General features: G+C 47.4%; 1 protein-coding gene across 1 annotated transcript; it reads left to right on the top strand.

Moving 5' to 3' along the window:
* The first annotated feature begins 37,941 nt into the window (after positions 1 to 37,941).
* Positions 37,942 to 201,177, top strand: LOC142309964 (membrane-spanning 4-domains subfamily A member 4A-like). The gene is made up of 7 exons (XM_075347437.1): positions 37,942 to 38,041; positions 64,371 to 64,709; positions 70,056 to 70,166; positions 137,329 to 137,385; positions 156,516 to 156,659; positions 185,093 to 185,215; positions 200,699 to 201,177. The coding sequence occupies exons 2-7, from the start codon at positions 64,380 to 64,382 to the stop codon at positions 200,801 to 200,803; spliced, it is 870 nt and encodes a 289-aa protein (XP_075203552.1). The 5' UTR covers positions 37,942 to 38,041; positions 64,371 to 64,379; the 3' UTR covers positions 200,804 to 201,177.
* The last annotated feature ends 49,780 nt before the right edge of the window (positions 201,178 to 250,957 follow it).

Genomic DNA, 250,957 nt, shown 5'->3' with positions numbered 1-250,957 from the left:
CAAAAATCTGCAATGTGTCAACTTGCAAAAAAGAAAAAAAAAGACTATACAAAGGCAATTTGTGAAAATACAAAAATAAGTTTATTTAAATAGTAAATTCAGAAAAAAACAATGCATTAAAAGGATTAAAACAGGACTTTGGTGAGAGGACCAGCAGGGTGGCGTACTCACTCCACAGCTCAGTAAGGTATTAAGAGAGAAAAAAATGTGAGAGAAAAAGTGAATGCAGCTGAACAAGAGCACCACACAAGAATGTCCACCGACTACCACTCAAACAATTAAATGTGAATGACAACCGTGCCACATAACGTAAAGAAGGGCAATGAGCCCCATAGGGGTGAATGGACCCCATGACGATCGGGAGGGTGCAAGGTTAGGAAAGGGTTAATGGGGTTTGCATGGGATGGGGGATATGTGGGAGTACAGGATTGGTAGAAGGGAGCTGTAAGGGGATTGGGGGGGAACAAGGATGGGGTGGGGTGTTGTGAGAGGTATAAGAGAGGGGGGGGTGTACTGATCACCTCCCCTTTCGTCGCTTGATCTCTGTGTCCCAGGACGTACTGCTGCCTCCTGCCATGGCTGCCCTTGCTGAACTGCTGGAGATGGTGCGGGGGGGCCTCCGAGGTATTAGGCGTGGATGCCCTGAGGCAGCAGCTGGCAGCGGTCTGTGGGGCTGGAGCGGCGCCGCCTGCTGTTCCAGCGCCCGGGCCGATGCTACGTGCTCGGCGGGCGCGACCGCCTGAGCGCTACTCCCCCAGCGGGAGGGGGAGAATACGATCAAGGAGCCCCTGCGGGGACCCTCCGGAGCAGCGGCGGAGCCCTTCCACTCACCTAGGGGAGCAGCCGGCCACCGGGAGGAATCCGCGTCGGAGATCCCGTGGGTCGGGGGGTGGGCGGAGCCTCGGCGAGGCCCACTTCCGGTCCGCGGCCTGCGCAGCATCGGACCGAAGCAGGGATGACGGCGGCCCCCAGTGATGTGCCGGCTGGGGGTGGCGCTCAGCGTGCCGGATTGCCGGAGGAGACTCCCTGCAGGCCGCAGGGGAGAGCTACAAGACGGAGGACGGGAGCGGATGCGCGCGGCGAGGGCAGGAGATCGGAGGAGGGGTATGGTGGCCCCGCAGGCACGGAGGAGATCGGTAGTCACGGTCCCCCCCGGCGAGGAGCGTGCTGGGGGAGGGTCCCGGCGAGGAGCAAGCTCGGCACGGCCTTCCTGCAGTCGGCAGGGAGAGAGCCCTCTGAGGGACGGCAGGTGAAGTGGCGGCGCAGCAGGATGGCACGACTACAGCGAGGAAAGACGGCAGCAGGGCGCCACGGCGGGAGAAACGGAAGAGGTCAAGCAGGAGTCGCCCCGGACGAGCAGGGTGCGGTGACCGTAGGGGTCGACGGCCGCCAGGTGCGGGCTGTCCCCTCGCTGGTCCCCCCTGAGGATTTCGGCAGCGCATCTGACTCCAGCGAGGAAGAAAGAGCAGCGGCGGGTCGGACGGAGCGGCAGCAGGAAGATCGTGGCACGGCTGTTCCGGGGTCGGCGCAACGGCAGCCTGGTGAGCAGACAACAGAAATGTTTCATGCTGTGGGTAGTGCGAGCGGGGGCGGGGGGTTCCGTCGTGGGACGCGTTGCGCTGGGGGGCGAGTGCGGTCGGGCAGTCTGGTTTACCGGGTCCGGAGTTTTGGGGGCAGCTTATGGGGGTGTTGCAGGGGTTGTCTGCGGAACGGGTTAGTCGGACTGGGCCTGGGGCTCCGGTGGGGGCGTGGGTGGGCCCCACGGAGGTGGTGCGGACAGATGCGCCGGGTGCGCGAGGTTGCGGCGGGGGACCCCGACCTCGGCGGCAGGTACGGGACAGGAGGCAGGTGGGGGCGGCTTCCGGGGGCGCAAGTAAGGAGGCGGAAAAGGAGAAAGAAAAGGAGGATGAGGTTGTGCGCTTGGATGATAGGCGAGGAGTGAAATTTATGTGTGTTTTGAAGGTCAGTTAGGGGTTCATTTGAAAAAGGAGGTGAGGGAAAAGATTTGGAAAGGGGAGTATGTGGAAATTTTTTCCCTGCTTCCCTTGGAAAAGTTTAATTTGGATAAGGTAAAGCCCAGTGATACAAAAAAGGAGAAGGAGGATGAGGAAAAACGGAGGTATAGGTTGATTCCGAGGACGTTTACTAACTGGCTACAGGCCTTTGCGATCTTAGCCAGCGTGATCGGGGAAAAGGAGCCGGAGCATTGTTCCCGCCCTATTTGGATATATGGATGCGATAGGGGAAGCGTATAGAGTATACGGCGGTTTAGGGTGGTTGAGATATGATGAGCAGTTCCGGCAAAGGAAGGCTCTGCGGCCGGGAGTCCAGTGGGGCCACAAGGATATTTCTTTGTGGATGCGGTTAATGACGGCGCCGGTTCAGCCCCTTTCGAGGGGGTGCCGGGAGCCCGGGTGCGAGCGGCGGGGTCCTCGGCTGGACAGAAAAAGGGAGCTTGTTGGCAGTATAACGAGGGACAGTGTAAGTTCGGGGCCTCTTGTCGGTTTAAACACGAGTGTTCCGGATGTGGAGGGTCCCACCCTCTGGCCAGGTGCTTCAAGAAAGGGAAAGGAAAGGCGGGGGATGGATCTGGAAAAAGGGAGGACGCCAGTGAGGGTCGAGGCGATGCTTCCCTATTTAAGTAGATACCCGGATGTTCGGGCGGCGGAGTTGTTGGAACGGGGTTTTACGGAGGGCTTTCGGATTCCGTTTGAATCTGAGGCGCCGGTGTTTCGCCCGGGAAACCTGAGGTCCGCAAAAGAACATCCGGCGGTGGTGAAGGAAAAGCTGCAGAAGGAGGTGGAGTTGGGAAGGATGGCGGGCCCATTCCAGGACCCGCCATTCTCCAATTTACGGATTTCCCCCCTTGGGGTGGTTCCTAAGAAGGAGCCGAACAAATTTCGGCTCATTCATCATTTATCTTATCCGGCGGGATTGTCGGTGAATGATGGGATATCACCGGAATTGTCGGCGGTATGTTATGTATCGTTCGATAGGGCCTTGGAGCTGGTAAGGGTAGCGGGGCGGGGGGCCCTGATGGCAAAGGCGGATGTGGAAGCAGCTTTTCGTTTACTCCCGGTGCATCCAGAGAGCTTTCATCTCTTGGGGTGTATGTGGGATGGTGAATACTATGTGGATCGTTGTTTGCCGATGGGCTGTTCCATTTCGTGTGCTTATTTTGAGGCATTCAGTACGTTTGTGGAATGGGTAGTCAAGGAGGTGGCAGGAGTCCATTCGGTGATTCACTATTTGGATGACTTCTTTTGCGTGGGTCCGGCGGGCTCTTCGGTTTGCTCCTTGTTGTTGTTTACGTTAGAGCGGATCGCGCGGAGCCTGGGTATTCCGTTGGCAAAAGACAAAACAGAAGGGCCGGGTGACGGTTTTATGTTTCTTAGGTATCGAAATTGATACACTGGCAATGGAATGCCGGTTGCCGGAGGGGGAAGCTGTTGGATTTGAAGGCGTCGGTGCGGTTTTTGTCTCAGGCCAAGAAGGTGCGGTTGCGCGAGTTGCAGTCAGTGCTTGGAAAATTGAATTTCGCTTGTCGCATTATGCCGATGGGGCGGATATTTAATAGGAGACTGGCGGGGCGCAACCGCGGGGGTAAAAGCTCCAAATCACTTTGTCCGAGTGACAAAAATGATGAAAGGGGATTTGTTGGTGTGGGAGGAGTTCTTGGACCGGTACAACGGTCGGACCCTTTGGATGAGCGAGGCAGTGTCCAATAGCCAGCTGGAATTGTACACTGATGCTGCTGGGGCGACGGGTTTTGGAGCAATTTTTCAAACACGCTGGTGCGTGGGAAAGTGGCCGCAGCGTTGGGTGGAAGCAGGTTTGGTGAGGAATTTGGCGCTGTTGGAATTGTTTCCCATTATTGTGGCCGGTGGAGTTGTGGGGCCCTGTTTTTGCTGGAAGAAGGGTTTGCATGCATTGTGACAACATGGCGGTGGTGCATTCCATCAACGCACTGTCGGCAAAATCCCCGCCGGTTGTGGGGTATTTAAGGCATCTCGTGTTGCGTTGCTTGGAGTTAAACATTTGCGTGGTGGCTCGGCATGTGCCTGGGATTCACAACGAGGTGGCTGATGCGCTATCACGGTTTCAGTTTTGCAGGTTCAGGAAGCTGGTGCCGGAAGCGGACGCGGAGGGAGAACCTTGCCCGAACTGGCTGTGGGACCTGGCATCGGTATAGCATTTGAGGGAATTCGGAGATCGGGTGTCTGAGGCTACTTGGTGCCGATATCAGGCGGTGTGGAAGGAATGGGCAGAGTGGGAAAGTAGGGAGTTCATGGAGTCGGGTTACAAGGGTCGAGTATTGGGGGTACTGATGTTAATAAGTGGGGATTTTTCGGAAGGCAGGTCGGTTTCGGTGATTGGTTGCAAGTTGGCGGCGTTGGCCTTTTTGTTCCAGATGCAAGGGGTTCGGGACGCAACTAAGGATTTTCTGGTGCGACAGGCAATGAAGGGTTTTCGGAAAGGGGCTCAGTCGCATGACTCTAGGCGGCCGGTGTCATTGCCATTGTTGGTGCGTTTAGTGGGGGTGTTTAGGGGAGTTATGTTCGTCTCCTTATGAGCGGGTGTTGTTTTCGGTAGCTTTTGTACTGGCGTTTTTTGGGGCCTTTCGTATTGGCGAATTGGTCAGCCCGACTAAGCAAGCGATGGGTGGTTTGCTGTTGGGTGATGTAATGCTGGGGGAGGATAGAGTGGAATGTCGGCTTCGCTTTTCTAAGACGGATCAGAGGGGCCGGGGGCGCTTAGTAGTGTTGTTCGCTTTATCGGGGCACCAGTTGTGCCCAGTGTTACATGTGTCAGAGTTTTTAAAAGTGCGCGGGCGGTTACCCGGGTGTTTTTCTTAGACATGCGGACGGATTGGCTTTGTCGCGGTATCAATTCAATGCGGTGCTGAAGATGGCTCTAGCAAGGGTGGGGGAGGAGCCACGTGAGTACGGGTCTCACTCTTTCCGGATTGGGGCGGCAACGGAGGCCGCCAGGTGGGGTTTGAGTGAGGACTGTATCCGGCGGATTGGGAGGTGGGAGTCTTCCAGGTTCCGTTTGTACATTAGGCCTCACTTGGTCAGGTGATGGTCAGGGGTGGGGGACTCAAGGTTGGTGTTTGATGCCGGTTTTGTGGGGCAATTTCTTGTTCTGTTGCTGTTTTTATTCGTGGTCTTTGTATTTTAGGTCCATGTCTTGTGTGGATCCTCGGGCACTCCTATGTGTATTGGGGAGCGTTACGGGCGGATGTGCGACGTGACGGTCGGCAGCTTGGAGTGTCGGTGTCGGAAGCTCGAGTAAAGTGGCTCGGTATTCGGGGCATGACCTGGGGTAGAGTGCGCCCTGAGGTGGCTTATTATAGCCGGATGGATCGGGTCCCTGATGTGTTAATTTTGCATGTGGGGGGGAACGATTTGGGAGTGAGGTCGGCGAGGGAATTGAAAAGGGATATTAAGCTGGACCTGTTGCATTTGTGGAGGGCGTTCCCGGGCATAGTTATCGTTTGGTCAGACATTATAGCTCGGGCGCAGTGGCGTTTTGGGAGGTCGGTAGACCGTATTAATAGGGCCCGGAGCAAGCTGAACCGGGCTATTGGCAGGTTTGTGGCGAGAAATGGGGGGTTGGTGGTGCGGCATAGAGAATTGGAGGAGTCCACGGAGCAGTATCTGAGGAGAGATGGGGTTCATCTGACTGATGTGGGTCTGGATTTATGGATGTTGGGTTTGAGGGATGGCCTAGAGCAAGCACTGGGGGGTGTGGGGGGCTCGGGCCAAGTAAGGGTGTCACTTGGCCGGCCTGTGGCGGGGTGATAGGTCCGTCTGAGAGGTTGGGAGTACCGACAGTCGGTTGTTTGGTACGAAGTCGCTCAAGGGGAGTGGCTTCGGAGTGGATGGGAACTTGTGGGCGGAGGTCCCGCAGGTTCTGAGTAGGGGTAATTAACGATGGAACGTTGTTACCCCTCACCTTGGGCCGGGTGATCACGGCCGAGGTGGTCCTCTGGGCCGGTTTGGAGGTTACGGCCGGGGGGTTAGGAATGATGGTTTGCCTCTCGGACGGATCTATCGGTGTTTCTGGTTATACGGGTATATATGTATAAGGTTAAGTTGAACAATTGAGTGGCATGTTGGGCCACGAGTTTTGGTATACATATATACGGTAAAATAAAACTATGGCCATTCCTGCAATAAAGTCGTGGTTCTCGTCTTTATTTAGGGAGATATAGTACGGGGAGGTGTTTCTGCAGGATAACCTGCTTATCCCTTATAGATGCGTCAAGAAGGGCAATGAGCCCCATAGGGGTGAATGGACCCCATGACGATCGGGAGGGTGCAAGGTTAGGAAAGGGTTAATGGGGTTTGCATGGGATGGGGGATATGTGGGAGTACAGGATTGGTAGAAGGGAGCTGTAAGGGGATTGGGGGGGAGCAAGGATGGGGTGGGGTGTTGTGAGAGGTATAAGAGAGGGGGGTGTACTGATCACCTCCCCTTTCGTCGCTTGATCTCTGTGTCCCACCCGCCCGCCCTGATATATAATTTTTATGTATATGTTTATAAAAAAAAAAAAAAAAAAAAGATTAAAAAAAAAAAAAAAAAATTAAAAAAAAAAAAAAAAAAAAAAGGAATAAAGGTGAATACAAGGTTGAGTTGCTAATCTATTGTTGTCACAGCGGGGTGATAGGTCCGTCTGAGAGGTTGGGAGTACCGACAGTCGGTTGTTTGGTACGAAGTCGCTCAAGGGGAGTGGCTTCGGAGTGGATGGGAACTTGTGGGCGGAGGTCCCGCAGGTTCTGGGTTCTAACCAATCCGCTCTCCCGCCATGCCTGTGGCCACTGCCCCACACACCAGTGACCTCGAAATACGGCCCCAAACCCGGCCAACCCGGCCGCATACGTGAACAGCTGTAACGCCCCGTTAGACGCCACCTTCTCCATCACCAGCGCCCGGCCATTAAAACGCTGCAAAAATTGATCCCACACCAACAGATCGTCCTTGATCGCCTTCGTGATCCGCACAAAATGCGTCAGCGACCTCACACCTGCCGTCGCCGTTGCCAAGCGCCTCGCAAATACTCTCCCCATCGGCACGATCCTGCAAGCAAAATTCAATTTCCCAAGCAAGGACTGCACCGCCTTAAGCCGCACTTTCTTTGCCGCTTTCACCCCCGCCACCGCGGCCCTCAAATCACGAACCTTCTCCTCCGGCAACCTGCATTCCATAGCAATGGAATCAATCTCAATCCCCAGAAAACGCATCACCGGCGCCGGGCCTTCCGTCTTGTCAGGTGCCAAAGGAATTCCAAAGCTGCCCGCGACTTTTTCAACGCAAATAGAAACCCCGCACAAACCATCGAACCCGCCAGCCCGACACAAAGGAAATCGTCCAAATAATGAATAATGGACGTAAGCCCGGACACATCCCTAACCACCCACTCTATGAACGAACTAAATGCCTCAAAATATGAACACGAAATTGAACAGCCCATTGGCAAACAACGATCAACATAATAACTGCCATCCCAGCAGCAACCTAACAAATGCTGACTATCTGGATGAACCGGTAACAACCAAAACGCCGCTTCTACATCCGCCTTTGCCATCAATGCACCCCGACCCGCTGCCCTTACCAGGTCCAACGCCTTATCGAACGACACATAATATACCGCCGATAGCTCCCGTGCAATGCCATCATTCACCGATAACCCTTCCGGGTAAGACAAATGATGAATAAGCCGAAATTTGTTCTGCTCTTTCTTCGGTACCACCCCCAGCGGCGAAACCACCAAATTTAAACACAGTGGGGCGTCATAAGGACCACCCATCCTGCCCAAAGCCACCTCCTTTTTCAGCTTCTCATCCACCACTTCCGGATGATCCCTAGCAGAACGCAAATTACGGTACGGCGGGACCGATAAACTAACAACCGACGGGATACGAAAACCGTCAGAGAAACCAAACCATAACAACGCCGCCGACTCACTGTCCGGATACCTATTTAAAAAGGGGGCCATCGCTTCTACCTTCACCGGCGTCATCCCTCTTACCAACCCCGTCACCCGCCTTTCCTTTCCCCTTTTTAAAACACTTGGACAGGCTATGTCCTCACCCACATCCTGACCATTCATGCTTAAAGCGGCATGCCGCTCCAAACTTGCACTGCCCTTCATTATATTGCCAACAGAAACCTTTCTTCTGACTTGCCGGGGATCCGGCCCCCGGTCCCCCAGCACCCCCCGAAAGGGCTGAGTCGGTGCCGACATCAGTCCCATCCATAAGGAGATATCCTTATGGTCCCATCGCATACCCGGCCACAGCGCCTTCCGCTGCCTGAATTGCTCGTCGTAACGCAGCCACGCCAGCCCGCCGTAACCCGATAAGCCTCCCCTATCGCATCCATGTAACAAGGCCGAACAATGCTCCGGCTCCTTTTCCCCGACCACGCTCACCAAAATCGCAAACGCTTGCAACCAGTTTGCAAAAGTCCGAGGAATAAGCCTATAACGGTGCAATTCCGCCTCGTCCTTCTCCTTTTTGGAGTCGCTCGGCTTAACCCCATCCAGATTAAATTTCTCCAGGGGAAGCAGAGAAAATATCTCCACATATTCCCCTTTCCAAATTTTTTCCCACACCTCCTTCTTTAAATGAGCCCCCAGCGGGCCCTCAAAACAAACATAAATTTCACTTTTAGCCCTATCATCCAAGCGCACCACTTCGTCCTCCTTCTCCTTTTCTTTCTCGTTTGCTCTCCCCGCCGCACCCCCTCCTCGCCCCCTTCCTCTGCCGCGCCCACTCCATATCCCCCCCACTGACGCGGCCCCCCGACCTGCCGTCACCACCCACGCAAGCGCCGGCGCCTGTGCCCCCTCCCCCGCTGCCCCGATAACTGCCGCCAGCCCCTGCAACAGCCCCAACAATTGGCTCAACACTGCTAATCCGCCGTGCGCTGACGTATCCGCAGCCACCCCTCCACCCCGCCAGCGCAGCCCGTGCCGACTCCGTGGCCGTCTCACCCAACCGCGGCTCGGCGTCCCCCGAGACCGCCGCCTCGCTGTCCTCAGTATGCCGTCCATCCGACTCATCTGAAAGAACGACATCCTCTTCCTCCTCCTCGCCGCTGGCCTCCTCTTCCATCCGACATCCGGGGGGCGCCGCCGCAGCACCCCCCCACCACGGCCGCCAGACCGGGCCGCCGCGTGGGCAGAGCCGTCCCCGCTCCGTCTCTTGCCCCGGGGCGACAACACAGGAGATCTTCCTGTCCCCCGCGCCGGCACCCCGGGCCTCGACCTCTTGTGCCTGTGCCCGCCCCCTCGCCGACTGCCAGGGGACTCCGGACGCGGACAGACAGACGCCCGGCTCTGGATCCCAGCCATCGCTGCCTCTGGCCCTCCTGGGCTGCTGCAGGCCTCCTGCTACCGGGTCCTCCCGCTCCCACGGGAGACCGCCACATCCGGGGGCTGCACAGCGGTCCTGAGTGACCAGGTGGTCGCCGCAGGGCTCACGCCGTCACTCCTGCTTACTGCCGCACCAGTGTCAGGCACCACAGACCTCCCCCTGGCGCTGGACCTACCGCCGCCTGCAGCCCCGCAGTCCCCCCGCCGACTGCAGGGGGATCTGCTGGCCTCTTTCCCACGCCGAGCGCGCTCCCGGCCTGGAGCCGCTGCCGTGCCAGTAAATCCAGCCCGGAGGCCGGAACCGGAAGTAGGCCCCGTGCTGGCCACTCCCACCTCCTGACTGCCGCGGCTGGAACGCAGATTCCTCCCGCTGTTGTGAGCAGAAGCCAGACTCTGCTGCTGCTCGGCTCGCTGCAGAGGGTCCCTGGAGGGGCTCTGGCATCTCCTCCTCGCCCCCCCACCGCACCCGGGGAATACCTGCGGGGGGGCCGTGACTGGTGCCCGCCGCTGCTGGGGGAGCGAGGGGCAAACGCCGACGGGTTAACCCCGGCAGCCCTGATGTGGGTCTCCACTGCCAGGGGCCCATGCGCTGCTACTGCTGCCTGGATCAGACGCTGAAGCTCCTGAAGGTCCGCTATGGAGGTCCACGTGGTGAGCCTGGGATCACAGACCGGGTCACACCACCGTGATACCCACAGAAGTGACCCCGTGGCCCGGATCTGAGTACCCCTTATCCCTGGCGACACACCTACCTCATCCCATCTTCTCAGCCCAGATTGGATGTTAATCAGGAAGAGGGTGTTTAGAAGGAGGAGGAACAGGTGGAGTTGCTTATCTGTGCTACATCGGGGACTACCAATTAATCTTTATTCTAGCCAGGCTATACATCTGCCAGTCCAGTAACTAGACTATTACTGGAGACTATTACTGGGCCCGACTGCGTCTGCAGAGGACCAGTGTAGGCAGCGCTGTGCACCTGTGCTCCTGTTTTGTGACTGTGTGTGATACACCCATCTGAGTTTCTGCCGAGTGTAGACGCCGTGTTGAGTCACCCGTGAGCAGTACAACCACCAATGGCTGCCGCCCGCCCACCTACCTCCAAAGCTCCTCTTGCAAAATAATGGTGCCACACCATGACCAAATATTATTACCATATAGAGTCTGAATTTAACTACCATCCTGTTACTTCGCAAAGCCCACTGCACAAAGACAAGTGGGTTAATACCGCAAATCCCCCAAAAATCTGCAATGTGTCAACTTGCAAAAAAGAAAAAAAAGACTATACAAAGGCAATTTGTGAAAATACAAAAATAAGTTTATTTAAATAGTAAATTCAGAAAAAACAATGCATAAAAGGATTAAAACAGGACTTTGGTGAGAGGACCAGCAGGTGGCGTACTCACTCCACAGCTCAGTAAGGTATTAAGAGAGAAAAAAATGTGAGAGAAAAAGTGAATGCAGCTGAACAAGAGCACCACACAAGAATGTCCACCGACTACCACTCAAACAATTAAATGTGAATGACAACCGTGCCACATAACGTAAAGAAGGGCAATGAGCCCCATAGGGGTGAATGGACCCCATGACGATCGGGAGGGTGCAAGGTTAGGAAAGGGTTAATGGGGTTTGCATGGGATGGGGGATATGTGGGAGTACAGGATTGGTAGAAGGGAGCTGTAAGGGGATTGGGGGGGAACAAGGATGGGGTGGGGTGTTGTGAGAGGTATAAGAGAGGGGGGTGTACTGATCACCTCCCCTTTCGTCGCTTGATCTCTGTGTCCCAGGACGTACTGCTGCCTCCTGCCATGGCTGCCCTTGCTGAACTGCTGGAGATGGTGCGGGGGGCCTCCGAGGTATTAGGCGTGGATGCCCTGAGGCAGCAGCTGGCAGCGGTCTGTGGGGCTGGAGCGGCGCCTCCTGCTGTTCCAGCGCCCGGGCCGATGCTACGTGCTCGGCGGGCGCGACCGCCTGAGCGCTACTCCCCCAGCGGGAGGGGGAGAATACGATCAAGGAGCCCCTGCGGGGACCCTCCGGAGCAGCGGCGGAGCCCTTCCACTCACCTAGGGGAGCAGCCGGCCACCGGGAGGAATCCGCGTCGGAGATCCCGTGGGTCGGGGGTGGGCGGAGCCTCGGCGAGGCCCACTTCCGGTCCGCGGCCTGCGCAGCATCGGACCGAAGCAGGGATGACGGCGGCCCCCAGTGATGTGCCGGCTGGGGGTGGCGCTCAGCGTGCCGGATTGCCGGAGGAGACTCCCTGCAGGCCGCAGGGGAGAGCTACAAGACGGAGGACGGGAGCGGATGCGCGCGGCGAGGGCAGGAGATCGGAGGAGGGGTATGGTGGCCCGCAGGCACGGAGGAGATCGGTAGTCACGGTCCCCCCCGGCGAGGAGCGTGCTGGGGGAGGGTCCCGGCGAGGAGCAAGCTCGGCACGGCCTTCCTGCAGTCGGCAGGGAGAGAGCCCTCTGAGGACGGCAGGTGAAGTGGCGGCGCAGCAGGATGGCACGACTACAGCGAGGAAAGACGGCAGCAGGGCGCCACGGCGGGAGAAACGGAAGAGGTCAAGCAGGAGTCGCCCGGACGAGCAGGGTGCGGTGACCGTAGGGGTCGACGGCCGCCAGGTGCGGGCTGTCCCCTCGCTGGTCCCCCCTGAGGATTTCGGCAGCGCATCTGACTCCAGCGAGGAAGAAAGAGCAGCGGCGGGTCGGACGGAGCGGCAGCAGGAAGATCGTGGCACGGCTGTTCCGGGGTCGGCGCAACGGCAGCCTGGTGAGCAGACAACAGAAATGTTTCATGCTGTGGGTAGTGCGAGCGGGGGCGGGGGTTCCGTCGCGGGACGCGTTGCGCTGGGGGCGAGTGCGGTCGGGCAGTCTGGTTTACCGGGTCCGGAGTTTTGGGGGCAGCTTATGGGGGTGTTGCAGGGGTTGTCTGCGGAACGGGTTAGTCGGACTGGGCCTGGGGCTCCGGTGGGGGCGTGGGTGGGCCCCACGGAGGTGGTGCGGACAGATGCGCCGGTGCGCGAGGTTGCGGCGGGGGACCCGACCTCGGCGGCAGGTACGGGACAGGAGGCAGGTGGGGCGGCTTCCGGGGGCGCAAGTAAGGAGGCGGAAAAGGAGAAAGAAAAGGAGGATGAGGTTGTGCGCTTGGATGATAGGGCGAGGAGTGAAATTTATGTGTGTTTTGAAGGTCAGTTAGGGGTTCATTTGAAAAAGGAGGTGAGGGAAAAGATTTGGAAAGGGGAGTATGTGGAAATTTTTTCCCTGCTTCCCTTGGAAAAGTTTAATTTGGATAAGGTAAAGCCCAGTGATACAAAAAAGGAGAAGGAGGATGAGGAAAAACGGAGGTATAGGTTGATTCCGAGGACGTTTACTAACTGGCTACAGGCCTTTGCGATCTTAGCCAGCGTGATCGGGGAAAAGGAGCCGGAGCATTGTTCCGCCCTATTTGGATATATGGATGCGATAGGGGAAGCGTATAGAGTATACGGCGGTTTAGGGTGGTTGAGATATGATGAGCAGTTCCGGCAAAGGAAGGCTCTGCGGCCGGGAGTCCAGTGGGGCCACAAGGATATTTCTTTGTGGATGCGGTTAATGACGGCGCCGGTTCAGCCCTTTCGAGGGGGTGCCGGGAGCCCGGGTGCGAGCGGCGGGTCCTCGGCTGGACAGAAAAAGGGAGCTTGTTGGCAGTATAACGAGGGACAGTGTAAGTTCGGGGCCTCTTGTCGGTTTAAACACGAGTGTTCCGGATGTGGAGGGTCCCACCCTCTGGCCAGGTGCTTCAAGAAAGGGAAAGGAAAGGCGGGGGATGGATCTGGAAAAAGGGAGGACGCCAGTGAGGGTCGAGGCGATGCTTCCCTATTTAAGTAGATACCCGGATGTTCGGGCGGCGGAGTTGTTGGAACGGGGTTTTACGGAGGGCTTTCGGATTACGTTTGAATCTGAGGCGCCGGTGTTTCGCCCGGGAAACCTGAGGTCCGCAAAAGAACATCCGGCGGTGGTGAAGGAAAAGCTGCAGAAGGAGGTGGAGTTGGGAAGGATGGCGGGCCCATTCCAGGACCCGCCATTCTCCAATTTACGGATTTCCCCCCTTGGGGTGGTTCCTAAGAAGGAGCCGAACAAATTTCGGCTCATTCATCATTTATCTTATCCGGCGGGATTGTCGGTGAATGATGGGATATCACCGGAATTGTCGGCGGTATGTTATGTATCGTTCGATAGGGCCTTGGAGCTGGTAAGGGTAGCGGGGCGGGGGGCCCTGATGGCAAAGGCGGATGTGGAAGCAACTTTTCGTTTACTCCCGGTGCATCCAGAGAGCTTTCATCTCTTGGGGTGTATGTGGGATGGTGAATACTATGTGGATCGTTGTTTGCCGATGGGCTGTTCCATTTCGTGTGCTTATTTTGAGGCATTCAGTACGTTTGTGGAATGGGTAGTCAAGGAGGTGGCAGGAGTCCATTCGGTGATTCACTATTTGGATGACTTCTTTTGCGTGGGTCCGGCGGGCTCTTCGGTTTGCTCCTTGTTGTTGTTTACGTTAGAGCGGATCGCGCGGAGCCTGGGTATTCCGTTGGCAAAAGACAAAACAGAAGGGCCGGTGACGGTTTTATGTTTCTTAGGTATCGAAATTGATACACTGGCAATGGAATGCCGGTTGCCGTAGGGGAAGCTGTTGGATTTGAAGGCGTCGGTGCGGTTTTTGTCTCAGGCCAAGAAGGTGCGGTTGCGCGAGTTGCAGTCAGTGCTTGGAAAATTGAATTTCGCTTGTCGCATTATGCCGATGGGGCGGATATTTAATAGGAGACTGGCGGGCGCAACCGCGGGGGTAAAAGCTCCAAATCACTTTGTCCGAGTGACAAAAATGATGAAAGGGGATTTGTTAGTGTGGGAGGAGTTCTTGGACCGGTACAACGGTCGGACCCTTTGGATGAGCGAGGCAGTGTCCAATAGCCAGCTGGAATTGTACACTGATGCTGCTGGGGCGACGGGTTTTGGAGCAATTTTTCAAACACGCTGGTGCGTGGGAAAGTGGCCGCAGCGTTGGGTGGAAGCAGGTTTGGTGAGGAATTTGGCGCTGTTGGAATTGTTTCCCATTATTGTGGCGGTGGAGTTGTGGGGCCCTGTTTTTGCTGGAAGAAGGGTTTGCATGCATTGTGACAACATGGCGGTGGTGCATTCCATCAACGCACTGTCGGCAAAATCCCCGCCGGTTGTGGGGTATTTAAGGCATCTCGTGTTGCGTTGCTTGGAGTTAAACATTTGCGTGGTGGCTCGGCATGTGCCTGGGATTCACAACGAGGTGGCTGATGCGCTATCACGGTTTCAGTTTTGCAGGTTCAGGAAGCTGGTGCCGGAAGCGGACGCGGAGGGAGAACCTTGCCCGAACTGGCTGTGGGACCTGGCATCGGTATAGCATTTGAGGGAATTCGGAGATCGGTGTCTGAGGCTACTTGGTGCCGATATCAGGCGGTGTGGAAGGAATGGGCAGAGTGGGAAAGTAGGGAGTTCATGGAGTCGGGTTACAAGGGTCGAGTATTGGGGGTACTGATGTTAATAAGTGGGGATTTTTCGGAAGGCAGGTCGGTTTCGGTGATTGGTTGCAAGTTGGCGGCGTTGGCCTTTTTGTTCCAGATGCAAGGGGTTCGGGACGCAACTAAGGATTTTCTGGTGCGACAGGCAATGAAGGGTTTTCGGAAAGGGGCTCAGTCGCGTGACTCTAGGCGGCCGGTGTCATTGCCATTGTTGGTGCGTTTAGTGGGGTGTTTAGGGGAGTTATGTTCGTCTCCTTATGAGCGGGTGTTGTTTTCGGTAGCTTTTGTACTGGCGTTTTTTGGGGCCTTTCGTATTGGCGAATTGGTCAGCCCGACTAAGCAAGCGATGGGTGGTTTGCTGTTGGGTGATGTAATGCTGGGGGAGGATAGAGTGGAATGTCGGCTTCGCTTTTCTAAGACGGATCAGAGGGGCCGGGGGCGCTTAGTAGTGTTGTTCGCTTTATCGGGGCACCAGTTGTGCCCAGTGTTACATGTGTCAGAGTTTTTAAAAGTGCGCGGCGGTTACCCGGGTGTTTTTCTTAGACATGCGGACGGATTGGCTTTGTCGCGGTATCAATTCAATGCGGTGCTGAAGATGGCTCTAGCAAGGGTGGGGGAGGAGCCACGTGAGTACGGGTCTCACTCTTTCCGGATTGGGGCGGCAACGGAGGCCGCCAGGTGGGGTTTGAGTGAGGACTGTATCCGGCGGATTGGGAGGTGGGAGTCTTCCAGGTTCCGTTTGTACATTAGGCCTCACTTGGTCAGGTGATGGTCAGGGGTGGGGGACTCAAGGTTGGTGTTTGATGCCGGTTTTGTGGGGCAATTTCTTGTTCTGTTGCTGTTTTTATTCGTGGTCTTTGTATTTTAGGTCCATGTCTTGTGTGGATCCTCGGGCACTCCTATGTGTATTGGGGAGCGTTACGGGCGGATGTGCGACGTGACGGTCGGCAGCTTGGAGTGTCGGTGTCGGAAGCTCGAGTAAAGTGGCTCGGTATTCGGGGCATGACCTGGGGTAGAGTGCGCCCTGAGGTGGCTTATTATAGCCGGATGGATCGGGTCCCTGATGTGTTAATTTTGCATGTGGGGGGGAACGATTTGGGAGTGAGGTCGGCGAGGGAATTGAAAAGGGATATTAAGCTGGACCTGTTGCATTTGTGGAGGGCGTTCCCGGGCATAGTTATCGTTTGGTCAGACATTATAGCTCGGGCGCAGTGGCGTTTTGGGAGGTCGGTAGACCGTATTAATAGGGCCCGGAGCAAGCTGAACCGGGCTATTGGCAGGTTTGTGGCGAGAAATGGGGGGTTGGTGGTGCGGCATAGAGAATTGGAGGAGTCCACGGAGCAGTATCTGAGGAGAGATGGGGTTCATCTGACTGATGTGGGTCTGGATTTATGGATGTTGGGTTTGAGGGATGGCCTAGAGCAAGCACTGGGGGTGTGGGGGGCTCGGGCCAAGTAAGGGTGTCACTTGGCCGGCCTGTGGCGGGGTGATAGGTCCGTCTGAGAGGTTGGGAGTACCGACAGTCGGTTGTTTGGTACGAAGTCGCTCAAGGGGAGTGGCTTCGGAGTGGATGGGAACTTGTGGGCGGAGGTCCCGCAGGTTCTGGGTAGGGGTAATTAACGATGGAACGTTGTTACCCCTCACCTTGGGCCGGGTGATCACGGCCGAGGTGGTCCTCTGGGCCGGTTTGGAGGTTACGGCCGGGGGGTTAGGAATGATGGTTTGCCTCTCGGACGGATCTATCGGTGTTTCTGGTTATACGGGTATATATGTATAAGGTTAAGTTGAACAATTGAGTGGCATGTTGGGCCACGAGTTTTGGTATACATATATACGGTAAAATAAAACTGTGGCCATTCCTGCAATAAAGTCGTGGTTCTCGTCTTTATTTAGGGAGATATAGTACGGGGAGGTGTTTCTGCAGGATAACCTGCTTATCCCTTATAGATGCGTCAAGACCAATGTCCAAAGTTGAAACGTATATGTGGTACTCAGGGAACAATTGAACAAGCTGAAAAAAAGCTCTACAACACAATAAGGCTGCTTTCACATGACCAGCTGAGGGAGTATTCTCCGGTCGTGATGTCTGTGTTACCAAACCCCTTATACTATAAATAAACACACGGACTGCATGCGACTTGGTTCAAATGGCCACAGCAGCTTTTTATTGCCTATTGTTCACAAACTAAGCACCTTAGGGACGCCGTCCAACGGGCAACCCAAAACAACACACATAACAATAGACAATGCCAATTACATGACCCTCCCGGGGGCAGGCCCAGTCCATAACTACTACTCCCCCTGCCCCTGGCCGCAACACACCGACCCAGAGACGAGGTGCCAATCACCCACGGATTGACACCCCCACACTTTGGCAGAACCCCGTGCCTGCCACATCCCGGAACCGAGAGCCACCATACCGAGACAATGACTCCCGGTCCAGTTACCAGTCACTTCCAACCTCTGGACCAGACCTACCCCCCCGCCGCTGTGACAAATAGCATCCCAACATCCCAAACCACGTCCCCCAGATGACAACACAAAAAAGGGAGGGTGGGCGGGGATCTCTTGGCGTCCGGAAGAAGAAGAGGAGGTAACCCCCTCCTCTCCCAGACTAACCCTTTCCCTACTCCTCCTCTTCCTCCCAAGCTAAACCACCCCTTAATGCCATATTAGGCCTGCCAAGCAAACTGTCCCTATTAACCCCATCACTCCCTAACTCCCCCTTGGTCATGTCGCCCCTCCTCCCCAGGGGATCCATGGCTGTCTTGACCAGCTGAGGGAGTATTCTCCGGTCGTGATGTCTGTGTTACCAAACCCCTTATACTATAAATAAACACACGGACTGCATGCGACTTGGTTCAAATGGCCACAGCAGCCTTTTATTGCCTATTGTTCACAAACTAAGCACCTTAGGGACGCCGTCCAACGGGCAACCCAAAACAACACACATAACAATAGACAATGCCAATTACATGACCCTCCCGGGGGCAGGCCCAGTCCATAACTACTACTCCCCCTGCCCCTGGCCGCAACACACCGACCCAGAGACGAGGTGCCAATCACCCACGGATTGACACCCCCACACTTTGGCAGAACCCCGTGCCTGCCACATCCCAGAACCGAGAGCCACCATACCGAGACAATGACTCCCGGTCCAGTTACCAGTCACTTCCAACCTCTGGACCAGACCTACCCCCCCGCCACAGGACAGACCACGTGACACCTTACGTGGCCTGGACCCGCCACACACCAAAAGCTCGCTCAACACCATCCTGCAGGCCCAATGCCCATAAATCCACTCCAATGTCGTTGAGGTGCACTCCGTCACCCCTCCGAAACCGCCAATCTGCCGGCTCCAACTCCCTGTGCCTCACCACAATCCCACCGTTCCTGATCACAAACCTGGCAACCACCCGATTCACCTGGGCCCTGGCCTTATTGACCTTTTCCACCGACCGAGCCCCCCTCCATGACAACCTGGTCACTATGTCTGACCACACGACAATCAAACCCGGGTACTGCTTCCACAACCGCAGTAAGTCAATCTTTATATCCCGGATCAGATCCCGTGACGCCCGGACTCCCAGATCATTACCTCCCACGTGTAATACCAGCACATCCGGAGGCCGGTCAACCTTACAATAACGACCAAATTCTGGGACCACCCTGCCCCACTCCATGCCCCGAACACCGATCCACCGAACAGTCGCCTGCCCTCGATCCAGCCCTAGCTGCCGACCATTCGGGCGAACCGCCGCCCGCCGAGCACCCCAGAACACGAAGGAATGCCCCAGAATCCAGATTAGGCACATCCCTACAACAAAGAAAGACAACGAAAACAGAAATTAAAAACCAATAACATCACCACCATCAACGCCTCTCAGAAAAAACCCATTCTACCTCCGTCCTCTAACACTTGCACATTACCCCCTCTTTTTTTTTTTTTTTTTTTTCTTTTTACATATAAAAACCACTTCCAAACCGCCAAACCACCTGTACCTAGACAAAAGTTACCATAATGCTACAACAGCTGCGGCCTCACGTACCGCCGAAAACAAGAAGATTCCCATCTACCAATACGCTTTACCACCTCATCTCCAAGCCCCCAACGAGCGGCCTCCGTAGCTGCCCCTATCCGAAAGGAATGCGACCCGAAATCCTCCGGGCGCTCCCCCACATTCCGCAAACTTCGCCGCAGAACCGCTACAAACTGGAACCTTGATAAAAAGGACCCATCCACGTGCCGCAAAAATGGGCCCGGTAAACCTCCCCTCACGGCCATGAATTGCTCCACCAAACGTACTGGGCACAACTCCTCCCCCGGGACCGCGTATAACACCACCAACCTACCCCGACCCAGCTGATCCGTTTTCGACCGACTAATCCGGCACTCCACCTGATCACCGCCCACTCGCACATCCTCAAGCAGCAACCCGCCGCCTGTCACCCTGGACGGGCTTACCAACTCACCGATCCGGAAAGCCCCATAAAAAGCAAGACCGAAAGCTGTTGTAAACAAAACAGTCTCGTAAACCGACTCACAAATGCCGCTCAGGCCCCCCACCAACCGCCTCAACAAACCAAATGATACGGGACGCCTCTTGTCCCTCTCCCGCACACCGCGGCGGAACCCCCGCAAGGCCCGTCGAACCCGAAAATCCTGCGAAACATCTTGTTCCCCTTTCATTTTTAACCAAAACGCCACCGCCGCCACCCGATGCGCCACGGCCGACGCCGATCGCCCGGCCGAGAAATCCACACTCACCAACGCCAGTAATGCCACCAAATAATCCACGCTTACCCCATCAAACATCCGACCCAGCAACTCCTCCCATTCAGCCCACACCTTAGCATATCGGCACCAAGTCACCTCAGTCACCGAATTCCGAATCAATTCTGAGATCACCGCCTCACCAGATTCCATAAATCCACGGGACACTCCACTCCGACTTCGTCCGCCCAAGGCAGTAGCGCCCGAAACCTGCTGAACTGAAAACGAGACAAAGCGTCAGCCACCCCATTGTCAACTCCCGGAACGTGCTTTGCCACCACCTGTACATTCAGCTGCAGACATCTCAACACTAAATGCCGCAAAAACACCACCACTGGCTCCGACTTAGCCGACAAGTTGTTAATAGCAAACACCACCGCCTGGTTATCACAATGGAAGCAAACCTTCCTCCCGGCAAAACGCGACCCCCACAGCTCCACTGCTACCACGATAGGAAATAGCTCCAACAGAGCCAAATTCCTGACCAAACCGCTCTCCCGCCACGCTTGTGGCCACCGACCCACACACCAGTGACCTCGAAACACGGCCCCAAACCCTGCCGACCCAGCCGCATCGGTGAACAGCTGTAACGCCCCGTTAGACGCCACCTTCTCCATCACCAGGGCCCGGCCATTGAAACACTGCAAAAATTGATCCCATACCAAAAGATCGTCCTTGATCACCTTCGTGATTCGCACGAAATGTGTCGGCGACCGCACACCTGCCGTCGCCGTTGCCAAACGTCTCGCAAAAACTCTCCCCATCGGCATAATCCTGCAAGCGAAATTCAATTTCCCAAGCAAGGACTGCACCACCTTAAGCCGCACCTTCTTTGCCGCCTTCACCCCTGCCACCGCGGCCCTCAAATCACGAACCTTCTCCTCCGGCAACCTACATTCCATGGCAATAGAATCAATCTCAATCCCCAAAAAACGCATCACAGGCGCCGGGCCTTCCGTCTTATCAGGAGCCAAGGGAATTCCGAAGCTGCCCGCGACTTTCTGCAACGCAAATAACAACCCCGCACAAACCATTGAACCCGCCGGCCCAACACAAAGAAAATCGTCCAAATAGTGAATAATGGACGTAAGCCCAGACACATCCCGAACCACCCACTCTACAAACGAACTAAACGCCTCAAAATACGAACACGAAATTGAACAACCCATTGGCAAACAGCGATCAACATAATAACTGCCATCCCACCAGCAACCTAACAAATGCTGACTATCTGGATGAACCGGTAACAACCGAAACGCCGCTTCCACATCTGCCTTTGCCATCAACGCACCCCGACCCGCAGCCCTGACCAGGTCCAACGCCTTGTCGAACGACACATAATATACCGCCGCTAACTCCGGTGCAATGCCATCATTCACCGATAACCCCTCTGGGTAAGACAAATGATGGATAAGCCGAAATTTGTTCAGCTCTTTCTTCGGCACAACCCCCAACGGCGAAACCACCAACTTCGAACACGGCGGTGCGTCATAAGGACCGCCCATTCTGCCCAAAACCACCTCCTTTCTCAGCTTCTCATCCACCACATCCGCATGATCCCGAGCAGAACGTAAATTACGGTACGGCGGGGGTGATGGACTAACAGCCGACGGGATACGGAAACCGTCAGAAAAACCAAACCATAACAACGCCGCTGCCTCGCCGTCCGGATACCTATTTAAAAAGGCGGCCATCGCTTCTACCTTCACCGGCGTCATCCCTTTTTCCAACCCCGTCACCCGCTTTTCCTTTCCCCTTTTTAAAGCACTTGGACAAGCTATGTCCTCCCCCACAACCTGAGCATTCATGCTTAAACCGGCATGCCGCTCCAAACCTGCACTGCCCCTCATTATATTGCCAACAGAAACCTTTTTTCTGACTTGCCGGGGACCCGGCCCCCGGTCCCCCGGCACCCCCCCGAAAGGGCTGAGTCGGTGCCGACATCAGTCGCATCCATAAGGAAATATCCTTATGGTCCCATCGCATATCCGGCCGCAACGCCTTCCGCTGCCGGAATTGCTCGTCGTAACGCAGCCACGCCAGCCCGCCATAAACCCGATAAGCCTCCCCTATCGCATCCATGTAACCAAACAAGGCCGAACAATGCTCCGACTCCTTTTCCCCGACCACGCTCGCCAAAATCGCAAACGCTTGCAACCAGTTTGCAAAAGTCCGAGGAATAAGCCTATAACGGCGCTTTTCCTCCTCGTACTTCTCCTTTTTGGAGTCGCTCGGCTTCACCCTATCCAAATTAAATTTCTCCAGGGGAAGCAGAGAAAAAATCTCCACATATTCCCCTTTCTAAATTTTTTCCCGCACCTCCTTCTTTAAATGAGCCCCCAGCGGGCCCTCAAAACAAACATAAACTTCGCTTTTAGCCCTATCATCTAGGCGCACCACCTCATCCTCCTTCTCCTTTTCTTTTTCCTTTGCCCCCTCCGCCGCACTCCCCCCTGCGCCCGCCCCTTCCGCCGCGCCCGCTCCGTCCCCCCCTCCCACCGCCGCCGCCCCCCGACCTGTCGTCCCCACCCACGCCGCCGCCGGCGCCTGCGCCGCCCCCCCCCAGCCCCGGCAACCGCCGCCAACCCCTGCAACAGCCCCAACAACTGGCTCCACACTGCTACACCGCCGGGCGCTGCCGTGTCCACAGCCGCCCTCCCGCCCCCGACACTCCCCGCCAGCGCAGCCCCTGCCGCCCCCGCTGCCGTCTCACCCAACCGCGGCTCAGCGTCCCCCGATACCGCAGCCTCGCTGTCCTCCGTCTGCCGACCATCCGACTCTTCCGACAGCACGACCTCCTCATCCTCGCCGCTGACATCTTCTTCCATCCGACATCCGGGGGGCGCCGCCGCGGCACCCCCCCCACCACGGCCGCCAAACCGGGCCGCCGCGTGGGCAGTGCCGTCCCCGCTCCGTCTCTTGCCCTGGGGCGACAGGCCAGGAGACCGTCCTGTCCCCCGCGCCGGCACCCCAGGCCTCGACCTCTTGCGCCCGCGCCCACCCCCTCGCCGACTGCCAGGGGACTCTGGACGCGGACTGATGGACGCCCGGCTCTGGATCCCAGCCGTCGCTGCCTCTGGCCCTCCTGGGCCGCTGCAGGCCTCCTGCCGCTGGGTCCTCCCGCTCCCACGGGACACCGCCACATCCGGGGGCTGCACAGCGGTCCTGAGTGACCGGGCGGTCGCCGCATGGCTCACGCCGTCACCCCTGCTCACTGCCGCGCCAGGGTCAGGCACCACAGACCTCCCCCTGGCGCTGGACCTACCGCCGCCTGCAGCCCCTTGGTCCCCCCGCCGACTGCAGGGGGAACTGCTGGCCTCCCTCCCTCGCCGAGCGCGCTCCCGACCTGGAGCCGCTGCCGTCACTGGAACTCCAGCCCGGAGGCCGGGACCGGAAGTAGGCCCCACGCTGGCCACTCCCACCTCCCGACCACCGCGGCTGGAACGCAGATTCCTCCCGCTGCTGCTGGGAGCAGCAGCCGGACTGCGCTGCTGCTCGGCCCGCTGCGGAGGGTCCCTGGAGGGGCTCTGGCATCTCCTCCTCGCCCCCCCCCCGCACCCGGGGAATACCTGCGGGGGGGCCGCGACTGGCGCACACCACGGCTGGGGGAGCGAGGGGCAAGCGCCGACGGGTTAACCCCGGCAGCCCTGATGTGGGACTGCACTGCCAGGGGCCCGTGCGCTGCAATGGCTGCTGCAATCAGTCGCTGAAGGTCCTGGAGATCAGCCATGGTGACTCGTGCTGCTGATCTCTTGGCGTCCGGAAGAAGAAGAGGAGGTAACCCCCTCCTCTCCCAGACTAACCCTTTCCCTACACCTCCTCTTCCTCCCAAGCTAAACCACCCCTTAATGCCATATTAGGCCTGCCAAGCAAACTGTCCCTATTAACCCCATCACTCCCTAACTCCCCCTTGGTCATGTCGCCCCTCCTCCCCAGGGGATCCATGGCTGTCTCATCCGGTTTTTCCTGTGCGGCACAATCCGGCGCTTTGCAGAAAAACCGCAACCGTTTTTGTTTGCCGCCAGTTGCGGTTTTTTTGCATAGACTTACATTAGCATGGGCTTGCGTTCTGTCTGGGTTTTGCCACATGCGGCAGATTTAGCCGATGCGGCGGCCGGATGGAACGTTGCCTGGCACGTTTATTTGTCCGGCAAAAAAAAACCTCAATGTGCCGCATCCGGCCAATGCGGCGCGATTTGCAATGCATGCCTATGGACGCCGCATGCAAAAACCGCATCCGGCCGCCGCATGCATTTTTTCCACTGCGCATGCTCAGTAGCCTGCCGCAAGCGGCAAAAACCGGACGTGCCGCATGTAAAAAACTTATGCAAAGGATGCGGTATTGTCGCCGCATCTGTTGCATAGGTTTTAGAGCCGGATTGGCCGGCTCTGCTAAAACCGGAGGTGTGAAAGCAGCCTAAAGGCCGCTTTACACACTGCGATATCGGTCCCGATATCGCTAGTGTAGGTACCCGCCCCCATCTGTTGTGCGACACGGGCAAATCACTGCTCGTGCCGCACAACATCGCCCAGACTCGTCACATATACCTGCCTGGTGACGTCGCTGTGACCGGCGAACCGCCTCCTTTATAAGGGGGCGGTCCGTGCGGCGTCACAGCGACATCACTGAGCGGCCGCCCAATAGAAGCGGAGGGGCGGAGATGAGCGGGACTTAACATCCCGCCCACCTCCTTCCTTCCGCATAGCGGCCGGGAGGCAGGTAAGGAGAGCTTCCTCGTTCCTGCGGTGTCACACGGAGCGATGTGTGCTGCCGCAGGAATGAGGAACAACCTCGTTACTGTTGCAGTAACGATTTTTGAGAATGGACCCCCATGTCACCGATGAGCGATTTTGCAACGATGCAAAATTGCTCATAGGTGTCACACGCAACGGCATCGCTAATGCGGCCGGATGTGCGTCACCAATTCCGTGACCCCAACGAGTTCGCATTAGCGATATCATAGCGTGTAAAGCCCCCTTTAGGGATATATCATATACCTGAGTTGTGGGGTGAAGATCCAAGAACCCCCGACCTATAGGTTTCGATCTGCTCATGACGTTTGCAGTTAGGGTGGAGTATAGACGTTATGGTATTGTGTTCGTATGCTACCATGGTAATGCAATACATCACTGGTTATACACACCCCTTTAAACACCAATGGGTAGATAGGTTTTAAGTTTGACATACTAGCTGATGAAAGGGCCATTTTGACTGGTGTTTTTTCTCGCTCTCCCATTGGTGCATTCTAATATAAAAGGGTGCTCTTTTTGAACATGAGGCCACCCCCGGAAGAAGGCATTAGATCAAAACCTATAGGTCGGGGTTTCTTGGATCCTTACTCCACAACTCAGGTATATGATATATCCCTTATTGTGTTGTAGAACTTTTTTTCAGCTTGTTCAATTGCGCCCACCTGTTGTTTTCTGAGTACCACATATACTTTTCACCTTTGGACATTGGTCTTTGGGTTATGTGGCACGGTTGCCATTCACATTTAAGGCCAGCTTCTCACTTGCGATTTTCTCGCAGTAGTGCAATGCGAGAAATTTTCGCATTGCACTCGGACACATGTTAAACAATGAGGCAGCTCCCATCTGCTATTTTTTTCTCAGTCCAAATTGGACTGAGAAAAAAAATTGCAGCAGGCTGCTATTTGTAGAGTTTCTCGCGCGAGTCTCTCCAATGCAACTCTATGGGAGCGTGCAAAAAAATGCATGTCACACGGATCGGCACTCACACCATCCTAGTGACATTTGTTTTTCTAAATACATTAATCACATGTTTCTCAAAACACTGGAAATGAGTGAGGTCTCACAATGTTGGTCAATTATAGAGATTGACTAACATTGTGAGACCTCACTCATTTCCAGTGTTTTGAGAAACATGCGATTAATGTCAGTCGGTCTCTCCCTCTCGGTCTCTATTCTCTCTCTGTCGGTCGGTCTGTCTCTCTCTCTCTCTGTCCATGTCAGTCTATCCCTCTCCCCCCTTCTCTCATACTTACTGATCCCCGGTCACCGGCGCGGCGCTGCACGGCGTTCATACTGCTCTGGCGGCTTCACCTCTTTTGAAAAAGCCGGCCGCTCATTATTCAATCTCGTATTCCCTGCTTTCCCCGCCCACCGGCGCCTATGATTGGTTGCAGTCAGACACGCCCCCACGATGAGTGACAGCTGTCTCACTGCAACCAATCACAGCTGCCGGTAGGCGGGTCTATATCATGCAGTTAAAAAAATAAATAATTAAAAAAAAACGGCGTGCGGTTCCCCCCAATTTTAATACCAGCCAGGGTAAAGCCACATGGCTGCAGGCTGGTATTCTCAGGATGGGGAGCCCCACGTTATGGGGAGCTCCCCACCCTAACAATATCAGCCAGCAGCCGCCCGGAATAGCCGCATCCATTAGATGCGACTATCCCGGGACTGTACCCGGCCATCCCGAATTGCCCTGGTGCAGTGGCAATCGAGGTAATAAGGAGTTAATGGCAGCAGCCCATAGCTGCCACTAAGTCCTAGATTAATCATGGCAGGCGTCTCCCCGAGATACCTTCCATGATTAACCTGTAAAACAAAGAAAATAAAGACATACACCAAAAAATGCTTTATTTGAAAAAAAGGACAAAAAACAACCTCTTTCACCACTTTATTAAACCCCCAAATACCCCTCCAAGTCCGACGTAATCCACAGAGGTCCCTTGACGCTGTCAGCTCTGCTACATCGGAAGCTGACAGAGAGCGGTCACAGACTACGACTGCTCTCTGTGAGCTCCCCGCAGCAACTGAAGTGAGTCGTGCTATCAGCGATGACGTCACTCAGGTTACCCGCGGCCACAGATCTTAGCGGGAGGACTTCTGCTGTGGCCGCGGATAACCTCAGGGACGGCACCGCTGATAGCGCAGATCACTGTGGTCACTCAGGAGATTTGCAGTCACCGGTGAGACCTTCACCGGTGACCGATATTCAGGCCATGGCACACAGACAGAGCCGCGGGATGACAATGAAGTCGGGTGATGTTCATCCGACTTCATTCTGATCGTGCAGCTCTGTCTGTGTCTGCTGTCAGCGGCCATTCAGCTCTGCTACATGGCTCTGTCTGTGGCTGATGTCAGCGGCCATTCAGCTCTGCTACATGGCTCTGTCTGTGGCTGCTGTCAGCAGCCATGTAGCAGAGCTGAATGGCAGATGACAGTTGCTGAGAAAAAAAAGGATCACACACGGATCACACACGCATTACACACGCTCTGCTACCCTGGAAACAATTTAAAAAAAGCATCGCACTTGCATTGCACACTGACCTAACGTGAACTAAAATCGGCCGAGTTTTTTTCAGGCAACTCGGACCGATTTTACACGCATAGGTGTGTTTCCAGCCTAATTCTAACAGAAGGAGGGGATAACTAAGAATATATGATCTGCCCCAGTGCAACTGTGATGCCCCTGGACTAGTCTTTATCTCCCAGTGCAGGACTCAACCCTCCCCCATGGTTCTGGGTTACCTACTTGCAGCACTGCCTCCATCAACATCTAAAAATCCTAATCACTCCTCACACCACACCCTGTCAGGCACACCAGTGGACTGCTAAGCCGAAATAGGGGCCGCCCACCTAGGGGTCAGGCAGGGAGGTGGGAGGTGACAAGTCAGTCGAGTAGTAGCCCTCGAGGAGTGAGGAGCTAGGAGGGGAGCGTGTGGCTCCTGGGGAGGAGAAGATTGGGTTGCAGATGGTGGTCTGGACCCGGAGGAGTCGGAGACACGATTGCGGGATATTGGGACTGGGTGCTTGGCTTAGCCAAGAAGGACGGTCGGCAGCTGCAGTCCAATAGCAGGTCTGGGGCCAAAAGCACGTCGGGGTACTGGACCCTAGGTCGGGGAGAGGCTTCAAGCAACCCGGCAATTAACCTGTGGAGGATAGGGCCTTTATGCACTGTCCCCACGAAGCTTAGAGATAGGGGGCACTTGCGCAACGAGGGGATAGGGCTTTCCAAACAAAACAGCCCACTGAAATCCCAAGCGTGAGCTCCTGAGAGCAAGCTCACCCATAGTAGGGAGTGGGGCCCGGACAGCTACAAGCTTACGGGTCACTTGGACACTACTAAAATCTGTGCACAGAGGCAGGCTCAGTACGATCAGGCAGTACTGCAGGGTACGGAACCCGGACGAGCTCCCCTAAGAGGACAATAGCACCCAGAGACTTGGTTTACCACGTTGTCAGCGTCTGCTTTGCTTCTGAGTGAGTACCTGATTACCCTCTGCTACCAGCGAGCCTGAGCTCCCCCTGCAATCCATCCCACCATCCAGAGTCCCGGGGCCTTCCCCTACCTGTGGAGGGTAACATCATCTGGCTGCCAAACTCCGTCACCCCGGGTACTGCCAACGGCAGCACGGTACTCCCTATTACCGCACACCACGGGTGGCATCACAAACTATCTAATTCCCCTGTAAATAACTCCCCATTACGTTTTAGAGTGACCCTGAGCCCCCAGGTCCAAAGACCCTCGAGCCAAGAGTAGCGACACCCGGATCCGAGCAGTTCGACCGCTGCTGGGGCGGTACACAACTGTCACTCAAGCAGCTCATTTTTTAAACTTCACTTTCTTGGATTTCAAAACCTAAACATCCAAGCTGACCACTACAGGTATGTATAGAATCAGGCTTTAGCTTATATACGAAAATCCTGGTGATTGGTTCCCTTTAAAAATACAACAGTATTATTTTTTTGCTTCCATTTTTTTCAGGCTTCACAAAGAAGACTATAGAAAAAACCCCAACAAAACTGCAAAGTTCAGCAGTTACATAGTTACATAGTTACTTAGGTTGAAAAAAGACCTAGGTCCATCTAGTTCAACCTTCCTCCACCAGTTCTACATTTGGTCACTAAGTCACTTGGAACCAACAATGTTGTGTGTACTGAGGAAATCATCCAGCCCTTTTTTAAAAGCTGTTATAGTATCTGCCATTACTACCTCTTGTGGTAGGGCATTCCACAGTCTGACTGCTCTAACTGTAAAGAACCCTTTCCTATTTAGCTGCCGGAATCGCTTTTCTTCCACTCGCAGTGAGTGCCCCCTGGTCCTTAGTACTGTCTTTGGAAGAAATAAGTCATGTGCCAGTCCTTTATATTGACCACACATGTATTTATACATATCAATGAGATCTCCTCTGAGACGTCTTTTTTCTAAGCTAAACATATCTAACTTTTTCAACCTGTCATCATATGGGAGGCCTTCCATTCCTTGTAGTAGTCTAGTTGCCCGCCTTTGAACTGACTCTAGAGCCTGCTTTACATGAGACGACCAATTGTGCGATAGCACGATCGATCGTACCCGCCCCCGCTGTTTTTGCGTCACGGGCAATTAGTTGCCCGTGGCGCACAAACTCGTTAATCCCCCGTCACATGTACTTACCTTCTGGATGACCTCGCTGTGGGCAACGAACGTTCACTTCCTGGAGTGGGAGGGACATCCGGCGTCACACGGCAGCCGGCCAATAGAAGCGGAGGGGCGGAGATGAGCGGGATGTAAACATCCCGCCCACCTCCTTCCTTCCATTAAGCCATCGGGTGCCGCGGGAGGCAGGTAAGCTGCTGTTCATCGTTCCCGGGGTGTCACATGGAGCAACGTGTGATGCCACGGAAACGATGAACAACCACCGCCATTTTAATTAAACAATTTTATGAAACCTAGTGACGAGTACACGACTCACGATTTGTGAGCGATACTGCGTCGCTAGGAGGTGTTACATGAGACGACGTCGTGTACGAAGCCAGATGTGCGTCACGAAAACAGTGACCCCGACGATGCATCGCACGATCAGTCGTCTCGTGTAAAGCCCGCATAACTTCTGAATGTCCTTTTTAAAATGTGGAGGCCAAAACTGAATCCCATATTCTATATGTGGCCTTACAAGTGATTTATAGAGGGGCAACAATATGTTGGGATCACGGGATCTAATCTCTCTTTTTATACACCCTAAAATCTTGTTTGCTTTAGCAGCTGCTGCTTGACATTGAGTGCTGCTGCTCAGCTTATTTGTAATGAGAATACCCAAGTCCTTCTCCTGTTCTGTAGTCCCGAGTTTACTTCCATTTAATGTATACGCAGCTATAGGATTACTCCGTCCTAGGTGCATTACTTTACATTTATCAACATTAAATCTCATTTGCCAAGTATCTGGCAATTCTGACATTTTATCCAGATCTTTTTGTAATATTGTACTATCAAGGTCAGTTTTTAATATTCTACATAGTTTGGTGTCATCAGCAAAGACTGACACTTTACTATCAATCCCATCCACAAGGTCATTAATAAAGAGATTAAAAAGAATCGGTCCTAGCACAGATCCCTGCGGCACCCCACTGCTGACTATAGCCCATTTAGAGAATGTACCATTTATAACTACTCTTTGCTTCCTATCTTTTAGCCAATTCCTTACCCAGTTGCATATAGTTTCCCCTAGTCCTTGCTTCTGGAGCTTTAGTATAAGGTTATTATGTGGTACAGTATCAAATGCCTTTGCAAAGTCCAAATAAATCACATCAGCTGCATTACCAATATCCAGGTTTGAACTTACCCCCTCATAGAACCCCAACAGGTTGGTTAGACACGACTTATCTTTCATGAATCCATGCTGTCTGTCAGTTATTATATTATTTTCTGCAATATATTGTTGCATGTCATCCCTTAAAATGCCCTCAAAAGCTTTGCATACTACTGATGTCAGGCTTACTGGACGGTAGTTGCCTGGATCTACCCACTTACCTTTCTTAAATATCGGTACAACATCAGCAATCCTCCAATCCTGAGGCATCAACCCTGTTACAAGCGAGTCTAAAAAGATGAGATACAGCGGTCTGTCAATTACGGAGCTCAATTCCCTCAATATTCATGGATGAATGCCATCTGGCCCTGGGGATTTCTCAATGTTTAATTTACTCAGACGTAGGCGTACTTCTTCTTGTGTTAAATTAATTATATCGGGTGGTGAACTTTGCTTTTTTACTTGTTGAATGATCCCTGGTACAGTCAGTTCCTTGGTGAACACAGATGAGAAATGCCTATTTAATATTTCAGTCTTTTGTTTGTCCTCTATAACTAACATGTTATTATATTTTAAGGGGCCGATACTATCCTTTGTCTTCCTTTTGGCATTAATGTATTTATAAAAGATTTTGGGATTTATTTTAACCCCTTCAGCCCCCGGGCACTTTCCGTTTTTGCGTTTTTGATTTTTGCTCCCCTTCTTCCGAGAGGCGTAACTTTTTTATTTTTCCATCAATCTTGACATATGAGGGCTTGTTTTTTGCGGGACGAGTTGTACTTTTAAATAAAACCATAAGTTTTACCATATAGTGTACTGGAAAACGGCAAAAAAATTCCAAGTGCGGAAAAATTGCAAAAAAAGTGTGATTGTACAATAGTTTTTGGGATATTTTATTCACTGTGTTTACTATATGGTAAAACTGAGGTATCTATGTGATGCCTGAGGTCGGTGCGAGTTTGTAGACATTAAACATGTATAGGTTTACTTGTATCTAAGGGGTTAAAAAAAAATCACAAGCTTGTCCAAAAAAAGTGGCAGACGTTTTGCGCCATTTTCCAAAACCCGTAGCGTTCTCATTTTTCGGGATCTGAGGCTCAGTGATGGCTTATTTTTTGCGTCTCGACCTGACGTTTTTAACGGTACCATTTTTGCTCAGATGTTACGTTTTGGTCGCCTGTTATTGCATTTTGCGCAAAATTTGCGGTGACCAAAAAATGTAATTTTGGCGTTTGGAATTTTTTGCCGCTACGCCGTTTACTGATCAGATTCATTGATTTTATATTTTGATAGATCGGGCATTTCTGAACGCGGCGATACCAAATATGTGTGTATTTTTTATTTTTTTAACCCTTTTAATTTTCAATGGTGTGAAAGGGGGGTGATTTGAACTTTTAGGTTTTTTATTTTTTTTTAATTTTTTAAAACTTTTTTTTTTACTTTTTTTTTTATTTTACTAGTCCCCCTAGGGGGCTATAGCTATCAGCAATCCGATCGCTCTGCACTATCTGCAGATCTCAGCTACAGAGCTGAGAACTGCAGGTTTGCTGCTTTACTTTCAATGCTGGCTGTATTCCGGCATTGAGAGGAAGTGAGTCATGTTAGCTACAGGAGTCATCACATGACCCTGTGCTACCATGGCAACCACCGAAAGTCACGTGATCATGTCACGTGACTTCCGGTGGGGGCGGAGTAAGTTGACTGTCATGGCGGCGCCCATATACATATCGCTGCCAGATTTTGGCAGCGAAATGTAAGGGGTTAATGGCCGCGGGTGGAAGCGATTCCACCCGCGTCTAGCAGGCACACAGATATGTGTGCGGATCGCCGCCGCCTACCGGCGGCAGGGGGTGGGGCTTACCGACACACGATCCATGATGTACCCAGTACGTCATGGGTCGTTAAGGGGTTAATGTCCTTGGTGATTTTTGTTTCAGTAGCTAGTTTTGCTTGTTTGATTTCTTTTTTACATTTCCTATTGATATCTTTATACTTCTGAAATGCTATTTCTGTATTCTCAGCCTTTAAGATTTGAAACGCCCTTTGTTTTTGTTTAATTATACTTTGTACAGTGTCTTTAAACGCTCAGAGACGGAGATTTCATGACATCTCATTCATTTGGCTTGAACATTTAGTCCATGTTCACATGTAGCATAAATGTTGCTGTTTTTTCTGCTGCTTTTTTTGCACATAAATTCTGCTGTGTGTAACTGTCCAAGCAAAGTGGATGTGATTAAATGAAGAGACGCCGCTGAACTCTGCGGTTTTGGTGCTTTTTTTTTTTCTACAGAGGCTTCTTTGTGGAACTTAAAAAAAAAACCATGGGGAAAACTGCAGATACTGAGTGCAGAATCCAAGCTTTTCTGTACTATAAAAATTCCAAAAAATGCAGCTGCACACCTGCATCAAAAACGCATCTGCTGAATGCCCCTAACTGACAAATGGGTGTGGCTAGAGGTGTGGCGACTTGTCCCTCTTTCTTAAAAGTTGGGAGGTATAATATAACATCCTTAGCCCATTATGACAGAATGAACCCATTATGCCTAAAAATATAAATAACTATAAACTTCATCAATTAAAATTCTAAAATATAAGAAGACGACAAACAATATATTAAACAACCGTGGACTAAAATAGAATCACACTAAAAATTATACAAATAATACCAAATGCATATAATAGAAGTTATTAAAATAGTCCACTAGATGGCAGTGGTGTACACCAAACCCTATGATTAATACAAGTGAACATAACATGACATTTTCTTTATCAAAGGGCAGATTAACCCCTTAAGGATGAAGCCAATTTTGTACTAAATGCCCAGACCATTTTTCGCAATTTTGACCAGTGTTACTTTTTACAAGTTATAACCCTGGAACGTTTCATCGGATCCTGGTGATTCTGAGACATATTGTAATTCAGGATAGTTGTAAATTTAGGACAATATTTTTTGCTTTTATTTATGAAAAAAAACCCAGAACTTTAACGAAAATTTTGCAATTTTCAAACTTTTAATTTTTATGCCCTTAAACCAGAAAGTTATGTCACACAAAATAGTTAATAAATAACATTTCCCACTTGTCTACTTTACATCAGCGCAATTTTTGAAACATCATTTTTTTGGTTAGGAAGTTAGAAGGGGTCAAAGTTCATCAGCAATTTCTCATTTTTTTTCAACAACATTTACAAAATCATTTTTTTAGGGACCACATCACATTTGAGGTGACTTTGAGGGGCCTAGGGGACAGAAAATACCCCAAACTGACACCATTGTAAAAACTGTACCCCTAAAATTGCTCAAAACCACATCCAAGAAGTTTATTAACCCTTCAGGTGCTTCACAGCACCTAAAGCGATGTGGAATGAAAAAAAACAAAAATTATCATTTTACCTAAAAATGTTGCTCTAGCCCCAATTTATTAACTTCTAGAAGAAATAACACTACAAAATGGACCCCATAATTTGTTCCCCAGTTTCGTCTGAGCGTGCTGATACCCCACATGTGGTCAGAAACCTCTGTTTGGACAAATGGGAGGGTCCGGAACAGAAGGAGCAATATTTGAATTTGGGAACACAAATTTGGCTGAAATAGATTGTGGGCACCATGTCACATTTGCAGGGCCCCTAAGGTACCTAAACAGCAGAAACTTCCCACAAGTGACCCCATTTTGGAAACTACACCCCTAAAGGATTTTATTCAGGGATATAGTGAGCATTTTGAACCCACAGATACTTCACAGAATTTGATAACATACCGTCATATTGAAAATTTTCATATTTTTCACAAAAATGTTGCTTTAGCACCAAATTTCTCACTTTTTCAAGAGGAAACACCAAAAAGTGGACCCCACAGTACCTTATCCAATTCCTCATGAGCGCAGTGATATCACACATGTGGCCAAAAACCTCTGTTTGGACAAACGGTACAGCTCAGAATGGAAGGAACACAATTTGAATTTTGGAAAAGTTGAAATAAATTGCAAGCACCATGTTGTATTTGCAGGGCCCTCCTCTATGTCTCTTCCAGGGTTTATCAGAGTGCCTCCTTCTAATTTTTGGCAGCTCTTACACTTAGCACATAGGCTTTATGAGTAAATTTTATTGCTCTAAGTCTAGCTGAGAGAAGGGATAGTTTACCATTATAGGCATATACAGTAGGTACGGAAAGTATTCAGACCCCTTTAAATTAAAAAAAGTTCATTTTTTTTCTCATTAATGTACAGTCTGTATCCCATTTTGTCAGAAAAAAAAACAGGAATGTAAATTTTTGCAAATTTATTAAACTGAAATATCACATGGTCATAAGTATTCAGACCCTTTCCTCAGTATTGAGTGAAAGCACCCTTTTGAGCTAGTACAGCCATGAGTCTTCTTGGGAATGATGCAACAAGTTTTTCACACTTGGATTTGGGGATCATCTGCCATTCTTCCCTCCAGATTCTTTCCAGTTCCGTCAGGTTAGATGGTGAACGTTGGTGGACAGCCATTTTCAGGTCTCTCCAGAGATGCTCAATTGGGTTTAGGTCAGGGCTCTGCTGGGCCAGTCAAGAATGGTCACAGAGTTGTTCTGAAGCCACTCCTTTGTTATTTTAGCTGTGTGCTTAGAGTCAGTGTCTTGTTGGAAGGTGACCCTTCAGCTAAGTCTAAAGTGCAGAGCATTTTGCAAGACGTTTTCTTCCAGGATATCTCTGCACTTGGCAGCATTCACCTTTCCTTCAATTGCAACCAGGCGTCGTGTCCCTGCAGCTCAAACACGGCCCCATAGGATGATGTTGCCACCACCATGTTTCACTGTTGTGATTGTATTGGGCAGGTGATGAGCAATTATCACCAAAAAGTTCTATCTTCACCTCATCAGACCAGATAATCTTATTTCTCATAGTCTGGGAGTCCTTCATGAAACTCTATGCGGGTTTCATATGTCTTGCACTGAGGAGAAGCTTCCATCGGGCCACTCTGCCATAAAAGCCCGACTGGTGGAGGGCTGCCGTGATAGTTTACTTTGTGGAACTTTCTTCCATCTGCCTACTGCATCTCTAGAGCTCAGCCACAGTGATCTTGGGGTTCTTCTTTATCTCTCACCTAGGCTCTTCTCCCACGATTGTTCTGTTTGGCTGGACAGCCAGGTCTAGGAAGAGTTCTGGTGGTCCCAAACGTCTTCCATTTAAGGATTATAGAGGCCACTGTGCTCTTAGGAACCTTGAGTACTGCAGAACTTCTTTTGTAACCTTGGCCAGATCCGTGCCTTGCCACAATTCTGTCTCTGAGCTCCTTGGGCAGTTCATTTGACCTTATGGTTCTCATTTGGTGTGACATGCACTGTGAGCTTTGAGGTCTTATATAGACAGGTGTGTGCCTTTTCAAATCAAGTCCTAACAGTTTAATTAAACACAGCTGGACTTCAGTGAAGAAGTAGAACTATCTCAAGGAGGATCACAATGAAATCAACAGCATGTGACTTAAATATGAGTGTCTGAGCAAAGGGTCTGAATACTTATGACCATCTTATATTTCAGTTTTTCTTGTTTAATAAATTTGCATCTTCGTTTTTTTTTTTTCCTGACAAGATGGGATGCAGAGTGTACATTAATGAGAAAAAAAATAAACTTTTTTGAATTTACCAAATGGCTGCAATGAAATAAAGAGTGAAAAATTTAAAGGGGTCTGAATACTTTCCATACCCACTGTAGGCAAGGCTTCTTTTCTTACAGTCATTGTTGCTGCAACTTAAAACTGATAGACATTTTTCAGGCTACATGTATTAAATTTTATTGTCTGTTAATACTGCTGTTAGCTGCACAGGTAATTTAACATGCGCAAGGCGATTGCTATGGGATGCGAACGTGGACATGCTGCTGATGGCGCACAAATACGTCAAAGTCGTGAGCCAGGTGAAACTGTGCCTACTGCATGAGCACAACAAACACGTTCATCCACAAGACCTACCTTCCTGTCCCACTTTGCAGGGGAGTGCGAGACACCACTTCTGAAGGCTGAACAGTGCATAGGCCTTATCAGGGTTGGAGTCTGAATCTTTTTAAAATCGACACAAAATTTAGTCAGAGGCCCTCCTCTACGTCTCTTGCTGCATATATTACAATTCACCCTTAGAATTCTAGCTAGCCCTTGTACTGAGTGCATACTGTAGCCTTTGCCACTTTTGGAGTCAGACTCTTTGTAATATTACTCCAGAATTGAATCAGAGCCTCTCCTCTACTTCTCTTCCTGGCTATCTTGCAGTAGTTCCTTCTATTTTTTTCCAGCCCTTGCATATAGTGCATGAGCTTTACCAGTCTAGAAGTCTCACTCCTTAGAAATGGTCCAAACATTTTTCTGAGGCTGTCCTATTTGTATCTTCCAGGGGGTATTGCAGTTCCTTCTTCTAATGTTTGGCAGCCCTTCCATAGCCTTTATAAATGTAGCAGTCCCACTACCTAACAATATTAACAGAATGTGTATGAGGCCTTCTTTTATGTCTAATGGGGTCTGGTGGAAAAATGATCAAGTTACCTATTGACTTCCATTATGCTTGTGACGCCCCTGCGGTAACCAGGTGCCACAAAAACAAGGTAACAACAAGGAACCAGCTCGGGTCCAACATGACTGGTCCAGTCAGTACACACACTAGCACACTAGGACATTTACACTCACAACCAGGGTGGGAGACCCCCTTAGAATCAGGTGACAGGGTTGGGCACTGTGAGCTAACAGGTAGCCAACTGGGAAGGGAGGGATGAGACCTGGGGTAGGAGTGAGTGACCTGGGAAGTGTGGCTAATCAGTGGAAGACAGAGCGAGAGAAAGGAAGGAGAGAGGAAGGAGGAGAGGAGTGAGAAGTGAGCAGTAGTAAAAGGACAGGTGTCAAGACAGACAAAGGAATCTTGAGACACAGTGAAAGTAGTAAAGACCCCGCAAAGACCTGAGTAGAAAGATCAGCCACTCAGAGGAGAAAGTAGCTGGAGAGCGAGAGAGCAAGCTCAAAGGACAGAGGGATCCTGTGGGGTGGACATCCAGGGCTCACAGTACTTTGCATGCACGGGGTGCAGATCCCAGAACAGACCAGGACTTCAAGCCATCTGTTAACTCTGCCAGGCGTTTGGGTTTCCAAGACTCATCTGCCACCACTAACATCCGAGGCATCAGCAGCAAAGGGAGGACCTGGACATATTCCCTTAAATAGCCCAAGCTGCCTGAGGCAGGACCCAGACACCAGAAGGACCTCCAGGAGCTCCATGACAGGGAGGACTGATAAATACACCAGCATGCATCGGTGGGAGACTGACACCAGGTTGGCTGGCACAGCTATAAAGGACTCGGGCGCACTAGGGATCCAGCACGTCTCCATGGTGCGAACCCAGTAAGTAAAAACAATCAAACTGCACTCCCCTGTCTGGACTGATTTATTGCACTGCACCTCCATGTTAACCCTTCACCTACCCCTGGGGAAAAGTCCTGCTTGCAGAGGGCTGCACCATCCATGCTGCCCCCATCCATCATCCCAAACGGGAACCCGCAGTGACGGCCCTACGAGCACCTGAGCAATATAAATTGCTCATCTTGAGATACGAGCATTTTTAGTGTTCACCCATCACTATTCAGCAAATAACAGTTGGAGTTCAGGTGGCAACAGTCATATCTGGATAAGACTGATATGACTGTATATTCGCTGAATATTTATTGCTGTTCAAAGGTTGGATTTCCCTTTTTTCTGGCTGGGCGGGATTAACATCACTCTGGAAAACAGTAAAACTAGAAACAAGATCAGATACCATTATTGTGAGCAAGTACTTTCTCACTAAGAAGACACCAAGTAGAAAACACCTTAATGTGAGTAAACTGTATCTGTGTACGTAGATACAATGTATCAATTTTAGTATATATCTGTGATTCTGATATATTCCAAAATATTGTTCAAAACTATATTTTGTTAACCTAAATGTAATTAAACCAGGCACTCCATTTTTTTGAAATTTAGAATAAATTTTAATTGTTCACAGCAAACAGTTCAGTCAGTTGACGTTTCAGTCATTAGGCTGACCTTCCCACTTTTTTTCTATGTGACATAAACAGTTGTTTCCACTCCTCATTTTGGTTCTACATTCCTCAGATACAGTATATGCGATTGTTTCTCATTTTCTTCATTGATCTTATGGTTTTTCCAAACTACCCAACACAGCTAGTTTATCTGATGAAGGTCAGCCTAATGACCGAAACGTCAACTGACTGAGCTGTTTACTGTGAACAATTAAATTTTTTTCTAAATTTAAAAAAAATGGAGTTCCTGGTTTAATTACATTTATCTTTACGGAGTTGGACCCTACCAGAGAACCTATCTCTTCGCACAGAAGTGCCGTGTTAACTCTTTTTGATATTTTGTTAACCTGTCTTACGAGTCTGTGCAAATTTTATGTAAATAAAGGAAAAGGAAATGTAGTTTTTGGAAAAAAAATAATAATGATAGTTAAATTAGTATATTACTACACTAGATCATCGGTTGCATAAAAATCTCATACATGATGTTATAGGTATAATTTAGTTTTATCCCCAAGAACATTTCAGTTGGGTGACTCCATCATTTTCTTAGCCCTCCGACAGTATACTGCACTCTAGTGGTAACTACTAGATTCAGTCCTTTCTATGTTTTCAATTTTTAATTAAAAATAAGTCTTAGAGATAACAGTGTAGATGAAAAAGTCCTGTTCTGCATATTCACATCACTTAGAGACTGTAAACCTTAATTATTTTATTTATTAGGCCCCCAGCAGAAGCCCCATCCTAAGGCTATGCTCACATGTCCAGTAATCATCCGTCAGAATGGATCCAGCAGTAATATGGTGGCAAAAAGTTCTGCAAACACAACTTTTTTGTCCATTTTAAAAGTGATTTTTGCAGGATCCGTATTTCTAACATGGGAGTCTATGGAAAACGGATCTGTTAACTGATTGTTGCTTAGCCATCCGTTTTTATTGCATTTGTAAAGGATATGTTTTTTTCTTACTGGATTAGTTTCAAATGGGAGATAAATACCGTATTTTTCATTTTATAAGATGCACCAGATTATAAGAGGATTTAATTTAGAGGAGGAAAATAAGAAAAAATAATTTAATGTTAAAATGAGGATCCGTCTTACAGTCCTAGTGCGACTTAATCCTGATCCTTACCACGGGAAACGGCGGTGGTGGACAGGTTCAGGAAAGTCACAGGAGGCAGAGCGATGATGCGGGCTCAGAGGAGGGGGTGTTGTGCTCAGCACGGTCGGTGATACTGTGGTCTCAAGGGTGTCACAGTGGGGGGGTGATCTGCCGGAGGATCGCAGGGGTGACACTGGAGTGGAGCGACTCAGGAGGGTCACAGGACGAGGTGTCTCGGCAGCAGGTACCATTGATCTGAATGAGCTATGTTGAATACCCTTTATATGGCTTACCGGGGCGGCGGTGGTGGAGCACGTTCATAGGAGGCAGGGTCACAGGATGCGCTTGGGGGTGTCACGGAGGGTGCCATTGATCTGCGGGTGGACTGCCGAGGTGTCCCAGGACGTTGTGTCTCGGCAGCAGATGCATTGAACTGACTGCGGGCTCCATTGAATCGCCTACAGTTGATGAGCTGGACTTCAAGAAAATGGCCATGGAGGTGGCGTGAGCCTAGATAGGACTCCGTGGCCATTTTCTTGACGTCCATCATGTCAATCTGCGCAAGCGCTGCCTCTGCGCCATTTTCTTGAAGTTCATTGTGTCAACAGCGGACGATTCAATGCAGCCTGCAGTTGGCTCTATGCACCCACCGCCGAGACACCCCGCCCTGTGAAACCCACAGATCAATGGCACCCGCCGCAACACCCTCAAGTGTGTCCTGTGACTCTGTCTCCATCACCACCTCCCCGGTAAGGTGAGTGTGTCTTACAATCTAGAAAATTGTAGCAGTAAATAATCAGTTACCTGATGTGTTTTCAATAGACTCCCAGGTTAAAAAAAAAATCTTCCAAAAATACATTTTTTCTAAGCAGACAAAAGTTGTGTCTGCACAACTTTGTTGCCAACGGATTGCTGCTAGGTCCTTTGTAACAGATAGTTTCTAAACATGTAATCGGGGTAGGGGCGCAAGGCTCATTTGGTGTGGGGGGGTAGGGGCGCAAGGCTCATTAGGTGTGGGGGGGTAGGGGCGCAAGGCTCATTTGGGGGGGGGTAGGGGCGCAAGGCTCATTTGGGGGGGTTGGGGCGCAAGGCTCATTTGGTGTGTGTAGGGGGGTAGGGGCGCAAGGCTCATTTGGTGTGTGGGAGGGTAGGGGCGCAAGGCTCATTTGGTGTGTGGGAGGGTAGGGGCGCAAGGCTCATTTGGTGTGTGGGGGGGTAGGGGCGCAAGGCTCATTTGGTGTGTGGGAGGGTAGGGGCTGGTAGAAGACTTGAGCTCTCATGCAGAGAGGCTGATGCTGGGAGGAGAGAGGCTGATGCTGGGGGAGGCTGAGGCTGGGGTAGGCTGGGAGGAGAGAGGCTGATGCTGGGAAGAGAGAGGCTGATGCTGGGAGGAGAGAGGCTGATGCTGGGGGAGGCTGAGGCTGGGGTAGGCTGGGAGGAGAGAGGCTGATGCTGGGGACAGAAAAGGCTGATGCTGGGAGGAGAGAGGCTGATGCTGGGAGGAGAGAGGCTGATGCTGGGGGAGGCTGAGGCTGGGGTAGGCTGGGAGGAGAGAGGCTGATGCTGGGAGGAGAGAGGCTGATGCTAGGGACAGAAAAGGCTGATGCTGGGAGGAGAGAGGCTGATGCTGGGGACAGAAAAGGCTGATGCTGAGAGGAGAGAGGCTGATGCTGGGGACAGAGAGGCTGATGCTGGGGACAGAGAGGCTGATGCTGGGGACAGAGAGGCTGATGCTGGGATGAGAGAGGCTGATGCTGCGGGTAGAGAGGCTGATGCTGGGATGAGAGAGGCTGATGCTGCAGGTAGAGAGGCTGATGCTGGTGCAGCATGGGGGATGGAGCACGATGGGTGGTGCGCAGCATGGGGGATGGAGCATGTTTGGGAGTGCGCAGCATGGCGGATGGAGCACGTTTGGGAGTGCGCAGCATGGCGGATGGAGCACGTTTGGGAGTGCGCAGCATGGCGGATGGAGCACGTTTGGGAGTGCGCAGCATGGCGGATGGAGCACGTTTGGGAGTGCGCAGCATGGCGGATGGAGCACGTTTGGGAGTGCGCAGCATGGCGGATGGAGCACGTTTGGGAGTGCGCAGCATGGCGGATGGAGCACGTTTGGGAGTGCGCAGCATGGCGGATGGAGCACATTTGGGAGTGCGCAGCATGGCGGATGGAGCACGTTTGGGAGTGCGCAGCATGGCGGATGGAGCACGTTTGGGAGTGCGCAGCATGGCGGATGGAGCACGTTTGGGAGTGCGGAGTATGGCGGATGGAGCACGTTTGGGAATGCGCAGCATGGCGGATGGAGCACGTTTGGGAGTGCACAGCATGGCGGATGGAGCACGTTTGGGAGTGCACAGCATGGCGGATGGAGCACGTTTGGGAGTGCGCAGCATGGGAGATGGAGCACGATGGGGGGTGCGCAGCATAGGGGATGGAGCACGATGGGGGGTGCGCAGCATAGGGGATGGAGCACGATGGGGGGTGCGCAGCATAGGGGATGGAGCACGATGGGGAGTGCGCTGCATGGGGGATGGAGCACGATGGGGAGTGCGCTGCATGGGGGATGGAGCACGATGGGAAGTGCACACCTCCCCCCAACACACACACGCGCGTGCACTGCACAACACACCACACACACACACAGACACCCACACACACAGACAACGCTGCACACACACAACACCCAACACACAAACACCGCTGCACACACAAATATACGCACATACCGCACAACACACACATTGCACAAAACATACCTCCCCCCAAAACACACCACACCACACACAAACCGCGCAACACACACACACACAACGCTACAGACACACAGCGCTCCACAAACAACGCAACACACGCAACACACATACAACACCGCTCTCACCCCCCGCCACACCCAGACAACACCCAGAACATGTACAGCGCCCTACACAAACACTTGGTAACTACACACAACAACATCTATATATATATATATAACAAAAATCATACATGAACTACACAATACGTAAATTCTAGAATACCCGATGCGTAGAATCGGGCCACCTTCTAGTATATAATATCTACCTAATTTAAAATGCACAAAGCATGCGGTCAGTGATAGGAAAGTGGACGTGCCGCTGATGGTGCATGCAGAGGCCGAGGCCATTGGCCAGGTGAAACTGTGCCTGCTGCAGGAGCACAACCAACACAATCATCCATGAAACCTAGTTTCCTGTCCCACTCTTGAAGCTAGTTTAGTGTAAACACGTGGTCGGTTGAATGGCAGATAATGCTTACAGTATGTTTACCTGCACCACCCTGTCTTCCACACAGTCCAGTCTCAATAGCCAAGAGTCTGGACCACATAATCCTGACCCTGATCCTCCTTCCCCCTACCATGGCAAGTCTCGGGAGACAAGTGACCCCACACTCAGAGACTCCGAGGAGCTCTTCATATTTACATTTATTGATTCTTATAATAAAACAAGAGCAAAAGGAGTTTTTGGTGCAATTAGAAAGTTATTTTATTAATAATAAATAGTAGGACTGTTACGGTTGCTGCGAGCACTGGAGACTATGTCCAGATTTCTTGCTACTGCACATGTGCGAGCGCTGGAGACTAAGTCCAGATTTCTTGCTACTGCACATGTGCGAGCGCTGGAGACTAAGTCCAGATTTCTTGCTACTGCACATGTGCGAGCGCTGGAGACTAACTCCAGATTTCTTGCTACTGCACATGTGCGAGCGCCGGAGACTAAGTCCAATCTTGGAGCCATTGCACATGTGCGGGTGACATCATCGCTGACACGAGGTCACATGTCTCTGACACCTTCTATGCCGATTGGTTGCTGGTCATGTGCTTGTGACGTCTTGCTCGGTGATAGGCCAGCATGACGTCACTCCTGTCGTTCTGGAAGCGGATTGGCTCTGGTGTCCTCCATCTTGGATGAGGCACAGAGTCTATATAAGACCCTGACACACGCCGCATGGTGCTCAGTCCTCTTGGTTCATGCATATGAGTAGACGCTCTGTGCGCGTTCCTCTAGGCATTCCTCTGTCTATGCTAGGTGAGCGCTACCGGCAGGGTAGCGTTCTTATACCTTACAGCTTCGGCTGCTGTCCGTATCCTTACCTCTTAGGGGAGCAGACATAGGCAGGTGCCTGAGGCACATGGTCTGGCTGGGCCTTGTGATTGTACTCGTAGGTGGACGTTGCCGCTAGGGTAACGTTCCTTATACTGCGTCTGGCAGTTGTTCGTATCCTCGCACACTAGGGGAGCGAACAGAGGTAGGAGCTTTGTGCGGCTTACGCTGCTGTTCGTCTCTTTTGCACCACTAGAAGAGCGGACCTAGGCAGGTGCCATATCTAGTGGTTCGTGTCCTCGCACACTAGTGGAGTGAACGCAGGTAGGAGCTTTGTGCGGCTTACGCTGCTGTTCGTCTCTTTTGCACCACTAGAAGAGCGGACCTAGGTAGGTGCCATTTCGCACACATTGCCTTTGTCTCTGTGATTATTAACAGAGATCATTCCACACACCCTCCAAGTAAGGGAGGAATTGCTTTACTTTCTTATTATATCCTTCTGTGAGTTAACAGAGGTATTGCACTCTGCCATAGTCTGCAGCAAAGTCTTTGCACGGTGGACCCTGACTGTCTGATACTCCTTTCGGTTATTATCAGACAGCCCCCCGTAACAAGGACAATACATATATAGAAAGGACGTTTCAAGCATACGGTTAGGGAATAAATGCTAAGGTCCCATAGACCACAATTGTAAAAAAAAATATATATTCAGTGAGATGGGATATAACAAAAACAACCCAAAAATGTTAGAACCCAGGAAAGACGCTAGTAAAAGCTTGTAGGTGGCAAAACCATTTCAAGTGGAGATGGGCTACGTATCATATATCAGCATATTAGCATGTGTCGCAATAGCCCGTATCCAGGAGTAGATTATAAAGCCAAATTCAGCGCTTACCTAATACAATGGTGGTTCAGGGGAGCCAGACCAGAGGGGAACCTGCGACGGCCGTTTCGCGGTACGGGACCACTTCTTCTTCTTCTGATGTCCTTTTTATATATGTATTGTCCCACTATTTATTATTAATAAAATAACTTTCTAATTGCACCAAAAACTCCTTTACCTCTTGTTTTATTACATGTTATTGTAGTGTGCTGTCTCGTGGCCATACTGGAGGGTCATTTTATACCCTATACCAGTATAACCTATATGAGACTTTAAGGTATAACCATGAGGCTCCTTGTTTGGATATTTATTGATTCTTGCCTCTTGCCCTACATGTTTCAAGAGGGATATGAGGAGATTGTGCATAATGATGTCCAAATATGTGAATAGCCGATCAGAAGAAGACGATGGTGGGGAACGGCAATTTGTTTCTCAAGAGGTTGATGATGATGATGATGATGAGACACAGTTGCTAACAGGGGATGTTGTTAAGTGAACAAGTCAGGAGGATCAAAGTGCAGAAGTGGAAGACGAGGTTGTTGGCAATGAAGTCACTGACCCAACCTGGGAAGGAAAACGGAGAGCGAGGACTGCAGTGAAGAAGAGGGATCCACAGTACGTCATCAGGCAGGAAAAGGCAGTGGGGTGGCCAAAGAGAGAAGGCGATCGCTACTCAGTCATCAATGGAGAATGTGTCAGCGCATGGCTCCTGGGATTCTCATGAGCTTACTCCTTAATTCTGTCTGTTAATTAATGGGTAGCTCCCTGAATGTTTGAAAGTTCATTAGCAAACGATGTGTAGAACTTTCTCAATGTATGAAGATAGTTGCCAGAAAATATTTTTTTTGTTATACAATTTGATAATTATGATTTTAATGGAAAATGAATTTCTGAATATTCATTTAATGTTGGCAAAATGTTCTTGGATTGTAAGTCGTTGCACTGTAAATGTACATTTGTGTAAATACATATTTTACTGCATATGTCATAACTTAGCACGGAATATATATTAGTTATAAAATATCTAAGATACATAAATACTGAAAGTATAAAAATATAGAATAAGGAAATGATAGACTTGTAATGCTGTTCATTGGTAAATATCAGTAAAGAAAATCATATATTGAGCTGGATATTTTTTTTTGTGGATTGCACAGCCTTGGTAAAGCTGAGTGTGGGACTCCATAACGATTTGGGATGAATACACAATGAGCTGGATTATACACAAAAGATTGTTCCCCACATGCGGGAAGTTCCCAGACCAAGTATTAGGTGTTCCCCATTCTAGCGATTTGTTTTTGATTTGCCGCTGGAGGAAACACCAGGGTAACAATACATCAGAAAGCCATGGTACTAGGAAGAGGGGAGTGAGGTCCCCTCCTAACACTCACCTGAGGCTGATCATTGCACTCCCTAACGTACCTAGTTGGGTGCTTCTGCTTGTACGCCATCACGTGCCCATAATGTGCTTTGGCTCTCATTGGCCCTGACCTCACCCTGACTAGTGAAGGCTAGCAAGACGCTAGTCTCACTACTGTAATAGGACAACATGAGGTAGGAAAGACAAACACGTAGGGAAAAACAAAAAATAACACTCCAGCAGGAACTTTTCAGCTGCAACTAAAGCAACAACATAGCTTTCTCCAGAGACTGGCTCCTTCCAAGTGACCAGTAGAGGTATGAGGTATGAGTTATAACCGGCATAGGAAGGAGTGAGGATTTGATACTTATAGCAGAAAAGTGTGGCTGCAGCTGATTTTACAACTACGTGTCAGATCCCTGCAGTATAGCAATGAAGAATCTTAACCCCTTCAGTACCAAAAGGAATTAATACGCTCCAACTCAGGGTAAACGACGAATGGGCACTAAAGTGGATCTGCAATCAACAACATCTGTGACCTTTTGATCCCATATCCTACCAAGATCACATCAGGCTGTGACACACTCTTGACTTTACCCCCGCCCCACTTCTACGAGGGGCCTCTGGACTCTCAGGACCAGGTTTCTCCGGATGAGACACATGGAAGAAATGCACCAACCTACTGGCATTAATATCCGATGCTGGTGCCCACATCCTTTCTTCTGGACCATAACCCTTCCAATGTACCAGATATTGGAGAGAACAGCAAACAAAATGAGAATCCACGATTCTGGCCACCTGAAACTCTAAATTACCATCAAGAATAACTGGAGGTGATGGTAAGGGTGATCACTCCAAAGACGGAACATATTTCTTGAGCAAGGATCTGTGAAAAACATGGATTTTATGTGCTTGAGGTAGCTCAAGAAGAAAGGCCACAGGATTAATAATGGCAATTACTTTGTATGGACCAATGAAGCTAGGACCTAGTTTCTAAGAAGTGTTCCACTTTATATTTCTCGTGGAAAGTCACACACAATCATTCACATACAGGTCCAGACCTGATAAACATCTTTTATCAGACATGCGCTTCTATCTGTTCCCCATAACTTTTAGATTGTTTTGTATCCCTGGACATACAGAAGAGTGACAAAGAAAACCGTTCCTCCTCAGGAACCACAGAAGACCTGCATTACAGAAAGCACAGAACTAAAGGGTACTTTACACGCTGCGATATCGGTACCGATATCGCTAGCGAGCGTACCCGCCCCCGTTGGTTGTGCGTCACGGGCAAATCGCTGCCCGTGGCGCACAACATCGCTAACACCTGTCATACGGACTTACCTTCCCTGCGACATCGCTGTTGCCGGCGAACCGCCTCCTTTCTAAGGGGGTGGTTCGTGTGGCGTCATAGCGACGTCACACGGCAGCCGTCCAATAGCAGAGGAGGGGCGGAGATGAACGGCTGGAACATGCCGCCCACCTCCTTCCTTCCTCATTGCCGGTGGACGGAGGTAAGGAGATGTTTAGAAATCCAGCTCACCCATGCCTGACTTCACCGTGCTTCAGTCTCGGATATTGGCCCTGCCCTGGCTGCACAGCAATAAATGAATGAAGTAATCCAGCTGAGTGTTCATGGTGATTTATTCAGTGCAGTACAGACAATTCACAGAGACGTTAACGCGTTTCTGGCTTGACGCCCTTAATCATAACATCATGTTAACACTCAGCTGGATTACTTCATTCATGTAAGGAGATGTTCGTTGCTCCTGTGGTGTCACACATAGCAATGTGTGATGCCGCAGGAACGAGCAACAACATCGCTACTGACCCGACAACGATTTTTGGTAAATAAATGACCTCTCGCAGACAAATGATTTTTGCCTCTTTTGCGATCGTTTAAGGTCGCTCCAGCGTGTCACACGCTGCGATGTTGCTAACGGCACTGGATGTGCGTCACAAACACCGTGACCCCGACGATATCTCGTTAGCGATGTCGCAGCGTGTAAATGGCCCTTAAAGGTAAAAGTCGTATGAACCAAAAAATGGTGACCTATCAGTAGACTCATTGCGCCAATTGTTTAATCCAAATTCAGCCAAGGGTATGAAAGATGAGCGATCTTTCTGATTTTCAGACACAAAACATCTAATGCACATTTCTAGACTTTGATTCAGACATTCTGTTTGACCATTCAATTGAGGATGGAAAGCCAAAGAAAAGGATAGATGTATCTACAGACGAGTAAAAAATTCTTTCCAAAATTTATATACAAACTGGGTTCCTCAATCTGACTCCAGACCAGAGAGAACACCGTGAAGCTTCATGATCTCTGTGATAAACACTTGAGCTAAAGTTTTAGCATTAGGAAGAGCAGGTAAGGCAATGAAGTGCACCATTTTACTAAACCTATCCATCACTACTAAAATAACAGTTTGTCAAGTGGATAAAGGAAAGTCAGTAATAAAATCCATGAATAAATGTGTCCATGGTCTATCAAGTATAGGGTCTTAGCACGTGCACAAACATTATAGGTAGATACAAACTTGACCACACCCTGATGCAACCTTAGCCACCAAAAATAACGAGAAAGGAGGTCAAATATTGCTTTACTACCTGGATGACCTGCAATAACCAAGTTATGATGCTCCCCTAAAATCTTGAGGCACAAATATAATTGCACAAATAGTTTCCTTGAAGGATGAACAGCAGGGACATCCCCCTGAGCCTTCAAGCCAGGACGTCACAGGTACTGCAACAACACACCCCACACCCCGGTTAGGAACATCAATGTCAGACACAAACCCTTGTTGCCTCCCTCCAGGGGCTGATGTCCACACCAGGTGGGGTGGAGCCAGGCAGTTGGCTCCTCCCACCGAGGAGTTCACAGTCCTGGAGGCGGGAGAGAAGGACAGACAGTCAGATAGAGAGCAGTTAGTGAAAAGGAGAAGAGAGTGAAGGAAGGAAGTGGTAGTGGAGGAACTGACTGGCCGTGTCCGGGTACGTGGCCCGGGCACCTGACAGCAAGGTTGGCAGACGGTGGTGACCGTCTGCAGGAGAGGCCGATTGACGCACAACCGTAAGGACCGGGGTCGGGCGGTGGCCCGCCGGTACCGGATCGGGGAGCGAAGAGAAGCCAGCACCATCCGGCAGGGCCTACGGACCCCGACCAGGCTAGGAGTCGCCGTTAAACCGGTCAAATCCGTCAGCGACGGGAACCTCCAGGGTTTCCCAGCAGCAAAGACCCAATTGAAGGCAACCGCCCAAACCGTGAGGGGGAGAAAGCTACCGCCAGAGCTGGAGCTCCCAGGGCCAGAGCCTGCGGGCAAACAGGGGCTCCCTTAGCCAACTTACCGCTGGGGAGCGGGTTACCGATGGGAAGCCATCGGGGCCGAGAACATAACACAGGTGCAGGGAGAGACAGTTACCGCCAACCTACCGGGAGTGACCGTCGCAGCCGTCTGTGGGACTCGTCCATCCAGCCGTTTGTTTTACCAGAGACTCCGTGTGCGTTACTGGCTGAGTAAGTACCACCGTGCTGTCTGGCACTGCGCTGCCCCGCGACCCTGCACCTGGCCAGGCCCCGCCATTCACCTTACAGACAACAACTCCGGGCCCCGGGACTACCAAAATCCCCCTACCCACGGAGGGGAGGAAAACATCCAAGCTGCTCCCTGTCATCGCTCCCGGGATCCCCGTACAGAGCAGCGGTGGTGCCCCAACCTCACCACACACCGTGGGTGGCGTCACAAACCGACATCCCAAACACCAACAAACCACCCCTTTCACTCACGGGCGAGGAACGCCGCTCGAGTCCCTGGATCCGGCCCACCGCTCGAGCCACCGAGCAGCAGCAGCGCCAGACCCGAGCGTGGTGAGCGCAGCGCCCCGCCGCCCGCGACACACACATCGCTGTGTGTGAAGCCGCAGGAGCGAGGAACATCTCCTACCTGCGTCCTGCGGCTCACGCCAGCTATGCGGAAGGAAGGAGGTGGACGGGATGTTTACGTTCTGCTCATCTCCGCCCCTCCACTTCTATTGGCCAGCTGCCGTGTGATGTCGCTATGACGCCGCACGACCCGCCCCCTTAATAAGGAGGCGGGTCGCTGGCCAGAGCGACGTCGCAGGGCAGGTGAGTGCATGTGAAGCTGCCGTAGCGATAATGTTCGCTACGCCAGCAATCGCAAGATATCGCAGCTGTGACGGGGGCGGGGACTATCGCGCTCGGCATCGCAAGCATCGGCTTGCGATGTCGCAGCGTGCAAAGTGCCGCTAAGAGGCACAGAGTTGATAGTAAACGTAAGGATAGGTTTTGCCAGAGTACTACCAGAGAAACCATGAGTTTAGGCAAATTGAGCATTCACTATATTGGTCCCTGCCCCACTTTCCAAAATAAAAGAAATAATTTAAGTTTTCATACCTATAACAATATCTGCAGGTAGGACAAACTGAGATGCCCGTGTCACGCTAGGTACGGGAAAGTACCAAGCGAATGGCGAAAGGTAAAGGGAAACCCTTTGTCTAGGGAAGGGAGACATGGTGACCTCTGACCAAGCTTACCACTGCGCCCTGGATTCCCTCACCCCCCTATATAGGTACCTATGCGCCCAGCCGAATACCTGACCCTAGGCTGACCCTGATCTGGGCTATAGGTAGGAAGCGGATGAGTTGAGTTATTCGTCAACCCTACTAAGCACTAAAGGAAACACAGGGATAACAAAAAAGGGAAAACTACAAACAACTTATCTCTAGTTGACTCAGGGAGAGAAGCTGCAACAACCACCAAGATTCTCCTGATGTATGCAAGCCGCTTGCTTGCATTGAGGACTTCATAAAGATGTATCAAATATGACCAGCACCGAGTAATAGGAAGTGAAGGTATATATAGACAAGGACAGTACTGATAAATAGCAGCTGACAGGCTGAACAACGCCACAGGGTCCTAAAGGGAAATGGATGAAAACCAAGCAAGAAAGATAGGTCAGGAAGCAGTTTGTGTATCCAAACAATGTGACCTTCTATAGCCGGACAACAATGGACTGTCTTTTACCCATAACTACATATGGGGGAGATATATATTGCCAAGCTGTAATGTCCACACAGCCTGGGATCAAAAGGTATTCCGACAAATTATTTTTTAGTTTAAGTACTGATGCACAGGCATCAATGAAATTAGCTTTTTGACGGCAAAATAAACTGACCCCCATCTTGCGCTTCCCAGGTGAACCAGATCGAGGAAAAACGCACTTTAACTGCATGGCTTCATCTGGAACCACTGGAAAGCTTTTACCCCAGGGAGATCTATAGAAAAATGGGTGAACATAGGTCTATCACTGAGGTATCTATCAATTTAGATGGCTAAAACATTGGTAGCCTCTAAAAACTCAGGCGCTTTGTACATAGCCAGGGCATTTTTTAGCTTTCCAGAAAAATCTTGACAAAAATGGCTTCTGAGGGCGGAGTCATTCCACCTAGTTTCAGTGGCTCATCTGCGGAACTCCGAACAAAAATCCTCCACTGACAAAACCCGCAACTGAAGTCTACATAGCTTGGAACCAGCAAGGGAGACATGGTCCGGATTATTATAAATAACACGAGGGCCATAAAAAACTCGTCTATTGACAGAAAAAACTGAGAATCGATCGGAAGGGACAAGGCCCAGGACTGGGGATCTCTTTGCAGGAATAAGACCACAATATCCACCAGTTGTGCCTCACTCCCTGAGGAAAGAGGACAAAATTTTAAATAGAGTTTACAAGCTTACCTGAAAACCAAAAATGTATCCCTCCCTCAAGAAATCCTTTCTGGGAGGGCTATGCTGGGTTCTGGTTCAGTCTGGCTGCTAGCTGATACCTATAAACCTACAATCTGCGGTAGCTGCTGCACAACCTGTGAACGCAGATACGTCACTTCTATCGATAACCTCTGTACTTGTTGTGTCGCTGGCGGCGGGGCGCTGCGCTCGCTAACGCTCGGGTACGGCGCTGCTGCTGCTCGGTGGCTTGAGCAGTGGGCTGGATCCGAGGACTCGAGCGGCGCTCCTCTCCCGTGAGTGAAAAGGGGGGTTGGTTTGTTTGGGGAGTTAGTCCGTGACGCCACCCACGGGTTGTGGTGAAGATGGGCACCACCGCTGCTGGTGACGGGGATCCCGGGAGCGATGTTAGGGAGCAGCTGGGATGTTGCTTTCCCCCTCCATGGGTAGGGGTTGGTGGTCCCAGGGCCCGGTGGTGAGACGGGGAGGCAGGGTGGGTGAGGTGCAGGGTTGCAGGGACAGCACGGCGCGGTGCCGGATGGCACGGGTGTACTCACTCAGCAAGAGATGCACAAAGTCTCCGGTAAACCAAACGGCTGGATGGACGGGTCCCGCAGCCGGCTGCAGTGTCCCTCCCCGGACATATGATGGCGGCTGTCTTTCCCTGCACCTTTGTATACTGTCTTGACTATGATGGATCCCCAATCGTAGTCCGCTCCCCGGTGTATGGATGCCAGAGGAGCCCGTTCTGCCCGCAGGCGCTGGCCCTTGGGTCTCTAGCCGTTGGCAGTGGCTGTATACCCTCACGGTGCGGACGGTTGCCTTCTAACAGGTCTTTGGTAGTTTGGAAATCCCTGGGGTTCCTGTCACACTCAGATTTGACTGTTGACGGCGGCTCCAAGCCTAGTCGGGGTCCGATGGCCCTGCCTGTGTGTGCTAGCTTCACTTCGCTCCCCGGTCGGTACCGGCGGGCCACCGCCCGACCCCGGTCCTACGGTTCCGCATTGATCCACCACTCCTGCAGACAGCCACCACCGTCTGCCAACCTTGCTGTCAGTGCCCGGGCCACAAACCCAGACACTCTCCACTTTACTCCTCTCACTTCAACCTCCTGAACTCATCTGTCACTTTTCCTGCCTCCAGGCCTGTGAACTCCTTGGTGGGTGGGGCCAACCACCTGGCTCCGCCCCACCTGGTGTGGACATCAGACCCTGGATGGAGGCAACAAGGATTTTGTGTCTGGCTAATGTAACTGTCTGGTGGGGTGGGGGTGTGTGTGTGTGTTACCTGTGACGACCTGGCTAGTCCAGGGCGCCACAGTTGTGCAAGACCTGTGACTGGATTAATATTAGAATTTTATGGCTAGCTATAATGTCACAATGTGACTGCACCTGTCACGCCAGGTCCAAGAGTACACCCGGTGAGTAGCGTAGGACAGTAGAAACACCAGTGTAATAATACAATGGACGGCCCTGGTGCTAGAGAGGAGTGGGGTTACCTCCTAACACTCACCTGAGGCTGATCACTGCACCCCCTAATGTCCCTAAATGGGTCCTTCTTCTCATGCGCCCATCACATGCCTAGTCCCTCACTGGCCCTGAACTCACCCTGACTAGTGAAGGCCAGTGAGACACAAGTCTTGCTAATGCAATAAAGCAACACGAAGTAGGAAAGACAAACAGGTAGGGAAAGACACAAAAATAACACCCCAGCAAAAACTTCTCAGTTGCAACTAAAGTGACACTTCAGCTTTCTACAAAGACTGACTCCATCAAAGTTGACAGCATAGTGTTATGAGCTATAGCCATCATAGGAAAGAGTGAGGAATGTATACTTACAGCAGAAGGGAGTGGCTGCAGCTGAGATTACAACTATCTGTTAGATCCCTTCAGGATAGGAATGAACTTTAACCCCTTCAGTACCAGAAGAAATTAAATACACACCAACTCAGGGTAAATGACGAGTAGTTACTAAAGCAGCTTTGCAATTAATAACTTTCTGTGACCTTCTAATCTCAGATCCCTCTGAGATCACATCAGGCTGCGATACATTCGTGACACCGGTCAGCAGTGCTGCAGCAGTGCTTGCAAGTGCCAGATCACCGATGGGTGTGCGACGTGCCCACATGCTGGAACTCCACATTACACATGTTGGCCAGGGTTTGTAAGCAGCAGTGGACAGTAGTTGAAAATACCAACTACAATATGCCTGTCGGTATTCTGGTCATTCTCCGCACATAAAAATGGACGAGTGGCCATGGATATGAAGTTCTACGAAACTTTGAGGAATCAACCAGGAAAGAAAAATGTTCTTTTTACTACCTAGTGTAAATGTTGCTACCATCTCAACAGGTCACAATAGCCGGCAGACTGTAAAGGCTGCTTTACACGGTACGACCGATTGTGCAATTTCACAATCGATCGTACCCGCCCCCGTCCTTTTTGCGTCACGGGCAAATCGCTGCCCATGGCGCACAAAGTCGGTAACCGCCGTCACACGCACTTACCTCTCGTGCGACCACGCTGTGGGCGGCGAACGTCCACTTCCTGGAGTGGGAGGGACGTTCGGCGTCACAGCGACGTCACACGGCCGCCGGCCAATGGAAGCGGAGGGGCGAAGATGAGCGGGACGTAAACATTCCGCCCACCTCCTTCCTTCACATAGCCGGCGGCGGCCGCGTGACGCAGGTGAGCTGCTGTTCATCGTTCCCGGGGTGTCACACGGAGCGGCGTGTGCTACCACGGAAACGATGAACAACTAAATTAAACGATATTATGGAACCTAGTGAGCAGTACACGACTCACGATTTGTGAGCGATACTGCGTCGCTAGGAGGTGTCACACAGGCCGGCATTGCCAGCGATGCCGGATGTGCGTCACAAAAACCGTGACCCTGACGATCTATCGCACGATAGATTGTCTGGTGTAAAGCAGCCTTAAGGCCTTTATGTGCCATGAATTGCGATTGACAATAATCAGGAGCACCACACAATCATGATCTCAGGTTTCCAATGGGGTTAAAGAAGGAGCCTCCCCACACTCTGTTAACCATCTAGATGCCATAGTCACTATTGACAGCAGCATTTAAGGGGTTAAAGGTCCATGGTCCGTGACAACATTGATCATGGCTGGTGCATCAGATTGTCAGCAATAGTGGACAGCTGCTGAATTTTCACCCATCGTGGGATGCTATTGTAGCGCCCCTGAGCCACTCAGGGCACTACAGGGAACTGCATCCTCCCGGGGGATGCAGGACCTACCCTCTGGGACCTGGAACACCAGTGCCAGTAACACCTGCACACACCTAAATTCCCAGTAGCCACTCACACCAGGGCTCAAAGAGTTAGTCAGATAAGGGGAGGGCCACCCAGTGGGCAGAGCGAACCGAGGGACTAGACCACCTGGTGGGAGGGGCCAAGACAGTCTGTTGGAGTTGTAGAAGAGTGAGCACAATGTGAGGTGCAGGAAGAAGTGTGCCTGGAGCTGGGTCCCTGTAACAGGGACGGTACAAGGGAGCATCACTGGAACCTGGGCACGCATGGGGCACAGGGCCCTAGGTCAGGCGACAGTTTCATACGGCCTGGCAAATCCTGCCCAGTGAAGGTCATCCATGGGCCCTCACTGACCTACAGATCCGGGGGCATTTGCAGTAAAGCAAGGATCAGGGTTCGGACACATACCTCCCCACAGGGTCCACAATGCCAGCCGAACGTACAGACCACTGTGACACAGCTGGGGGACCCCCAAAGTTTCAAGCTTCGGGGCTCAACTACACTGAGAGTGCTGAGACAGAGCAACCGAGTCACTAAACTGGCACTGGCATACCAGGGACCTGAACCAGCCGTCCAAGGGTTAAAAGTGACTAAGGACTGTTCATTACAACCCCGGTGTGGTCTCCTTCATTATAAAGTGCACAAGCTCCCATCCCATACATCTCCCAGGCTCAGCCCTACCTGCGGAGGGCCTACCATCACAGCTGCCACTACCACCAGCCCTGGGAGTACCCACATCAGCAGTGGTGGTTCCACAATCATAACCGCAAGCCGCAGGTGGCATCACATGAACATTAACTCTTATCACCCCTGTAAATACACCTTTTATAGAAAGCACTCAGGGCACGGGACCGGGCAACGGCCACCACAGTGACATCCCCAATTGTATATACTGCCCGAGACTGAGTATCCCATTCCCTGGGCGACACACTATTCAATTATATCTCAGGTAAGTTTTAAGTCGTATTGGTGGTCACTGTTTGGTGGATCTTGGGAAATGATAACTGTGAGGGTCAATCGGATAAAAAGGATGTTTAGGAGACTTTTCAAATATTGGGTGCTCTGTGTTGGATCTTGGGCAATCGTGGCTGTAAGGAGTGCTTTACACATTGCGACATCGCTAGCGATTACTAGCGATGTCGCGTGCGATAGCACCCGCCCCCGTTGGTGGCACGCTATGTGGTGATCGCTGCCGTAGCGAATATTATCATTATATTATATTATTATATTATTAGCACATACCTGCTTTGCGACGTCGCTGTGACCAGCGAACCACCTCCTTTCTAAGGGGGCGGTTCGTTCAGCGTCACAGCAACATCACAGCAGCGTCACTGAACCGCCGCCCATTAGAAAAGGAGGGGCGGAGATTAGCGGTCGGAACATGCCACCCACCTCCTTCCTTCCACCTTTTCCGGTGGACGCAGGTAAGGAGATGTTTGTCGTTCCAGCGGCGTCACACGTAGCGATGTGTGCTGCCGCAGGAACGACAAACAACATCGTACCTGCAGCAGCACCGATATTATGGAAATGAGCGATGTGTCAACGAGCAACGATTTTGCACGTTTTTGCACTAACGACGTGACCCCGACGATATATCGGCAGCGATGTTGCAGCGTGTAAAGTACCCCTAAGAGTTAACCTGGTAAAGAGGCTGTTTGGGGGCCTTTTTTACAATTTGGTAGCCTGTGGTGGAACTCTATCAGTCTTGGCTCTGTGGGGAACTGGGAATACAGGCTACATAGGGCAGATTTGTTAAACTTCTGCTTTTTGGGGAAGTCTGGCAATCTTGGCTGTGTAGAGCAGCAGTTTAAAGAGGCTCTTTTGAGGCCTAGATGTGAAATTTATACTCTTATGGTTAAGCAGGCAATCTTGACTGTGTGGATGAACTGGGAATGCAAGTTATAAAGGGGAATTAGGTTAAATGTATTGCTTTGTGGGGGAAGTCTGGCAATGTTGACTGTGTGGATAAACTCAGAATATAGGCCCTGTAAGGGCCTTTTTTAAAATTGTTGGTCTGCGGCAAATCTCTGTAATCCATCTTTGTGGGGTCACTGTTAAAATGTTTTAGTTCTGCATTTACTTGCTGTAACCATAATTGCTATGGTGACAGAAGCTCTTTAAGTAATGTACCTATCCACATTAGTTTTCAGTGCAATTGGTATACACTTACCCCCATTTAGGTTCCTTTTGCTGCCCCCTAGCCCTTACTACAACCATTTTGCAGCCCAGAAATTCGGCTCCCCATTGACTTGTATGGGGTTCATTGTCTCGGGTCACATTTGGGGTCAAGTTGCTGAACCCAATTTTCTTTTTGGTCCAAGCTGGTTTGCAAACCTGAACAGCTTTGCATGTGGACCAGGTGGAGAAAGTTCATACTTTGTATGTAGTGATACTACCCAACTGAGCCTCATCTCATCTCTCAGCACAGATTGGATGATAATGAAGAGGCGGAGGCTGAGGAAGAGTAGGTGGAGAAGGAATAGGAGATTGTTGCCTGGGTTACAGAGGATACTACCCATACCAGCTTAATCCCATATTTTCAGTGTGGATGGGCTCAAGAAGAGGAGGAGGACGAGAGGGAAGAGGAGCAAGAGATGGAGAGAAATCCTCCTGGTAGGCACAGGGAACTCTTGCCTATTTGGAGTCTGACACACATGGCTTACTTTATGTTCTATTGCCTTTCCCTTAACCCTCACATTATAAAAAAATTTGCCAACACTGATTGTTCGTTGTTCACCCTTCTCGCCCCACATTACAAGTACAACTTTTCATCTCTCCTTCCTCCAACGGAGAAAGTTAGTAAAATGTTGCAATACCAGAAGGCCCTACTCAAACAAACAATTATTACAAACATTCCCATCTGACAATGCTGGTGGCAGAGGTCATAGTTCTTTGGGCAACCAAGGAGGAGAGATGACGGAGACACATACCAGGTCCAACCGAGGAAGGGGAACACTATCAAAGGTCTGTGACAGTTTCATTAGATACTCCCAGTGGCCAGGCTCTGATTTACGGGGTATTCTGACAAGGAGGTAATGTTTTTGAAGATGGTCAAGAAGTACCTTGCTGACCATACCAGCATCCTCCATGATTCCTCTGTGCTGTATAACTATTGGGTATGCAAGCTGGAAACATGGCATGAACTGTCTCTCTAAGCCCTGGAGGTGCTGGCCTGCTCTGTCGCAAGAGTATTGCCAGTGCGGGTTTTTAGTGCCGCCAGGGGCATAATAACTGATAGGCGCATCCGCCTGTCAACTGAAAATGCTGACCAGCTGGCTCTGATCAAAAGGAACAGGTGCTGGATTGACCCAGACTTCTCAACCCCACAGGATAACAGCGGCAGAACCTAAAGCCAATTGAAGTGTTCCTTTTTTCTGGTGTATTCCCATGCATCCATTTCTTTCCCAAAAAGGGTTGTCAGCCAGCCCTTGCTCTAAATTTTTTGACGGTCAACAGGTGTCCCTTGCTTCCATTTTTTAGAGGCACATCAGGCGGCTCTTGCTCCAGTTTTTAAGGCATAAACAGGCAGCCTTCGGTCAAAATCTTTAGCGGGTCATCAGGTGGCACTTGCACTAAATTTTAAAAAGATAAATAGACAGCACTCAGACAAAATCTTTAAAAGGTCACCAGTCGGCCCTCACTTCAAAACTTTTGTGATCATCAGGTGGCCCTCACTCAAAATTTTAAGAGGATCATCAGGTGGCCTTTGCTCCAAATTTTTAGAGGATCATCAAGCGACCCCTGCATCACATTTTTAGAGGGTCATCAGGCAATCCTTGCTCCATATTTTTAAAGGGTTTTTGCTCCAAATCCTAAAAGGGTAAACAGGTGGACCTTGGACCTTAGAGGTTCATAAGCCAGCACTTGTTCCTTATTTTAAGAGGGTTAATAGGGAGCCCTCAGTCAAAATATTTGGAGGGTCATCAGTCGGTCCTGGCTCCAAACATTTTGAGGCTCATCAGGTGGCTGTCACTCAAATATTTTTGAGGGTCATCAGGTGGCCTTTGCTCTAAATTTTTAGAGGGTCTTTACTCTTTAGGCAACCTCTGCTCCACATTTTTAGAGGATCATGATGCAGCCCTTGCTCTAAATTTTTAGATCATAATCAGGCAGCCCTTGCTCCAAATTTTTAGAGGTCATCAGGTGGCCATTGCTCAAAATTTTAAGAGGGCCATAAGGTGGCCTTTGCTACAGATTTTTAGAGGGTCTCTTTGGCGGGCCTCGCTTCAAATTTTAAAAGGGTAATGAGGCAGCCATCAAAGCAAATTTTAAGATGGTAAATAGGAGGCCCTTGGTCAAAATCTTTAGAGGATCATCAGTTTGCTCTTTTCTAAATTTTTAGTGGGCCATCATGTGACCCTTGCTGTTAATTTTTCAAGGGTGTGAAAGACGCCCTCATTTATAATCTTTTCAGGATGTGTATGATGCCCACCTATACAAATATATATTTACTTATATATATATATATATATATATATATATATATATACACAGTACAGACCAAAAGTTTGGACGCACCTTCTCATTCAAAGAGTTTTCTTTATTTTCATGACTCTGAAAATTGTAGATTCATATTGAAGGCATCAAAGCTATGAATTAACACATGTGGAATGAAATACTTAACAAAAAAGTGTGAAACAACTGAAAATATGTCTTATATTCTAGGTTCTTCAAAGTAGTCACCTTTTGCTTTGATTACTGCTTTGCACACTCTTGGCATTCTCTTGATAAGCTTCAAGAAGTAGTCACCGGAAATGGTCTTCCAACAGTCTTGAAGAAGTTCCCAGAGATGCTTAGCACTTGTTGGCCCATTTGCCTTCACTCTGCGGTCCAGCACACCTCAAACCATCTCGATTGGGTTTAGGTCTGGTGACTGTGGAGGCCAGGTCATCTGACAAAGCACCCCATCACTCTCCTTCTTAGTCAAATAGCCCTTACACAGCCTGGAGGTGTGTTTGGGTTCATTGTCCTGTTGAAAAATAAATGATGGTCCAACTAAATGCAAACCAGATGGAATAGCATGCCACTGCAAGATGCTGTGGTAGCCATGCTGGTTTAGTATGCCTTCAATTTTGAAAAAATCCTCAACAGTGTCACCAGAAAAGCACCCCCACACCATCACACCTCCTCCTCCATGCTTCGCAGTGGGAACCAGGCATGTAGAGTCCATCCGTTCACCTTTTCTACGTCGCACAAAGACACGGTGTTTGGATCCAAAGATCTCAAATTTGGACTCATCAGACCAAAGCACAAATTTCCACTGGTCTAATATCCATTCCTTGTGTTCTTTAGTCCAAACAAGTCTCTTCTGCTTGTTGCCTATCCTTAGCAATGATTTCCTAGCAGCTATTTTACCTTGAAGGCCTGCTGCACAAAGTCTCCTCTTAACAGTTGTTTCAGAGATGTGTCTGCTGTTAGAACTCTGTGTGGCATTGGCCTGGTCTCTAATCTGAGCTTCTGTTAACCTGCGATTTCTGAGGCTGGTGACTTGGATAAACTTATTCTCTGCAGCAGAGGTGACTCTTGGTCTTTCTTTCCTGGGGCGTTCCTCATGTGAGCCAGTTTCTTTGTAGCGTTTGATAGTTTTTGCCACTGCACTTGGAGACACTTTCAAAGTTTTCCCAACTTTTCGGACTGACTGACCTTCATTTTTTAAAGTAATGATGGCCACTTGTTTTTCTTTATTTAGCTGCTTTTTTCTTGCCATAATACAAATTCTAACAGTCTATAAAGTAGGACTATCAGCTATGTATCCACCAGACTTCTGCACAACACAACTGATGGTCCCAACCCCATTTTTAAGGCAAGAAATCCCACTTATTAAACCTGACAGGGCACACTTGTGAAGTGAAAACCATTTCCGGTGACTACCTCTTGAAGCACATTAAGAGAATGCCAAGAGTGTGCAAAGCAGTAATCAAAGCAAAAGGTGGCTACTTTGAAGAACCTAGAATATAAGACATATTATCAATTGTTTCACACTTTTTTGTTAAGTATATCATTCCACATGTGTTAATTCATAGTTTTTATGCCTTCAATGTGAATCTACAATTTTCAGAGTCATGAAAATAAAGAAACATTTTTGAATGAGAAAGTGTGTCCAAACTTTTGGTCTGTACTGTATATATATATATATGTGTGTATACAGCTCTGGCAAAAATTAAGAGACCACTGCAAAATTTTCACTTTTTCCTCTTTATATTTATGAGTAAAATGTTAATTGTTCTTTTATTCTACAAGCTACTGACATGTCTCCGAATTTCCAAGCAATAAAGTTTGTATTTATTTTCTGAAAATGAGAAATGGTTAAAATAACAAAACAATGCATTGCTTTCAGACCTCAAATAATGCAAAAAAATAATTTCATAAGCATTTAGAAACAACAATACTAATGATTTAACTCAGGAAGAGTTCAGAAATCAATATTTTGTGGAATAACCATGATTTATAATCACAGCTTTCATGTGTCTTGGCATGCTTTCCACCAGTCTTTCACACTGCTTTTGCGTGACCTTATGCCTCTACTGGCACAAACATTTAAGCAGTTCTTCTTTGTTTGATGGCTTGTGACTATCCATCTTCCTCTTGACTAAACTCCAGAGGTTTTCAATGGGGTGTACCTCTGATGCCCGCTAGCTGGGACCTGAATGCAGTCAATGAAGGGAACTATCTCTTTAAATATGCTTGCTGGGGCATGGTATTTTAAAAAACGCCAGGCCCAGCTTACGAATCATCAATTGTTCAGGATACCACACTAGAGACACTTTATACACATGAGCTGTGGTCCCCAGATCTCTGACCTAGAGCAGCCACCGGAGAGGTATCTCAATAGAGCAGTGCTCCCCCTGCTTGGACAACCTAGAAAAGGAGGCAGCAACAGCAAGACACTGCGTTATGCCCACATATCCCCTCCCTTGTAGGTGCCAGCCAGCTTCAGATCTCATATGGAGGTCCAAGATATGGCCCTGCCAGATATTCCTCTGGAGAAATCTCCCCACGTGAATCATTGGATTCATAAGTATCCTCTTCCTGGAGCAGGAGACCACACTGCTGCGTTCGGATAGGTACAGCCTTTTTATTTCTGTAGGTTTCCTGTTCCTAGGGGAGGAAACGCTCTCTCACGTATGGTGCTATTGTCATGTGAAAGGAAAAAAATGTTTTCTGAGGCCCTCCTCTACGTGTCTTCCAGGGTGTAATGTGGTCCATCCTTCTAATTTTTGGCAGCCCTTGCACTTAGTGCATAGGCTTTAAGCTATGTGTACACTTTGCGCCGTCCTACTTGCAGTTCTAAACGCATCCTCTGGCAGAAATTGCTTTTGCCAAAGTTGCTTTTGACCACAGAATTGCGGTAAATACGCATGCGTTTTTACCGCGTTTTAGCCACGTTTTTAGTGCTTTTTACATGCTTTTCCATTGCGTTTTGACAGATGCGTTTTGAACATAAAGACACTGCTAAATAAATTTTTAACAGTCAAACACAACGAAAAAAGTGAAAAAAATGAACACATATATAATTATTGAAATCATAACGTAATTAGTTATATTTCATATAATTATAGCGGTTTTATACTATTTATCGGTAATATAGCAATAAATTATTATTTTTCATTAATTTAATTGTTGGACTATGTGTGTGTGTAACAGGACATATCATTTCATTATTTTGATGTAAAAAACGCATGCGTTTATGTAGTCCAAAACGCATGTTTTCTGCACCTAAAAAGCAGGTAAAACGCTGGAATTTTGATGTTTCTTGCTTTTTGACATTTCTCATTGACTTCAATGTTATCAAAACGCTGCTGAAATGGCAAAAACAATTGACATGCTGCTTCTTTGGACACATGTTTTTTGCCACAAATTATGCAAATTAAACGCTGCATTTAGAACTGCATAGTGCGCACAAGAAATCCCCATTTGCCATAGACTTTGCTGGAAAATCAAAACGCATGCCTTTTGGCATGAAAACGCTGCAGTTCAAAACGCTGCGGAAACGCAGGTGAAAATGCAAAGTGCGCACATTGCCTTTTGAGTCTAGGGGTCCCACTACCTAACAATTTTAACAGAATGAATATAACGCCCTCCTTTATACAGGGTGTATTGAAGTCCCTCACATCTAATTTTTGGCCGTTCTTGCATTGTCAATATAGGCTTTCTGAGTTTCAGAGTCCCTCCTTCATAAATTAAACAGGATATGTCTGACCATATCACACACACCACATGCCGAGACAAGGTAGTAAAATGTTAAAATTCCATTTACCGGTGACTACCAGCCGGTGGGAGTAGTTATATTTGCCCCTCTACAATCTAATCTACTGTAGTCATGTGTGACGAGGAAATACGGTGAGATTGCTCAACTTAAGGGGTGGAGGAGGGTTTTTTTCTTTTTATTTAATTTTGTCTTATGTACAAGTAATTATACAGGAAATAATGTTTCCTAACCTGTATTACTGTAAAATTCATTTTCTCTTTGGTTTTCTATGTTTTATTGTCAGTCCGTAAAAGTGAAGTAATACTCAAAACATTGTTACCAGGAGCGACCTGGGAGTCAGAGATGCGGCCAGGCATCTTCCCCATGCTGTTCCCATTCCAATTGAACATTGTTTCCATCAATTTCAGTGATTTTTCTGCTCCCCAAACCCTCCTGATAGGGTCTTCTGAAAAAATGCTTGATTTTCCCTTTGACTTCCATGATACTTGTTACTTGTATCAAGCCCATCTGAGCATCCGATCGGCTTGATTTGTGTACCAAGCACTGGAGCATTTTAGTGCTCGCTCATCATTAGTGCTGAGATTTTTTTTATGCAATCTATCTTAATAAAAATAACTAAGAGTTTATCTTTTAGTCCTGGATCACTTATTTCCTAACGCTACAGTTTCTTTTTATGTTGATGTTGATGACTTAGATCAGGGGTTGGAAACCTTTTCGGCTGAGAGAGCCATAGACGCCACATATTTTAAAATGTACTTTCTTGAGAGCCATAATCACCACGTGGGACCGGCGGTGGTGGAGAGGCTCAGAAGGTCCCAGGAGGCAGTGTGGGCGATGCTGCGGGCACAGAGGAGGGGGTGTCGTGACTCAACAGGGTCAGCGATACTGCTGCGGGCTTGTGGGGTGTCATGGCGGCAGGTGCCATTGATCTGTTGACAGGCTGCTTTGAATCTCCTGCAGCTGCCAAAATCGACGCAGATCGACGCAATGGACTTCAAGAAAATGGCTGTGGAGTCCTATCTACGCATGCGCCGCTTCCACGGCCATTTTCTTGAAGTCGATCTCGTCAATTACAGGAGATTCAAAGCAACCCGCAGTCCGCTGGCTACTGCGGGCTCACCACCATTACACCCCACGAGCTCCACAGTATCACCATCCCTTAGCCGCCATTGCCGCCCCGGTAAGCCATACGCAGTTTGTAAGACGCACCCCCATTTTTCCCTCAGTTTTGAGATAAAAAAAGTGCGTCTTACAAACCGGAAAGTACACTTTTTTTTATTAAAGATTTGTCGGCGAACCAGATACAGCCATCAATAGAGCCACATCTGGCTCGTGAGCCATAGGTTCCCGACCCTGACCTAGATGTAATAATTACAAAATATCTCTTTAGCTCTGTCACAAATTGTTATGTAGTGTTTAACCATGTTTTCTTATTTATATAGTAGTTTTTATTTTACAACTAATACTTGAGCTTTTTCTGATTCATTTCTTTTTCAGTGACTTTTCATGATGTCTACACCACAGATGCCACAAAACACACCTGTCAATGCCTTTATGGTTTCCCCTAATGGTCCTCCTCCTCCAAATTCCATCCCTTATCAGGTCCATATAGGCATGAATCCTGGGCCCCATCAAGTCAATCAACATTTACCTACTCCACCATGGAATGCCGCACAAGTTGGGCTGCCAAATTTTCCAACAACAACAACCACACAACAATGGAGTACTCAGCCTGGCATGACAGTGCAAACAAATGCAAATTATATCATACCTCAACCTATATGTCCTACTTCCTGGCTTCCGACATTTGAAAAAGCAAAACCAAAAGCTTTGGGGGTGAGTTTTCTGTTTTAATAAACTGTAAAAAAAACATCACAGTGAACTATAGCAGTGATTACTTTATTGTTTTCCACCAAAGCATACAATAATAAAAGATAATAAATGTACACCCACAGTCAAAAGTAAACTCTCCACTTTTGGAGCAAAATGGACAATAACTCTAATCTTTATTACTATTTTCCAATACATTTAAAGCTAATCTGTCAGTAGGAGCAACCCTCCCATGCCGTCTATATGGGTACAGGGCTGGGACAAGATATTTTGGTGTTCTTGTCCCGGCCAATATGAACTCTTAGCACCCACATGAACCTTCAGCCCTCATGTAAAAGAATGTGTATAGACTAAGGTAACAGGTCCCCTATTGCACCCCATCCCCCTCCGATGGGTCAGGTAACAAGCTCTGACAACCACTTCCAATACAATTGTTATCTGTTTCACTAAAAGTACCACCAAAATTAAAAAAGTGGTGTACTTTAGAGGTGAGGCTCAACAGGGAGTGTGTTTTCATAGATATTTACACAATACCAGGGAAAAAAGAGTGATATTGATCCCTGACATCCTATAATTTAAATGTTAAATACAATCATGGAAACTAATATTACTTAAGTATAATGGAGGCCATTTAGCTTCAATTAAGGTGTGCAGCATTTCTCTGATACCCCAAGGGAAGCTAAATAGACCCTATTATAAAGAGATACGTATGATAGTTTTTGTTTCCATCATGCAACAAATACAGTTTGCAACAACAAAACTAATGGTGGTTCTGGTGCCAAATTTTTGTATGAATACTGGTTATGGTGACATAATCATGTACTAATGATGGTTGTGGTGACATCTTGTTTTCATCATCAAAACCATCATCAGTACATGAATATAAAACGAAAATCATCATCAGTACATGAACACATCACCAGAGTCATCAACAGTACATAAAAACGGCAGTAGAACCATCATCAGTAAACTAATAGGTCACTATAAAAACCATCAGTACATAAATAATCACCAAAACCATCATCAGTCGATAAATGCATCACCAGACCACTATCTGTACATTAATGCATCACCAGAATCTCCATCAGTACATGAATACATCAGAAGATCCATTCTCAGTAAATAAATACACCAGTATCATTAACAGTACATGAATACATCGCCGGTACTACCATCAATAGATGAATATATCACCAAGCTTAGTACAGCAATCAATTGTAATGTCAAGTCAGGCCCATATTCATTTGTTAACAAGGAAAAAATGGGTTTAAGTCAGCTCACCAGTCCTATTAGAAGAGTAGCTGTCACTGATTCAGTGATACTCCAGCACAAGTAGTATAAGGAAAATTTTCCAGCGTCCGCTCTTCTAAAATCAATTTTATTCCAAAATTCTTTTAAAAAGATGTACAATCCCTCGTGCATGAAGGATAAAAACAAATTCATGACACAATCATCCCTGGGATGCCTGAAGTCTGTGTACACACAGACATGTTTCGGACGTGTGTCCTTCCACACATCCGAAACAGACTTCATTCAGACACTATTTGTTCTCAGCTACCACTTGCAGCTCCTTCAGAGATTCACTCTCTAAGACTTCATGTGGACATTCTCTGTCCTCAGCCACCACCTGCAGCTCCCTCGGAGATTCACTCCCTGAGACTTCATTGAAACACTCTCTATCCTTAGCCGTCACCTGCAGCTCCCTGATATTCGCTCCTTGAGACTTTATTCAGTCACTCTCTGCTCCCAGCTGCCACCTGCAGCTCCCTCTGAGATTCGCTCTTGGAGACTTCATTCAGATACTCTCTTTTCCCAGCCACCACCTGCAACACCCTCAGAGATTGACTCCTTGAGACTTCATTCAGACACTCTCTGTCCCCAGTCACCACCTGCAGCTCCTTTGAAAGATTGACTCCTTGAGACTTAATGCGGACACTCATTGTCCCCAGCCGCCATCTCCAGCTCCCTCAGAAATTCACTCCCTCAGACTTCATTCAGATACTCTCTGTTCCCAGCCACCACCGGCAGCTCCCTCAGAGATTGACTCTTTGAGACTTCATCAGACACTCTCTGTCCCCATCCACGACCTGCAACTCCCTCAGAGATTGACTCCTTGAGACTTTATGCGGACACTCATTGTCCCCAGCCGCCATTTTCAGTTCCCTCAGACATTCACTTCCGGAGACTTCATTTGAACTCTCTCTGTCACTCTCTGAAACTTCATTCGGACACTCTCTGTCCCCAGCTGCCATCTGCTGCTCCCTCAGAGATTCACTCCAAGACTTAAAGGGAACCAATCACCAGGATTTTCGTATATAACCTAAAGCCAGTGCTATACTGGCACTATCAGGCTGATCTCTATGTGCCGCCCCCACGACAGCCGACACGCTGCTCGGACCCGGATCTGCAGTAGCTCGAGGGGCCTCCGGACCTGAGGTCGCGCGGCCTCTCGTATTAAAAAGGGGGAGTTTTTGTGTTTTGGGATATTGTTCGTGACGCCACCCACTGTGTGTGGTAACGTGAGGGACCACCGCTGCCGGTTTGGGGAGCCCAGGGACACTGGTGCGTGGCAGCTTAAGTTGTTAATCCCTCCGTGGGCAGGGGAGTGGTGTCCGGGGCCCGGTGATGAATGGCGTGGGGAACCCGTCGGGTGCAAGGGGGTAACGTGTACTCACACAGTCCAAAGTCACTGACGCTGACATCAGGTAAACCAAACTCTTGAGCATTCTGTGGTCCTTGTACGGGCACGCTGGGTCCGTGTCCTCTTGGTGCTGCTTGTTGACCTGAAGACTTGTCCCTTGGCACTGTCCTACGTGTGGATCCCTCACACTTAAAGCGTTTCGGGTCCCGCTCACCTGCGTGGCTAGCAGGGTGAGCTTGCTCTCAGGGTTCACGCTTGGGATTTTCTGGACGGTTGTGGGAAGTCCTATCCCCCTCGTTGCGCTAGTACCCCAATTCTGGAGCGGGTGGTGAACGGTTCCTGAAGATTCCGTTCCCGTTGGGTGAATTACTGGGCTGCATGAAGCTACTTCCCAGCCTAGGGTCCGCGTACCCCGTCGTGCCCTGGTCCCTGCCCGGTTGTAGCACAAGGCAGCCGGCCTGCTCTCTGTAACAGCACCGTGCTCCCTGCCACTACTTCCTACAACCGGGGTTCCAGCTCCTTATGGCCAGGCCAACGTCTGGCACCTGGGACGGGTACAGGAGCCCAGCTCCACAGCGTGACCTCTCACTATCACTGCTGAACTTCAACTTCTCAACTGCACTGACACTTCTGCCCTCCTTCTAGCAGCCCTCCATCATGGTGTCCCTATTTCCCTCAGGCTGCCCAATGGGTGTTTGGTGGATGTGGTTCAGAGTGTTCCTCAGGATTTGTGTGCACCTGTTGATAGCAACACCAAGGTGACAGGACCCGTAAAAAAGGAGGAGCTGGTACCATGCAGAAGGGCAGATTGCACGGCACCCTTGTGACGACCTAATAGGCCAGGGCGTCACATCTACATACCTGTAGTGGTCAGCTCGGATGTTTAGGTTTTGAAATCCAAGAAAGTGAAGTTTGCAAAATGAGCAGCTTCTTGAGTGACAGTTGCACTGGAACAGATCATATATTCATAGTTATCCCCTCCCTCTGTTAGAATTAGCATAAGCATTATATAAATGACTCACTTTGTCTAGCAGGACCTGTGGTGAGATCATACCCATGTGACCTCGTATCCACCTTTGGTTGCTGAGGCCCTGCCCCTTCTGGTCACATGGGTATGACCTCCCCTCAGGTCCTGCTAGACAAAGTGAGTTGTTTGTATAATACTTATCCTATTCTAACAGGGGGAGGGGATAACTATGAATATATTATCTGCTCCAGTGCAACTGTCACTCAAGAAGCTGCTCATTTTACAAACTTCACTTTCTTGGATTTCAAAATCTAAACATCCCAGCTGACCACTATAGGTATGAATAGAATCAGCCTGATAGGGCCAGTATAGCACTGGCTTTAGCTTATATACAAAAATCCTGGTGATTGGTTCCCTTTAATTCGAATGCTTACTGTCCTAGGGCTTCATTCAGACTGACAGGCGCTCTGTCCTGGGGATGCCACCGGCAGCCCCCTCTCGTCAGAGAGAGAGAGCTCCCTCTCCATGAGCACCCACCAGGTGAACACATGCCTGCTTCTATACAAAACATTTCATGTGCATTTACAATCAACACATGCAGGACAAGGATTTAACCCTCACCTTCCCTGCTATGCTACATAACAGAAGAGTTAGCATTTAACCTTTACCACACTGCCTCTCTACAGTGGATTATATTCTCTGAAATAACTTTTTCATCTCTTTTTTTTTATCCACCCTTAAAACCCATTTACTTTTGGAGCTGCTCCTTGACATTGAGTACCACTGGTTCCCTCGTGGCCCTTTTATACAAGCCAAAAAAGCTGACCACCAATTGGCTGCACACAAGTGAATTGACAGTCGTTTACTGACCTGTTTAAACAAGCCGATGGATTTAAGCCCACTTTACACGCTGCAATGTATCTTACAATGTGTCGGCGGGGTCACGTCGTAAGTGACGCACATCCGGCATCGTAAGGTACATTGTAGCATGTAACAGGAATGTGCGATTGCGATTGAACGATAAAACGTTCATCGCATGCACGTTGTTCATTCCTCATAAACTGAACGTCAGGTTGTTTATCGTACCCGGGGTAGCACACATCGCAGTGTGTGACACCCCGGGAACGATGAACAGATCTTACCTGCGTCCTGCGGCTCCCGGCCGGTAATGCAGAAGGAAGGAGGTGGGCGGGATGTTTACGTTCCGCTCATCTCCGCCCCTCCGCTTCTATTGGCCGGCTGCCGCGTGACGTCGATGTGACGCCGAACGTTCCTCCCACTCCAGGAAGTGGACGTTCGTCGCCCACATCGAGGTCGTATGGACGGGTAAGTACGTGTGACGGGGGGTTATTCGTTTATGCGGCACATTCAACAAAATTGAACGTGCCGCACATACGATGGGGGCAGTTACGATCGCGTACGATATCGTATGCGAAATCATAATGTGTAAAGCAGGCTTTAGTAGCATGATCACACAGAACAAATGCTATATGGTTGTTTTGTGTGCATAAAGAATCATGTTAATGACAGTCTCGGGTATCAATGTAATATTTATGGATTGGTCAATTGTAGATTGTCAGAAGCAAAATTAGTGAATATATCAGCTCTATGCACTTGAAAGAGGTTGTTCTACATTAAAAGACATAGACCACAAGCAAGAGTTGAACTTTTGCTTTTATAACTGCAGACTTCTATTGAACAATGAAGGATTCCTTGACATTTATATTCCTCTCCTTTTCTTCAGATAGTGCTGATCATCGCGGCCATCTGTCAGATTCCGATTGCGATTGGCTTTCCATTTATTACATACAGTATTTCTTTCTACAGTGGAATCCATTTCTGGGCACCAGTTTTTGTAAGTAAAATGTATTTATTATTTATAAGTCATTTTTAACCCTTTTGCCATATTCTGATATAAGATTCATATTTTTAGTTTTAAAACTTCTCAAAATATTAAAAAAGTATGGCTACAAAAGTTGTAAAATGAGCAGAATGTAGTTAAAATGCTGTAAACAGAGTAAATATAAGCCCATTTAACAATCCATAGTCATGTACTGCTGCTAATATCACACACCATTTACCACAACAGAGCACCAGCAGGGGAAGAAACCCAACAGAAACCACTGCTGCTAGACTATACCTTTTTGGCTTTCGGCTAGAGATTAGGAGATCTTTGCATATTCTTATTTTTTGACTTCGTCAAATGTTCCCAGAAAATCTCAATACTGGAAAGCTTGTAATTGCTTGGCAAATACACATGACGGAGAGGGGAAAAAGAGAAAAACGCCTCTGACCATAAGGGCTTACAGTCTATAGAAGAGAGAGAGAACGCATCTGACCATAAGAGCTTACACTCTACAGAAGAGAGAACTCCTCTGATTATAAAAGCTTACACTCTACAGAAGAAAGAGAGAGAGAACCCCTCTGACCATAACAGCTTACACTCTGCAGAAGATAGAGAGAACCCCTCTGACCATAACAGCTTACACTCTGCAGAAGAGAAATAGAACCCCTCTGACCATAAGAGCTTACACTCTACAGAAGAGAGAACCCCTCTGATTATAAAAGCTTACACTCTACAGAAGAAAGAGAGAGAGAACCCCTCTGACCATAACAGCTTACACTCTGCAGAAGAGAGAGAGAACCCCTCTGACCATAACAGCTTACACTCTGCAGAAGAGAAATAGAACCCCTCTGACCATAAGAACTTACACTCTACAGGAGACAGAGAGGACCCTTCTGACCATAAGAGTTTACAATCTACAGGAGAGAGAGAGGATCCCTCTGACCACAAGGGTTTACACTCTACAGGAAAGAGAGGACCCTTCTGACTATAAGAGTTTACACTCTACAGCTGAGAGAGAGAGAGAGGAACCCACTGACCATAAGAGCTTACACTCGACATGTGAGAATAAGAGCTTACACTCTACAGGCGAGAGTGAGGGAGAAAACCCTGCTGACCATAAGAGCTTACTCTCTACAGGAGAGAGAGAGAGGACCCCTCTGACCATAAGAGTTTACAATCTGTAGAAGAGAGAGAGAATCCCTCTGAACATATGAGCTTACACTCTACAGAAGAGAGAACCCCTCTGACCATAAGAGCTTACACTCTTCAGAAGAGAGAGAGAGAACCCCTCTGACCATAACAGCTTACACTCTGCAAAAGAGAAATAGAACCCCTCTGACCATAAGAACTTACACTCTACAGGAGACAGAGAGGACCCCTCTGATCATAAGAGTTTACAATCTACAGGAGAGAGGACCCCTCTGACCACAAGGGTTTACACTCTACAGGAGAGAGAGGACCATTCTGACCATACGAGTTTACACTCTAAAGATGAGAGAGAGAGGACCCCACTGACCATAAGAGCTTACACTCGACATGTGAGAATAAGAGCTTACACTCTACAGGCGAGAGCGAGTGAGAGAACCCTGCTGACCATAAGAGCTTACACTCTACAGGAGAGAGAGAAGACCCCTCTGACGATAAGAGTTTACAATCTGCAGAAGAGAGAGAGAATCCCTCTGAACATATGAGCTTACACTCTACAGAAGAGAGAACCCCTCTGACTATAAGAGCTTACATTATACAGGTGAGAGAAAGGACCCCTCTGACCATAAGTGTTTACACTCTACAGGAGAGAGAGAGGACCCCTCTGACCATAAGAGCTTACACTCTACAGAAGAGAGAAAGAACCCCTCTGACCATAAGAGCTTATACTCTACAGAAGAGATAGATGACGCTTCTGACCATAAGAGCTTACAGTCTACAGGTGAGGGAGAGGAACCCACTGACCATAAGAGCTTAACTCTACAGAGGAGAGAGAGGACCCCTCTGACTATAAGAGTTTACACTCTACAGGTGAGAGAAATGACCCCTCTGACCATAAGAGCTTACACTCTACAGAAAGAGAGAACCCCTCTGACCATAAGAGTTTACAGTCTACAGGTGAGAGAGAGGACCCCTCTGACCGTAAGAGCTTACACTCTGCAGAAGAGAGAAAGGACCCCTCTGACCATAAGAACTTACACTTTGCAGAAGAGAGATAGAAACCCTCTGACCATAAGAACTTACACTCTAAAGGTGAGAGAGGACCCCTCTGACCATATCAGCTTACACTCTACAGGAGAGAGAGGACCTCTCTAACCATAAGAGCTTATGTAGCGCTCCACGGGGCAGGTGTTTTAACCTACTTGTTGCCTGGCCAGGGTTGCAGATCCTCTGCATTGTCACGGAGTGACCTGGCCCGGTTTGTTGCCCCGAGGCATACAGGGTGGATTGGAGGGTGGCAGGGAGGATGGAGGTAGTAGTTGGAGGTTAGGAATGTCTATTAGGATCGTGACGCCACCTGTGGTATGCGGCCAGGGATGGGGGCCGCTGCTGCAGGGTCTCTCACTGGGGCAGATATCAGGTGCAGCCGGGATGGTGTCACTCCCCACAGGCGGAGCGGGATTACCCCGGGAAGGATGACGGGGGTAGTGGTAGTCCCCATTGGTGGCGTAGCGCTGGGTGACGGTGCCGGGTAAAGGAGAGGCAGAGACAGGGGCTGCAGTTCCAGGTGTTTTTTACTCACAAGTCTTTCAGAAGCTGTCTGAGGTACCGTGCCACGATGGGTTCCAGCCGATCCCGGATCCGTGAAAGATCAAGTCTGGTGTGTGTGTGTCAGCCTGTGAGCTCTCTCCTCCTTGTATGCGCTAAGTATAGGACTTCCGTGGCGTGAAGCACTTGAGGGTCCCGGTGTCAGTAAAGTGTGTCCCGTTCTGTATGCTGATAGCATGGTTCCGTTATGGGGCCGGTTCTCAACCCCGGATCCTATGTGCTATTTGCTGCAGACTCGTGGAACGGGTCCGGTGACTTTTCGTAGCTGTTCCCCGCGACCCTTGCAGAGTTGGTAGACAACGTGAAGTATGCCTGCCCTAGGATTCTGTATCCCCACAGCGTCAGTCCTGTGGAAGCAACTACCCTGTTTCTCCCCACCAACTGTGCTGAATGCCTTGGCTGAGAGAGCTGCTCGCAGCACGTCCGCTCTGCTCTGTGTCTGAAGCTGAACTCACCTGTTCTGGTGTGTTGTGTGTTCTCAGCGGTTGCCCCCAGTCGCTGCCACCGGCTGGTTCACTACTCTCACTAGGTCAACCTGCTCTTCCCACTGTGTGCTCTTGACTCCCTCTGGTGCTTGTTTCTCCCTATCTCTGAGTTCCCAGTCCAGTAGATCTGGGGAGTTCCTGGTGCGGTGGCGTCCTGTAAACCCACCTCTGTAGTGTACCCCTACTGTGATCCGACCCTGGCCCGGTCCCCATTGGGGAGGGAAACCCACTAACTGTATGTTTGTGTATGTGTAAACCGGCCTCGACCTTCCCTGGACCTGGAATAAGTACTACACCCTAATTGGGGTGCAGTACCCTGTGACGCCTGAAGCCGCAGGGGTGCCACACTTACACTCTACAGGAGAGAGAGAGAATCCCTCTGAACATAAAAGCTTAAACTCTACAGAAGAGATAGCGGACCCCTCTGACCATAAACTCTACTCTGTAAAAACTTGGGTATTTTGGCATCTAATTTTACAGTAAACAGGAAACAGATGGCGATCTTATTGTATCCATTAACATTCACTCATTCTAAAATATCACATGCAGGAGCATGATTAAACTGTGGTATGTGTCCATATAACCGAACCTCTAAATCAATGGAGGACCCACGTGTTCAGCTATATGCGAATATTACATTACTCTCATTCACAAATTTACCAATGCTTCTACACATGGATTTACATAGAAGTCATGGGGACTCATAGCATAGCAAGAGTCTGATTATGGCTAGTTTCACACTTGCATTCAGCGCATTCCGTCACTATGGAGAATAGCGCAGTCCGTTAACGCACTGCGCTATTCTCCATAGACTTGTATTGACGACGCACTGTAACGCAAGTGTCTGCGTTGCATCCGCTGGACAACGCAGCGTTGCTATTTTGACGCTGCGTCGGGCGGATGGAACGCAGCATGTAACGTTTTTCTGCGCTTGGCGGAGTGTCAAAAAAACGCAACCTGCAGGAATCCGTTAGGCGTCCGTTGTTTTTATAATGGACACCTATGGTGGCGGATTTAGTTAGAATGCGTCATTTGACGGATTCCGTTAACGCAGCTGATTTTACACAACTGCGCATGCTCAGATGTGTAATGTCAAGGGAAAAAAACTATAACGGATTGCGTTATTTTGTACGATCTGTAGCATGCGTTGTGCCACTATATGCAACGCATCCGTTACATGCGTCACACAACGCAATGCTACGGATCCCGTCCAACGCAGGCGTGAAACTAGCCTATCTCTTCCTTTTGCCCCACCCCCCGCAAGAAAACCCCATATACCTCCATAGCTCTCCATATAATATGATGCCCCGGCCATATTTCCCTCTTTAGATTATGATACCAATACATTATCACTCCTCACACAGTATGATTTCACTACAGCTCACCACACAATATGATGACACCCACAGTCCCTCATACACAATATGATATCCCTACAGCCCTACACACAATATATTATCCCAAAGCCTCCGCAGTATGATGCAACCACATTCGCGATGCCCCCAAGACACCCCATGCACAGAATAAACGCTTCACAACCTCCAAAAAGTATAATGCTCTTACAGTGCCCCACACAGTATTATGACCAGTCACCCACACACAGTATGATGCTATTGCAGTCCCCACCACAGTACGATGCCCATACAGTCCTCTTTCCCACATTTTCATGCCATCACAGTCCCAAAGAATGATGTTGTGTCACCCCAGAAGCTCAGTCGCCACAGGGACTTGCATCTGGTTTAAGTTGTAATTCTCTCCCGGTGGAGAAGAGGTTAATCACTGGTTTCTGCCATACACTTACAAACATCTAACATGAGTCACCACATACAGGAAGCCAGGCTGGAAATCCCCCAGCACTGCTGAGTCATTCCTGAGGGGGGCAACTCTCAATGAGTAAAGACACAAGGAGTTTCATTTTAAGGCTGGGGCTACACGGGGATTACTGCGATCCTCACACTCACATGACACTCAGCTCAAGCTGGCAGCACAGCGGGAGCCGAGTGTCATGTGAGTGTCATTGCGACTGAGGTCCGATCATGCGATTGGACCACACCTGCGGGGGGCGGCCCGGCTCTGAGGAGGGGCAGGCCAGCGCTGAGAAGGGGAGGGTCGGCGCTGAGGAGGGGTTGGGCTGGCGCTGCAGAAGGGAGGGCCGGCACTGTGGAGGGGAGGGATTTATCTCCCTCTCTCCTCCATTGCCGGCTATTGCCATTCTTGCTGTGCACTCGCAGTACACTGGTGTAATGCGAGTGCAGTGCGATTTTTCTCTCGCCCCATAGACTTGAGTGGGTGCGAGAGAAACAAGGTGTCATGCTGTGACTGTTTTCTCGGTCCAATTAGGGCTGACTGAGAAAATAATCGCCCATGGGTGCTGGCACATAGATTAATATTGGTCTGAGTGGAATGAAATGTTTTATCGCATTCCACTCTCTCCAATTTTCATGCCATGTGGCTTAGGCCTTAGTCACAGAACAGCTCAGGACAGAGAACAGGGCAGACAGCCAGGAGAGCAGCATCTAACAAGCTGGCCCTGGGACAGGAGGTAGATGGAGATAGGCCAGGGGCCACAACACCGCACTGAATCTGCGGTAGTTAGAATGAAAGAGGGCGCGAGACAGAGGCAGCCGGTGGAGATGTTGGGACAAGAGGAGACATGGTAGCTGAGGTCAAGCCTAAAGGCCCCGTCACACTAAGCAACATCGCTAGCAACATCGCTGCTAACGAACAACTTTTGTGACGTTGCTAGCGATGTTGCTGTGTGTGACATCCAGCAACAACCTGGCCCCAGCTGTGAGGTCGTTGGTTGTTGCTGAATGTCCTGGGCCATTTTTTAGTTGTTGCTGTCCCGCTGTGAAGCACAGATCGCTGTGTGTGACAGCGAGACAGCAACAACTAAATGTGCAGGCAGCAGGAGCCGGCTTCTGCGGAGGCTGGTAACCAATGTAAACATCGGGTAACCAAGAAGCCCTGTCCTTGGTTACCCGATATTTACCTTTGTTACCAGCCTCCGCCGCTCTCACTGTCAGTGCCGGCTCCTGCTCTGTGCACATGTAGCTGCAGGACACATCGGGTTAATTAACCCGATGTGTCCTGCAGCTAGGAGAGCAAGGAGCCAGCGCTAAGCATTGTGCGCTGCTCCCTGCTCTGTGCACATTTAGCTGCAGCACACATCAGGTAATTAACCCGATGTGTGCTGTAACTAGGAGAGCAGGGAGCCAGCGCTAAGCGGTGTGCGCTGCTCCCTGCTCTGTGCACATGTAGCTGCAGCACACATCAGGTAATTAACCCGATGTGTGCTGTAACTAGGAGAGCAGGGAGCCAGCGCTCAGTGTGCGCTGCTCCCTGCTCTCTGCACGTGTAGCTGCGTGCGCTGGTAACCAAGGTAAATATCGGGTTGGTTACCCGATATTTACCTTAGTTACCAAGCGCAGCATCTTCCACGCGGCGCTGGGGGCTGGTCACTGGTTGCTGGTGAGCTCACCAGCAACTCGTGTAGCCATGCTCCAGCGATCCCTGCCAGGTCAGGTTGCTGGTGGGATCGCTGGAGCGTCGCAGTGTGACATCTCACCAGCAACCTCCTAGCAACTTACCAGCGATCCCTATCGTTGTTGGGATCGCTGGTAAGTTGCTTAGTGTGACTGGACCTTAAAGGCCCTGTCACACACAGAGATAAATCTTTGGCAGATCTGTGGTTGCAGTGAAATCAAGGACATATTGTTCCATTTGTACACAGCCACAAACCTGGAACTGAATGTCCACAATTTCACTGCAACCACAGATCTTTCGCAGATTTATCTCTGTGTGTGATAGGGCCTTAACTGTTCCCACAGTGCCAGCTCATTCGGGGTGCAGGACTCTCGGTTGGGGACACCTTCACGGACTCAACAAATCTGCAGGAGATGGGGATTTCATGTGCCATCGTCCAATACCCACTTCCTGGAGCACAGTGACATATAGGATCCGGGGTCAGGGCTACGATCGGACCCCATGGCGAGGACCCGCGTCACCTGCATGCGGGACGAGACACTTAACACCAACAGCGGAGTCCCCAAATTGCTTCAAGCTACTGGGAACTGTGTGGCAGCGCAACTAGGAAGGTCTCACACATTTCCACAGACACCGGAGATTGCCTCTGATTCAACCAGGATCAGCTGGAGTCCATGGCGGGGGGAGCGGCACCTCTGGGGCACCTTAAGAACTGTGAGTAAACAGAACTTTGAACCGCAGCCCCCTGTCTCGTCATTGTCATTGTTGGCGCCGCTGCCCCGCGCTTCAGCGCCATCAGCTGTCCTCATTGTCCTCATCCTCCCTGGGGCTCGCTCTACCTGTGGGGAGCTGAACTATCTGAGCTCTGTTAACATCAGCCCCAGAGGAGAGCAACATCTTGCAGCGGCGGCTAATCCCTGGCCACACAACACGGGTGGCGCTGCAAAGCATCCCCCATTCCTATCCAACACCGCCCCTGGAAGTGGAAAAGTCGCAGGAGGGGTCGGCGGCCGAGACCCCCAGTCACCACTGCCACCAGTCACGCTCCCCAGGGACCCTTCACCCTCCTTTCAACCCCCTCTACACCAGACAACCTTGCACCCGCCTGTTTGTCTTTTCATGTAGCCGACGGGGCCACGGAGCCGGGTCAGGCCAGTCACAGCAGAACCCCACAAAACCACTGGCCCGGTGATGAGTAACTCCCTAAGCCCCGTGGAGCGCTACAATGCCATCACAGCCACACAGAATTATAACTCACAGTCCTCCCTCACCCAATATGGTGCCACCACAGTCCTCAAAACACTTTATAATGTCCCCACAGCCTGTCACACATTATGTTGCAACCACAGTCCCCACATGCACAGTATGAAGCCCATGGAGTCCCTCGCACACCTACTAAGATTAACCATAATCCCCAAACACAGTGTTATGCCCCCACAGCCTTCATCAGAGAGTATGATGCCTCCACGGTGCCCTCAGCACATAATGGCTGATGCAAAGTATGAAAACCCTACTCATCTAGCCTTGTTCCCCTGATGCGCTGCTTCAGTCACTGTAGTGTGTGGACTGAGGCTCCACATCTAGTGACTCAGACGCACAGGTTGAATGGTAGAACATAAAGACAACGGCTCCATATTTCATCATTATAGTAAACTGTAATCAAAATTCCAGGTGTGAGGGCAGGTGGAATCATTTGGTCTTACCCCCCAATCTCATCTGCCCCATAACCCCTTAATATGCCGCTATTGGTGGTATATTCCTGCCCCTTCATAATAATAAACTGGGTAGCCTGTTAAATGAATGATGTGATGCCCTCTATATATAATGAATCAAGTATATTGTGCCAATAACTGCTCATATAGAGTGGTGGGGGATAGGAATAAGCGGACACATGGAAGTTCGGGTTGGCCAGGTTCAGATGGAGTTTAGTTAAAAGTTTGGTTCAGGACTTGGCCTTGGACTTGACCCTAATTCCACCCCTGTAACGCCTGCCTGGATCCACAGACTCAGACAGGCTGTAATGGACAGGATAAAGGGAAGCCACTCACCAAGCAAGAGCCCCAGAACCCTGAAACCCTTTAACCCCTATACAGGGATTTGGATTTACACAGGGCCCTGGAGATCACTACCTGTGGAAGGCTGCAGTCTGAGAGAGTAGTCGTCAGGCAGGGTCAAACCAGGAATTGCGGAACAGGGACAGAATCGGCAGGCAAGGTCGTAATCAGAAACAAGCAGAGGTCAAAACCAGATCGGGCAGCAAGGTACAAAAACAGCAGGCAGAAAGGTAGTCAGGAAACAAGCGGTAATCAGCATACGAAATCACAGGACGGAACAGGAGCCAGAATTTTCAGAACTATCCCTGGCAGATGTCAGCAGACAGGAGGGGCATTCAAAAGGGTGTGGTGTCTTCCTATAGGCTGTAGCTGAATGACGGTACTTCAGCTGGGAGACACCCGCCACCTACAGTCAGCCTGTGGCACTGCAGATCCCCATACCAGTGGATGAGCGGAGCCTGCGCCCACCGGCGCCGCTGGCATCGACTCCTCTCCCATCACCAGCACTATCCACGGCAGGAACACGGCGTTGCCTGGCGATCGGAGTAGAAGTCGATGGAGCGGACTCCGGTGGTGACGTAACAACCCCGTACCCCGAAATCCCTATAAGTTAATGTAGACCCAATCTTTTCTGTCATAAAAGGGTCATAGTAAGGGTTAGGGGGCTGTAAAAGGATGAAAAATTGGGTAAATTGCCCTGCAAACAAATGCGGATAGGGAATAAATAAACAAAAAACTGACGTAGGGTCCCGCCTATTTTTAGATAAACAGCACAGGTAAAGCAAACAACTGCAGGCTGCAACCCTCAGCTAGGGGTCAATAATCCATAGTCGTCTATCATACATCCCATTACTAACCCAGCAAATATAGAGTTAAAACACACACACAAACACACACACACATACACACACACACATACACACACAGGAAAAAAACCCAAAACAGTTTATTTGAATAAACACTCCCCCACACTCCTTAGTTCACCAATTTATTAATTAAAAAGAAATTCTCAAATTTCCAACGTAATCCAATAGTGCCCATTGAATCCTATGGAGCTTCTTTCTAAGAAAGTTCTCAGAATGAGGCTCCATAGATCACTGCTGGTCAGCGGCAGACCACAATTTCTTAGGTGCGATGACGTCACTGAATTACTGATGTCACTGTTTGTGAATAATTCTCACACAAAGCTCCATAGAAATCGATGGGTGTCGTAGGACATTACACTACTGGATTATGTTGGAACTTAGACGATTTCTTTATAATTAATATATTGGTGAACGAGGAAGTGTGGGGGAGTCTTTATTCAAATAAACAATTTTTTCCCTATGTGTGGGTGTGTTGCTTTTTTTAACTGTACACTTGTTGGGTTAATAATGGGGGTGTCTGATAGACGCCTATCCATTACTAATCCATTGGATTGATGCCAACTGTCAATTCACAGCTGACATCAACCCCAGAAGTATTATCCCGTTTGCCACCCCACCAGGGCAGTTGGACAAAGCGTCAAAATTGGTGAATCTAATGAATGTGTTACTTCTGAGATGGCTGTGGGCTGCTATTTTTAGGCTCCGATGGGCCAAATAATCATGGGCCTCACAGCCTAATAATATCAGCCCCCTGCTGTCTGCTTTACATTGGCTGCTTATCAAAAATAGGGCGGATTTAAATCATTTAAAAAAAAACCCCAGCATGGCACAACCTCCATTTTTGATTACCAGCCAAGGTGAAGCAGACAGCTGAGGGCTGCAACCCCACGGGTGTCTGCATTAAGTGCACTGGTTATCAAAAATAGGTGGGAGCACACGTAATTATTTTTTTCTTTATTGTTCACAGCAGTGAACAGGCATCTTGCTCATGCAATAAAGCTTGTTGATTGGCTGCATTGCATTATTTTTAGCATGTGAAGAGCTCCCGAACTCCGACACAGATTTTTTTTAAAAGTTCGAGATTGAGCCATGGAAACCAGATGTTCGGTACAAACCCCACTGTCTGAACAGGTGAAACACTGAACATGACATATAATAACAAAAAAGACAGTTGCATTCTGAAATGCTAAAGCATGCAAATCATGAATGTAAGAATATAGACATGGATTACTGCATTTAGATACCCAGTATACGAGATATGCCTTGACGCGACTACTGGGCAGATATAGAAATGACCATTTTTGTATGCTAAATATCTTAATTTTTCCTAGATTTCCTTTAGCAGTAATGCATGTCTATATTCTTACATTCATGGTTTGCATGCTTTAACAGTCTTTTTTTTTGTTAATCTATACAAGTCCATCAGATAATTTAGTAGAAGTCATAATATACAGTACTATTGAAGCATTTCTATTTTTTAACAGTGCTTAATGAGAAATAAAATACATTATTAGATAGTGATACCTGGCTGTGTCAGGCAGACTCATGACCCTTGGGTGTCCCTTGGGTGTGGTGCTGTAGTATAAGTCAGGTGGCTGACATAAATGCAGTAATGTCCAGAGTACAGATCCATGTTGAAAGATTAAAATGAGCCGATAGTCCTTAACCACATATTGTAAATATCCACTCCAATAATATGTTGTTGCTTGGGAACTTCCATTTGCATTGTGGATTGGAGCTTGTGCAACTAACAGGAATAGATTCAACAGTCACAATTTGTAATTTTAACATAGTCCAGATTTTGTTTTGTGCATGCACATTGCAAATATAGACACTCAACAGCTCAGTGAGCAGACAGACAATAGGGGTAGATGCATTTTGCAATCAGGCGAATGTGCCATGACTTTTGGATATGAAATGGACCCCAGCTACACCTTAAAATAACCATAACTATAGTAAACCTAGACACTGGAATAAATACACAAAACACATTATTATGGTTGTCAAAAGAGACACCGCTTTATTTAAATCATAGGATTAAACCAATCACAGTAGAAGTCAGGTGAAGTGCTCGTACATTGGGATTCAAGAGTACTGTGATATCCTCAGCTGTCTGACATACAGCACCACGCCAGACAGCCATAAAGGGGGCGGCACGCACTGGCTTGCCATTCAAGCAGAGCCAGTAAACTTTCTGGGCACCAATGACCCTTTTATCTTCACTCCTGTGCTTAACCACCATGCCTGCCCCGATTGACGTTACCATTACGACATCCTTCTGCTGGCCACCAAAGCCAAGCCTATTTTTCACTATGAGGTTTTACAGCCTCTATTAGTTACAATTAGTCCACCTTAACTTGTCTGTAACTTCTGTGACGCCCCTGCGGTAACCAGGTGTCACAAAAACAAGGTAACAACAAGGTAACAGCTCGGGTCCTACATGACTGTGCCAGTCATTACACAAATACCAGCACACCAGGACATATTCACTCACAACTAGGGAAGGAAACACCCTTAGAGCCAGGTGACAGGGCTGGGCACTGGGAGATAACAGGCAACCAACTGGGAAGGGAGGGACCAGACCTGGGGGAGGAGAGGGTGACCTGGGAAGTGTTAGTGAGGAGTCTGCAGTAGACAGTGTAAGAGGAAGGAGTGGAGGAGAGAAGTGTGTGGAAGTAAAAAAAAGGTGTCAAGACAGAAAAAGGACTCTTGAGACACAGAGAAAGTGGAAGGAAACAGAAAGGAAAGTGAGGCGTAAGAAAGCCGGCGGCATAGTAGTAAAGACACTGCAAAGACCTGAGTAGAAAGAACAGCCACTCAGAGGAGAAAAGTAGCTGGAGAGTGAGAGACCAAGCTCCAAGGACAGAGGGATCCTGTGGGGTGGACATCCAGGGCTCCCAGTACTTGCACGCACGGGGTGCAGATCCCAGAACAGACCAGGACTTCAAGCCATCTGTTAACTCTGCCATGCGGGTGGGTTTCCAGGACTCATCTGCCACCACTAACGTCCGAGGCATCAGCAGCAAAGGGAGAACCGGGACATTTACCCTTAAACAGACCAAGCTGCCTGCAGCAGGAACCAGACACCAGGAGGACCTCCAAGTGCTCCACACCAGGGAGGACCCACATACACCAGAGTACAAAGGTGGGAGAGTGGCACCAGGTTGGCTGGCACAGACATCAGGGACACGGGCGCACCTGGGATCTAGTACGTCCCCAGGAGGGGGAATCCAGTAAATAAATACCATCAAACTGCACTCTCTGTCTTCACTGCTTCATTGTGCTGTGCCTCCACGTTAACCCTTCACTTACCCCTGGGGAAAAGCCCTGCTCGTGGAGGGCTCCACCATCCATGCTGCCCCCATCCATCATCCCCAGTGGGAACCCGCAGCAGCGGCCCTATCATCCCTGGCCGCAAACCACGAAGGGCATAGTCGGACTTTATTTTTGATTTAAAACTGGTCGATGGTGCCCCCAGATCCGGAACACCTTGAGCCACGGACTGGCCGGATTCGAGCAGCCCGGCTGCCCCGGGGCATGACGCTTCCACCTGACTCCTACCCCGCCACCAATGGACTTAACCTTCATCGACCAGATCTACAAGCTATGGAAAGACTGTGCATACAAGTAACCTTTTATAGTTAGACGATATTCCAAAGCAACGACAAATTAATTTAAACAATAGGGATGAGCAAACCTGTAGATATTCAGGTTTGCCGAATTAGCACGGATGAAAAAAACATCAGGTTTGGCAGCCAAACTTGATCCCAAACTTGACCTTGGATGCCAAACCCCATTTAAGATTAGGGGATTTATGTGTTATAAAATGGTGTTAGTAAGGGCTAGAGGGCTGCAAAAGAAAGAAAATAAGTAATAAAGCAGGACAGTTATTCTTACCGACCTTCCCCGTGGCTGTAACACTGCTTCTGGGGCCGTTCGTTAGCTCTCATGCGTATTCACTGCTTACCCCACCCACCGTCCGTCCCGGTGACTGTGATTGGTTTCAGTCAGACTGCGCCTCCACCCTCTGTGACAATGTGACGCCCTGGGCAAGCCAGGGGTCACAGGTCATGACACCACCACAGGCTACACCCCGGATAGGTACACCATAGCTACACAAAAATCCTTGTTGCCTTCCTCCAGGGGCTGATGTCCACACCAGGGGGTGGGCCAGGCGGTTGGCTCCACCCACCGAGGAGTTCACAGCCCTGGAGGCGGGAAAACCAGGCAGTTCAGTTCAGTTTAGGGAGAGTGTGAAGTAGGAGTGAAGTGGTAGAGGAGCAAGAGAGAGGAGTAAAAGTGTAAGAGAAAGTGACAGTTGAGGAAGCCTGAAGTTGGTCCGTGTGTGTGCCCCGGACTGAGACAGCAAGGTCAGCAGATGGCGGTGACCGTCTGCAGGAGAGGCTGCTCGGAGGTTGCCGAAAGGACCGTGGACGGGTGGTGGCCCGGCGGTACCGGAGCGGTATACGAAGAGAAGCCAGCACCATTGGCAGGGGCCTTTCGGATCCCGGCAAGGCTAGGAGTCGCCGTGAATTTGCCAAATCCATCAGTGAAGGGGACCTCTGGGTCTCCCAACAACCAAGTCCCGATTGAAGGCAACAGTCCAACCGTTAGAGAGAGACACCGCCACCGCCAAGGCACCAGTTTCTCAGGGCCAGCGCCTGCGGGCAAAGAGGGGCTCCTCCGGCCTATATCCAAGCCGGGGAGCGGGTTACCGGTGGGAACCCATCGCTACCAACATAGACTTAGGTGCAGGAAAAGGGACCGTCACCGTCAACTACCGGGGAAAAGCAACAGCAGCCGTCCGTGGGAACTGTCTTTCCAGCCGTGTGTTTTACCGAGAACTGTGTCCCCGTCTCAGGCTGAGTGAGTACCACAGTGCCGTGAGGCACAGCGCTGCCCCCGCGTCCCTGCGCCCCACCAAGCCCTGCACCGGCCCGCCATCCCTCATCCCCCAACTCATCACTGGGCCCCAGGATGACCACCACCTACCCACGGAGGGGAGAACCAACAACTTTGCTGCTCCCTGTCACCGCACCCGGGATCCCCATACAGAGCAGCGGTGGTGTCCATACAATCACCACAACTGGGGGGGGGGCGTCACGGACAATAAACAATCCCAAAAACCAATCCCCTTTCACTCACGGGCGAGGAGCGCCGCTCGAGTCCCCGGGATCCGGCCCATCGCTCGAGCCACCGAGCAGCAGCAGGCCGCAGCAGCAGCGGCAGCCGGACCCGAGCAGTGGGAGAGCGCAGCGTCCCCTCCTCCGCCCGCGACAACTTGGCGTCACAAACAGGATCTTACCGCTCTGCCGTTGGGTAGAGGTGCGCCTTGTTACCGCCGGAGGTGTCCGGCCAGAAAATTTCAGAAGCCGCCATCTTTGGCGCGAAGCGTTCCCGCTCGAGCGTCTCCTCGAGTAGTGGAGGCGCGAAGGCCAAAACCCCGCCCCGATAGAAGAGGGGCCGGAAAGAGGCTAAGGGGGACGAAATGGCGACTGGTCGCATGTAGCCGCGGCTATAAAGGCGGGGACGCCAGGACTCTGCAGCCATCTTGTCCCCCGTGCCTGGAACCGCGGCGTGGGTGGAAATCCGGACCGGACAGCTCTACCAGAGGCTGCAGGTCAAGATGCAGCTCCTCATGGAGGAGTGGGAGACTGACATGGCGGAGGTTATAGCGGCTGGGCGGAGACGCGAGGAGGAAGCTGAGGAAGGGAGGGTGAGTGACCCACGCCCCGATGTCCTTGAAGGGCCGGTCATGGCGGCTGCGGGACCCGGTCTAAACCCTCTCGCCCTGCTGCCTCCCTCGCCACCCGTCTCGGAAGCCATGACCCCGCCACTAGGCCCGCTACCACCGCCACCGGTAGCGATACCCAGCATGCCCGCCCCGGCGGGCCGACCAGTAGCCGGAGCCCGTAGTCGACCGGAGGTGCTGCCATGGAAAGCCCCGAAAACCGAACCGGAGGCGTCCCCCGAGAAAGTCCCCGAGCCGGAGCCGACAGCCCGCTCCGTGCCGAAGGCCCAGCAGAGGAAAGCCCCTGTGCCCATCCCCCACACCTCGGCTGAGGTTGCGCCGGGTTGCCGCTGCAAGTCGGCGCCCAAGGCCAAGACACCGCGGGACCTGCCGCCCAGATCACCTGCAGTGGGCAATGTCCAACAGGTCTCGCGGGGCCCGACCCGTGCACCGGAGCTCGCAGCAGCGCCATACTGGGACAGGGAGCCGGTACCGCTGGGCCTGGAAATCGGTGAGAGAGAAAGAAAGAAGGCGGAGATGGTGGCCCGTACGATCCGGGAGAAGGAGAGCCTGAGACAAGCTACCTTCCGGGTCCGGGGCCCGCTGTATGAAGGGCAGGTGAGGCGGTTTGATGTCCGCCGGGGCTACGGATTTATTTATGAACCAGGACTGGAGGCCGAAGTGTTTATAGCCCGGCGGGATGTGAATGCTCACCTGCCAGAGGAGCACCCCGGTCATAACCTGATGCCGGGCGACATAGTACAGTACACCCTGCACTGTGGGGAGAGGGGGTGGTTTGCGCTGGATGCCAAGTTAAGGGGCAGCCAGGAGTCCCGTGTGAGCGCTGAGCCCCCTCCCTCAGGTGATGTCGAGGACTCTGAGTAAGGCAGCGGAGCACCATTGCACCGTCCCCGTTGGGACCACCTGTGTGTTTAAAAGTTGAAAGCTTTGCAAAAGATGATAAGTGATTAAACCGAAGATTTACCTGATTACCGTGATTTGGAACCGGCCGTTGCCGGCATTGTTGTCCCCGTGGGGACCCTTCAAAAAGTTGCATAGGGAACTCTCTATGAACAGGTCCGAGAACTTGCAGGGCAACCACAAACATTAGTGGCATGTAAATAAGATATGTTTGTTGCAGCTACCGTTACCGCCTCCGGAGAGGCAGGTTGGAGGGAGGGCCCGCAGTGGAGCAGGCTGGGGCCCAGCCACCACCGGAACCGGTGGCTACCCTCTGGAGGGGAAGGACAGATCCCGCTAGGGTAACTGGTTCAGGACTGGGGTCAAGGGGTGCTGCCTGTTTCTTAGAGGCAGCATCAGGGCCAGGTTACTTGGGTGGGAGAGAGCGGCAGTAGCAACGTTTAAAATGTTACCGTAACGTTTAAGAAAAGTGCCTCCCGCTGTGGGATGAAGTTATTATACTTGTCTTGTGTTTTTTTTATCTTTTCAGAAAAATAAAACCGGTGTTGGACGGGCAGCCTGCGGACGGTCTGCATTTTGCTAAGGGGGAATGTGACGCCCTGGGCAAGCCAGGGGTCACAGGTCATGACACCACCACACCCTACACCCCGGATAGGTACACCATAGCTACACAAAAATCCTTGTTGCCTTCCTCCAGGGGCTGATGTCCACACCAGGGGGTGGGCCAGGTGGTTGGCTCCGCCCACCGAGGAATTCACAGCCCTGGAGGCGGGAAAACCAGGCAGTTCAGTTCAGTTTAGGGAGAGTGTGAAGTAGGAGTGAAGTGGTAGGGGAGCAAGAGAGAGGAGTAAAATTGGAAGAGAAAGTTTCAGTTTAGGAAGCCTGAAGATGGTCCGGGTGTGTGCCCCGGACTGAGACAGCAAGGTCAGCAGACGGCGGTGACCGTCTGCAGGAGAGGCTGCTCGGAGGTTGCCGAAAGGACCGTGAACGGGTGGTGGCCCGGCGGTACCGGAGCGGTATACGAAGAGAAGCCAGCACCATTGGCAGGGGCCTTTCGGATCCCGGCAAGGCTAGGAGTCGCCGTGAATTTGCCAAATCCGTCAGTGAAGGGGACCTCTGGGTCTCCCAACAACCAAGTCCCGATTGAAGGCAACAGTCCAACCGTTAGAGAGAGACACCGCCACCGCCAAGGCACCAGTTTCTCAGGGCCAGCGCCTGCGGGCAAAGAGGGGCTCCTCCGGCCTATATCCAAGCCGGGGAGCGGGTTACCGGTGGGAACCCATCGCTACCAACATAGACTTAGGTGCAGGAAAAGGGACCGTCACCGTCAACTACCGGGGAAAAGCAACAGCAGCCGTCCGTGGGAACCATCTTTCCAGCCGTGTGTTTTACCGAGAACTGTGTCCCCGTCTGAGGCTGAGTGAGTACCACAGTGCCGTGAGGCACAGCGCTGCCCCCGCGTCCCTGCGCCCCACCAAGCCCTGCACCGGCCCGCCATCCCTCATCCCCCAACTCATCACTGAGCCCCGGGACGACCACCCCCTACCCACGGAGGGGAGAGCCAACAACTTTGCTGCTCCCTCTTACCGCTCCCGGGATCCCCATACAGAGCAGCGGTGGTGTCCATACAATCACCACAACCGTGGGTGGCGTCATGGACAATAAACAATCCCAAAAACCAATCCCCTTTCACTCACGGGCGAGGAGCGCCGCTCGAGTCCCCGGGATCCGGCCCATCGCTCGAGCCACCGAGCAGCAGCAGGCCGCAGCAGCAGCAGCAGCCGGACCCGAGCAGTGGGAGAGTGCAGCGTCCCCTCCTTCGCCCGCGACAACAGCGCCTGTGATTGTTTGGAATGACACAGGCTGTCTGTGTCCTTATAGTGGTGTAAAAATAAACCAAATAATGACATAAGGTCTCCCATATTTTGATACGTACAGTAGTAAGCATAGTTTTGCGCCCATATCTATATAGTAAACTTAGTTATGGTACCATATTTAAGCAGTAAGCTTAGATCTGGTACCATGTGTATGCAGTAAGCTTAGTTCTGGTACCATGTGTATGCAGTAAGCTTAGATCTGGTACCATGTGTATGCAGTAAGCTTAGATCTGGTACCATGTGTATGCAGTAAGCTTAGTTCTGGTACCATGTGTATGCAGTAAGCTTAGATCTGATACCATGTGTATGCAGTAAGCTTAGATCTGATACCATGTGTATGCAGTAAGCTTAGATCTGATACCATGTGTATGCAGTAAGCTTAGATCTGGTACCATGTGTATGCAGTAAGCTTAGTTATGGTACCATGTGTATGCAGTAAGCTTAGTTCTGGTACCATGTGTATGCAGTAAGCTTAGTTCTGGTACCATGTGTATGCAGTAAGCTTAGTTCTGGTACCATGTGTATGCAGTAAGCTTAGTTCTGGTACCATGTGTATGCAGTAAGCTTAGTTCTGGTACCATGTGTATGCAGTAAGCTTAGATCTGATACCATGTGAATGCAGTAAGCTTAGATCTGATACCATGTGTATGTAGTAAGCTTAGATCTGATACCATGTGTATGCAGTAAGCTTAGATCTGATACCATGTGTATGCAGTAAGCTTAGATCTGATACCATGTGTATGCAGTAAGCTTAGATCTGATACCATGTGTATGCAGTAAGCTTAGTTCTGGTACCATGTGTATGCAGTAAAGCTTAGTTCTGGTACCATGTGTATGCAGTAAGCTTAGTTCTGGTACCATGTGTATGCAGTAAGCTTAGTTATGGCACCATGTGTATGCAGTAAGCTTAGTTCTGGTACCATGTGTATGCAGTAAGCTTAGATCTGATACCATGTGTATGCAGTAAGCTTAGTTATGGTACCATGTGTATGCAGTAAGCTTAGTTCTGGTACCATGTGTATGCAGTAAGCTTAGTTCTGGTACCATGTGTATGCAGTAAGCTTAGACCTGATATCATGTGTATGCAGTAAGCTTAGTTCTGGTACCATGTGTATGCAGTAAGCTTAGTTCTGGTACCATGTGTATGCAGTAAGCTTAATTCTGGTACCATGTGTATGGAGTAAGCTTAGTTCTGGTACCATGTGTATGCAGTAAGCTTAGTTCTGGTACCATGTGTATGCAGTTAGCTTAGATCTGATACCATGTGTATGCAGTAAGCTTAGTTCTGGTACCATGTGTATGCAGTAAGCTTAGTTCTGGTACCATGTGTATGCAGTAAGCTTAGTTCTGGTACCATGTGTATGCAGTAAGCTTAGTTCTGGTACCATGTGTATGCAGTAAGCTTAGATCTGATACCAGTTGTATGCAGTAAGCTTAGATCTGATACCATGTGTATGCAGTAAGCTTAGATCTGGTACCATGTGTATGCAGTAAGCTTAGTTCTGGTACCATGTGTATGCAGTAAGCTTAGTTCTGGTACCATGTGTATGCAGTAAGCTTAGTTCTGGTACCATGTGTATGCAGTAAGCTTAGATCTGATACCATGTGTATGCAGTAAGCTTAGATCTGGTATCATGTGTATGCAGTAAGCTTAGTTCTGGTACCATGTGTATGCAGTAAGCTTAGATCTGGTACCATGTGTATGCAGTAAGCTTAGATCTGATACCATGTGTATGCAGTAAGGTTAGTTCTGGTACCATGTGTATGCAGTAAGCTTAGTTCTGGTACCATGTGTATGCAGTAAGCTTAGTTCTGGTACCATGTGTATGCAGTAAGCTTAGTTATGGCACCATGTGTATGCAGTAAGCTTAGTTCTGGTACCATGTGTATGCAGTAAGCTTAGTTCTGGTACCATGTGTATGCAGTAAGCTTAGTTCTGGTACCATGTGTATGCAGTAAGCTTAGATCTGATACCATGTGTATGCAGTAAGCTTAGTTCTGGTACCATGTGTATGCAGTAAGCTTAGATCTGATACCATGTGTATGCAGTAAGCTTAGTTCTGGTACCATGTGTATGCAGTAAGCTTAGTTCTGGTACCATGTGTATGCAGTAAGCTTAGTTCTGGTACCATGTGTATGCAGTAAGCTTAGTTCTGGTACCATGTGTATGCAGTAAGCTTAGATCTGATACCATGTGTATGCAGTAAGCTTAGATCTGATACCATGTGTATGCAGTAAGCTTAGATCTGGTACCATGTGTATGCAGTAAGCTTAGTTCTGGTACCATGTGTATGCAGTAAGCTTAGTTCTGGTACCATGTGTATGCAGTAAGCTTAGTTCTGGTACCATGTGTATGCAGTAAGCTTAGATCTGGTACCATGTGTATGCAGTAAGCTTAGATCTGATACCATGTGTATGCAGTAAGGTTAGTTCTGGTACCATGTGTATGCAGTAAGCTTAGCTCTGGTACCATGTGTATGCAGTAAGCTTAGTTCTGGTACCATGTGTATGCAGTAAGCTTAGTTATGGCACCATGTGTATGCAGTAAGCTTAGTTCTGGTACCATGTGTATGCAGTAAGCTTAGTTCTGGTACCATGTGTATGCAGTAAGCTTAGTTCTGGTACCATGTGTATGCAGTAAGCTTAGATCTGATACCATGTGTATGCAGTAAGCTTAGATCTGGTACCATGTGTATGCAGTAAGCTTAGATCTGATACCATGTGTATGCAGTAAGCTTAGTTCTGGTACCATGTGTATGCAGTAAGCTTAGTTCTGGTACCATGTGTATGCAGTAAGCTTAGTTCTGGTACCATGTGTATGCAGTAAGCTTAGTTCTGGTACCATGTGTATGCAGTAAGCTTAGATCTGATACCATGTGTATGCAGTAAGCTTAGATCTGATACCATGTGTATGCAGTAAGCTTAGATCTGGTACCCTGTGTATGCAGTAAGCTTAGTTCTGGTACCATGTGTATGCAGTAAGCTTAGTTCTGGTACCATGTGTATGCAGTAAGCTTAGTTCTGGTACCATGTGTATGCAGTAAGCTTAGATCTGATACCATGTGTATGCAGTAAGCTTAGATCTGGTACCATGTGTATGCAGTAAGCTTAGATCTGGTACCATGTGTATGCAGTAAGCTTAGTTCTGGTACCATGTGTATGCAGTAAGCTTAGTTCTGGTACCATGTGTATGCAGTAAGCTTAGTTCTGGTACCATGTGTATGCAGTAAGCTTAGATCTGGTACCATGTGTATGCAGTAAGCTTAGATCTGATACCATGTGTATGCAGTAAGCTTAGTTCTGGTACCATGTGTATGCAGTAAGCTTAGTTCTGGTACCATGTGTATGCAGTAAGCTTAGTTCTGGTACCATGTGTATGCAGTAAGCTTAGTTCTGGTACCATGTGTATGCAGTAAGCTTAGATCTGATACCATGTGTATGCAGTAAGCTTAGATCTGAAACCATGTGTATGCAGTAAGCTTAGATCTGGTACCATGTGTATGCAGTAAGCTTAGTTCTGGTACCATGTGTATGCAGTAAGCTTAGTTCTGGTACCATGTGTATGCAGTAAGCTTAGTTCTGGTACCATGTGTATGCAGTAAGCTTAGATCTAATACCATGTGTATGCAGTAAGCTTAGATCTGGTATCATGTGTATGCAGTAAGCTTAGTTCTGGTACCATGTGTATGCAGTAAGCTTAGATCTGGTACCATGTGTATGCAGTGAGCTTAGATCTGATACCATGTGTATGCAATAAGCTTAGTTCTGGTACCATGTGTATGCAGTAAGCTTAGTTCTGGTACCATGTGTATGCAGTAAGCTTAGTTCTGGTACCATGTGTATGCAGTAAGCTTAGTTATGGCACCATGTGTATGCAGTAAGCTTAGTTCTGGTACCATGTGTATGCAGTAAGCTTAGTTCTGGTACCATGTGTATGCAGTAAGCTTAGTTCTGGTACCATGTGTATGCAGTAAGCTTAGATCTGGTACCATGTGTATGCAGTAAGCTTAGATCTGATACCATGTGTATGCAGTAAGCTTAGTTCTGGTACCATGTGTATGCAGTAAGCTTAGTTCTGGTACCATGTGTATGCAGTAAGCTTAGTTCTGGTACCATGTGTATGCAGTAAGCTTAGTTATGGCACCATGTGTATGCAGTAAGCTTAGTTCTGGTACCATGTGTATGCAGTAAGCTTAGTTCTGGTACCATGTGTATGCAGTAAGCTTAGTTCTGGTACCATGTGTATGCAGTAAGCTTAGATCTGATACCATGTGTATGCAGTAAGCTTAGTTATGGTTCCATGTGTATGCAGTAAGCTTAGTTCTGGTACCATGTGTATGCAGTAAGCTTAGTTCTGGTACCATGTGTATGCAGTAAGCTTAGATCTGATATCATGTGTATGCAGTAAGCTTAGTTCTGGTACCATGTGTATGCAGTAAGCTTAATTCTGGTACCATGTGTATGCAGTAAGCTTAGTTCTGGTACCATGTGTATGCAGTAAGCTTAGATCTGGTACCATGTGTATGCAGTAAGCTTAGTTCTGGTACCATGTGTATGCAGTAAGCTTAGATCTGATACCATGTGTATGCAGTAAGCTTAGTTCTGGTACCCATGTGTATGCAGTAAGCTTAGTTCTGGTACCATGTGTATGCAGTAAGCTTAGTTCTGGTACCATGTGTATGCAGTAAGCTTAGTTCTGGTACCATGTGTATGCAGTAAGCTTAGTTCTGGTACCATGTGTATGCAGTAAGCTTAGATCTGGTACCATGTGTATGCAGTAAGCTTAGATCTGATACCATGTGTATGCAGTAAGCTTAAGCTGGTGTCACACATAACGACGACGACAACGACGTCGCTGCTACGTCACCATTTTCTGTGACGTTGCAGCGACGTCCCGTCGCTGTCGCTGTGTGTGACATCCAGCAACGACCTGGCCCCTGCTGTGAGGTCGCCGGTCGTTGCTGAATGTCCAGCTTCATTTTTTGGTCGTCACTCTCCCCGCTGTGACACACACATCGCTGTGTGTGACAGCGAGAGAGCGACGAAATGAAGCGATCAGGAGCCGGCACTGGCAGCTGCGGTAAGCTGTAACCAGCGTAAACATCGGGTAACCAAGGGAAGACCTTTCCCTGGTTACCCGATGTTTACGCTGGTTACCAGCCTCCGCTCTTGCTGCCAAGCCGCCGCTCCTGCACTGTGACATGTGGCTGCAGTATGCATCGGGTAATTAACCCGATGCATACTGTAGCAAGGAGAGCAAGGAGCCAGCGCTAAGCAGTGCGCGCGGCTCCCTGCTCTCTGCACTGTGACATGTAGCTGCAGCACACATCGGGTTAATTAACCCGCAATGTGTGCTGCAGGAGAGCAAGGAGCCAGCACTAAGCGCGGCTCCCTGCTCTCTGAACTGTGACATGTAGCTGCAGCACACATCGGGTTAATTAACCCGATGTGTGCTGCAGGAGAGCAAGGAGCCAGCGCTAAGCGCGGCTCCCTGCTCTCTGAACATGTAGCACAGCGACCTTATGATCGCTGCTTCTGCTGTGTTTGACAGCTAAGCAGCGATCATAACAGCGACTTACAAGGTCGCTGTTACGTCACCGAAAATGGTGACGTAACAGCGACGTCGTTGTCGCTGTCGTTTAGTGTGACACCAGCTTAAGTTCTGGTACCATGTGTATGCAGTAAGCTTAGTTCTGGTACCATGTGTATGCAGTAAGCTTAGATCTGATACCATGTGTATGCAGTAAGCTTAGATCTGATACCATGTGTATGCAGTAAGCTTAGATCTGATACCATGTGTATGCAGTAAGCTTAGATCTGATACCATGTGTATGCAGTAAGCTTAGATCTGGTACCATGTGTATGCAGTAAGCTTAGATCTGATACCATGTGTATGCAGTAAGCTTAGTTCTGGTACCATGTGTATGCAGTAAGCTTAGATCTGGTACCATGTGTATGCAGTAAGCTTAGATCTGATACCATGTGTATGCAGTAAGCTTAGTTCTGATACCATGTGTATGCAGTAAGCTTAATTCTGGTACCATGTGTATGCAGTAAGCTTAGTTCTGGTACCATGTGTATGCAGTAAGCTTAGATCTGGTACCATGTGTATGCAGTAAGCTTAGTTCTGGTACCATGTGTATGCAGTAAGCTTAGATCTGATACCATGTGTATGCAGTAAGCTTAGTTCTGGTACCATGTGTATGCAGTAAGCTTAGTTCTGGTACCATGTGTATGCAGTAAGCTTAGTTCTGGTACCATGTGTATGCAGTAAGCTTAGTTCTGGTACCATGTGTATGCAGTAAGCTTAGTTCTGGTACCATGTGTATGCAGTAAGCTTAGTTCTGGTACCATGTGTATGCTGTAAGCTTAGTTATGGCACCATGTGTATGCAGTAAGCTTAGTTCTGGTACCATGTGTATGCAGTAAGCTTAGTTCTGGTACCATGTGTATGCAGTAAGCTTAGTTCTGGTACCATGTGTATGCAGTAAGCTTAGATCTGATACCATGTGTATGCAGTAAGCTTAGTTATGGTACCATGTGTATGCAGTAAGCTTAGTTCTGGTACCATGTGTATGCAGTAAGCTTAGTTCTGGTACCATGTGTATGCAGTAAGCTTAGATCTGATATCATGTGTATGCAGTAAGCTTAGTTCTGGTACCATGTGTATGCAGTAAGCTTAATTCTGGTACCATGTGTATGCAGTAAGCTTAGTTCTGGTACCATGTGTATGCAGTAAGCTTAGATCTGGTACCATGTGTATGCAGTAAGCTTAGTCCTGGTACCATGTGTATGCAGTAAGCTTAGATCTGATACCATGTGTATGCAGTAAGCTTAGTTCTGGTACCATGTGTATGCAGTAAGCTTAGTTCTGGTACCATGTGTATGCAGTAAGCTTAGTTCTGGTACCATGTGTATGCAGTAAGCTTAGTTCTGGTACCATGTGTATGCAGTAAGCTTAGTTCTGGTACCATGTGTATGCAGTAAGCTTAGATCTGGTACCATGTGTATGCAGTAAGCTTAGTTCTGGTACCATGTGTATGCAGTAAGCTTAGATCTGATACCATGTGTATGCAGTAAGCTTAGATCTGATACCATGTGTATGCAGTAAGCTTAGATCTGATACCATGTGTATGCAGTAAGCTTAGATCTGATACCATGTGTATGCAGTAAGCTTAGATCTGGTACCATGTGTATGCAGTAAGCTTAGATCTGATACCATGTGTATGCAGTAAGCTTAGTTCTGGTACCATGTGTATGCAGTAAGCTTAGATCTGATACCATGTGTATGCAGTAAGCTTAGTTCTGGTACCATGTGTATGCAGTAAGCTTAGATCTGGTACCATGTGTATGCAGTAAGCTTAGATCTGATACCATGTGTATGCAGTAAGCTTAGATCTGATACCATGTGTATGCAGTAAGCTTAGTTCTGGTACCATGTGTATGCAGTAAGCTTAGTTCTGGTACCATGTGTATGCAGTAAGCTTAGATCTGATACCATGTGTATGCAGTAAGCTTAGATCTGATACCATGTGTATGCAGTAAGCTTAGATCTGATACCATGTGTATGCAGTAAGCTTAGATCTGATACCATGTGTATGCAGTAAGCTTAGATCTGGTACCATGTGTATGCAGTAAGCTTAGTTCTGGTACCATGTGTATGCAGTAAGCTTAGATCTGGTACCATGTGTATGCAGTAAGCTTAGTTCTGGTACCATGTGTATGCAGTAAGCTTAGTTCTGGTACCATGTGTATGCAGTAAGCTTAGATCTGATACCATGTGTATGCAGTAAGCTTAGATCTGATACCATGTGTATGCAGTAAGCTTAGATCTGATACCATGTGTATGCAGTAAGCTTAGTTCTGGTACCATGTGTATGCAGTAAAGCTTAGTTCTGGTACCATGTGTATGCAGTAAGCTTAGTTCTGGTACCATGTGTATGCAGTAAGCTTAGTTATGGCACCATGTGTATGCAGTAAGCTTAGTTCTGGTACCATGTGTATGCAGTAAGCTTAGATCTGATACCATGTGTATGCAGTAAGCTTAGTTATGGTACCATGTGTATGCAGTAAGCTTAGTTCTGGTACCATGTGTATGCAGTAAGCTTAGTTATGGCACCATGTGTATGCAGTAAGCTTAGTTCTGGTACCATGTGTATGCAGTAAGCTTAGTTCTGGTACCATGTGTATGCAGTAAGCTTAGTTCTGGTACCATGTGTATGCAGTAAGCTTAGATCTGGTACCATGTGTATGCAGTAAGCTTAGATCTGATACCATGTGTATGCAGTAAGCTTAGTTCTGGTACCATGTGTATGCAGTAAGCTTAGTTCTGGTACCATGTGTATGCAGTAAGCTTAGTTCTGGTACCATGTGTATGCAGTAAGCTTAGTTATGGCACCATGTGTATGCAGTAAGCTTAGTTCTGGTACCATGTGTATGCAGTAAGCTTAGTTCTGGTACCATGTGTATGCAGTAAGCTTAGTTCTGGTACCATGTGTATGCAGTAAGCTTAGATCTGATACCATGTGTATGCAGTAAGCTTAGTTATGGTTCCATGTGTATGCAGTAAGCTTAGTTCTGGTACCATGTGTATGCAGTAAGCTTAGTTCTGGTACCATGTGTATGCAGTAAGCTTAGATCTGATATCATGTGTATGCAGTAAGCTTAGTTCTGGTACCATGTGTATGCAGTAAGCTTAATTCTGGTACCATGTGTATGCAGTAAGCTTAGTTCTGGTACCATGTGTATGCAGTAAGCTTAGATCTGGTACCATGTGTATGCAGTAAGCTTAGTTCTGGTACCATGTGTATGCAGTAAGCTTAGATCTGATACCATGTGTATGCAGTAAGCTTAGTTCTGGTACCATGTGTATGCAGTAAGCTTAGTTCTGGTACCATGTGTATGCAGTAAGCTTAGTTCTGGTACCATGTGTATGCAGTAAGCTTAGTTCTGGTACCATGTGTATGCAGTAAGCTTAGTTCTGGTACCATGTGTATGCAGTAAGCTTAGATCTGGTACCATGTGTATGCAGTAAGCTTAGATCTGATACCATGTGTATGCAGTAAGCTTAAGCTGGTGTCACACATAACGACGACGACAACGACGTCGCTGCTACGTCACCATTTTCTGTGACGTTGCAGCGACGTCCCGTCGCTGTCGCTGTGTGTGACATCCAGCAACGACCTGGCCCCTGCTGTGAGGTCGCCGGTCGTTGCTGAATGTCCAGCTTCATTTTTTGGTCGTCACTCTCCCGCTGTGACACACACATCGCTGTGTGTGACAGCGAGAGAGCGACGAAATGAAGCGATCAGGAGCCGGCACTGGCAGCTGCGGTAAGCTGTAACCAGCGTAAACATCGGGTAACCAAGGGAAGACCTTTCCCTGGTTACCCGATGTTTACGCTGGTTACCAGCCTCCGCTCTTGCTGCCAGCGCCGGCTCCTGCACTGTGACATGTGGCTGCAGTATGCATCGGGTAATTAACCCGATGCATACTGTAGCAAGGAGAGCAAGGAGCCAGCGCTAAGCAGTGCGCGCGGCTCCCTGCTCTCTGCACTGTGACATGTAGCTGCAGCACACATCGGGTTAATTAACCCGATGTGTGCTGCAGGAGAGCAAGGAGCCAGCACTAAGCGCGGCTCCCTGCTCTCTGAACTGTGACATGTAGCTGCAGCACACATCGGGTTAATTAACCCGATGTGTGCTGCAGGAGAGCAAGGAGCCAGCGCTAAGCGCGGCTCCCTGCTCTCTGAACATGTAGCACAGCGACCTTATGATCGCTGCTTCTGCTGTGTTTGACAGCTAAGCAGCGATCATAACAGCGACTTACAAGGTCGCTGTTACGTCACCGAAAATGGTGACGTAACAGCGACGTCGTTGTCGCTGTCGTTTAGTGTGACACCAGCTTAAGTTCTGGTACCATGTGTATGCAGTAAGCTTAGTTCTGGTACCATGTGTATGCAGTAAGCTTAGTTCTGGTACCATGTGTATGCAGTAAGCTTAGTTATGGCACCATGTGTATGCAGTAAGCTTAGTTCTGGTACCATGTGTATGCAGTAAGCTTAGATCTGATACCATGTGTATGCAGTAAGCTTAGTTATGGTACCATGTGTATGCAGTAAGCTTAGTTCTGGTACCATGTGTATGCAGTAAGCTTAGTTCTGGTACCATGTGTATGCAGTAAGCTTAGACCTGATATCATGTGTATGCAGTAAGCTTAGTTCTGGTACCATGTGTATGCAGTAAGCTTAGTTCTGGTACCATTTGTATGCAGTAAGCTTAATTCTGGTACCATGTGTATGGAGTAAGCTTAGTTCTGGTACCATGTGTATGCAGTAAGCTTAGTTTTGGTACCATGTGTATGCAGTTAGCTTAGATCTGATACCATGTGTATGCAGTAAGCTTAGTTCTGGTACCATGTGTATGCAGTAAGCTTAGTTCTGGTACCATTTGTATGCAGTAAGCTTAATTCTGGTACCATGTGTATGGAGTAAGCTTAGTTCTGGTACCATGTGTATGCAGTAAGCTTAGTTTTGGTACCATGTGTATGCAGTTAGCTTAGATCTGATACCATGTGTATGCAGTAAGCTTAGTTCTGGTACCATGTGTATGCAGTAAGCTTAGTTCTGGTACCATGTGTATGCAGTAAGCTTAGTTCTGGTACCATGTGTATGCAGTAAGCTTAGTTCTGGTACCATGTGTATGCAGTAAGCTTAGATCTGATACCAGTTGTATGCAGTAAGCTTAGATCTGATACCATGTGTATGCAGTAAGCTTAGATCTGGTACCATGTGTATGCAGTAAGCTTAGTTCTGGTACCATGTGTATGCAGTAAGCTTAGTTCTGGTACCATGTGTATGCAGTAAGCTTAGATCTGATACCATGTGTATGCAGTAAGCTTAGTTATGGTACCATGTGTATGCAGTAAGCTTAGTTCTGGTACCATGTGTATGCAGTAAGCTTAGTTCTGGTACCATGTGTATGCAGTAAGCTTAGACCTGATATCATGTGTATGCAGTAAGCTTAGTTCTGGTACCATGTGTATGCAGTAAGCTTAGTTCTGGTACCATTTGTATGCAGTAAGCTTAATTCTGGTACCATGTGTATGGAGTAAGCTTAGTTCTGGTACCATGTGTATGCAGTAAGCTTAGTTTTGGTACCATGTGTATGCAGTTAGCTTAGATCTGATACCATGTGTATGCAGTAAGCTTAGTTCTGGTACCATGTGTATGCAGTAAGCTTAGTTCTGGTACCATTTGTATGCAGTAAGCTTAATTCTGGTACCATGTGTATGGAGTAAGCTTAGTTCTGGTACCATGTGTATGCAGTAAGCTTAGTTTTGGTACCATGTGTATGCAGTTAGCTTAGATCTGATACCATGTGTATGCAGTAAGCTTAGTTCTGGTACCATGTGTATGCAGTAAGCTTAGTTCTGGTACCATGTGTATGCAGTAAGCTTAGTTCTGGTACCATGTGTATGCAGTAAGCTTAGTTCTGGTACCATGTGTATGCAGTAAGCTTAGATCTGATACCAGTTGTATGCAGTAAGCTTAGATCTGATACCATGTGTATGCAGTAAGCTTAGATCTGGTACCATGTGTATGCAGTAAGCTTAGTTCTGGTACCATGTGTATGCAGTAAGCTTAGTTCTGGTACCATGTGTATGCAGTAAGCTTAGTTCTGGTACCATGTGTATGCAGTAAGCTTAGATCTGATACCATGTGTATGCAGTAAGCTTAGATCTGGTATCATGTGTATGCAGTAAGCTTAGTTCTGGTACCATGTGTATGCAGTAAGCTTATATCTGGTACCATGTGTATGCAGTAAGCTTAGATCTGATACCATGTGTATGCAGTAAGCTTAGTTCTGGTACCATGTGTATGCAGTAAGCTTAGTTCTGGTACCATGTGTATGCAGTAAGCTTAGTTCTGGTACCATGTGTATGCAGTAAGCTTAGTTATGGCACCATGTGTATGCAGTAAGCTTAGTTCTGGTACCATGTGTATGCAGTAAGCTTAGTTCTGGTACCATGTGTATGCAGTAAGCTTAGTTCTGGTACCATGTGTATGCAGTAAGCTTAGATCTGATACCATGTGTATGCAGTAAGCTTAGTTCTGGTACCATGTGTATGCAGTAAGCTTAGATCTGATACCATGTGTATGCAGTAAGCTTAGTTCTGGTACCATGTGTATGCAGTAAGCTTAGTTCTGGTACCATGTGTATGCAGTAAGCTTAGTTCTGGTACCATGTGTATGCAGTAAGCTTAGTTCTGGTACCATGTGTATGCAGTAAGCTTAGATCTGATACCATGTGTATGCAGTAAGCTTAGATCTGATACCATGTGTATGCAGTAAGCTTAGATCTGGTACCATGTGTATGCAGTAAGCTTAGTTCTGGTACCATGTGTATGCAGTAAGCTTAGTTCTGGTACCATGTGTATGCAGTAAGCTTAGTTCTGGTACCATGTGTATGCAGTAAGCTTAGATCTGGTACCATGTGTATGCAGTAAGCTTAGATCTGATACCATGTGTATGCAGTAAGGTTAGTTCTGGTACCATGTGTATGCAGTAAGCTTAGCTCTGGTACCATGTGTATGCAGTAAGCTTAGTTCTGGTACCATGTGTATGCAGTAAGCTTAGTTATGGCACCATGTGTATGCAGTAAGCTTAGTTCTGGTACCATGTGTATGCAGTAAGCTTAGTTCTGGTACCATGTGTATGCAGTAAGCTTAGTTCTGGTACCATGTGTATGCAGTAAGCTTAGATCTGATACCATGTGTATGCAGTAAGCTTAGATCTGGTACCATGTGTATGCAGTAAGCTTAGATCTGATACCATGTGTATGCAGTAAGCTTAGTTCTGGTACCATGTGTATGCAGTAAGCTTAGTTCTGGTACCATGTGTATGCAGTAAGCTTAGTTCTGGTACCATGTGTATGCAGTAAGCTTAGTTCTGGTACCATGTGTATGCAGTAAGCTTAGATCTGATACCATGTGTATGCAGTAAGCTTAGATCTGATACCATGTGTATGCAGTAAGCTTAGATCTGGTACCATGTGTATGCAGTAAGCTTAGTTCTGGTACCATGTGTATGCAGTAAGCTTAGTTCTGGTACCATGTGTATGCAGTAAGCTTAGTTCTGGTACCATGTGTATGCAGTAAGCTTAGATCTGATACCATGTGTATGCAGTAAGCTTAGATCTAGTACCATGTGTATGCAGTAAGCTTAGATCTGGTACCATGTGTATGCAGTAAGCTTAGTTCTGGTACCATGTGTATGCAGTAAGCTTAGTTCTGGTACCATGTGTATGCAGTAAGCTTAGTTCTGGTACCATGTGTATGCAGTAAGCTTAGATCTGGTACCATGTGTATGCAGTAAGCTTAGATCTGATACCATGTGTATGCAGTAAGCTTAGTTCTGGTACCATGTGTATGCAGTAAGCTTAGTTCTGGTACCATGTGTATGCAGTAAGCTTAGTTCTGGTACCATGTGTATGCAGTAAGCTTAGTTCTGGTACCATGTGTATGCAGTAAGCTTAGATCTGATACCATGTGTATGCAGTAAGCTTAGATCTGATACCATGTGTATGCAGTAAGCTTAGATCTGGTACCATGTGTATGCAGTAAGCTTAGTTCTGGTACCATGTGTATGCAGTAAGCTTAGTTCTGGTACCATGTGTATGCAGTAAGCTTAGTTCTGGTACCATGTGTATGCAGTAAGCTTAGATCTGATACCATGTGTATGCAGTAAGCTTAGATCTGGTATCATGTGTATGCAGTAAGCTTAGTTCTGGTACCATGTGTATGCAGGAAGCTTAGATCTGGTACCATGTGTATGCAGTAAGCTTAGATCTGATACCATATGTATGCAATAAGCTTAGTTCTGGTACCATGTGTATGCAGTAAGCTTAGTTCTGGTACCATGTGTATGCAGTAAGCTTAGTTCTGGTACCATGTGTATGCAGTAAGCTTAGTTATGGCACCATGTGTATGCAGTAAGCTTAGTTCTGGTACCATGTGTATGCAGTAAGCTTAGTTCTGGTACCATGTGTATGCAGTAAGCTTAGTTCTGGTACCATGTGTATGCAGTAAGCTTAGATCTGGTACCATGTGTATGCAGTAAGCTTAGATCTGATACCATGTGTATGCAGTAAGCTTAGTTCTGGTACCATGTGTATGCAGTAAGCTTAGTTCTGGTACCATGTGTATGCAGTAAGCTTAGTTCTGGTACCATGTGTATGCAGTAAGCTTAGTTATGGCACCATGTGTATGCAGTAAGCTTAGTTCTGGTACCATGTGTATGCAGTAAGCTTAGTTCTGGTACCATGTGTATGCAGTAAGCTTAGTTCTGGTACCATGTGTATGCAGTAAGCTTAGATCTGGTACCATGTGTATGCAGTAAGCTTAGATCTGATACCATGTGTATGCAGTAAGCTTAGATCTGATACCATGTGTATGCAGTAAGCTTAGATCTGGTACCATGTGTATGCAGTAAGCTTAGTTCTGGTACCATGTGTATGCAGTAAGCTTAGTTCTGGTACCATGTGTATGCAGTAAGCTTAGTTCTGGTACCATGTGTATGCAGTAAGCTTAGATCTGATACCATGTGTATGCAGTAAGCTTAGATCTGGTATCATGTGTATGCAGTAAGCTTAGTTCTGGTACCATGTGTATGCAGTAAGCTTAGATCTGGTACCATGTGTATGCAGTAAGCTTAGATCTGATACCATATGTATGCAATAAGCTTAGTTCTGGTACCATGTGTATGCAGTAAGCTTAGTTCTGGTACCATGTGTATGCAGTAAGCTTAGTTCTGGTACCATGTGTATGCAGTAAGCTTAGTTATGGCACCATGTGTATGCAGTAAGCTTAGTTCTGGTACCATGTGTATGCAGTAAGCTTAGTTCTGGTACCATGTGTATGCAGTAAGCTTAGTTCTGGTACCATGTGTATGCAGTAAGCTTAGATCTGGTACCATGTGTATGCAGTAAGCTTAGATCTGATACCATGTGTATGCAGTAAGCTTAGTTCTGGTACCATGTGTATGCAGTAAGCTTAGTTCTGGTACCATGTGTATGCAGTAAGCTTAGTTCTGGTACCATGTGTATGCAGTAAGCTTAGTTATGGCACCATGTGTATGCAGTAAGCTTAGTTCTGGTACCATGTGTATGCAGTAAGCTTAGTTCTGGTACCATGTGTATGCAGAAAGCTTAGTTCTGGTACCATGTGTATGCAGTAAGCTTAGATCTGATACCATGTGTATGCAGTAAGCTTAGTTATGGTTCCATGTGTATGCAGTAAGCTTAGTTCTGGTACCATGTGTATGCAGTAAGCTTAGTTCTGGTACCATGTGTATGCAGTAAGCTTAGATCTGATATCATGTGTATGCAGTAAGCTTAGTTCTGGTACCTTGTGTATGCAGTAAGCTTAATTCTGGTACCATGTGTATGCAGTAAGCTTAGTTCTGGTACCATGTGTATGCAGTAAGCTTAGATCTGGTACCATGTGTATGCAGTAAGCTTAGTTCTGGTACCATGTGTATGCAGTAAGCTTAGATCTGATACCATGTGTATGCAGTAAGCTTAGTTCTGGTACCATGTGTATGCAGTAAGCTTAGTTCTGGTACCATGTGTATGCAGTAAGCTTAGTTCTGGTACCATGTGTATGCAGTAAGCTTAGTTCTGGTACCATGTGTATGCAGTAAGCTTAGTTCTGGTACCATGTGTATGCAGTAAGCTTAGATCTGGTACCATGTGTATGCAGTAAGCTTAGATCTGATACCATGTGTATGCAGTAAGCTTAGTTCTGGTACCATGTGTATGCAGTAAGCTTAGTTCTGGTACCATGTGTATGCAGTAAGCTTAGATCTGATACCATGTGTATGCAGTAAGCTTAGATCTGATACCATGTGTATGCAGTAAGCTTAGATCTGATACCATGTGTATGCAGTAAGCTTAGATCTGATACCATGTGTATGCAGTAAGCTTAGATCTGGTACCATGTGTATGCAGTAAGCTTAGATCTGATACCATGTGTATGCAGTAAGCTTAGTTCTGGTACCATGTGTATGCAGTAAGCTTAGATCTGGTACCATGTGTATGCAGTAAGCTTAGATCTGATACCATGTGTATGCAGTAAGCTTAGTTCTGATACCATGTGTATGCAGTAAGCTTAATTCTGGTACCATGTGTATGCAGTAAGCTTAGTTCTGGTACCATGTGTATGCAGTAAGCTTAGATCTGGTACCATGTGTATGCAGTAAGCTTAGTTCTGGTACCATGTGTATGCAGTAAGCTTAGATCTGATACCATGTGTATGCAGTAAGCTTAGTTCTGGTACCATGTGTATGCAGTAAGCTTAGTTCTGGTACCATGTGTATGCAGTAAGCTTAGTTCTGGTACCATGTGTATGCAGTAAGCTTAGTTCTGGTACCATGTGTATGCAGTAAGCTTAGTTCTGGTACCATGTGTATGCAGTAAGCTTAGTTCTGGTACCATGTGTATGCAGTAAGCTTAGTTATGGCACCATGTGTATGCAGTAAGCTTAGTTCTGGTACCATGTGTATGCAGTAAGCTTAGTTCTGGTACCATGTGTATGCAGTAAGCTTAGTTCTGGTACCATGTGTATGCAGTAAGCTTAGATCTGATACCATGTGTATGCAGTAAGCTTAGTTATGGTACCATGTGTATGCAGTAAGCTTAGTTCTGGTACCATGTGTATGCAGTAAGCTTAGTTCTGGTACCATGTGTATGCAGTAAGCTTAGATCTGATATCATGTGTATGCAGTAAGCTTAGTTCTGGTACCATGTGTATGCAGTAAGCTTAATTCTGGTACCATGTGTATGCAGTAAGCTTAGTTCTGGTACCATGTGTATGCAGTAAGCTTAGATCTGGTACCATGTGTATGCAGTAAGCTTAGTCCTGGTACCATGTGTATGCAGTAAGCTTAGATCTGATACCATGTGTATGCAGTAAGCTTAGTTCTGGTACCATGTGTATGCAGTAAGCTTAGTTCTGGTACCATGTGTATGCAGTAAGCTTAGTTCTGGTACCATGTGTATGCAGTAAGCTTAGTTCTGGTACCATGTGTATGCAGTAAGCTTAGTTCTGGTACCATGTGTATGCAGTAAGCTTAGATCTGGTACCATGTGTATGCAGTAAGCTTAGTTCTGGTACCATGTGTATGCAGTAAGCTTAGATCTGATACCATGTGTATGCAGTAAGCTTAGATCTGATACCATGTGTATGCAGTAAGCTTAGATCTGATACCATGTGTATGCAGTAAGCTTAGATCTGATACCATGTGTAAGCAGTAAGCTTAGATCTGGTACCATGTGTATGCAGTAAGCTTAGATCTGATACCATGTGTATGCAGTAAGCTTAGTTCTGGTACCATGTGTATGCAGTAAGCTTAGATCTGATACCTTGTGTATGCAGTAAGCTTAGTTCTGGTACCATGTGTATGCAGTAAGCTTAGATCTGGTACCATGTGTATGCAGTAAGCTTAGATCTGATACCATGTGTATGCAGTAAGCTTAGATCTGATACCATGTGTATGCAGTAAGCTTAGTTCTGGTACCATGTGTATGCAGTAAGCTTAGTTCTGGTACCATGTGTATGCAGTAAGCTTAGATCTGATACCATGTGTATGCAGTAAGCTTAGATCTGATACCATGTGTATGCAGTAAGCTTAGTTCTGGTACCATGTGTATGCAGTAAGCTTAGATCTGGTACCATGTGTATGCAGTTAGCTTAGTTCTGGTACCATGTGTATGCAGTAAGCTTAGATCTGATACCATGTGTATGCAGTAAGCTTAGTTCTGGTACCATGTGTATGCAGTAAGCTTAGTTCTGGTACCATGTGTATGCAGTAAGCTTAGTTCTGGTACCATGTGTATGCAGTAAGCTTAGTTCTGGTACCATGTGTATGCAGTAAGCTTAGTTCTGGTACCATGTGTATGCAGTAAGCTTAGTTCTGGTACCATGTGTATGCAGTAAGCTTAGTTATGGCACCATGTGTATGCAGTAAGCTTAGTTCTGGTACCATGTGTATGCAGTAAGCTTAGTTCTAGTACCATGTGTATGCAGTAAGCTTAGTTCTGGTACCATGTGTATGCAGTAAGCTTAGATCTGATGCCATGTGTATGCAGTAAGCTTAGTTCTGGTACCATGTGTATGCAGTAAGCTTAGTTCTGGTACCATGTGTATGCAGTACGCTTAGTTCTGGTACCATGTGTATGCAGTAAGCTTAGTTCTGGTACCATGTGTATGCAGTAAGCTTAGTTCTGGTACCATGTGTATGCAGTAAGCTTAGATCTGGTACCATGTGTATGCAGTAAGCTTAGATCTGATACCATGTGTATGCAGTAAGCTTAGTTCTGGTACCATGTGTATGCAGTAAGCTTAGTTCTGGTACCATGTGTATGCAGTAAGCTTAGATCTGATACCATGTGTATGCAGTAAGCTTAGATCTGATACCATGTGTATGCAGTAAGCTTAGATCTGATACCATGTGTATGCAGTAAGTTTAGATCTGATACCATGTGTATGCAGTAAGCTTAGATCTGGTACCATGTGTATGCAGTAAGCTTAGATCTGATACCATGTGTATGCAGTAAGCTTAGATCTGGTACCATGTGTATGCAGTAAGCTTAGATCTGATACCATGTGTATGCAGTAAGCTTAGTTCTGGTACCATGTGTATGCAGTAAGCTTAGATCTGGTACCATGTGTATGCAGTAAGCTTAATTCTGGTACCATGTGTATGCAGTAAGCTTAGTTCTGGTACCATGTGTATGCAGTAAGCTTAGATCTGGTACCATGTGTATGCAGTAAGCTTAGTTCTGGTACCATGTGTATGCAGTAAGCTTAGATCTGATACCATGTGTATGCAGTAAGCTTAGTTCTGGTACCATGTGTATGCAGTAAGCTTAGTTCTGGTACCATGTGTATGCAGTAAGCTTAGTTCTGGTACCATGTGTATGCAGTAAGCTTAGTTCTGGTACCATGTGTATGCAGTAAGCTTAGTTCTGGTACCATGTGTATGCAGTAAGCTTAGTTCTGGTACCATGTGTATGCAGTAAGCTTAGTTCTGGTACCATGTGTATGCAGTAAGCTTAGTTCTGGTACCATGTGTATGCAGTAAGCTTAGATCTGGTACCATGTGTATGCAGTAAGCTTAGTTCTGGTACCATGTGTATGTAGTAAGCTTAGATCTGATACCATGTGTATGCAGTAAGCTTAGATCTGATACCATGTGTATGCAGTAAGCTTAGATCTGATACCATGTGTATGCAGTAAGCTTAGATCTGATACCATGTGTATGCAGTAAGCTTAGATCTGGTACCATGTGTATGCAGTAAGCTTAGATCTGATACCATGTGTATGCAGTAAGCTTAGTTCTGGTACCATGTGTATGCAGTAAGCTTAGATCTGATACCATGTGTATGCAGTAAGCTTAGTTCTGGTACCATGTGTATGCAGTAAGCTTAGATCTGGTACCATGTGTATGCAGTAAGCTTAGATCTGATACCATGTGTATGCAGTAAGCTTAGATCTGATACCATGTGTATGCAGTAAGCTTAGTTCTGGTACCATGTGTATGCAGTAAGCTTAGTTCTGGTACCATGTGTATGCAGTAAGCTTAGATCTGATACCATGTGTATGCAGTAAGCTTAGATCTGATACCATGTGTATGCAGTAAGCTTAGATCTGATACCATGTGTATGCAGTAAGCTTAGATCTGATACCATGTGTATGCAGTAAGCTTAGATCTGGTACCATGTGTATGCAGTAAGCTTAGTTCTGGTACCATGTGTATGCAGTAAGCTTAGATCTGGTACCATGTGTATGCAGTAAGCTTAGATCTGATACCATGTGTATGCAGTAAGCTTAGTTCTGGTACCATGTGTATGCAGTAAGCTTAATTCTGGTACCATGTGTATGCAGTAAGCTTAGTTCTGGTACCATGTGTATGCAGTAAGCTTAGATCTGGTACCATGTGTATGCAGTTAGCTTAGTTCTGGTACCATGTGTATGCAGTAAGCTTAGATCTGATACCATGTGTATGCAGTAAGCTTAGTTCTGGTACCATGTGTATGCAGTAAGCTTAGTTCTGGTACCATGTGTATGCAGTAAGCTTAGTTCTGGTACCATGTGTATGCAGTAAGCTTAGTTCTGGTACCATGTGTATGCAGTAAGCTTAGTTCTGGTACCATGTGTATGCAGTAAGCTTAGTTCTGGTACCATGTGTATGCAGTAAGCTTAGTTATGGCACCATGTGTATGCAGTAAGCTTAGTTCTGGTACCATGTGTATGCAGTAAGCTTAGTTCTAGTACCATGTGTATGCAGTAAGCTTAGTTCTGGTACCATGTGTATGCAGTAAGCTTAGATCTGATGCCATGTGTATGCAGTAAGCTTAGTTCTGGTACCATGTGTATGCAGTAAGCTTAGTTCTGGTACCATGTGTATGCAGTAAGCTTAGTTCTGGTACCATGTGTATGCAGTAAGCTTAGTTCTGGTACCATGTGTATGCAGTAAGCTTAGTTCTGGTACCATGTGTATGCAGTAAGCTTAGATCTGATACCATGTGTATGCAGTAAGCTTAGTTCTGGTACCATGTGTATGCAGTAAGCTTAGTTCTGGTACCATGTGTATGCAGTAAGCTTAGATCTGATACCATGTGTATGCAGTAAGCTTAGATCTGATACCATGTGTATGCAGTAAGCTTAGATCTGATACCATGTGTATGCAGTAAGCTTAGATCTGATACCATGTGTATGCAGTAAGCTTAGATCTGGTACCATGTGTATGCAGTAAGGTTAGATCTGATACCATGTGTATGCAGTAAGCTTAGATCTGGTACCATGTGTATGCAGTAAGCTTAGATCTGATACCATGTGTATGCAGTAAGCTTAGTTCTGGTACCATGTGTATGCAGTAAGCTTAGATCTGGTACCATGTGTATGCAGTAAGCTTAATTCTGGTACCATGTGTATGCAGTAAGCTTAGTTCTGGTACCATGTGTATGCAGTAAGCTTAGATCTGGTACCATGTGTATGCAGTAAGCTTAGTTCTGGTACCATGTGTATGCAGTAAGCTTAGATCTGATACCATGTGTATGCAGTAAGCTTAGTTCTGGTACCATGTGTATGCAGTAAGCTTAGTTCTGGTACCATGTGTATGCAGTAAGCTTAGTTCTGGTACCATGTGTATGCAGTAAGCTTAGTTCTGGTACCATGTGTATGCAGTAAGCTTAGTTCTGGTACCATGTGTATGCAGTAAGCTTAGATCTGGTACCAAGTGTATGCAGTAAGCTTAGATCTGATACCATGTGTATGCAGTAAGCTTAGATCTGGTACCATGTGTATGCAGTAAGCTTAGATCTGATACCATGTGTATGCAGTAAGCTTAGTTCTGGTTCCATGTGTATGCAGTAAGCTTAGTTCTGGTACCATGTGTATGCAGTAAGCTTAGATCTGATACCATGTGTATGCAGTAAGCTTAGATCTGATACCATGTGTATGCAGTAAGCTTAGATCTGGTACCATGTGTATGCAGTAAGCTTAGATCTGATACCATGTGTATGCAGTAAGCTTAGATCTGGTACCATGTGTATGCAGTAAGCTTAGTTCTGATACCATGTGTATGCAGTAAGCTTAGTTCTGGTACCATGTGTATGCAGTAAGCTTAGATCTGGTACCATGTGTATGCAGTAAGCTTAGTTCAGGTACCATGTGTATGCAGTAAGCTTAGATCTGGTACCATGTGTATGCAGTAAGCTTAGATCTGATACCATGTGTATGCAGTAAGCTTAGTTCTGGTACCATGTGTATGCAGTAAGCTTAGATCTGGTACCATGTGTATGCAGTAAGCTTAGTTCTGGTACCATGTGTATGCAGTAAGCTTAGTTATGGCACCATGTGTATGCAGTAAGCTTAGTTCTGGTACCATGTGTATGCAGTAAGCTTAGTTCTGGTACCATGTGTATGCAGTAAGCTTAGTTCTGGTACCATATGTATGCAGTAAGCTTAGTTCTGGTACCATGTGTATGCAGTAAGCTTAGATCTGATACCATGTGTATGCAGTAAGCTTAGATCTGATACCATGTGTATGCAGTAAGCTTAGATCTGGTACCATGTGTATGCAGTAAGCTTAGTTCTGGTACCATGTGTATGCAATAAGCTTAGTTCTGGTACCATGTGTATGCAGTAAGCTTAGTTCTGGTACCATGTGTATGCAGTAAGCTTAGATCTGATACCATGTGTATGTAGTAAGCTTAGATCTGGTACCATGTGTATGCAGTAAGCTTAGATCTGGTACCATGTGTATGCAGTAAGCTTAGTTCTGGTACCATGTGTATGCAGTAAGCTTAGATCTGGTACCATGTGTATGCAGTAAGCTTAGATCTGATACCATGTGTATGCAGTAAGCTTAGTTCTGGTACCATGTGTATGCAGTAAGCTTAGTTCTGGTACCATGTGTATGCAGTAAGCTTAGTTCTGGTACCATGTGTATGCAGTAAGCTTAGTTATGGCACCATGTGTATGCAGTAAGCTTAGTTCTGGTACCATGTGTATGCAGTAAGCTTAGTTCTGGTACTATGTGTATGCAGTAAGCTTAGATCTGATACCATGTGTATGCAGTAAGCTTAGATCTGATACCATGTGTATGCAGTAAGCTTAGATCTGGTACCATGTGTATGCAGTAAGCTTAGTTCTGGTACCATGTGTATGCAGTAAGCTTAGTTCTGGTACCATGTGTATGCAGTAAGCTTAGTTCTGGTACCATGTGTATGCAGTAAGCTTAGATCTGATACCATGTGTATGCAGTAAGCTTAGATCTGGTATCATGTGTATGCAGTAAGCTTAGTTCTGGTACCATGTGTATGCAGTAAGCTTAGATCTGGTACCATGTGTATGCAGTAAGCTTAGATCTGATACCATGTGTATGCAGTAAGCTTAGTTCTGGTACCATGTGTATGCAGTAAGCTTAGTTCTGGTACCATGTGTATGCAGTAAGCTTAGTTCTGGTACCATGTGTATGCAGTAAGCTTAGTTATGGCACCATGTGTATGCAGTAAGCTTAGTTCTGGTACCATGTGTATGCAGTAAGCTTAGTTCTGGTACCATGTGTATGCAGTAAGCTTAGTTCTGGTACCATGTGTATGCAGTAAGCTTAGATCTGATACCATGTGTATGCAGTAAGCTTAGTTATGGTACCATGTGTATGCAGTAAGCTTAGTTCTGGTACCATGTGTATGCAGTATGCTTAGTTCTGGTACCATGTGTATGCAGTAAGCATAGATCTGATATCATGTGTATGCAGTAAGCTTAGTTCTGGTACCATGTGTATGCAGTAAGCTTAATTCTGGTACCATGTGTATGCAGTAAGCTTAGTTCTGGTACCATGTGTATGCAGTAAGCTTAGATCTGGTACCATGTGTATGCAGTAAGCTTAGTTCTGGTACCATGTGTATGCAGTAAGCTTAGATCTGATACCATGTGTATGCAGTAAACCTAGTTCTGGTACCATGTGTATGCAGTAAGCTTAGTTCTGGTACCATGTGTATGCAGTAAGCTTAGTTCTGGTACCATGTGTATGCAGTAAGCTTAGTTCTGGTACCATGTGTATGCAGTAAGCTTAGTTCTGGTACCATGTGTATGCAGTAAGCTTAGATCTGGTACCATGTGTATGCAGTAAGCTTAGATCTGATACCATGTGTATGCAGTAAGCTTAGTTCTGGTACCATGTGTATGCAGTAAGCTTAGTTCTGGTACCATGTGTATGCAGTAAGCTTAGATCTGATACCATATGTATGCAGTAAGCTTAGATCTGATACCATGTGTATGCAGTAAGCTTAGATCTGATACCATGTGAATGCAGTAAGCTTAGATCTGATACCATGTGTATGCAGTAAGCTTAGATCTGATACCATGTGTATGCAGTAAGCTTAGTTCTGGTACCATGTGTATGCAGTAAGCTTAGATCTGGTACCATGTGTATGCAGTAAGCTTAGATCTGATACCATGTGTATGCAGTAAGCTTAGTTCTGGTACCATGTGTATGCAGTAAGCTTAATTCTGGTACCATGTGTATGCAGTAAGCTTAGTTCTGGTACCATGTCTATGCAGTAAGCTTAGATCTGGTACCATGTGTATGCAGTAAGCTTAGTTCTGGTACCATGTGTATGCAGTAAGCTTAGATCTGATACCATGTGTATGCAGTAAGCTTAGTTCTGGTACCATGTGTATGCAGTAAGCTTAGTTCTGGTACCATGTGTATACAGTAAGCTTAGTTCTGGTACCATGTGTATGCAGTAAGCTTAGTTCTGGTACCATGTGTATGCAGTAAGCTTAGTTCTGGTACCATGTGTATGCAGTAAGCTTAGATCTGGTACCATGTGTATGCAGTAAGCTTAGATCTGATACCATGTGTATGCAGTAAGCTTAGTTCTGGTACCATGTGTATGCAGTAAGCTTAGTTCTGGTACCATGTGTATGCAGTAAGCTTAGATCTGATACCATGTGTATGCAGTAAGCTTAGATCTGATACCATGTGTATGCAGTAAGCTTAGATCTGATACCATGTGTATGCAGTAAGCTTAGATCTGGTACCATGTGTATGCAGTAAGCTTAGATCTGATACCATGTGTATGCAGTAAGCTTAGATCTGGTACCATGTGTATGCAGTAAGCTTAGTTCTGATACCATGTGTATGCAGTAAGCTTAGTTCTGGTACCATGTGTATGCAGTAAGCTTAGTTCTGGTATCATGTGTATGCAGTAAGCTTAGATCTGATACCATGTGTATGCAGTAAGCTTAGATCTGGTATCATGTGTATGCAGTAAGCTTAGTTCTGGTACCATGTGTATGCAGTAAGCTTAGATCTGGTACCATGTGTATGCAGTAAGCTTAGATCTGATACCATGTGTATGCAGTAAGCTTAGTTCTGGTACCATGTTTATGCAGTAAGCTTAGTTCTGGTACCATGTGTATGCAGTAAGCTTAGTTCTGGTAACATGTGTATGCAGTAAGCTTAGTTATGGCACCATGTGTATGCAGTAAGCTTAGTTCTGGTACCATGTGTATGCAGTAAGCTTAGTTCTGGTACCATGTGTATGCAGTAAGCTTAGTTCTGGTACCATGTGTATGCAGTAAGCTTAGATCTGATACCATGTGTATGCAGTAAGCTTAGTTATGGTACCATGTGTATGCAGTAAGCTTAGTTCTGGTACCATGTGTATGCAGTAAGCTTAGTTCTGGTACCATGTGTATGCAGTAAGCTTAATTCTGGTACCATGTGTATGCAGTAAGCTTAGTTCTGGTACCATGTGTATGCAGTAAGCTTAGATCTGGTACCATGTGTATGCAGTAAGCTTAGTTCTGGTACCATGTGTATGCAGTAAGCTTAGATCTGATACCATGTGTATGCAGTAAGCTTAGTTCTGGTACCATGTGTATGCAGTAAGCATAGTTCTGGTACCATGTGTATGCAGTAAGCTTAGTTCTGGTACCATGTGTATGCAGTAAGCTTAGTTCTGGTACCATGTGTATGCAGTAAGCTTAGTTCTGGTACCATGTGTATGCAGTAAGCTTAGATCTGGTACCATGTGTATGCAGTAAGCTTAGATCTGATACCATGTGTATGCAGTAAGCTTAGTTCTGGTACCATGTGTATGCAGTAAGCTTAGTTCTGGTACCATGTGTATGCAGTAAGCTTAGATCTGATACCATGTGTATGCAGTAAGCTTAGATCTGATACCATGTGTATGCAGTAAGCTTATATCTGATACCATGTGTATGCAGTAAGCTTAGATCTGATACCATGTGTATGCAGTAAGCTTAGATCTGGTACCATGTGTATGCAGTAAGCTTAGATCTGATACCATGTGTATGCAGTAAGCTTAGTTCTGGTACCATGTGTATGCAGTAAGCTTAGATCTGGTACCATGTGTATGCAGTAAGCTTAGATCTGATACCATGTGTATGCAGTAAGCTTAGATCTGATACCATTTGTATGCAGTAAGCTTAGATCTGATACCATGTGTATGCAGTAAGCTTAGATCTGCTACCATGTGTATGCAGTAAGCTTAGATCTGATACCATGTGTATGCAGTAAGCTTAGTTCTGGTACCATGTGTATGCAGTAAGCTTAGATCTGATACCATGTGTATGCAGTAAGCTTAGATCTGGTATCATGTGTATGCAGTAAGCTTAGTTCTGGTACCATGTGTATGCAGTAAGCTTAGATTTGGTACCATGTGTATGCAGTAAGCTTAGATCTGATACCATGTGTATGCAGTAAGCTTAGTTATGGTACCATGTGTATGCAGTAAGCTTAGTTCTGGTACCATGTGTATGCAGTAAGCTTAGTTCTGGTACCATGTGTATGCAGTAAGCTTAATTCTGGTACCATGTGTATGCAGTAAGCTTAGTTCTGGTACCATGTGTATGCAGTAAGCTTAGATCTGGTACCATGTGTATGCAGTAAGCTTAGTTCTGGTACCATGTGTATGCAGTAAGCTTAGATCTGATACCATGTGTATGCAGTAAGCTTAGTTCTGGTACCATGTGTATGCAGTAAGCATAGTTCTGGTACCATGTGTATGCAGTAAGCTTAGTTCTGGTACCATGTGTATGCAGTAAGCTTAGTTCTGGTACCATGTGTATGCAGTAAGCTTAGTTCTGGTACCATGTGTATGCAGTAAGCTTAGATCTGGTACCATGTGTATGCAGTAAGCTTAGATCTGATACCATGTGTATGCAGTAAGCTTAGTTCTGGTACCATGTGTATGCAGTAAGCTTAGTTCTGGTACCATGTGTATGCAGTAAGCTTAGATCTGATACCATGTGTATGCAGTAAGCTTAGATCTGATACCATGTGTATGCAGTAAGCTTATATCTGATACCATGTGTATGCAGTAAGCTTAGATCTGATACCATGTGTATGCAGTAAGCTTAGATCTGGTACCATGTGTATGCAGTAAGCTTAGATCTGATACCATGTGTATGCAGTAAGCTTAGTTCTGGTACCATGTGTATGCAGTAAGCTTAGATCTGGTACCATGTGTATGCAGTAAGCTTAGATCTGATACCATGTGTATGCAGTAAGCTTAGATCTGATACCATTTGTATGCAGTAAGCTTAGATCTGATACCATGTGTATGCAGTAAGCTTAGATCTTCTACCATGTGTATGCAGTAAGCTTAGATCTGATACCATGTGTATGCAGTAAGCTTAGTTCTGGTACCATGTGTATGCAGTAAGCTTAGATCTGATACCATGTGTATGCAGTAAGCTTAGATCTGGTATCATGTGTATGCAGTAAGCTTAGTTCTGGTACCATGTGTATGCAGTAAGCTTAGATTTGGTACCATGTGTATGCAGTAAGCTTAGATCTGATACCATGTGTATGCAGTAAGCTTAGTTCTGGTACCATGTGTATGCAGTAAGCTTAGTTCTGGTACCATGTGTATGCAGTAAGCTTAGTTCTGGTACCATGTGTATGCAGTAAGCTTAGTTATGGCACCATGTGTATGCAGTAAGCTTAGTTCTGGTACCATGTGTATGCAGTAAGCTTAGTTCTGGTACCATGTGTATGCAGTAAGCTTAGTTCTGGTACCATGTGTATGCAGTAAGCTTAGATCTGATACCATGTGTATGCAGTAAGCTTAGTTATGGTACCATGTGTATGCAGTAAGCTTAGTTCTGGTACCATGTGTATGCAGTAAGCTTAGTTCTGGTACCATGTGTATGCAGTAAGCTTAGATCTGATATCATGTGTATGCAGTAAGCTTAGTTCTGGTACCATGTGTATGCAGTAAGCTTAATTCTGGTACCATGTGTATGCAGTAAGCTTAGTTCTGGCACCATGTGTATGCAGTAAGCTTAGTTCTGGTACCATGTGTATGCAGTAAGCTTAGTTCTGGTACCATGTGTATGCAGTAAGCTTAGATCTGATACCATGTGTATGCAGTAAGCTTAGTTCTGGTACCATGTGTATGCAGTAAGCTTAGTTCTGGTACCATGTGTATGCAGTAAGCTTAGTTCTGGTACCATGTGTATGCAGTAAGCTTAGTTCTGGTACCATGTGTATGCAGTAAGCTTAGATCTGGTACCATGTGTATGCAGTAAGCTTAGATCTGATACCATGTGTATGCAGTAAGCTTAGTTCTGGTACCATGTGTATGCAGTAAGCTTAGTTCTGGTACCATGTGTATGCAGTAAGCTTAGATCTGATACCATGTGTATGCAGTAAGCTTAGATCTGATACCATGTGTATGCAGTAAGCTTAGATCTGATACCATGTGTATGCAGTAAGCTTAGATCTGATACCATGTGTATGCAGTAAGCTTAGATCTGGTACCATGTGTATGCAGTAAGCTTAGATCTGATACCATGTGTATGCAGTAAGCTTAGATCTGGTACCATGTGTATGCAGTAAGCTTAGATCTGATACCATGTGTATGCAGTAAGCTTAGTTCTGGTACCATGTGTATGCAGTAAGCTTAATTCTGGTACCATGTGTATGCAGTAAGCTTAGTTCTGGTACCATGTGTATGCAGTAAGCTTAGATCTGGTACCATGTGTATGCAGTAAGCTTAGTTCTGGTACCATGTGTATGCAGTAAGCTTAGATCTGATACCATGTGTATGCAGTAAGCTTAGTTCTGGTACCATGTGTATGCAGTAAGCTTAGTTCTGGTACCATGTGTATGCAGTAAGCTTAGTTCTGGTACCATGTGTATGCAGTAAGCTTAGTTCTGGTACCATGTGTATGCAGTAAGCTTAGTTCTGGTACCATGTGTATGCAGTAAGCTTAGATCTGGTACCATGTGTATGCAGTAAGCTTAGATCTGATACCATGTGTATGCAGTAAGCTTAGATCTGATACCATGTGTATGCAGTAAGCTTAGATCTGATACCATGTGTATGCAGTAAGCTTAGATCTGATACCATGTGTATGCAGTAAGCTTAGATCTGATACCATGTGTATGCAGTAAGCTTAGATCTGGTACCATGTGTATGCAGTAAGCTTAGATCTGATACCATGTGTATGCAGTAAGCTTAGATCTGGTACCATGTGTATGCAGTAAGCTTAGTTCTGGTACCATGTGTATGCAGTAAGCTTAGATCTGGTACCATGTGTATGCAGTAAGCTTAGATCTGATACCATGTGTATGCAGTAAGCTTAGATCTGGTACCATGTGTATGCAGTAAGCTTAGTTCTGATACCATGTGTATGCAGTAAGCTTAGTTCTGGTACCATGTGTATGCAGTAAGCTTAGATCTGGTACCATGTGTATGCAGTAAGCTTAGTTCTGGTACCATGTGTATGCAGTAAGCTTAGATCTGATACCATGTGTATGCAGTAAGCTTAGTTCTGGTACCATGTGTATGCAGTAAGCTTAGTTCTGGTACCATGTGTATGCAGTAAGCTTAATTCTGGTACCATGTGTATGCAGTAAGCTTAGTTCTGGTACCATGTGTATGCAGTAAGCTTAGATCTGGTACCATGTGTATGCAGTAAGCTTAGTTCTGGTACCATGTGTATGCAGTAAGCTTAGATCTGATACCATGTGTATGCAGTAAGCTTAGTTCTGGTACCATGTGTATGCAGTAAGCTTAGTTCTGGTACCATGTGTATACAGTAAGCTTAGTTCTGGTACCATGTGTATGCAGTAAGCTTAGTTCTGGTACCATGTGTATGCAGTAAGCTTAGTTCTGGTACCATGTGTATGCAGTAAGCTTAGATCTGGTACCATGTGTATGCAGTAAGCTTAGATCTGATACCATTTGTATGCAGTAAGCTTAGTTCTGGTACCATGTGTATGCAGTAAGCTTAGTTCTGGTACCATGTGTATGCAGTAAGCTTAGATCTGATACCATGTGTATGCAGTAAGCTTAGATCTGATACCATGTGTATGCAGTAAGCTTAGATCTGATACCATGTGTATGCAGTAAGCTTAGATCTGGTACCATGTGTATGCAGTAAGCTTAGATCTGATACCATGTGTATGCAGTAAGCTTAGATCTGGTACCATGTGTATGCAGTAAGCTTAGTTCTGATACCATGTGTATGCAGTAAGCTTAGTTCTGGTACCATGTGTATGCAGTAAGCTTAGTTCTGGTATCATGTGTATGCAGTAAGCTTAGATCTGATACCATGTGTATGCAGTAAGCTTAGATCTGGTATCATGTGTATGCAGTAAGCTTAGTTCTGGTACCATGTGTATGCAGTAAGCTTAGATCTGGTACCATGTGTATGCAGTAAGCTTAGATCTGATACCATGTGTATGCAGTAAGCTTAGTTCTGGTACCATGTTTATGCAGTAAGCTTAGTTCTGGTACCATGTGTATGCAGTAAGCTTAGTTCTGGTACCATGTGTATGCAGTAAGCTTAGTTATGGCACCATGTGTATGCAGTAAGCTTAGTTCTGGTACCATGTGTATGCAGTAAGCTTAGTTCTGGTACCATGTGTATGCAGTAAGCTTAGTTCTGGTACCATGTGTATGCAGTAAGCTTAGATCTGATACCATGTGTATGCAGTAAGCTTAGTTATGGTACCATGTGTATGCAGTAAGCTTAGTTCTGGTACCATGTGTATGCAGTAAGCTTAGTTCTGGTACCATGTGTATGCAGTAAGCTTAATTCTGGTACCATGTGTATGCAGTAAGCTTAGTTCTGGTACCATGTGTATGCAGTAAGCTTAGATCTGGTACCATGTGTATGCAGTAAGCTTAGTTCTGGTACCATGTGTATGCAGTAAGCTTAGATCTGATACCATGTGTATGCAGTAAGCTTAGTTCTGGTACCATGTGTATGCAGTAAGCATAGTTCTGGTACCATGTGTATGCAGTAAGCTTAGTTCTGGTACCATGTGTATGCAGTAAGCTTAGTTCTGGTACCATGTGTATGCAGTAAGCTTAGTTCTGGTACCATGTGTATGCAGTAAGCTTAGATCTGGTACCATGTGTATGCAGTAAGCTTAGATCTGATACCATGTGTATGCAGTAAGCTTAGTTCTGGTACCATGTGTATGCAGTAAGCTTAGTTCTGGTACCATGTGTATGCAGTAAGCTTAGATCTGATACCATGTGTATGCAGTAAGCTTAGATCTGATACCATGTGTATGCAGTAAGCTTATATCTGATACCATGTGTATGCAGTAAGCTTAGATCTGATACCATGTGTATGCAGTAAGCTTAGATCTGGTACCATGTGTATGCAGTAAGCTTAGATCTGATACCATGTGTATGCAGTAAGCTTAGTTCTGGTACCATGTGTATGCAGTAAGCTTAGATCTGGTACCATGTGTATGCAGTAAGCTTAGATCTGATACCATGTGTATGCAGTAAGCTTAGATCTGATACCATTTGTATGCAGTAAGCTTAGATCTGATACCATGTGTATGCAGTAAGCTTAGATCTGCTACCATGTGTATGCAGTAAGCTTAGATCTGATACCATGTGTATGCAGTAAGCTTAGTTCTGGTACCATGTGTATGCAGTAAGCTTAGATCTGATACCATGTGTATGCAGTAAGCTTAGATCTGGTATCATGTGTATGCAGTAAGCTTAGTTCTGGTACCATGTGTATGCAGTAAGCTTAGATCTGGTACCATGTGTATGCAGTAAGCTTAGATCTGATACCATGTGTATGCAGTAAGCTTAGTTCTGGTACCATGTGTATGCAGTAAGCTTAGTTCTGGTACCATGTGTATGCAGTAAGCTTAGTTCTGGTACCATGTGTATGCAGTAAGCTTAGTTATGGCACCATGTGTATGCAGTAAGCTTAGTTCTGGTACCATGTGTATGCAGTAAGCTTAGTTCTGGTACCATGTGTATGCAGTAAGCTTAGTTCTGGTACCATGTGTATGCAGTAAGCTTAGATCTGATACCATGTGTATGCAGTAAGCTTAGTTATGGTACCATGTGTATGCAGTAAGCTTAGTTCTGGTACCATGTGTATGCAGTAAGCTTAGTTCTGGTACCATGTGTATGCAGTAAGCTTAGATCTGATATCATGTGTATGCAGTAAGCTTAGTTCTGGTACCATGTGTATGCAGTAAGCTTAATTCTGGTACCATGTGTATGCAGTAAGCTTAGTTCTGGTACCATGTGTATGCAGTAAGCTTAGTTCTGGTACCATGTGTATGCAGTAAGCTTAGTTCTGGTACCATGTGTATGCAGTAAGCTTAGATCTGATACCATGTGTATGCAGTAAGCTTAGTTCTGGTACCATGTGTATGCAGTAAGCTTAGTTCTGGTACCATGTGTATGCAGTAAGCTTAGTTCTGGTACCATGTGTATGCAGTAAGCTTAGTTCTGGTACCATGTGTATGCAGTAAGCTTAGTTCTGGTACCATGTGTATGCAGTAAGCTTAGATCTGGTACCATGTGTATGCAGTAAGCTTAGATCTGATACCATGTGTATGCAGTAAGCTTAGTTCTGGTACCATGTGTATGCAGTAAGCTTAGTTCTGGTACCATGTGTATGCAGTAAGCTTAGATCTGATACCATGTGTATGCAGTAAGCTTAGATCTGATACCATGTGTATGCAGTAAGCTTAGATCTGATACCATGTGTATGCAGTAAGCTTAGATCTGATACCATGTGTATGCAGTAAGCTTAGATCTGGTACCATGTGTATGCAGTAAGCTTAGATCTGATACCATGTGTATGCAGTAAGCTTAGATCTGGTACCATGTGTATGCAGTAAGCTTAGATCTGATACCATGTGTATGCAGTAAGCTTAGTTCTGGTACCATGTGTATGCAGTAAGCTTAATTCTGGTACCATGTGTATGCAGTAAGCTTAGTTCTGGTACCATGTGTATGCAGTAAGCTTAGATCTGGTACCATGTGTATGCAGTAAGCTTAGTTCTGGTACCATGTGTATGCAGTAAGCTTAGATCTGATACCATGTGTATGCAGTAAGCTTAGTTCTGGTACCATGTGTATGCAGTAAGCTTAGTTCTGGTACCATGTGTATGCAGTAAGCTTAGTTCTGGTACCATGTGTATGCAGTAAGCTTAGTTCTGGTACCATGTGTATGCAGTAAGCTTAGTTCTGGTACCATGTGTATGCAGTAAGCTTAGATCTGGTACCATGTGTATGCAGTAAGCTTAGATCTGATACCATGTGTATGCAGTAAGCTTAGATCTGATACCATGTGTATGCAGTAAGCTTAGATCTGATACCATGTGTATGCAGTAAGCTTAGATCTGATACCATGTGTATGCAGTAAGCTTAGATCTGATACCATGTGTATGCAGTAAGCTTAGATCTGGTACCATGTGTATGCAGTAAGCTTAGATCTGATACCATGTGTATGCAGTAAGCTTAGATCTGGTACCATGTGTATGCAGTAAGCTTAGTTCTGGTACCATGTGTATGCAGTAAGCTTAGATCTGGTACCATGTGTATGCAGTAAGCTTAGATCTGATACCATGTGTATGCAGTAAGCTTAGATCTGGTACCATGTGTATGCAGTAAGCTTAGTTCTGATACCATGTGTATGCAGTAAGCTTAGATCTGATACCATGTGTATGCAGTAAGCTTAGTTCTGGTACCATGTGTATGCAGTAAGCTTAGATCTGGTACCATGTGTATGCAGTAAGCTTAGATCTGGTACCATGTGTATGCAGTAAGCTTAGTTCTGGTACCATGTGTATGCAGTAAGCTTAGTTCTGGTACCATGTGTATGCAGTAAGCTTAGTTCTGGTACCATGTGTATGCAGTAAGCTTAGATCTGATACCATGTGTATGCAGTAAGCTTAGTTCTGGTACCATGTGTATGCAGTAAGCTTAGTTCTGGTACCATGTGTATGCAGTAAGCTTAGTTCTGGTACCATGTGTATGCAGTAAGCTTAGTTCTGGTACCATGTGTATGCAGTAAGCTTAGTTATGGCACCATGTGTATGCAGTAAGCTTAGTTCTGGTACCATATGTATGCAGTAAGCTTAGTTATGGCACCATGTGTATGCAGTAAGCTTAGTTCTGGTACCATGTGTATGCAGTAAGCTTAGTTATGGCACCATGTGTATGCAGTAAGCTTAGTTCTGGTACCATGTGTATGCAGTAAGCTTAGATATGGCACCATGTGTATGCAGTAAGCTTAGTTCTGGTACCATGTGTATGCAGTAAGCTTAGTTCTGTTGCTTATGCTGCATTAATGCAGCGGTCAGAGATAAACAGGTGGGTGCCGCAACTCGAGGCTTACTGCCTTGTGATTGCCCCCCAGGCTGAAATGTGCCAGCAAGCCCCTGGTTCCCACAAAGCTCCTGCGTTGTAGTCCACATTCCCCCAATGCAGCTCTGGCGACTGTGAACCACAGTGCATGAGAAGCACTAAAGGGTGTACAGTAAATGTACAATATACTGTACAATGCACTTCAATAGCAATTAATCTTTGTCTATATGCCTGCTGTAATCTAACCTCTCCCTCCTAAATCAGCTCTCCCTGAGCTGCTTCCAGAGTAGAGTGTGCCGAGCATCGCATCACCAGGACTCATATAAGGCCCAATGATGAGATATGGCTGACCAATTACAGTAATGGCAGTAGCCAACATGGCTATGGCATTACCATGCATGGTAGGCAATTCCGCATGTTTATTGGCTAACAAACAACCGCTAAACATGCGGCGCGTGGACTCGAGCATGGTGTTTAAGCTCTTGAGATCGTCAATCAAGTAACGAGCGTACCTAAGCACCCCGATGCTCAATCGATTATCGAACAACGCTTGCTCATCACTAATTAGCACCTCTCTGTCACTATACAATCTACACAACAATCTGTAGTGTGGGCAGGTTATACAAAGCTCAACAACTGAGCTATTTTAGACCTGTAGCAGAGAGAACTGTGATTCTATCATATCTGCTGCACCCAGTAAACTAAGTGATACTTCACTGTAATCAGGATCTCTGTTATTACCCAATGGTGCTGTCAGATTACATAGCAAACACTCACTTACAGATTCCCTTTAAGTAAGTGTAGTAGTTATTATATGGGTGACTCTGCTATCTAGACATGACCACTGCTTCTTGTGAACCAACTAATACATAAAATACCATTGTACACAAGTGTAGTAAGTTTGACTCAGATAAGTTTTACAATCTAATGATGTATTTTATGTATCATTAAAACCTGTTGATTAGATTTGTTTCCTATATACAGCTATTCTTTATAAACTCAGTGAGCATGCCAGAGCTGTTATTTAGAGGTTTGGACATGTGGGTACATACTGTAGGCTAATGCTAATCAGGTCCCTTCACATGCCATTATTGAATAGGGGCAGTGGCGTAGCTAGAGTTCGAAGGGCTCTGGCGCAAAATTTGGACCTGGGCTCCCCTACCCCCATTTTGGTTAGATGTAAGTATAAATTTAGCATTCTAAATCCTATAAAGACATACAAGTTGTCCCTCCATTATGTAGTATTGACCACTATCCTGTTCTATTGTACTTGTGTAAGGGGTAGTCGGACCCCTGGTAGTGAAGGAACGTTTTCCCCCCCTGAAGACGCCACATAGTATGGTGGCAAATGTTAAATGTTAATGGTAAAATGTTACATGTTGTTGTAGTGATTAAACAGTTTCCCCACTAGGTGCCAGTGTAGAGCAGTGGTTCCCCTGGTAACAGTGGCAGGGAAGGAAGGAGGGGCAGGGCAGCCTAGGTGGGGAAGGGAGGTCTCTGAAGGCAGAGCAGTGTGCAGAGGGCAGTGAGATGTGACTGGAGAGAGAAGTCTGAGGTGACGGGGCAGAGTGTGTGAGTAAAAAGTGGCAGGCAGCCAGAGTGAGTGTGCAGACAAAGAAGTGGAGGTACACGGGAACGCCCGTAGAAAGGAAGAGAAGTAGTTCCCCGGCAAAGAAGTGGAGAGGTGAGAACTTATCCGGAGCCGGTAGTCTGTGCTAGATCTGCCCTGCAGTAATTCAGGGTTCAGAGTACAGCTACTAGGGGGTTAACAAGTGTCCCCTGCAGGTGAAGGAGAGTGACCGTCAGCAAAAAGGGGAAACAGTCAGGAAGGAACGTAATCTGTAACGTTAAAGTGAAGTACTGAAGTAACTTGCTGCTGAGAAGATGAGAAAATGGAAGCCTCGTTCAATAAAATGTTTCTTAGTTTACCAGCTGCCTGTCAGTGGCTCTTTTCTGTAACTGATGAAGGGGCTGGCGAGCCGAGGGAAAACGGCGTAACGGAGAACTCAGGTACCGGCACGAACGCGTCCCTGCCACCCACACTCTGCCCCACAAACAACACCCCTATTTTAATAGTGACGGCCGGGCCAGGGGTCAGCCTGTCGCCCAAAGGGGCCACGACTACACCCCCTGAGGCGCCCCCTGCCCCCGTTACACTTGTTCCTGGGCTCCTTTCTTGTAAATCTGTTCCCCATCCTGGTATATATGTTCCTCATTCTGGTAGGTATGTCCCCCATCCTGCTATATATGTCCCCATCCAAGGCCACATCCTGATACATATGCCCCCTATCCTGGTAAAAATGTCCCCCATCCTGGTAAATGATCCCCATCCTGCTATATATGTCTTAATGCTAGGCCAAATCCTGGTGTATATACAGTGTATCCACCCATATCCTGTCCACCGCTATTAACCTCAGAACGGCAGCAGCTATAGGCATAGAAGTGGTGTCTAGGTCTAGTAAAGTAGCCATGCGCTACGCAATGAAACCACTTATAGCGCCACCTGGTGGAAAACAACGGAGTTAGCATTTTTATCTCGAAAACGGAACGAAATAGAGAAAAAAAGTGAATTACAAAGTTGTAGGGCATCATCAATTCAATGCGATTCGAAACCTTGCATACAGAAATGCTATGATATGAAACCCATGACCCCCCCAAAACATTGAATGCTGGTCACGCATATGGCGCTCATTTAATTTTGATGCTCAAAGTGGCCACCGTCAGCTGCAATGCACATCTGGACTCTGGACAGCATATTGTATCTTGCTGCACATTGTGCACTATGGTAGGTGACACGTTTGCACCAGCATCTGTGAAACGTCGTCGTAGGTCCTGCAATGTTGGTGGAGGGGTGGTATACACCTGCTGTTTGATGTGACCTCACAGAAAGAAGTCCAATGGGGTCAGGTCAGGTGAGCGTGGAGGCCACTCCACACAGCCACCATACCCAATGACTTGTAGGAAGGTCTCCATGAGGTATCGCTTCACGTCCTCAGCCTTGTGAGTTTTACATGTTCTAATCATAGCATTTCTGTATGCAAGGTGTCGATTCATATTTAATTGATGATGCCCTACAACTTTGTATATCACTTTTTTCTCTATCTCGTTCCATTTTCGAGATAAAAATTCTTATTCCGTTGTTTTCCACCAGATGGCACTATAGGTGGTTTCATTGCGTAGTGCATGGCTACTTTACTAGACCTAGACACCACTTCTAGGCCTATAGCTGCCGCCGTTCTCAAGTTAATGGCGGTGGACAGGATATGGGTGGACACACTGTATAACCCCATTCTGGTAAAAATGTCTCCCTCCTGGTATATATGTCCACATCCTGGGCCCCTCCTGGTATATATGTCCCCATTTTGGTATATATATCGCCATCCTGGGCCTCTCCTGGAATATATGTCCCCATCCTGGGACTCCTCCTAGTACATGTCCCCATTCTGGGTTCCTGCTAGTATATATGTCACCATACTAGTATATATGTATCTTTCATGTGATATATGTCTTCATCCTGGTATATATGTCACCATCCTGGGCCCCTCCTGGTATATATGTCCCCCTACTGGTATATATGTCATCCTCTGGGTATATATGTCCTCACCCTCTGCCCCTACATGTATATATGTCCCCATCCTTGGTTTGTCTCCCTTCTGGTCTATACTGTATGTCCTCCTCTTAGTATATATGTCTCCTTCCTGGTATATATGTCCCCATTGTGAGCCCCTCCTGGTATATAAGTCCTACTCCTGAGATATATGTCCCCATACTGGGCCCTCCTGGTATATATGTCTATTTCCTGGTATATATGTCCCCTTCCTAGTATATACTGTCCCCCTCCTGATATATACTGCCCACCCCCTGGTATATACTGTCCCCTTCCTGGGCCGATCCTGATATATGTCCGCTTCTGGTATATATAGCCCACCATCCTGCTATATATGTCCACCTACTGGTAAATACTCTACCCCTCCTGGGCCCATCCTAGGTATATATGACCCCCTCCTGGTATATTTGTTCCCCCATCCTGGTATATACTATCCCTGTCCTAATATGTAATACCCCCTCCAGATATCTTCTGTTCCCCTCCTGGGCCCCTCCTAATACTGTATATACTGTTCCCCTCCTGGGCCTGGTATATCTGTCCCCATCCTAGTAAATATGTCTCCATTCTGTCTAACGCAAAAAAACACCCCAAAATATTGTATTCACCCTCTCTGGCTCCAACGTTGAGCAGCATCTTCCTGTGTAGCCAGCATGCAGTGGCCAGCAGTGTTCATCGGCTTCCGTGCTATGGCAATGCATAACATCATTGTCATGTGCTGCTGTCAGTCACTGGGACATCAATGAAAGCTGCCGGCTTTTGTTTGGCTGGCAACGTGTATCGCAGTGCAGGTAGCCAATGGGTCTCTTTGCTGCAATGTATTTCAGATAGATATGCACCACCCTTAGACGCACATCCATCTGAAGCAGGGGCTGAGGTCGGCGGGCCCTCTGTACCCTTAAGGTGGTGTCACACACAGCGACGGCGACAACGTCGTCGCTGCTAAGTCACCATTTTCTGTGACGTAGCAGTGACATCCTGTTGCTGTCGCTGTGTGTGACATCCAGCAACGACCTGGCCCCTGCTGTGAGGTCGCCAGTCGTTGCTGAATGTCCTGCTTCATTTTTTGAACTTTGCTCTCCCGCTGTGAAGCACACATCGCTGTGTGTGACAGTGAGAGAGCGACGAACTGAAGCGAGCAGGGAGCAGGGAGACGGCTTCTGGCAGCCTGCGGTAAGCTGTAACCAAGGCAAACATCGGGTAACCAAGCAAAGTGCTTCGCTGGTTACCCGATATTTACCTTAGTTACTAGCGTCCGCCGCTCTCAGGCTGCCAGTGCCGGCTCCCTGCTCCCTGCACGCGTAGCCAGAGTACACATCGGGTAAATAAGCAAAGGTTTGCTTATTAACCCGATGTGTACTCTGGCTAGGAGTGCAGGGAGCCAGCGCTAAGCGGTGTGCGCTGGTAACCAAGGTAAATATCGGGTAACCAGCGAAGGGCTTTGCTTGGTTACCTGATATTTACCTTAGTTACCAAGCGCAGCATCGCTTCCACGCGTCGCTGCTGGCTGGGGGATGGTCACTGGTCGCTGGTGAGATCTGCCTGTTTGACAGCTCACCAGCGACCATGTAACGATGCACCAGCGATCCTGATAAGGTCAGGTCGTCGTCGTGATCACTGCTGCGTCGCTACGTGTGACCCTAGCTTTAGGCCCGGTCGGTCTGACCCTGAATAATGAAAATGTTGATGGATACAATAGGATTTGCAAAGTTATTGTTTTGTGTAGAGTGTGATAAAAGAAAAAGGAGCGGCACTCACCGTTGCGTAAAATCCAACTTTATTAGAGGTGCGTAAAAACCATGATCCAAAGGCAAATGCAGGCAGTTATGAGGACGATGGCTGTTTCATGCAAGCTACGCTTCTACAGGTCTTTCAATAGTGTAGAGTGTATTTCTCTATTCCCTTTTATAATTGGGTTAATATGACTATTGATATTTTTTACTTTATTATTATTAGTTTGGATTATTCGTGTCAATTAAATTGTACTATTTGTGTATTCGTACCAAATAACAAACCTATTGCAAGTCAATGGGAAACTCAAATATTTTTCCAGATGACTTTCCAAGGAGGACTGGAAGGGTTGTAAAAATGCTGCAATGGATGGAATAGTGGTGAAACTGAATGGGAACAGCTTGAAAACAAAAGAAAACAATAATAAAAAATAATTTTTTAGGAGCTCACCAATGCCTGTATTGAATGTGTCCATAAGCTCTGTGTACTCTGTTGTCTGCTGGTGCTGTCCAACCATGAGAAGGAAAAAAAAGAAAAGTTGATTTTTTTTTTGCGCTACAATTACTTGGATGAAAATTGAGTTAAAATCCAATAATGATTTATTGTTACAGAATGAAAAATATGACAATTTCATCATTAAAGAAAAAAAAAAGAATTTTATAAAAAAAAAAAAATATCTACTTTTTTTTCCAGGAACAGCATAGAGGAAATGCCTGGATGCATTTCTGACTCACAGATAGTTTCTGGGAATAATGTTGTCAAAGTATTATGCCACTTTTATGGAGTACCATTAAAAGCTACAAAATTATGCATTTTCACAAGAGAAATAGGAACAAATACACCATACAATTTGTTGAGCATTTTCTCTTGAGTGAGCAATACCCCACATGTGGTGGAAAACTACTGTTTGGGCGCACGGCAGGGCTCTCAAGGGAAGTATTTTTAGAATGTAAAATTGGCTGGAATCGATAGTGGATGCCATGCTGCGTTTGGAGAGTCCCTCATGTACCTAAACAGTGGAAACTCCCACATGTCACCTCATTTTGGAAACCAGAGCCTCTCATGAAATGTATCTAGATTAGCAAATAAAGGTGCAATTTGTTGTGCAATTTTTTCTGAGTACACAGATACCCCATATGTGGTGGTAAACTACTGTTTGGGCTGGGAAAGAAGGAGCACTAGCACTATTTGACTCTTGGAATGCAAAACTAGCTGGAATTGTTAGCGGATGCCATATCACGTTTGGCGAGCCCCTGATGTGATAAACAGTGGAAACCCGCACAAGTGACACTTTTTTTCAAACTAGACCCCTCAAAGAATTTATCTAGATATGTGCTGAGCACGTTGAACCCCCAGGTGCGTCACAGAATTTTATAAAGTTGGGCCATAAAAAAAAATAAATAAATAAATTCTTCACAAACATGTTGTTTTAGCTCCAAATTTAGGAATTTCACAAGGATAATATAGCACCCTTGAGGAACCAGGTGCCACAAATGTACAACATGGAAAGCCCGAACCCCGGAATATCCGTGACAGAGTCAACACACCAGCACCTTCAGGCCACACACAGCACCAACACCAAACTGGGAGACTGCTTAGTAACAGGTAAAAGGGGAGGGCACTGATTGGACGGTAGCCACCCAACCTGAGGGAGAGACCCAGCTAGAGGGTGGGGCCAGTGGTCAGTTGGAAAAGGCGGGAGGAAGTGGTGTGCAGTCAGTTAGAAAGTGAGTGAGAGGAGAGAGAGAGAAGGAAGTGGAGGAGAGGAGTAGTAGTAGAAAGTGAAAAGTACTGAAGCTGACCTGAAGAACCACCGGAGTGCTGTAACAGAAGTGAGTGACTGTGGAATACAGAACCAGGACTTCAGGCACCGTGGGTTACCTGTGAAACGTCAGACTCCAGGTACCACGGGAGGCTTGTGGAAGTCTGGAACCAAGGCTCAAGGTACTCAGCACAAGGCGGGGTGCAGACCCTAGGACAGTGGGACACTTTATGGTCAGCTGTTAACTCTGCCGGGCGAGAAGATCTCCAGGGTCCATCGCCAACCCAAAAAGTCTGATGCACAAGCAGCAAAAAGGGGACCAGGGATTGAACCCCTTAAATAGTCCACGCTGCCTGCAATAGGATCAAGACAGAAACAGAGGGGTTCCCAAGTAGTTCTAGGCCACGGGAACCCATCAACAACAAGTGTGCACGAAGGACAGCCAACTGAGGTCAGAGCTAGAATGGAGAACAAGGGGAGCAGATATACCTGGGACCGGCACCCGCGGGTTCATGTACCACCACAGCAAAGTAAAGGCAAGTGGAAACTGCAGTACTGGTGTGAACTGTGTTCTTGATCACCCCGTGCACTCACATTGACTGTTTCTCACTACAATCCCTATCATCCACTGCTGGGGTCCAGCCCTGCTTGTGGAGGGCCCAAAACACCTAAGCTGCACAACTCCATCAGCCCCAGCAGGACCCAACAGCGGCGGCTTCAAATAACCTGGCCGCACACCACAAGTGGCGTAGTCGACAAAACAATTTGTTTTATCGTCTTTTATTTAAACCCCTTTTTATTTCGGACCGATCCCCGGGGTCACGGAACGGGCATCGGCCCAGACCACGACTCCACTGAGTGTCACACACGCCCGGGACCAAATAGCCCACAGCACAGCCCTAGGGCGTCACAATAACAGGGGAAATTGCACCATACAATTTGTTGTGCAATTTATTCTGAGTATGCCAGTATCCCATATGTAGTGGAAAACCACTGTTTGGTCGCACAGCAGGGCTGAGAATTAGCACCATTTGACTTATGGATTGAAAAATGGAATTGTTAGCGTACAACATGTTGCGATTGGAAAGCCCCTGCTGTGCCTAAACAGTGTAAACCCTCAAGAAGTGACCCAATTTTGGAAACTAAACTCCTCAAAGAATTTATCTAGATGTGTGGTAAGCACCTTGAACCCCAGGTGCTTCACAGAATTTTATAACGTTGAGCCGTGAAAATGAAAAAAAATCACATTTTTCCAACAAAAATTTTGTTTTAGCTGCAAATTTTGCATTTTCACAAGATTACCTGGAGAAATTGCACCATACAATTTGTTGTGTAATTTTTCTTGAGTACATCGATATCCTTTATGTGGTGGAAAACAATTGTTTGGGTGCACAACAGGGATGGGAAGAGTAGCAACACCATTTGATTTATGGAGTGCAAAATTGTCTGCAATAGATTGTGGATGATATGTTGTGTTTGCAAAGCTGCTGAGGTTCCAAAACAAAAAAAAAACAAAGCAAAACAAAAATGACACAATTTTGTAAGCTACACCAATCAAGAAATGTATCTAGGAGTGTGGTGAGCATCTCGAATCCATTAAAGTTTCACGGAATTTTATAATATTGGGCGGTGAAAATGTTATTTTTTTTTTCAACAAAACGACACTGAAGGCACAAATATGGCCCTGAAGGCCCCTGATGTGCCTAAACACTGGAGCTGCCCCACAAGTGACCCCATTTTGGAAAATAGACCACTCAAGGAATTTATCCAAATGTTTGGTGACCACCTTGAACCCTTGGGTTCTTCACAGAATTTTATAACGTGAAAATAAAGAAATATATTTTTACCACAAAATTGTTACTTCAACCAGATAGCTTTTTTTTCCCCTAAGAGTAACAGGAAATGTATTGTGCAATTTTTCCTGAGTACATTGATACCACATATGTGGTGAAAATCTACAGTTTGGATGCATGGCAGGGCTCAGAAAGGAATAAGCACCATTTGAATTTTAGAGCTCAAAATTGTCTGGAAAAGATAGCTGCAAGCCACTGGTGTGTCTAAACAGTGGAGCTTCTCCACAAGTGACCCCATTTTGGAAACCAGACCCCTCAAGGAATTTATCTAGATGTTTGCTGAGCACCTTGAAAAACCAGGTGATTCACAGCATTTTATAACATTTAGCCGTAAAAACTTGAAAAATACATTTTTCCACAAACTTGTTACTTCAATCAGGAATAATGCAACAAACAATTTATTGTGCAATTTCTCCTGAGTACGCTGATACATCATATGTGGTGGAAATCAACTCAGAATAAGTGCCATTTGACTGCAAATTTAGCTGGAATCATTAACAAATGCCATGTCGCCTTTGGAGAGCCCCTGATGTGCCTAAACATGTTCCCCCACAAGTGACACCATTTTGGAAACTAGATCCCTCAAGTAATGTATCTAATTGTTTGGTGAGCACTTGAAACCCCCAGGTGCGTCACAGAATTGTATAACGTTGAGCCATGAAAATGAAAACATACATTTTTAACCTAAAAAAATTATGCTTTAACCCCACATTTTTTAAATTCACTAGGATAACAGGAGATAATGGACCATACAATTTGTTGTGCAAAGAGGCATAAAAAATGGATACCAACAGACCACAGGCTAGACATAAATTCAAAATTACTCCCTCTGCTTCATTACAGTGGATTTTCCATTGTCAATTTTGTCAGAATCATGTTTTTCAAAGATTTATAGTATGTGCCCATGATCCGCACACACCCTGTCCTAGACACAGCATGTCTTCTCCTGCAGAGACTTTCACTCTGTTTTCCCTGCGAAGAACACTTGCGTCTAAGCAAGCATAAATCAACATGCTGCAGCTAGGGAAGCTTCTCCTCATGTCAGTTTGCAGAGAAAAGAAGCACAGTGGGGATGGAATTTCTATAAATCCCATCCACTGTGATTATACTGAACAATGCAGTGTTTTGGACGCAGCAAAAACATGCTGCTTCCAAAACACTGCTATTCCTGATTGTGGGCACCTACACTTAAACATAATTCCTGGTGTAAGCGCTCAGTGTAGAGCGCAGGATAAATATGACCTGAGCCGTATTCGCATCTTTTAGAGGCAGAATGAACAAATCTATAGCGGTTGAAGAATTGGTTTTATTGACACAGTGCGGTATGAGTGATTAGGTAGCTTTATTCCTCAGGTCAGTACGATTGTAGTGATTCCAGATTTATATTATTATTTATTTTTTTTAGGTTTGGCATCTATCACACTAAAAATGCTTTTTTACAAAATAAAGATTTTTTTTCATCATAGAATTTTGAAGGCTATAGTTTTTTTTTATTTTTTTACCAACAGAGTAACGTGAGGGCTTGTTTTTTGCATGATGAGTTGGAGTTTTTATTGGCACCATTTTGGGCCACATAATATTTTTTGATCATTTTGTATTCCACTTTTTGTGAGGCATAATCAAGAATAAACAGCAACTCAAGAATAGTTTTTTTGTTGTTTTTACGCCGTTCATTGGGTGGTAAAAATGATAAGATAGTTTTATTCTTCAGGTCAAAATGATTACAGTGATACTACAATACATAGTTTTTTATGTTTTGCCGCTTTTACACCATAAAAACTAGTTTATAAGAAAAAAACTGTTTTTGCATTGCTGTATTCTGAGACCTATAGCTTTTGTTATTTTTTCACTGACGGAACTATGTGGTGGCTTGCTTGCTGCGGGACAAGATTCCATTTTCAGCGGTACCATTTTTATTTTATACATGATTTTTTATCTCGTTTTATTTTTCTTTTTTGTCAGCTGTATGATGAAAAGACAGTTTTTGCTACATTTTTTATGTATTTTTTTACAGTGTTCACTGAAGGAGTTAACCAGTGTGACAGTGTTATAGATTGGGTTGTTACAGATGTGGCGATACCAAAAATGTGTACTTTATTTATTTCTTTTATACAAATGTAACTTTTAATTTTTTTTATTTTATTTTTGTTCTTTATTTTTTTTTTAATCTTTTTACAACTTTTTTTTACTTTTTTCATTTAGTCCCTTCATGGAACATTATCCTATAGTACTCTGATCACTACTACAATGTTCTGTACTACTCGATCACTGCAGAACATCGCAGAGCTGTCAGAGCTACACATAGAAAAACTGAGTGATCATGCTGCAGGCATGATCACTCAGGCTTTCCGTAGTCAGGTGACCCAGAGGTCGCCATGATAACCTCGAGTAACCCATGGCATCGATCAAGCCCTTGCAAATACATTGCGGGGGTCCCGATTGGAGGAGAGAGGTAGCGTGCTCCCACTTTAAATCCCCTAAGTGCCGTGATCAATATCGATCGCAGCATGTAGAGTGTTTAACAGCCAGAGATGCACGGAGACCATTCCTGGCTATGAGGGCAGGAACTTGGCTGCCGGGTAAGCCAAGTCCCTCAAGGCGAACGTGGTGGCACAGCGATCATCAGGACGTACCGGTATGCCCTTGGTCAGGAAGCACCTGAAAAATAGGACAAACCAGTATGTCCGTGGTCGTCAGGGTGTTAAAGGAGTGGTCTGTAGGCTGAAGATTGAAATGTTGATATAAAGTGCTATCTATTAAGTGTCATATTCTAAATAATTTCTAATATGGCTGTTTTAAAAATTCCCTATCCTTTACTCACTACCCTATCTAATATTTTTTTTTCTGCTTCCTGTCTGATGACACTTTGTTTGAGAATCCCAGTGCATACTGGTAGACTCAAACAAAGTGTCATCGGTGCAGAGGCTGTAATCACTGTCCCAGCTTCTGCCCCCTCCCTGAAACAGAGAGTAATCAGTGATGCTCATTTCAGGGACTGGTCTGGTGCTTGCACACTATCATTGTGAGATTTACACAGTGACAGTGCTCTCTATGTTGCTGGCTCAGATTAGTAGAGCCGGTAATAAAGCAGCATGTACTGTACTTTTAGTCCGTAATGTCAGAATACTCGGTGGTGTTAAGAGACCAGCGACATTCCACAAGTGATGCCTCTATAATAGAGATGAGCGGATCATTCCGTTTAGCATCAAGTTTGTGTCAAATTTACTGTAATCCACAAATTCATGCCTGTTACAACAATCTACTATTTGATTTGCGGTTCAAACTCCCCTCCAAAAAATAGCCAGCGGCATTTCACATATGCGACACTATTAAGGTGGTCATAATTTTACAGTGATGCAATCTAATTGTGCATCTAGCTTAACCCCGTCTGCATCCAAATCATGAGTAATTTGTTAGTAGCATGCATACTATTCTTCCATACAGCCCCGAGATATGACACAGATCTGCATAGGAAATATGACTAGTTTAATACGGAAGTAGACAAACATTTAAATGGAATCAGTTGGCTAGGAGCCAATAATACTTAACACGTCTCCTATTGGGTAAACTATCATAGAGCTTATTCTGTGATATACAATACACTGTAATGTGCTTGCTTCCTCATTATATTAAGCTATGTCAGCATGATTCACTTGTCACATGAAAGTTCAGACTGATGAGTCTTATGTCTGAATGCAGATATAGGTGTCGTACAGAGTTCAAGCACTTATCTTAAATCCTGGTTTTTGGATATCTTCATATAACTCTTAAGCTGGGTTTACACACTGCAACATCGCAAAGGACATCGCTGTAACGTCACCGGTTTGGTGACGCAATAGCGACCTCCCTAAGTCTCTGCTAAGTCTCTGGTGAGCGTTCAAACAGGCAAACCTGGCCAACAACTCAACAGCGATCCGGACCTGCAGAGCGACCTAGCTGGTTGTTTGGGGACGTTGATAAGCAGCCTTTTGAAAGGGAAGTTGCTAACAAAGTTGCTGCAAAGTCTTCACACACTGAAACTTCATGCTGCACAGCGGGAAACAAAGGACCTAGGAATGGTCCTGAACGATTTGTAGCGATCAGCAACTTCACAGCAGGGGCCAGGTCGCTGATAGGTTTCACACACTGCAACATCGCAAACAACATCGCTATTGCGTCACAAAACCGGTGACGTTACAGCGATGTCGTTTGAGATGTTGCAGTGTGTAAACCCAGCTTTATATACTCCTAATAGTTCATAATCTTGTCCATAACAACACATCTACGAAGCATGCTAATGGCATCTTGTGTAAATTTCCAATAATGCCGTGCAGCAATCCGATCACTTGGTGTAGCACAGCAAATCAGGGGCTATCACAGGCAGCGTAAAACATAGGGGTTGGCCAAAGAATACTATTTTATGCATCTACTGTTTAGGGATAATAGCTCAGAGCACATAGGACAGGGATAGAAAAAGGCCTCCCGTCATTGTGGAGTACTACTTCAGTGCTGATGTACCATCTTAAAAATGGCCTTAAGCGGGCTTTACACGCTGCGACATCGCTAATGCGGAGTCGTTGGGGTCACGGATTTTGTGACGCACATCCGGCCGCATTAGCGATGCCATTGCGTGTGACACCAATAAGCGATTTTGCATCGTTGCAAAAACGTGCAAAATCGCTAATCGGCGACACGGGGGTCCATTCTCAATTATCGTTACTGCAGCAGTAACGAAGTTGTTCCTTGTTCCTGCGGCAGCACACATCGCTGCGTGTGACGCCGCAGGAGCGAGGAAGGTCTCCCTACCTGACTCCCGGCCGCTATGAGGAAGGAAGGAGGTGGGCGGGATGTTACGTCCCGCTCATCTCCGCCCCTCCGCTGCTATTGGGCGGCGGTTCAGTGACGTTTCAGTGACGTCGCTGTGGTGCCGCACGGACCGCCCCCTTAGAAAGGAGGCGGTTCGCCGGTCACAGCGACGTCGCCGGACAGGTAAGTATGTGTGACGGCTCTGGGCGATGTTGTGCGGCACGGGCAGCGATATGCCCGTGTCGCGCAACAGATGGGGGCGGGTACCCACACTAGCGATATCGGGACCGATATCGCAGTGTGTAAAGTAGCCTTTAGTCTGTGAATAGAATCCAAGTTTCAAGTGATGTACAATGAATGGTTTCAGCAGTGTCATCATCACCACTCAATGTGTGACTGTGAATTAATACTTGGGATTAACAGCAGCGACAGAACCTTAATAGCTGTTTTTATTAAACCACTCATTGTAAAATTTGCAATAGTAAAAAAAAAATTCTTATTCTCACTTTACTGCTCACCTCTCCGACACCTTCACTTCTGACCGCCACACATTCTGGTCTTCACTGTACCTTCAGATGAATTCAGCGAACCTCTCACACTAGGCTTGGATATCTGGACCTGATGAGGCATGGGTCTGGGAGGGTTCTGCGCATTCACCTGAAAGGTCATGTTGCACACCATAATGTCATGACTTTGGCACCCACTTACACAGAACCATCCTGGCCTCATCAGACCCAGAAGTCTCGTCTATTGTAAGAGAACCGATAAAATCAAATTGAATGGTGGAGATCTGAAAATGTTATAAGGACTGGACAGGAGACAATGGGGAAGGGAGAGGGGAGTGGAAAGGTAAATTTATGTACAGTATTCTCTTTATTTTGTACACATTATGTTAAGCTCTGTGGTCTGAAAAAATAAATCCACGTGAAGAAGCTAATTCAAATTTTGCCTGATCTGTCATTTCTCAGCCTGATCAATGACTTCAGTTATATCATTCATTTGCTTATTGCTCCTCTTTTGAGTCCAGACCTTATAAACATACATAGGCTCACTTTCTAATTTTATTTTTTAGTACATCTCTGCTGGATCTCTTTCCATCCGGGCTCAAAAAAGGCAAAACATTTCTCAGGTGAGTTACTCCTACATTTAGGGATGTGCACATTAAATATTTTCTTTTAGAAATATGGCAAAGTTTAAGTACAAGTATGGAGAAGGCTGTAATTTTTATCTTAGGGACTAGAGATGAGCGAGTACCGTAATATTCGTAATCTCTACACTGGCAATGAATACTTTGTAATATTCGTGTATTTGTTACGAATAGCGAGTACAATGAAAGTCAATGGGAAATGCAAGTAATTTTCTGCTGGACCCAACAAAGAGGTCTGGGGGATGGGATAGTGATGAAATGGATGGGAAATTGATTCATACTTACCGATCAGGGTGCGGTGCGGCTGTCACACTGCTCCTGCGGCCTCTCATTCTTCTTCCCTACCTGCTCATTAACCTCATTACATATTCACTGCTTCTCCCGACCACTGGCGTCTGTGATTGGTTGCATAGATCAAAAAAATTGGTCTGCACTTAGACAAGTGGATGGTGGTGCAAGTGAAAAATGGGTCCAAACCAAGATAATAAATAAATTCACTGCACTCATAGATTGTGATGCAAAACATTTTTTAAATTTATTGAGGCGACTGTGAAGTCATTCTGACGTTTCGACCCCGCCTGGATCATAGGCTGTGTCCGCACTTTCCGTTTCCACCTGCGTTTCAGCTGCTTTTTAGGTCCGTTTTGAACTGCAGCGTTTTCATGCCAAAAGGCATGCGTTTTGATTTTCCAGCAAAGTCTATGGAAAATGTTGATTTCCTGTCCGCACTTTGCGTTTCCAAACGCAGCGTTTAATTTGCATCCTTTTGGGCAAAAACTCTGCATTAAACAAAATTCACTAGTTATAGGGTATACAACAAATTACCATAAAACCCTCTTAAAACTTAACATTTAATATTGATATTTAAAAGGTACAATACCACACTATGTGATCAAAGTGAAATAGTGCACAGAAGAGAGAGGGAATTAAATCCCTACAATGTCCGCTCCCTCCTGTGTTCTACCTAACCGTGGAGGTTGGCACCCTAAAGATACGTAGTGGCGCCCCCACTCCTCGACGGCTGTCCCTGCTAATGACCCTATGAGCCCCTAGCCAAAAGATAAAGTGCAGTGCATGTAGATAAAGTGCAGTGCAAACATATATAAAGTGATACTGTGCCAAAATAGAGCTCATAAACAGCCTCAAATGATAAGGGGCCGCAATTCTATCTCAAATGAGACACTCATTAATAGCAGGGACATATAAACTTAGCTTAAACTGCCTCAACGCGTTTCCCCATCTTATGGTTCATCAGGAGGCCGATGTCCATATGCTGTGGTATGATAAGCCTGTGGCAGTAACCGTGCTGCCAGATTCAGATGAATGTGAATCTGGCAGCACGGTTACTGCCACAGGCTTATCATACCACAGCATATGGACATCGGCCTCCTGATGAACCATAAGATGGGGAAACGCGTTGAGGCAGTTTAAGCTAAGTTTATATGTCCCTGCTATTAATGAGTGTCTCATTTGAGATAGGATTGCGGCCCCTTATCATTTGAGGCTGTTTATGAGCTCTATTTTGGCATAGTATCACTTTATATATGTTTGCACTGCACTTTATCTACATGCACTGCACTTTATCTTTTGGCTAGGGGCTCATAGGGTCATTAGCAGGGACAGCCGTCGAGGAGTGGGGGCGCCACTACGTATCTTTAGGGTGCCAACCTCCACGGTTAGGTAGAACACAGGAGGGAGCGGACATTGTAGGGATTTAATTCCCTCTCTCTTCTGTGCACTATTTCACTTTGATCACATAGTGTGGTATTGTACCTTTTAAATATCAATATTAAATGTTAAGTTATAAGAGGGTTTTATGGTAATTTTTTCAAAAACTCTGCATTCAAAGAAGCAGCATGTCAATTGTTTTTGCCATTTGGGCTGCGTTTTACTAACATTGAAGTCAATGAGAAGTAGCAAAAGGCAATAAACATCAAAATTCCAGCGTTTTACATGCTTTTTAGCTGCAGAAACGATGCGTTTTGGACTACCAAAACGCATGCTTTTCTGACATCAAAATAATGGAATTATATGTCCCTTTACACACACACATAGTCCAACAATTAAATTTAAGAAAAATATAAATGTAATGATATTTTATCCATATTTAGTATAAATCCGCTATAATTACGGTATATTAAATATCGCTCTTTTCGTTATGATTTAATAATTTTTGTGTATATTCTTTTTTTTTCCCCCTTTTTTCATAGTGTTTGTATGTTAAAACTTTATTTAGTAGTGTCTTTGTAATCAAAACGCATCTAAGTTTAAGCTATGGAAAAGCATGTAAAAAACGCTAAAAACAGCTAAAACGCGGTAAATACGCAGGCATATTTACCGCGTTTCTGTGGTCAAAAGCAACTTTGGCAAAAGCAATTTGTGCCAAAACATGCGTTTTGAGCTGCAACTAGGACGCAAAGTGCGGACATAGCCTTAGTCAAGATTTGCTTCAAGATGGGTGCCTAGGATATGGAAATTTGAGTTAATTAATAGCGTTTGGTAGAGAATACCTTGAGGATAAAGGTCATGGGTTTAGCTAGCGCAGCAGCACTGTGGCTGGTGATATGGAGTATCCGTACTTATTAATCCACTCAAATTACCATATCCTAGGCACCCATCTTGAATCAACACTTGACTAAGACCCAGGCGGGGTCGAAATGTCAGAATTACTTCACAGTTGCCTCAATAAATTTAAAACAATTTTTGCATCACAATCTATGAGTGCAGTGAATTTATTATCTGTGATTGGTTGCAGTCACACCCGCCCCAACGCTGAGTGACATTTCTATGACTGCAATCAATCACAGCCACCTGTGGGTGGGTCTATATAGTACAGTAAAATAAATAATTTAAAAAAAACGGCGTGCGGTCCCCCCCCAATTTTGCTACCCAGCCCAGATAAAACTTCACAGCTGAGGGCTGGTATTCTCAGACTGGGGAGGCCTATGGTTATTAGGCTGCTGCTAACCTAAAAATATCAGCCAGCTGCCACCGGGAATTGCAGCATCCATTAGATGTGACAATCCCAGTTCTTTACCCGGCTCATTCCGAATGCCCTAGTGTGGTGGCAATTGGGGTAATAAGGAGTTAATAGCAGCCCATAGCTGCCACTAAGTCCTAGATTAATCATGGAAGGCATCTATAAGAAATCACCCATCATTAGTCTGTAAGTGAAAGTAAATAAACACAAACACCCAAAAAATACTTTATTTGAAATAAAAGACAAAAAAGCACCCTCTTTCACCACTTTATTAATTCCCCATACACTCCTTTAGGTCCGACGTAATCCAGATGAGGTCCCACAGTGGTTCAGCTTTGCTACGTCTGACGTTCACTGTGAGCGCCATAGAACAACACTGCCCGCTGTGAGGTTCAGGCTGCAACTGAAGTGAGCCGCACAATCTGCAGGCATGTCAATGCCGTGACACAGGCCGTCCTGTGCGGCTTGCAGCTGTGACGCCAGGGGTACAGCCAAGTTTATTCTGATTGTGTGTCACTCAGAATAAACGTGGGTGAACCCATGATGTCACTGCCGCGACACATGTGTACTGCGGGGCCCGTGCCACCGCTCACCACAGCATGTGCTGACCTTGGCTGCCAAGCGACATCCCAGGCTAACAGCAGACGGCAGGCTGTGATCACTGGTCGCCACAACATGTACTGACCTCGGTCCCTGGAAGCTCCTCCTGTCAGAGCTGTGTGCTCTGCCAGGAGTAGCTGCCAAGAGACACCTCAGGCTGACAGCAGATGGCAGGCTGTGATCACCACTCAGTCCTTTCAGACAGTAGATGAGGTTTTTTTGTGGCCGGGGGTGTTATTTATGATGACCAATACCGAGTCTCCCTTGCTGAATCTAAGGAACGTAGGCTTCGGCAGGGAGATCAGTCAGCAGAAGAATTTTGTTCAGCATTCCGCAGATGATTCACTGACACTAGGTTCATTGATCCCACCCTTGGAAATCATTTTAGTCAGGGCCTATCTGAAAGATTAAAAAATATCTTGGCCATGTATGAAGTGCATGAGTCTTTAGAGGCCACTATGGCTTTAGCCATCCAGATTGATAAACGCTTAAGGGATAGACCTGTGTTAACTCCTTTTTCTATAGATTTCCCTGTGGGTGAAAGCTCTGTCTTGGTTCCAGATGAACCCATGCAGTTGGGGGGGCAGTTCCTCAGGCTGGGCCTCCTGTGGTTCACCATGTTGTGGGGGTGGCAGGGGGCTGTAGTCGTGGGTAGAGTCGAGCCCCTGCTTCCAGGCAGCGTCTCTCTTCTATGCTGCACTCCTATCATCTCCATAGTGCAGCCAGGGACAACGCAACATCTCTTCAGGACAAATTCAGACACGAAGTCCAGGATAACATTTAACTTACACAGCTTCTGTGGAGCACATCCGCTGCGGGCACATAGCTTCAACGTTACAGGCATGTTACATCCACTGCGGGCACATAGCTTCAACGTTACAGGCATGTTACATCCACTGCGGGCACATAGCTTCAACGTTACAGGCATGTTACATCCACTGCGGGCACATAGCTTCAACGTTACAGGCATGTTACATCCACTGCAGGCACATAGCTTCAACATTACAGGCATGTTACATCCACTGCGGGCACATAGCTTCAACGTTACAGGCATGTTACATCCACTGCGGGCACATAGCTTCAACGTTACAGGCATGTTACATCCACTGCGGGCACATAGCTTCAACGTTACAGGCATGTTACATCCACTGCAGGCACATAGCTTCAACATTACAGGCGTGTTACATCCGCTGCGGGCATATAGCTTGAACATTACAGGCATGTTGCTTTTTGTTTTCTTTACTCAATTTTCTGCACACTGCTCCTTCCTGCAGTTTCCTCCAGTGTCTATAGGACTGTCTATTTCCCCTGGCAATACCTCAGTGGCAGCTAGTAAATTCAAGGAGTCCCACATGAATCTGTCCGCATCCCCTCCCACAGGGATTCGTTTCACCACCGGACGGAGTTCCTCCACCACTATCTCTGTGATGACCCGTTTGCCCAGGTCCATGTTACCTCACGCCTGACCGGTCCTATTGGAGTCAGTTGCAACCCGGAAAGTCCGCTAGAATCAAGGCCCACAACTTCAGGTCCGGTCCATGCCTATTTCTGCACCTGGCTGCTGAAAATAATTCTTTTTCCACTTGATAGGGTTTCCTGGGGTACCTCTGAGGGTCTGGCCGAATTTCTCTGGACGTCTCTTGCTATACCTTTCACAGAAACAGCTTCTTCTCACTATTCCATGGTGTCCCTGTCTGACTAGAACCAGGAAGTGCCCATACCCTAATCCACACTGTGGGCCACCCTACTTCCCTTTTAACTCATTCAGCCCCTTCACACCATCCCAACCCTAAGCTCTCTCCTAAGCTAAGGAACCAGGCAGCAGTGACACCTGATGGTGGGCTGGCAACAGTGCACCCAAAAAGTAGACACATGTAAACAACATTGCACACATATAAATATACACCAATAAGTCATAGCATCTTCAGGAGGGTCGCAGTCCACAGGTCACCCTCCTACAACTGCAAGGTGGGGATTTGTTTCTTTTGCAGTCAAAAGGGTGATTTTGTTGGTATCTGTCCTTCGTTAGAAGTATGGAGGACTGCATCCTGTATATAATATATATATATATATATATATATATATATATATATATATATATATATAATACGCACCTTTGACACGTCCGTGAAAAACGAGCACACATATGCTCCCCACGTACACACGGTCCATGGCGGAACACGCATGTGAGCGCAGACCCATTGATTTTAATAGGTCTACGTGTGTCCGTGTCTCCGGTACATGAGGAAATGGACCAAACACGTACCGGAGACACGGACGTGTGAAAGAGGCCAAAAGCAGTGTTTCTCAGCTCCAGTCCTCAAGACCCAAAAACAGATCATGTTTTCAGGTTTTCCTCAATATTAAACAGGGGATAATTCCATCACCTGTGCAACATTAAGGAAATCCTGAAAACCTGATTGAGGAAAACTTGAAAACATGATCTGTTGGTGGGTCATGAGGACTAGAGTTGAGAAACACTGCCTTAAAGGGCTATTGTAGCACCCCTGAGACCCTCAGGGCACTACAGGGAACTGCATCTGTGACGCCCTGGCACAGCCAGGTTGTCACATAAAGAGTTAATCCTCCTTGGTAACCTGATCTCACACCGGTGCAGCCAGACAAAGCACAGCCCCCAGTGTAAGGGAAAAGGAGAGGAGAGGGGAGGGGCTGGAGCAGAGAGTGTGTGGAGTGCAGACAGGACAGACGTCTGGAGTTTAGCTCCCGGCTGGGAGTGAAGCGTTCTCCAAAAGGGCCGGGGCAGGCCGTAGTGAGGAAGGGGCCAGAACAGGTAGCCGGAGCCGGGCGGTGGCCCCTCGGTACCTGGGTACCCGGATCACTACAGGGGAGTAGATTCCCCGTTCCCGGCTGAGGAGAAAGAGGAAGAGTGTTTGGAGAAAAGGCACTTTGCTGCAGGGAAGGAACAACCAGGGCTGCTGCACCGTGTGTGGGACACTAACACCCCCGTACCGGAGGCCGCGGACACCGGCAATTCTTAGTTCACCAGTGACTCCGTGTGACTTTATTGTGAGTACACCCGTGCCCTCGGGCACTGCACTGCAGCACTGCGCCCTGCCGCCCCCTGCTTAACCCATCATCAGGCCCCGGGACAACCAACCCCCCTACCCACGGAGGGGACATAACAACTACGCTGCTCCCTGTGATCGCTCCCGGGATCCCCTTCCAGAGCAGCGGTGGTGTTCCACCATCACCACAACCGTGGGTGGCGTCACGGACAATCTCCCCTAACAAAACCCCTTTTACTGTGGAGCCTGGGATCACAGACCGGGTCACGCCATCGTGATACCCACAGAAGTGACTCTGTGGCCCGGATCTGAGTACCCCCTGGTCCCCGGGCGAAACATTTGGCGTCACGAACAGGATCGAACCCATCCAGTTACCTGGAGGAAGTGCGCCTTATTCTGGACTGTCAGCGGTGATCCGCTGCAAAAATCTTAAAATCGCCATCTTTGCCGCCATTTTGGCGCGAAAATCTCCCGCCCAGCACCTTCTTCCCCAAGCGTTGGGCGCGAAAAAGAGGCTCCGCCCCCCCGAGAACGCGGGCGGAAGTGAAGCTCCGGAGGACCGGAAGCGAAAGGGAAACTTTAAAAGTTGCTGGAAGGACTGCTCCCGAGTACCAAGGGGGAGCAGTAGAAAGGAACCGCAGCTTATGTGACAAGGACTGTGGAAGCAGGGACGCCAGGACTCTGCCAGCATTTGGTTCCTGGAAGAGGCCGCCGCAGCGATGCACCGAGCCGTTACCCCTGTTACCGGTAGCGGAGCCCGCAGCGTCTGTGGGGGAGGACCCAGACCTGGGGTCCCCAGGCCTCACCTTTGTCACCACCCTGCCACCGGCCCCGGCAGTCCGCCCGGCCGCGACGGAGATGACGACGGCTCCGGCAGTCCGCCCGGCCGCAACGGCAGCGAAGTACCGGTCCCGTTGACCAATTTGGAGCTGTTTCTGGACTGGGGTCAAGGGGTGCTGCCTGGGTTTTAGGGGCAGCACCAAGGCTAGGTTGTTTGGGTGGGTGACTGAAGGACCCGTTACGTTAACATTATTAAAAGTGTTATTTGTTGTTGCAATGTTGAAGCAATGTGCATCCCGTTGTGGGAGGATTGAACATGCTTGTGTTTGATGTTTTATCTTTTTCCAGTTTAATAAAATGTCGGTGCCTAGACGGCCCGAGGACGGGCCGTGTTTTACCAAGGGGGTGTGTGACGCCCTGGCACAGCCAGGTTGTCACATAAAGAGTTAATCCTCGTTGGTAACCTGATCTCACACCGGTGCAGCCAGACAAAGCACAGCCCCCAGTGTAAGGGAAAAGGAGAGGAGAGGGGAGGGGCTGGAGCAGAGAGTGTGTGGAGTGCAGACAGGACAGACGTCTGGAGTTTAGCTCCCGGCTGGGAGTGAAGCGTTCTCCAAAAGGGCCGGGGCAGGCCGTAGTGAGGAAGGGGCCAGAACAGGTAGCCGGAGCCGGGCGGTGGCCCCTCGGTACCTGGGTACCCGGATCACTACAGGGGAGTAGATTCCCCGTTCCCGGCTGAGGAGAAAGAGGAAGAGTGTTTGGAGAAAAGGCACTTTGCTGCAGGGAAGGAACAACCAGGGCTGCTGCACCGTGTGTGGGACACTAACACCCCCGTACCGGAGGCCGCGGACACCGGCAATTCTTAGTTCACCAGTGACTCCGTGTGACTTTATTGTGAGTACACCCGTGCCCTCGGGCACTGCACTGCAGCACTGCGCCCTGCCGCCCCCTGCTTACCCCATCATCGGGCCCCGGGACAACCAACCCCCCTACCCACGGAGGGGACATAACAACTACGCTGCTCACTGTCATCGTTCCCGGGATCCCCTTCCAGAGCAGCGGTGGTGTTCCACCATCACCACAACCGTGGGTGGCGTCACGGACAATCTCCCCTAACAAAACCCCTTTTACTGTGGAGCCTGGGATCACAGACCGGGTCACGCCATCGTGATACCCACAGAAGTGACTCTGTGGCCCGGATCTGAGTACCCCCTGGTCCCCGGGCGAAACACATCCTCTAGGGGATACAGGACCTACCCCCTGGGACCTGGAGTACCACTGCCGATTCCACCAACACACATCTAAAATCCTAGTTATCCTCTCCACACTGGGCATAAAGGGTTAACCATGTAAGGGGATGGTCGCCATGGGATCGAGTCCCTGGGTATAGCCAGCCTTTTGGGAGGGATCAGCATTCAGTCAGAGGAAGTCTGAAGTCAAGAGCACATGGAGGAGGTGTGCGGACGTGCATGAGCTGGGTCCGTGTAACGGCGACCCAGGGGCACAGGAGAGAGGTCGCCAGGACGGGTACCGAGATATCGCTGGGACCAGAGCACAAACGGGGCACAGGGTCCTAGGTCAAATGTCAAATTTTAAACGGTTTGATAAATACCTGCATGGTGAGGACATCTTCATGGACTTTATCGAACCAAATAATCCGGGGGCATCAGCAGTAGACTAGGATCGGGGTTCGGACACTTACCTCCCTGCAGGGTCTGCACTGTCCGCCGTACGGAGAAGGAGACTGTACCCCAAAAGGGATGGTCGAGGTTCCCAAACGCTCCATGCTACGGGGACTCAATCTACAGAGAGTTCCGGGGACAAAGCAACCTGGGTCACTACATTGGCACTGGTCCTCCCGGGACCTGAACCAGCAATCCCTGGGTCCACAGTGAGTAGAGACTGGTAAAGTTAACCTGGTGTGGTCTCCATCATTATACACCATACATCTCCCAGGCACAGCCCTACCTGTGGAGGGCCTACCACCATAGCTGCCACTACCATCATCCCTGGGAATACCACGTTGAGCAGCGGCAGTTTTCCATTCTTAACCACAACCTGCAGGTGGCGTCACAAACATTAACTCTGTATCCCATGTACATATCCCCTTTTTATTAAGTGTCCCTAGGGCATGGGAACGGGCAACGGCCACCAGAGTGACATTCCCATATACAGATTCTGCACGGGACCGAGTACCCCATTCCCTGGGCGACACAGCTTAAATTTGGCGTCACGAACAGGATACGGACAAGGCTGCACTGAACAAAATTAATCCTTTATTGTAAAGTCAAATAAAATCCAGAGTCTATCATGTACTAAATAGATAGCACTAAAAAAAAGTCACAAACTCATGAGGAATGAAGCCGAATAAATGGCAATCAACGCATTCTGGTGTTATACACCTTTAATCATGATGATGTGATGCCTGCCCGGAACCACAGTCCCAGGATGGCTGATATGGACAGGATAGAGGAAAGCCACTCACTAAGCAATATCCCGAGAACCCTGAAACCCTTTAACCCCTATACAGAGATTTGGAATTACATAGGGCCTCGGAGATCACTACCTATGACAGGGTGCAGTCCAGATGAGACAGATGAGAGTAGTAGTCCGGCAGAGTCAAACCAGGAGATGTAGAACAGGGACAAAAATCGGCAGACAAGGGCATAGACAGGAAATCAGGCAGAGGTCAAAACTGAAGATGGCAGCGAGGTACAAATACGTCAAGCAGGAGAGTAGCCAGAAAACAGGCCGGGGTCAAAACGGGAATCAATAACCAGAGCAGGTAGAACCATAGTCTAGCAGGAATACAAACTATATCTGGCAGTGACCAGCACACAGGAGGGAGAATTAGAAGGGTGTGGTGTATTCCCATTGACTGTAGTTGAATAGTGGTAACTTCAGCTGGAAGACACATGCCACCTAAAGTCAGCCAGTGGTACTGCAGGTGAGGATGTGACAGGTGATTTCTCGTGCTATACACCCTTAATCATGATGATTAACGCCTTAATGACCTAGGATGTATATATACGTCCTAGATCGCCTCCCTCAGCGTGCAAGCCCACATCTTTCCCTGCACATGTCAGCTGATCTGAACAGCCGATATGTGCAGCTAACATGCGAGGGTGGATCGCCTGTTAACTTCTTAGATCACGCTGTCACTTTTATGCAATGCACTCCGGTGGGGAACGAGCTTTTCCCTGCTGCCATCGGCGGCCCACTGATCACGTGAAGGGTGACTGAACCCACGTCAGTGTGGCGCCCCTGACCTGGTCAGGCACCACAGAGTATTGCACCCATGCGGGAGCAATGCTTCCAGGTAATCTCCAAAGGCCAGGATGAGGTGCACACACAAACATATAGTGATCAGGCCTCCCACATTACCAGAGGGGACCCTTGGGTAGCCAGAAGGGGTTAACTTTCAATTCCCAGCTGGGGGTGTGTTCAGGGGCTGGTTGCTAGGAAGCAGGGCAGAGAGAGAGAGGAAGAGGAGAGTCTGGAGGAAGAAGTTGAAGTGTGTGGAAGGGAGCAGAGGAGCTCTCGTGTCAGACAGGTCCTGAGGAGTGCAGTAGCTGAAAGCGGGGGAGAAAGGAGTACCGTGGGTCGGCCTGAAAATCATCCAGAGAGAAGGGTGGCTGAGTACGGAGATCCCGGTATCCGAGCACACAAGGGGAACTAGGTCCCCAGTACAGGCAGCAGATCATCCAGAGCTGCTTAACCTACAGGTGGGGGGGGGTACTTCATGCCCTCACCACGACTACACAGAGCTTGAGCCAAGCAGCAATCACCAGGCCCATAAGGGGACAGGGCCAGAAGCCATCCCACCAAGGCCACGCTGCCGGCAGACGAGCCAGAGAGAGGGGAGCAGGGTGGTAACAGCTTCCCTGGAGGGGTCCTACCACGCTTCAAGCAAAGGATCCTCCTAAAACAGAAAGAGTGCAAGGAAGGCGAGTGGACAGCTACCCTCAGAACGGCCTCCTGGAATTCCTGGTTCCACCTGGTTATCACAGTGTCGCCCGGGCATCTCACCGTGACCTCTAAACAGTGAGTAAACACGTTAAAAGACTTCTTGGACTGTGTTTGAGTCATTCTGCGACCTGTGGTCTCACCCACGTACACAGGGACCTGGGGCTGGCCTTACTCTCAGGAGGCTATTACAACCGACTGCACCCACCATCAGCCCCAGGCAGCCCTTAACCTGCAGTGGCGGTCCTCACTGACCGCAATTCTGAGAGTGGCGTCACGACGAATCCCAACACGAAGGTTCCCTACCTGTGACCAGACCGTCCCATCCCGTGGAGTCCCTAAGGGTAATACCCTGCTGCACCGCACCTGTAGGGCTCCACAGATCTGGCGTCACGAACAGGATTTGGACTAGACCTGTTCAGACAGGTGACCGTGCGCCTCAGAGGTCCGACCGCAAAAATCGAACCGCCGCCATATTGCCATCTTCAGAAGCGCGCGCTGCAGCCCGCGCGAGGGAGAAGAGCACCGCCCACGAAGAGGTGTGGCCGCCCCAGGATCCCCACAATTCAGAGAGCGTACTGACCCAGGAAGTGGAAAGGGGGCGCGGGGATTTTTGAAGAAAAATGGACGCTGCAGGAGGTAATGCCCCTGGTCAGGGCGACGCAGCCCAAGCGATGCCAGCCCCCGTCGCGCTGGACGCAGCAGCGCCTGGTGCCGGTGCCGCGGTCGCAGCCGCGCCGGCTGAAATCTCCCCCATAATGCCAGTTTCCTTGCTGTATGTCCCAGGAGCGCAATGGCTGCCCCAATACGCCGGTAAAATAGACACGCTGACCGGGTTTAAGAAGAAGATCAACACCCTGCTAGACATGCACGCGATGACTGGTAAGCAGAGGGCCGCTGTGGTGCTGGGACAATTGACTGAAGCAGCAGAATTGGAGGCTGAGTCCTGGACCAATGATGACCGGGGCTCTGTTGAGACCATCTTTGCCAAACTAGCAGCTGCTTTTGAACACCGCACAGAGGGAGAGCTGAGGACGGACTTCTATAACTGCCGTCAGAAGCCCCAAGATAGTATAAGAGACTATGCCCTCAGGCTGCAGGCTGCACTACGGGCTCTCAAGCTGGTGGACCCTGTCAGTGATCAGGAAGGAAACCGGATGATGAAGGAACAATTCTTGCGGGGCCTGCGCTCTCCTGAGGATGGGAAGCAGATGAAGCTGTGGTCCCTGGAACACCCTGACGTGGACTTTGCCATTCTGAAAGACAGGGCAGTGAAAGCACTCCAACCTCCTGTGGACACAGACCCCGTCGCACCAGCATGGCCTGCCAGTTCCACGGCTGCAGGAGCGGAATCCTCCTCGCAGGCCCTGGTAACTGCAAAAGGACTCAACACGCCAGCAGAGACCATAAATACACTATCCTCCCAGGTGCAACAGCTCACTAAGGACGTCGCACAAATCCTGAAAGCAATGCAGTTGCCCTCAGAGACCAAAGTCCCTCATCGGATCCTGCTAGCTGACAACCCAGAGGACGTCCCTTGGATGCGGAGGAGAAGAGGTCCCCCAACCCGAGGCAGGAGCAGTGATCGCTATGACTCATCTGGACAACCCATCTGTCGTCGTTGCCAGGAGGCAGGACACTATGCAAGGGCCTGTCCTTTAAACGAGCCAAACCTGGGGCCGGGGGCCAGTCCTCAGGATTAAGAAGATCAGGCCCAAGTCGCTGCTGTGATCAGTACGTGGGTGGACGTCCTGTCCTGTCCATCGTCCTGGACGGGATCCCTACCCCGGCGTTATTGGACACCGGCTCTCAGGTCACCACGATCCCGTATGTCCTTTATCGGAGGTTTTGGTCGGACGACGATCTCCGACCACCGGACCCCTCCCTCACCATCTATGCTGCCAACGGACAACCTATAGACCAGATCGGGGTCAAAGAGGTAACCATAAAGGTGGGAAGGCAGGAAATGAAGGGACAAGGACTGATTGTTGTGGACACTGATATTAGAGAAAGGAACCCGCAAATGATTTTAGGCACTAATGTCATAGAAAATTGCCTAGAGGAAGTGTTGTTGTTGCTTCACCAGATTGTTGAAGGTGCTGAGGGCAGGTCGCAAAGAGCCTTGCAAAAGGAGATCCGAATCATTCTGAGGAAGCAACAGGTAAAACAGACTGGCGGTGAGATTGGTAGTGTACGGGTGATGGATGCAAACCCCATTGTGATACCCCCACGGAGTGAAATGATGATGTGGTGTAGAGCAGCGGTAGGTCTCAGAGGACAAGATTACCAGGCTGTACTAGAGCCCACTCATTCAGACCACTGGCCCACGATTCTGACAGCCAGGGGGGTAGTTGATGTACACAAGGGACGAGTGCCTGTACGAGTGTTGAACTGTGGGGAGGAGGAAGCCAGACTACCAAGGTACGCTACCATAGCCAAACTGTTTACATGCTCAGATGACGCCATAACACCTGTAGGTCCCCTGACACAAGCTGACTCAAAAGAGGGCGAGACCTCCCAAAAGCAGTTAGAGGATTGGTGCCAGAAACTACACGTGGGGACTGACTCTACACCCGACTACCAGAAACATGGGGTTTACAGGGTCGTGCAGGAATACGAGCAGGTCTTTAGTAAGAACCCACTAGACTTTGGTAGGATCAAAGGGGTGCAACATCACATACCCACAGGCAGTCATCCTCCCATTAAGGAAAGACATAGGCCTATTCCACCAGCCCATTACCAGCGCACAAAGGACATGCTGAAGGACATGAAGGAGGCAGGCGTCATAAGGGACAGTTGTAGCCCCTGGGCGGCTCCCCTGGTCCTGGTAAGAAAGAAGGATGGCACAATGAGGATGTGTGTGGATTACAGACGGATAAATCAGATAACACACAAGGATGCCTACCCTTTGCCAAGGATAGAGGAATCCCTCGCTGCCTTGAAAGCCTCTAACTACTTTTCTACCCTAGATCTTACTAGTGGCTACTGGCAAGTATCTGTAGCAGAAGAAGATCGGGAGAAGACGGCCTTCACCACCCCAATGGGCCTCTGTGAGTTCAACAGCATGCCATTTGGACTCTGCAATGCCCCCGGGACCTTCCAGAGGCTTATGGAATGCTGCCTAGGGCACCTCAACTTTGAAACCGTCCTGCTCTACCTGGATGATGTCATCGTGTACTCCAAGACCTACGAGGACCACCTGAAACACCTGGCTGAAGTCTTTGAAGCACTATCCCGATATGGAATGAAGCTGAAACCATCCAAGTGCCATTTACTGAAGCCAAAGGTCCAGTACCTAGGTCACGTGGTCAGTGCAGAAGGAGTAGCACCGGACCCAGAGAAGGTCACAGTCATCCAGGAATGGCCCACACCTACTACCGTCCGGGAGGTACGTCAGTTCCTTGGCTTGGTAGGCTACTACAGAAGGTTCATCAAGGGCTACACGAAAATGGCAGCGCCTTTGCAAGAGCTCCTGGTAGGCCACCCAAAGAAGAGAGGAAAGATCTCCGGCCCGCCATTTCACTGGGGAGAAGCAGAAGAACACTCCTTCAGACAAATGAAAGGGGCCTTGACGGGTGAAGAGATCCTAGCCTACCCTGACTACGGTCTGCCATTCGTACTGTACACAGATGCCAGTAATGTGGGACTGGGAGCAGTGCTTTCACAGGTGCAGGGAGGCAAAGAGCGTGTGATTGCTTACGCCAGCAGGAAGCTCAGGCCTACTGAAAGAAACCCGGAGAATTATAGCTCATTCAAGCTAGAGTTCCTGGCCATGGTATGGGCTATCACAGAGCGGTTCAAGCCACCAAATTCACTGTCTTCACGGACAACAACCCCCTGACCCACTTGGACACTGCTAAATTGGGTGCCATGGAGCAGCGTTGGGTAGCCCGACTGGCGAATTATGACTTTACTGTCAAGTATCGAGCTGGCCGCAAGAACGGCAACGCAGATGCTCTGTCCAGGATGCCTCACCTAGCAGACGAGGGTGAAGATGTAGATGATCTTGAAGAGATTGAGCTGCCAGCGTTCCATCGCCATGGAGCAAAACAGTGTCGGCAGTCGCGTGCCAACCGCCAAGAGGTGACCCTGAACCCACTACCTCACTACAACTGGAAGGAGACCCAGGAAAATGACCCAGCGGTAGGCTTGGTAAAGAAACTGATCAGCCAGCCTGGCGCCAGCCTTGACAAAGGAGCCCCACCTGAGGCACAGTACCTATGGAAGGAGAGGGGTCGATTATTCATCTATCAAGACAAACTTTACAGGAGCATCATTGACCCGAGGACGCATGAGAAGGTGTGGCAAGTGATTGTACCACAGAAGGATACGAGGATGGTGCTAGAAGCCTATCACAATGGTGCAGGCCACTTTGGTTGGAAGAAACTGGAGGCCCTACTTAAAGTAAGATTCTACTGGGTGGGATCTGCCCTAGAGAAGTGGTGTCGAAACTGCGGGCCCTGCAATCTTAGAAGAAAAGACCAGCACAGCCAGAGAGCACCACTCCAGCCAATCCAAACTAAACGGCCCCTGGAGATAGTGGCCCTGGACCATGTAAAGTTGGCACCCAGCAGACAAGACTACAACTACGCTCTCACTATGGTTGACCACTACTCCAGATTCCTGGTGGTAGTACCAGTCAAGGACTTGACAGGTCAGACTGCAGCCAAAGCTTTCCAGACACATTTCTGTCGACCACATGGCTATCCAGATCAAGTGCTCACTGACCAAGGACCAGCCTTTGAAGCTGAAGTGTTTAAGGAGTTTTGTAACCTATACGGCTGCCAGAAGATCCGTACTACGCCTTACCATCCTCAGACCAATGGCATGTGTGAGAAGATGAACCACATCATTCTCGACCTTCTGAAGACTCTCCCACTAGAAGAACGAAGTCAGTGGCCGGAAAAACTGCCCGATCTAGTGGACATGTATAACAACATCCCTGTGAGTTCCACGAACTGCACACCGGCATACCTGATGAGGACCAGACCAGGGAGATTGCCAGTAGATCTGGAAATGGGAGTTGAGACCCCTGAAGACCATCAACAAGGAGCTGATTGGGATTCCAACCGCCAAGCCCAATACAAGAAAGTACAAGAGTGTGTGGAGCGAAGCCTGACTCAGCAGCGTGAGAAACAAGAAAAGGCCTACAATCGAAAAGCACCTGCTGTTCCTTTGATGCCAGGAGATATAGTTCTCAAAAGAAAGAGAAGACGTCATAAACTTGACAATCACTGGGAAGAAGAACCCTATACTGTGTTACCATCGACGCTTAGCAATGAAAAGACATGCCTTATCAGCAAAGATGGAGGAAAAACAACAGCTGTCGTTTCTAGAGATCGCTTAAAGAAATGTCCTGAACAACTAAGAATCCCTGAAGAAATTCCCAACCCTTTGCCAGTTCAAGAACCAAAAGAAAAGATGATCCATACTGTACTTGGAGATTTTCCAGCAAGTTGGCCTCACTACAATGGAGCAGTAGTTATTCCGGTTATTACATTCCCTCAATCTGGAGAAGTAAGAGACCCAGAAGAACCTGTTCAGAACCTGGAAGAGCCAAATGTAGCTGAAGCAGAAGACCATGCACTGGTATCAATACCTAGCACACCTATTATTCACATTGAGACACATACATCGGGTGGGAGGACACAACCTCAGACAGATGACAGTATAGTACTGCGTAGGTCAACCCGCAGCAACTTTGGTCAGCTCCCATTACGCTATAGAGAAAGTACAGTTTAGTTCAAAGTGACGGTATGAAATGTAATGTTTAACCTGTTTACAGTTAGGTAACGTTTAAGCGAAATGTGCCCACAAGGACTATTGTGAGACCTCCTTAAAATGTTAGACCACTGGTTATGAACTGGATTTAACCACAAACTTTTGCATTGTAAAAAGTTACCTCCTTGGTATCAACCACAGAGTCTGCCTGTTGAGGGGCATGGCTCTGCACCAACAAGGGGGCACGCCTGTTTATGGGGCCTGCCCTCCAACACTCGGAAGCGGGTACGCCTGTTTATGGGGCCTACCTTACACCACTCCCCTCAGGAGAGGAAGATTGGAGGAAAGGTCTGGGGAATGTGATGGCCCAGCCCTGGTCACCAAAAGGACCGGCGACCTACCTCCTGGAGGTTTTTGGGTGGGGTTCGGACATGTGGGTGGTTGGTAGTGGAATGGTACCTGGCATGTTTAAATGTAAATAATTGCCCCTGTGTGGGAAAAGTTTGTATTTACCTTTTTTCTTTCTCTTGTCTTTGCAGCCCGAGGACGTGCTGATGATAACTAAGGGGGAATGTGGCGCCCCTGACCTGGTCAGGCACCACAGAGTATTGCACCCATGCGGGAGCAATGCTTCCAGGTAATCTCCAAAGGCCAGGATGAGGTGCACACACAAACATATAGTGATCAGGCCTCCCACATTACCAGAGGGGACCCTTGGGTAGCCAGAAGGGGTTAACTTTCAATTCCCAGCTGGGGGTGTGTTCAGGGGCTGGTTGCTAGGAAGCAGGGCAGAGAGAGAGAGGAAGAGGAGAGTCTGGAGGAAGAAGTTGAAGTGTGTGGAAGGGAGCAGAGGAGCTCTCGTGTCAGACAGGTCCTGAGGAGTGCAGTAGCTGAAAGCGGGGGAGAAAGGAGTACCGTGGGTCGGCCTGAAAATCATCCAGAGAGAAGGGTGGCTGAGTACGGAGATCCCGGTATCCGAGCACACAAGGGGAACTAGGTCCCCAGTACAGGCAGCAGATCATCCAGAGCTGCTTAACCTACAGGTGGGGGGGGGTACTTCATGCCCTCACCACGACTACACAGAGCTTGAGCCAAGCAGCAATCACCAGGCCCATAAGGGGACAGGGCCAGAAGCCATCCCACCAAGGCCACGCTGCCGGCAGACGAGCCAGAGAGAGGGGAGCAGGGTGGTAACAGCTTCCCTGGAGGGGTCCTACCACGCTTCAAGCAAAGGATCCTCCTAAAACAGAAAGAGTGCAAGGAAGGCGAGTGGACAGCTACCCTCAGAACGGCCTCCTGGAATTCCTGGTTCCACCTGGTTATCACAGTGTCGCCCGGGCATCTCACCGTGACCTCTAAACAGTGAGTAAACACGTTAAAAGACTTCTTGGACTGTGTTTGAGTCATTCTGCGACCTGTGGTCTCACCCACGTACACAGGGACCTGGGGCTGGCCTTACTCTCAGGAGGCTATTACAACCGACTGCACCCACCATCAGCCCCAGGCAGCCCTTAACCTGCAGTGGCGGTCCTCACTGACCGCAATTCTGAGAGTGGCGTCACGACGAATCCCAACACGAAGGTTCCCTACCTGTGACCAGACCGTCCCATCCCGTGGAGTCCCTAAGGGTAATACCCTGCTGCACCGCACCTGTAGGGCTCCACATCAGCATTGCCCCCATGACTGAAACCCGAACCCTGCCAGGAGGATTCAACTTCATTTCCTCACGGTACCAGGGTTCAATGTGCAGGCGCCGGAAAGGTTTAGGATACTATTAACCTGCCGACTAACCCAATATCTGCAGGTTAATAGCATTTTCCCCCATCACAGGTTTCCTTTAAGCATATATCTTTATTTGAGTATATATAATATATAGTTCCTAACAACACTACCGACTTTAACGATATATATACAGCTATAAGATGTATAATAAAATTCTAAAGTGCTACTGTAGAGTAAAATGGTCTATTGCAGCTATTGTATGAATCTTAAACCACCATAGCTTTTATCATTATTTTGTGTTTCTGTCCCGTATTCAGGTTAAAGCAACTCTTGGTTTGAACATCGTCTCATCGATATTTAGCTTCACTGGAATTATTATTAATGGAGTGGATTTTGGCGTTATACATTCTTATTGTGATCCATATTATTATGAGTGTTATGACTATTATTATCCAACAGCGGTAAGCTATTATTTCTTTCTTTGTTCATAAAATTGTTAATATATATACGGTATATTTCTTTTTTTATATATATAAATATATATATATAATATATACTAAGCAAAAATATTAACGCAACACTTATTTTTGCTCTCATTTGTCATGAACTGAACTTAAAGATTCAAGACTTTCTACGTCCACAAAAGGCATTTGGCTCACAAATATTGTTCACAAATTTGTCTAAATCTGTGTTGCTGGGCATTTCTCCCTTGCTGAGATAATCCATCCACCTCACAGGGGTAGTGTAGCACCCCTGAAGCCATCAGCGATCTACAAGGTACTGCATCCCCACTGGGATGCAGGGCCTACCCCTAGGGACCCAGAAGACCAGTGCCGGTAACATCAAACACGCTAGAAAATCCCAGTTTTTCCCAATTATCCCCCATAGAATGGTACAAGGCTAGAAGAAGACCAATGGATGGCCGTTTAGAGGTGGAGCCACTCCAGCCCACTAGATAACCAGGTAGGAGGGGGAGAGTGTGGACAGTGAGTGTGTGTGGAAAGAGACACAGTAATGGTGGAAGTGAAGAAGAGTGTGTCAGACTAACCGGAGTGAACAGTGACCTGAGGGCCCAGGCGGTTAGTTGCCGGTGGAGTATGGTGGAGTACTCCCGGAACTGCGCACCAACGGGGTACAGAATCCTAGGTCAGGCAAAAGTTCCAGGCAGACCTGATAAAATCTGCACAGCGAGGGGACCATCAAGGACCTCACTGACCTTGAAGTTCAGGACTCAGTAGCAAAAGGAGAACCGGGGACAGGACCAGAGACTCCATCCCCACAGGGTTCACGCTACCGTCATACGGACTGCTGAAGAAGACAACCAGAAGGCGACCCCCAGCCACTCTATGCCACGGGGACCCACCAACCAAAGACAGGTGCAGAGGAAAGAAGCCACCAGGTCACTAAACTGGCACTGGGACTAAGGGGACCTGCGGTTAAGACCAGCCGGCCTCGGGTGACCAGTTACCAGCTTGCAGTGAGTAAAAAGAACCAATTACACCAAACTCCTGTTGTGGCCTACCTTCTTTCAAAAGCCGTCTACCTCACCTATCCTCTGGGGCCTTGCCCTGCTTGCAGAGGGCCTAACATCCAGGCTGCCATTAACACCAGTCCAAGTAGTGAATATTGTGCAGCGGCGGCTCCATCCACATAGCCACAACACCGCAAGTAGCGTCACGTATAAACTTTATTCAATAATCCCCTGTAAATATCCCTTTTTCAAAAAGCACCCAAGGGACGGAACCGGGCAACGGCCACCAAAGTGACATTCCCCAGTTATATACTGCCCGGGACCGAGTACCCCATAACCCTGGGCGACACAGTAGCATATCAAGATGCTGATTAGACAGCATGATTATTGCACAGGTGTGCCTCAGGCTGGCCACTATAAAAGGCCACTCTAACATGAGCAGTTTTACAGTATTGTAAGGGTCTTGGAGGTGGGGGGGGGAGGTCAGAAATGCAGTTAGTATCTGATGTGACCTCTATTTGATTGTCAGCCATCTGCCCTGTACAGTGAAAACCAGGATTCATTCATAAAGAGAACACCTCTCAATGTTCCAGATGCCATTGAATGTGAGCATTTGACCACTCAAGTCGGTTACGACAATGAACTGCAGTCAGGTGGAGACTCCGATGAGGATGACAAGTGTGCAGATGAGCTTCCCTGAGATGATTTCTAACGGTTTGTGCAGAAATGCTTTGGTTTTGCTAACTAAATGTTGCAGCATCTGTTCGGGTAGCTGATTTCAGACGAAGGTGAAGATCCTGGATATGGATGTCCTGGGCTGGTGCAGTTACACGTACACTGGGTGCAGAATTATTAGGCAAGTTGTATTTTAGCAGATTTTTTTTATTATTGATCAACAACTATATTCTCAATAAACCCAAAAGACTCATAAATATCAAAGCTTAATATTTTTGGCAGTTGGAGTGGGGGATTTTTAGATTTGGCTATCTTAGGAGGATATCTGTTTGTGCAGGTAACTATTACTGTGCAGACTTATTAGGCAACTTAATAAAAACCAAATATATTCCCATCTCACTTGTTTATTATCACAACGTTAACCAATATAACTGCAAAAAATTTAAAAATAAATATTTCTGACATGCAAAAACAAAACCCCAAAAATTAGTGACCAATATAACCACCTTTCTTTATGATGACACTCATCATAACACCATCATAACATGATGACACCAGCCTACCATCCATAGATTCTGTCAGTTGCTCGATCTGTTTTCGATCAACATTGTGTGCAGCAGCCACCACAGCCTCCCAGAGACTGTTCCGAGAGGTGTACTGTTTTCCCTCCCTGTAGATCTTAAATCTTATAGTGACCACAGGTTATCTATGGGGTTCAGATCAGGTGAACAAGGGGGGCATGTCATTATTTTTTCATCTTTTAGACCTTTACAGGCCAGCCACGCTGTGGAGTAGTTGGATGCATGTGATGGAGCATTGTCCTGCATGAAAATCATGTTTTTCTTGAAAGATACCGACTTCTTCCTGTACCACTGCTTGAAGAAGTTGTCTTCCAGAAACTGACAGTAGTTCTGGGAGTTGAGCTTCACTCCATCCTCAACCCGAAAAGTTCCCACAAGTTCATCTTTGATGATACCAGCCCATATCAGTACCCCACCTCCACCTTGCTGGTGTCTGAGTCGGAGTGAAGCTCTCTGCCCTTTACTGATTCAGGCTCTGGCCCATCCATCTGGCCCATCAACAGTCACTCTCATTTCATCAGTCCATAAAACCTTTGAAAAATCATTCTTAAGATATTTCTTGGCCTAGTCTTGACGTTTTATCTTATGTTTCTTGTTGGTGGTCGTTTTTCAGCCTTCCTTACCTTGGCCATGTCCCTGAGTATGGCACACCTTGTGCTTTTTGATACTCCAGTAACATTGCAGCTCTGAAATATGGCCAAACTGGTGGCAAATGGCATCTTGGCAGCTTCATGCTTGATTTTCCTCAATTCATGGGCAGTTATTTTGCGCCTTTTTTTGCCCAACATGCTTCTTGCGACCCTGTTGCCTATTTGCCATGAAACACTTGATTGTTCGGTGATCACGCTTCAAAAGTTTGCAATTTCAAGACTGCTGCATCCCTCTGCAAGACATCTCACAATTCTGGACTTTTCAGAGCCCGTCAAATCTCTCTTCTGACCCATTTTGCCAAAGGAAGGAAGTTGCCTAATAAGTATGCACCCCTTATATATGGTGTTGATGTCATTACACCACACCCCTCCTCATTACAGAGATGCACATTACCTTATTTACTTAATTGGTAGTTGGCTCTCAAGCCTATACAGCTTGGAGTAGGACAACATGTATAAAAAGTATAATGTGATCAAAATACTCATTTACCTAATAATTCTGCACACAGTGTAGATTGCGGTTGTAAGGCCAGTTGGATGTACTGCTAAATTCTCTGAAATGCCTCTGGAGAAGACTTATGGTAGAGAAATGAACATTCAATTCACTGGCAACACCTCTGGACATTCTGGCAGTCAGCATGAAAATTGAATGTTCCCTTGAAGCTTGCAGCCTAAGGCACACCTGTACAATAATCCTGCCATCTAATCAGCATCCTAGTATGCCACAACTGTGAGGTGGATGGATTATCTCGGCAAAAGAGACACAGATTTAGACAAACTTGTGGCCAATATTTGAGAGAAAAAGACTTTTTGTGTAAATAGATAAAGTCTTAGATCTTAGATTTCAGCTCATGAAAAATGAGAGCAAAAACAAGTGTTTTGTTTATATTTTCGTTCATGTACAGTTAGGTCCAGAAATATTTGGACAGTGACACAATTTTCGCGAGTTGGGCTCTGCATGCCACCACATTGGATTTGAAATGAAATCTCTACAACAGAATTCAAGTGCAGATTGTAACGTTTAATTTGAAGGTTTGAACAAAAATATCTGATAGAAATTGTAGGAATTGTACACATTTCTTTACAAACACTCCACATTTTAGGAGGTCAAAAGTAATTGGACAAATAAACCAAACCCAAACAAAATATTTTTATTTTCAATATTTTGTTGCGAATCCTTTGGAGGCAATCACTGCCTTAAGTCTGGAACCCATGGACATCACCAAACGCTGGGTTTCCTCCTTCTTAATGCTTTGCCAGGCCTTTACAGCCGCAGCCTTCAGGTCTTGCTTGTTTGTGGGTCTTTCCGTCTTAAGTCTGGATTTGAGCAAGTGAAATGCATGCTCAATTGGGTTAAGATCTGGTGATTGACTAGGCCATTGCAGAATGTTCCACTTTTTTGCACTCATGAACTCCTGGGTAGCTTTGGCTGTATGCTTGGGGTCATTGTCCATCTGTACTATGAAGCGCCGTCCGATCAACTTTGCGGCATTTGGCTGAATCTGGGCTGAAAGTATATCCCGGTACACTTCAGAATTCATCCGGCTACTCTTGTCTGCTGTTATGTCATCAATAAACACAAGTGACCCAGTGCCATTGAAAGCCATGCATGCCCATGCCATCACGTTGCCTCCACCATGTTTTACAGAGGATGTGGTGTGCCTTGGATCATGTGCCGTTCCCTTTCTTCTCCAAACTTTTTTCTTCCCATCATTCTGGTACAGGTTGATCTTGGTCTCATCTGTCCATAGAATACTTTTCCAGAACTGAGCTGGCTTCATGAGGTGTTTTTCAGCCAATTTAACTCTGGCCTGTCTATTTTTGGAATTGATGAATGGTTTGCATCTAGATGTGAACCCTTTGTATTTATTTTCATGGAGTCTTCTCTTTACTGTTGACTTAGAGACAGATACACCTACTTCACTGAGAGTGTTCTGGACTTCAGTTGATGTTGTGAACGGGTTCTTCTTCACCAAAGAAAGTATGCGGCGATCATCCACCACTGTTGTCATCCGTGGACGCCCAGGCCTTTTTGAGTTCCCAAGCTCACCAGTCAATTACTTTTTTCTCAGAATGTACCCGACTGTTGATTTTGCTACTCCAAGCATGTCTGCTATCTCTCTGATGGATTTTTTCTTTTTTTTCAGCCTCAGGATGTTCTGCTTCACCTCAATTGAGAGTTCCTTAGACCGCATGTTGTCTGGTCACAGCAACAGCTTCCAAATGCAAAACCACACACCTGTAATCAACCCCAGACCTTTTAACTACTACATTGATTACAGGTTAACGAGGGAGACGCCTTCAGAGTTAATTGCAGCCCTTAGAGTCCCTTGTCCAATTACTTTTGGTCCCTTGAAAAAGAGGAGGCTATGCATTACAGAGCTATGATTCCTAAACCCTTTCTCCGATTTGGATGTGAAAACTCTCATATTGCAGCTGGGAGTGTGCACTTTCAGCCCATATTATATATATAATTGTATTTCTGAACATGTTTTTTTGTAAACAGCTAAAATAACAAAACTTGTGTCACTGTCCAAATATTTCTGGACCTAACTGTATATATAAATATACAGTTAGGTCCAGAAATATTTGGACAGTGACACAATTTTCGCGAGTTGGGCTCTGCATGCCACCACATTGGATTTGAAATGAAACCTCTACAACAGAATTCAAGTGCAGATTGTAACGTTTAATTTGAAGGTTTGAACAAAAATATCTGATAGAAATTGTAGGAATTGTACACATTTCTTTACAAACACTCCACATTTTAGGAGGTCAAAAGTAATTGGACAAATAAACCAAACCCAAACAAAATATTTTTATTTTCAATATTTTGTTGCGAATCCTTTGGCGGCAATCACTGCCTTAAGTCTGGAACCCATGGACATCACCAAACGCTGGGTTTCCTCCTTCTTAATGCTTTGCCAGGCCTTTACAGCCGCAGCCTTCAGGTCTTGCTTGTTTGTGGGTCTTTCCGTCTTAAGTCTGGATTTGAGCAAGTGAAATGCATGCTCAATTGGGTTAAGATCTGGTGATTGACTTGGCCATTGCAGAATGTTCCACTTTTTTGCACTCATGAACTCCTGGGTAGCTTTGGCTGTATGCTTGGGGTCATTGTCCATCTGTACTATGAAGCGCCGTCCGAGCAACTTTGCGGCATTTGGCTGAATCTGGGCTGAAAGTATATCCCGGTACACTTCAGAATTCATCCGGCTACTCTTGTCTGCTGTTATGTCATCAATAAACACAAGTGACCCAGTGCCATTGAAAGCCATGCATGCCCATGCCATCACGTTGCCTCCACCATGTTTTACAGAGGATGTGGTGTGCCTTGGATCATGTGCCGTTCCCTTTCTTCTCCAAACTTTTTTCTTCCCATCATTCTGGTACAGGTTGATCTTGGTCTCATCTGTCCATAGAATACTTTTCCAGAACTGAGCTGGCTTCATGAGGTGTTTTTCAGCAAATTTAACTCTGGCCTGTCTATTTTTGGAATTGATGAATGGTTTGCATCTAGATGTGAACCCTTTGTATTTACTTTCATGGAGTCTTCTCTTTACTGTTGACTTAGAGACAGATACACCTACTTCACTGAGCGTGTTCTGGACTTCAGTTGATGTTGTGAACGGGTTCTTCTTCACCAAAGAAAGTATGCGGCGATCATCCACCACTGTTGTCATCCGTGGACGCCCAGGCCTTTTTGAGTTCCCAAGCTCACCAGTCAATTTCTTTTTTCTCAGAATGTACCCGACTGTTGATTTTGCTACTTCAAGCATGTCTGCTATCTCTCTGATGGATTTTTTCTTTTTTTTCAGCCTCAGGATGTTCTGCTTCACCTCAATTGAGAGTTCCTTAGACCGCATGTTGTCTGGTCACAGCAACAACTTCCAAATGCAAAACCACACACCTGTAATCAACCCCAGACCTTTTAACTACTTCATTGATTACAGGTTAATGAGGGAGACGCCTTCAGAGTTAATTGCAGCCCTTAGAGTCCCTTGTCCAATTACTTTTGGTCCCTTGAAAAAGAGGAGGCTATGCATTACAGAGCTATGATTCCTAAAACCTTTCTCCGATTTGGATGTGAAAACTCTCATATTGCAGCTGGGAGTGTGCACTTTCAGCCCATATTATATATATAATTGTATTTCTGAACATGTTTTTGTAAACAGCTAAAATAACAAAACTTGTGTCACTGTCCAAATATTTCTGGACCTAACTGTATATATACTATATATATATATATATATATATATATATATATATACAGTATATATATATATATATATATATATATATATATATATATATATATACAGTGCCTTGTGAAAGTATTCAGCTCCCTTGAATTTTTCAACCTTTTCCCACATTTCAGGCTTCAAACATAAAGATAAAAATTGTAATGTTATGGTGAAGAATCAACAACACGTGGGACACAATTGTGACGTTGAACCAAATTTATTGCTTATTTTAAACTTTTTTAATAAATAAATAACTGAAAAGTGGGGCGTGCAATATTATTCGTCCCCTTTAAGTTAATACTTTGTAGCGACACCTTCTGCTGCGATTACACCTGCAAGTCGCTTGGGGTATGTGTCTATCAGTTTTGCACATCGAGAGACTGAACTTCTTGCCCATTCTTCCTTTGCAAATAGCTGGAGCTGAGTGAGGTTGGATGGAGAGCGTTTGTGAACAGCAGTTTTCAGCTCTTTCCACAGATTTTAGATTGGATTCAGGTCTGGACTTTGACTTGGCCATTCTAACACCTGGATACATTTATTTGGGAACCATTCCTTGTAGATTTTGCTTTATGTTTGTGTGACACCCTGGAGAATCCAGGTAGTCACAGTTAGGCCCCCACACTACACCGTTCCCACACTTAGGAACAGCAGCCAACCATTTAAGCCTAGTCACCCCCTTAGGGACAGATAGACACACCAGTGGGCGTGGCAAGGCGGTTGGTGCACACACACCCAGGGGTTTAGCCAGCCCAGGGCGGGAAAGTAGACAGAAAAAGTGTTATAGTTCAAGTTGAGAGGAGCTGGGGCTAGGTGTAGTCCCAGCAGCAGGGGAGAGAGCTCAATTTGAAGGTGCCAGGGTTGGAGCCCTGGTACCACTGGCTAGGAGGCAGATGGTGGTCTCCGTCAGCAGGAGTCGGGAAGACGGCTCAGTGGAACTGAGACGTGCCAGGCCAGGGTTGTAGCCCGCCGATACCGACACGGGGAACCGATCCGTAAACCGTAGCACAAAAGGGGGGTACTCGGACCCTGAAGCCAGAAACCAGAATCGACTGGAGCTGGTTAATTAACTGATTGAGGACCAGGACTAGAGGTTCTGTCCCACCCAAAGTCCCTCATAGAAGACAACAGCCCACCAATTGGGGATAAGCGGTCACTGCCAGGGCCCATAGATCCAACGGGCCAGCCTCTGCGGGCATGGCTCCTTAGGCCACATCCAGCTGGGAGCAGACTCCTATGTTATATACAGGGAAGTCATTTACTCAGGAAACAGTGCAGGAGAAGGATAGAGACCACCAGCCGGGTGGGGGACCTGGATACAGCCGGCCGTGGTACCGGCCACCACCACCTTGGTTTACCAGAGACTCGTGTGTTTGTTTCCCACAGTGAGTACACAAGCACCCTCTGCGGTCGCTACTCCCCCTGCACCACAGCCACCGGTCCCGGGGCCACCATCCCTGCGCACGGAGGGGTTAACAACTTGCTGTACAACATCTCTCCCGGGTGCCCCGTCACAGCAGCGGTGGTGTCACACTTCACCACACACCGTGGGTGGCGTCACAAACTTAACACGGCTCCGGCCGTACATATACATCCCCAATCCACAATCTCCCTTTTTAGTTGAAGTGACCACGAGACGCCCTGGTCCGGAGACCCTCGAGCCACCCACAGAAGGTCCGGATCCGAGCAGCACCGGCTGCTGGCACGGGGGCGGCACATTTGGGATCATTGTCTTGTTCAAAGACAAATCTCCGTCCCAGTCTCAGGTCTTTTGCAGACTCCAACAGGTTTTCTTCAAGAATAGTCTTGTATTTGGCTCCATCCATCTTCTCATCAATTTTAACCATCTTCCCTGTCCCTGCTGAAGAAAAGCAGGCCCAAACAATGTTGCTACCACCACCATGTTGACAGTGAGGATGGTGTGTTCAGGGTGATGAACTGTGCTGCATTTACGCCAAACATATCGTTTGGCATCGTGCCCAAGTAGTTCGATTTTGGTTTCATCTGACCAGAGCACCTTCTTCCACATGTTTGGTGTTTCTCCCAGGTGGCTTGTGGCAAACGTTAAACAACACTTTTTTTGGATATCTTTGAGAAATGGCTTTCTCCTTGCCACTCTTCCATAAAGGCCAGATTTGTACAGTGTACGACTGATTGTTGTCCTATGGACATGTGGTGCCCTGGCCTAGCCAGGTCGTCACAGATAACACACAAACACCCCCACCCCCATTAGATAGGGACACCAGCCAAACATAAAACCCTTGTTGCCTCCCTCCAGTGTCTGATATCCACACCAGGTGGGGCGGAGCCAAGCGGTTGGCCCCACCCACCGAGGAGTTCACAGGCCTGGAGGCGGGAAAAAGTGGAGTTTAGTCCAGGAGGTGGAAGAGTGAGGAGTAAACACTTGGGTGTCTGGGTTTGTGGCCCAGGCACTGACAGCAAGGTTGGCAGACAGTGGTGGCCGTCTACAGGAGTGGTGAAGCAACGCGGAACAGTAGGACCGGGGTCGGACGTTGGCCCGCCGGTACTGACCGGGGAGCGAAGTGAAGCCAGCACACACAGGCAGGGCCATCGGACCCCGACCAGGCTTGGAGCCGCCGTCAATAGTCAAATCCGAATGTGACCGGAACCCCAGGGGTTTCCTAACAGCCAAAGACCCGATAGAAGGCAACCGCCCACACCGTGAGGGTATACAGCTACCGCCTAAGGCTAGAGACCCAAGGGCCAGCGCCTGTGGGCAAACGAGCTCCTCCAGTATCCATACACCGGGAAGCGGACTACCGTTGGGGATCTATAGTAGTCAACTAAGTACATCAAGGTGCAGGGAAAGACAGCCGCCATCACCTGTCCGGGGAGAGACACTGCAGCCAGCTGCGGGACCCATCCATCCAGCCGTTTGGTTTACCGAGGACTTTGTGCATCTCTTGCTGAGTGAGTACACCCGTGTCATCCGGCACCGCGCCACGCTGCCCCTGCACCCCACCAACCCTGCCTCCCCGTCACATCACCGGGCCCCGGGACCACCGACCCCTACCCCTGGAGGGGGAAAACAACATTCCAGCTGCTCCCTACCATCACTCCCGGGATCCCCGTCACCAGCAGCGGTGGTGCCCATCTTCACCACGACCCGTGGGTGGCGTCACGGACTAAATCCCCCAAAACAACCACCCTTTTCACTCACGGGCGAGGAGTGCCGCTCGAGTCCCTGGATCCGGCCCAACGCTCGAGCCACCGAGCAGCCGCAGCAGTGCCGGACCCGAGCGTTTACGAGAGCGCAGCAGCGGCGGCGTCCTCCCCGCCCGCGACAACTTGGCGTCACGAACAGGATTGAACCCATCTACTTACTAGTAGAAGTGCACCTTGTGATCTCCGCCGGCGGTGTTCGGCCGAAAATTTTGAAGCGCCGCCATCTTGGCGCGAAAATCTCCCGCTCGAGCGTCTTCTCCGAGCAGGGAAGGCGCGAAAGCGAAGCCCCGCCCCAACAAGAAGAGAACCAAGGGGGGACTGGAAAAAGATGTCTGCGCCTGACGGAGCTGCTGGACGAGTGGCGGTCGCAGCCGCGGCGGCATGTAACTAGCGCTGCAGCGTGCAGGGACGCCAGGACTCTGCCGAAACACGTTCCAGGACCCAGCAGCAAGATGTGCCAGGAGCTCCAGGCCACAGTCCACTCCATGATGGCGGAGTGGATGTCGGAAATGAAGGGCTTGGTTGCAACCGTGCGGGCATATGAAGTGGAAGTGGTCTCTGAGGAGCGGGTAAGCGACCCACGCCTCTATTTTCCCAAGGGAACGGCCGCGGGGGCTGAGGGGCCCGGCCTGTTGCCATCCACCATGCCACCTTCCTCACTGCCCATGCCCGTGGCCACCGCCCCGACCGACCCCTTACCCCTGTCACCGATAGCGGAGCCCACAGCATCTCTGGGAGGGGGCCCAGACCTGGGGCCTCCGGGCCTTACCTTTATCACCGCCCTGTCACCTGTCTTGACTTCCATCCAGGTTGCAACGGAGATGACAGCCCCAGCAGTCCGCCCGGCCGCAGCGGAGGCGATCCTCGACCAGAGGCCACCACCGCAAGTCCCGTCGACCGCTCCCAGACCCCAGGCCTTGGCTGAGGCACGGCGGGGATGTAGCTGCCAGGAGGCAGAGCAGGCCACGTCACAGTGGGGTTCCCTCATTATCGAAGGTACCGGTCGTAGCCGGCACGGAGGGACTCTGTCTGGGGCCATCCCCCACACCGCCTGAACCGGAGCAAGCAGAAGGTGCTCCACACCGGGAGCGTTAGCAACGGCAGCTGTGCCGCGGGATTGCTGTTTAAAGATGAGGAAAAGAGCAGTTGTCCCCGTTGGGACCCTTAGCTGAATGAATGAATGACAAAAATCATCCGAAAGATCATCTGATTATTTGTGTGATTATTCCAGCCGTTGCCGGCAAGTTGTCCCCGGAGGGACTGTCTGTGTTTGTACCACCTGCATGAGAGACTACTCATGGACATGGCCGACAACTGGCAGGCCACCCACGAACTGGTGGGCATGTAAATAATTTTATGGGATGGAAACCGTTGCCGCCTCCGGAGAGGCAGATTGGAGGAAGGGCCCGCAGCAGAGCAGGCTGGGGCCCGGCCACCACCAGGACCGGTGGCCATCCTCCGGGGGTCAGGGGTCCCCCAAGGACGTGGGGTCCCCTGAAGTGACAGCCGGGTGCGAGTTACCGTACCCGTTCCCGCTCGGGCAGCCTGAACCTGGACTGGGGTCAAGGGGTGCTGCCCACTTCTTAGGGGCAGCATCAAGGCTAGGTTGCTTGGGTGGGAGAGCGGAAGACATCCGTCCATCCGTCAGTATTAAAAATGTTTTTGTTTATATGTGCAACGTTTAAGTGTCCTCACAAAAATGCTTATATATTCAAAATGTTTACATGTTATTTATATTTTTACAGCTTTTAAAAAAAGAAAATAAAACCGGTGATGGACGGGCAGCCCGCGGACGGTCTGCATTTCACCAAGGGGGAATGTGGCGCCCTGGCCTAGCCAGGTCATCACAGATAACACACAAACACCCCCACCCCCATTAGACAGGGACACCAGCCAAACACAAAACCCTTGTTGCCTCCCTCCAGTGTCTGATGTCCACACCAGGTGGGGCGGAGCCAAGCGGTTGGCCCCACCCACCGAGGAGTTCACAGGCCTGGAGGCGGGAAAAAGTGGAGTTTAGTCCAGGAGGTGGAAGAGTGAGGAGTAAACACTTGGGTGTCTGGGTTTGTGGCCCAGGCACTGACAGCAAGGTTGGCAGACGGTGGTGGCCGTCTGCAGGAGTGGTGAAGTAACGCGGAACCGTAGGACCGGGGTCGGGCGTTGGCCCGCCGGTACCGACCGGGGAGCGAAGTAAAGCCAGCACACACAGGCAGGGCCATCGGACCCCGACCAGGCTTGGAGCCGCCGTCAATAGTTAAATCCGAATGTGACCGGAACCCCAGGGGTTTCCTAACAACCAAAGACCCGATAGAAGGCAACCGCCCACACCGTGAGGGTATACAGCTACCGCCTAAGGCTAGAGACCCAAGGGCCAGCGCCTGCGGGCAAACGGGCTCCTCCGGTATCCATACACCGGGGAGCGGACTACCGTTGGGGATCCATAGTAGTCAACTAAGTACATCAAGGTGCAGGGAAAGACAGCCGCCATCACCTGTCCGGGGAGAGACACTGCAGCCGGCTGCGGGACCCATCCATCCAGCCGTTTGGTTTACCGAGGACTTTGTGCATCTCTTGCTGAGTGAGTACACCCGTGCCATCCGGCACCGCGCCGTGCTGCCCCTGCAACCCTGCACCTCACCAACCCTGCCTCCCCGTCACATCACCGGGCCCCGGGACCACCGACCCCTACCCATGGTGGGGGAAAACAACATTCCAGCTGCTCCCTACCATCGCTCCCGGATCCCCGTCACCAGCAGCAGTGGTGCCCATCTTCACCACGACCCGTGGGTGGCGTCACGGACTAAATCCCCCAAACCAACCACCCTTTTCACTCACAGGCGTGGAGCGCCGCTCGAGTCCCCGGATCCGGCCCAACGCTCGAGCCGCCACAGCAACGCCGGACCCGAGCGTTAGCGAGAGCGCAGCAGCGGCGGCGTCCTCCCCGACCGCGACAGACAGGCTCTCCCACCTCACCTGTAGATCTCTGCAGTTCATCCAGAGTGATCATGGGCCTCTTGGCTGCATCTCTGATCAGTCTTCTCCTTGTTTGAGATGAAAGTTTGGATGGACGGCTGGGTCTCGGTAGATTTGCAGTGGTATGATAGTCTTTCCATTTCAATATGATCGGTTGCACAGTGCTCCTTGGGATGTTTAAAGTTTTGGAAATCTTTTTGTAACCAAACCCGGCTTTAAACGTCTCCACAACAGTATCACAGACCTGCCTGTTGTGTTCCTTGGTCTTCATGATGCTCTCTGTGCTTTAAACAGAACACTGAGACTATCACAGAGCAGGTGCATTTATACGGAGACTACATTACACACAGGTGGCTTATATTTATCATCAACAGTCATTTAGGACAACATTGGATCATTCAGAGATCCTCAATGAACTTCTGGAGTGAGTTTGCTGACTGAAAGTAAAGGGGACGAATAATATTGCATGCCCCACTTTTCAGTTATTTATTTTTTTTAAAAAAGTTTAAAATAAGCAATAAATTTTGTTCAACTTCACAATTGTGTCCCACTTGTGGTTGACTCTTCACCATAACATTAAAATGAAAATGAAGAAAAACGATCCAGCTGAGTGACCAGGTGATTTATTCAGTGCAGTTCAGACAAGGCATATGGTCGTGGTTAACGCGTTTCTGGCTTAACGCCCTTAATCATAACTAATGGTTATGATTAAGGGCGTTAAGCCAGAAACGCGTTAACCACGACCGTATGCCTTGTCTGAACTGCACTGAATAAATCACCTGGTCACTCAGCTGGATCGTTTTTCTTCAATTTCATTGCTGCTGCCAGAGCAGGGCCGGATCCGAGTCTGAGGCGCGGTGAGGTCAGACGTGGGTGAGCTGGATTCCTTTACAAATAACATTCAAATGTTTATCTTCATGTTTGAAGCCTGAAATGTGGGAAAAGGTTGAAAAATTCAAGGGAACCGAATACTTTTGCAAGGCACTGTACTGTATATATAAAATACAAAAATGCCACTGCACATTGTATTTGTGCAAACATTGAATATCATAGGTAAATATATGTGCACCCAGGTAATCATCTTTGGACTTATCTAGGTGATGACATCTTTCTTTTTCAGCAGGCATGTATCTGACATCCAGACTCTCCACAGTTGTTAAGAATGAGTTTTTGTAGCCTGACCCATTGTTATTGATGGGAGTGAGTCACACCTATCTGCATTGGCTCCTCAGAAAAGTACACAAGTCTTAGGTTGAGGTGCAGAGTCAGCAGTTTGCTCCTGTCTGCATCCACACAACCATCTATCAAAGAGGATTTCCAGGGACATAACAGAGTCAAGGGAGTCAGGAGAAAGGAACTGAAGTACCGTAACATGTTCCTGATTTGGTCAGAGTTCAGAATGAAACTGATGGTTAAATGGAACCTGACACGTGAAAAAAATGTTATTAATCTGCAGATATGAGGCTAATCTGCAGGTTAGAGTTTAGAACCTGGCCGGCGCCTGCACATCAAACCTCACTGCTCACTGGGAGGAAATACCTTTTCTCCTACTGGCGGTTTTGGGGTTTCACTTACGGAGGTGGTGCTGGAATGATTTCAGTCATTGCTCTCTGTATGGAAAGTGACAGGTGTAACTATACCCCCTGCACTGACTGATAGCCGACTCTGCATTAGAGGAGGTTGTCAGTCAGTGTTGAGGGGAACAGTTACAGCTGCCACTCTCGATACACAGAACGGAAACAGAATCCACACCGGCACCGCCCCCCATGACTGAAACCCACAGTTTATTTCCTCCTGACATCGTAGTTCGATATGCAGGCGCCTGGCAGGTTTCAAATATATGTGCTCTTGGACGCACCTCCAGCTGAACTGTGGGCTAGGGTAGCCAGGAGGCACCAGTGCCGACTCCAGGTTTTCATGATCCCCGGGCGACAGAGTCTAAGTGGGCCCCATGCACATTCAGACTCACACATACACAAATATGTACAAATACAGGCATATGTACCTATGCATATTGAAGTTAAATGCACAAAAATACATATAAAGAGATGTACATCTATACACAGTCATATATACTGACATGCATAGATACACACATCATACATGTGTACATACACAAACACATTAGAGATATTTTTAATATGGAGAAGCCGGCAGCAGCCTCGCTCACCCATCCAGCTTGTGTCTCATACAGTTCCTCCTGGGCATGTGGCTGTGCAGTAACAGACATGGCCGCGTATATGGAGACTAGAGTTGAGCGCGGTTCGCGGTTCGTGGTTCTCCAGTTCGCGGCTCGAGTGATTTTGGGGGGTGTTCTAGATCGAACTAGAACTCGAGCTTTTTGCTCAAGCTCGATAGTTCTAGATACGTTCGAGAACGGTTCTAGCAGCAAAAAGCAGGGCTTTTTACAGCTACAGTGTGCAGGAGCCAACGCTGGCAGCCTGCCAGAAGCTGGTAACCAAGATAAACATCAGGTATGCAAGCAAAGCGCTTTGGTTAGTAACCCGATATGTATCTAGTTACTGTGCAGGAAGCCGACACTTCCCCGCTCAGCTCACTCCACCCCCTCCATCATGCGGCATGTACGTGTACACACACACACACACACACACACACTCACACTCACCTGTCCCCAGCCAAGCAGTCCACGACACTGACGTCCTCAGCGCCACATGACCCCGCTAGGCTCCACCCACTTCGCACTCCGCCGCCAGCACACATGGCTCCGCCCACCTGGCACTCTGCACACATGGTCCCGCTAGGCTCCGCCCACCTGACACTCTGCACACATGGTACCGCTAGGCTCCGCCCACCTGGAACTCTGCACACATTACCCCGCTAGGCTCCACCCACCTGCACTCTGCACACATTACCCCGCTAGGCTCCGCCCCCCTGGCACTCTGCACACATGGTCCCACTAGGCTCCGCCCACCTGGCACTCTGCACACATGGTCCTGCTAGGCTCCACCCACCTGGCACTCTGCACACATTACCCCACTAGGCTCCGCCCACCTGTCACTCTGCACACATGGTCCCGCTAGGCTCCGCCCACCTGGCACTCTGCACACATTGCCCCACTAGGCTCCGCCCACCTGGCACTCTGCACACATTACCCCGCTAGGCTCCGCCCACCTGGCACTCTGCACACATGGTCCCGCTAGGCTCCGCCCACCTGGCACTCTGCACACATGGCCCCGCTAGGCTCCGCCCACCTGACACTCTGCACACATGGTCCCGCTAGGCTCCACCCAACTGGCACTCTGCACACATGGCGCTGCTAGGCTCCGCCCACCTGACACTCTGCACACATGGTCCCGCTAGGCTCTGCCCACCTGGCACTCTGCACACATTACCCCGCTAGGCTCCGCCCACCTGGCACTCTGCACACATGGCGCTGCTAGGCTCTGCCCACCTGGCACTCTGCACACATTGCCCCGCTAGGCTCCGCCCACCTGTCACTCTGCACACATGGCCCCGCTCGGCTTACCTGCGGTGATGAAGTCCCGCCCTCCCGACCTCAGCGCTGTCACTGTCCTCCATGGCCGCGGCTTGTCACATCACCTTCTCTCGCTTCCGACCCGAGACTGACTAGCGTTGACGTCACGGGCTGTGAAGGTCATTGAACTCAGTGACAGGTGCTGTCAGCAGTGCAGGAGATCAGCGCAGGTAATGTACCTCGCTGACAGCAGCACTTGTCATCCCCTGCAGTAACCTGGGCTAATCCATTGATGTTAGCTCAGGTCACTGCACTGCTCTCCCAGCCAATGGGGAACATCCTGCTCTTCATTGACTGGGACAGTGTGGATGGTCATGGAAACCCCTTGGATTACACCAGACCTTGATTTGTTTTTCTTTCTAATAAATTGGTTAAAGAGGGAATGTTTTGGGGAGTGTTTTTTCAAATAAAAATGTGTTTGTCGTCTATTTTTTATTTCTTACTGACTGGGTTGGTGATGTCGGGTATCTGATAGACGCCTGACCTCACAAACCCCAGGGCTTGGTGCCAGGTGACATTACACATCTGGTATTAACCCCATATATTACCCCGTTTGCCACCGCACCAGGGCACGGGATGAGCTGGGGCGAAGCACCAGGATTGGCGCATCTAATGGATGCGCCACTTCTGGGGCGGCTGCGGCCTGCTATTTTTAGGCTGGGGAGAGTCCAATAACCATGGACCTCCCTAGTCTGAGAATATCAGACCCCAGCTGTCTGCTTTACCTTGGCTGGTGATCCAATTTTGGGGGGACCCCTACATGTTTTTTTTTTAAATTATTTAATTTAAAATAACAGCGTGGGGTGCCTCAGTTTTGGATTACCAGCCAAGGTGAAGCTGCCAGCTGTGGTCTGCAGGCTGCAGCCGTCTGCTTTACCCTAGCTGGCTACAAAAATAGGGGGAACCCTACGTCATTTTTTTTCATTTTTTTGGCTAAATACAAAGCTAAGCACCCCTTAGTGCCACATGAAAGGCACCAAAGGGTGCAAAATTACAAAATGCAGGAGAGTGGGACATTATGTGTCTTTCTGCCATTATAATGACAGAAAAGACTGATATGAAGTGTACAAGCACTGTAAAATCACCAGAGCGCTCTACGCTGTGAAAAGCAGTAGAAAATGGCACTGGAGTGAACATGTGACCGCCGCATGTAGGTTGAAGCTAAGGATCCTGGGTAAATTTATGTATTTTCCCTCCTTCAGTTTTTTTGCAGTACTTAAAAAAACAGAAGGCACACGGATGACAAACAGATGACATACGGACCGTCTACGGAATGGAAACGGATGCCACACGGATGCACCCATGAAAGGAAACGGACTGTTTTTTGCAGACCGCAAAAATGGATCGGTCGTGTTAATGTAGCCTTATTCTGATCTGCTGTTTATAAACAGCAGGCAGAAATAAGTGAATAACGCCCCCCGGCGTCAGAAAATCTCCAGGGTTTCAGGGGTAGCTGAGACCCTGGAGATCATGATTCAGGACGGTTTTTCCGGTCCCCGCTCACGTGATCACAGGTATACACCATACACCGATGATCACGTTACAGTAAATGACAGTGTCGGTAAAAAATTATTTATCTCCCATCTGGCATGAACAAACATGATAAATCTCCTACCCGGTCCCCTCCGGTCCCCCGGTGTCGCCAAAGTGCCCCCCCTGATGCCCTCCCAGAAATCCAAGATGGCCGCGCGCACAGCAGCGCGACGGCCGCATTCACCCTACTCCTCTGATTTCTGTCGCATGTGCTATGACACATGCGACAAAAAACTCCTCCCCAGGCCCTGCCAGGTCACCCCCTATAATCCCACCGGTGTTTCCCGGTGTCCCACGGTACCTGTGCAGCGTTGATCCCCCATGGCCCTCTCCTTCACAATAGACGCTGCCGCATGCACAGAACGGCTGTCAGCTCAAGTTCCTGTGTTCAGACACAGTGAGTGGTGGTTATGCATCTGTAAGCTAAATGGGCGGCACGGTGGCTCAGTGGTTAGCACTGCAGTCTTACAGCGCTGAAGTTCTGGGTTCTATTCCCACCAAGGACACCATCTGCAAGGAGTTTGTATGTTCTCCCTGTGTTTGTGTGGGTTTCCTCTGGGTACTCTGGTTTCCTCCCACACTCCAAAGACATACAGATAGGGAATTTAGATTATGAGCTCCAATGGGGACAGTGTGTCCAATATATGTAAAGCGCTGTGGAATTAATAGCGCTATATAAATGAATAAATTATTATTATTACTGCAATGCCCTACTCATGAGGTAAGGAACAAAGTTGATCAGGAGAGCTATATACTACATTTCCAAATGGAGGGATTTGATTTTATAGTTGCCCTGCTGAACGACTACCAAACATGAGAATCCGTTATACGCCACAAGAAAACACATCTAAATAGCGAGCTCTGTTGTTTAGTATTCATTCAGCTGGATAACTGGACTTAAAGGGGTATTCCATCTCCAAGATCCTATCCCCAATATATAGTAGGTGGAATAGCAATAATATCAGCAAATACCAATATTTGGAAATGTAGAATAGTTCTCCTGATTATGCCCTTACCTCATGAGCAGGGCATTGCAGCTTTGGTAGCAACCGTTACGACATGGACTCTGCTGCTGTGGACCCGGGGAGAGTGGGTGCAGATTCATTGCACCCACACTCCTCACATGGAGAGTCTGCACTCCTAGAAAATGGGGGATACGTTCCCGTTTTTTCCTTACAATACATTTGTGAAAGAGGGAATATTTTGGGGAGTTTTCTTTCAAATAAATTTTTTTTGTCCATTTTTTTTGTTAGTACTGATAGTTTGTGATGTCAGGTATCTGATAGACACCATCACATCACAAACTGCTGGGCGTGATGTCAGGTGACTTTACAACTAGTATCAACCCCATTTATTACCCCGTTTGCCACTGCACCAGGGCACGGGATGAGCTGTGGTGAAGCGCCAGGATTGCCGCATCTAGTGGATGCACCACGTCTGGGGTGCCTGTGGCCTGCTATTTTTAGGCTCTGAAGGCCCAATAACTATGGACCTTCCCACCCTGAGAATACCAGACCACAGCTGTCCGCTTTACCTTGGCTGGTGATCCAATTTGGGGGGGACCCTACTTTTTTTTTGTAATTATTATTATTTATAAAATAATTATAAAAAAAAGCCTGGGGTGACCTCCACATTGGATCCCCAACCACGGTAAAGCTGCCAGCTGTGGTTTTCAGGCTACAGCCGTCTGCTTTACCCTAGCTGGCTATCAAAAATGGGGGGACCCAACATCATTTTTTTTTTAACTATTTTTTAAATAAAAAAAATTAATGAACTTCCCTGTATTTTGATTGCCAGCCAAGGTAACGCTAGGCAGATGGGGGTGGCAACCCATAGCTGTCTGCTTTATCTGCACTGAGAATCAAAAATACTGCGGAGCGCTACGTCATTTTTTTTAAAGATTTATTTTTACAGCACTGTCATGTCAGGCAATCAAAATACAGGGAAGCCCTTTTTGTTTTTAGTTATTTAAATAAATAATTAAAAAAAATATATATGGGCTCCCGCTGCATTTTTTGTATTGCTAGCTAAGGGTAATCCAAGCCTCTACTGGCTGCTAACCCCCACTGCTTGGTGTTACCTTCACTGGCAATGGAAAATCCAGGGAAGCATTTTCTATTTTTTTTGCCAAAAAACTACAAAAAAAATGACGTGGGCTTCGCCATATTTTTGTATGCTAGCCAGGTACAGCAGGCAGGTACGGCTGCCCCCAACCCCCAGCTGCCTATTTATACCCGGCTGGGAACTAAAAATATAGGGAAGCCCTTTTTTTAATTAATTCATGAATTTTATGAAATAATTAAAAAAAAAAAACAAAAAACGACGTAGGCTTCGCCCCATTTTTGTGTCCAGCCGGGTACAACTGGGCAGCTGGGGATTTGAATCCACAGCACAGGTTAGCCCGAGGTTTCTGGGCCCCTCTGCTGTGAATTGCAGTCCGCAGCCGCCCCAGAAAATGGCGCTCTCATAGAAGCGCCATCATCTGGCGCTGTATCCAACTCTTCCAACAGCCCTGGAGCCGGGTGGCTTGTTGGGTAATCATGAGTTAATACTGGCTTTGTTTTACTAGCCAGTATTAAGCCAGAGATTCTTAATGTCAGGCACGTTTGACCCGGCCATTAAGAATCTCCAATAAAGGGTTAAAAAAAAACACCACACAGAGAAAAAATACTTTAATAGAAATAAATACACAGACACATTAGAGACTCCATCTTTATTACCCCCTGTCACCCCTCCACGATCCTGCTCTTCTGTCTTCTTTCCCCTTCAACACATGCAGCTCTGCTCCATCAGACAGCACAGCTGCATGGGGGAAAACGCTGTGCTCTGTGCAGAAATCACTCTGTGAGAGTGACCACAGGCTCCCGGCTGTAAGCGGTGGCACGGGTTGCCATAGCAACGCTGCTCCGATCACGTGATTCCGGTGCCGCTGCGTGCTGGTAGCGGGACGTCCCCGTCACCGCTACCAAGCGCATTGCTATGGCAACGGTGATCTCCGTGATTGACCGGCTGTGTCAGCCGATCAGGAGCCGGCTTCTCCGGACGCTGGTAACTACGGTAAACATCGGGTAACCAAGAAGCCCTTTCCTTGGTTACCCGATGTTTACCGCAGTTACCAGCGTCCGCCGCTCTCACGCTACCAGTGCCAGCCCCCTGCACACATAGCCAGACTACACATCGGGTTAAATTAACCCGATGTGTACTCTGGCTAGGAGTGCAGGGAGCCAGCGCTAAGCGGTGTGCGCTGGTAACCAAGGTAAATATCGGGTTGGTTACCCGATATTTACCTTAGTTACCAAGCGCAGCATCACTTCCACGCGTGCTGCTTGCTGGGGGCTGTGGTCACTGGTTGCTGGTGAGATCTGCCTGTGTGACAGCTCACCAGCAACCCGTGTAGCGACTCTCCAGCGATCCCTGCCAGGTCAGGTTTCTGGTGGGATCGCTGGAGCGTCGCTTAGTGTGACGGTACCTTAAGGGAACGAGGAAGCAGAGCGGGGAGTCGAGCTAGAGCATGTCGCCGGTACACGGCGATACACAAACGTGCACCGTGTAACAGAGAGATGCAATGACAGGTCCTACATGACGCGTCGTAGAGATGTGACCAGTCTGTAGCCAATGAGATAACAGGCACGTGACTGGTCACATGGCTATTTTTCACGTCACGATAGGTCCTGCATCACTGCTGGCAGTGCTGGTTACCGGGAGGATTCAGCGATCATCGGATGGAATAGCGGCAGGAGACAGAGTGCAGGAGGGATCGCGGGGACCGGTAAGTGTTATGGCAATGTTTATTAACTGTATGTGTACATTTATAATGTGTTTCTATGTGTTTGTGATTGCCTCCTATTGTTTCCTATGCGGTTCGAGTTCGGTTCGTCGAACGTTCGCCGAACCGAACTCGAACGAGACCTCCGTCGGCGAACCGAACTGGAGCCGAACCACGGCCGGGTTGCTCATCTCTAATGGAGACTGCTGTATATAAATCACAGAGGAGGCTGGGGGGCACACACAGTACTGGGGGCATACACATTACTGGGGTAGGGAGGCACATTATATATATATATATATATATATATATATATATACACAGTGGGTACGGAAAGTATTCAGACCCCTTTAAATTTTTCATTTTTTGTTTCATTGCAGCCATTTGGTAAATTCAAAAAAGTTATTTTTTTTTCTCATTAGTGTACACTCTGCAAAAATTTCTACATTGCTGTTTTGTTTCTGTCAAGATGGGGGATGGGGTGCAGAGTGTACATTAATGAGAAAAAAAATGAACTTTTTTAAATTTACCAAATGGCTGCAATGAAACAAATAGTGAAAAATTAAAGGGGTCTGAATACTTTCCGTACCCATTGTATACATGGAACTCTCCATGCAGGTGAAACAAGGCATCCTTCATCTGCAAAAACAGAAAAAAAATCTGAGAAATTGCTACAATTTTAGGAGTGGCTAAATCTACAGTTTGGTACATACTGAGAAAGAAAGAAAGCACTGATGACCTCAACAATGCAAGAAGACCTGGACGCCCATGGAAAACAACAGTGGTGAATGATCACAGAATAATTTCCATGGTGAAGAGAAACCCCTTCATAACATCCAACCAAGTGAACCACACTCTCCAAGATGTAGGCATATCAATATCCAAATATACCATAAGGAGAAGACTGCATAAAAGAAAATACTGAGGGTTCACTGCGCGGGCCTCAAGAATAAGAAGGCGAGATTGGACTTTGCTAAAAAAAAAAAAATTCTTAAAAAACCAGCACAGTTCTGGAAGAACATTCTTTGGACAGATGAAAGCAAGATCAACTTCTATCAAATTGATGGAAAGAAAAAAGTATGGAGCATGCTACAGCTCATGATCCAACACATACCACATCATCTGTAACACACGGCGGAGTCAGTGTGATGGCCGGGCAGGGCTGCCACTAGGAATTTCAGGGCCCCATACTGGCAAAAGTTCGGGGCCCCCTTGAGGCTTCGCCCCAGCTCCACCTCTGCCCCAGCTCCGCCTCCACCCCAGCTCCGCCTCCACCCCACGAATCTTCCACAGTCCCACCGCCACTCTTTGAAAACGTCACTTCTGCACTACAGCCTCACCAATCACACATTAACCCTTTACACTGAACACCGTATCACACACGCAGCCATCAGATTTTGTTTTGGCCAAAAGATTTCTTTAAGCCTGCCACCACAACAAGGTAGACTCTTTTGGCCGGGCCCTACTTTACTCTAACTTTTTTTTCTTTTTAAATCTAACTTCTTTGGTATACATTTATTTTTGGTATATCTATTTTTTTTTCTTTAAGGGAATGTGTCACATACAGGTTTTAAACTAATTGAAACCAAATTCTGATAATGCAGACTTGTGGATTTAGACCTGACAACCCCTTCAAAGGGAATCTGTCACCAGGTTTTTAACACCTAATCTGAGCGCAACATAACATAGGGGAAGAGATCCTGATTCCAGCGATTGTCACTTATTGGGCTGCTTAGTATAGTTTTGATAACATCACTGGTTAATCAACAGGAGATTATCATTACAGGGCTACTTGTCATGCTGCAGGTAGTCCAGCATATTCATGAGCTCTGTATAACTGCTAGATCTGCAGCAGAGAAAACATTGATTTTATCACAATGAAAGCAAACAGCCCAGTAAGTGACATCGCTGGAATCAGGATATCTGTCTCTACATTATGCTGCTCTCAGATGGGGGAGCAAAAACCAGATTACCTTTAAGGCTCTTTCAGCAGATAGATAGATGCCTAGATAGACTCATAGATAGATAGATGGATACATGGCGCCCCTGAGGCTTCAGTCACCACAGGGTACTTCACCTCACTTAAAGGGAACCTGTCATCAGAAATATAGCTATAAACCTAAAAGTTTCTCCCTCTGCAGCTCCTGGGCTGCATTCTAGCACGGTTACTGTACTTTTTGTGGCTCCTTTTAAACCAAATTAAATACTTTATAAACTTGTACCTTTTGCTATGTAAATTTTGTAAATCGTCCATGGGGGCGGGCTCTCTGCTGACCGTTGCTGTTCCTCCAGCAGATTTACGCCGCCCCCCAACGCTGAATTTCATATCTCAGGACGCTGCCTCTGGGCACCCGTGGTCCCACGCATGTGCTGTGCGACTGTAGCGGGACTGTGCACTGTGTGCACGTGTGACCACTGGTGACGTTTTGCGCAGGCACGAGGTTATGGGCGGCGCTGTGAGTGTCATCAGCAAGTGCCACCCATAACCTCGTGACCGCACTTTTACCTCTTCCTCCAGCGTTCTGCGCAAGCGCTTGCTGGCCAGATGACCCGATGTCACCTCTTTCCCATCTTGTCCTGCTGCAGGGTAAGATGGGAAGGAGGTGACAATGGGTCATTTGGCCTGCGAGCGCTTGCGCAGAATGCTGGAGGCAGTGGGGGAAAGCGCGTCCACGAGATTATGGGCGGGCACTTGCGATGCAATCACAGCACCGCCCATAATCTCGTGCTTGTGACACGCGTCACCAGCGATCCTGGCGTGCACGGGACCTCGGGCGCAGTGGGCGGCGTCTTGATGGATGAAATGGAGAGTAGGGGGACGGCGTCAATGTGCTGGAGGAACAGCAACGGTCACCAGAGAGCCCGCCCCTATGGACGATTTACAAAATTTACATAGCAAAAGGTACAAGTTTATAAAGTATTTAATTTGGTTTAAAAGGGGCCACAAAAAGTACAGGAGCCTTGCTAGAATGCAGCCCAGGAGCTGCAGAGGGGGAAACTTTTAGGTTTCAAGCTAAATTTCTGATGACAGGTTCCCTTTAAGGTGCAGTACTCATCCTGGATCCAGAGGAGGTCGGTACCAGTTCGACAACACAAACTCATATACACAACCAGGTTGCCCTCCCCATTGGGGACCAGGCTAGGGTCGGGTCTTAAGCTAGTCACCAAACATGGGGGGCGGCCACCCACTAGTGACAGCGGACCGGGGGAGGAGCAGCCACCAGGGGGAGTTAGGAGCTTACACAACAGTTAGAGTGTTCTCCAGCAGGAGAGGACAGGAGTGGGACCGGTGCGGTTCAGGGTGCAGAGCCTTAGGGTGGAACAGACTTCACGTTGTATCACCAGGATCTGCAGGACAGGGGGATTGCATGTCCCTCTGACCACCACGAGATCCCGGAGCACAGTGCCACATAGGGTCCGGAGTCGTGATTACAGTCAAGCCCCACAGCGGCCCCGCGTCACCTACACATGGGACAGGAGCTAGCACTACACGAACCGGGAATCCCAAGCAGCATCAGGCTTGGGGCTCAATCTGTAAAGGCACAAGAAGGAAGGGCCCATCGACCAGCGTACCGGTTCTAACCTTCAACGGATCTGGAATCGGCTCGGGCCCATAACGACTGGAACCACAGCAGCTTATTAAGCCTTTTGATTGCCGTCGCCTCGCGCTTCGGCACCAACGGCCACTACTCTCCTCATCATCCTCCCCGGGGCCCAGCTCCACCTGTGGGGAGAAGAACCATCCTTGCTGCAATACTAGCCGCCCCGGAGGACAGCGACAGTGGCGGTGGCTAATCCCTGGCCACGTACCACAGGTGGCATCACAAGACTATCATCCTCATCATTCCCCCACCATCATCCAAATCCCCTTTTATTGTACACCTCGGGGCCACGAAGCTGGGCAGGGCCACCTGTGACATCCCCCTGACCCGACATCACCGGCCCGGCGACGAGTAACATTTAACCCCTGCCCCTTGGGTGCTACAGATAGATTAGAGACGGATAGATGGATGGACGGATGGACGGAGGGACGGATGGACGGAGGGACGGATGGACGGATGGATGGAGGGACGGAGGGACGGATGGACAGAGGGACAGAGGGACGGAGGGACGGAGGGACAGAGGGACGGAGGGACAGAGGGACAGAGGGACGGATAGACAGAGGGACGGATAGACGGTGGGGGGTTTCACAGCAAGTGGGGGGTCTCACAGCAAGTGGGGGGGTCTCACAGCAAGTGGGGGAGTCTCACAGCAAGTGGGGGGTCTCACAGCAGGTGGGGGGGTCTCACAGCAGGTGGGGGGTCTCACAGCAGGTGGGGGGATGACAGCAGGTGGGGGGTCACAGCAGTTGGGGGTTGGGTCACAGAAAGAGGGGGTGGGGTCACAGAAGGAGGGGGTGGGGTCACAGCATATGGAGGAAGGGGAGAAGGGCAGCAGATGAGGGAGGGCGGCAGCGGCTGATGGGGGAGGGGGTGGCAGATGGAGGGGAGGCAGCAGATGGGTTCAGTGCTGCTGGATCAGGGGCAGTGACTGCTGCAGCCGGCGGCTGATGGGTGGGGGCTGGGGAAATGGCGGCGGCTGAAAGGAGACAGTGTCTTTAAACTTACCGATCACTCCCCTCACCTTCCACGGACGCTGAAGTGAAGCTGAGGGGAGTGGTCACCGTCCCCAGATCCACAGTGATTGGAGAGATCGGTCACAAGGCCGATCTCTCCAATCAGAGCTGGGGGCGGGTGAAACTGAGGTCACCCAGCTCCAGCCAATGATCGGTGCTACAGCTGCACTGATCAGGGCTGGATTTTAATGTTTCAGAGATTTTCAATGGTTGGAACATTACAGTGGCTGTGATTGGCTGACGAACGCCGCTCAGCCAATCTCAGACTCCTTAGGTCCGGGGAGGAGACACCACCCCTCCTGAGGTCAGGCAGAGGGCCCCTCCTCCCCGAATCTAAGATATTTGCAGCGATCGCAGCCACCAGGGCCACGATCTCGCCATGACGTACTGGGTACGTCATGGGTCCTTACGTACCAGGGAGCTATGACGTACCCAGTACGTTTTCAGGCTCTAGGGGCCCACTCCCGCTTGGTGACCCTGTGCGACTGCAGGTGCCGTCAAAGCAACGTCCCAAACCCCTGCCCATGGGGCCCGGTGAGCAATGAAAGGGGAGGGGCCCGGGCTGTCAGCGTGTCCAGGCCCCGCCTCCTGCTCACTGCACGACCAGTTCGCCCTGCGAAGTGTACTGTCGACGCCCCCTGCGCTGGGGCCCGGGAACAGAGGAATGAAAGGGGAGGGGCCTGTCAGCGTGTCCGTGCCCCCCTCCCGCCTGCTGCTCACCGGGCCCGCTACAGGAGTTCCACTAGTAATGCCCTGATGGCGGCCCTGTGGCCGGGCATGCATGGTGGCTGCCAGTGGCCCTGGGTCCCTAGTGTTTATTGATGATGTGATACAGGACAGAAGCAGCCAGATGATTTCTGGGATTTTCAGAGACATATTGTGTGCTCAAATCCAGCCAAATATAGCCAAACTGATTGGTCGGCGTTTCATAATACAGATGGACAATGACCCAAAACATAAAGAAAAGGCAACCCAGAAGTTTATTAAAGCAAAGAGATGGAATATACCTGAATGGCCGAGTCATCACCTGATCCCAACCCAATAGAGCCGCATTTCACTCGTTAAAGACTAAACCTCATATACAAACAAACACAAAACAAACAGCAAGTCAAAACCGCTGCAGTAAAGGCTGTCAGAGCATTAAAATAGAGGAGCCACAGGGTCTGATAATGTCCATGAGTTCAAGACTTCAGGTAGTCATTGCCAACAATGGTTTTTCAACCAAGTATTAGAAATTAACATTTTTTTTCCAAGTATTTCATTTGTCCAGTTACTTTTGAGCCCCTGAAATAAATGGATTTAGGTTTAAAAAATGCTTTAGTTCCCCACATTTTTATGCCATCATATTATTAAACCCACTGAAATAAAGCGGAAAGTCTGAACTTCATCTGCATCTGAATTGTTTTATTCAAAATCCATTGTGGTAATGTACAGAACTAAATGTGAAAAATGCTGTCTCTGTCCAAATATATATGGACCTAACTGTATATACAGTGTAATATATATATATATATATATATATATATATATATATATATATATATATATAAAAAAAATGTACATGCTGTATAAACTCTACATACATTTGTATGAACACACACACCAAAGCATATCATGTATTGTATGTAGAGCACTTTAGAACCATCATTCTGGTTGCTTTTGATAATTCAGTTGTACTGAGTGGACTTGTATATTTCTTTTTTTTTTCAGGGTGCAGCATATGCCTTGTTGGCTATACTCTTGATTTTAAACGTGCTGGTGTTCTGTGTGACTGTTTCACTTGCTGTATTTAGTGGCCGTGCTCTGGATAAAGTACCATCAAATGTCCCCTCAGTAAGTCAAATATATGCTCGCTGAATATAATTTAATTTTTGTTTGTAGCTGTTTTAGTTTGTAATTTTAAGTCCCAATTTTCCTGGCACACAGGATGTTCTGATATGGTCTTCTGCTTTCTCTCCTAGTGGTCCTGAATAGTGATAGGCAAACCCACAGATACTTGGGTCCAAATGATTTTAAAAAAAAAAAAAAAAACAGATTCAGCGTGGAATTAATCCCAGATTTCTGACTGGACGTTGTTCCCCATATAAATCTATGCGGACCAGAATCTGGCGCTTTAAAATGGTAGTAGAAGGGATAGGGGGATTAGAGCACGAGCGTTACTTTTACCAGTGTCCCCCAGTGCTGTAACGCTACTCCTGGACCCGCTCATTAACCCTCAACCCTTATACATATTCACTACTTCTTCCGCCCACCGGCAGTCCCAGCGTCTCTTATTGCAGTCAGATGAGCCCCCATCCTATGTGACAGTGTGTCTGACTGCTTTCATCACAGATGCTGCGTGCATCTCTATAGTGTAAAAAATTAAATAAAAAAATTGGAGTAGGGTTCCACCATATTTTGATACCCAGCACAGATACAGCATACGGCTACAGGCTGCAGCCCTCAGACGTCTGCTTATCTTGATTGTGTATCAAAAAAGTGGGACCACATACAGCTTTTTAAAAAATTATTTAAATAAATAATTATAAAAAAAACAGCATGCGGTCCCCCCCCAATTTTGATAACCAGCCATGATAATGCTCACAGCTGGGGGCTGGTATTCTCAAGCCGGGGAGACCGATGGTTATTAGGCCCGAGACTAAAAATAACAGCCTACAACTAACTAGGATTGTTGCATCCATTAGATGTAACAATCCCAGCACTTTACCTGGCTCATCTCGATTGTTCTAGTGCAATGGCAGTCGGGGTAATAAGGGGTTAATGACAGCTCACATCTGCCACTAAGCCATAGATTACTAAATGGGAGGTGTCTATGAGACCCCCAATTACTAATCTGTAAGTGAAAAGAAATAAACACAAACACTGAAAAAATCCTTTATTTGAAATAAAATACAACCCCCCCCTCTTTCTCCCCTTTATAAACCCCAAAACACACAGCTCCAATGTAATCCACAGCAAATCCCACAACGATTCCAGCTCTGCTACATTAATGAAGTGACAGCGCGTGGGCACAGAACATTTCCGCATGCTGTGTGCTTCATGCAGAGACTTAGCTGCAGTGATCAGCGGTGATGTCACTTAGATTATTTGCGGTTACAGCTGGAGATTCCCATGGTCCCCCACATGTGAACGCAGGTAACCTGACCTCAGGTGACCTTATTAAACTCAGTGACCCCACCTCAGTTCACAGACCTGCATCTCCTGGCAGAAAAGTGCTTTTGCCAACAGATGTAGATTTGCTGCTAACATTTTTACACCGTATTCCTGCACCAAATCTGCATCTTCTGGCAAAAAAAACCCCATCAAAACCACATCATGTTTTGATTCGATAGTGATGGTCCTTTTTGCTACAAGATATTTTGCAGGAATATTGTGTAAAATTTTCATCACCCAATCTATATCTCTTGGCAAAAAAGCGGGTTTTTTGGCAGGATATGCAGGTCTGTGAACTGAGGTGAGGTCAATGAGTTTAAATGAAGTCACCTGAAGTCAGGTTACCTGCGGTCACAGGTGAAGGACCATGGGAATCCCCAGCTGTAACCGCAAATAATCTGAGTGACGTCACCGCTCATCACTGTGGCTCAGCTCGGAAATATGTGTCTTGGCTGACTAATCCAAGAAAGGTCCCTAGTGGACTCTCCATAACCTACTGTCTTTGACTGAAAAAGAGACTTGTCAATTTGAAGTGTGTGGCATGGGAAGAACTCGCTGAGGTCCAGCTTATCAAAGTATCACTGAAATGCTGCTGAAATTCAAAATAAAACATTCATATCTATATTAAAGCAGCCATGTTTTTTTGTTTTCTTTTTTCTTGGCCCAAAGCAAAGTTTTAAAGAGTAACCGTCATTTTCATTTTCAGAACAAATCAATCGTACATGTGAAAATAAGAAACATTGAAATATATCTTATCATAGAAATGTACTTCTTTTTCAACTAGGTCTGATCATTCATTCTCAAAGTTCTCAATTCACGGGTAAAATCTGTATTCAGAACATTACCAGTAGCAACTTTCATCTTCTTTGTAGCAGAAAGGGGCAAAAAGGTCTCATTGATGTAATATTATAATAATAATATATGTAATGTTCTGTATTCACTGACTACCAGAGGCATACATAGAAATCATGGGGCGCCTAGCAAAAGTTCTAACTGTTTCCTCCCCTAAAAAATAAACAATAATATTTGGAAGGGTCAAAGAAGAGTATACCTCACAACTTTGCAGCTCTTACAAAATAATTTTCCTCCTATTAAAGCTCCAAGATTCCCCGCAAAGTATGATGCCAACAAAAGTACCCCCAAAAACAGGATGATACCTCCACAATAAATTCATCCACAATACCCTTCACATGCACAGTATGATACCGCAACTGTGTCTCCCACACAACACTCCATACAGTATAATGGCCCTCCATTCAGTATAATGGCCCCAACACAACCCTCCACAAAGTATGATGGCCCGCACACAACCTTCCAAATAGTATGATAGCCCCAACACAACTCTCCACATTATATGATGCCTCTACTAGCCCTCCAAGCGGTATAATGTCCACCACACACCCTTCCAAATGGTGTAATAACTCCACACAGTTCTCCAAACAGCATAATGGCTGCCACACAGCCTTTCAAACAGCAGCATAGCCCCGCACAGCCCTCCAAGAAGCGTAATGGCCCCCAAACAGCCCTCCACACAGTTTAATTGACTCCACACAATTCTTTATACTGTATAATTGCTCGCATACAGTATAATGGCCCCACTAATCCTCCAAACATTATAATGGCCCCATCATAGCCCTGCAAGCAGTATAATGGCCCCTCACATAACGCGGCATATAGTACATTAGCGCCCACAAAGCCCTCCATGAAGTATAAAAGCTCCCATACAGCCCTCCATACAGTATAGTGGCCACCACATAGCCCTCCAAATAATATATCCAGCCACACATAGCCCTTCAAATTTTATTATCACCCTACATAGTCCTCCAAATAGCAAAATGGCTCTACATAGTCCTCCATAAAGTTTAAAGACTCCCACATAGGCCTGCATATAGTACCATGGTTTCCACATATCCCTCCAAATAATATAGATGCACCCTCATAGTGCTCCAAATACTATAATGCCCAATACATAGACCTTCAAATAGTTTAATGGCCCCCACATGCCTTCCATATAGTATAACGCTTCCCTCGTTACCTTCCATATAGTCTTAAGGGTACCCCAAAAATCCTTCCATACAGCATAATTATATCATGGTGCCCGCAATCTATTTCAGCCAAATTCTTGTTCCAAAATTCAAATGGTGCTCCTTCCCTTTCGCACCCTGCTGTTTACCCAAACAGGTTTCTGACCATATGTGGGGTATCAGTGCGCTTAGAAGAAACTGGGTAACACACTGTGGGATCCAGTTTGTCATACTAAACTTTACCCTTCTAAAAGTGAAAAAAATGGGGCTTATACAAAATTTTAGAGTCAAATTTACAATTTTTTTTTTCATTCCACTTTGCACTTTTCACACAATTCTTGTGTAGCACCTGAAGGGTTAGGCGGGCTTTGCACGTTGCGACATCGCAAGCCGATGCTGCGATGTCGCACGCGATAGTCTCCGCCCCCGTCGCAGGTACGATATCGTGTGATAGCTGGCGTAGCGAAAATTATCGCTATGCCAGCTTCACATGCACTCACCTGCCCTGCGACCGTCGCTTTGGCCGGCGAACCGCCTCCTTCCTAAGGGGGCGGGTCGTGCGGCGTGATAGCGACGTCACACGGTAGGTGGCCAATAGCGGCGGAGGGGCGGAGATGAGCAGGATGTAAACATCCCGCCCACCTCCTTCCTTCCGCATAGCCGCCGGCGGCAGGTAGGAGATGTTCCTTGGTCCTGCGGCTTCATACACAGCGATGTGTGCTGCTGCAGGAACGAGGAACAACATCGTACCTGTCGCGGCACCGGCATTATGGAAATGTCGGTGAATGCAACGATGATACGATAACGACGCTTTTGCGCTCGTTCATCGTATCATCTAGCATATACACAGTACGATGTCGAAAGTGACGCCGGATGTGCGTCACTTTCGATTTGACCCCACCGACATCGCACGTGCGATGTCGCAACGTGCAAAGCCGCCCTTAGAATTTTTCCTGACAGCAGTATGGAAGGATCTGAGATGTGCAGTTTTTAAAAAGTATCACTTTTGTCGAGTTTCCAATATATAGGCCCCTCAAAGGCCTTTTTTAATCTAAATAGGTCCCTGAAGAAACAGGTTTTGTAAATTTCTTGAAGAAATGAGAAATTATTGATAAATGTTTATCCCTTCTAAGATCCTAACAAACTAAATTGGCATCTGAAAAATGAGGCAGATGTAAAGTAGACATATGGGAAATGTTATTTATTATTTTGTACAGCATGACTGGTTTACGGACATAAAAATTTCAAGTTTAAAAATTGCACAATTTTCAAAATGTTTTCAAAAATTGATATTTTCACAAATAAACACAAAAAATACCAACCTAAATCTATCACTTAGGCCTCCGACACACTCACGTGAAAATCACGCACGTGCCGAGAGACACGTATTTTCCCTGCGTGTTGCGTGCAGGTAAGTAAGTGCGGGCCACGTGTGTTCTCCGCATGCTATCCGTGATAACATACGGAGAACAGGTTATTTACATACTCACGTGGTCCTTCCTGCTGTCCGTGGTGCTGATCTTCGGTCTCCAGTCCTGCCGTCTCCCCGCTGCTGCTGCTGCCAGGCAGTAAAGTGAATATTAAATGAGAATAATGAGCGGCGGTCGGCAGCAAGAGGCAGCAGCGGCAGAGACAGGAGGGCTGGAGAAGGTGAGTTAAGGTTTTTTTTTCTGTCTGACACGTGTGTTTTCTCCGGCGCGTGTCACACGGGACCGCATCCACACTACACCCGTGTGGTGCGGGCCGTGTGACACCCGTGCTGCCGGAGAAAACCTGACATGTCAGCGTGTAGAAAAACGCACACACGTACAAACGCACACGGACACACGTTCCGTGTGGTTTTACGTGTATGTGCCTGCTACAATAGGGTAGCATTGCTGAACGTGTCTCCGTGCCGCCGGTACGTGTAAAAAATTGCAAACACGTCCCGGCGGCACGGATGTGTGTCACAGGCCTAACATAAAGTACAATATGTCAGGAAAAAACATTCTCAGAATCACTGGGATCTATTGAAGCATTCCAGAGTGATAACCTCATAAACTGACACTGGACAGAGTTAAAAAATTTGGTCAGGTCATTAAAGACATTATCCACTACCCTAAGGGCGGCTTTGCACGTTGCAACATCGCACGTGCGATGTCGGTGGGGTCAAATCGAAAGTGACGCACATCCGGCGTCACTTTCGACATCGTAGTGTGTAAATCCTAGATGATACGATTAACGAGCGCAAAAGCGTCGTTATCGTATCATCGGTGTAGGCTCCGACTTTTTCAAAATTACGCTGCCGCGACAGGTACGATGTTGTTCTTCGTTCCTGCGGCAGCACACATCGCTGTGTATGAAGCCGCAAGAGCGAGGAACATCACCTTACCTGCTGCCGGCGGCTATATGGAAGGAAGAAGGTGGGCGGGATGTCTACATCCAGCTCATCTCCGCCCCTCCACTTTGATTGGCCGACTGCCGTGTGACGTCGCTCTGACGTTGTACGACCCGCCCCCTTAGGAAGGAGGCGGGACGCTGACCAAAGCGACGTCGCAGGACAGGTGAGTGCATGTGAAGTTGGCGTAGCGATAATGTTCGCTACGCCAGGAATCACAAGATATTGCTGCTGCGACGGGGGCGGGGACTATCGCGTGCAACATCGCAGCATCGGCTTGCGATGTCGCAACGTGCAAATCCCGCCTAAGTCATTTAATTTTTTATTGAACAATCATGCTATGTGCCACAAAATGCACCCATACTTCTATTATAGTAATATAAAGCTGTATCATGCAGATAGCATTACTTGGTGTCTCCCAGCAGCAGCTCTGATGTTTACATCCATCTATTCCCCTCCTCGGGCTTGCTGTGTGCTAATACAACAAGGTCCATCATGTATTGATGCAGCCTGTGAGGCAACACTTAGCACTCTCCACCCAAACGTATTGCCATAGAAACAGTTCTGCCAAAGATATTGGGAGATACCAAGTGTCAGAGCAACCCAGGGTAGGTACTAGCTAATCTGGCATTTGCCAGATGGCCAGTACAGCTCTGTCACGGTATTTCTTATGCAAATATAAATGATTTTCAGCTATTCACATCAGTGATTGTGTTTCGGACCAGTCCTGCACCAGCAGCAGTCGAACTGCTCAGATTCGGGGGCCCTACTCGTGGCTCGAGGGTCTCGGTACCCGGGGGCTCTGTGTCACTCCGAAACGTGATGGGGGGTTATTTACAGGGGAGTTAGATAGTTTGTGACGCCACCCATGGTGTGTGGTAATAGGGAGTACCGCCGCTGCCGTTGAGAATACCCGGGGTGATGGAGTGGGGCAGCCAGATGATGTTATCCTCCATGGGTAAAGGCCCTGGTACCCCGAATGGTGGGATGGGAGCGCAGGCTCGCTGGTAGTAGGGGTTAATCGGGTACTCACTCAGAAGAAAAGCAGACACTGACAATGTAGTAAACCAAGTCTCTGGGTGCCGCTGCCCTCTTGGGGAGCTTGTCCGGGTTCCATCCCCTGCAGCACTGCCCGGTGGTCTATAGCCTGCACAGATGGCCCGTAAGCATGGAGCTGTGTGGCCCCGCTCCCTACTATGGGTAGCAGAGGAGCTTGCTCTCAGGAGCTCACACTTAGGATTTCAGTGGGCTGCTTTGCTTGGAAAGCCCTATCCCCCTCATTGTGCTAGTGCCCCCGATCTCTGAGTTTTGTGTGAACAGTCCATAAAGTCCCTGTCCTCCGCAGGTTAATTCTCGAATTGCTTGAAGCTTCTCCCCGATCTAGGGTCCAGTACCCCGACATGCTTTCGGCCCCAGACCGGCTATTGGACTGTAGATGCTGACCATCCTCCTCGACTAAGCCATCACCCAGTCCCAATTTCCCACGACCGGGTCTCCGACTCCTCCGGGTCCAGACCACCATCTGCAACCCAATCTACGTTCCTCTGGAAGCTCCAACTCCCAGCTTCCGCTGAGCTCCTCACAACTCGAGGGCTACCACCAAACTGACTTGTCACTTCCCACCTCCCTGCCTGACCCCTAGGTGGGCGGCCCTATTCCAGCTTAGCAGCCCACTGGGGTGCCTGACAGGGTGTGGTGCAAGGCATGATTAGGATTTTTAGATACTGGTGGAGGCAGTACTGCAAGTTGGGAACCCAGAACCATGGGGGGTTGAGTCCTGAACTGGAAGATAAAGAGCGTGCAGTACCCTGTGACGACCTGACTAGTCCAGGGGCATCACAATTGGATTACCTAAACCCTTTGCTTTTGAAATGCAGATCATAGCACTTCAGTAGCAGAGGTGTCGGCCCCTGCTGTTACTGCTGAATGAAACTGTCAGCTCAGCTTGTGTGAGGCAAGGAGACATACTAATTGTCATTCACTCGAAAACTTCTACACCCACTATACAGAGCCCAGTGACAACTTACTTTCATTTTGTCTCATTTCTGAGTGTAAAAGTATCAGAGATGGAAGAAGAATCTGCATGACAATTAAGTACTATATAATCCCTGCTGAGATGTGCTCCTAGAAGCAATACATGCAATACAAGTATTTTACAAAAGGTATTATTTTGAAGAGCTATGATATATGGCAAGGGAGTGATAAAGTCGTAGAAAACCTCTTTAAGGTCAAAGTTGACTCCGTCACTAAGGGGTTAATAGTATGTAGATCAATATATCAAATGGCGAATACCAGTATACTGCCAGCTAAACAGTCTATAGAAAAAGATATAGTATGTATAGTAGGTATAAAGAGAATATACAAGTGATAAACACAGTGGTCAAATATCTAATTATACCACCGTAACATGCAACAAGTTTTGCCCTTGGCTATAATAGGTAGGTAAATAATGCAACCAAAGACAAAGAACAGGACAAGTATAGTGGAAATGAACACTACTGGTGGCCATACTTTGTGCAAAATATTATGGGTAAGCTTGGAGCCACACTTGTATGTGGCTTGGATCAGGATCGCATTGCACTGCCTATACTGGCTGGCGGCTCTCCTGATAGGAACATGTCAGCTGCATAGACATACATCTGTTACGCTCCTGTAAGGAGAACCACGGCCAATCTGGGCAGTGTGATGCAATCCTCTTGTAAGTCACACACAGGTGTGACTCCAGCCTTACCCATAATATCTTGCACATAGTATGGCCACCAATAGTGTTCGTTTCCCCTATACTTGTCCTGTTCATGTTCTATGGTTGCATTATTTACCTACCTATTATAGATAAGGGCAAAACGTGTTGCATGTTATTGCGGTATGCTTTTTATACCTTCTATATCTTTTTCTTATTCGCCATTTAATATATTGTTCTACCTATTATTTCACACATTCTTATTTTTCAATAAAATGTATTTGCTTTTAGTCAACAAACTCCTTGTCTTTCTTCTTGCTTTAATTATAATCAGATTTTTCCTGTGAATTGAGAATTTTGAGATCAGTCAAGGAGAAGAAGAAAGCAAAATCTGATAATATTTATTACAGTTTTATATTTTTACTTGTACTATTGCAAATTGACTCTTCCAAGAAGACGACTAAGGGGTACTTTGCACACTGCGACATCGCTAGCTGATACTAGCGATGCCGAGCTCAATAGTACCCGCCCGTGTCGCACATGCGATATCTTGTGATAGCTGCCGTAGCGAACATTATCTCTACGGCAGCTTCACACGTACTTACCTGTCCTGCGATGTCGCTCTGACCGGCGACCCGCCTCCTTCCTAAGGGGGCGGGTCGTGCGGCGTCACAGCGATGTCACATGGCAGGCGACCAATAGAAGCAGAGGGGCGGAGATGAGTGGGACGTAAACATCCCACCCACCTCCTTCCTTCCGCATAGCTGGTGGAGGTAGAGGAACAACATCGTATCTCCTATTGGTGCGTCATTATGAAAATGACCGACACTACACAGATCACCGATTGACTACGCTTTTGCGATGGTTTATCGGCGCATCTTGGCTTTACACATTGCGACGTCGTTACGGGCGCCGGATGTGCGTCGCAGTAGCGATGTCGCAACGTGCAAAGTACCCCTTAAACTATAGTGCCTCCTTTTGGAAGTAGCAATCCTAAAAATCAATATCAACCCATTAACAAGCCTAGCCATGTGACTTAAGATAAAAGCCAAACCAGAATCCCTATTTGCAGATACATATTTCGGGGTCTTGCACCACCTCAATGAAAAAGATTAGATTTAATTTGGCTGGATGAGATATCTCTGACAGGGTTCTAAGGGGTCATTTGTTTCATTGTGGAAAGTGACATGCCATTTTAAAGAGACTTACAGGCTAGGGGAGCATAGAATGGCCTATAAGTCTTTAAATACAATACTTTATCCATACCTCCCAACTGTCCCAGATTCAGCAGGACTGTCCCGATTTGAGGGCTCTCTCCTGCAGTCCCACTAGTCACTATCCTGCTGGTCTTGTCCTGGCTCCTCCCCTCAGTGAAGTGTATAAATTAACTCAGTTCAGTAAATTCTCATCTGCTCTGGTTTACTGGGAATCGAACTCATGAACTCAACGCCCTTAGGCAGCAGCTCTACCTTTAAGCTACTGCCTGTATTGAAAGACATAGGAAGATTTGGTAATCATCACCTCTGTATTGGAGGCAGAAAAACCAGAAGCAGATTATTCAGCTACATACAGTCATATGAAAAAGTTTGGACACCACTATTAATGTTAACCTTTTTTCTTTATAACAATTTGGGTTTTTGCAACAGCTATTTCAGTTTCATATATCTAATAACTGATGGACTCAGTAATATTTCTGGATTGAAATGAGGTTTATTGTACTAACAAAAAATGTGCAATCCGCATTTAAACAAAATTTGACCAGTGCAAAAGTATGGGCACCCTTATCAATTTCTTGTTTTGAACACTCCTAACTACTTTTTACTGACTTACTAAAGCACTAAATTGGTTTTGTAACCTCATTGAGCTTTGAACTTCATAGGCAGGTGTATCCAATCATTAGAAAAGGTATTTAAGGTGGCCACTTGCAAGTTGTTCTCCTATTTGAATCTCCTATGAAGAGATGCATCATGGGCTCCTAAAAACAACTCTCAAATGATCTGAAAACAAAGATTATTCAACATAGTTGTTCAGGGGAAGGATGCAAAAAGTTGTCTCAGAGATTTAAACTGTCAGTTTCCACTGTGAGGAACATAGTAAGGAAATGGAAGAACACAGGTACAGTTCTTGTTAAGCCCAGAAGTGGCAGGCCAAGAAAAATATCAGAAAGGCAGAGAAGAAGAATGGTGAGAACAGTCAAGGACAATCCACAGACCACCTCCAAAGACCTGCAGCATCATCTTGCTGCAGATGGTGTCAATGTGCATTGGTGAACAATACAGCACACTTTGCACAAGGAGAAGCTGTATGGGAGAGTGATGCAAAAGAAGCCGTTTCTGCAAGCACGCCACAAACAGAGTCACCTGAGGTATGCAAAAGCACATTTGGACAAGCCAGTTACATTTTGGAAGAAGGTCCTGTGGACTGATGAAACAAAGATTGAGTTGTTTGGTCATACAAAAAGGCGTTATGCATGGAGGCAAAAAAACACGACATTCCAAGAAAAGCACTTGCTACCCATAGTAAAATTTGGTGGAGGTTCCATCATGCTTTAGGGCTGTGTGGCCAATACACCAAGGCACCGGGAATCTTGTTAAAGTTGAGGGTTGCATGGATTCAACTCAGTATCAGCAGATTCTTGACAATATTGTGCAAGAATCAGTGACGAAGTTGAAGTTACGCAGGGGATGGATATTTCAGCAAGACAATGATCCAAAACACCGCTCCAAATCTACTCAGGCATTCATGCAGAGGAACAACTACAATGTTCTGGAATGGCCATCCCAGTCCCCAGACCTGAATATCATTGAACATCTGTGGGATGATTTGAAGCGTGCTGTCCATGCTCGGCGACCATCAAACTTAACTGAACTGGAATTGTTTTGTAAACAGGAATGGTCAAATATACCTTCATCCAGGATCCAGGAACTCATTAAAAGCTACAGGAAGCGACTAGAGGCTATTTTTTTGCAAAAGGAGGAACAACAAAATATTAATGACACTTTTATGTTGAGGTGCCCATACTTTTGCACCAGTCAAATTTGGTTTAAATGCGGATTGCACATTTTCTGTTAGTACAATAAACCTCATTTCAATCCAGAAATATTACTGAGTCCATCAGTTATTAGATATATGAAACTGAAATAGCTGTTGCAAAAACCCAAATTGTTATAAAGAAAAAAGGTTCACATTAATAGGGGTGCCCAAACTTTTTCATATGACTGTAGATGGATAGATCGATAGATAGATAGACAGATAGATAAATACATGATAGATAGATAGATAGAAAGATACATGATAGATGAATACAAACATGATAGATAAATAAATACATGAAAGATAATTAGATAGATACATAGATAGAAGGATAGATATAAAGATACATGATAGATGAATACATACATGATAGATAAATAGATACATGATAGATAGACAGATAGATAAATGATAGATATATGATAGATAGATAATAGATGGATATACATACATGATAGATACATGATAGAAAATAGATGGATATACATACATGATAGATACATGATAGATACATGGATATATAGATACATGATAGATAGATAGATAGATATTGCATCTTTTTGTAGGTAAAGGAAAGAGTCAGTATCATTTATTCCCATAAAACTATTATAAAGAAATGAGAAAAAAAACAAATATATATATAAAAACATTTTCTTTATTTTCCCCCTCTTGGATTCAAACCAGCAACTTTCAAACATGTGCCCATCAGCCCTCCTAGCTGTATTAGCTGTTGAGCCATAAGGCATGATGATGTTAGAGGGAGGATTTTATATGAATAAACCTACAATGCTGCCTCATACACAGGAGATTACACAGGACATAGAGATCCATTGTACAGAGCAGCGTGTCTATCTCCTATATTCTAGAGGGAGAGGAAAAGAGATTTATTTTTTCTTCTAATAAAATTACTAAATATAATAGAAAAATGTGAACAATATATTTTTTATTGCGCTTTTTTTTTATAAAATAATAAACATCACAAATCAGTAAATAACATGGACATATTTGGTGTCCCTGTAATCGTAACGACCCGAACAAGACAGTGATCAGGTTATTTATGGGGATCGGTAAATGGAGTAAAAAAAAAGGCGCAATTTATTATTTTTCTTTATTAAAACCCATAAAAAATGTAATAAAAATGTATTGCTGAAGCCGTGTTCACACGTTACATAAATGCTGCGTTTTTGCTGCAGGTGTCTGCACCACGAGCGCAATAACAATCTCCTCTGATTATTGCGTGTTTGCGGTATTTTTTATGCATTGTCACCTTATTTGATACATGTTTGGTGCAGATGTAAATCTTGAAGCTTATAAAGAAAAAAAACACCAAAACCGCAGAGTTCAGCAGCGTCTTTAGACGCAAAAGGGGCGGAGATTTCATGACGTCTCATCCACTTTGCTTGGATATTTAGTCCATGTTCACATGTAGTGTTAATGCTGCATTTTTTCTGCTGCTGTTTTTTTGCACATAAATTCTGCTGTGTTTAATTGTCCAAGAAAAGTGGATGAGATTCTATGAAAAGACGCTGCTGAACTTTGGTTTTGGAGCTTTTTTTTCTCTGGAGGTTTCTATGTGAAGCTTAATAAAATGCATGGAAAAAACTTTTCTGTAATATAAAATACACTAAAAAACGCAGATTCGCATCTGAACTAAAAACACATTACATAATGGAGAAAAGGCATAAAAAATATGGAATAAGCAGAGAAGATTGTTATTGTGTAGTTTGGTGCAGACAGAGGTAGAAACAAAAAACACAGGATTTCTGCGTGTGAACATAAAAAAATATAAGACAATTCTGGCTGCTATGACTATGAATGAACAGTCCAGGGCATCTGCTGAATGACCCTTACTGACAAATGGGTGTGTCTAGGGGCGGGGTAAAGAAAAAATAGTTTGTCCCTCTTTCCTTTCTTCATCAGTTGGGAGGTATGCTTTATCTATGTATGGGGTCATTTAAATACTAATCAGTGGCATACCGCAATGGCGGCAGACCATGCAGCCAGTATGGGGCCCCTGAGTCAGGGGGCCAGTGTCATCCCGAGCACTGGCCACCCGTCATCGCACGTCCAACTTTATCAACATCCTTGATGCTGAAATAGGTGAAGGCAATCCCTTGGCATCTGTGATCTAACCTTTCAGCGTAGTAGGTGTGATGACTTTACTTCATCATGCCCGTTGTGCCGAGCAGTGAAGAGCTTCAGGACACTCGCTGCCGAGCCCAGAGCAGTAAGAGAATGGGGAGAGGTGAGTATTGTTTTTTTTAATTCACAAGTACACTGTGCTGGCCATTATACTATATGAAGAACTATGTAGGACGCATTATACGATATGGATGACAATATGGGGCCTATTATAATATATGAAGAAGTACGTTGGGCAAGTTATACAATATGGAGGACTATGTGGGGGGCCAGTATACTGTTTGGAAGGCTATATGAGGACTCATTATACTATTTGGAGGACTATGTGGGGGCCATTACATTATTTGGAGGGCTATGAATATATTTACATATATTTTTACGTTTTTTGTTGCATAATAAAATTATTGTAATCTGCTATGTTCTGAGAGTCATACTTTTTAATTTTTAGATTGCTTAATAGTGTATTAAACTTGTTTAAGACTTCTATAAATTCCCACAAAGGGATTAGACCATGCTCTCTCTTGATTGCTGGTATAATACACAGCAATAATTTTATTGGAGTGTTTTATGCCTGTCAGGATAACTTCTTACTACTTGGCTTAATAGGTATACTAAAATAGTTAATCTATTATATTATCTATCATACTTTCAAAGTCATTTTTTGTCCTGATTCCATTCTTAAATAATTAATTAATTTCATAAGTTTGGTAATGTTTTAATTAGAATTTTCAATTTATCTATTTATTTTAATTTAAAAAGGACCATTCACCAGTTTGAGCATGTTGTAGAGATAGCATATAAAATTTGTGTTTTAGTTCAACTGGGTGTTATCAGAGATTTTTCTGTATGGGTTTGTGATTCTTCCGCTGAGGCTGACCAGTCATAAGCCAGCAGCTTCATCTCTAGAGAAACAAAACAGCCCTCATCTCCTCACTGATCTCTGCAACTACTGTGTAGAGATATTGCAGAGATCAGTTACATATCATTACAAACACTTCCAGATCTCATCTCATGACAGTCAGTGTGGTGAGATTGTCAAAATGTTAATAATGACACATAACTCAGTACTGCTACATCGCTACACAATAACTGCAGAGCTATGTATCACTCCCAAATCTCATCTTACAGTGCTGCCAGCTCTTATCATCATCCATTCACACTGTCTGCTGTGTTATGAGATCTGGGAGAATTTGTAATGATACTGCTGGGCTCAGTTATGTATCATTACAAACACTTCCAGATCTCTTCTCACAGTGCTGTCAGCTCTGACCCTCTCTCCATAGCATATGAGATCTGGATGTATTTGTAATGATACATAACTCAACTCTACTATATCTCTACAAACTAGAGGAATCAGTAGAAAGAGGAAGCCGTGTTTTTATCACCCATGCATTATGCTGTGTGCTTCTAATTGGTCAACCTCATTCAGGGGAAGAAGTATACGCCCTCAGACATAAATCTCTGGTAACATCCATTTTGACTTATCATAAATTATAACATACACTTTACAAGCGAATATCTCTACAACTTGGAGAAATTAAAGAGAAAACAACTATATATTACTAAGCTCTGCAGCCAGAATTCCATGATGTTTAGCATGCTCAAACTGGTGAAAAGTCCTCTTTGAACATTTTATATGCTGAGTTAAATACTTTTATTATTTGCATTTATGTATTCATATATTTCTCACAAATCACAAGTTTAATGGATATTTAGTTTTGTCCCAACTTTTCTGCCACTTTAACATGAGGCTGACTGTTGATGCTTCTGCCTTTGATCACCAGGGAAAAGAAATATTGAATACTCTTTATTTTGTTACTTTCTCATCTTTAATGCGTTTTTAAATGTCTATATTTGGGATGCTAGCATTAGTTCAATATAATACATTATTATTTCTTCTATTACAGATGCTTGTGATCCAGAATGTGGTCCCAGTGTCTCCCTCTGCCTATCCACCAAATATTCCAGACTTCCCAGTTTCACCTCCTCCATATGGTCAAAAAGGAAATTGATGTTAAAAATTCAAGCTACTGATGCTTTTACTGTTTTTAGGAAAGAAGACTCAGAGATTACTATAAAATAAAAATATGTAGGTGAAAATGACTGCTATAATTACATTCCTGTGAAAAAATATATAAAAATGTGTTATTATGCAATAGGATTCCTTCTACAAGTGAAATCTAGTGTGCGTGGCATATTCAGAGATCATCACCATTTCTTATCAATATCACCATAACTTCACCATGTGAGCTCATAATTGTGGACTATGTACCTAGATTATCTTTAAAAATGATACAGTATCACGTCTTTATAACCCTGTGCATGCCAAATTTGTGTTATTCTGGATCGTGATTATCTAAATAAATAAGGTATTAAAGTATAACAAGTACAAAGTCGATTCTGTAATTTTACATCACATCACCTCTTTGGGTGTCCAGTATCCTTTTCCCATCTGACACCCTGCTGACTCTCTAAGGCCAAGTTCCCATGATTTTCAGTTTTTTATCTTGCTGATTTTAGGTATCGAAAAATGCAAACTAAGAGGGCACCTGTCATGCTGTACTATGGGAGACACTGAAGCAAACAGGGAGTGTTGCTTCAGGGAGTAGTTAGCAGACCAACCACTAGAGGGCGATAGGGCAGTAAACAAGCCTGCATTAATGTAACGCTGCACCAAAGGGAAGCAGTGCAGCTCACCTAAATGAACAGCAAGCTGGAAAGCCCGCTAGAGGGCAGCAGAGTAGTCAGCAAGCTGGGTTGGCCTGCAACAGGAGGTCTCGTGAATGGTACAAGAAAAGGCAAAGTGTGGCCAGGTGATAGCCAAAAGGTCAGAAACCAGGAAGTCACGAAAACAGGCACTGTAAGGACAGGGACAAGGACAGTAATGGGGACACAGGTCAGAGATTGGGCAAAAGGCAAAGGAAGGATGAACAGAGGAGGACTAGACACCGTAGGGGAACAGAGGTAGAGACAAGGACAAGATGGGAGCCACAGGTCAGGTCAGGTCCGGCGGGAGACAGAAATCAGATCGGGTCAGGGGGGAGACGGAGGTTAGACCAGGTCAGGGAGGAAACAGAAGTCAGGACAGGACAGGAGAGAACACAGGTCACTAACGGTAATGTAACAGAGCTGAGCCAGAAATATCACTGGTGAAACACAGGAGGTGCAGTGCCAGAATATAGTAGCCAGAAGATCAGAGCGAGGCAACAAGGATTAACCACTCACGACCTGGAACCCTGAGAAGGAATACCAGCAGTGGCATGGGTCATGACAGAACCACTATCGAGGACATCCACCTAATGTATACTTAGTGATTAACAATTTAAGACAAGAAGAAAAAGAAATATGCAAGTGTGAAAGGGATCTCCATAAGGACAAATAATTGTATTTGTAATTGTGTGTAAAACAAAGATAAAAATACTTAAAAAGCCAATAAAAAAAATACCTAAAATGTATCACACAATAGCGTACCCTTTAAAATATTGAAGCAGAGGACCTACATGTAAGTGCCAGTTACAAGCAATGTATAAACTATCAAGCAATAAACCAAAATCTGCTCCTATAAAAACACCTGACTATAACTTACAATATACTCAGTATAATAAATAGAATAACAGAGTACATATAACACAATTGTGATAATACACCTTATAATAGGGAAATAAGTACTACAGATGAAGATTTTGAATGAGAAAAACAGCAGTGTTGACCATGAAATAATTGGTATAGGAAGGACCTACACTAAAGTTATATGAAAGTAGTTATAGACACATAATGTTTGTTGAAGGCGTCTACCACGTGTTCACAAATTAATACAATTATGTGCAAAAAATGTGTGCCTGCATAGATTGCATAAAGTAGTTAAAGGTAGGGTGTCGAGGTTTTTTATTTTTGTATTAAAAATAGTGATTATGAAATCAAGTATTTTTAATACAAAATTAAAATCACTGCTTATTTAGTTTTTATTTAATTCTAATTTTACTGAAGGCACTGGGGGCTGCCATGCTGGATTTGCTTTGTGTAACGACAGTTACTCACTCCTTTATGGCAGCCCCTGTGCATAGAGAACAGTGGTTGGGATCCGACCCCATTTAGTAACGTTAGAGTAGGCATCTGCTGTGACCTGGACGCGCCCCCTGGGCTGTCCAGATCACAGCAGAAGGAAGAGATCGGCGCCATCATTCTGGAGCTCACAGCGTATGCTGTTTGCTCCACTTTACCCCTGTCAACCACCGGGATGTGTGAGTACGGGCTGCCTACCAGTACCCTCCCCCCGCCGTTTCCGTCTCCAATGACATCCCCTCCCTCCGCTCTACCCAGCCCCCGCTACTGCTGCCGCCCCTCTCCCATTCATTCCCGTCTCCAATGACACCCCCTCCCTCCGCTCTACCCAGCCCCCGCTCTGCCCCACCTACCGCTGCCGCCTCTCCTCCACCGTTACCGTCTCCAATGACACCCCCTCCCCCCGCTCTACCCAGCCCCCGCTCTGCCCCCCGCCGCCGCTGCTGTGTGTGTTTGTGTGCCTCTGCATGTGAGTACCAGCGCCCCTCCCCCCACCACCGCCGCTGCTGCTACCATCTCCAAAACACCCCCGCTCAACCCCCCCACCGCCTCCCCCTTCCGCCTGCCACCTGTTACCTGTCGGCCTGTGTGTGTACCAGTGATACTGTCTGCACAGCTGTGTATCTAATCCTCTCCTGTGTGATACTGTCTTCTGAGCTGTATCTAATCCTTTCCTGTGTGATACTGTCTGCTGAGCTGTGTATCTAATCCTAAACTTTGTGATACTGTCTGCAGAGCTGTGTATCTAATCCTATCCTGTGTGATACTGTCTTCTGAGCCGTGTATCTAATCCTATCCTGTGATAGTGTCTGCTGAGCTGTGTATCTAATCCTATCCTGTGTGATACTATCTGCTGAGCCGTGTATCTAATCCTATTCTGTGTGATACTGTCTGCTGAGCTGTGTATATAATCCCATCCTGTGTGATACTGTCTTTTGAGCTGTGTATCTAATCCTATCTTGTGTGATACTGTCTGCTGAGCTGTGTATCTAATCCTATCCTGTGATACTGTCTGCTGAGCCATGTATCTAATCCTATCCTGTGTGATACTGTCTGCTGAGCCGTGCATCTAATCCTATCCTGTGGTGTGATACTGTCTACTGAGCTGTGTTTCTAATCTTATCCTGTGTGATACTGTCTCCACAGCTGTGTATCTAATCCTACCCTGTGATACTGTCTGCTGAGCTTTGTATCTAATCCTATCCTGTGTGATACTGTCTGCTGACCTGTGTATCTATTCCTATCCTGTGTGATACTGTCTGCAGAGCCGTGTATCTAATCCTATCCTGTGATACTGTCTACTGAGCCATGTATCTAATCCTATCCTGTGATACTGTCTGCTGAGCTGTCTATCTAATCCTATCCTGTGTGATACTGTCTGCTGAGCCGTGTATCTAATCCTATCCTGTGTGATACTGTCTGCTGAGCCGTGTATCTAATCCTGTCCTGTGTGATACTCCAGCTGTCCTTGGTGACACTTTAGACATTTGTGGTCACCAACAAAATGGCTCTGCACTGTGTCTCTACATTTCATTCTCTCTTATCTGTTGGAAACACTCAGATTAGGTGGGGGAGGTGTGACATCACACACAGGAGAACAGATTCTGCCCACTTTACTGCAGCTGTAATCCAGGGTATTTCTACAGTAGGATTTCTGTAGGATTTCAGAAGCTGCTCCCAGCTAGTGTTTAACAGTGGAAAATATTAAACTTTTTAATTTTTTTTTTATATTTTGCTCAATTAAAAACAAACAATAATATTTAAACAAAACATTAAAACATTAATACTTTACATTTTTTCAGTTATTGAAAATTTTTTTTTGAACGACATCTTCCCTTTAAAGACAACAGAAAAGGAGAAAATGGAAATAGATAAGTTCATGCATAGCAAACATTGGGGGAAAACCTATTCTAAATGCACTGAAAAATATTCTCAGGTATGTGCTTGTGCATATATATTCAAATGATTACACTAGCACAAGTGTTTAACCACCATTCAACACTCAGCCCTCAAGTAAAGGAATGGGTCAGAGACTAAGGTAATAGTATCACTAACGCACCCTCCTACCTCTGTGATGGGTCAGGTAACAAACTCTGACAACTACTTCCACTAGTAGTGTTACCTTTTTCACCAAAAAATACCAGCAAAAGTAAAAAGGTGGTGTACCTTGAGGGGTGAGGCTCAACAGGGCATGTATTTTCAACATTACATACAGAACCACTCATTGTTTGTGGGCCATTTACAGAATACCAGGGACAAATAGAGATATTCATCTCTGACATCATATAGTTTACATGTCAAATTGAAGGATAGTCATCAAAACAAATATAGGTTTACTATAATTGGGGCTGTTTGGTTTCAATTAAGGGGTCCAGTATTTGCCATATACCTTAATGGACACTGAACAGAACCCATTATAGATAAAGTGATTCATATGATGGTTTTTACGTCCGTCATGTGGTAAATAGAGTTTGCAACAAAATTGATGGGTTTTGTTGACATATTTCTGGATGGATAGTGATTCTAGAGACATATTCATGTACTGATGGTGGTTTGGGCATCATATTCGTGTACAGATGGAATCTCTGGTGCTGTATTTATGTGGTGATGGTTCTTCTGGTTCTGTATTCATGTACTGCTAATGGCTCTGATGAAGTATTCATCACCAGAACCATCATCACTTCATGAATATGAAACTAAAATCATCATCAGTGGATAGATAGAACACCATAAGCAACCATAAAAGTACACAAATAGGGCACCAGAACTAAAGATGAGTGAGCTTTTCAAAGTTTTGTTCAGCGATCTTTACCGAGCCTCCCGATGTTCACCGAACAGTTCGGCGAACCTGTTCGTCAAACATACCAATCCCATTGAATTCTATGGGAAGCCAAACGTATGTGTTATGATTCAGTGACCGAGGAGGATCAAAAAAGGCAAAAACTAGGAAATCCAGAATGTCACCAGAGTGGTTGGAAACTCAGCTGACTGCAGACCTCACAGTTGTGTTGTGCAGAAGTCAGTTGGATACACAGCTGATAGTCCTACTGAATAGACTGTTAGCAGCTTTTTCTTGCCATAATACAAATTCTAAGTAAAGAAAAATGAGTGGCCATCATTACTTTAAGAAATGAAGGTCAGTCAGTCCGAAAAATTGAGAAAACTTTGAAAGTGTCCCCAAGTGCAGTGGCAAAAACCATCAAACGCTACAAAGAAACTGGCTCACATGAGGACCGCCCCAGGAAAGGAAGACCAAGAGTCACCTCGGCTGCGGAGGATAAGTTTATCTGAGTCACCAGCCTCAGAAATCGCAGGTTAACTGCAGCTCAGATTAGAGACCAGGTCAATGCCACACAGAGTTCTAGCAGCAGACACATCTCTAGAACAACTGTTAAGAGATGACTTTGTGCAGCAGGCCTTCATGGTAAAATAACTGCTAGTAAACCACTGCTAAGGACAGGCAACAAGCAGAAGAGACTTGTGTGGGCTAAAGAACACAAGGAATGGACATTAGACCAGTGGAAATCTGTTCTTTGGTCTGATGAGTTCAAATTTGAGATCTTTGGATCCAAACACTGTGTCTTTGTGCGACGAAGAAAAGGTGAACGGGTGGACTCTACATGCCTGGTTCCCACCGTGAAGCATGGAGGAGGAGGTGTGATGGTGTGGGGGTGCTTTGCTGGTGACATTGTTGGGGATTTATTCAAAATTGAAGTCATACTTAACTAGCATGGTTACCACAGCATTTTGCAGCGGCATGCTATTCCATCCGGTTTGCGTTTAGTTGGACCATCATTTATTTTTCAACAGGACAATGACCCCAAACACATCTCCAGGCTGTGTAAGGGCTATTTGACTAAGAAAGAGAGTGATGGGGTGTTATGCCAGATGACCTGGCCTCCACAGTCACCAGACCTGAACCTGAACCCAATCGAGATGGTTTGGGGTGAGCTGGACCTCAGAGTGAAGGCAAAAGGGCCAAAAAGTGTTAAGCATCTCTGGGAACTCCTTCAAGACTGTTGGAATACCATTTCCGGTGACTACCTCTTGAAGCTCATCAAGAGAATGCCAAGAGGGTGCAAAGCAGTAATCAAAGCAAAAGGTGGCTACTTTGAAGAACCTAGAATATAAGACATATTTTCAGTTGTTTCACACTTTTTTGTTAAGTATTTAATTCCACATGTGTTAATTCATAGTTTTGATGCCTTCAATGTGAATCTACAATTTTCAGAGTCATGAAAATAAAGAAAACTCTTTGAATGTCCAAACTTTTGGTCTGTACTGTAGATAGCCTCCAAACATATAAAACCGGGGAGACAAGATAAAACACATTACACAGGTAGAAAACAGATTCAGCAAAGATGAGGCCCAAACTATCTATATAGGAAAGGACAGAAAAGATCACTGTCTGCAGCCACGCAATACCCTATAAAAAACCAACACACCTGATAGGAATAAAGCCTCTCCCTTACTATATCAGTACTCTGGTGTTACTGGGATCCAAGCAAAACACTAATATAGAGGAAAGACTAACAATACCAAGCATGACAAAACACAAATACATTGCAGGATATGGAGCAAGATACACAGACATTCCCAGCAGGGAATGATCCAACTCCACCCAGGACTCCACAAGCAAAATCAGGAGACCAGCCTTAATACCTCCAATATTAACAACAGAAAAATTGGAAACAAACCCAGCAGAGGTACAAAGACCAAACCTATCTGTTAGGAGTTCAGGTAGAGACAGGAGATAGGGCAGGCTTCAGAATATGCATAGCACCATAGGAAGCAACATTGATCACCGGCCCAGACCAAGAGAAAACTACTCAGTTATATAGACCCAGTCTGAACCACCAGATTTCCAATCACGATCAGCTGTCTTGCTTCTGTTAAGCATACCAACTCTACTACCAGCACTGGCCACAAGAGGGAGTCTGAAACCAGAACCCAGTCCAAATGTGTTCACAACAGTACCCCCACTTGAGGAGGGGTCACCGAACCCTCACCAGAGCCCCCAGGTTTGTCAGGATGTGCCCGATGAAAAGCACGGACCAAGCGATCAGCATGTATGTCAGAAGCAAACACCCAAGAATTATCCTCCTGACCATAACCTTTCCACTTGACCAGATACTGGAGCTTCCATCTAGTAAGACGGGAATCCAAAATCTCCACATCATATTCCAGATCCCCTTCAACTAACACAGGAACAGGAGGCGCAGCCATGGGCACTACCGGTTCAACATACTTTTTCAACAAATTATTAACAATAGAACACAGGAATACATGATATATATATTGATTATTTAGAAATGACTAAAGTCACCATAACATATTTTAGTAAAGAAATTTGACCTAGTCTAGCATTCATATAGATCATAAATAAGGGCACAATGCACGACAGTATTTTGCAAAAATACAAAATTGTTTTTATTTTTAATTATATGCGTGATTAGAGAGGACATACACAAAAAAGTGAATTAAAATCAACACAACAGACAAAATGGACGATGTGGTAGGTAGGGGCTTATTCCTGTTGTAGTTCATGTTATAAGAACCACCAATAAATAATGATGTATGATTCTCTCCATAATAAATGATGATTGAAAAACCCAGATGGTAATCTAAGGAGGATCACACTCATATGTTGGCAACAATTATGCATAAACACTTTTACAGCATAGCAAGGCTGACCATATAAGGTGACATGTAAAAATTGCAAATGGAGAATCCGTCACATAAACATAATATCACTGTGGAGAGAATTCATCAACAGTAAAACTGATAGACCAATTTGCCAATAACACCAATAAAGGCTGCCGTGAGAAGCAGATGAATGGTTAGAAATAGAATAATTCTAAAAGATACAACAGCAACTAAGCTGCAAATATGCTTGGAGTGGTGATGAAGCATATAAGCCATGCAAAATAAATATTGGAACGGCATAACAGGGCTAACCATGCATCATTACATACACAATTGCAGATGGAATATCAATCATGATGTCACTATGTGCTGCCGTGAAGGGCAGGTAGAGGATTAAGGATTGAATAATCCTGCAAGACACAGCAGCGGCTAGACTGCAACCAGTGATTTAAATAACGATAGACCATATGGGATATGCATGGTTAACTAGATACAACCTGTGCCAAGTATATCTATAGCAATCAGCATGGAATAGCAAGTGGTAAATATAAAGCGATCACACACAGCCAATGATTAGATAATACCCCAGTGGGAGAGTTTTGGAGTGTATCCAGCCAAAATGGAGAGAGCTCGGTGAAGGGGGGGGAAAAGGTTACCCACCACAATGATGCCCCTACCAGGACACACCGCCCACACCTCGACGCGCGTTTCGCAACTGCTTCGTCCGGAGGTCATTGTGGTGGGTAACCTTTTCCCCCCCTTAACCGAGCTCTCTCCATTTTGGCTGGATACACTCCAAAACTCTCCCACTGGAGTATTATCTAATCATTGGCTGTGTGTGATCGCTTTATATTTACCACTTGCTATTCCATGCTGATTGCTATAGATATACTTGGCACAGGTTGTATCTAGTTAACCATGCATATCCCATATGGTCTATCGTTATTTAAATCACTGGTTGCAGTCTAGCCGCTGCTGTGTCTTGCAGGATTATTCAATCCTTAATCCTCTGCCTGCCCTTCACGGCAGCACATAGTGACATCATGATTGATATTCCATCTGCAATTGTGTATGTAATGATGCATGGTTAGCCCTGTTATGCCGTTCCAATATTTATTTTGCATGGCTTATATGCTTCATCACCACTCCAAGCATATTTGCAGCTTAGTTACTGTTGTATCTTTTAGAATTATTCTATTTCTAACCATTCATCTGCTTCTCACGGCAGCCTTTATTGGTGTTATTGGCAAATTGGTCTATCAGTTTTACTGTTGATGAATTCTCTCCCCAGTGATATTATGTTTATGTGACGGATTCTCCATTTGCAATTTTTACATGTCACCATATATGGTCAGCCTTGCTATGCTGTAAAAGTGTTTATGCATAATTGTTGCCAACATATGAGTGTGATCCTCCTTAGATTACCATCTGGGTTTTTCAATCATCATTTATTATGGAGAGAATCATACATCATTATTTATTGGTGGTTCTTATAACATGAACTACAACAGGAATAAGCCCCTACCTACCACATCGTCCATTTTGTCTGTTGTGTTGATTTTAATTCACTTTTTTGTGTATGTCCTCTCTAATCACGCATATAATTAAAAATAAAAACAATTTTGTATTTTTGCAAAATACTATCGTGCATTGTGCCCTTATTTATGATCTATATGAATGCTAGACTAGGTCAAATTTCTTTACTTTTTCAACAAAGACTTATGAAAGACATTGTGACTCTTGAAAGTCTCTGGAAGAGCCAAACGGAAAGAAACAGGATTAATCATCTTCAAAATTTTATAAGGCCCAATAAACCTTGGCTTAAATTTCGGAGAAGAAACTTTCATAGGAACATTTTCATGTCTCCACCGGAGTCTGCTCCTGCGACGTCTGCTCCGATCACCAGGCGACGCCGTGTTCCTGCCATGGATAATGCTGCCAATTCTGTCCCTGTTCTGCAATTCCTGGTTTGACAAACATGTCTGGAGGACAACCAGATCAAGTCCTCCACTTTAAACCGAGGACCCACAGTTCTACGCCGGTTGGCATTTTTCTGGGATTGGGACAATTTATCCACCACTTGATCCCAAATTTGCTGCATTTTCTCTACCACTGAATCAACGCCCGGACAGGCTGAAGCCTCCATCTGCCCCGAAGAAAACCGAGGATGAAACCCGAAATTGCAAAAAAAGGAGACATCAAAGTGGCCGAACTAGCCAGATTATTAAGAGTAAACTTGGCCAAAGACAAAAAAGAAACCCAGTCATCCTGATCAGCAGACACAAAACATCTCAAATAGGTTTCCAAAGTCTGGTTTGTTCTCTCAGTCTGTCCATTGGTCTGAGGACGCAGAGGAGAAGGATTACTCAATTCCCAGCCTTGAACAAAAAGCTCTCCAAAATCTAGACACAAACTGGACTCATCTGTCGGATACAATGTTTTCAGGGATACCATGCAAATGAACCACCTGACGAAAAAACAAGGGCACCAACTCTGAAGACGATGGCAACTTAGGCAGTGGCACCAAATGGACCATTTGGGAAAATCTATCACAGATTACCCAAATAACAGTCATCCTCTGAGAAACATGGAGATCGGAAATAAAATCCATTGAGATGTGAGTCCATGGTCTCTTAGGCACCGGCAATAGTAATAATAATCCACTAGAACGAGAAGAACAAGGCTTGGATCTATAACAAACCCCACAGGATTGCACAAAACTCCTCACATCATGAGATAAAGAAGGCCACCAAAAGGACCTCCTCACCAAATCCCTGGTGCCAAAAATCCCAGGTTGACCAGCCAACACAGAACAATGAATTTCAGACATCACTCTATTCCTCCACTGGTCAGGAATGTACAATTTCCCCACAGGACATCTTTCAGGTTTGTCCTCCTGAAATTCCTCAAGGTCTAGTCTCAAATCGGATGAAATAGCGGAGAGAACCACTCCCTCATGCAGGATGGTAGCAGGCTCAGTCACATCAAGAGAATCAGCAAAGAAACCTCTAGAGAAGGCATCAGTCTTAATATTCTTAGTGCCCGGAAGATACAAGATTACAAAATTGAAGCGCGTGAAAAACAAGGCCCATCTAACCTGCCTGGGATTCAACCTCCTGGCTGATTCGAGATAGATCAAATTCTTATGATCAGTGAGTACAACAATTTGATGTCTTGCCCCCTCCAACCAATGTCTCCATTCTTCAAAGGCCTACTTCATAGCCAATAACTCCTGTTTCCCCACATCATAATTTCGTTCCGGTGGTGAAAATGTTCGGGAAAAGAAGGCACAAGGTTTCATTTTGGAAGTCACAGGATCTCTTTGAGACAAGACAGCCCCTGCTCCGATCTCTGACGCATCGATCTCCACCTGAAGTAGAAGAGACACATCAGGCTGCCACAAGACTGGAGCAGAAGTAAACCTCCTTTTAAGCTCCTGAAAAGCCAAGACTGCCTCTGGAGACCAATTCACAGCATCAGCTACCTTTTTGGTCAAATCAGTCAATGGCTTGACAATAACAGAAAAATTACTTATGAATTTATGATAGAAATTGGCAAAACCCAAAAACTTCTGAAAGGCTTTCAAAGAAGTAGGCTGAACCATATAATGAATGGCCTGGACCTTGACCGGATCCATTTCAATAGAAGATGGGGACAAAATGAACCCCAAAAAAGAGATCTTTTGTACGCCAAAAAGACATTTCAATCCCTTAACGTATAGCGCATTGTCCCTCAGAACCTGAAACACTGTCTGAACCTGTTCAAGATGAGAATCCCAATTGTCAGAAAAAATCAAAATGTCGTCCAAATAGACAATCAAAACCTTGTCGACAAAGTCACGGAAAATATCATTCATGAAAGACTGGAAGAGCGAAGGGGCATTAGTGAGCCCAAAGGGCATCACCAGGTACTCAAAATGCCCCTCAGGGGTATTAAACGCCGTCATCCATTCATCACCCTGCTTAATGCAAATGAGATTATACGCCCCCTGCAGATCGAGCTTAGTAAACCAACTAGCACCCTTTACTCTAGAAAACAGGTCGGAAATCAGAGCAATGGATACTGATATTTAACCGTAATTTTATTAAGGAGACGATAATCAATACAGGGCCACAATGAGCTATCCTACTTGGCCACAGAGAAAAAACGGCACCCAAAGGTGAAGATGACGGTCTAATCTGACCCTTCTCTAATGACTCCTTAATATAAGTCCGCATAGCAACATGTTCAGGTACAGATATATTGAAAATCTGTCCCTTGGGAAATTTACATCCAGGCACTAAATCAATAGCGTAATCATAGTCCCTATGCGGAGTCAAGGACGCAGCCTCTGTCTCATTAAGCACATCCTTGAAATCCAACAAATAGTCAGGGACCTCCTGTGTCTGAGATGAAATAGGCAAAACAGGAGTATCACTATGTACACATTGACAGCCCCAACTAGTCACAGATAAAGAAGTCCAATCAAGCATTGGATTATGATGTTTGATTATGATTATTAAGGGAATCCCAGTACCAAAATTTCATGCAAATTATGCAACACCAAAAACTTACAATCCTCCTGGTGGTCTGGTGCGACCCATATTGTCACCTGGGTCCAAAACTGGGGCTTATTTTCAGCTAAAGAAGTAGCGTCAATACCCCATAAAGGAATAGGAGTTTGCAAAGGTGCCATGGGTAAACCACAACGCTCAGCAAACCCAAAATCCATCAAGTTCAGCGCAGCTCCTGAATCAATAAAAGCCATAGCAGAAAATGACGACAGGGAACAGATCGAAGAAACCGACAAAAGAAACTTAAGCTGTACATTGCCCAAAGTAAATAAATGGGCAAATCGTTTTTCGTGCTTAGGGCAGACGGAAATGGTATGAGAGGCGTCTCCACAGAAAAAACAAAACTTATTACGCTGTCTAAAACCCTGCTGTTCAGCTCTAAAAAGGACCCTATCACACTGCATAGGCTCCGGAGACTGCTCTGAGTGCGACACCTCCACTCGCATTGTGTTGCGTTCATGTAAACGTCTGTCAATCTGAATGGCCAATGACATAGAGTCAATGAGACCATAAGGGACAGGAAAGCCCACCATAACATCCTTTACAGCCTCTGCCAAACCCTTCCGAAAAAGAGCCGCATTGTTTCATTTAGTAAGGACCGCCCACTTTCGGAATTTCTGACAATATAGCTCTGCGGGTTCCTGACTCTGGATCAAAGCCAACAATGTCTTCTCGGCTTGATCAGTAGCATTGGGTTCATCATACAACAACCCCAGAGCCTGAAAAAAAATCCACATCAGTAAGAATCGGTTCTCCAGGCACCAGGGAAAAAGCCCCATTCTGGGGGTCACCACGCAACAGGGAGATAAAAATCTTGACTCGCTGCATGGAGGACCCTGAGGACTTTGGTTTCAAGGCAAAAAATAACTTACAATTTTTCTTAAAGTTCAAAAATGTAGACAGATCCCCAGAAAACAAATCAGGGACAGGGATCTTATGCGGGCGTCACACGGGACGATCTATCATGCGATCACATGAGCGATCGTATCCGCCCCCGTCGTTTGTGCTTCAAAGTCGTTAACCCCCCGTCACAAGTACTTATGTGGCGCCCCTGACCTGGTCAGGCACCACTGAGTACTGCACCCATGCTGGGGACAGTACAAACAGGTAATCCAGAAGGCTGACCGAGGTGTGACTACACAGGCGCATAGTGATCAGGTCTCACACATGTACCTTTGGGAGGACCCCTGGGGATCCCAGGAGGGGGCAAAGCCTTCACCTCCACTGGAATAGTGGAGGGGGCCAAAAGCCTCCATCTCCACTCAAGGGGTGTGGTAAGAGAGCCTGGTTGCTAGGTGGCGTAGGCAAGAACAGGAGAGGAGGGGCAGTGAGCCGGTTTAGTGCAGAGTCCAGGGAGCTCCGAGGAGAGCAGACCCCTGGGGCTGTTGTAGTCTAACAGCGCCCGCGCAGTGGCTACCGACGGGGGAGAACGGTCACCTAGGAGTGCTACCCGAAATCCATCTTCAGCTAAAGAGAGAGCACGGAGTGGGAAGTAAGGAGACTGCTAGGGAGTACCAGGCCCAAACGGGCGGCAGATCCCGGAGCGGGGATAGATCCACCTTTCCTCGCTAAACCTGCCGGTGTGGGGCCCTCAAAGCCCACACCACAACACCCAAAAGCCGCAGCCACGTAGCCACAGTTAGGGCCCATAGTTCACAGGAGGCAAGCAGCTGGAGTGATCTGGTCCAGGCGACAAGCAAACGGCAACCAAACGAAGGGGAGAGAGGCTTCAGCAACTTCCCTGGGTGACCCCCATAGGGACTAAAAGTCGGGGTTACCCCAAACCACCAAGGGCTAAGGAAGGCGAGTCGGTAGTCACCATCATCAGTCAGCCTGAAGGATACCTGGTTCCAGCTTGGTTCATCCCAGCTACGCCCGGGTTACTCACCCTGCCATCAACTGTGAGTAAAACCCCTGAAAGACATTCTGCTTGTGTGGAGTTATTCTGCGCCTTGTGGTTCTACACACCTACACAGGGCCCTGGGGCTTGCCTCACTCTCAGGAGGCTACTACAACCGACTGCACCCACCATCAGCCCCAGGCATCCCTTAATTTGCAGTGGCGGTCCCCACTGACCGCAATTCTGAGAGTGGCGTCACGACAAATAGAAGATTTCCTACCTGTGACAAAGACCAGACTGTTCCATCCAAGTGGAGTCCCTGAAGGTAATGCACCGACACTGCACATGCGGGGCTTCACATCTGGCGTCACGAACAGGATAAGGACTAGACCTGTTCAGACAGGTGACCATGTGCCTGGGCGGTCCGCTTGAAAAATTGGAAGCGCCGCCATATTGCCACCATGAAAAGCGCGCTGAAAAACAGCAGCAGCCCGCGCTGGGAGAAGTTACCGCCCACGAAGAGGTGTGGCTACCCAGAGATCCCCTGCAGAGTCCTGACCTCGCAAGTAAAGAGAGCGGAAGCGTTCAGAGACGTCGGGACAGAAAGGGAGCCAGAAGTCTGCTGCTAGAGAAAATGACGTCTGAACACCGAGACCCAGAGCCAGGCTCCACTGCCTGGTGGTGTCGGGAGCTTGCCGAGTTCTGCGATCAACTGGAGGCCAGGGTCGGAAGGCAGATCAGAGAGGGACGTGCGGAGTTTCTGGAAATGACCGCGGCGGTTCAGGCCTATGAGGGGAGAGCCGCGCGCCGAGTGCCAGACCGGACGGTGACGACTCAGACCCCAATGCTGCCAACGATGGGTGAGTCCAGTGTTGCCCCTGCCAGCGCGAGTGCCCCGATCCTTGCTGCCACACCCGCGGTCCCTGAAGAGGCGCCCGGCGCGGCGACGCCGAACCAGGCCGCAGCCACGCCAGGTGCGGCCCGCCAAGCCCAGGCCGCCGCAGCGATGCCCTGCTCGGCCCGTAGAGAACCGGCTGCCACCGCGACCCTCATCCGCGCCGCAGGTGTGACGCTGACCCAGGCCGCCGCCATGCAGGGCGCGGCCCGCCAAGACCAGGCCGCCGCCATGTCAGGCGCGGCCCGCCAAGACCAGGCCGCCGCCATGTCAGGCGCGGCCCGCCAAGACAAGACAGACGTACCATTGTTTACCCCGGCCTGCAAGGCCAGAGCAGACACCGCTCCCCAGTCTAAAGAAGTCCCTGCTAGGAAGTCCCTGATAGGTGCGGACCCCGAATACTGGAGACTGAAGGCTGACCTGGAGGCCAAGTTCCCACAGGAGATGGTGGACCGGTATCTGCTCCCTCCGCATACCCCCAAGGCGACTCCTGCAGCGGCCACGCCAAAGAGTCCCCCGCCCGGGCCTGCTGATGAAAGTCCATCCCCAGCACTGCCACGACAGGAGTGTTCAGAAGAACTAAGGGGGAGGGGAGGCCAGAAGGCTGAGGAGCTGACTCCGGAGCCATCAGCAGTGGATTCATACCCCGAGCCAGAGATGTTGCCATACTCCCGCTGGGACGAAGAAGATCCGATACCTTCCGCTGAAGAAGATCTGCCCAAAAGCCTCACCTGGGAGCTTGTAAGCTGTACCTCGCAGAATCCAGCCCGCAAGACACGGCGCCGTAACAGAACCCAGTCTTTCCCTGCACCGCAGTCCCCAGAGCAGAGAGATGAAATAACGGCCAGAGACCTAGAGGAGAAACGGTTCCTGAGAAGAGCCAAAGCCCAGGTCAGAGGACCCCTTTGTCGAGGAGTAGTGGAAGATTTTAGCCTAAAATCAGGATACGGCTTCATAGTTGCACCTGGTATGAAAGAAGGCATTTTTGTCAACAGAAGAGACGTTAGAGCTCATTTGCCCAGAGGACATCCTGGAAGGAACCTAAGGATGGGAGACACAGTGCAGTTTACCATGCATCAAGGAGAAAGAGGCTGGTATGCGCTAGATGTTACGCCATGTCCTAAAGGAAAAGAAACAGACACAGAGGAAGAAAGGAAAGATAGAGAAAGAACCGACAAAGAACCCACCGATGAGACCACCACGGACGATGAAAAAGACCGAGAAAGCAACAGGTGCCGCAGCCCTACAGGCCCAAGCCCTGGTGAGGAGGAATCTGCATAAAGTAAAGTAAGAAGAGAAGTTACTGTTTGACCAGTTTGAAAGTTTGCAACGTTACTGTTTAAGAGATGTGCCCACATAAACTAATGTGAGAAATGAACCTTAAGGCTATGAACTGGCTATAGCCACAAACTCTCGCAGTGTAAATAGTTACACCAGAGGGCACCACCACCACCAGAGTCAGCCTGTTTAGGGGCTTGGCTCACCTGCAACCAGGGAGCACGTCCGTTTATGGGGCCTTGGCTCGCCTGCAACCAGGGAGCATGCCTGTTTATGGGGCCTGGCTCTCCACCACAAAAAGGGTACCTGGTCAGCACCAACTGTGGAGGCCGCCTCTACATCCTGCCAGAAGAGGCTGAAGGCGCGGCTCCACCAGGCCAGGTATACCCTGAAACCACCAGCCCATGAAAGCCGCCTCTACATCCTGCCAGAAGTGGCTGAAGGCGCGGCCAACGTGAAAGGGGTTTAGGGTGGGTTAACGGACTTGTGGGTGGAGGGTGGTGATGTATGGTACCTGGTGGTTTTAAAATGTTTTACCATGTTTTACTGTTTTATGCATTTTAAAATGTTGTCTTGCAGCCCGAGGACGTGCTGGTGATAACTAAGGGGGAATGTGGCGCCCCTGACCTGGTCAGGCACCACTGAGTACTGCACCCATGCTGGGGACAGTACAAACAGGTAATCCAGAAGGCTGACCGAGGTGTGACTACACAGGCGCATAGTGATCAGGTCTCACACATGTACCTTTGGGAGGACCCCTGGGGATCCCAGGAGGGGGCAAAGCCTTCACCTCCACTGGAATAGTGGAGGGGGCCAAAAGCCTCCATCTCCACTCAAGGGGTGTGGTAAGAGAGCCTGGTTGCTAGGTGGCGTAGGCAAGAACAGGAGAGGAGGGGCAGTGAGCCGGTTTAGTGCAGAGTCCAGGGAGCTCCGAGGAGAGCAGACCCCTGGGGCTGTTGTAGTCTAACAGCGCCCGCGCAGTGGCTACCGACGGGGGAGAACGGTCACCTAGGAGTGCTACCCGAAATCCATCTTCAGCTAAAGAGAGAGCACGGAGTGGGAAGTAAGGAGACTGCTAGGGAGTACCAGGCCCAAACGGGCGGCAGATCCCGGAGCGGGGATAGATCCACCTTTCCTCGCTAAACCTGCCGGTGTGGGGCCCTCAAAGCCCACACCACAACACCCAAAAGCCGCAGCCACGTAGCCACAGTTAGGGCCCATAGTTCACAGGAGGCAAGCAGCTGGAGTGATCTGGTCCAGGCGACAAGCAAACGGCAACCAAACGAAGGGGAGAGAGGCTTCAGCAACTTCCCTGGGTGACCCCCATAGGGACTAAAAGTCGGGGTTACCCCAAACCACCAAGGGCTAAGGAAGGCGAGTCGGTAGTCACCATCATCAGTCAGCCTGAAGGATACCTGGTTCCAGCTTGGTTCATCCCAGCTACGCCCGGGTTACTCACCCTGCCATCAACTGTGAGTAAAACCCCTGAAAGACATTCTGCTTGTGTGGAGTTATTCTGCGCCTTGTGGTTCTACACACCTACACAGGGCCCTGGGGCTTGCCTCACTCTCAGGAGGCTACTACAACCGACTGCACCCACCATCAGCCCCAGGCATCCCTTAATTTGCAGTGGCGGTCCCCACTGACTGCAATTCTGAGAGTGGCGTCACGACAAATAGAAGATTTCCTACCTGTGACAAAGACCAGACTGTTCCATCCAAGTGGAGTCCCTGAAGGTAATGCACCGACACTGCACATGCGGGGCTTCACACTTACCTCACGGATGACCTCACTGTGGGCGGCGAACATCCACTTCCTGAAGGGGGAGGGACATTCGGCGTCACAGCGATGTCACACAGCGGCCAGCCAATAGAAGCGGAGGGGCGGAGATGAGCGGGACGTAACATCCCGCCCACCTCCTTCCTTCCGCATTGCCGCGGGACGCAGGTAAGCTGTGTTTGTCGTTCCCGGGGTGTCACACGGAGCGATGTGTGCTGCCTCGGGAATAATGAACAACCTGACATTCGATTTTTTTAAACTGAGCGACGTGTCAACGATGAACGAGAAGGTGAGTATTTCCGCTCATTCACCATTGCACGTAGCTGTCACACGCTACGATATATCAGACGATGCCAGATGTGCGTCACTACCGACGTGATGTTAAATGTGATAGAGTAGTTTTTGTACCCCCACTGTTCTCAAAGGTTATGCATCTTTGCACATATTTGCATGCAGAGCAAGTCCCACATTTAAAACAGCCCCATTTGGGTCCTTTTTGACTGAATGGACTGTTATTCGGAGGGACGTAATGACTTGACATCCCTCCCCATATTCCAAAATTGTTATCCTATGTATGATGAAATTTTTATGTATTTTCTGCACGAGCACTTTATATAAATAAAAATGTACTGCTTCAATATTATAGTGTATGATTCCTGAATCCCTTATAGGTTATTACCCTATACAGGGACTGTCTGGTGGCCACCCCAGTGGGCCTAGATGCACAGCAGCCGGGACACAAGTGAGTTTGGGTTCCACGTCCTTCAGATGTCCGTACGGGATATGGCTACTAGTCCGACAGTAGTCGTGGGCAAGACGGATGACTGGAACCGGGTACAGGTGCTGAGTGGTAACAACCGATGGAGTCTGGGTCCAGCGAGGAGTACAGGCTGATGTTGCCAAATGGAGTCCAGAACCGGCGATGGGTACAGGCTGGCGGAAGATGACGGGATCCACAGCTGATAGTCACAGAGGGAAACTCCTGGGAAACCGGCAGGCTGGACGCACTCAAGTTGGCAGACAGACACTGTGGGCAGAGACAGGGTTAACTTGGGTACAACGCACAGAGGGACCAGAACACTTAGCGCAAGAAGCAAACTACAAGAACACGTTGAACAGGCAGCGCCCACAAGAAAAAGGAAGTCTTATATACCCTATACCTGTAATCAGCCATATCCTGTTTCAGCGATGCTGGTCCTTTAAGAAGAGGTGAGTGAGCGCGCCCGCGCCCTAGTGCGCATGCGTGAGGCCCGAGCACCGGAGACCAGTGCAGGACGCAGAGGAGGAGAGGGAGGAGATGCAAGGAAGCCAGAAGCAGAGTCCCGGACCGCAGCGGGACGCCGGGACCGATGGGCAGGGAGCACGCACAAAAGGGGGAGCGGGAACAGCAGCTGCGGCCAAAGCGCCCGGGGACTGGATCAGTGAGTGACGGGCGGCGCCGGGATCCCGGGAGCGTGACAGTACTCTGGTGGTACTGGAATCCAAGCAAAACACTAATATAGAGGAAGGTTGATGAGTGGACATTAGGAATGTTAATCAACCCTATTGGGAGGCATAAACTATTACATATTAATGAACCATAGAAGATAATTGGTGTGTGGTGGGAGTAAAGTGAGTTAATCCTACAGGGAGGTACTGACCATTAGATTTTACATAAAGAACTCAGAATGTATGTCAATATATGGAAAAAAACTCCCACCCTCTTTTTTTGCGTACCCTTCATGCTGTCATATATCAACCATGTCTATTTTTCATTATTATTGTAGCGCCTGGTCCCACCAGACCCCATGGGGGGCGCGCTCCTCACATTTGCCCGGTCCCAGCATGGCTCGCACTTGCACTCCCGGTCTGAGCCCCAGGCAGCGACGGCCTTCCTCTTACCGGTCCCATAGCTCTGCAAGCGCTGCCCCTGCTCCGGGTCCTGCTGTACGTCCTGCTCCCAGGCATGCTGCAGCCTCTTCCTGTCTCCCGTCCTTACACAGAGCTGCAGTAAGTGACTCTAGGCTGCGCGCGAGGCCACGCCCCCTTTCTTATAGCGGTATGCCCCGTTTTCTGGAAGTGACCTCAGAGATCACCTGTTACCTATGGGTATTTAGGTCCACCTCCCCCAGCAGCAGGCACCCGAGCAACGCTTCCATTAGAGCCTTGCCAGTGTCCAGACCCCCTTGTGCTGTTATCTGTTTTCTGTGCATTGATACCTGGTTCTAATCCCTTGTCTCACCGTAGTGTCATCCGTACCATTCCGGCTGTGGACGTCACTGCTCATACCGACAGTGGACGTCACCGTGCCCTACCTGCCGTGGACATTATCTGTGCCGTACCTGCTGTGGACGTCACCACTCATACCGACAGTGGACGTCACCGTGCCCTACCTGCCGTGGACATTATCTGTGCTGTACCTGCTGTGGACGTCACCTGCTGTGAACATCTCCGATGCAGTTTCCATGTTCTGCCGGCTGTGTACGTCACAACCTTGCTACTCCTGGCCCTACAGAGACTCCTACTACCGGTTCTTGGCTGCCGTGCATTTAGGCCTTCTGGGGAGGCGCCGCACAGTCCCTGTATAGGGGTTCGCTGCTGGTCGCCTTCTCAGGGGAGTCCGGTGCACGGTCCAGTGGGTCCACCTCCGGTGAGCGTAACAATTATTTTTATTTATTACTAGCTGTACTACCCGGCTTCGCCAGGGTTAATAACTGCTGTTAACAAAATAGAATGTATTAACAAAAAATTATTCTACACACAAAAACCACAAAACAAATAGATAGAAATGTAATTATTAAAAGGCAAAAACTAAGCTAATAGAAGCATTTCACAACATATATTGTCTCTTTCCCCGTCTGTTTCTTTCCCTATCTGCCTGTCTCTGTCTGTCTCTTTCTTTGTCTGTCTCTATCTCTGTTTCTTTCCCATCTGTCTCTCTCCAGGTCTGTCTCTTTCCCAGGTCTGTCTCTTTCCCCATTTTTCTTCCCATCTCTTTCCCTGTCTGTCTTTGTCCATCTCTTTGTCTGTGTCTTTTCCTGTCTGTCTCTTTCCCTGTCTACCTGTCTCAGTCTCTTTCCTTGTCTGTCTATATTTCTCTGTCTCTTTCTCCGTCTGTCTCAATCAAGGCCTGTCTCTTTCCCCATCTGTCTTTGTCTGTCTGTCTGTCTCTTTCCCTTTCTGCCTGTCTCTGTCCCCATCTGTCTCTTTCCAGGTCTGTCTCTTTCCAGGTCTGTGTCTTGCCCCGTCTGTCTCTTGCCCCGTCTGTCTCTTGCCCCGTACATAAACATAATAGGTCATGTGTCTAACAGCTGCCGTATTTCCTATATGGTACATTTGTTGTTCTTGTAGTTTGGCTGCTTATTAATCAGATTATTATTTTTGAAGGATAATACCAGACTTGTGTGTGTTTTAGGGCAATTATGTGGCAAGGTTGGTGTATGTGTAGTGAAATGTGTGCTGAGGGTAGTATATGTACCAGACTTGTGTGTGTTTTAGAGCGATTATGTGGCGAGTTTGGTGTATCTGTGCTGAAATGTGTGCTGAGGGTGGTATATGTGTTCAAGCACGTGGTAGTGTGTGGTGCATTTTGTGTGTGTGTTCATATCCCCGAGTTTTGTGAGTATCCCATGTCGGGGCCCCACTTTTGCAACTGTACGGTATATACTCTTTGGCGCCATCGCTCTCATTCTTTAAGTCCCCCTTGTTCACATCTGGCAGCTGTCAATTTGCCTCCAACACTTTTCTTTTCACTTTTTCCCCCATTATGTAGGTAGGGACAAAATTGATTGATAGATTGGAATGCGCGGGGTTAAAATTTCACCTCACAACATAGTCTATGGCGCTCTCGGGGTCCAGACGTGTGAGTGTGCAAAATTTTGTGGCTGTCGCTGCTATGGTGCAGAATACAATCCCGGACATACACACACACACACACACACACACACACACACACCACCCGGGATAGTAACTGTCACTGTCTCTCTCCCAGTCTCTGTCTGTGTGTCTGTCTGTCTCTCTGTCTGTCTCTTTCCTGGTCTGTCTGTGTCTATGTTTCTATCTGTCTGTTTCTATCTCTCTGCCTGTCTCTGTATCAGTCTATCTGTCTCTATCTCTGTGTCTCTGTGTTTGTTTGTCTCTCTATCTGTGTGTCTGTGTCTGTCTGTCTCTTTCCCCGTCTGTCTCTTTCTCTCTGTCTGTCTCTGCCTGTCTGTCTCTTTCCCCATCTGTCTCTTTCCAGGTCTGTCTCTTTCCCAGGTCTGTCTCTTTCCCCGTCTGTCTTCCTGTCTCTTTTCCTGTCTGGTTCCCTGTCTTTGTCCATCTCTTTGTCTGTGTCTTTTTCTGTCTGTCTCTTTCCCTGTCGTCCTGTCTCTGTCTGTCTCTTTCCTCGTCTGTCTCTATTCAGGTCTGTCTATTTCCCCATCTGTCTTTGTCTTTCTCTGTCTGTCTCTTTCCCTGTCTGCCTGTCTCTGTCCCTGTCTGCCTGTCTCTGTCTCTGTACCCATCTGTCTTTTTCTCCATCTGTCTCTTTCCCCGTCTGTCTATTTTCCCATCTGTATCTGTCTGTCTCTTTTCCAGTCTGTCTGTCTGTCTCTTTCTCCATCTGTCTCTGTCTGTCTCTTTCCCCGTCTGTCTCTTTCCCCATCTGTCTATGTCTGTCTATTTCCCCGTCTGTCTCTGTCTGTCTCTTTTACTATTTGTCTGTCTCTCTCTCTGTCTGTCTCTTTTACCGTTTGTCTCTGTCTGTCTCTCTCCCTGTCTGTCTCTTTCCCTGTCTGTCTCTTTCCCTGTCTGTCTCTCTCTGTCTGTCTCTCTCTGTCTGTCTATCTCTGCCTGTCTGTCTCTCTCTATCCGTCTCCCCACTGACATCATATTACCTCACACTAAGCTTCTTATACTGTGACTGCCCTTTGTTCCTATAGCAACCAATCACAGCTGCTATTAAAACCAGTAGTTCCAGGCTCCATTCACTTTAATGGAGGCATGTTTTTTGGAGAGTAACTGTAAAGTGCGGGGTTAAATGTTCTCGTCAAAACATAATCTACGATGTTCCCTGGGTCACATGGGGCGTCTGTGCAAAATTTCGTGATTGTAAATGTGACGGTGTGGATTCCTTTAGCGGTCATACATACACACATGCATACATACACTCAGCTTTATATATTAGATTATTGTCATTATACTTAGTTACATAGTTATATAGTTTGAAAAAAGACCTAGGTCCATTTAGTTCAACCTTCGCCCACCAATTATACATTTTGTCATTAAGTCATTTACAGTGCCTTGCAAAAGTATTCGGCCCCCTTGAATTTTTCAACCTTTTCCCATATTTTAGGCTTCAATTTTAAAGATAAAAATTTTAATGTTATGGTGAAGAAACAACAACAAGTGGGACACAATTGTGAAGTTGAACAAAATTTATTGCTTATTTTAAAAAAAAACAAAAAAAAAACAGAAAGGTGGGGCGTGCAATATTATTCTTCCCCTTTAAGTTAATACTTTGTAGCGCCACCTTTTGCTGTGATTACAGCAGCAAGTCGCTTGGGGTTTGTCTCTATCAGTTTTGCACATCGCGAGACTGAAGTTCTTGCCCATTCTTCCTTTGTAAACAGCTGGAGCTGAGTGAGGTTGGATGGAGAGCGTTTGTGAACAGCAGTTGTCAGCTCTTTCTACAGATTCCCGATTGTATTAAGGTCTGGACTTTGACTTGGCTATTCTAACACCTGGATACGTTTATTTGTAAACCATTCCATTGTAGATTTTGCTTTATGTTTGGGATCATTCTCTTGTTGGAAGACAAATCTCCGTCTCCGTCTCAGGTTTTTTGCAGACTCCAACAGGTTTTCTTCAAGAATGGTCCTGTATTTGGCTCCATCCATCTTCCCATCAATTTTAACCATCTTCCCTGTCCCTGCTGAAGAAAAGCAGGCACAAATCATGATGCTGCCATCCACCATGTTTGACAGTGGGGATGGTGTGTTCAGGATGATGAGCTGTGTTGCTTTTACGCCAAACATATTGTTTGGCATTGTGCCCAAATAGTTCGATTTTGGTTACATCTGACCAGAGCACCTTCTTCCACATGTTTGGTGTGTCTCCCAGGTGGCTTGTGGCAAACGTTAAATGACACTTTTTATGGATATCTTTGAGAAATGGCTTTCTTCTTGCCACTCTTCCATGAAGGCCAGATTTGTGCAGTGTACGACTGATTGTTGTCCCTCTCCCACCTCAGCTGTAGATCTCTGCAGTTCATGCAGAGTGATCATTGGCCTCTTGGCTGCATCTCTGATCATTCTTCTCCTTGTTTGAGATGAAAGTTTGGATGGACGGCCGGGTGTTGGTAGATTTGCAGTGCTATGATACGCCTTTCATTTCAATATGATCACTGGCACAGTGCTCCTTGGGATTTTTAAAGTTTTGGAAAACTTTTTGTAACCAAATCCAGCTTTAAACTTCTCCACAACAGTATCACGGACCTGCCTGTTGTGTTCCTTGGTCTTCATGATGCTCTCTGCGCTTTAAACAGAACACTGAGACTATCACAGAGCAGGTGCATTTATACGGAGACTTGATTACACACAGGTGGCTTATATTTATCATCATCAGTCATTTAGGACAACATTGGATCATTCAGAGATCCTCAATGAACTTCTGGAGTGAGTTTGCTGCACTGAAAGTAAAGGGGATGAATAATATTGCACGCCCCACTTTTTAGTTTTTTATTTTTTTAAAACAAGTTTAAAATATGCAATAAATTTCATTCAACTTCACAATTGTGTCCCACTTGTTGTTGATTCTTCACCATAACATTAAAATATTTTTTTTTATGTTTGAAGCCTGAAATGTGGGAAAAGGTTGAAAGATTCAAAGGGGCCAAATACTTTTGCAAGGCACTGTATAACTGACAATGTTATGTGTACTGAGGAAATCCTCCAGCCCTTTTTTAAAAGCTGTTATAGTATCTGCCATTACTACCTCTTGTGGTAGGGCATTCCAGTCTGACTGCTCTAACTGTAAAGAACCCTTTCCTATTTAGCTGCCGGAATCGCTTTTCTTCCACTCGCAGTGTATGCCCCCTGGTCCTTAGTATTGTGTATGGAAGAAATAAGTCATGTGCCAGTCCTTTATATTGACCACACATGTATTTATACTTATAAATGAAATTTATGATGATGTCTTCTCTTACTTTTACTATCTGTAAACTACCTCTCATTTTGATACCGTTATTATATTCATGCTTCTGATCATTACATTGTATTATTGGCCTTCTTTTTAATATGAATATTACATTTTTTTCTTATTGGCGTCATCTAGTGGCCATATCTTAGTACTACATTTAAACTGAATTTTACTGTGTATCTTTTGACATGCAATAATCAGTTGTATACTTTGCTACCCCAGAATCGATGCATTTTCTGTCCACTTCATGTTGTCACATTTTTTGTGCTCTCCCCATTGACCCACTACTATTTTTTATATTTATTCTATTTGTCACTTGTTTTGATTCCTCTAATTTAAATACATAATTTACATAGTTACATAGTTATTTAGGTTGAAAAAAGACCTAGGTCCATCTAGTTCAACCTTCCTCCACCAGTTCTACATTTGGTCACTAAGTCATTTATAACCAACAATGTTGTGTGTACTGAGGAAATCATCCAGCCCTTTTTTAAAAGCTGTTATAGTGTCTGCCATTACTACCTCTTGTGGTAGGGCATTCCACAGCCTGACCGCTCTAACTGTAAAGAACCCTTTCCTATTTAGCTGCCGGAATCGCTTTTCTTCCACTCGCAGTGAGTGCCCCCTGGTCCTTAGTATTGTCTTTGGAAGAAATAAGTCATGTGCAGGCCTTTATATTGACCACACATGTATTTATACAAATAAATGAGATCTCCTCTGAGACGTCTTTTTTCTAAGCTAAGCATATCTAACTTTTTCAACCTCTCATCATATGGGAGGCCTTCCATTCCTTGTCGTAGTCTAGTTAGCCGCCTTTGAACTGACTCTAACTTCTGAATGTCCTTTTTAAAATGTGGAGGCCAAAACTGGATCCCATATTCCAGATGTGGCCTTACAAGTGATTTATAGAGGGTTAACCATACGTTGGGATCACTGGATCCAATCTCTCTTTTTATACACCCTAAAATCTTGTTTGCTTTAGCAGCTGCTGCCTGACATTGAGTGCTGCTGCTCAGCTTATTTGTAATGAGAATACCCAAGTCCTTCTCCTGTTCTGTAGTCCCGGGTTTACTTACATTTAATGTATACGCAGTTATAGGATTACTCCGTCCTAGGTGCATTACTTTATATTTATCAACATTAAATCTCATTTGCCAAGTATCTGCCCATTCTGACATCTTATCCAGATCTTTTTGTAATATTATACTATCAAGGTCAGTTTTAATATTCTACATAGTTTGGTGTCATCAGCAAAGACTGACACTTTACTATCAATCCCATCCACGAGGTCATTAATAAAGAGATTCAAAAGAATCGGTCCTAGCACAGATCCCTGCGGCACCCCACTGCTGACTATAGCCCATTAAGAGAATGTACCATTTATGACTACTCTTTGTTTCCTATCTTTTAGCCAATTCTTTACCCAGTTGCATATAGTTTCCCCTAGTCCTTGCTTCTGGAGCTTTAGTATAAGGCTATTATGTGGTACAGTATCAAATGCCTTTGCAATGTCCAAATAAATCACATCAGCTGCATTACCAATATCCAGGTTTGCAGTTACCTCCTCATAGGACCCTAACAGGTTGGTTAGCCATGACTTATCTTTCATGAATCCATGCTGCTTGTCAGTTATTATATTATTTTCTGCAATATAATTTTGCATGTCAACCCTTAAAATGCCCTCAAAAACTTTGGATACTACTGATGTCAGGCTTACTGGACGGTAATTGCTTGGATCTACCCTCTTACCTTTCTTAAATAACAGTACCACATCAGCAATCCTCCAATCCTGAGGCACCAACCCTGTTACAAGCGAAAAAGATGAGATACAGCGGTCTGTCAATTACCAACCTCAGTTCCCTCAATATTCATGGATGAATGCCATCTGGCCCGGGGAATTTGTCAATGTTTAATTTACTCAGACGCAGGCGTATTCTTTTTGTGTTAAATTAATTATATCGGGTAGTGAACTTTGATTTTTCACTTGTTGAATGAGCCCTGGTACAGTCAGTTCCTTGGTGAATACAGATGAGAAGTGCCTGTTTAATATCTCAGTCTTTTGTTTGTCCTTTATAACTAACTTGTTATTATATTTTAAGGGGCCAATACTAGCCTTTATTTTCCTTTTAGCATTAATGTATTTATAAAAGATTTTGGGATTTATTTTAATGTCCTTGGCGATTTTTGTTTTAGTAGCTAATTTTGCTTGCTTGATTTCTCTTATTTTGCTTGCTTGATTTCTTTTATCATTTTATTTGATAAATAAAATGTATTTATTAATGTCTTACAATTTTCAACAGGCTCTGTGATTTGTATATTATATACAGTCATATGAAAAGTTTGGGCACCCCTATTAATGTTAACCTTTTTTCTTTATAACAATTTGGGTTTTTGCAACAGCTATTTCAGTTTCATATATCTAATAACTGATGGGCTGAGTAATATTTCTGGATTGAAATGAGGTTTATTGTACTAAAAAAAAATCTGCAATCTGCATTTGAACAAAATTTGACTGGTGCAAAAGTATGGGCACCTCAACATAAAAGTGACATTAATATTTTGTAGATCCTCCTTTTGCAAAATTAACAGCCTCTAGTCGCTTCCTGTAGCTTTTAATGAGTTCCTGGATCCTGGATGAAGGTATATTTGACCATTCCTGTTTACAAAACAATTCCAGTTCAGTTAAGTTTGATTGTCGCCGAGCATGGACAGCATGCTTCAAATCATCCCACAGATTTCCAATGATATTCAGGTCTGGGGACAAGGATGGCCATTCCAGAACATTGTAATTGTTCCTCTGCATGAATGCCTGAATAGATTTGTAGCGGTGTTTTGGATCATTGTCTTGCTGAAATATCCATCCCCTGCGTAACTTCAACTTCGTCACTGATTCTTGCACATTATTGTTAAGAATCTGCTGATACTGAGTTGAATCCATGTGACCCTCAACTTTAACAAGATTCCCGGTGCCGGCATTGGCCACACAGCCCCAAAGCATGATGGAACCTCCACCAAATTTTACTGTGGGTAGCAAGTGCTTTTCTTGGAATGCCGTGTTTTTTTTGCCTCCATGCATAACGCCTATTTGTATGACCAAACAACTCAATCTTTGTTTCATCAGTCCACAGGACCTTCTTCCAAAATGTAACTGGCTTGTCCAAATGTGCTTTTGCATACCTCAGGCGACTCTGTTTGTGGCGTGCTTGCAGAAACGGCTTCTTTCGCATCACTCTCCCATACAGCTTCTCCTTGTGCAACGTGCGCTGTATTATTGACCGATGCAGATTGATACCATCTGCAGCAAGATGATGCTGCAGGTCTTTGGAGGTGGTCTGTGGATTGTCCTTGACTGTTCTCACCATTCTTTTTCTCTGCCTTTCTGATATTTTTCTTGGCCTGCCACTTCTGGGCTTAACAAGAACTGTACCTGTGTTCTTCCATTTCCTTACTATGTTCCTTACAGTGGAAACTGACAGTTTAAATCACTGAGACAACTTTTTGTATCCTTCCACTGAACAACTATGTTGAATAATCTTTGTTTTCAGATCATTTGAGAGTTGTTTTGAGGAGCCCATGATGCCACTCTTCATAGGAGATTCAAATAGGAGAACAACTTGCAAGTGGCCACCTTAAATACCTTTTCTCGTGATTGGATACACCTGCCTATGAAGTTCAAAGCTCAATGAGGTTAAAAAAACAATTTAGTGCTTTAGTAAGTCAGTAAAAAGTAGTTAGGAGTGTTCAAATCAAGAAATTGCTAAGGGTGCCCATACTTTTGCACTGGTCAAATTTTGTTTAAATGCGGATTACACATTTTCTGTTAGTACAATAAACCTCATCTCAATCCAGAAATATTACTCAGTCCATTAGTTATTAGATATATGAAACTGAAATACCTGTTGCAAAAACCCAAATTGTTATGTTCAATCTATTTTTATTGGAAGTTATCAGAATTACAAAATAACAAAATATCGTCTTATAACGTCATATCACAAGTTATGTAGAGAAAGAAACTCGTTGAAGTTACATATACGTAGCATATCGAATCTTAGGCATTTCCAGACCATTGAAATATGTGTAATGAACAATAAACAATAAACAACAAGTTCGTGAATGTGCGGGTCCACAACATGCCGATTTAGGATCAGCCGAAAATACCATATGTATAAAGAGTTTGACAGTATAAGAGAGGAAAAAGATTAGGAGAAAAACGCAAGAGAGCGGTAGGTGAGAGTGTGGAAGGGATGGGGGAAAGAAAGGAGATGGACAAAAAAAAGGGGGGGGAAAGGGATGGGAGGTGGTGGTTCCTCTGAGGTCTACCTTTTTTTTAAAATAGCTTATGGAAGTCAGGTGAATCCCTAAACATTATCCACTCGTTCCAGGTCCTATAAAATTTATCTCTGGTGTCTGCGCTCTCAGCCGCAAGCTCCTCCATCCTACAAATATTTGCCATCTCCATATACCACTCGGAAATAGGAGGGATTGTGGAAGTTTTCCAGTATCTAGGAATGGTGGAGCGTGCCGCCGCCAGGCAGAACCGCAGAATATCTCGCTTATGATATGTGATAGAGTGAGGTAAAATGGAGAGGAGTGTTACCTTGGGACAGTTCTCAACTGTTTTCCCAGATAAGAGATGGTAGTTCGAGAGAACTTTCTGCCAGAACTGTTGTATTCCTTCACATTCCCACCAGATGTGCGTCATTGTGCCAACCTCCCGTCCACACCTCCAACACATCGCCGATACCGTAGGGAATATTGAATGAAGCTTAGCTGGAAATTGGTACCATCTCGTTAGGATCTTAAATTTTTTTTCCTGTGTGGCACATGTAGCTGCTAATTTATGTGTGAACAAAAAGCATTTTTCCCATTCAGCTGGTGAAATACGTTGTTTCAGTTCACTTTCCCAAGCCAACTGGTAACCTCGTTTGCCTGCCGACCCAATTTCATTAAGAATGGTGTACAACTGAGAAACCGGGTGTTCAGGTTGTTCTTTTTTCGTAAACAGTTCTTCAATGGCATTACATGTGTCTCGAACTCGGCCGCTGGACCCCAGCGTGGCTACAAAGGCCTGCAGCTGAAAAAATTCCAACCACTTCTTCCCTCCGCCCAGATGCTGGGCTTGAAAAAATTGGAGGGTCGGTAACTTACCATAAATCAGGATGCTCCCCATCCGGGTATCCTCCTCTGCCCTCCAGCCGAGAAAGCTTTTTTGTCGATATCCTGGACGGAACGATGGAGTGGAGAATAAAGGTGTGAGAGGACCGCTGTGTTGTGTAGGGGATAACTTACTGGATATTTTATGCCAAACCTTAAGAGTATCTCTGGTGAATTCTGAGTACGGGCCCACTTCAGAGAGGTCAGTGATGGGTAGCCATGGAAGGTGTCTAAGTGGTATCTCCAGTCCCTCCTGCTCCACCTGTATCCACTTCTTGGAGACCTCGTGAAAGTGCCAGTCCACTAAGCGGGACATGGCTGCAGCATGCATATAGCCCCTAAAATTGGGAAGACCAGCTCCCCCCAGCGTCCTAGGGAGGGTCAGGGTGCGGAGATTGATTCTAGGCTTCAGCCTACCCCATACAAAACGAATGATAGCTGATTGAAGGCTACTAAAGTAGCTGGAGGGGGGGGAAATGGGGATAGTCTGGAAATAATATAAAAAACGTGGCAGGATGTCCATTTTCACCACATTCATTCTACCCATCCAAGATAGTTTTAAACCCCCATAAGATTTAAAGTTTTTAATTGTACTCTCCAGCAGTGGAAGGTAATTGAGCGTGTAGAGCTTCGAGATATCTGTCGGTATATGGATGCCCAGGTATTTGATGGTGGAAGGTCGCCATTTAAATGGGAAGTTGTTCCTCGCTTTTGTAACATCCTCCTGTGTCAGCGAGATATTTAAGGCTTCGGATTTTGTGAGGTTTACTTTAAAGTTACTCAGGAGGCTAAATCTATCGAATTCTTTCATTATGGCCGGGCACGAAATATGGGGTTGGGAGACATATATTAGCAGGTCATCTGCATATAAAGCAATTTTATGGTGTTTATCGCCAATCTGAAGCCCCTTAATGTTTGTGTTTCCCCGAAGTGCGTTAGCTAAGTGTTCCATGACCACCACGTATAAGAGAGGGGATAAGGGGCAACCTTGTCTAGTCCCATTCCTCACCGCAATGGAAGAAGACAATGTCCCGTTAATTCTAACCCTGGCCGATGGATTGTCATACAGGGCATTAATTTTCTGTAAGAACTTAGGTCCCAAACCCAAATGCTCCAGAGCTGTCCTCAGAAAGCTCCAATGGACCCTATCGAAGGCCTTTTCTGCGTCAATACTCAGAAGGCCCAACGGGATTGACTTTTCCTTGGCTCTAGCAATAAGAGATAGGGTTTTGATGGTATTATCTCTTGCCTCCCGACCCTTAATGAACCCAACTTGGTCCAAGTTAATAACGGAGGGCAGGAGTGGGGCCAGCCTGTCAGCCAATAGCTTGGAGTAAAGTTTAATGTCTATATTCAAGATAGATATGGGTCTATAGTTTGAAGCTAAAGATGGGTCTTTCCCTGGCTTGGGGATCACGCTAATGTGGGCTTCCATGGATTGTGATGTTAGCCGCGACTCTCCGTCGATTGAGTTGAACGTTTTGGTCATAATCGGTGCTAATTGGTCCTTGAGTATTTTATAAAAGGCCGGGGTAAATCCGTCTGGGCCTGGAGACTTTCCCGAGGGTGTGCTTTTAATTACGTTATATATGTCAGATTCCAGAAAATCTCCCTCTAGTGCTTCCACCGCAAGGCTATCTAGGGGGGGTAGGGCCGTGTCCTGCACGTAACTCTTGATTTTCCCAATCAGGTCCGCTGGCCGTAGTTCCGAGTACTGCCCTTTGATATTATATAGGTCCTCGTAATAAGACCGGAAGGTTTCTAGTATTACTGTCGGGTCGTGTGTTTTTGTATTGCCTCTAGTAGTGATATAAGGAATGTATGAGGTGTTTGCCCTGGGGTGTAAGAGACGCGCCAGGGGGTGGCCACATTTATCGGAGGATGTATAAAAATAACCCTGGAGTCTCTCTCTGTGTCGGGAATACTTCTGGTCTAGTAGGTCCCTAAGCGTGACCCTCTTAAGGACCAGTTCGGCTAGGACTGTTGGAGTGCGTGTTAATTTATGTAAGTTTTCTAGCTCGTGAATCTGTGTCAGCAGTTCCTCCACCTCCTTTGCCTTTTCCTTTTTAATCCTGGAGCCATGTTTGATTAGTACTCCACGAAGGACACATTTTAATGCCTCCCATTGGATGGGCAGAGAAGTCTGATCAGAGCTGTGTATTTGCGTAAAGGAGTCAACTGAAGTTTTCAACTCCTCTAGGCAAAGAGTGTCCTTAAGTAGATTGTTGTTCAGTCGCCATGTCCACGAACGCTGGGGAAAGGATGGAACCTGAAGGGACACGTAAACAGGGGCGTGGTCAGACCAGAAAATTTCCCCAATGTCTGCTCTTGGGTTCCATGCCAGTGCCCCATGGCTCACCAAGAAGAGATCTATTCTGCTGTATGTATTGTGTGGTGGGGAATAATATGTATAGTCTCTACCTTGAGGGTTTAGAGTTCTCCACACATCGATCAGCCGGAGGGCATGGAGGGTCCGGTTCAGGGCACGAAATTCTCTGACCCGAGTGGTGTTCCGTCCAGATGAAGAGTCCAGAGCCGAGTTCATTGTAAAGTTGAAATCACCTCCGATTACTGTTGTTCCTTCTGCAAAAACAGCGAGTAATGCTAAAAGGGTTCTGCAATGAGAGATCTGATTAGTGTTGGGAAGGTACCAGTTTGCCAGTGTGAACAGAGAATTTGCTATTTTCAGTTTAAGAAAAATATATCGACCCTGTTCATCAATGTCTGAGTCTACTATAGTGTGCACCAGTTGTTTATGAAGTGCAATTGAGACCCCTTTTGATCTAGAGTCGGGGTTGGTGCTGTGAAACCACACAGGGAAAAATCTGTCTTTAAGTATGGGTACATGATCTTTTTTAAAATGTGTCTCCTGTAACATAAGGACGTGAACTTGTTTCTTATGCATGGAGTACAGGACCTGTGAACGCTTTTGAGGGGTGTTGAAGCCCCGTATGTTAATTGAACAGCAGTTAAGCATAGTCATGTTGCTCTGGGGACCTCAGAGGATTAAAAAAAAAAGGGGGGGACAGGTGTTATCAAAAATATATATAAGACACTAGGGAGTGGGAAGGGGAAGAGGTCGAGAGGATTGGGTTCAGGGATATACGTAGGAAAGTAGGGCTGGTATTATGCGGAAGCAAGAAAAGAAAAGAGAAGGAGAGGATAAGGGAGAAAGAGAAAAAGAACAAGAAAGAAGAAGAGAAGAGGAAAGGAAAAGAAAGAGAGTAAAGAGGAAGAAGAGGGTGTGTGAAAATATATAAGTATATATCTAAGTATAGTACTCAACTGATGGGTCGGTATGGGGGAAAGATAGCATATAAGAAGTTTGGGAAAATGAGATATATTATAGAAGTTTGACTATAAGTCAATAAATCCAAAAGGTGGGGGTCACTAATTTCTACTCCTGCCTGCAGCGAGTAGAGACCCAATAGGGGGGACTGTCTTTCCACTAGGGATTGGTTCCCTGCCAAACCAGCCCCAGGCCCAAATGCTTAATAAGATGACCCTTGATCTACGACCGGTCACCCAGGAACATCCACAGCCATGGAGTAAGCAAAGGTGAAAACAAAGACATAAACATAAACATGAACCATAAAATATGAAATGTGAAATATGATATATGCAATATCAGGCAAACGGCCTGCTCTGGTAATACTCATGTACGAGTATGGCAACATTTTACGATAGCATATTACATAGGCCATAAGTAGGTGTAGGAATCATATAGATACCGCCATCCTATCGAAATTCGTCGCTCAATGTAATTGATCAGGAGACTGTCCACAAAAGTGAAAAGCAAAAGACGTCCAAAATAAAGCCCTCCATTGGGGCTTACTGTATGGAAAGTTCCACAGAGAAAGCTCAGCGAGTGTCAGGAGGTGTAGGTCAATTCTAGGGTGTAGATGAGGTGTTAGATCTTCTGAATCCTCCTCTTTGGGGGGCATCCCTGTTTCTCTGGACACGAGGTCGTTGTGGGAGCGAAGGCATCGGGGCAGGCAAACTCTCCCCCCTTCTGTGTACCCTAGGCCAGTCCGCTGAAGGGATATGGATCAAAGGGATCTGTAGAGCGGCACAGAATTCCGGAATATCAGCTAGGTCACGGAGAACCCGTAGGGAGCCTGCCTGGCGTACCTGTAGCCTGAAGGGGAATCCCCACGAGTAAAGAAGATTTTCACGTTTTAAGACATCAAGAAGGGGTTTCAATACTCTTCGTTTTTGTAGAGTATGGCGAGAGAGGTCTTGCAAGAGCAGAATAGGCGTGCCTCTGAGTATAATTTGGCCCTTCTGGCGTGCTTTAGTTAAAATATCTTCTTTTTTCTTATATTTATGTATTTTGCATATGACATCTCGTGGGTTAGCACCTTGTGTTGGTTTTGGGCCTAGCGCCCTGTGAGCTCTGTCCAATTCTAGTTTAGCATCTGGAGGAAGATCTAATATCGAGTTGAACAGATGGCGCAGTGTTACATCAAGGTCCTGTGGGCTTACCGCTTCAGGGATACCCCTTATTCTGATATTGTTACGCCTTCCTCTATTTTCTAAATCGTCAAGTAGATCTGTCAGGTATTCAATTTGTGAAGCCTGTTCAGTTAGCGCCTGTTCCTGTGTGGTGATTTGTTGTGAAACCTTTTCTGTGAGGTGTTCAGATTTCTCCACTCTTTCTGTCAGTTTTTGCATGTCTCCTCTTATCGCGGATGATTCCGCCTTGTATGTGGCTTCCATTCTTGTAATATAGTTCTCCATCTCCTCCCTGGTAGGGATGGTCCGTATCCGTGCCTTTAAATCTTCCCATACTCCGTCATCTTGTTGAGAACCATTTTGTGGTGTTTCTCCTGTCAACCCATTGGCAGCAGTGGGCCTGAGTAAATGAGGGAGCAGTCCTCTTTCAGGGGAGGATGGTACAGTTACCATAGATGTTATTGTATATTGTCCATTTGACATAGTGGAGGTAGTGGCATCCATATTAGCATCTGGGGCCAAGAGGGTCTTATTATTCTCCTGCTGTATATTCCAGTTGATATTACTTTCAGGAGGGTGACAGTGTCTCTCTTTATCTGAGCTGTGTGTCACAGCTACGGCTCCTGATGCCTGTCTTCCTGTGTTTCCCTGCAGGCCCGAGGATATATGCCTGGGATCTGTCTGAGGTAGATTGGCTATGTCAGCCTCTACTGCAGGTGGGCCCTGAAAACCCCTGTCTGTGTTCCCCTCCCCTCCATTGGGACATCGCTGCTCTCCCCCTACCTCCGGTTGTCTCATATCTTGTGGCTCCATTCCTCCCTGCTTCCCCGCCGCCATCTTGCCTGAGTCATCTGTGTGCCGGTCCGTCTGAGGCGTCTCTCTTCTCCCCATCTCCTGCTTTGATCCGGAGGGTGGTGGGAACGCTGCTGCATGTTCAGCGCTTTGAGCCCCGGTGTCCCGCTCTGCGTCCGCTCTGTTTCTCCACGCTGAGGGGTTTGCAGGGGAAGCTGCCGCCGCCATCTTAGAGTTGAATTGCTGCTGCCCTAGGCCGGACGCGCTTCTCAGGAATCGCGTGATTCCGGGACTGCAGGGTGTCGGCAAGTCCAAGGCACGTCTGTTTTTGTTTCCCCTCCGTTTGGCCGACATTGAGGGTGTATCTGGCTGTGCACTATGGGGTTTTGTGGACCTGGGGCCGATCTCAGCACGGGAGCGATGTTATTCGTGTCCTCTCTCCTCCATGGCCAGGCCACGCCCCAAAACCCAAATTGTTATAAAGAAAAAGGTTAACATTAATAGGGGTGCCCAAACTTTTTCATATGACTATATATATATATATATATATATATTTATATATATATATATATATATATATGTATATATATATATATATTATATATATATATATATATATATATATATATATATATATGCACCCTGGAGATCAAAATTAGAGAAGAACACACAATTTCCTAAATGTTGAGGTCATTGTGTAGTCCTATGTGATTATATCCTAACATGATAAAACACTCACTGATCTCGGGGAGACCAGCCAGAGAAAACACTGCCAGCAGCCAGCGAGGGCGCTCAAGACAGTGAAATCCTAGGTACATTGCCCCCTGGGAAATATGCAAATCAAAAAGGTCCGTTGAGCCTCTGTTAGGAGTCTCAACACAGAAACCAGCCAGATATCCGTCCGGGAAGGGCCCAGCCAAGGGGTGACTTTTTTTAGGAGACCACCATAACCACCATATTAAGTGGCCCTTTCAGTCAATATCCAACTTTTTGACAAGTTTAAAGATATGACAAGGGAAATACCAAGGCCAGGTATCCATCCACAGACAGCTGTTTCGGGGTATTGCCCCTCATCAGTGTGGAGTAGGATTCTGGCCAGGTGGGAGCAATGCCTAGTAGACCAACAAAACAAAACAATCACTGATCTCGGGGAGACCAGCCAGAGAAAACACTGCCAGCAGCCAGCGAGGGCGCTCAAGACAGTGAAATCCTAGGTACATTGCCCCCTGGGAAATATGCAAATCAAAAAGGTCCGTGGAGCCTCTGTTAGGAGTCTCAACACAGAAACCACGGACCTTTTTGATTTGCATATATCCTAACATGAGTAGACGAGCAGTATTATAATCTTATTTCATAAATTGAATTTATTCTTAAGCACATAATAGAAATGTAAATGAGATAAATGTAACATGTAAAAGAACAGTAATCAACATTAGAGAACACTTTCAGATACCTGCAGGTTATTGGTGTTAATCTGGCACCTTGTGATTTTCTTTATCTTACAAACCATGAGAAAGCCATGGAACCCATAGGGTGGAGGGGCGACATGACTAGAGGGAAGGGAAGGAGTGATGGGGTTAATGGAAACAGGAATGGTTTGTTTATAAGGCAGAATAGAGGGATTGGTGGGTAGGAGGAGTTCCCTGGAGGAAGAGGTGGGACAGTTGAGGGGTGTAAGTAAAGGACCTTGACTTACCCCCCTCTCTCTTGACTTCCGGATATGGAACGATCTGACTGGAGAGGTTCCTATAAGGTGTCAGGACGTCACCTTCTATTTCTCCATGGAGGAGTGGGAGTATTTAGAAGGACACAAAGATCTGTACAAGGACGTCATGATGGAGTTTCCCCAGCCCCTCACATCACCAGACTTCCGGATATGGAACGATCCGGACGTGCGACAGGATGGCTGCTATCCGGGACCAGCGGATTCATCATGGCAGTGCACGGGCCCCTGGCAGCGCGGTCCCACGTCTTGGCTGCTGGGGGTTAACCCGTTGGCACTTTCCCCTCGCTCCCCTGTCAGCTGCGGGCGGCGTCCCCCCCCTCCCTCATCTCTCAGGTACTGGCCGTGTGCGGGGGGAGCGAGGAGGAGATGCGAGAGCCCCTTCGGGGACCCTCCGCGGTAGTGACGTGGGGCAGGGCAGTACTTAGCTGCTGCTCCGGCCGCGGGAGGAATCTCCGTCCGGGCCGCGGCAACCGGGAAGGGGGCGTGGCTAGTCTGTGGCCTACTTCCGGTCCGAGCCGCGGCCTGGATTGCTGGATGCGGCGGCTCCCGGACGGGGAGAGCGCCCGGCTGTGACAGAGGCCAGCTTTACCCCTCGCGGACGGCGGGGGGGGGCCGCGGAGCTGCAGCCAGTGGTGGGTCCGGCACCAGGGCAGGCGGGCCTGGTGCGACGGGCGCCCAGGAGGCGGCGGTGAGTGGGGTGACAGCAGGGGCCCTGCAGTTTCTGCTTGGTCACCCAGATCAGGGTGCAGCTACCGGCCGCGGCGGTCTCCCCCAGGAGGGGGAGGGCCCGGCGGACAGAGGCTTTCACGGGCCCAGGAGGGCTGGATGCGGCGGCTCCTGGCCAGGAGAGCGCCTGGCGAGGACGGAGGCCAGCGTTATCCCCCCCCCCACCGCGGGTGGAGGGGGGGGGGCCGGGGGGCTGCAGCCAGCAGGGGGTCCGGCACCAGGGCAGGCGAGCCTGGTGCGACGGATGCCCGGGAGGCGTCGGTACGTGGGGGTGACGGCGGGGGCCCTGCGGTCCCTGCCTGGTCACCCAGAGCAGGCGTGCAGCTCCCGGCAGCGGCGGTCTCCCCCAGGGGGGGGAGGGCCCGGCGGACGGATGCCTTCTGGGCCCAGGAGGGCAGAAGGCTGGCGGCTCTGGATGGGAGTCTGCTGGCAGCGGGTCGGGCCACAGGTACCCCCCCGTCCTTGCAGGCAGCGGGGGGGGGGTCGGGCCAGAAGATGAGGCCCGCGGTGGCAGCCCGTGGGACGGGACGGTTTCCGGGGTTGTCGCCGCGGGACAGAAGATGGAGCTTGGAGGATGGCAGCGCCGAGTGGGTTTTTGTGTTTTGATCAGGCATGGGGTATTTTACTGCAGTGGTATATACGGTTGTGGAGAGTGCGCATGCACCGCCGGGGGCATGGACGGGATCGGTGGTTAGTGGGCGCAGGTGCGGCAAGCAGAGTGAGGGCGCATGAGGCGGCAGGGGAGCATTTTCGGGCAGAGGCGGCAAGGGCTGTGACAGAGTGAGTGGTGAGGAAAGAAGAGGGGGTGAGGTGGTGCGTCTGGATGACAGTGGCCAAGTGTGAGAGGTATGGGTACTTCGAAGGCCCGTTGTGGGGGGCTCACCTGCTGGAGGATGTGAGGGATAAGATTTGAATGGGGGAAAGTGTAGAAATAATTTCGCTGCTCCCCCTGGAACAGTGGCACCTGGATTAGGTTAAGCCAAGTGATTCCGTTTTTGGCAAGGGTATCAGGGGAAGGAATTGGGTAATTGGTTCGGCATGGTTTGGTTATATGGATCCATTTGGGGTGGCGTGTTAGGTCATATGGCGGTTTAGTCTGGCTTCAGTACGCCGAGTAATTTCAGCAAGGGAAGGTGTTGCGTGCCGGTATGCGGTAGGATCATACGGGCACATCCTTAGGGCTGCAGTGGATGGCGGCTCCTAGTCAGCCCCTTTTGGGGGGCAGTTGGCGGTTCGGGGCTTGGAACCCCGGCGACACGGACAATGAGGGTTGTTTGGGGGGCATAGAATGATGGGTGGTGCAGATTTGGCGCGGACGGTTGTCTTAAGCATAAGTGTTGGGTGGTGGTAAAGATCATAGTAATTCTGTGTCTTTCTATTTGTATTGGTGGATCTTCGCCTCCTTATTGGAAGTTTGCGCTGGGCTAGGGGACCCCTGGTGGTTGTCGGTGGAAATAGGGGTCAGGAAGTGGCTTTGGGCAGGATGGGTGGGCCATTCGGGGCCCTCCTTGTCATGATTGGGTTTCTCTGTTGGGGGGGCAGTGCCGGAAAGGAGCCGTATGTGTATATATATATATATATATATAATATATATATATATATATTTCGGCTTGTTCAAAACGTATCTTATCTGGAAGAGTCATCGGTGTATGCCTGCTTGGCTCCAGAATTGTCGGCGGTTTATTATGTGTCGTTTGACAGAGGGTGGCATTTGGTAAAGGCGGTGAGCCGTGGAGCATTGATGGCAAAGGCGGTTTGGAGGCGGCATTAGGTTGTTACTGGTCTACCCTGCTAGCTAGCAGTTCGGGTGCTGCGGGGGGGAGGGGAGTTATTATTATGTTGATCGGTGGGGGCTAATGGGTTTTGTCCCATTTTATGTTCCTTTGGAGGCGGTTATTCCTTGGTGGAGTGTTTGGTGCGTGGTGTGTCCAAGCTTACACCTCTCATTCATTATAGGTTGATTCTCTTTCCATCGGGTTGGCGGGTTGATGATTCGTTTGGGTTGATTGTTTCATTGCAGATGGTGGTGGATACTCTTTTTTTTTTTTTTTTGGGCCGGTTGGCGCAGGCGAAGACTGAGGGTCCAACGCCAGTGATACGGTTTGTGGGGGATAAAGTTTGATGTTATGGTCAGAGAGGTAGGCTTCGTGTGTAATGGGGTGGTCCTATGGGCTGTGATAGAGGCAGTTAGGCCAGCTAAGACGGTGTGGTTTCAGGCGGGGCAGTCTTTGCTGGGGCGGTCGAACCACGGGTGCAGAGTTACGCCGCTGGGGCGAGTGTCTGCTGGACGGCTGGCGATGGCTGCGCCAAGGGTGCAGCCATCGGATCATTTGTGTGGGTCACGAGGGAGATCAATGATGATCTGATGGTGTAGGAGGTTTTTTGTTTTTTTTACGGCGATTTAGTGGCCGCGGATTCTGGCTGGGTAAGGTGGTACCTGATGGAACGTGGCTGCGGTACTCGGTTGCAGCGGGTCCAGTTGTTTTCGGGTTGGGCATCGTGGGTAGCACTTCCAATCGGTGGTAGGGGTCGAGTTGTGGAGGTTGGCAGTTTTTCCGAGAGGAAGATGTGCTGTCATTCGGACTATCAGTTGGTGGAGAATTAGATTAATAGTTGGTTTGCTAATCCTGGGGCCAAGGGTGGCGTACTTGTGGCAGTTGGTTTCTCAATTGTATGCGTTTTTAAAAAAAAAAAAAAAAAAAATTTTATGCGTGGCGCAACCAGAACTGGGGGTTCGCCAAGGGTATAGCAGCTGCTTTGTTTCCTTCCAGTTCTGCAGGTTTCGAGAGTTGAGGCCGGGTAGCAGACGAGGTGGGCACGGTGTGTCCGGAGGGCTTGTGGAGTCTGGTGTGGCTGTGTTGGGGAGCGGTTCAGAGCTCAGTGACTGAGGTTATTTGGTGCTGATATCCAGAAGTGTGGGTGGCGCGGATAACGTGGTTTGGGGCCATGTGTGAGGAAAGCCTGGTGGAGTATTTGGTGGCGGCGTTGGCAGTGGTGAGTAACGGTTTTCAGGTTGCTAGGCCGGCGTCGGCAGTGGAGCAGAGGGTGGCGGCTGTGGCTGTCTTGTTGAGGATTAGATGTGGAGAGATGTTTTCGCAGGATCTTAGTGCGCGGCAGGCCTTGAAGGGGTTTTGTCGTACGGGTGTGAGGGAGCGGGACACAAGGGTCCGTCTCCGTTGTTTTGTGGCAGCGTTTGGTGAGTGTTTTGTGGTTGCTATGTTCATCTGAGCACGAGCGGGTTTTGTTTCCTCTTGTCCACAACGGTTCGTGTTAGCCTTTTGGGGGGCTTTGAGATTGTGGGGTTGGTCAGCCCATCTACGGTTAAGAGCGGAGGTTGAATGTTGGAGGATGTGTCCGCGGTGGTGCAGTGGGTTGAGCGCCGGCTTCGTCGCTCACTGAATCAGGTTAGGCGGATGGTGAAGGTTGGTGCTGTTGTATGCGGTCCCGGGTGCGGAATTATGTTATGAGGACGCCCAGGGTTATTGTTGTGTCACGTTAGTTAAGGTACCATTTTGTGGCAGTGCTGCAGACTTGATTGCAAGTGGCGGGGGTGGGCGCCCGGAATACTACGGGTCGTATTCCTTCTGGATTGGGCTGCCACGGAGGCCCCTCGGTGGTCTCAGAAAAGGGGTTGTGAAAAGTATTGGGAGGTGGGAGTCCTCTCGTTTGTCGGCGTTACGTTTGGCCTCAGTTGTTATCGGGTTAAGGCCAATGGGGGCGTTTGAGTAATTTTGGGAGTGGAATGGGTTGGTGTAACAGGTTGGTGTTATCTGTGGGTTTATAACCTCTGGGTTTTGTGGTGAGGGTGTGCCTCATTTGGATATTTGGGCATTCGTTGGTTCTCGGGGCCTCGGGGGTCTGAGGCTCGCCCGAATTTTGCCAGTTGGGTCTAGACAGGTCGATGGTACTGGTCCAGTAAGTGGGAGGCAGCGATTTGGTACCTCGAGAAGTTATTTATGAATGTTTAAAAAAAAAAAAAAAATTGTTGTTGGTTTGTTGCATTGTGGAAGACATACCCGGGCTTAAGCGTGGGGTAGTTTTGATAGTGTGACCAGGTTGGAATGGCGTGGGGCTCGTGCGGTAGGCAGTATCAATCGAGCCTTATTGGGGGCGGCGCCAAAGTTGGTGACGCTGAACTGGTGGTTTTGGAGATGCGATGGGGGTGTATCTTAACGTTATTGGTGCTGTTTTGTGTACGCTGTGATTGCGTGGAGGTGTGGTACAAGCCTTTGGTGTGTGGCGGGTCCAGGCCACGTAAGGAGTCACGTGCCCTGTCCTGTGGCGGGGGGTAGGTCTGGTCCAGAGGCGGTTGAAGGCAATGGTAACTGGACAGAGAGACACCATCTTGGTATGGTGGCTCCAGGTTCCGGGATGTTGCAGGCACGGGGTTCTGCAAAGTTGGGGGGTTAATCCGTAGGTGATTAATACCTCATCTCTGGGTCGGTGTGTTGCGGCCAGGGATACTGGAGTGAGAAGTGGTTCCTGGACTGGGCCTACCCAGGGTTGTATATTTACTGTATTGGTTACTGTGTTACCTATTGTTATTTGTTGGGGTCGCCCGTTGGACGGCGCCCCCTTGTGTTAGTATGTAAATAATAGGTAATAAAGGCTGCTGTGGCCAATTTTAAACCAAGTCACATGCAGTTCGTGTATTATTTACAGATGGTATTGGTGGGTAACACACATACAGCACGACTGGAGAATCCTTCCTCAATGGTCAAGAAAGCCATGGAACCCATAGGGTGGAGGGGCGACATGACTAGAGGGAAGGGAAGGAGTGATGGGGTTAATGGAAACAGGAATGGTTTGTTTATAAGGCAGAATAGAGGGATTGGTGGGTAGGAGGAGTTCCCTGGAGGAAGAGGTGGGACAGTTGAGGGGTGTAAGTAAAGGACCTTGACTTACCCCCCTCTCTCTTGACTTCCGGATATGGAACGATCCCCGCCCACCCTCCCTTGTGTTTAATACCGAGGGGAATTTTGTCTGAGTTGTTTCTTTGTCACAGCAGCGGGGGGTAGGTCTGGTCCAGAGGCGGTTGAAGGCAATGGTAACTGGACAGAGAGACACCATCTTGGTATGGTGGCTCCAGGTTCCGGGATGTTGCAGGCACGGGGTTCTGCAAAGTTGGGGGGTTAATCCGTAGGTGATTAATACCTCATCTCTGGGTCGGTGTGTTGCGGCCAGGGATACTGGAGTGAGAAGTGGTTCCTGGACTGGGCCTACCCAGGGTTGTATATTTACTGTATTGGTTACTGTGTTACCTATTGTTATTTGTTGGGGTCGCCCGTTGGACGGCGCCCCCTTGTGTTAGTATGTAAATAATAGGTAATAAAGGCTGCTGTGGCCAATTTTAAACCAAGTCACATGCAGTTCGTGTATTATTTACAGATGGTATTGGTGGGTAACACACATACAGCATGACTGGAGAATCCTTCCTCAATGGTCATGTAATTGGCAGCCTAACTTTCAAGTTTGCACTGACTTTACAAAAATGGTAAGCCATTCCAAAGTGACTGAAACCCTCCGGAAGCAGGTTGCTAGATGAAGGCCAAATGGGTGACCCTATCAGCCATAGCAAGAGAAGTTGGTTGTTCCAAGTCTGTGATTTCGAGAATATTGCATCTTTACATCACAAACTTTGGTCACCCTCGAAAGACAAATGCAAGACAGAACAGTATAATGCGGAGAATCTCCATGGGTAATCGTTTCAACACTGCTGCTGAAATTGCTCGCCAATTCAGCACTGAACAGGGTAAGGATCTGTCTCGTCATACAGTGTCACAACATTTAAGAGCATTTGGACTGAAAACCCTCTCTGCAGTGACCAAACGTCTCATTAGCAGAAAGTATCAAAAGGAGCCTGTTGTGTGGACCGAGAAGAAGTTGTCCACAGTTCATTTTAGTGATGAAAGGAAGTGTAATTTATTTGGGTCTGATGGGAAACATTATGTTTGTCGACAAACTGGGGAAAGACTGAACCCAAAGTGTTTTAAGAAGTCAGTGAAAGGTGGTGGAGGAAGTGTCATGGTTTGGGGAATGTTTTCTGCAGTAGGAGTTGGACCTCTTATACTGCTATATGGCAGAGTGAATGCAAGTGTGCATCAGAACTTTCTTCACCAACACGTGGTTCCTTACTTACATTCATCACTCAATCAGCCAGCAATTTTCATGTTGGACAATGCCCCCTGTCACACAAAAATACGTGTAAAACAGTTCCTTGAAACAGAAAACATTGAAACAATGAAATGGCCAGCCCAGAGTCCTGATCTAAACCCAATAGAAAACCTCCGGAAAATCCTTGGTGACAACGTTATGGCCAAGAAACCCACAACAGTCAAATAACTGTGAAAGAGACTGGAAGTAGAGTGGACCAAAATCACACCAGGGCAGTGTGAGAGACTAGTGATGTCCTGTGTCCGCAGATATGCTGAATGCATTTAAAGCAAAGGCTTGTACACTTACTACTTATTGGTGACTGTTGTTCCCTTCAGAAAATGTACTACTAATCTTTCTCTGTGCTACAGTCATTATTATTGTTAATTATGATCACATTTTGGGCAAAATAAAAGTTTTATATTCATAAACTTTATCTTTAGTAAAACACTGTTCTAGTGGCATGGTGTACCCCTTACAAAAAAACCTTCAAATGTTGAGCAATGTAGATTGCATTATTTCTGGAAAAAGCAAATAATCATGCATTGTTCTCTAATTTTGATCTCCAGTGCCATAGGTGCATATATATAGAAAAAAAGTTTCCATCTTGGGACTTGCACAGATTCCTGACATGGGGAAGGATGAAGAACTGGGCATTGGGAGTACAGATAAACTGATTCCTTTTTCTCACCAGGGACTGGTAAGCAGAGCGTGAACTCCACCAAAAAAAGATATTCTAATGCTTGTACTGGCCAGCATCAAACAGATTTGAACCTTTGCAACCCTTGTCAATGCAAGCGAGAGCGTTCACAGGGCCTTTATGTAGAAGATGTAAAGGGTTGGTGGCAATAAAGTAAAAAGTGGGCCACCGGCCCTTTAAATCTGCCCATCTGGGCAGATTGTCAGTCTGGCTCTGCCACATATAATGCACAGTGTGTACTGTGAGGATTCTCTGGTGCTTGAGGCGAGACAAAGCTGTCATGTGACCACAAGGATGCAATCACATACCCCCAGCCACATAGATGCATCCGGCCTCTGTCAATACAAATTAATTTAGTGAGGCCGAGCACGTCTTGTTGGAATGTGGCTGCAAGTATACATATTGCATATGTGGCGCCCCTGACCTGGTCAGGCACCACTGAGTACTGCACCCATGCTGGGTCAGTACAACACAGGTAATCCAGAAGGCTGACCAGGGTGTGGACACACAGGCATATAGTAGCCAGGTCTCCCACATTGACCTTTGAAGGGACCCCTGGGGAATCCAGGAGGGGGCGTTGGCTTCATCTCCACTCAAGGGGTGTGGTAGAGAGTCTGGTTGCTAAGTTGCGTAGGCAGGCACAGAGGGGAGGGAGTAGTGAGCCAGTCAGTTAGTGAAGCTCAAGAGGAGAGAGCAGTCGCAAGGAGGAAACCTGGAGGCTGTCACTAGTCAGACACCGCAGGTGCAGTGGTTGCTGGTGGGGGAGAACAGTCACCTAGTGCTGCCCAAGAACCACCTGAGGCCGGAGTGCAAAGAGGTGGCTGAGTACGGGGACTGCCAGGTGAACCAGGCCCGCACGGGGTTACAGGTCCCCAGAGCAGGGGCCCATTCAGTTGGCCTGCTCAACCTGTAGGTGAGGGCACTTCATGCCCTTCACCAAACCACCACAGAGTCTGCAGCCACGTAGCAACGAGAGGGCCCATAGGAACAAGAGGCAAGCAGCCGGACTTACCTGGTCCACGCTACAAGCCAACGGGCCAAAAAGGGGAGAACAGGCAGAAGCAACTTCCCTGGGTGACCCCGTAGGACTTCAAGTCTGGGTCACCACAAAAACAAGAGGGCTAGGAAGGCAAGTCAGTAGCCACCCCCTAAGTCAGCCTGAAGGAGCCTGGTTCCCCACTTGGAGCATCACAGCATCGCCCGGGTTAACTCACCCCTGCCACCTGAAGTGAGTAAAAACCCTGACAGACATTCCTGCTGTGCGTGTGAGTTCTTCTGCGACCTGTGGTACCACCCACCTACATCGGGCCCTGGGGCCAGCCTCACTCTCGGGAGGCTATCACATCTAACTGCGCCTACCATCAGCCCCAGGCGTCCCCTAATCTGCAGTGGCGGTTGCCCTGACCGCAATACAGAGAGTGGCGTCACGAATCCCATAGAAGTCAACCTACCTGTGACCAGAAGAATCCCGTACGTTGAGTCCCTGAAGACCCTGAGGCAACCTGAAGGTAACGTGGCATGGGGCTACACACATACTTGCAGTGACATGACTGCTTGGTCTCACCACTGGCACAGAATAAATCATATGTTCTTGGCAAAAGAAGCTCCTGGTGCAGAACTGCCTGGAGAACTGGCCATTTTTACTAGGGGGAAATTATGATTATCATGAGCCCAAGAGGTAAGCCACCAACCAGTTCTGGGCCAGAGTCAGGAATGCAATATTTAGATTTCATTTTGTCTGGGAGCACTTAGTAACTCACCCATTGACCTAGACCCAGATTAGTACAGATCGGGGGTTGAGAGTCACAGACTTTCCTCAGTTGCAGGTTTTGGTGTTTGGTTCTGAGTCTCACTTTGTTTTGTGGGACTCAGGTTATTAAATGGATTCCCTTTCCTTTGAGGAGGAGAGGGTTAATGCCAGGTTTCCTTCCAACAGCTCCTGACTCTGGTCAGGTGTTTCCGGTTCGGACCACGCCCTGGTCCTATTGTACCGCCCCGCGCTCGACTGCAGCCGAGCCAGTCGGATTCGGGCTTGTTTGGTGGGTGGCTCGAGCGTCTCCGGACCCGGGGGTCACGTCGCTCTGCAAGAGGTTGCTGGCGATCTCGATGGGGGTGGTTAGGTAGGTGTACGGCCGTGTTTGAGTTCGTGACGCCACCCACGGGACGTGCTGAAGGTATAGACACCACCGCTGCAGTTACGGGGGCACCCAGGGGAGATGGTCGTGCAGCAAGATGTTAACCCCTCCGTGGGCAGGGATGATGGCCCCGGGACCCGTTTGGGGAGAGTAGTTGTTGGGCGGTGCGTGGCCGGATGGCACTGTTGTACTCACGATTATTGACACACATAAGTCTCTGGTAAACAAAGTTGATGGTGGTTGGTGCCCGCAGCCGGCTGCTTCTGGTCCCCCACCCGGGTTGGTGGTCTTGGCCTTTCTCCTGCACCGTGTTATTTTTGTGTAGACTGCCTGTGCTTCAGCAACGGGAGTCCGCTCCCCAGCTGTGTATGTGCCGGTGGAGCCCGTTTGCCCGCAGACGCTGGCCCGTGGGATCTCTCTGCCTGAGCGGTGGCTTTATCTTCCCCTCGGTGGGCTGTTGTCTTCAGTCAGGACTTGGGATGGGAAAGGACCTAAAGTCCAGACCTCAATCAGTAAATTCAACATGGTCCAGTGGCTTCTGGGCCTCGTTCTGGGTCTGAGTACCCCCCTGGTGCTACGGTTTCCGAGTCAGCTCCCCGGGTCGGTACCAGCGGGCCACTACCCTGTCCCGGTCCACCACGGTTCCACCGAGCCGTCTTCCCGGCTCCTGCAGACTAGGCCACCATCTGCATCCTAGCCACTGTACCAGGGCTACGACCCTGGCACCCGTCAGTTTCCGCTGCAGACCTGTCACTACAGGCCTGCTGCGCTCCTCTCTTTTCACTTCTCTCTACTTCACTCCACTGTCAACAACTCCACAGGACTGACTGAACTGGCTGCTTTTCCTGCCTCAGGCCCTCTGGACTCTTAGGTGGGCGCGGCCAACCGCCTTGCTCCGCCCCCTGGTGTGTCCATCACGCACTGAAGGAGGTGACTAGGTTTTAAAAGGTTGGCTGTTGTTAACTTTTTAGGGGACAGGTGTTGTGCGGGGCCTATCTGTGACTACCTTGCTAGTCCAGGGCATCACACTATATATACCCTCAATTTCCTCCAGAGGATGACGGTTATTTCCTATCATTTGGAAGCTGAGCCAGGAGGTGGAAGGAGCTGTTGTTTCTCACTCTCAGTTGTTCTTTGGGCTGCAGCATTGGTGTTTTGCTGCAGCATTTTCCAGGTGTGTTTGTTTATTGTATGATAGTCTCCAGTAGTTTGCTTTCTCCCCCCCCTTTTATGTTGTTTCCCCTTGTACACTTTTAGTTGCTCCTTTCTGTGTGGTTGCCATGTGTACGAGTAGTTGTTGTTTTTGTTGTTACCCCGTTTGTCCGGCGGGATCCTCATCGTTCTCTGCATCATTCTGGGCATCCCAACGGACTAATTTCCGGATCAAGTCCGACCGAGTGTCAGCGTTCCTGTAGTCAATCTTTCGCCTCTGGCACAGATCCTGTAGCATCCATTTACTGCTTCGGTCGTAACTCCTCTCTGGTCCTTGTCCCATGGCTGAGCTGGTGGAGTTGGACATGGCAGCGTCCGAAACTTGAATGCCTCCCCTATGGCCTGCTGGGTATGCTTATGTGCCTCCCTGGTTGTTGAGCCCTGGACAGTGTCCACGAACACCAGTCCTCTGCAGCTCCCCTGGATAACCCAGGCTGAGTAGTGTCCCACTGCCGCCACCAATTGTGAAGATACGGGACGCAGTGGGTGCTCTTGTCCGCTGGCCCAGCCGCCTTTAGAAAGACAGCGTGGCTCAGGGCTCATCCCAACTGAACGCAAGACCTCCTTAACCGTGGGCGGAACACTACTCAGACAACACAGGGTGAGGGAATCACAATATTAAGACTTTATTGGATCCCCAAAATATTAACGGCACATAACCAGCAAAACACACAAATGTAACAGGTAACAGAGTCTCACCCTTCCGCTGGCTCACCAGGGATTTAGAATGTCCATGCCTCAGAAGTTCCAGGGCTATTTACTCCAATCCAGCAGCACCCCGCTTTCGGCGGGCACCCACCGAGACTGGAATAATGCCAGATTTAGGAAGCTGGCTGAGGTCTGCAAAGTCTGTACCAGGTGACTGAATTGTCCCAACCTGGGTTTCCTCCTTAAGTAGTCTCTGGTTTGAAGTCATGTAGCCAAGTGTTCCTCTAGTCGGAGCCAAAGTCCCTAGACCGAGTCCACAAGGTATCCTGGTTCTGATCCTCTAGTCAGCTCCTAAGAGCTTAGACTGGATCATGCAAAGTCCATCAACAACTGGTGACTTAAAGAAGTCCCTTATTATAGCCATAGCCTTCCCTTTGGATATACTGTGTCCTTATCGGATTGGTTGTACAAGATTGCTTCTCTTATTGGATGAATTTCAAGCTGCATGGATAATGTTCATTTAAATGATGTGGATAGAAAGACTGAGGATTTTTACATGAAGTCTGCAAGTCACAGACTAGACAATGGCCACTGAGGTAATTTACATTAGATTAGCAATACACAACTACATTACAATGATTGCTCGGAAGGGTCTGGTCCCAAACAATAGTTTAGCAAACATGAGTTAACACACAGAAGAACAATACGTCTGGCTTAATTTTAAGAAACTTTAACCCATGCTAGGCATTGGGTGTCCATGACGTCACAACCCCGTTTGTCCATATTTGTTGGTGGGGTGTAGTCTTCTGTTCTTGCCCATTCACCCCGGGTGGTGGGTTGTGGAGGGGAGTTCATAACATTAGGGACAAGGACAGGAGACAGGGCTTAGGTTGGAGACCTGGACCTCCCTACCATTAAGGGCACCTCCGGGTGTTAGGGTTAGTGCAGGGGCCCTAACTTTAGGGCCAGTATAGGCTTCCCTGGGTTCATCAAAAGCACCCGTGACATTGAGGCATTAGTAGAAGGTGAGAACGCTGGAGCTGCTTACTGCTCCACATTACAATGGAAGCAGCTGCAGAGCAGAGAGCGGGCTCTCCACCCACAAAGAATGTTCTTGTATGTGCCAGCATCAGTGCTCCGGATATGTATACCTCGTGGTGGTCAGTTAATGAACGCTGTGTGTGTGATGAAATCCCTGAACAGTTAATGGGGAAAACGAGCTGGCAGCCGGAAAAAATGGCTAGCGGGCCACCA

This window comes from Anomaloglossus baeobatrachus, chromosome 5, assembly GCF_048569485.1.
Source record: "Anomaloglossus baeobatrachus isolate aAnoBae1 chromosome 5, aAnoBae1.hap1, whole genome shotgun sequence".
Lineage (NCBI taxonomy): Eukaryota > Metazoa > Chordata > Amphibia > Anura > Aromobatidae > Anomaloglossus > Anomaloglossus baeobatrachus.
Note: the sequence above shows the minus strand (reverse complement) of the source record. Positions and strands in the feature narration are given on the sequence as shown.

Bases quoted from the DNA above. Each gene is read 5' to 3' on its own strand.
- LOC142309964 (XM_075347437.1), top strand. From the start codon at position 64,380: ATGATGTCTACACCACAGATGCCACAAAACACACCTGTCAATGCCTTT. The intron at 137,386-156,515 runs GTGAGTTACTCC...TCCCGTATTCAG, and splicing joins AAAGGCAAAACATTTCTCAG to GTTAAAGCAACTCTTGGTTT. The intron at 156,660-185,092 runs GTAAGCTATTAT...TTTTTTTTTCAG, and splicing joins ACTATTATTATCCAACAGCG to GGTGCAGCATATGCCTTGTT.